The sequence below is a fragment of the Nesoenas mayeri genome (genome assembly GCF_963082525.1).
Source record: "Nesoenas mayeri genome assembly, chromosome: 1".
NCBI classification, from domain to species: domain Eukaryota; kingdom Metazoa; phylum Chordata; class Aves; order Columbiformes; family Columbidae; genus Nesoenas; species Nesoenas mayeri.
In genome coordinates, this window is record NC_137541.1 from 107,055,991 (window position 1) to 107,344,348 (window position 288,358).

The following is a 288,358-nucleotide window of genomic DNA, read 5'->3' on the forward strand; positions in this document are numbered from 1 at the left end:
ATTTTGCTTAGATTGATGGTGTCTTTGGATGCTTTGGAGTCAGCATGCAGTGAAACACAAAGCCAGTGTTTTTGCAGTTCCTCACACAGGAAAAAACAGGAGGCATTTGTCTTTCTCTGCCTTGCTTATCTTCGACTTCCTCAAATGTTTAAGTACCACAAATGGTGTTCTCTTCCTATCTTATACCACCTGAGAGAATTACATCTCCTTCATGTTGATCGGGATGTCTGAGGTCAATAAGGAAGAAGAGAAAAATTGTCCTGAAGCTAATACTAAGGCTGTGATATATGAGAATATTGTTTGTCTATGAAAAGACTTGCCCAGTGGTTCTACGTCAGTGCTCTTTTGACACATCCACAGTGTGCTTTATTAATGTGGCTTAGCGATGTATCGGCAGAAAGGCTGAAACTTTGAATGAGGCTGGAAACTGAAGGCCAACTTACCACTGGGCGTGTTACACATTGACAGTGCAAGGTTATTAAGCTTACTGTGTTGTTTTTTGTGTGAATAGTTACCAGCATACAGATAAATGGAAGTCTGCCTCTGTCCACCAGGCACCTGTGACAAATGGCACATTCTTTTGGATAAAAATCAGCCAGTGTCAGAATTTTCAAGCACTGAAACATAGGCAATTACCTCAAAATTCCTATTCTCTTTCCACTCAGGCCAAGTTAATTTATTATGTGTAATTTACAAAAGGAAACCACTCAATTTATATATGTAATTGTTTATTTAAGCTTGTAATTGTTTATTTAAACTGTCTATTGCATACAACTGGATAGTATCCAGTATCATGCAGAGAAACTAAACAGAACTGATCGGTAACGACCTACAAGGCAGGGCTAAGTAAAGAGCTTAATTTCCAAAATGTATTTTTATAGCAGTGCTTAAATCTATGTATATTTGCTCAGATACCAGTACACCAGTACAACAGCTATATAGTTCCAGGACTACACTGGATCTGGCCAGTGTCAGATGCAAGCCAAAGGCAAACTCATATGCACTTACCAAGAAAACGTAGATTATAGCAGGTCTGAACAAGAAGCATGGATAACTGAATGATAAAGAACTTTTCAGCCCCATTAGTTTTCTCATGTTTTTGAGAAAATGCAAAAAAACCCACCCAAAAACCAAAAAAGGTTGCCTTACTTCAGATTGCTCAATACCTCTTTTATTGTGTGGTTGTGCAATACTGAGCACTGGTCTAGTAGGAACGGCAGGTGACATATGCAGGTTTAAGAGAATGGAGAGAAGGGGCAAATCTTCTCTCCTCAGGCAAGATGATCATATTAACAACATCTTGAATAAAGCTAATAGTTCCTGGACCTGGAAGACTCTCTAGAAATTTGCTGATCAAAAGGTGACTAACTTGAAAATGGATACCATAATCTGATGTTGATATAAATTGTGCCATGCACCCTCCTACTAGAGATTACTGGATTTCAAAGGTTTGACAATTCAAGCATTTTATTTTCACCTATGTTCAACAAGGTTGAACATAGAAACCCCAACAGTGACTCCAACAAAGGCAGTACCTAAATTCACGTTAATTTCCCCTTTACCAGAACTTCATGTTATGCTTTCTAATTGGTTTGGGATTATTATTTTTTTCTTTAAACTCTTTCTCTCTTTATTTATGTGTGTGTGTATCTGTGTTTCCTAGGGAGATAAGACATTACTGTGACATATTGCAGCATTCATTTCATGTTTATAATTTATGTATCCAAATGAGACTTGTTCTAATGATGTAATCCATGTCTCAGTAGGAAAAAACACAAGTAATTGATAAGTGAAAGGAGACGGGAGAAGTGGTGGAAGAGGTGAGGTCTGTTTGCCTTTTCATTCGTGCTCTGAAGGTAAGATGCTGTTATTTCACAGGTGCTCAACAGGACAGACATCCTGTGTTTGCTTCTCCCCACTCTTTCCCTTTTACTAGTGTGCAGGATAGGAGGTTGCTTTGCCCTGTGATCTGTATATGGTCAATCCCAGAGAGTTTAAGTAGATGATTCTTTTAAAAAGGAGTAAGCATAAAGTTAGTGGGATGACTGCTTCAATGAATCATGTTAAGGTAGCACCATTTATATCTAAGCTACTCAATTTAAAAGCAAAGCAAAAAGGCGTTCTGATAATCTCAATGGCTTTGGATTTTGTGAGGTTTTGTCCTCTTCTTTGCCACATTAGATGTTTCTGTGAGCACCAGAAACTGTCTGGAGGTACAAAGCAACAGTTAAAATGGTTATACTTCTTTATTTAATATATTAATATAGTCTGTCCGTGGCCCCCCCGCAATCATTCATATTCTATAATCTCATATACTTGTTATAAATCATGTAAATTACAGATTATTAGGTCAAAAGTAGCTTAGGTGGGTTTTTTTTAACTGATGGTAACACTGAAGATTAAATAAAATCATATATGAGTCTTTCAGTCTATTTTCTGCATTCAGCATTACAAAGATGTAAACAATGGGTGAGCAATTTTAGGATAAGGAAATGATATGGACTAGCTGTGATGCTGAAGGGAGTTAAACACATCAAGGGAGGAGGATCTTAAGTCTAATCTTAAAACTGCACATATTTAGCACAAAGTTGAGAGCTCCATTTGTGAAAAAGAGTCTGCCTCTGTTCAAAATTTGTGCCTGACCAACAAATCTGTATCTTACAAGAGAGTCATTGGAGCAGATATACCTATCTAACATTCTAATAGGATAACTACTTGTTAATATTCTTTTGTCAGAAAGTAGTATATAGGTGTGGATACCATGAACACAGTGTTTGCTGAATGTCAACTGAACCAATATGTAAAAGAAATCTCTTAGATATGTAATAATTAAATAAGGAGGTTTAGTCTATCCAGCTGTGATTTTACACGTGTTGTCAAACACTAAGTACAACACCCAGGGTAAGATTTTCTTTTGACTGTTGCAGTTTCTTCATAAAACAAAAGAAATATGTGCTTAGCCAAAGAAATATGTAATATCTTCTCTACTGAATGTCCAAATGATATTATTATTATTATTAATTATAATAATAACTATATCTCTGTGGTTAACTTCTAAGCCTCAGATCACCAAAGAAACATGTATTTCACTAGTTCTTTTAAAAATCATGTTTGAAGAATTGTGTACTGATGACAAGTGATATTTACACTCAACAGGTTATTTGACCCTGCTGAATTCCATGTTGCAGGTCCTCTTGCTTACAGACACACAATGGTGCATTCCCGCTCAGTGTCCCTTTTGCATTTAGATTCCAAAATGGGATGGGGGGCAATTTGTTAGGCCAGGCCAAAAGAAAAGAGAAATCTCTGGTTTATTTAGCAAAATTTCATTATAATTATACAAAGAATGAGTGGTTATATGTAGCAGCAGGATGATCATTCTTCTCTGTTGGGTGGTCAGCCCTTCAATGGTTCACCCTCTGCATACATTTTCTTACAGTACTTCATTTTGTGGAGTTAAGAGCCTTCATTATTACCTGTTGGAATTAAAAGGGAATGGAGCACAAACTAAAATACAAGAAATTAGATTTAAACATATGAAAAAACTTTATTATGGTGAGGGTGATCAAACATTGGACCAGGGTGCCCAGAGAGGTTGTAGAGTCTCCTCCCTTGGAGATACTCAACAGCTGTTTGGATACAGTCCTGAGCAACCCGCTGCAGCAGCTCTGAGCAGGAGGTTGGACCAGACGATATCCAGAGGTGCCCTCCAGCCTCAGCCAGTGTCTGACGCTGTGAGAAGAACTGCCAACACACTGCTTTCTCTCAGTATAAAAATACATTCTTGGCCAAGAAAAGGACAATGATCCTCAAATTGTAAAAAACTTGAAGGTGACGAAAGGCTCGTGTACCCAAAACCCAAACCAAGGTCCTAATTAACATTATGAGAAAATACAAGAAAGAGTTGCCAAGGAAAGCAGTTCTGAAGAGAACACCTGGAAAGAATTATAAAACTTCTCAATTCTCAATTTATGACACTCACTCTCTTTAAATTATACCAGCACTTGTCTTTCCATTAAACAAACATTTTAATGGAGTTGTAACTTGTTCATAAAAAATGAGTCTGTGTGGATCTTGGCAGGCAAATTCTCATTCTGGGAACATTTCATATTTTTGCTTTTTTAAAAAAATCTTAATTTACAAAAAAGCTGTGTTAACCTCCGAATGTTTACACTAACTCTAGTGCTTCCACATTAAATGCTCTTGTGTAGTAAGACCTTGATCATAGCGTGAACTGTTAAAACAAAGTCAAGGAGGTTACTATACCCCTGCTGATTCTCAGCTCTACATAACTTGTAAAGCAACAGAGGAGGATCTTTTTTTTATCAGGGCACACTTTTCCAATGTATGGTCTGCAATGTGCATCTTTCACACACTAGGGAAAGGATTTTAGCTTTCATGCCAAGTCCTTTCCTCCCTGACAACACTTTTTTCTTCTTTTCTTGAGAGGAAAACTTGAGTTCATAGTTGTCCTGTCTAACTCTGTTCTTGGCTCTGCTGTGTCTTTTACACAAAGTATGTTCATCTCAGCCATAAAATAGGAGGTAGATGGTGTCACGCAGAGTAAAATGTGAGATTCCAGCATGTTTTGAGGATCAGCAAGAAAGACAACATGCTTTTGATGCATCAAAGGAGGGGAGATTTCCTTCCTCCAGTTTAACTTTGTAATTAATTCCCCTATTTTGCAGTATTGAACTCTGTCCACACTTTACAGCAAGTGACTGAAATCAGGGAGTGGCAAGAGACCTTATCAAACTGTTGCAGTAGTTCTGGAAGATCTTTCTGCTGAAGTTCCAACTTCTACAATTTTAATGCCACTGGCTATATTATTTTTTCAACCCCATCATGTTTTCAGTATTTTACTGGTTTGAAAAGAAAGAAAGTCATTCATAAAAGGTCAACTAATCCATGCTGCCTTTGATTTTACACCAACATAAAGCTGTTTCACAAAGTTTATTTTTAATCATAGTAGCACATTTGGGAGGTAAACCAGAATATGACAGATTTTCAGCTCAGAAGAGACCTTCCTCCATGGCTCTGTCTATGATGCAGGAGTACAGGGTGTTTCAAAAAGATGGACCCAATCTGAAATCACTACATCTTTGAAACTGGGTTCATATTTTTGAAACACCCTGTATATACATACAGAAACCACAAACCCAGCTGTCAATACTGGTGTTCTTTAGGGAGGGTTGAGGCAAAGGAGATTTCTAGATTTCCAAAGAGTTCAGCATATGTAGACTTTAGGGTAAGTGATTTCTGAGGTGAAGGCTGCAATTTCAAGTGCTGTTCAAGTGACAGCTTCTGGAACAGGCTATGTGCAGCTAGACAACCTGCTACAGGTCAACTACGTTTCAACAATCCTTATATCTGGTTGGAAGCAGATACTACACCATAACATAAGATGTGGCTAGTTATCTTCATCTGGGATGAACTGAAATCACTAGTGGCATGTCTGATGGAAAAGGAAAATAAAATGGTAGACAGCAATTTCATTGTTCATCTGTAGACCGGAGATAGTATTTCAGCCTTCTTCTGTATACATCAGTTGTTTTATACTAACTATCTTTTTAGTTGATCTTTTAAAATGTTAATAGTGATGCCAATGTGTCATTCTTGGTGGTGCCAGAAAGCTCTTTGGCTAAGTGAACCACAGGAGTTTTAATAAACCTCAGCACTGCCATTAGTTGTAACTTGACTAACATTCTGAATGCTTTGTGAAGAAAATCCACTTCTTGTTTCTACCTAGGTCAAATAATTTGCAACATTAAATATTAAACAACCTATAATACTGGATGATTGAGATAAAAAAAGAAGCACATAAAGCCTCAAGTGCCAGGAAATTAATGTTTTCTTCTACCATTATGTGCCTGTCTCCTCTAATAGTTTGCAATGTCTTCTTAAAAGTTCCAGATCTTCTGCAGAACTTGATTTTATTATTATTTTTTTCTTTTTTTCCAGCTGGAATGACTCAATTGAATAAAAAATATTTTTATGATATAAAGTGTTACATTTTGTGTCATGGGGGGGAAGGACCTTTTTTAATTTAAAGAATTACAACTTTCTGCTGTAGAGCTTTTCTGCATTGAATCCCTTAACAATTATTTTTGGTCTTGACTTTTCTTCTTCCAGACTTATTTGCTGATTGCCCTGTTTTTGAGATATTGTATGTATTTAGCTAAATTAAAGCCTCCATTGGGATAAACAAGCTGAAGCTCCATGGAGCTTAAAGGAGTAAAACCTTTTAAAGAAAACTGTCAGCCTGATTCTAGACCACTGTATCTTTTCTATTAATGTTTTTCTATGCCTGAAGCCTTATTTACTCCTATTGCTTGTCTACATTACTTAATGTATTATTTTCTTAACCACGTTTTATATCTCCAGTTCACTGCTATGTTCCCTCTTCCTACCCACCCTATTTTGGTGCTCAGCTAAATGCCATGGGAAACACAGGATTGTGCTGCCCCTAAATTCAGCTTTGCATAAATAGAACTCACTTTAATGTTGAATTTAATCCACATGTTAATTATTGTATGGAAATCAAATGGGCATTTTACTGAGCATACAGGTCTTTGCTTTTGTATCTTTTACACTTGGAGGAATGCTTTCCGTGTCTTTCACAGCGTCTTTAAACTCTGAGCAAAGTTCTCCTTGAAGCAAGCAGTCATATACCTGTACATATTACAAATAAGACAATATTGCTATGTTTAGAGAAAACATTTTCATAACTTTATGCAACCTCAACTTTTGTTCCAAGGCTCTCTAATTTTGTTCTGTTTCAAAGTTTCACTTACACTTCTGTACTTCATGTCAAGTCCTTGCTCAGTCTGCTACCTTTGAGACCAGGCAACTGAAACATGGAGAGGAATAGTGGCACAGGACTTCCACTGCAGAAAAGTAAAATTGAAACCACCATAACTCATATATCAATATGATATGTTAGCTATATCCTGTAATTTTTTTTTTTGATTTTTTTTTTTTTTTTTTTTTTTTTTTTTTTTTTTTTGGCCAAGGTTCCCTTTTTGTAGTCCCTGAACTTGTTTGGGAGTTTGAGGGGAATGGTGTGTGTTTGTTTTGTTTTCCTGAGATTTTTTTTTTCCCTGTGAATTATCTTTTATCATCTTCAAACTTAGCCTGACTCTGAATCAAACTTAGGTGTCACATAATTTTCTGAAATGTATTTCTTCCAAGATTAAATTAAAATTCATCAAGGTCCTGAATCTTTATGTTATTCTGGGTAATCAAATCACAAATAAGAGCACATATGTTTCAAGTATCATTTGTTCCTGTTCAAAAGGCCAGGAGAAAGTCTACACATAGTTTGTGGAATTAGAAGTCTGTTTTGAGGACTTAGGTATCGTTTAAGTGATTACTAGGTCTTGTGCGGATTTTCTGAACACAGGTGAAAGTCATTCTTTGTATATTCGTTTGGCTATAGAATTGGACCTAGTCCCGTCTTCTGGAGGGACAGATTGCTTAGGATTTGATGACTACCTTGGGTACTTTTCATGTTCAGTGGCATAAGAGTCTGACTTTTAACCTGAGATAACATGGCAAAACTAAAGAACTGTATGATTATTCTTCATGAACAATCAAGAGATTTCCACAGAAAACCAACTTACACATGACTTTATTTTTAGGATCCTTTCTGCATGATAAATTATTTTACCTAACTTATCTCATTCTTTGATTACTGCACTGATTATAGATTAATGTTTGCAAAGATGCAAAATACCCCCCAGTAAGTTGACAGAACTTTGTCCTGCCGCTTAGGAAAGGCCCGATGGTGGTCCCTTGTACCTCCAGCAAAGTATTGAGCAGAAACTTCTTTATGCCACTTCGTATTAAGCTCTTTGGTTTGCCAAAGAATCACTAAGGTCTTAAGAGGAGTTTTGTTTAGTCATCTTTATTGAGAAAGGTCCATTCAAATGGAAATTGGCCCAGAGAGGTAGTTGATTGTGCTAGGTTCCTGGGTCAGCAAAATGTCCATGGCTGTGGCCACAAAAACAAATAAATAAAGGGACAAAATATGCCTGTGCTACATGTCTGAAAATAATATTGCAAAACAAACTTAACGACCAACTGAGATCATCACGTCAGCTGACACCTGGAACATGCTTCAGTAAGATGCAGTTTTGCTGATCTTGATATAAGGATAGTTGCTTGCATCAGACCAGAATGGATATAACAATGGTCTTCAATTTTCCAAGAATACTGTGGAATAAAATAATAGTATGATGAAAAAATGAGCAAGAACATGGATGTTAGTATTCAGACAGTATAATATATATTTTTTTTCTTGGTAGTTGTGTTTGGCCTTACATTCATAATTATTCTTAAATTCATTGCACGCTGGCATTCATGTATGATCTTTAGGGACCATATATGACATATCATGAAATCTGGTCTTGGCAGTTTTCCACCAGTAATATAGGGGTTAACCTTATACCTTCTGGTAACTTCAGGAAAATCATACGTGCAAAGTCTTCCGTCAATACAGTCTTGGGTACCTTGCATCTTTTTTACCTGCTAAGCTTAGCCACATATTAGTTGTGGTTTCTTTGTTTACTGTTAAGTACATTTTTCATTTTCTTCTATGGTTTAATACATTAAAATATTGCTCCACAGAATTATTTCAATTTCAAAATAACCAGTCATATTAAATTAGTCATTGGCTCTTTAACATATTAACTTAGTTTTATAGTATCTTCAAAGAGTTGTCTTCAAGATTTGTCTTTCCTGATATTAAAATATTTGAAGCTGAATAATATGATTTCAAATATATGGCATTCGCAAGGTTGGTTCCAGAGACTATTTGACATAGTAGTGTATGAATTACTATTGTCACTAAGGACAAGGTAATCCAGAAATCATAGTGAGCATCTGTCATGTGTTTCTCTAATCAATATCTGTGCAGTTCTTGAGTTCCATATTTTGCAGCAGTGTGAAGTGAGAATGTGGTCCAAACTGCACTAAAAACACTTAGGAAGTGGCAGTATATTGTAAAAGAAAACAGACACTGTTTCTTATAAAGGTAACAGAAGCCATCATAGAGCATGTGGTGGGTTGGCCTTCTCCAGCTGCCAGGCACCCATCCAGAAATTCTCTCATCCCCCTCCTTAGCAGAACAGGGGAGAAAATATGCTGAAAAGGCTCATAGTCAAGATAAAGGCAGGGACATCAGTTACCAATTACCACCACAGGCAAAACAGACTCAACCCAACTTGGGAAAAATTAGTTTATTTCCAAGCAATATAGAGTTGGATGCAGAGAAACAAAGGAAAAAAATAAAACACCTTCCTCCCACCCTCTGTTTTTCCCAAGCTTAAATTCTTTTATTCATTCTCAGCTCCTCTCCCTCCTTCTTTTTGTGTACCGGTTCTCCAGTGTTCCATTAAAAATATAATTAGAGTTTAAAAGGTGCAGCTATTGAAATATAAAGATGTTACCGGATTAAAGATAATGTAGATTCTTTAGACTCTAGGAACTAATCTAATCCTGGTAGCAGATGTTTCATCCTTATCTTCAAGCTATTGTGATGTGACCAGGGAGACAAAAAAAGACTTCAAGCATTCCCGCATGATTGGAACTTAATTTTCACAGCTGATAGCTGGAAATGAAAAATCTTGACTGTGCTTATCTTAGGATACAATGAACCTAGCAACAAAAAAGTAATTTACTGGGAAAAATAGAACTTGCTGCCTGGATTCTTCTTCTGAATTGTTTTGCGATATTGTAGCTCTTGATTTGTAAATGTCTCTCCACATGTAACGTATGATTTATATAATATACAGTATATAGTAGATAATATGTAATTAATATGTGAAAATACAATGATATAATATGTCTCTATCAGCCTGCAGTATACACTCTTAATGTCTGATTCTCCTCTCAGTTTGCTTTTGTAAAAGTATAAATTTAGGCTGAGTTACAACCCTGAAACATGTATCTCTCCTTGTGTGAGGTATATAAAGTATTTAATATCTGTATGAATTTATACCTATCTTTTAGACAGGTATATATGTGAATAACAAAGGATAATCATCAATGTGATTAAGATCAGATTTGATTTTAATTATTTAGCATCATAAAAATGGAAAATCATTAACTTTTTCTGAAATATGAAAACAAAGTGAGTTTGGTTACATGTGTATGCAATACTGCATATTCACCAAACTTGAATTGAGAAGTAACCTTGAGTGGCTGTTCTCAGGAAGCAGTTTATCTGAAAACATTTACTTTTGTCTGACAATTACTTTTTAATTCGCTTTTGAATTACTCTCAATTATTAGGCCACTGTTATTCACAAGAAGTGAAAGAGAATGTTTGGTTGTGGAGTAACAGCATCCAGTTTTTTGGGACAAATGAGTTTCGCTGCAGCAACCTGAAGCACTGCTGGTGTAAGGAGGAAGCAAGTTCATCTGCGTGTTACCATTGCATGGGCTAACCACCCAGGTCTTTGTTGGCTTAGGTCCATTGAACCAGTGCCTCTCCACTGACTTAATTGTCAGTGTAAACTGGATTATCATTCAAAATACTTATAGGTATTGATAGCTTCCTGTATGCTATTTACAGACAACTTAGTGGCTAGAATGGGGAAATGAAAACTGAAGTTTGGCTTAATGGCCTAAGAAAAGTAGTTAACTCTTCATGGTTCATTTTGCTTGCAGGTAAAACAGGTATATAATGCTCAGACCTTTAGTGAACAAACCAGGGCCAAATTATTTCCAAATACTTGAAACAAATCTTCTGTGACACTTGGCTAGATGTTATGCTCACCTCTCTTCATCCTCTTCCACTGAAAAACAAGCTGAAGATTTGGAATATGTTATCAGGCATGACTGCTTGACTGAGAGTTTTTTGACAGCTGTTGGCTTCTCCCAGGGTCCATATGTTTTCCCAATAGAGTTTTTCCTGAAGTCTGTCTATGACACAGCTAATAGCACAGATAAAGTAAGCATTATCAGGAACCGGCCTGCTCAAACAATTTGAATGCAAAAGATGCTCACACTTCTTTATAACTTACATATCCAGGATATTTCACTCTATCCTTGAAAAAAAAAGAAAAATATTTCTTTCCTGCTGGCAGACACATAGATAATGAAATAGAGCTTCCTCTGCTCTGACTGTTGGTCAGGAGTTATGATTTTTGAATGACTTCTGTTTGTAGCGGAAGTGAAGCATTTCCTGGAGATGCATAGATATCTCTTTGACGCACATGGTTTTGAAAAATTTTGTCAGACACTGAAGAACAAGAATGTAATTGCAAGCAAGTGGGTGGACCTGGGACAGGAATAAATGTGACCCAGTTTCTTTCTAGTGGCCTGCTAACAGTAGATGAATGTATCCTGACATCATTCAAAGGGCAGGAGAGAAAATCTCTTTTCAGTTCTGCAGGTTCAGATATAATATTGTAACAGAGGCATGAGAGAGCGAAAAGCTGGATGAGAAGCTGCTTGAGCTGTTGTGTGAATGCATTGAAGAGATGTGGGCAACCCAGTATCTATGGGTCTTGTTTTGACTTTGTAGCAACAAACTGTGAACTCGTTTCAGTTTGGGAGAAGAAAAGGAAGCAAAATGTGTCCCAATCACAAATCATCAGAGCAAATAGGGGAAGAATGATTCTCACTCCCCAGGCAATGAGCTACAAGGAGGCATGATTTACAGGAAATATGCGGGGGTAACAAAGGTCCTTTCTGATTCCTGGCCCTGTGACTGGGTGCAAGATCATTTGTCTCCATTTATGGTATGTATTTCTGAGTAAACCAACTGTGTTTTCTCCGAAAAAAAAAGCACCTACTTGTTGATGGTTAAAAATCTGCTGCCGTTCTATGCCAGAATTTGATGCAGATTGAATCAGAAGCTTGGCAGCCTTCACTGATCTGTCCCCCTCAATATTCCTCTCATCGTTTAATTATATGAGCAGTAATGAAATAGAGAGCTGGGAGCTAATACTGTTACTTTCAACTACTACTTTGACCAAGAATGACAGATAATGACATTTTACAGATGAATGAATGAAGATTAATAGAGACATAGCTGTGAAAATTAAATAACCTAGAATCTCAACTGGATGGAGAAAACTCTCATGAAATGCACTGGGAAAATGTAATAAACATTTTAAAGAATGAATGTAAAAAAAAAATCATGTTTTTACCTACAAAGACTGGAAATTGATCTGTATTTATCTTAGTAATAAGTTTGATGTTTAGCTTCAGAAATATTAAAAATTATTGTTTTTCCATAGACACAACTGCTCCTGCCCACAGGAGCAGTCAGTAGGTATAAAGGGTGAGGAAGTACTCACAAAGTTTTCTATGGGTAAAAGAAGCAATGAAAGGCCATTACAATTAAGGACTTTATAGAAAGTCTTTGTGGGTAAATTCATTATGAAAGGCAAGTGTGAAATTCCCCAGGCATACCTGCTCCCTATGCTCCCTATTAATGGGTTTTCAGGCTGGTCATATTTACTGCAGAGTTCAGGACCAAGAGGTCTGCTGATACTCCTTGACTCACTATTTGTGAAAGGATGCTGCCACAAACTATAGAGTTTTCAGATATGAAATTGCGTTTTGAATTGTACTGATATTATTGTTCCATAATAAATAACTGTGAAATTGCCCAATATACCTGAGCTTCCTCAGCAATAAATAGAGATATTGAATTATAAAGAAATTCGGTCCCTGGACATGTGTGAAGCAGAAGTCAGTGTTTGCTGCTGTAGTTTCATGTGACACCTAAGGCTAAGCTGGTGCACCACACCTTCTGCTTTTCTCCATTTCCCTGTCTCCGTGGTTACATCGCCCCTGTTCTTATCATGTCCTGCTTTGTATGAGTGTAGCTACTTGCATGTCCACCCAGTGAACGAACTGTGGGTGATTGCAAGGATAGCTTTCATGCCTTGGCCCAGCGCATGAGGGACCACACAGGATGCTTTTGCATGATGAGAGGAGAATGGCTCTGGGGCAGAAGCAGGAGCAGCAGGGGTGCGGGTGAGACAGGGCCACTCCTTCCAGTGGCAGTCTCGGCCTGAAGTGCTCATGGGATTGCTGTGTCAGTTAATGCAATCATTTCCCGTTCTAAATTTAGTGAAAGTGGTAATGCCAGATATTGCTGTGTGGTAACTGCTAGTAAATTCCTCCCTTTTGAAATAATGAGCACCAAATGTGCAGCCAGTTAGACATTTGTTGCCTGGGAGGAATACAGAGAAATTGTCTAAGCTGCCAAGGATCAGGTTAGGAAAGCTAAAACCCTGACAGAATGGTGACAGTGATGTCAAGAGCAACAAGAAAAGATTCTACAGGTACGTAGGTGATAAAATGAAGACCACAGAAAACATGAGACCTCTCCACAAGGAAATGGGAGACCTGGTTGCCTGGGATATGAAGAAACCTGAGGTGCTCAATGACTTCTTTGCCTCAGTCTTCACCATTAAGTGCTCCAGCCACATTGCCTAAGTTGCAGAAGACAAAGCCAGGGACATGGAGAATGAAGATCAGATTCAAGATCATCTAAGGAACATGATGGTGCACAAGTCCATGGGACCTGATGAGATGTATCTATGGGTCCTGAAGGAACTGGTGGATGAAGTTGCTGATGCACTACCCATTATATTTGAGAAGTTGTGGCAGTCTGGCAAAGTTTCCACTGACTGGAAAAGGGGACACATCACCCCCATTTTTAAAAAGGGAAAAAAGGAAGACCTGGGGTACTCCAGGCCAGTCAGTCTCACCTCTGTGCCTGGCAAGATCATGGAGTAATCTTTGAAACTATGCTAAGGCACATGGAAAAGAAGGAGGTCATTGGTGACAGCCAGCATAGCTTCACTAGGGGCAAATCATACTTGACAAATTTTATGGCCTTCTATAACAAGGTTACAGTGTTGGCGAATAAAGGAAGAGGAACTGATGTCATTTAACTGGACTTGTGCAAAGCATTTGATGCTGTCCCACATGACATCCTTGTCCCTAAATTAGAGAGACTTGGATTCGACATATGGACCACTCAGTGGATAAGGAACTGGCTGGATGGTTGCACTCAAATTGTGGTCAACAATATCCAAGTGGAGACTAGTGAGGAGCAGCATTCCTTGGGGGTCGGTATTGGGACCAGCGCTGTTTAACATCTTTGTCATCGACATGGACAGTGGAATCGAGTGCACCTTCAGCAGGATTTGCTGATGACACCAAGGTGTGTAGTGTAGTCAACGTGCTGGAGGGAAGGAAAGGCATCCAAAGGAACTTTGATAGGCTTGAAAGGTGGGCCCAAGTGAACCTCACAAATTTCAACAAAGCCAAGTTCAAGGCCTGGCACATGACTCGGGGCAATCCCAAGCACAAATACCAGCTGGGCAGCCCTGAGAAGAAGGACTTGGGGTGTTAGTTGACGAGAAGTTCAACATGACCTGGCAATGTGTGCTTGCAGCCCAGAAAGCCAACCATATCCTGGGCTGCCTCAAAAGAAGTAGAACCAGCAAGTTGATGGAGGTGATTCTGCCCCTCTACTCTGATCTTGTGAGACCCCACCTGGAGTATTGCATCTACCTCTGGGGCCTCCAACATAAAAAGGACATGGACCTGTTGGAGCAAGTCCAGAGGAGGGCCACGAAGATGATCAGAGGACTGGAACACCTCTCCTATGAAGAAAGACTGAAGGAGTTGGGGCTGTTCTGCCTGGAGAAGGCTCCATGTAGACCTTCTAGCAGCCTTCCAGTACCTAAAAGGGACCTACAAGAAAGCGGGAAAGGGACTTTTTGCAATGGCATGTAGTGACAGGACAAGAGGAAATGGCTTTAAACTGAAAGAGGGTAGATTTGGATCAGATATAAGGAAGAAATTCTTCACCAGGAGGGTAGTGAGACACTGGAACAGGCTCCCCAGAGAAGCTGTGGATGCTCCATCCCTGGAACTGTTCAAGGCCAGGTTAGGTGGGGCCTTCATGCCGTTACTGTATGCATGAGTATATGCAGGTGACTAAATTCCCAGTCTGATTTGTATGCCACATAAAAACATCACAAAGAAACAGTTTCTAAATTGCAAACCCTGTAGAACACTCCTGGTTGCAGAGAAACTTCATGATCTGCATGAGAGGATGTTAGACAGGACCTGATATCTGAATATGACAAGTTTACTAACTTCTGGACATCCAAAAAAACCTGAACAAAAGTATATTTTTCTCTAAGACACTGTGGTCTAGTTTACAGGTAGTAGAAAAAAAATGCTTACAGTATCACAGTTTTTACCACATCTTCTTCCACTTAGCATATTTTTTCTGTAAATGGGCAGGATTTGAGGATGTTTTCATTTATTTGACTTCAGTAAAACTAAAGTGGAAGGAGAAAATGCATGTTGTTTCAGGCTTCCTGTCAGAAGACATCTGGCCCTTTATTTGATTGTTTAAGTCAATGGTTCCCAAAGTAAGGTTACAAATCAGTGAAATTACCAGGGCATCATAAGAGGTTGGAAAATATAGATTGCTATGTTAAAAGGTAGAATAGATAGATTTTTAAATTAAAATATTTGTGATTGAAGTATGTGAATATTAACAATAATCTGAGCCTGTCTTTCAATTTGCGGACACAGACATAAGAAAAATGCTCATAGAAGATAGTAGTTTCTTAGGGAGCTATTGAAAATGTTTAAATTAATTCACAGTAAAATCATCTCACTGTATATAGACTAAACATTTCAGTGGTTTCACTTCTCTTCTTTAAGCATCAGAATGCCTGAGCAAAAAACAAGGTCTTTCTCATCCTTTACCAGATAGAGACTCTTTCCAGGAGCTCATTGTGTCAGGTGATGACCCTGGTAATTCTGGTCAGTATCCAAGGAACTCTATCCCACTGTGTTTGGGTAGATTGCAATTCTGTGCGGATCTGCTTCTTGTTTAAGTAAGAAGTGATTGGTTGGGAAACTTCTATAAAGCCTATTTTTATATATTTGAGTCATCACATGCCCCTGGAAAGGTAAAGAGCAATGTTAGTAATGTATTTTCTCATGCACAGCCCTGCCCATGCAGTATGTACACAAGAAATCAAAAGCAGAAAGGATTAAAGACAAGGAGCCATTGGGATAAGAAAACCAGGTTAGGGCAAAACAGAGGCAAGAAGGCAACTTGAGATAAGAAGGTTTTGCAAGAAACTTCACCTTTACTCCCATGTTTGTAGCCCACAAAGTACTGAACATTGTGTGGGGCGAGAAGCTACTGCAACCTACTGTTTTCTCCACAGACATTGACTGGCTGTTTAAGTAGAAACACAGTACTGGGAAGCCAGTCTGTCTCCTATGAGAAGAGGTACACTACCCACATGAGGTAGTCAGCATGCAGATTAATGCCAAATGCCAGAAGATAGCAAGGTCCTACTTCCGCAGACAGACGGAAAGGTGTTTGTTGAGGCATACTCATGCTCCTGAAATTTAAGACCATGGTCTGATATGACAGGCCTGCTGTTTTCCCCCCACATTTCTCCACAAGGTGTAAGAAACTATAAGAACCACAAGTTTACACTAGTACTGGCATGTTGTCTCCTTACAGTAAAAAGGTATTTTATTGAGTCAAATGTCTCTGTCCAACATTTTCAAATGTGTTTTCAGACAAATTAAATCATTGGAAACTTAACGCACTGCAGGAATTACATATGTCAGATCTTCCTTTATTTCATATCTAGAAAGATGAACACAACTATTGCTGGTGGTGAGTTCAGGCCTGAACACAGTAGTCCAACAGGTACTCAGTAAGGGAAGCGTTACTGTAAGACTGGGACAGTTACCAAAGTTTGATAAAAGTCGTATCAAACTTCAGCATAAGACTGTATAGATACCTAGAATGCCTACACAGGAGATCTACAGTCAGTGTAAACTAGCCTGTTTTTTTCTTATTAACAGGATCTTTATGCTTTGATGACCAGCTTGTCTCCTAAACTGGAGTTTTTAACAGGTGAATTTTGCAAGCTTTCTTCTCAATAACTCATAACAATTTCAAGGGTTGTTGTTAAACTAACTTGGGATCTGCACAAAATACAAGTTAGTTTGTTTCCAGTGTATTCCAATTATGACATCTTCTTGGCTCAGTGATAGCTAATGGTGCCAAGATAACTTCTAGCATTTTTTGAATAATTGGGTGATTTCACAATAGTGTCTAAAGCCATCTGATTTTTCTTGGACAATAGCCCAAGATTTTTCAAATGACAGAATGATGACCTAACTGCAGATGAAAAGTATGTTGCCTGCTTAGAAGGTGTATTCAAAACCTTGCTAAAATTCACCATCTTGGATTAGTTATGGAGTTTTCAGGAGACTGGTAACATTGTATTACATAGAGGATAAGTTCCCCTCTTAGAATTAATTTCTCCAGCAACTCTGGGTCCCTTATGATGACTCATGCCTATCAGTCAAGAAGAAGGACCATCAGTCCGATCCAGAGATGACACAGACTTGATTTTCAGTGTCAGAGCCACAAGAATGCTAAACAAGTCATGTTCTTTTGACATTTCTACCTGGTAAACTGTTCCCTCTACCTTCTAAAATAAAACATGAACGGTAACCGCCGTGGTAATTTTTATGGCGGCAACTAACACTGCTGCACACTGAGCTGACTTTTCAGCTCTGCATGCCTGATATAGGCATCTAAACAAAGGTGAATCCCTGAAATGGCAAATGCCTCCTCTTGTCATTGACCTTCTCCCATGCAAAAAGGAGGCTGTTTGACTTAGACATCTAAATCCAGATGTGAATGCCTAAATTTATTCTGTATAGGAAGAAGACTTTCAAAATTCTGGCCACAGTATTTTTTTTTTTTTTTAAGGATTTTCAGTATTTTAGGGCTGAAGGACATTTCAGTCCCTTTAGCTCATCAGATATACCTGAAAGGAAAGAAACAAATCATATGAGTTAGCTAGCTGAACATTACGTAAAGCTGACAATAAATAAGGGTGAAACCACTAGGTATTTTTAAAGGCCTCTAATTAATGTGGACAATGTAAAGAAAGCCTTAGGAAAAAAATAAGAAATGTTTTTTTCCCCTTCTAATCAATAAAAGAGTAAAGGGTAGTAAGATTGGACCTATTATTTCTGTAAGATGTGGTGCTCTGAAATAATTGTTTCAGTTACCTAACTACACATACACATTGTTCAATAAATTGTCTTAAAATTCAAAGCATATTTTCATAATCTTACTTATAATTTGGTTTGCTCTTTCTAAAAAATCACCTAATGATCAAAATATTAAAAATTATTTTTAGGCATGTTAATTGTATTTATATTTTTATGTAAATGCACCTTGACATGATTCAACATTAACAAAAATACCAACTAGCACAAAATAAACATGTCATAGAAGATCTCAAGTTGTTCTTTTCTGTGGCCACCAGCTGTTCTGGCAGCAGAATGGGCTCCTAAAGCTGGAGGTGGTTCAGAACAGGGGATTCTTTTACAGAGCTTTATATGACTTCTTTGGTTCCTCTAATGTAGAAATAATCATCCTCATTTTTTTTTAATTCACATTTTGGTCAACTGAGAAGACTGTGTAATTCCTTTTAGAAACATTACATGTAAATCTTTGTTGATCTCTGCCAAAGCTCTCAAGAACATCCAAGAAGGAAGAGGATTTCATGGCTTATTATGATTACACCGGTGAAGTATTAGGCAAAGTGATTGTCTGATTTGGAAATTTTAAAAATCCATTTCATTTAACCCAGGGCTCAACATGCCAGAATACTGGAATTCTGAGGGCAGCTTTCTACTAAATAAAATGGAAGTTACTAAAATGCTCTGCATTTTGAACAATCTCTTTCCAGCTGTTTAGTTCCTAGCAAGTTACCAGCAGCATCCATTATGTATAGTAAAAAGTTTGTAAAAAGAACTTTCCATTTCTAAACCTAAATAAATAGTTTTGCAATATGATTAGGTTAAAGAAACAAAGCATCCCATAATTTTTGAATGAAAATATTATTGGAGCCTTTGTAGTGTTTTCTGGTTACATCAAAATATGTAAATAAAAGAAGTGAGCCAATATAAAAATATTGAAACAAGAATGTTGCAATATGAAGGAAAAACTATTACATGAGATTACAGACACTATAATTATCAAATAATATTTGCAATTTGAATTTGCCAATTTCAGTTCTTGTTTCTCTAAAGCTATTAAAATTTCTGTGTCACAGGCACAGCTGCAGAAATCCAGCCCTTCACTGATTCCAGGAGCATGAGATTTCAGCTGCTCTGTTAAACTGGGTATTTTATTGAAGAACATTTGAAGTTAAATATATAGTCAATGTTCAGCTTTAATAATCATGACGCATCCGTTTCTTTTGGAACAATATGCACAAGAGGAGTAGTATAAGAGTGGAGCCTCTGACATTTTTAGTGTTGGTATGTCAATTTTTCCATTCTAAATCCTTACTTTGAGGTGGTTTTTAGTGAACTGTAACATTTGGCAGAGAAGCTTTTAACACTGGGGAGTTGTTTGGGGGTTTTTTTTAAATAAATAAATAAAAAACTAACATGAATTCTCTGTGTTACAGGACACACAAAAAAGAAACTGAGTCTGTCATTCTTACTTCCCCCAAGCTGATTGCCTTAAAAAGAGCCCTGCTTTTAAGTGTTATAAATCTGTCTGGCCTCTCATGTGGGCTAAGATATTTAAGAGTTGGGGAAAACATAGAAGGATAAATGAGAAGACAAAAAGAAAACTGCTTTTATAACAAGCAGTGACTTCATTTATTTGTAATGAATAAATGAATTAATTTATCTAACGGGTATCCATGATTTGAAGTGAACCAACATTTGATAAGGGACCAGAGTCAGGTTATCATATCCAGGTTAGGACCTTGTTTTGGAAAGCTTGGGGAGACGCGGCGGCCTCTGGGATGCATTAGGGAGTGGCAGAGCATTGCTTGCAGCCTGACCCAGCAGCTATATCTCATTCCCTTTTCCTTGGACCGCACAGCTGCTGTCGTCGCTAAAGCGAGCCCAAGGGTGTGGTGTCCCAGACCTTGGAAATTTTGGCCAGCTTGTGCACTGCCCCAACCAAACGAAGCCTTTTCAACACCTACTTAGCGTTAGCTGGAGCCCTCCCTACTGGCCTTGTGGCCAGGATCCCATGTGCTCACCTCTGGCTCTGGGCTTGACTTCTGGCCAGGGATGGCTCGAGAAGATGCACTAGCCAGCACCCAGCCACACGGCGAGATGGACTGGCTCATGAACAGAGCTGAAAAAGAGCCCATAAAGAATTTACATAGCTGTTGGAGGAGTGGCCTGATCCAGTCGACTATGCACTGCATGATTGATGCTGCTGCCACCAGCGTTACAGTAGGAAATCATAGGTGGGGTGAAGGGGGTGGAAGGAACCATCCCCACCAGCCACAGCCACGACTGAATGAGGAAATTCAGCCTGAGGGGTTTCTCATCCCAGCTTTCCCAGCCTCACACAGGCAACCTCAGGGGAGAAACCTGGTGTACTTTTGTTTGCATTAACCGCAAAAATCAATTTTTAGAAGCCCACTGAAATCAGCATGCAAAAAAGCATCAACAATATTTGTCTGGTTGAAGAAATCCAAAGACTAGATTTTTTCCTTTTAAATTATTTTAATTGTCATGCCTGAGTTATTATATCACATAGCATGGTTAGCAGCTTGGCATAAACATATAAATAACGAGATATCCTGTAGCTGAATAGACATCAACAATAAATTACTGTAATAAAAAAAACAACAATACAGCCCAAGCTCACCATGGTCAGAGAAGTTTCAAACGCTTTATGGATCAGCAACTGAGTGCTTGGAAAACTGTTTAAAAGTGAACAGTTTGTGCCCGGGCAACTGAGAGAAAGTCCTTTCTAGAGATTTTTTTTTTTCTCTAATGGATTAGCCGCATATGGAACAAGATGGCTTATAACAACGTTGTATATACAATTTCTTCAAGTGTTTCTTCAAGAGCATATTAGGAGGAAATATTGTAGGAAATCCAATACTCCAGCCTAAAAATACCCCAAGCCTACAACATTTTTATTCCATTAAGATATACATTCAACTAACAATTTGAAAGAAAATAATTACCTCTTCTCTATGTTTTTAGGTGAACACAAGGAAATCAAAAGCTAACATGCTGTAATGGAGTTGGGGATATGTGAAATTAAATATCAGTCTGGCTCCAGGAGAACCCAAACACCATTTGGGTTTATATGCTCTTTAGAACTGGTAGATTTATTTTCCAAATCTCTTCATAAAAGGGTTGGGAAATCTCTTCACCTTGGGCAGGCCATCCAGTAACATATATATAGCTTTCTGCTATCATTGGTCTTATCGTATGACCTCAGCCTATATCTGTTCTGGTCTTTCTTTGCCAGTTTTGCCTTTCGTGCTTTCTTATCTTAAGTTACAGCTCCAGTGTTTCACTGGGGCAGTTCCTATTCACCAGACAGTATCTTCTTAACCACTACTCAAACTAAGGGTAGGTGACCATTGGCTGATACATGAGCTGATGGTTGAACCGAGGATGCTGTTTAGTCAGCAGATTCTAGGCAGATCACCTGTACGCCTGATCAGATGGGGATGCAGCTCTCTCCCCAGCTGGGATTGCTCACACTTCCATTAAGCAAATTCAAGCAAATTAAGATAACTGGTGGACACCCAGGATGCTGCTGTTGCTGTCAGTTCCAGCTGGTTATTGTGGTTATGAGGCTGCATTTCTCACAAAAAGATCTTATTCTGACCTGTGAATAATTCACACAAGTAGGAAAGTACCTATGAGTAATTGATGGGTTCACCATGGTCACTATAAACATATTTTGCTATCTTTAACCTTGTGCCAAAGAGCTCAGGAAATAAATTTCAGGGTTTTTTTATTCTGTTGGTTTGGGGTTTTGTTTTGGTTGGTTTTTTGTTGTTGTTGTTGTTGTTGTTTTTTCTTTTCAAACAGTTTTTTATTTCACTATCGACTCTTTACTATTAATGGTATGTGATTAGTCACATATGTCTAACGACATATGTGTTTCCAGTTAACTGCCTGGGTGCCTGAAAGCTTTAAAACAGGAGGAAAAGGAAGGATGATTGTAAAATGCTGAACAATCTACAAAAGTTATTGAAAACATTTCTTATTGCTGCATATTAGAGTATATTAGAACATGTGCTCTGTCAAACAAGACACTGTGCACCAGAATATATCTAAAGTTACATTCCACTGTAGAAGAAGGTTAAGTTACAGCTGAAGTTACTTGAATTATTATTTTCATCATTTTACTCCAAGTAAAAAAAGTAAAAGCTGGATTGTGTATGTTCTATAACACAGCAATACCCATGCTCTTTATCTTTCCATCGGAGCATGCACAGCCAGTTTGGGTGTTCCCAACTGCGACTCAATGGCTTGCTCATGTTGATTATATAACGAGACATGTTTCCAAGGCTGTGGCTGGGTGCAGGTGCTAAGATCAAGTTCTTGGTGTTTTGATTCTCGGGAGGGTCTTCAGAAGATGAAGCATCTGTGGTTACATTTATAATTATAAATCATGCAATGAGATCATTGTAAGTCTCTGTTTTCGTAATAACACCATGTAAAATTTTAAAGCACATAGACTGTATACTGGAAAAAGCATTTAATGAGAAAAATCTCAAGGTAAAATGCAGTGAACTTTTCTGAACTACTAATTTTTATATACTAGGAGGTAGTTTTAAAGTCCTCTCACCTCTGTTTTTTAAGGCAACTCCTTCACATATTGTTTCCAACACTTTTCAAATAAAGTATACAAACTACTGCAAACAAAGGCAATACCTAACCTATGCACTAATAGAAGAATCTCTGTTTAATAAGTGAAGTGTGAAAAATCTGTAACCACTTTACTATTCTGTAATAAAATCATCTTTTATTGGCATTACTACCTTTTTTCTTATTAAGGAAGTGGCAGTTTGTACACAGTACTGTTTGCTCTACATGATACAAATGGAAATAATAAGCTAGTGGATAAATATTTACTTATTACATTCTTCCCCTATATGCTATTCACCAAGTCATGCAACCTGCTGTTTTACATAGGAAGATGATCAATGATTAACCACAGGTTACATCAAATTCCCTGGACAATCCCATAGAGATTTCTACTAAAAGGCTAATGTTTATTAGAGGTGGGTACTTACACAAATATTATGTCTTTTTTTAGCTGAATTCCTTCTGTGTCCAGTGTATTGTTTTCTTCCATATTTTTTCTGTTCTACAGTATTTGGTAGATACTGGAAGAGAAAATTATTAGCTCATATATCAGAACATGGAAAACATTCCCAAAATCTTTTTAACAGTAGAAATACTTCATCATAAACCCCAAGTATTTTCAGTAAAAAAATTAATTGTTTAGACTTGCAATATCCTGAAAAATTTCTGATTTTCTTAAGGATGGCAAATGTTTCCCACAAGATGCTTTGCTCACCTATGCTATTTTCTACAAAAAAACCAAACACAAACAACAGTTTTAATGAAAATTTCATGCCCTGGAGTGTAAGAACAGCTCATAAAGGCAAAGGTGTGCCTCTGTAGCATGACTCACGGTGTGGGAACTCCCGTGTGCCAGGCAATGGTCACCTGGACTGAGTTTCTATACGCAAGGGCTGTTCTGCCACGAACTGTGCTGCTGGGAGACATTGTGGTGGTGAGGGCAAGGGGCAATGACAGAAATGTGTCTTAAGGGTAACTTGGAGAGAAATGGGAATCCTGAACAGGCAGGTGACACCGCTGTGCAGAACTGAGCAGGGATTTATTCCTCTCCATGGTACACCAGCTGGTGCTACTGCGCCACTCCGTTGGGTGGAAGAATTGAATGTGCATCATGAAGCAGGGAAAAGGCCTCTCTTGAGCCAGAAGGGAATATACAGAGTTAGTGTCACAAAAAATGTCAGCCCTGCAGAGCTTGTCGAGGAGTTTGGTACATGCTTCCCTGAGCACATCCTCTCAGGGACTGTTTGCCATTAAGGATGTGCAGGCCAAAAAGTTGTCACCGAGTGTCTTGGAATTATCTGAGTGCTGTGCCAGACACTTCACAATCTGTTGAATACTTTCTCTTGGTGAATCTAGAAGCAAATAATCATTGTCTGCTTTTTCAAAGGGTGATCTGCGGAAAAGCTGAAACATATTTGCTTCATCTCCTGGTCCGAGTGCATGCTCCACTCACTAATTCATGCATAACTCTTTATACTGGTATAACATACCATGTACTTCACAGAACATTTCTTCTGGAACCCAACTAACCCCTTGTTGTCTTAATTTTGGCCTCATTTAAAAGTCAAGGCAAAATGTACAGTGGCAGGAACATGTTTACATACTTCTATTATATGAAAATAAACCACCTGTCATATACCTCTGCGCATGCACACACATTTTAATGTACCATGGTAAACCACCTCTAACCTTATCCCTAAAGAGATTGCTCCACATCTACTTTCATCACAGCAGTCTCTGCCACAACTGCAAATGAACTAGTGATGGCAAAGGTGAGGCTGAAGTGAATATATCGCTTCCTCAGTGATTTCTGTGTTATATATTCTTTCACATGACTCCCAGGAGAGAAAGGATACTAAAAATATGTGAAGTTAAAAATAATGTGACAAATATACGTTTGAATTATTTTATAGGCTGCAGGAAGAAAGCAGGAAGTCACAGACTGTTATGTAGCGTTCTCGGTGTTTGTTACAAGAGATTCACTGACTCACAGAGTTAATGGACTTAAAAGACTCATCGCTTCCATGTCACTGCTAGTGTGGAATTATTTCTTATACTACCTTCTCCAGTGCTTAAATCCACTCTTATATTAACATTTTCTATTTTTACTTATTTTCCTTAAGTGCTTTACATTGATTTTGCATTTCAGCATACCACAAAGGCTCTCATCATCATTACGGTATAAACTAAGCATGCAAAAAAATCCCCATACTCCCAGGTTAAGAGGTTACAATGTAAAGCCACAAAATGCCATGTAGAATTCTAGATATTTATCTGAGAAATTCACTGAGTCACAGAGCTACTAATGCATTAAGAAACCTGTTAAATTTATGTGTGTGTGTAGCCTCCTGAATGTAATGAGAAAGCTCATCTTGGTTCTAGAAAGTGTTAGTGTTTAAAACAGCTTTCTGTTCTTTGCCTATGTCTATTCTCTCTTGTTCAGTAGCATAATGAAGTAGGAAATATATACAGGTAAACAGTCAAGACATCTTTTAAGAGAGCTTTAATGCTGCATTAGAAATGTCTTCTTTTAAAAACAAACAAAAAAACCCAAACAAAAAAACACCAGAAAAAGAAACCAGAAAGACATTTGCTTCTCCCAAACAGACAGAAATTCACCTTAAACAGAAAGCTAGCACAAAATTTATGCACTCCTTTAATTCAATTTACATAAATGTGTCCATTACATGGAGTGTATTGTTTGGGGATTTAACTTGAAAGTAAAAGACATGCAGGTTTCCATATTCTTTCATGTAACTGCATATATCACCTCATTGCACTGGATTCTGGAATCACACAATACATCCTCCCTTCTGGCAATCAAGATCTATGGTCTCCTGCGAAATATCTGTATATTCATAGTATAAAACCGCTGCCATGAATTTGCTAGTAAGCTCCAACTCTAACAACCAAATTTATCTTATTGGTAGCATTCTTCCATGATGTTTCTAGTTTAAGGATATGCACTCTATGTGCATCCAATGTTTGCATTGGATGATTTCTAAAACAGTTCAGAGATTGCTTAGCACCAACATAAATGTTAGGCCCAAAAGATTCCTGAGTTTGTAACCACAACTGATTAGTAAATTTCCAGAGAGACAAACAATCATGGGAAAATACCTGTGTGTCCACCCCACGAATTTTCCACTTAGAAGATGTCAAATTTTACCAGTGTTTTGCAGAATCGTTCCTAAAATGCTTCCAAAGCTTCCTGTTGACAGCTCCAGCCCTCAACAAGGTGTGTTATACTCTCATTGCGGTATTCTAAATAGAAACCACCATATTTTGTAAAGACTAAACTTTTCATTTAATTCATGTTAAATCTGTGTCTCTTTTTTGACTCAAAGCATCAGGGTCATAACCTCTCAGTGACTATTGAATATCTGAGCTGATTTCCTGCAACATCTAACTCAGTATTATTATACAATTTATTTGAATCTGATGTACAGTACACCAGATTTAGCCAATGAAAAGCAGGATTTGCACTTTGCTGGAGTTTGATTAGTCTATAAATTCCACTGGTGTTTTAGTTTCTTCAAGCATAAAATTAGACTCTTCCATATCTGTGCTAAGACTTAAGCTACACAGAAATCACTGAGGTAATTCCTGCCTTCCCGTAAGGAGCAAGAGGCTCGGTTATCAGAAAGGTGACTTTCACTTTGTCATTCTTTTTGTAACTACCCCAAGAAGGGGCACAAGACTGAAGGACAAGCACACAGTGTGCTTATCCAGGGAATAAGTGCACCTTTGAATGACTTACTCTTTAGGTAAAACTTGTGCTTGGAAAGATTATGCCAAGTTCTTATCATGTGCAAATGTGCATGGCATGTGCACCTCATGTGAGCTGGCAGTAAAGTCTTTCAAGTGCTCATTTCTGCTGAAAACACTTAAGTTATTTTGGAATGGAGCAGAAGACCAGTAAAGAGCTAAGCTGAGGGTCTTCTCTTTACTTCTTCCACCTTTCTGTAGTCCAGGCCCCTGTGGACAATGACAGGGACATCCCACCTTCTGCGAGGACTTCCCATCTGCTGTGGCTTGTCTTGCTGGAGAAATCTCCAATATTCAGCAAAGGTATGGGTACTTGCAGCTCACAGATGAACATTCTTGCACCTAGGATATATCTATGCATTGGCAACTGGAATATAAAAATGGTGACCCTAGAATAATGTATATTACTTGCCCCCTTTTCTACATATTCCTAAACACAGAAACAAAAATTAGTGTGTGTAGCAATATTGTGAAAAGGTTGGAATGGTCATTCTCTTATTTTATTCTTTTTTTAAAACCTAGATTAAAAAAATCAATGTGAAACAAAACAGAATAAGTAGCATTTACAAGACGACCAGGAAAATCTGATAAATGCTAATAGATTGGCGGACACATTGTTAGAAACAAATAGTCTATCATTTGGTCAATAGCTACTGCTACATAGTTTTAGTGATTCCATCTTTAAATCAATAGCTTCTTTTCAATATTTAATGTCCTTATACCATTAGCCTGTTGTTGAGTCCCTTTTTAATTGCTAATCAAAACTATTGGCAATGACCTTGACATTTTTCTAAGTTTTTAAAGGCTCAGGTTTCACTTAAATTAGCAAGCACAGGAAAAGCTTTTTGTTGATTTAAAATTTACCTCCATTTTAAGAACTTTGGTTCCAGTTTGTTATTTCACCAGAAAGCAATTTTATCATTTTTATGTGAAATATAAGGCCTAAATTAAAATGCTTTGGACTTTTCTTTTTTTCGTTCTATATAGTAACCAGATACAATCAAAGTGACTTCTTATATATATCTAATTATGTGTTAAGACTGCATGATGATAACAATAATTAATTTCAGTCTTCCATTGTAATTATCCAGAGAAACCATTGTCAGTTTAGGTTCTCAGTCTGGGTTTTCAGTTTGTTTGAAAGGATATTTGGGACATTTGGTATTTCATGGTTATTGTGTAGCTGTGGTGGAAGGTGTTCAAATTCAATTTTCTGTGTTTCATTAGGTGTGGAACATACCTTTATCTTGGAGTTACTGCATAGTTAACTGCATCTCAAGCATTTCCTTGTATACTGAGGACAGCATATGATAATGTTCTCTGTGACAAAGAAAAGCACACAGCATCTCATTATTTCAATTAGCCAGGTAAGAATAAGGAACAAGGTTCCAGAACTGAAATCACACTCAATTAAATAAGCATCAATCCAATGTTGCTTTTACACACAGACTGTTTTCCTGTTAATGGTGTTTTAGCAATTATCTTATCAGTTGCTACTAGCCCAATAGTGATTTACATAATTCTGCCCATGTAGTTAGACTGCTGTTAGATTATATCCATTGAAATAAACGTAGCAGTTGCATTCAATAGGTCATTTACTTTTCAATGAGTCACAGGAAATACTTAAACCAGTTTACTTTGTACTAGCAAAAGCTTTGTACTAAAAGTTACAAAAAAAATAAAAGTAGGATCTTATCCAGAGCTTGTTGAAGTTATCCAGATCTTTTTGCTAACTGCAATCAGCCTCTTATAGACATGCGTAATATTTAAAAACTGGTCTCTCGTTTTGTAATTTCTCCTGTCTGCAATAATTCCTGGAGTTTTTCAGTCTGTATCTCTCACTGAAATTAATCAGATGCCTACAAAGAGCCAGGCTAAGAGTTCAGGTCAGTGTGGTGTTCATCTTCCTCTACGCTCAGGGCTGCATCTGTGCAATAATGTCCAGAGGGGTCTTTCCAAGTAGTCTTGGCTGGAGGCACACTTGGCAGATTTCCCAGTGTTATACAGTGCTTTAGAAAGACACCGAACAGTTCAGAGGGAAATGTCAGTGCTATTTGCTTAGAGCAGAATTGCAGAATTGCACGTGTTCTGTGGGAAAGCGTCTGAGAAGCATGGAAGTTGAATGCCAAGGTTGTGACTTTGTCCTGCAAACTCCTGTTTATAGGAGCCAGCCTTACAGACGTGACTCCATGGAAAGAAGCATATTCATTGCCCAAAGACATACAGAAGTATTGTTAGCAACACTTCTCACAGACCAGAGCCAAACACAAAGCTGCCCGCAAAAGTTAGTGATAATTTTGACAAGGAAGCAATTGTAGAACAAATTCCATCATATGCACTGGAATAAAAATGATATTATATGCATGTGAGCAATCCCTTTCACACAGAGATTTCAAGACGCTTCCCACATGTGGATAAATATTTTCATTCCCTGTAGGCAGGTGCAAAAACTAATTGCAAAATAGTAGCTTCGCACAAGCGACAGTGAGGATGAGTGGTAGACCTAAACAAAATTATGTTGGGCTACCTTTTAAGGAATCCTCACTGCAAACTGAATGCCTTTTTTTGGTGTTATTTCTTCTATTATTGCTTGTTTTTCAGAAATGTGCATACCCCTCTTTCTCATTAATCAACTCTAACAATTGTAGTTTTGCTGAAGTTACATATGAAAGGAAGTACCAGCAAGAGACCTATATAATACTGCCCTTTAGCAAGAAGATTATTTCTGTGCCCCCAAGAGTCAACATTTTCATCTTCTTCTGCAAAAGGAAGCTTCTTCCATTATGAAGACTATACTATAAATGAATTTCTGGAAAATTTGCTGGCTTTAGAGGTACATTCTAAAATCAGTGGCACCCTACAAATGCTTGTCTAATGAATCCTGAGAGTTAACTTTAAACAAGTAAAAGAATCAGCACTTTAGCAGCATGGATCATGCTCTGTACCACCACAATCTAATAATTAACATTGCTATCATAATATTACAAGTGCTAAGAAATTTCAGGGGTTTATTATATAACTGCAATGCTCAATGCAAGAAATGTCAGAAGGTCATGATTATTGTGTGCTCAGCATTTCCTGAACATCAGGCTTCATTTAGGTGTCTCACTCTCAAAATAAAGTATTACAAATCTTAACTCAGCCTTGAAAACATTGGCTGATCTTGGTAGATGCACCAGTCAATGGCTCAGTTAAATGCAAATAGTTTTAAGGTTAAATTTCTTTACTGCTGGAATGTGCAAAAAGGTATGCTGAAAGCTCAGTTTCTGCTGGCTATTGGCATGCTAATGACATACAAAGGAGCAAACATATTTATAGGGCCTGTTGCTGGTGTTGCAATTGCTCAGTAATTTTCAAAAAAACCCAGAATATAGAGATAATGGTGACATTGGGCCAGGTCTGAAAAATTGGAGCTGTTCTTAGATATTTAAATTAATTTGCATACTTAGAACTAATATACATTATTGTCTTCTGGAAGGAGGTATTCACCTCTTGAATATGATTTTCATCTGGGACTCCCACATTCAGGTAATGAGACATTTTGCTTACATTTTATATTAACATTCATTTTATAACAAAGACAGAGGAAATAATAGATTTAGTATATTGTTACAAGCACCATACTGGAGGATATATAACCCAGAAATTTATATGCCATGAAAATAAGCAGCATGAATATCTGTTGAACACTTAACAACACAGAATCATAGTATCATAGCATCATAGAATAGTTTGGGTTGGAAGGGACCTTCAAAGGTCATCCAGTCCAACTCCCTGCCATGAGCAGGGACATCCTCAACTAGGTCAGGTTGCTCAGAGCCCCGTCCAGCCTGGCCTGGAATGTCTCCAGGGATGGGGCATCTACCACCTCTCTGGGCAACCTGGGCCAGATTTTACCACCCTCAGGGTAAAAAATTTCTTCTTCATGTCTATGACAACATGTTGTCATAAATCTCTAAATTTTTTAGCCATTTATTAGTTTTATACAGATAAACCCTTACAGAGACTAGCACTAGATTCACACTGAAGGAATGTTAATAACACAGAAAATGTGCATCTAAAATATTCACTTCCTTCTCATGCCTCAGTGTCTTCAGAAACTGTCAAAAGATAACCAGAGGCAATTTTAGGAGTGCACAAGCACAGCAATTCCCTTGCATCCCATGTGATGGTTTGAACAAGGGACTGAAAAAGGGCAGAGTTCTCAGTCAGACAGCAATGCAAATCATCCATACAGCTAGGGGACAGGAGAAAAAGCAGCTTTTGGGGGCTCCGACAACTCCAACTGTGAATCACAGTAAAAACCAGGCTGACACATCCAAATGTCAACTCAGCTTCTCAGTGTCTTGCTGAAGAGCATAGGTCAATAGGCTCGTTTTCTCAGAACACAACTCAATTTCCTAGAAACAACCCATCAAGGAGCAGAAAGGACATGCTATTTCTATTACAGAATTGCCTTGTGCTCCTGGGACGCTTTGTTCTAAGTATGGGCCAGTCCTAAGAACGAGGCCAAAGGCAGGAATGTTAATGCTCTTAATTAAAATATGGCAGTGGAATCAAATTTATACCTTTAGGTCTTCTGTGGAATTTCAACACTAGTGTGCACCCTTCTGATGGTGCCAGTGGAGTTTTGTTTTGACTCCTGAAGTAATCTTTCACTTCAGATATGGTAGGGAAGAGCAACACAGTATTTCTGACAATTCTTATTTAGAAATCGTGCATCTGAGCTACCCCAGATTTCAGCTACATTTGGATCCAGATCAGGATCTTGTAACTTGGATTCATCTCTGTTATTAATTAAGCACTCAGGAATACCGAAAAAGCAAGTATTAAGGTTGTACTGAGTGTAACAGGTTCTGGTAGTCTGTATAACCTTTGCCCAGCTTTCTTGCAGGAAGGCATTGTGATAATGTACTCAACTGCATGCTCTCGACTTTCTAAAAATAGGTCTCCCATTTACATTTTATAGCATTTATCACTGTGAGTGCTTCACAAATACTATTTTTTTTCAAGTGTTCCATTGTGGTATGTAGGTACTATTACAGTCATTTTAGGTTGATATAGATGAGTACTCAAAAAAAACCCAGTTCATCTGTATACTCGAGTGACTGAGGTTCAGCTGCTCTGGTACTTCATAGTGTAGTAGTTTGGAAATCCTGGTATTTCCTGGTATAATAACTGATAAATATTGGTATGTAATGTATTCATCCCGCAGCCATACCAGAAAAGTAATGGTACACACTTTTTTAGGTGCCTGAATGACATAATGGGCCCACAGGTATATGCGGGTGTATATACCCATATACATTCTGCCCATTGCAGCATCGGAAGGACTGGAGTCACAGGCTTTTTCAGCACCACATGGAAACTCCATGTGGGTGCATGAAGTTTATGTGGGTTCAGGAGGGACAGACCAAGTACCTCAAAGAGAGAACCACCCTGGGAGTTACTAAATAAGTCACAAAGGAAATCACTTGATTTCAAGTGATTTCAAGGCTCAGAAAATCACTTGAGATGCAAATGAAGGCTGGGAGAGTAGTGGGGCAGGAGAGAAAAGGGAGTTTGCTTCAAGTTATTCTTCAAAGGGGTCTACTTCTGGCTCTTGAGAGAGACAGAAGCCTGAGCCACGTGGCCCATTGACTGAACTAGAATTTCCACTCTTGTGGAAGCTACTGTATGGCAGCTACCTTCAGCATGAAACATGTTTTCTCCTCTGCAATTCCCTGCATCAAAGCATAGTCTCCTCCATGTCAAAGCTCATTGGTTTAACTTCCATTGGGAAGTGGGTGGAAGGATAACTAGGCCTGGGTGATTCCTGACTGAGTGCAGCTGTTGTAACCCAAGAGATAGAGGGGTTACAAGGGCTACATAAGCAAGAGAAGTGCTTGGGCAATAATGGGGAGACCTGGTTTTCTCTATGGGGGGAAGCATCATGACAAAACAATTGTTTGCCTGACTGTGGTCTCCCACATGCCAGCCTGAGGAGATATATAGATGTGCAATACATGGTTTGCACCATCATAATCAGACTGATGGCAACCCAGAAATGTTCCCGTTGAGTGTGGTCTGACCATCAACCCAATGGTCTCCCTCAGCATGGGTGCTGAGGCAGGCAGCAGCTGCTAGGCCTGTGCAGCCATCCTGTACTTCAGACAGATGAAGTGCAATCTCTCTCTCTTTGCTTTTGTGTTTTGTAACCCCTCTAAGATACATGGCCTGTTTGGGTTCAGTGAATGAACACTCATATTTGCATCTTTGGTTAACTTGGCATGCATTAAAAGCGATTTCAAGATGACTGAATAACAACAAAGCATTCCCCACACAAATACACAGTGAAAATATAAACCACAGCACCTTAACAGCACTGTAATAAGTGCCTTCTGTGTATCAAAGAACAACAGGGTGTTCTTCACAGGGGCCAGGACAGGAAGAGATGTCTAGTGATCATCAGGTAACAGAGAAGGCTCTTTGCCAGGCAGCAGGACACTGGGAGCCTGGGCTGATTCCAGAGAGCAATCAAACAATTACTTTCAGTGACACTGCAGAGACAGGATTCATGCCTGTTTGTAATTAACAGAAGCCAGGATTCATCCTTGACATCAGCAATAAAAGTTACAGTGTTATTAAGACACCGTGTTTCATGGAGGACAGTGGGTGAGGGATGGGTTTTGTTTGTTGTTTGGTTTTGGTTTTGACTTGTGTATTACAAATTAGGGAACAAGGGACAGGATATTTCAGGCAGGAGTGGTTTTGGAGGCTGGGCTGCAATTTCATACTGACTGGGAAAAAAATTGGTGTAGAAACTACTGATTGCAGGGGGCGAGAAAAGCCTTTCTCTGGTGAAGGTCTTTCAATATATTTCTATTTGCATTTAAACTTCAATGTATGCATGGGTGTTTCATAGAATCACAGAATGTTAGGGATTGGAACAGACCTCGAAAGATCATCTAGTCCAATCCCCCTGCTGGAGCAGGAACACCTAGATGAGGTTACACAGGAATGTGTCCAGGCGGGTTTTGAATGTCTCCAGAGAAGGAGACTCCACAACCCCCCTGGGCAGCCTGTTCCAGTGCTCTGTCACCCTCACTGAGAAGAAGTTTCTTCTCAAATTTAAGTGGAACCTTTTGTGTTCCAATTTGAACCCATTACCCCATGGTTGTCACCGAGAAGGGCCTGGCTCCAACCTCCTGACACTCACCCTTTATATATTTATAAACATTAATGAGGTCACCCCTTGGTCTCCTCTTCTCCAAGCTAAAGAGCCCCAGCTCCCTCAGCCTTTCCTCATAAGGGAGGTGCTCCACTCCCTTCATCATCTTTGTTGCCCCGTGCTGGACTCTCTCCAGCAGTTCCCTGTCCTTCTGGAACTGAGGGGCCCAGAACTGGACACAATATTCCAGATGTGGGTCTCACCAGGGCAGAGTAGAGGGGGAGGAGAACCTCTCTCGACCTTCTCTAACCTCTCTTGAACCACCCCCCTTCTAATACACCCCAGGATGCCATTGGCCTTTCTGGCCACAAGGGCACAGTGCTGGCTCATGGTCATCCTGCTGCCCACCAGGACCCCCAGGTCCCTTTCCCCTACACTGCTGTCTAATAGGTCATTCCCCAACTTATACTGGAACCTGGGGTTGTTCCTACCCAGAGGTAAGACTCTACACTTTCCCTTGTTACATTTCATTAAATTTTTTCCCACCCAACTCTCCAGCCTGTCCAGGTCTCACTGGATGGCAGCACAGCCTTCTGGCGTGTCAGCCACTCCTCCCAGCTTCATGTCATCAGCAAACTTGCTGACAGGGCACTCTATTCCCTCATCGAAATCATTGATGAATATATTGAATAACATAGGCCCCAGTACTGACCCTTGAGGCACTCCACTAGATACAGGCCTCCAACTGGACTCCACCCAGTTGACCATGACTGTCTGGCTTCTTTCCTTCAGCCACTTCACAGTCCACCTCACTACCCGTTCATCCATATTTAGATCTTCCAGGGAGAGCTTCAAGAAATGCAAAACTATGTTAATTCAGCATTCTTAGGATCAGGTGGATAGAGCAAGGTTATTCCAGATCAGCCTTGTTCTGGGAAAATCAGAAGTACTCTTGAAGCTTAAGTACAACTACCCTTTGCTGAGACAACTGGAAAAGATGCTGAAGAGGAAGGGAACCAGAAGAAAGGAAAAAGCAGCCTGAAAGGCTGCAAAGAACTGAAGGAAGAGGGACTTCATGGCCACGATATAAGCATTTAGTGACACAGAGACCAGGGATTCATTTGAGTTTGAAAGACTCTGCCTCTAGGCTTCTATATGGAAGGTTTGTGTTAAGTCATATCTCACAGTCTTTGAAAGTTTATTGAAAAGCATAAAGCAGCAAAAGAACATTAGATGTCTGCTTTGCTAGTCAAGCTGGAGAGTGACATTCTGTTTTCGACAGCTTCATCAAGGATGAGCTTCAGATTATAGGCAGCCAAAATAAGTTTTATTTTAAAGGTTTTGAATCCAGAGTTTCAAGGAAAGGAAGACTCAGATTTATTAATGGATACGGTTAAACTGCTGGAAAACCTGCATTTGATTAACCACAGACTTTGAAATCCTTACCCCACCTGGTTCATTTTTGTTATCATTAAATCTGTGACTGTACATAGGTCTTGTGAAGCTGTCTTTGTAAGGACTGCAGACCACAGCTCTGCCTTCAATATGCCTTAATGTTTTATATGATTTCTGATTTACCCTGCAGCTGTAAACCTGCAGTAAGAGATTTCCCAGTGCTACGTCCCACCGTTCTCACTCTGTGAAAAACAACAGAATAGCACTTAGTAGCTTAGTGTGAACGCTGAGGTTGTTAAGTTGAGCAGTCTAAGACCCTTAAAAGAAGAATGTCACAAAAGCTCTACTGTATTGGCAATATTATTGTTGATGTTGAAAATTTGCTTGGATACTACAGCAATGGGCTTTACAGAACATGCTCCAGAAAAAGAAAGAAAGAAACTAAATATTTGCACATGCTTGAAAGAGAGTGAGTCAGCAGCTGAGTGGGAACATGAATCAAAACTTAACAATGAGCAACATTGTGATGGGTCTTACTTCAAGCATGGGATTCACCAGAGATTTCTCCTAAAATAAAGTTTTAAGGAATGGGCTCAGCTGGAAATTCTTTTGTACAAAAGAAGTACAAAAAGAGGAGGTATAAAATTACTGTTATTTTAAACTGTAGCTATATGCATAGGACTGGAAGGAAACAACCCCTCATTCACTCCTGAGATCTCATTTGACTGCATGTAGGCTATGGAGAGAGGTTAATTGGCTAACAAGACTCTTGGGCCATGTAATAACTCCTGCCTGGAAAACTGCTGCTGCCCAGACAAAAGAAAAGAAGGCAGTGAATGGAATCAGGGAGGGACAAGCCGGGAGAAATATTTTTTAAACTGTTCCCAGAGTTTAGAACAGTCAAGCAACTCAGTTTTCCCATTTGTCTTGGTTATCAAGCTAGTCATTTTGATACCCTGCCACATTACACATGCAAGCTAGTAACATGAATATGTCCTGTTCATAAAATAAAGCCATCAGTCACAGTGTTGTGTCTCCAAAAACAGATAAACAGCATTGTTGAAAAATTAGCCAGTGCCAGAAATTATGCAGCCTTCTGTATCAACAGTATTCTGGAATAAGTCTAGACCTGTCAACACCGGAACATGTAATATGATTTCTTAACTACAGCAAAAAGGTTTGGGTCCAACCCATCCTTAATGAAGATGGAAAATGTTGATGTTCCCACATAGAATATAGCACAGTTAGTTCGCATGTGATTTTATCCTGAAAACATGAATTGTTATTGAGAAATCTGTTAGCAGATGTTTGCTAAAGAGGGAGAACCTTGTTAAAGTTTCTTACCGTGTGTTCACTGAAAACTTCTGGAGCATGATTTCAAAATATATATGCCATACCTCAAATACTTGATAAAATCAGTGAAACTGAATTAGGTAATTATTTTGTAGGCTATATAATTGTTTAGCTAACAACCTATGAAGGACTTGTATGAAAAAAGCACTATCCAAGGGTGTTTCCAGGAACAGGTCTTTGCATATTCCAGGTAGAGGAAGAAATAAAAGTATTCAATGAGATTTCTTAGAATTTTAGAAAGTTGACTAACATCCCTATTCAGAGCTGAAATGGGGTGAGCATCACTGTTTAGCTTGAATTGTTCTGGCTTGTATTAGAAACCAGCATGGCTGCAAGCCAGCTCCAAAATCAAGAAGACTCCGAAGGGAAGGTCTCAGCTATTGCTTCACTTACTCAAGATGAACTGCTTTAAGGCTATAATCGTGCACTTCCACAGATTCAAATCTTTGAGTTATTGGGGGAGGGGGGGACAGAATTTATTAATTACGGGGTCTGTGTGCCTGTTTGATATGCAGTCCTTAGTGTTGCTATTTTAATGTTCCAACACACTTGAAAGCATCTTCTTTCCTTTCAAACACAGAAGTGATACAGTGATTGAACACTCAACTCATAAAACAGATCAAGGAAGAAAACGCTCAAGTGCAATCAAAAGCAATAAGTATAAATCTCCTTATCTCAAGTATTCACAGTAGCTTTTCAGAAGTCTTACGTGTGTCTCTGTAAGAAGCTTCTGCGACTAGTGCGAAATTTCCAGAAGTTTCTTAATGCAACCAGGTGGCTCTGCTGTAAGTTGTGGCACTGTGCTTACTCTAAATGTTAAAGAGGAAGAGTTTTCAGTCAAATTTTAAAAATTAAATAGTTTTTTTCTTTAAAATTCAATAGTGTATGTTGATAGGCATAAAAGAGCATAAAAAGACACTCAAGATGGGCCTCCGATTACTGAGCTAGAAGTGTTGCTGTTGATGGTCCACCATATAGACCAAATATAATGGTTCAGGCAGGCAGCCACCATTTTTTTTTCCAAGGGCTGCAGTATATGGAAAATAGGCCTGGTCAGAATATTGTTTTATGAAATTCTGGTTTAACCTGTTGTTTTGCTAAAAATGAATTGTTTAACAGAGACATATCTGCTTTTGACATACTCCTTAGAGTCATCATAGGAAGTCTGCTCCAAAGCAAGCAGAACAATGTTTTTCAAGTAGGGTTCCCAGCAGCTACCTCTGCAGAAATCTCTCTGCTCTTTATTTCAAAACAGGTATTTTGATGCTGTTGTATTTTCTCAAAAATTTTGGAAAGGTTTAGGAATTATTTCAATGAACACATGCACATACAAAAGCAACCCACATTTTGAAACATCAATGTAAAGTGTGATTTTCTTCCTCCAGGCACCACCAGTAATAATTCAACACAGAACACTCGTTCATTTTAGGTTTTGTATGAATACCTCACCACAGCAACTAGAGAGAGGTCTCCCGATAAGTAAGTATTCTGCAGGGAAAAGTGAATTCTGGTAGTGTCTGGAGCGCTTGGCTGAAATTCGTGAGTTCATTTAACACAGTGTTTAAAACGTGGCAGTATAAATGTTGGAGAAAAAAAAAATACAGAGAGAAAAAAATACTGAGAGTTGGAAATTTTCTCATCAGACAAAAAAACAATATTGAGAGTTGGAAGGTTTATCATCATATGGAGCCACGCAGGCAACCAAGCATTACTGATAAGGTTCATACCTTCAGATCTACAGAAGAGACTTTTATTTCCAGAACAAACTATATAGTAGGCAACAGTAAAATGCCATTATCCTCCCCTTGGGGCAACCACTGGAAAAAGATAAGAGACCAGTATATGCTGCCAGCAGGTTGCACAGCAGATGACTGTAGAGAGTTAGGCGTGGCTCATGTCTGTGGTCCCATCCTGTGGTCCCATCTGTACATTCATCTCAGTACTTTTACTTCCATACTATCAGCTCTTCAGCCAGGAGAACACTGACACACTTTCTCCACTTCTAATCTGCAAATATGGTGCCATAGTAGCCCTTTCTGATACAGAAAGACTATTTCTGCATCAATCCTCTGTTCTTGTTTCATGTCTCCAGTTTTCACCTTGTCTCCCTTCAAATTACAGGGAGGACTGTGGACTGTTCTGTTCCTTGAGTTTTGTTTGCTTTGTTAAGAATTTGGTTATTGCTTTCCAATCGGGTAACTGCTGCCTCCTTCATACTAATTGCTTCAGCAAAAGGTCAATAATTGCAATAGCACCTCTCCAAGTCTCTTCCAGACCACACCATGTGTGATAACAAGGGGTGCGGTTCCCATTAGCCTCTGCTAGAAATCTTAGCACATGCCCTGCAGCAAGCCTGGAAATGATTGTTCAGTCTCTTATAATTTGCACTTCAAATTTTATTTAAATGTTGGTGAGAGGGTTTTGTTTGTTGTTTGGTTTTGGTTTTGTTTTGTTCATTGGTTGGTTGTTTTTTCACCCTGAAGCCAAGTGATGCACACCCTTTTCAGTCAGTAGCATGTGCCTGCCAACTTTAACAATTATTCAACTTATGCCTTAGCCCTGTTCTGATTTGATTTGATTTATTTTGTTTTGAAGCATGGATTAGTTTATTTATTATTTTTTTTTAAAGAGGCTATGTTTGTGTGTTCCTTACTCTCACCAAAACCAGAGCACACAAAGTGACTCATTCAAACTTGTAAATGGAAAAGTACAGCACAGACGATTTTTGGTGTTAAGCCCCTCCTGTTACTTTAGGTCTAAAAGAGATCAGAGGCTTGTCGCAGAGTAAATCAGATGTTATCATCCTGTTGCAGGCAGCTCAAATGCAAGCCACAGGATACGTCTGCATCACCTCATTGTGTTAGCATAAACTTAACCAAATCCCCACCTCCAGGAGAAAACCATCAGAGGCTCTGCAATGGTATCCTGGGTTTTCCATCGATGCCCCTACACTGGGTCACTGCCATTCCTAGGAGCCACAGGCAGCTTCTGCTTGAGACTCAGGCTCAAAGCCTCCTTTCCCCTTGAGTTTCTGCAGTTCCATGTAGTTCTTGGCCATGTCAGGATTTCTGATGTACAGCCAAGAATAGTCAGCATCTTCTGATGAGTTTCACCTCTTCCATCACACACTCTCCTCTATAACATCAGAGGAGCACTCTGATCATCTCTGGAGGTGTACTTTGCACATCTCGACAATTTTGACAGTTTCTTTTCTTACAGTAGGAAAAAAAAAAAAGAAAGAAAAAAAAATGCGATGAAACAAAACGGAAGGGCAGATGTGAATACACAGGTCCAGAAAACCCTGGTTAAATTTGCTGCTATTAATAGGCTTTGAACCCTGTGTGACTAGAATGTGAATAGGCAAATTATTTTGCAGAGTGCAGCTTTAAGGAGAAGTTAGTATTGCAATGGCTTTAGTGGGTGTAGGGGAAAAAGAAGAGATCTGGAAAATAAGAGTGATACCATTCCAAGTTGTTTGTGCCACCAACTGTTTTATTTTGCCGAAAGATCCCTCCAAATATCTCACCCTTGGCTAGTAAAAGCAGCTGTTGAAAAAATACTAGCAGAGCTGTGGGGAGCAGTGATCTAGAGACTTTGGCACAGCAGAGAGTGGATGGCATCCTGGGGGGTGTTTTCTGCTTCATTTTATGGAGTTCATCACTATGGAGATTATGCTTGTTGGTTTTGGTAAAGGGTGGCAGCTCTGCTGAGGGAATAGCATGTGTTCAGTTAGTTATAGTATGATTTCCAGAGAGAGACTGCAGGGAAATAAAATGAGAGCAATAAAGCAAGAGAAGACATAAATTCCGTGTAAGGCGGGGGCGGGAAATGGGGACATAAATTTTTCAGTACATAAAGAAGGATTGAAAAACAAACTCTAAGAGCTCATGTTCGTTCTCACCACAACAGGCAGCACTTCGTGTTGATTAGTATCAAAATGGGATATAAATTTTAAAAAGAAACTCCAAACAGCTTTATTGATGGCAAAAGCAGATTTATCATCTGCAGATATAGCTAGTATTTTGCTTCTCTGTCACAGGTGGTATTACATTTCCATTTGGATCTTCTGAAAATATGGATGAGATAGAGATACATGATGTATCTGGTACTGATTATTTTCGGCCTATTTCAAGCATTTGTATATGTGAAACTCAGATAGCCTAAAGCTGTATTCAAGGTTTATGGAGCAGAAACAACTGGGAGGCTAAAAGGACCTTTCTCCATGGTAACCTAGATATTAAAATGGAATGATTTAGACCATTTGTATATGGAATGTGCCCAGAGCCACAGGCCGATATACATTAATATGGTCAAAAAACACTGACAAAAACTTCTGCTGGTGTTACAAAGAAGAGAGCTTGTGAAATATTGGGAAAGTTTATTTTCAACAGACACAGAACTGCCCAGGTAACCTCAACTTTTCTTTGCTGGCATCTTCATTCCTCTGCTAAGCCCAGCCACGTCTGTAACTCCTTCATGGATATCAAATTACACACTCCAGGAACATTTGGATCCTCAGGCTGCGACTTCTCAGTGTCTCTGTAAATACACTTTTCTGGCATTGTAGGTGCTCTGGACTACAATGCCAACATGACAACTGAAAAGCTTTGTAATGGTTCCAAAATGCCAATTTCTGTCTTTTTTAAGGTAGTATGACAAATGGACAAATTAGACAATATTATAAATAATTGCATGCATGTCCTTTCCACATCAGTCTCGTAAGCCCTTTCGGCAGTACTCTCTCAGGATTTTTCTTTCCACACATGCTTTCTCCTTTGATTCACGAATTCATAAACAATAAGGCTGAAAGGAACATAAAGAAATCATCTGGTGTACTTCGTCTTGATGTAATATGAAATGCACATAATCATTCTAAATGGATATTTGTCTGACATCCATTGAAGAATTTCATACTCTCCAAGCAAAATATTCCATTTCTTCAGTATTCTTACTCTTAGAAATATTCTCTACATGTCTAACATGCTTCCCTTTCTGTAAGTCCACTGCTCTTACATAGAAGAAACATGTAGAAGCTTCTATATAATTTTTCTTCTCTATATTTAGGGGTTTTTATATTGTGTCTCCTGTCTCCTCCTCTCTAAAGTGAGTCTTCTTTTCTCCTCCAAGTCTTTTAGAGTTCATCCTGAAACAAGGAAGGGTATCCTATAGATGTCAATTCTGTTTATCTGATCAGTGTTTGGCCTCTTAATAATACAGATTTGATGATGAGTGTAGTCATAGTTGTATAGTTCCTGGTTTATGTCCAGTCTTTCCCCAGAAATTTACCTTCTGACTTACCCAATATCCAATAAACACTTCCTAAACCTGTAATGGAGTATCTCTGCCCACATGCTTTTCAGTGTGTTTCATGTAAGGAGGTGCGAGTTCCCCTTATGACCAAATAAGGTAAAACAGCAGGTGCCAGTTGCTTTTAATGTAATTTATAGACACTTCTAAAGTGAATATAATATTTTATCTAGGGTCCAATTTAGAAACAATGCAGACTGTATTTTCCTCCCTCTCACAGCTCTACAACATTACACTGAGGTAATTAAAGCAAAGTGAGCTTTATGTTTAGTGGTACAAAACCAATTTCAATGCTTTTGAAAACACTCCACAAAGAGTTTTGCTGTAAATTATGATAATGCAAAAAGCATGATAGTGATGTGTGACATATATTGTGCCTTTTTAGGATGATCTATGGAATTCACAGATGTCTTTCCCATTCTTCTCACATATGTGGCCCTAAAACAGAGGTGCTCACACAATGTTTCATGCATAAACAGTTTAGCACCTCCAGTGCCTTTCTGGTAACTTGGGATAATTAATAAGGTATAATGACATGGACATACACTATCCTGCAGCAAGCAGTTGTAGGAAAATAAACTAAGCATTGTTAACATTGAGTCATCCACAGTAATAAACCATAAAATAATACAGGCTAGAGAGGGAAAAGACCTATTAAGTCATCTAATCCATCTCCTGCCAAGGCAGGGTTCTTTGCTGCCATATATTATTAAGTGCTTTGTCCAGTCTAGTTTTAAATTATTCAAGCGATTACATTTTTGCTATTTCCCTTGGGAGACTATTCTACAATTCAATTCAGAGATATGTTTATTTATTCCTTGCATTTTAAGTAAAATTTTCTTTACTTACCTTCACGATTTTAAAAACTACTTTCTAAACTTTTTTTTTTTTTTTAAATTATATTACTATTGGAACGGGAATGTAAAATGGGATATGGAGAGGACTTTGAATGAAACAATGACGTGAAGTTCTCCTGGAAGAGTAAATTAAGGGAATGTGGTTTTTTGTTTTGGTGGTTTTGTTTGTTTGGGGTTTTTCTGTTTGTTTGGCTTGGTTTGTTTTTTGTTTTTGTTTTAATCTCAGATCATATCTTTATACACTTCACAAAGATCCAAATATAATCGCAGCACTTACACACAGTTGAATAACTTATCCTCATCCTGCTGGTAACCATCTGTTAAGCACCTGTAATCTGTAAGCACCTCAAGTGAGGGTGGGGGACATGACTTGGGGGACATGCCCCAGGAGCAGCAAGGAGGCAGGAAGGGATGGTGGCGCAGTGCCCTGTCCAGAGTGCACCCTGCCTGTGGGCTGCCCTCAGCAGTGGCAGGTTTTGCAGAGCCACACACATGGTGATATGGGGTGGAAACAAACATGGCAAGAGGGTGGGACCAGACTCTTTTCAGTGATGCCCAACAGGCACAGACATTCCATAGGACATTCCATCTAAACATGAGTAGAAACTTTACTTTGAGGGTGTCAGAGCACTGGAACAGGCTGCCCAGAAAGGGTGTGGAGTCTCCTTCTCTGGAGACATGCAAAACCCACCTGGACACATTCCTGTGTGATCTTCTCCGGTGAACCTGCTTGAGCATGTGGGTTGGACTAGACAATCTCCAGAGGTCCCTTCCAAGCCCAAACATTCTATGATTCTGTGATGGCAAAGGTTTTTGAATCCCTGGGCTGCTCAGAAACATCAGGTCTGTTCAGGGCAGCCCTGCATGTTTCACAACCTCACTGGTCACTGGGCAGGCTGTTGCAAGGGGAATGGCCAAGCGCTAAATTTGCAGGGCAGTAGAAGACACAGGTAAATGATTACGAGGAATGATTACAAAGCATGTGTGTGGCATAAAAGGATAAATAGTAAATAAAAAATTTCTTAATCCCAGTTGTTCAACTGTGCCTTGTGAAGTGTTTCAGTGAGCTTGTCCCCAGCCCTATGCTTGGGTACACTTTATAAGAAGTCTCAGGTAATGGGAGTTTAAAAATTAACCGGTGCACCCTGTGCTGTACGCTCAGGAGCCAGGGCCCTTTGAAGTGGGCAGAAATATCCCCACCAATTTCAAAGGGCTGTGAAATGGTCCCTGAGCACACAGAGGTAGTAGTTGATTTTACACTTGAACACAAAGATGCCCTGCAAGTGAGTGGCGTGGCTGGGCCAGGACACACCAAAGAGCCTTAGCCCCACCTTCCCACTGCCAGGGAGGTGGCCAGGGGCAGAGCCGGTGCACAGCCACTTTGCGTAAAATGGCAGCCAGCCAGTACGGCGTCCATACCGCAGCCGTGCCTCTGGCAGGCACCAACCTCCTGTTAGCAAGATTAAGGCAATGCAGAAAGACATGGAAAAATACAATCTGCCCTTCTGCTGAGTACAAATGTCCAGTCTTGGGAAGAGATGCAACCCTGAAGTAACCCCCTGGGAAGCCACCTTTAAGTTTAATATGGGATAGCTGAAAATACTGTGAATACTGAGAAACACACTAACGGGTAAAACATCCAGGGTGTTGGAGTAAAAAGGACATAATGTGGCAGCAGACTGCTGCTTCTCCTACAACTGCAAAAGAAAATGAAGATCCTCTTTGAGCAATCATACAGAAAGTCTAGGGTTAGGTGGCAGCCAACATCAGCAGCTCCTTTATTTAGATCTCCTTATCTTCTGATGGAGAAGGAATGACCCCATGCTTGGTGGAACAAAAGTAAAAAATCTTGCTCCTGGGCATCTAGAAGGCACTGCAGAGAATGAAGGCAGTTTCCCAGCCAGCACTGAGGTGCAGGCACAGCTCGGCATCACCTAACGCGGCTGTCAGCGTGCCTCACTCTGCTGCCGGACCAGCTCCTGCCTCGCTCAGCTGGGGATAAGCCAGAGTGTAACTCCCAATTGCTGAGGTATTCCTGTCTCCACTCTGTGCCTCTTGGGTAGCAGGGCAGCAAGGCTTCTTCCACACCAGCCCTTTTGGGCTTCTCTCCCTACGTTGCTGTGTCTCAGCCCCAGTCCCATGTCCTTGGAGTGGCCTCACTATGGCTTGGTGGCACTGCCGAGATGCACAATGCCAGTTCCAAGGCACTGGTAAGGGACTAACCAAGGCCAGGGAGTAATGCCTGGGCATCACCCTATGGATATCAGATTTGGACTCCATCTTCAGAGAGGATTCCCTCTGAACTCATTCTTGTTCCCCTTGCATGACAATATGGCTACCTCAGAGTCCAGGCACACCCATCTTGAGACTGAAGGCTTTTTATAAGTCATTTTCTTTAATTATTAATTACCTTCAGTGTTTTAAGAAGGTAATTTGAATTGTGTTGTACTGTTGCTAGTGTCTGATCGTACTCCTTATCATTGTTTTAGAAGAAAAAAATGTAAAAAATAATAGCATGTTACAAATAATAATTCATATAAAATATAAACACACATGAAGTATTACACCAGATATCTTCAAAATATTGGTATGTGTTACAAGTTTCCAGTTTGTAAGAACCACAGATGTTTCCAAGGAGCTCATCAATTTTTCCAATTTTTGTGAATGTGCTTGAGCACATCATCAAAATTGTGTGTTTTATTCAAACAATATCTTCTTTTAACTGTATGAGCTCTATTTAGTGTTATCCATTGGGATCTACACAATTTGATGTGACATTCCACAATGACAGCCACTATTTCTGGCACACCGTGGGAACAGCTGCACTTAAGCAGTCCAGTTTAGGATCCAGACAAGTAAAATTCTCTGGAACAAGGCCTTGCTCACTCCAGCACCTGAGTTGAACACTAATAAGCACTTTAGGCTGTTTTATTGTAACTCTAGTATTACTTGCTTCCTTGGCAACTTTATTTTTACTCTATATATGTGAAAAACACACAGAGTAGTATGAACTCCTGGAAAACATTACTTGGCAAACTAATGGGACTGAAAGTAAGAACTACATAGGAAGCACACACATGACATATAAAAATTTCTGTTATTAACAAAAATATTCAAAGTAGTCCCTTAAAACAGTTTGAGAAGAGCTGACCTGGAAGAGGAGGATGAACCACAGCAGTGCCTTCTAGCCTTTGTCTCTCTACGGGGCACACAGCTGACAGCAGAACAATGTTCAACTGACGGACAGTTCAGTGCTTAATGGGTCTCAGCAAAAGGAATAGAAAACATTGTGAAAGCTGTTTATTTCTACTTAATCATTAAAGCTTTACTCAAATAAGTTCTGCTCTATTCAAATATGTTCAGCCATTTCATTATAAGAATTAAATGAAATATATTCCCAGATTGGTTAGTGACTATATATTGCTGCCATCCATAACTTGGTCTGATTTTTAAATATGCAATGTATGCACCCCTTAGATGATATAAAAACATTTTCAGCTACCAGTTGAAAAAAAAAAAAAAGGTAATAGTTACTCTATTAAAAAAAAAAAAAAAGAAAGAAAACTTTTATTGCCAAATAGCAAAGGTGTTCACAACTATGTCTTTTATAGTTGGATGAATATTTACAGTTGTTGTCATTAGACTTAATTACCAGTGTCATCCTTACGACTCTGTGTGGCACCTTTGTAGCAGCTTATTTCATATGCTATACAAATCTGCGAAGTAGCCACTGATTTTTGATGGCGGCCTGTATTTCAATTAGGCTATCAATTGAATAGAAGTGTTTTAATTGTTGTCATTCATTATGTTAATATTAGGACTATGAAAACTGAAAATACAATTTTATTTGAATTTTATGTCTCATTCTTCAATCTAAGTATTTTCTTATACTCCCTATGGATACACTGTCCTAGTCAGATGGACCAACATGTAGACTTCAGCCAGCTCCTGTGTAAGACGGAGGCCACTTGCACTCTCCTTGACTTCTTTGGGAATGAAAGTGAGGAAAACAACTGTTCACCCTCAACTATGGTCTCCCATGGCGCTGAGTAACAGTTTGCTCCCAGCACAGACAGTGGTTTTTTGTGGAGTAACATTTAACGTATTTGTTACAAAATCCAGCTCTGGGATTGAAAGAGGTGAAGGTGCGCAAAATGACCTGGCCCATTACTTCACAGTGTCACCGCACACCACTTCATACTCATTGGGACTGAAGGGTAATATCTAAAGAACTATCATCTCCCAGCAGTTCTAATGTAGTAATGTGTGGCATCACATGCTCCATAAAGCTCTGTAGCTTGTAACACTGCCCCTTAGGTAAATTAGCCCTACTTCTTAGCGTGGCTAATCAATCGAAGCAGAGTCCACCCTCACACAATACTACCTTTGGTCCTAAAGCCAACTGGTTTGCTGCTGGCTTAAGGATGCCCAACGGCCGTGCTCCATTATATGGTTTGTATGGACTTGTAAGTGGAAGTTTTCAAACGTTGTGAATATTTCAGTCTGATGCCAGTGTGATTCAGCTGGTGGGTTGTGATATGAAGTTGGGAGACTCCTGTTAGGCCAGAGGCAGCCGTAAGCTGGGATACCAGATGAAGGCAAAATATTTGCAATGCTACATCCAGTCACAAAAGAAATTATGTTTTTCTGCAAATGGATTTCTGGTCAAGTGTCTTTGCAGAGAGTAAAACAACTAACTCACATGTATTGGCCAATCCCTCTCTCTCGCCCAGCATTGCTCTAGTACCAGAGATCTTTCTATCAGGGTTATGTGATGATAGGAACTGCTGTCTGAGCAGAAGTGCCTGGCCACCAGGCGGAACTGAGTGCCACCTTAAGACTGACATTTCTTTGCCCTCTCATGTGGGGCAACTGTCCCAAGGCATCCGGAAGAAATTATCTAGGCAATACAAACCCAGTCCAGTGGCTTCCTTGTGTACTCCAAGGCCAACCTCATCTGCTAAGTTACACATATGTAAGAATACAGTTAAAGAAAATATAACTACTTTTCCCCTGGAAGAGAGATGCAAATATTTTTAAACAGAAAACATGAGCTGATAGATTCTGCTAAAGAAAAGGGATTTTCAGTAACAGGAAAGTTTCCAATTAAATATAATTCCAGCCTCCTTACTGTATTAAACAGCATGCTCAGTGATTTTATAGGGATGATTTGTGTTCTAAAATATCTTGGTCTCCTTTAGCCTCCATTGTAGTTAAATTTGAAACATCAGATATTGTTATAGCAACAGTTTGCTTTCAGAAAAACAAAATTTGTCAGGGAATATTTCACTTCCCTAAAGAATTAAGGAGTTGGTAAAGACTAAAACAGAAATGTCTGAAATCACAGGTTAGGGAATATAGAAGGATGATGTATTACAAACCTCTTATTACAGAGTGTTGCCAACTTTCACAATCATTTAATATCTGAAAGCCTCAACACTCAACATACTTCAATTTGATTTTTTTTTTAATTTTAAAATAAAGTCAGAAAGCATTTTAAAGGTAAAATAAATAGATGATATTTTGTAATGAAATTTGGGAAATACTTGCCCACTTAAACTACCTGAACAAGCAGCTTGGAAGTACTAGTATGCAAGAGTGACTACTAAATAAAGGATACATATAACATAAATGTGTTTGAGAAACCGAGGGACTCACTGAAGTTGATAGATGATATGACAGAAACTGTAATAATGAATTCCAGTGATATATACAAGAACAGACAACTTGAAACAATTCATGCATATAAAAGGTTTTACATATTACTCATGGAAGGCTAGTGGGTGTCACGTGCATAAAAAGCATACCACAGAGTTGAGTACCTCAGCCTCATGCAGGGAAGGAATCAGGTAAAGGAGCTCAGGACACTGATGGACAATTAACACTGTCAAATGATTGAACGACACTGAGAAAGCATATGCTGTCATCTGTAGAAAACTAGCTCAACTGAGAACTGAAAATCAACATGGTGTATGACCCTGACTTGTCTTCATATAACTTCATATAACTTGTCTAATGTGCCATACAGCACCAATTTTCTATCAGTTTTATGTTCAATTTACAGTCCAGACATTTGTAATTGATAAAATAACCTCTATATCCACAGGTTACAGAGACAGTCCTGTGCATTGTTAGGGGGAAAAGGGAGCAATGTTTGAGTTATTTGCTGGATTCTTTATAACAGAGCACAACCAGAGGCCAATGTCTTATTTAGTCAGACTACCTGGTGTTTAAAAGACAGATAAAACAAACCAAACCTCCTCTGATGGAAAAATGGTTGCAAACAACAGCTGTACCATGACATGTGGCTACATACATGCCAGGGAATCACAGGCATCTTCTTCGTGTCCCAAAAGCGAATGAGAGACAAAGCACAGAGCTGATGCAACTCGTGGAGTCTGCGAGGCAGAGGAACCACTGTGGACTGAAATGGCAGGTGAGACAACCAGAAGGACAGACATACCAACAACAGGAACACAGGTATGTTTGGGGAGACCTGCTGATCAGACTACAGTTCTGAATTGCCCTGGTTGAAACAGAGACTAACTGAATGCAAATTGCCTATTTGAATTCAAAATTTTTCTTACATAAACATTGCTGATTAATTTCATTAGTGTTGGCTTGGCACAGGAAAAAGTGAGTAACTGAGCTTTCTTAGGAGGCAACTGTTTTGTTAAATAGTTCTGATAACAGATTGGTCATCAGTTCCCACTTGGGTACTGAGTGAAGCAAACCTCTGCCTTCTGTTTTCCAAGAAAACAGAGACAGACTGCCACCCACTCCAACATCTACCAAGAAACCGAAGCAATCAACAAATCCCAGTATCTTTGATACTCTTTAAGTTTCAGATATTAGAGTGTTTCATGCAGAATCTAAACAGAAATATTTATTTCAATCCTATACACACTTCTGACTTCTCAGAATACCCCTAGAAACCAATATCGAGCTTGTTTCTTGCAGAGCAAGCTAGACTGTCAGAAGAATCATCTTTTGGATATCCTCAGTGTTACAGCAGGGAGTTGCCTTGAGAACTGAGAACTCAAAAGCAGAGAGAAAAATTCTTAAATGTTACTAAATACCTGTAGGAAATATTAGCAGAGTTTCAGCTGACTTCACTATGTATTTAATGCTAACTTATTTGTCCCTTAACTGTACTAAAGCTTTTAATAGCACTTTTTCAGGATTGGAGCCGTCCAGGAAAATTCCAGGCTTTACTTTGGCTTCTTAGCCAAGAAGAGAAACAATCTGCAAAGCATGTTGTCTGTTAGCAGACAAAACCTGAAGTGTTCAGACACTAGGGAAGGTTGGATTGATTTTCTCAGAGAACAGGGCAAAGGACTTCTATGCACAGCTGCCTCCAGCCAGCATTTGCCTGAAGATAATACTGGCTATTTTCAGTTTTTAGGTTTACTTACTTTTTTAATTTGGTCACCATCCAAGAATGATGAAAAGACCATAGTGCTTTTCTAGAGCACTTACAAGAAGAGGATAATACTGAATAAGAATACACTGAACTTGTTCTAGTTATGAATGGTGTAAAGTAATATAGACTTTTTTTTTTTTCCTGAATTTCTAACTTTTTCAGAGGGTAGAGGGAGACACCCACTACCATGTCACTCACTAATAAAATTATTTACTCAGAATTGTTCTTAAGAATCAAACCTTTTCTTCCTAGTCTTCACTTTCACAGTTGATTTTACATGAAAAGTGCTCCTTGGGCACGGTTGGTCTTGTAATGACCCAAGTAGAATCCTTTACAAAGATAAGTATACTTATTGTTTGCCATTCTGAATATAATGGCTCAAATCAACTATATTGTATTTTGCCTTCTGAGTCTGCAGACATCTCAAAACAATTCCTCTGAAAAATGTACCTGTACAAATAAGATGATCACATGAGAAACAGTGAGTGGAAGCTTTTATTGATGCTATTATCTCAGGCTCTCAAAATTTACCAAAGCATTTCTATTACATCAGTTTTCAATATTGATGCAAGAATCAGTCAGGAAATATCATATTTGCATGTAAATTAAATGGCTACAAAAACACTCAGGCCTTATTGACTTTTGTATTCCTTTCTTTTCCTCATTTCATGCCTTTAAAAATGCATGTGTAACAAATATATATTGACATGTGCATGTGTTTAGAGAGTTTATAAGGAAATCTTGGAGAATCTAGTGTCTTTGATAAAGACTTTGGGTACAGTTTACCCCAGTATATATAAACATTGTGAACAACCCTGGTTTAGTTGCATTTTTAAATTGGATAACAGCTTTGTTTTGGATTACATGCATTCTGTGGTTTGCTGACATAACAATGTAGTCTCTAACTTCAAAATAAAGTCCAGAAAAAATAGATCATTTTAAGCCACATGCTCCGGGCTGTCAAACAGCCTCCAAATGGCTGTCAACTGTATCTTCTAGTAAGGCCAGGGGAAAGTCTTTTCATAATCTGGGTCATGCTGGAGTTTTATGTTTTGGGGAAAAGTATTCCTAGCTTTCAGAACAAAATGCCTCTTTAAACTTTTTAACAATACAGCATATGTAAACCAGATATCTTTCTGCAAGCTCTCCGCTTCTGTTTCATTCTTTTCTCCCGTGTTTCTTCTCATAAGTTATATATCACTCCTTTATATTATCTATATCAAAAGATCCATACAGTAAAACTTTTGTATTTAGTTATCTAAATTCCTCCTCTTTCTGGTTTTGACTACATTCTTTTCTCCGCTGGAAAAGCAAGAGATGAGTGGATCTCCAAAGCCACGCAACATTTATTTTTCTTTCATTGTCCTCACATTTTAAGATGTGTAATCCATTAGTGGAGGAAAGTGTAGCAGTTAGAATAGCAGGTGAGGTCCACCCATGGTGGCAGCAGAGGAAGGTGAGGGGTGGAAGCACCAGGACGTTGCCAAAAAAAACCCATCAGCGTGTAGGCACAGAGCCAGGCTGAGGCACAGCAGGGATTGAAGCCTTCCACAATGTGACGAGGGATCTGCCGAGCTGGGACAGACAGTGAAAGGAGGGAGATGAAGCAGGTGGCTTCGCTCCAGAAAGAAGGGAAGGGATGGTAATAGCGGAGAACAGATCTTGCTAGCAATGTGTGGGACTTTTCTTGGGTTTTGTCTTTAATTTTAATTAAGCTGTTCTACCAAAATACCTCCTGCACAGCCCTGGGGAGGAGGGACTAGTTTGTCTGAATCAACAGTGAATATTTTGACCAAGTTATTTGTTGGACACTCAGACCAGTTTCACTCAGCTCAAGCTTCATGAGTATGGAAATTTTTCAAAACCACTTTATCTTCTGACACATCCCTTTTCCATCTCACATTCTTCTGGACTTCCTCACTCTATCAGATACTTCCTCTTCTGTCTGAATTGCCCTTTTATCTTTCATTTCACTTTTCTCCTGACTTTTTCTCAGGGCAGTCTTCTGACTTATATGGCCTTCATTCACAAATCTCAGATCCTTTTTGTAGAAGACACCGCAATGTAAATAACTTGGAAGATGTGAGAGAAGAAAAATTAAGACATAAGTATGGAAAGAGAGCTGTCAGCATCTTCTACTAATTCTCTTGTTGCAGCAATTATGACAGGAGGATGCAGCGGGATGTTTTGTCTGGTGGTTTGGTAGCAATCCAAACAAGATTTTTATCATAATGGTCTCCTCTGATCTAGAACCTATGCAGTCCTGGATTGTTTCTGCATTATGTTTTCCACATAGAGATACCCCAAGTTTTTGCTTTTATCCTTTTTCTATCTGCTGCTGTTCAAAGAGTGGGTTTGCCCTCTCTTCTTTTCAAAATATTGCAGGATTTCCATAGTACTAATCTGACTGACGAGGTTTTCTTTTCATTTGCAATGACAGTCCTAAAGATTTAACATTCCTGGTTTGATTTCAAACCCACAACATTAAATCAGCTTTGATATTAGCCAGGGAGAGTCTGCCCAGCCAACTGTAAGTACGTGTAAAAGGCTTGCACTTATTCCATTACAGCACGCATTGGTTATTACATTAAATCCTTAACAAAGTTACATTAAAAGGCTTGTAATAGTGAGACAGAAACTTCCAACAAAGGGGAAATATTGAGTAAGTATCTCTGCTGTGTCTTTAATTCCTTTTGTCTAGACATCACAACAGCCATTAGGCTTATCCTGCCAAGGTTAATAAAGTCTCTTGAGGATACATGGTAAATTAACAAATATAGCAATAAAAGTAATGGGATAAGAATTACCTAACTATAATAATAGCACAGCATCTATTAATGACATATACAGACACACACAGGCACATAGATGCCACACATAACTTCTGAGCCAAATCTGCAACTCACCTCATACCACGGCAAGCCTGTTTTTTCCATGTAAACTTGTACATGCACAGCTCTTCATGGTGGATGCATCTGACGCTTAGGCCATTATGATGTCTGTATATGAGAATAACAAAGTGTACGCATAATGCCAGATCCGTGCATATACATAAAGGCCACCACAGCCACTGTCCTCTGAGGTGAGACCAGGCACCTTCTAAGTCTCAGTAGCCACTGGCATGGTGGTGCCTCATGTTTCCCCTTTTGCATACTGTCTGACCTGTGGCTGAACTCTGACGGCCTGCTGATCCCAGATGCTGTCCTTGCAGATGGAACTGAGGGCACTCAGAAAGTGCTCTCTTCTCTGTGAGGGTGGCAATGATGTGGCAGGATGCTCACACGAGTTTCTGAGTGTTCTGTGAGCCCAGAACACTGGCAGCTCTGGTGGGGTTACCCAGAGCCACTTCCACAGGTGCTCTTGCAAGCAGGCAACAACCAAAGAGTCTCTGAATCCTCCAGTGTTGGGTGGATGCAACTGCACCATTGTAGACTGAAATTTTTCCAGTTACGAGGAAGACAAAGGGTCCCTCTTCACAAGAAGCCACATGGAGACGACAAGTGGCAATGGATATGAGTTGTACTGGGAGCGGTTTCATCTTGATCTAAGAAAGAACAATCAAACATCGGAACAACCTCCCCAGGGACATGGTGGAATTCCCATCACTGGAGGTTTTCAAGATGTGATTGTACAGGGTGCTAGATAATCTCATGTAGGCTCCCTTTCCAGCGAAAGGTTGTACCATATGATCTTTCAAGGTCTGTTCCAGCCTGGGCTGTGCCATGGTTCTGTGATTTGGTTGAGTATCTGCTTGGGTTCTTCTGACACTTCCAGGAAGTCCATGAGTGTCACAGCTAGAAAGTTTTTCACTATCAATTTTAACAGCGACACTCTTCTAATGTACTGAGAGAAGAGTTCTTTCACAGTTGTCCAATGGACAAAACCGTAACCACAATTTTAGCAATCACTATAAATCTTGGAGGGATTGAAGAAAAAAGGTCAAACTTGCCTCTAGAGGGATCTTTCCCATGGTTCTTTATTGATCCAACTGAACAAAACAATTGGAGGGAAGAGAAAATAATAATCTCTTCCTGATATACAAATCTACGCTTTTCTATATGAATCCTTTCTAAGTAACCTCCTTTTCCCTCAAGCTCCATCTCCTTCAGCATAAAGCAGAAAACAACTCAGCATTCTTGCAGTAACCTGAACGAGAGTTTACACCCATCTCATTGTCACTGGATTGCATCTGCAGAACTAAACATTAATGAGCTCTAAACTGAATAAGAGACTTTTTAAAAACTTTTTTTCCTTTAAAATGAGAAATCTCCACCTTTTCATAAACTGCATTGCACACTATGTCTTCATTGAAATCATTAATAAGTTAGGAAGTGAAAGCAATAGTGAAGATAGTTATGACCTTTATTTTTTTGTGAGTTTTCAGGGAGTTTATACCTCTCATTTAAAACACTGCAATGTGACATTTATCATACCTTATATTCCAAACAGCTCCATTGAATGCTATATTATAGTTGATTTCAGGTTATAAAGGTATTGTACTGATTTCATCACTAGATGAACACTATTCACACCAAAAGGTTGGAGTCTCACTTCACACCCCTCTCTAAAAGACAGTGGAGTTTCACCGAGTTTAACCGTGGTTCAACTTGTCATTAGTGAGATAAACTCAAGATTTCCTTGAAATAATGGCTATAGATCACAGTCTTTAGAGCTGCAAAAATTTGAAAGATGTGCAAAACAATTTCTCAGAAAGAGACACAGATGGTCTTAGGGTGATATTACATGTTTACTGGAACCGTTGAGTCTCCTTTTAAAAAAGAACAAAACAGGGAAGCATTAAAATTTTAAGTGTGGATGCTGTCATTAAACTACTCTGACCAGTCCTGAAAGAGTTCATGATTTTTTTCTGTTTGTTGGTCACGGTTGCCACAGCAACTAACTGGTTCTACATGAAGTTAGGTGCAAGCCAGCAGGGCTGTAATGGAATACATTCCTTAGCGTGAGTCAATGCCTGCGCTGAAGAGGAAACACACTGTTTTGGAAATAGGCTCTAAAATGGTGTATTCTGCTCAGAGGCTGGAAATAAGAAATTGTCTGGAATCAGATTTCTCCCTCCTCTGTGTATTTTCAATTATAAGTACTTTAGTTACGCCTTGAGATGGATTTGGAGTCCTGCTCTTCCAATGTGACTGAGCGATGGCAAGGAGGGAGCTGGAGCTGAGGTTGCTTTGTGCCCAGTAGAACAGAGAGAGATTTCTATCAGTCACAGTATAGACTGGCAATTCTTTCCTGTAAGAGCAGCCTTTGCTGCTGTGGTTTTCACACTGTGTCACACACACCCCTGGGGTTTTGCTGACCGCTTCTGAAAGGTCTTCAAAATGCAACTATAAAACCCAAGCCAACTGGTGTTATGATTTAAATTCACTATCCAGGGATCAGTACTTCTCTTGGAAAAATATGAAAGCTCCAAAGAAGCTGAAATTCATGGATATACACAATGGAATAATACCTACTGTGTAAAGTGAGTCTCACTCTCCCTTCATAAAAACAGCATCAGTCTGGGGAAATTCTGATCACACTGGGAATTACACAGGTGTAGGTGTAGAAGGCTGAAACTTCTCCCTGGCCAAACTGCTTCAGCTCATGTTCTGTGAAACATTTAGACATTGATTAGTAAAGAATCAAATACATTTTGTCATGCCATTTTGAGGGGAGAGTTATGGCTCAGTCCTAAGTAAGGATAAAGGCAAATTTGAGGAACAGCAAAATCAAGTTGTATCCCAAACAGCAATTCACAGTAATGATTAAAGTTAAGTAAATTATTAACTCAGTGCTTTTAATACGATACATTTGAGGTTACCAGTCTGTGAAAGGAGTTCCATGAATTTTAGATTTCTATTTTAAAGCAACATTGCATTGCCGAAGTTCATAAACCATCAACCAGATGAAATCTTAGGATAGATTATTTTTGCAACAATGTAATTCTCTGTGCAGTGAGAGATACTTTAGATGTGTTATTTTGTTTTCGTTTTTTTCGGAAAACAGATTAAGAGCTCACTTTGCATCGCAGGTATTATGTCATCTGCTTTAAAAAATAAATCTACAACTCCAGTCACAGGCTGGTAACCTCAAATGTAACATGTCACATATGTCTTAACAAATCCAACACCTTAATAATACTCAGAATTTTAATAATGAATTTGTCTTGGAATTGCAGTTTGGAATATGATTTAAAGATACTTTCCCTAAAACTTTCCTTTAAGACATTTATTATAAAATTGAGCCATAATTTCCTCAAAATTAAAAAAGATGACAAATTATGTTTGCTCCGTTAACAGGCAAACTTAGGGAAGGCTTAATGAAAGGCTTACGTGAGATATCAGAGTGAGAAATAAACTGGTTAGTAAATATATTATTTTTCTACTCAGTTTAAAGTAACAGATTGATCTCATTTTCTGACCCCCAAAATTATATTTTCACATATGACTCTATAAAACTTCACAGCTGTGAAGCTTATTTTTACCCTACCACTAATGGGCAAATTGCAACCACAGTAATCTCTATATTTTCAAGCAGAACTGCAGGGGCCACCCTAACAAACTATGATTCACTGACAGTCTGGGGTAGAACACTTCCTCAGAAAATGAAATTAAATAATGGCTTTGGCTTCTCTTTTGCAACATGTGGAAACAATACATAAGGCTAAAGAGAAGAAAATAATTTGCAATTTGCCTCTATCACTTCGATAAATATTAATGATCTGCAAGAATGTCCACAGGAATAGCAAAGTTTGGCCAATAAAATCTTGTCGATTGTAAAGTTATTACAACACCAGTCTGATTTCCTGCATAATGTCATCCATGGAATGGCATCCAGCAACTCATATATTGAGTCTAATAACTTGTGCTCAGCTCTGGAAAGCATTTCAGGCAATTTCAGTTTGACGATGGAGAACCCCATGCTTCTCTTGGTAATTTATTTGGGTGTCATCATCACAACTATTAAACATATGTGCTTTTTTCTAGTGGAATAATGTAGCTCAAATTTTCTGGCCATTGGTTCTGAAGTTTTTCCCTACTAGACTGTCCATTGTAAAAGTATCAAGCATGATCTTTTATGTATGAAATGCTTATTTTGTGTGTAGAAACAGGTTGTGCTCTTTAAATTTATCACTGAAAAGCAAAACATTTTGAGTTGTTTTCACTTTCCTCTCTTTCTTCATAGAGGTTTCAGAACAGTACACAATATTCCAGTATCAGCACTATAAACAAAGATAAAATAATTTTCCTGATTCTTCACACTACTTCCCAGTAAGGCTGGTGAGACACTGGCCCAGGTTGCCCAGAGAGGTGGTAGATGCCCCATCCCTGGAGACATTCCAGGCCAGGCTGGACGGGGCTCTGAGCAACCTGACCTAGTTGAAGATGTCCCTGCTCATTGCAGGGGGTTGGACTAGGTGAGCTTTGAAGGTCTCTTCCAACCCAGACTATTCTGTGATTCTATGATTTTATATGAGCATGGATTATAAAAAGTATTCCCTAATACTTATCTATATTTCCACAGTGATGAATGAAACATTTCCCAAGCTGTTGGGGCTACTGCCCTAAAGTGCAAAATTTGGAAGAGTAACAATGTTGTAACAGAGCATTAACTGTACTTCCAAATCTCAACATCTGTTTTCCAATTCTGATTGCTTCTAGGAAGTGGTTAAAAGGTCTGGACTCAAAGATTTTGACAAACTACCAAATATTAGATATTCTCACTATTCTGCTAAAAGTAACCTGAGGTGATGCTCAAGCCTATTCTGTACCACTTTCTTAATTTTCTCTTAGAAAAGGCAGGCTGTTCCCTGTTCAAAAGGAGAGTTGGCTCTTACGTATATCAGCTGTGTCCTCAATAGGAACACTAAATCATAACTAGATGTGAGCTTTCCAGTTGTACATAACTTCCTTTTTTCAGATAAGAAGGCCAAAGGTCAGGAGGTCCTTACAGAACGTCATCTTGTGCTAATGCACATATGCTGAAGAAATAGAACTTCTTGTAGATGTTGATGAAAATCATCCTGTTGCAAATTAGACCATATGGCACTTGAAAGCTCCCTGCAAACCAATTTGTAAATTACACAATGAGGGGGCCTGAACCAATTTAGGATTTTCTTTCATCCTGCCTCCCTCCTTCCTCACAACTCTGCAATCACTAAACATATGCTTGATTTTACTAAAATGAGTAGACCCATAATGACATCTGCTTTCCTCAGGGTTAAGCCTCTGCAAAAGTATTTGCAGGATTTGGGCTAATTTGGCTGGCAAGATAGAAAGCCTCACTCCAATTTCCATTATACTTGTTACCTGCCAGAGCCTAGAAATGTAAAGAGTTTTAGAAACTGTGCAATCCACTGTTAATAAAATTCTGGTAGCTTAGCTATGTCAGATTGGAAAGCTATGAATCAGACGTATCCTTCTCTCCTGCTTACTGTTGCTCCATAACTGGAACAACTTCATTTCACAAAGTACCAGCCTAAGGAAACAGGTCCAGATTTCGAAAAGGAGAGTTACTACAGTGACTGTGATCTGATGTATTTATTTCAGAGAGGGAAACCTGCATGTTGTAAAATGTACTTCAAGAATCTCTCTACTGCAATGTGCAGAATAAAAGTAAAAGTTTGGAGGTAAACATAGACTTTTGCCTGTGACTACATGGAGAAGAGACTGTTTCAAAAGCGGTGTGCATAAGTCCAAGGAGCCAACATTACCTTAGCTCAGCCTTCCCATAGATCTATTTTCCATTGCTGGTAAAGGATAGTTGCAGTGATATTTTTAGTAATAATAAAGAATAAACAAGATTTCCGTGTGTCTAGTGACTGAGCCAAATTCCTGTCCAAATTTCAGCCTGTGTAGCACTTGGCAGGGTCAGAGCATGAAGAGATAGTAAAATTCCCCTTCTTTTTTAGTGTGCTTAAAAAAAAAAAAAAATCCACTTCAGGTATCTGCATTATTCCAGCACTGGCCACACCAAATTTAAAAAAAAATATCTGAAATCCATTGAGAGTGCAGTTAAAAAGTTACTGTGGGTTTTGCTTGTTGAACAGGAGCTATGAGACACAAAATGAAAATGCTATTTCAGAAAATGCTGGAGGAGGCAAAAGACAGGTATCACTGAATTCCTGGATTCTTTTCCTGCTTCTGTTTCTCCTTAAATGAAAAGTTCAATGACAGCAAAACCTGTAATATCAACTGATATTTTAATGAATACAAATGCACCAATGAAACCCACCTACTAACCTTTCTTTACTCTGAACTTTCATCTAATTCTAGATGCATATTGAGCATGCATTGCTTTGTGCTTGTGATACTGAAGTTAAGATATTTGTTTTCATGGTTGAGAGGGTCCTTTTAACATTTTTCTGGTTTATTCCACTTAGTACAAGCTAATGTTTAACTCCTGTCTTTCATTTCTATCATGATCATGTTACACGTAATTCTTCTCACCTACATATGGCCGTTTCAAATTAAGTACTTATTCTAAGCCAGTCCCTTCCAGAGGGCCATTTCTTTTACTGGTGATCTTTTAGGGTAAGGTGAACCATTCTGTAGGGTTGTTTACCTCTCTTCAGTGACCATAAAGTCTGAATAATAAGCTCAAACAGCATGTGTCACTTCCACTTATATGAAACTATACAAGGTGACCCCACCATTTTCCAGGTAAATCTGTGAATCCTTTCATTTGGCCTTATGGTTCTGATTTCCCATTTGCATGATTTTGTTTCTAATCTTAAACCGTTGTCCCTAAGTAATTTTGGTTTTATTTTATATTTCGCTCCCATTGAAGTACTACATCTAGTACGAACTCTTCCATGAAATTGCAGGCTTTTATTGTCCACAGTGGATGGCTATGGTCACAGAATGACCCCCAAGAAAAAATGTTACCATCAATGTTAACCTTTCATCCTTTGAGGTGTTGTCCAATTTCATGCACTCTCTGTTCTCTTCTGTCTGCCAATGTAACATCTTCACGTACATATTTATTTTGAGGCACATTTTGTGTGTGTTCCTCATACTGGCACTCTTTCTGTTTGGCATGACAGGCATTTATTGGAAACCTGTTGTCTCTGTGCCTTCGCTCTGACCTTATGGTCTTTGTGGATGGGACCCTGATCTTGCTTTTTTCTATTTTTGCGTGCACTGGATTCCTGTCCAAGAAAGTTTGCCTACAAAAAGTGGAAACTTCTCATTATTTGATTAAGAACATAAGTAATGCCACCTTCAAACTTCATTTCTCAGAGGGAGATCTATACTGTTTGAGCACCATTTTATGTACCTGCACATTCACACACAAATAAAGCACAGCTGCTAAGCAAAATTGACATGCTACCTCAAATTAGTGAGATCCAAAACCACGTTACCACATCTGAATTTCTTCTGGCATGCAGAGTACTTGATTTAACTCTAGCTGAGTATCTCTATATGATGCTGCTTTTCCACAGCAGATCTTTTTAAAAAAATCTATTCAAAACATGGATTTTTCTAAAGTATTCTTAATGGATCTCTATTTGAGGGAGCAATATAAATCAAGACATGCCAGCATTACCTGCATACAATTTCATAAGACTATACCCACCAGTGAAAGTCAAAAAGCTTTTCCCTGACAAGTTTGACAGATGTGAAACTGCTATAGAGAAGGAACATCCAAAAGGCAGTAATCTCAAAATCCATTTTCATTATGATCTAAGTTCGTCCCCACTCTCTGAAATATATGGATTTGGGTCTGCTGCTTTTACTCACACAAGTGACCATTTCTTACAAGAATAGTCAAATTAGTATAATTACATCCTTAATTGCAAAGGCACTGTTTGTACACAGTCTACTACACAAGTATGAGTTTCCGAAACAAGCATGGCTGCCTTTATATTGATTTTAATGATGTCAAATTTCAGTTTGACAACATCAAATTTTCAAACCCATTAAGAACCTAATCAACTGGCTGCCTAGAGATATTTCAGGAAGCCTTCAGGGCAGACAGACAGACTCACAGCTTTTCTTGCATAGAAACATCCCACCAGTAACAATGTAAGGTTTGAACACGCAAGAAGAGGACTCTGGCCTTTGTTTTCAGAACTAATGTCCTTGTAACAATGGCTTGAAAAGAAGTATTGTCAGAAACTCTCATTTTGAGGTCCTTGTGTTTGGATTTCTCATAGACTCCTTATATTCTTAGATCGGTCATCTGGTATAACAAAGAGTTGCAATTAACTGCGAATTCCCTGCTGCTGAAAGATAGTTTTAACAAAAATCTCTCCTCCCTAAGTGCTTGTTTGCTCAGTTACAGCAGTTTTTCAGCTATGGAAGGAATAATGGCCTTGCAGAATTGAGGTCCGGTAAGAAATAATGCCAGAGAGTAACAGCCTGGATCAGAGAAGGCAGCTGGCAGACTGTGGGGTGATTTTGCTCAGCCTCTAACAGTTCAGACTTCTCCTACCGAGACTGCACATGCTTGGCCCCTTTCTTTGATGAGCAATAATCCCGTCTAAGTGAGTTGAGACAGCAGCAAAAATGGACAGCAGATGTGCCCAAAACTGGCATCTGTCCCACCAAACTGTTAAGTAACCCTGATCTAAGCGGTAACGAGCCTCAGAGGCTGACAGTGCCTCACTCTGGTTTTCATGGGGCTGATACTCCCTTAAATAAAAAAATAAAAATAATAATTAAAAAAAAATAAAAATAAAAGAATGTGGTCTTTAATGTAAAATGCAACAGTAATAGCCTCAAGGGCTTGTTTCAGTGTCATTGTGGGGCTTACATTAATCCTTACATACTATCGAGAAAATTAATTACACAGGATGGCATCTTTAGTGTCAAACGTTTCAGCTGATCCAAGGCATACTGTTCCCTGCAATATGTTTTGGTCTTCCTAGTGATACATCTTTTGCTGGCACAGGCAATCTGCAACAGAGACATAGCTGAAATGAAGAAGTTATTCCTATCTACTGTCCAGGAAAAGTGAATCCAGAGGCAAAATGTTGAGTATTTTATTCCATTCCCTTCCTGGAATAATTTATGCTCTTGAACATTCTTTAACGTAGAGCTAACAAGCAATCTTCAGACTACATGAGTCTTTATAAATATTGCAGTTGTAGGTAGGCCAAGTGAAGATGCTTATTACTAAAATCAGCACCAGATTAAAGCAAACCAGAAGGAAACTCAGTTGAATACAACACTCTGAAGCACCATCATTTCATATTTCTGTTAGCAATCAGGACACATAACCACAGGCGTAGTTATATGCGGTGCTTTATTTCAGCGCTGGGAAACCAGGGGTTCGCACCCAAAGCTGGCTTCGACCACGGATTTGAACTCTACTACATTTATACAGTTTGGTTACATACATATTCATTAGAGTTACAACGTGTATACTGCATATTCATTAGGTTACACAATTATTTCACAATATCAATTGCAACACCTTGGAACTACCCTAAGCATGCGCAGTGTCCTCTGGTGGTCGTTTTGGGGGTCTTCAGGATGAAGTAAGTAGTCTTCATCACTAGTGTACTTTTCACCTTTCATCACAGCACATGCTCACTCTTCACAAAATTATATAAATTCTTGGATGATAGTAAATGTACCTTCTCAGCACATCCTATCTTCTCGAGATAAGGTAAGTACTAACTTTTAGTTCTCTAAAATATGAAACTCATATACAACCTGCATAGTTTTTAAGATAAGGTAAGAATCTTGGATACAGTTTACGAAGCAAAATGCAGCTAACTATAACATTTCCCCCCTTTGAAAATGCTTTTCTATTCCTAGACAATGCATTTTCACTCCATTGTTTTAATTATAGCTGGGTATCTTTATAAGCCGGAGGGCTGTCAAAAAGTGAGTTAGTATAATTTCTGCTAAGAACAGTAAAGATGCGATCGTTCCTGGAGTTTGATTGACCTATTTGACGCCTAATACAAGCATACAGCAGAAAGAGAAGAGCAACTGTAACTGCAAGCAAAAATAAGCTTTCCAATAATGAATGTACCCATCCTCCCAAATTCAGGTTCAATGTGCCTAGCAAGGCCCCAGTCCAGCTCTGCTCTGCATCTTGTTTTTCCTTTTGCAGCTCCTTTTCCATTTGAGTTAATTGGGAGATATCTCTCTCCACTTCAGAGGTTACGTTTGGGATATGAATGCTGCAATGATCAACCCTATCTTTTAAATATCCGCAAACACCATTTTCTTTTAGCAACATTATGTCAAGTGCCATTCTGTTCTGCAAGGTCATTTTGGTCGTAGCTTGCAATTGTATATTGAAATCTCGAAAACCCTTTTTGGTTATCCTTGCCAATCGATCCATCTGCCCAATTAATTTGTCAATCATTTCTCTGTTTCTATAAGCTGCAATTGGTGCAAAGAAAGATTCTAATGCCCAGCTGAATTTAACACTGCTCGATGGTTCATGCCACACATCATCTTCATCTATCTCTCGTTTGTGCCTAATCTGTAAAAGTTCCTGCCTATTCTTCAAGGGTGACTTTTTCCAAATGGGACACAGGGTTGGTAACCCCAAAGTAATTTCCCTTACAGGTCCTGCTATTGGTAAATGTGTTGCCCAGGTTCCATCACTTAAGGCCCAAACTAAATGTCCCACGCTACCTATGGCTCCTCTACAATCTAGTTTGTCTCCATCAATGCCTATTTTGATTGCTTCTTTTGGATCCAATTGTTTCTGACAGATGCAACCTGCAATCATTACGACTTTAATGATAGACAGAGGTATCTCTCTCATATCTGTTTGGCAGGTTATTACTTGTGAGCAATTCCACCACGGTACTGTTACTCCTTTTGTTACATTGGACCATCGTACACACCATGGGAATGCTTCACTATATTGATATTGTTGTACTATACTCAACGTCCACATATTATTCCATGATTCAGTCATGTTCTGATTATCCTGATCTTTACATTCCCAATAGGTTTGATTAACTTTTTCATGTACCGTCTTGGTAGTCCACTTTTCACGTATGCACAGTATCCCTACTGGCTTTCCCGATAGGCTGTATATGATACGCGTCACTTTTCCTTTATGATTTGTACAGTCTTCTTTGGACTTCACTATAGTTTCCTCAAGTCCACTTAATGCCCATTCTTTGGTTGGCACTTGCTCCAACCTGGTACGAGATTCACATACTATTTTACCAGTTCTATTTATTTCTGGTAAGGTCGTAGATATTATTCCCCATTGTATTGGGTCTTCGGCCGATTTTGGGATGGGAAGGCAAGCAGTGATGTTACTGGTATTCTGGGTCAGTGCAAAAATCTCGAATTAATCCTATCATCAAATTCTCTGCTTGGTTCTGTACACTCTGCACTATTTGTGGCATTTGAGAGTCGTCACTTTCTCCTATACCCCTTCGTGTCCTACATAATTGTTCTCCAGTGACTTTGCAGATCAGAGTGGCATTCTCTGTTCCTTCCTCAAGAGGTGTCCCCACAAAAGCAAACAGTCTGGGTACATTTACTACTATAAACACATAATGGTAATAAAAGCTAGACATCCTGCGTCGTGATTTTAAGTGTGGTAGGACCCACTAATTGCAATTGCCACCGTTTTGGGACTTTCTTCACTCGGGTGTAGTGTATCCAGGAATCTACTTCAGCAACTTTGATTGCGGTAAATGTAGTTAAAAGTACTTGGTAGGGTCCTTCCCAACATTCTTTTAAAGGATCTACTCTCCAAGTCTTTACATACACCGTGTCTCCAGGCTCTATATCATGTACCGGATTCTCAAGTGCTAGTGGGCGATTCCACACTAGTACGGATCTGAGTCGATTCAATGTCCTGCCAAGAGACAACACATAATTGTATACATCCTGATTACCTTTTACATGTACACTTGGATTCGGATCAGGTGCTTCATATGGTTTGCCATACAGAATTTCGTATGGACTTACTGACATTCCGCTCCTAGGTTTAATCCTAATTCGCAGTAACGCTATAGGTAAGGCCTGAGGCCATTGAATTTTTGCTTCCTGGCAAATTTTGCTAAGCTGTCGTTTTAATGTCTGATTCATTTTCTCCACCTGTCCACTAGACTGGGGTCTCCATGGGGTATGTAATTCCCATTTGATTCCCAAACATTTGCTGACTTCCTTTACCACTTGAGCAACAAAGTGTGGTCCCCTATCGGATGATATTCCCAATGGTACTCCAAATCTAGGAATTATTTCCTTCAGTAACCATTTTACAGTTTCCTGTGCCCGGTTGGTGCGACAAGGGAAGGCTTCTGGCCATCCTGAAAGGGTGCATACCCCAACTAATAGATATCTGAATTCTCGAGTTTTGGGGAGTTCCACGTAATCTATTTGCCAATAATCTCCTGGTTGTACACTTGTCCTCATTTTTCCCATATCTACTTTTCTTTTCACTAGAGGATTATTTTTCAAGCAAATTTCACACTTGGCTGTGATAGATTTTGCCATTGTTGACATCTGGACCGAGATAATCCATTTTCTCAGATATGTTACCAATGCTCCTGCACCCCAATGACACTTCTGGTGCTCCACCTGAAGTATTCCTCTCATGATTGTTATTGGCACCACAATTTGTCCATTGGAGGTTACATACCATCCAGAATTATCCTTGACGGCTTTTACTAGTCTTGCCAATTTCTCATCTTCTGTAGAATATTTAGGTGCCTCTGAAGGTGTAGGTAATAAATCAATTGCTCTTACCTTCTGAGAGACAAGACCCACTATAGTCCAGACTTGTCGTGCCACTGATCGAGCTGTCTGATCAGCAAGTCGATTTCCTTCAATAATTTTCGATGTTCCACTCTGAAGAGCTTTACAGTGCATGATGGCAACTTGCGATGGCTTTTGAACGGCATTAATCAAGTTTAATATTTCCTTCTGGTACTTGATGTTTGTTCCTTGAGAGGAAAGTAGTCCACGCTCTTTCCAAAGAGCTCCATGCACGTGAACAACTCCGAATACATATTTTGAGTCAGTCCAAATATTGACCCTTTTGTCCTCGCTGAGCTCCAATGCCCTGGTTAGGGCAATCAACTCAGCTTTCTGTGCTGATGTGTTTGGTGGTAGAGATTTAGCTTCAATCACTGTTTTGGCAGTAGTAACAGCATATCCTGCGTACCGCACTCCGTTTTCCACAAAGCTACTGCCATCAGTAAAAAGTTCCCAATCTGTCTCCTCTAACGGGATGTCCTTCAGGTCAGGACGACTTGCGTGGGTGTATTCGATGACCTCCACACAATCATGTTCCAGAACTTCTTCTTCAGTCTCTGCGCTTAAAAACACAGCTGGATTCATTAGGTTAGTTGTTTTTAGGATAACATCATCCTGTTCTGTCAAAATAGCTTGGTATTTCATCATTCTACTTGGGGAAAGCCAATGGCCCCCCTTTTGTTCCAATACAGTAGTCACCATGTGGGATACAAATACTTCAATCCTTTCCCCACGGTCAGTTTCCGGACTTCCTGGATTAATACGGTAGCAGCCACCGCCCGCAAGCACGCCGGCCATCCAGCACTTACCGGGTCAAGTTGTTTAGAGAAATAACCTATGGGCCTTTTCCAGGATCCCAGCCGTTGGGTTAATACCCCTAGGGCAAGTCTCTGTCGTTCATGCACGAATAACTGAAAGTCCTTACTCAGATCAGGTAGGCCCAAAGCAGGCGCTTGCATTAAAGCTTGTTTCAGTTTTCGGAAAGCTTCTTGTTGCGGTTTTTCCCACACCAAAACCTTATTCTTCTGTGCCTCGTATAAAGGTTTGGCAATAAGTCCATAGTCCATAATCCAGAGCCTGCACCATCCTGCCATTCCTAGAAAAGATCTTAATTCATGTAAGTTACGGGGTTCTGAGATAGCACAGATAGCATGCACACGGTTTATACCTAATCTTCGCTGTCCTTGAGAAAGCTCGCATCCTAGATAGATCACAGTCGTGGATGCAATCTGAGCTTTGTCTTTCGATACTTTATATCCATTCATTCCTAATTGGTTCAATATTTCAATTGTTACCTGGATGCAGAGTTCTTGGGTCTCAGCAGCAATCAGAATATCATCCACATATTGCAGCAACAAATACCATTGTCGGGGAATTCCGATATGGCCTCTCGTAGTCCACTCCTCAAGCTCTTTGGCTAGTTGACTTCCAAAGATAGTCGGGCTGTTCTTAAATCCTTGTGGAAGGCGCGTCCAGGTTAATTGGGTCTTTCTTCCGTTGTGTGGATTTTCCCATTCGAAAGCGAATAGCCTTTTGCTTTCCTGGTCAAGGGGTATGCAGAAGAAGGCATCTTTTAAATCAAGTACTGTAAACCATTTATATTTCTCTTTCACAGATGTTAACAAGGTATAGGGATTTGCAACTACTAGACGTATGTCCTTAGTGATCTGGTTTATTGCTCGTAAGTCCTGGACTAGCCGATAACTACCATCAGGTTTCTTTACTGGAAAAATTGGGGTATTATATTCTGATTTACATTCCTCTAGAATTCCATATTTCAAACATTTCTCAATTAAAGACACTATTCCTAATCTGGCTTCCAATTTCAATGGGTACTGTCTTAACCGTACTGGTTCTGCACCTTCCTTCAGCTCCACTTTCACAGGTTTAGCTGCTTTTGACTTCCCAGGTATGTCAGTTTCCCATATCGTGGGAATCACTGCATCTTCTATTGCCTGTGGTATTTTTACAAGCGGTTTTTCCTTTACTAGTAAAATTCGTCCTACCTTTGACTCCGGAATTTTCATTACCAAATCTCCATCCTCAAATGTTATTGTGGCGTCTAGTTTTGTCAACAAATCTCGTCCTAAAAGAGAAACTGGACAATCTGGAACATACAAGAATTCGTGGGTTAATTCCTTTTCTCCAAAGCACAAATCCAAGGGTTGCAGGAATGGCCGTACTTCCTCCTTCCCTGTGGCACCAACAATTGTTGTAGCTTTGTGACCTACTGCTCCCCGTAAAGAATTTAATACAGAGTAAGTAGCCCCCGTGTCTACTAGAAATTTTACATCCCAGTCTCCCACTTGTACTGTCACTAAGGGCTCCTTATTCTGAGTTCTCACTTCCGTGCCTTCATATAGTCAGCTGTCAGTACTGTATTCTCCCAACACCATTGTTCGTGCCACATTTCCCACAGCATTGGACACCTGACCCGCGGGGTCCCTAACCGGACATTCATTCTTCCAGTGTCCTTCTTGCTTACAATAAGCACATTGATTTATGCCAAGCCTCACAGGGGGTCTCAGGGGAGTTCCTTGGGTACTTCACAAACCACGTCCCTGACCTCCTCGACTATTTCCAGCTCCCCTAACCCGGACTCCTACTCCCCTACCTTGTCCCTGGATCAAAGCTAACAAATTTTGCTGGTGACGCCTCGACTGCTCCTTTTCTCTATTATTGTAAACCTTCTAAGCTGTTTCTAGCATTACGTCCAAATCCCTTAATTGCGCTCCCTCTAATCTCTGCAATTTCTTCCGAATGTCATCTTGAGACTGCCCAAAGAAAATTAAAGCCAACTGAGTTTTTGCCTGTTCCGTTTCCACATCTAAATCCGTATATCTTTTGGCAGCTTCTTTTAATCTTTCTAAAAAGGCTGAGGGAGACTCATTCTTTTCCTGCCTTACATTATACAATTTTGACCAATTCATTTGCTTCGGTATAGCAGTTTGAACACCGATCAATAACCAATCCTGGTATCTCCGGAGACGGCATAACCCGCCTCCTGTATTATAATTCCATCGGGGATCCTCTTTTGGAAAGTTTTCATCAACATTACCCTCTAGTCTCCCGTTCCGAATATCTTCTCTCACTTTATCCCTTGCAACCCGTATAACCATATCTTTTCCTATGGAATCCATTAATGTATCCAAAATAACTTGTAAATCATCCCAATCGGGATTTTGTGTCTTAATTATCATTTTCATTACTTTTGCAACCTTATCTGGGTTTTCCCGATAAGGACCGGCTGACTGCTTCCAAATCACCAAATCCCCCAGAGAAAACGGGACCTTTACATAAACCGGTTCCCCCCCAACGCCTACCGCCTGTCGCAGGGGTGCTATTACATTTGATGATCCCCCATCCTTTTGCACTTCCTTTTCTTTTTCCTTGTTTCTAGTTCGGTGAGACACTGGGGTTACGGTTATTTCTTTCACACCGGCTATTACCTCTTTTTCATCACTTGAATCATCATCACTATCAGTGAGAGGGATAGGCGCGGAGGACCTAATTGGTACCATTCCTTCAGAAGGCGCAACATCGAGGCATAGTAAACCCGTCTTTGAATCATTACCACTGCTATTTTCCACAGCCAAACACGTCATGCATTTCTTTGCCGTTGTGCATCTCGTGCACTTATTACCGCTGTCATTCTGCACTAACATTAGCCCACAGCTCTCTCTCCAATCACGCTTTTGCTCCAGATAAAAGAAAAGATCAACATACGGAACTTCATCCCTTTTACCCTCTATCTGACAAAACCTCATTAATTCAGCAATAGTTTCATAGTCCAAAGTGCCCTCTGGGGGCCACTGTACATTTGGTAACTTATACTCAGGCCACCTATGCGTACAATACTCGATTAACTTCTTTTTATGCATAGACTGTTCAAACCCAGCCTCCTTCCAATGTTTCAGTAAACAACTCAACGGTGATACCTTTGAATTAGACATATCAACACAGAAGGATAGAGATAACTGACACAGAAAGATAACACAGATAACTTTACCAGAACAACAATAAACAGGATCAAATCACCGGTTTCAACAGTAAATACAGATTAAATCACCAGAACTACAGACCAGGTGCTGAGCAGCACGAATAACCAGACCAGGTGCGTGCAAATAACCAGATCAGGTGCCGAACCTGCGGCACAAATAACCAGACCAGACCAGATGCCGAGCCTGCAGAGGTTTCCCTCTGTCTGACAGACAGCTGCCTAGGCAATACCCCGGGAGCTCCCTGCCCAACCGAGCGTGGCTTTCGCCGCGTCTGACCGGCAGGCTGCCAGATGCCTGACCAGCAGGCTACCAGACCAGAACCAGGCCAGGTGAGTACCCAATAATCCAGATAAAGCACCTTCTTACCAGTCAGAGGTCCGTCGTGAGCAGCAGAGGGTCGGTCGCGTCCGATGCACTCCCCAAGAATACCTCGGTGCCAGCCGGAGCAGGATTGAGACGTGATCCACCTCAGCAGCCCACGAAGTCCCACCTGGGTTGCCAAAATGTTAGCAATCAGGACACATAACCACAGGCGTAGTTATATGCGGTGCTTTATTTCAGCGCTGGGAAACCAGGGGTTCGCACCCAAAGCTGGCTTCGACCACGGATTTGAACTCTACTACATTTATACAGTTTGGTTACATACATATTCATTAGAGTTACAACGTGTATACTGCATATTCATTAGGTTACACAATTATTTCACAATATCAATTGCAACACCTTGGAACTACCCTAAGCATGCGCAGTGTCCTCTGGTGGTCGTTTTGGGGGTCTTCAGGATGAAGTAAGTAGTCTTCATCACTAGTGTACTTTTCACCTTTCATCACAGCACATGCTCACTCTTCACAAAATTATATAAATTCTTGGATGATAGTAAATGTACCTTCTCAGCACATCCTATCTTCTCGAGATAAGATAAGTACTAACTTTTAGTTCTCTAAAATATGAAACTCATATACAACCTGCATAGTTTTCAAGATAAGGTAAGAATCTTGGATACAGTTTACGAAGCAAAATGCAGCTAACTATAACATTTCTATCTCTGTCCTTTCTTCTGCTATAAAAGTGGAAATAAGCGTGCAGGACAAATGAGGGAACTCTTCAACTGACTGAATGTACATGTTCAAAAAGTTTGGAAAAATAACAGAAAAATTCACACTAGCTCAGATTTCCTTTGCTTCTGTTTTCTGATCTGCTCATTGAGCTAAACTTCTCCTAGAAGAGCTATAAAAAAATCCACACTGGAAATCTACAACTTTTACACTGCTTTGAGTCAGCCAGCTGGATCACTTGTCTCACACACTTTTCCAGCCATTGAGAAATGTTCTCCCAGAAATTCTGTCTGTCTGGCTTTCCTTACTAGCTTTTCAAGTGGGTGGTGGCCACACTATCATGACCCCACATACCAAATTTGTACAGTAGTCTCATCTTCCTCCATTTCATCAGCCTACCCAGGTGAAAAATAGGAAAAAAATGCCATCCTAATATTGTGCACCCCTTGGTTTCATTGCTGCCTATCCCTCACACGTAATTATGATTATCATAGCTGAGCTTTCCCTATTAGAACTCTCTCAGGATGAACGTTAGTATTGGAAATTGATGTGTGGTCGTGTATTCTGAAATGGGCTTACCCAACTCTTTTTTCCAACATAAATCTTCAGATTCTTTAACGCATTTATTGACCTGAATATCTGAGTCACAGACTCTATGTTGCAATTAGAATGGCTTAAAATGTTTTTATGAGTTGAATCCTGGAGAAAAAAAAAATACAAAATGCATCTAAGAAATAAGCAAGATATATCTATCCAGCCACCCTGCAAATCTTAAAAATGTATATTCTAGTCTTTGTGGAAACGAGATGCTCAGTTTGCTTGTCTACTCTCACTGAAAAGTTGATGAAAAATTAACGGGAAAAAAAATTAACCCATTTCATGGGAGACTAAAACAAATTGCTCTGAGCCTTGCTGAAAATTGCTGTCATGCTGCTGTAGAAAAACAGAACACATGAATTTTCCTTGCTAGTACCCACTCCATCCAACTCACATGGTTCTTTTCCTCACCAAAATGTACTTGCTTCAGGTAAATGGCCATCAGAATTTGAAAAGTTTGTTTTATTTGGCTAATTTGTAAATCAAAATAGTTGACTACCTTGAAGTATTAGCTTTGTTTAAGGAAAAAATAGCCACCTGCAAAAAAAAAGTGAAAGATTCCAACAAATGTAATTTAAAACAAATGAGTGACTATTGAGGTTTCTAATGGGAAAGAAAATTTGCTGTCAGCTGCATTATACAGCACCAGCAAGAGAATATTGGAGTCTAGCTGTTGAAGGATCTGGGAGAACACTGTTTGTCACATGAAATAGGAGACAGATGCTTGAAGAAAAACTAGAGCTAAGGATTGCAGGACTGTATAGTAAAAGCATCCAAGGCATAACTCTTGTATAAAGTTTATGGCTCTCTAAAGCACTTGAAGTTAGTCAGACAAAAAGAAATAAATTGCGCCTTACTTGGCAGAGACTGTAAAATTAACAAGAACTTAGAAATAGTTTGTATTCAAACACAAACTCTTCTTCATGTTTACTCATTGTTTAAGTACAGCTGAAGTTAATCATGTGCTTCCAAGCTCTGAACACAGGACACAAAATCTTAAAATCTTTTAATGATTTACGTGGTTTATGTCAAAGTGTTTTAGTCTTGTATGTTTGACTGCAAACATAAACATATCAATACATTTGAAAGCTAATACACAATGAGCTTTACTGAAAACACACAGAAATCAATAGGAAGCTTCTCATTGATTTTGATTGAGCCTGGAGAAGACTCAAAATCTGAAAAGCAGTATGGTAAATCTTGTTCTCATCAAGATGGTAGTTACACTTCGTAGCCTCCACCAGCTGCTTTCTGAAGAGATATTCCCCCCTTCTTCCCTTTTGCATGACTTTATAGTGAATTACTGTTCAGCAAATGTTTTTGCAAGCAAATCTGTTTGCAGCACACCTTGGCCCTTCAGACAAAGACTCCTAGGGTTTGTAGGCAAGGGAAACACATCAAGGAGATACGTAACTGGAATAAAAAGCCATTCTTGTGCAGGATCAACTAGAAACATGGGGAAAACTAGGATTTGCCTAAGACAGGTGACTGCCAGAGGCAACAAAATTATCATGGCCCTACTCCTTATTTTGCTGTTGCTGGGGCCCTGGAAAGTCTTGCTGGTTGCTGCTGCTGGCAGAGAAGTCCATGGGGCAGCAGTGCTGCTCTGGCAGGGCATGGTGTCCATGCTCCCCATCAGCATCTGGGCCCCAGGAGCCACAAACCCAGCTCCATACAGCTCTCCTTACAGTTTTATAGTTCTTTCCACTCCTTTCTGCCCCTGGCACAGGACACAGCTCCAAATTTTGCTTATCTGGCTCAGACTCCCCAAAACTGGAGAGTCCTTGGACTAGTGCTGCTTTTGGCCACTTGTTCAGGACTTGCCTAAGTGATAGTAATGCAAGCACAAATCTAATATCCAAATGTAAACCAATAACACAGTCAAAATATTCTGAGTTTTTAGGCCAAAATTATACGGAAGATCCCATTTAATGTTACCAAGAAAATAACATTTAGAAAAAAATGTGTAGGCATTGCCTTGTGATGTTCAGGACCAGGTGACACTGAATTCAGCTTTAACAAAGCTGTACCTGATTTTAAAAGTGAGGAACAAAGTAATAATATGGGGTTCATTCTACTCATTCAGGAAGTCACATGCAGATTACCAGAAGAGATTCCGTGGTTTGGCGAAAGTCAGCCAAGTTCCCTTAACAAATTTTTGTATTTAAATGCTTTTCAACCATTCTCAATAAAAGAAAACATCTGAACAGAAAATTGTCAGACTGGAGAGACTGCTCTTCACATCTCTGAAAAGCAGAAGACTGTTTCTTACTTAATTCACTCCCCACTCCCCATTTTATTTGTATGCATTTAGAGAAGTCTTGGTTGCATAATTGAAAATAATTTTGAATGCCCTTAATCATGGCAAAAGAAAAGAATTCCTGAAAGTGTGAGATTAGAGAGATGAGTTTTATTCCTGAGTCCTCCAAAGGTGCAAGAGTGTATTTTAGTATCAAAGCTCCGGAAGCCAGATTAAAGAACATTCTTAATTATGTTATTTCTTTGATCTGGTTTCATAAGTGTAGCGTTCTCTCCTATAATTATTTGCAGGTTTTCTGCATGTGGATCCAGTTGCACACATGCTAAAGCAAGTGGCATCATATGATCACAAAACTAGAGTAAGCAAGGAATGAATCAGAATCCACTAAGGGTTGTCAGAGACAATGTGGCCTAGTGCAAAATGACTTCAGATCATACGAGTCTGGTATTGACTGGTCATGACACATATCTCAGGGTGGGGCTTTTTTGTGATATATGGCCCTTAATGTATACCACAGGACTGGCTTGGATTTTGCAGAGGTTCAAAAAGCTTTGCAACAAGTACAGTTGAGTTTCTTTGGTGTGGGGAGCGTGGGGAGAAGGGTTGTGTAAGTTTGACTCCGTTCAAATTTATGAGCTTCATTAAAACCAGATAAACATCAAAATTATTGAAGGACAAATCTAAAGTAGGCACTCCTTCCCCTGAGGGAGCCAGGGGACAGATTGGGTACTAAGCATCCCCTTTTTGTGCTCAGGGAAAGGAAAGAAACATCACAGCTACAACTGGGGAAGCAATACCAAGCAGTCGCACCCTTTCCAGGGTAACCAGCTAATTTTCAGTTGGTTCCCTTCATATTATCCTAACATTACTCTCCCAAGTAACTGAGCAACCTCCAGTGCCTCACTGACAGAATATTTTGAGTCACTGTTCGGTAGCTCTGGGTTCGCCACCGGTTGCAAGAGAAAGTGCAGAGACGCTTCCATCCCGGGGCTGTGCTGCCGCCTGATGGCACGTTTTCCACATAGCTCTCCTTTTATCCCCTAAGACTCAAAAAAGCCCACAATCAATGAATAGTTAGTGATCTGTGATACCGCTGGTAACATAATTCTGGTGAAGTCTTTCCTTGTGCCTGTACTATTCATTTTTCTTATTAGCAAGGGATAAGGGAACACAGAATCTCCCATTTAATTCTGAGGAGACATAAAACAGAGGGGCAGAGGATGAGAAAGCAAAGTTATTTGTAAAATGGGAAGAGTGGACTGAAAGAGAGGATGTAAATCAATGTTTTCTACCTGGAAGCAGAGAGCAGAACCCAACAAAGAAAAGTCAGGCAGGGAATGGTAACAATCCTGCAGTGAAGAATCTGGAATTGTAGTTGTTCTCAAGTGAGTATTGTTCAAAAATCTTCTGCCCGTGTGAAAAAGGCAGGTGTTATATAGAGCTGTATTGAAAAGAAAGTTGTGTGTAAGGTGCTGTGAAACAGAACAGAGCAGAAAAGGGATGCCTATGTGTAAAGCATAAATTACAAACAGTTGGTTTCTTTAAAAATCTTTCTATGTACACAGAGGTTTCACAAAGTGTTTGTTTAGAGAGTTTGCTTAAGTCTTGCAGACACAAAGTCTAAGATCTTGATTCTGGATAAAACTATACCTTTATATATATACCAGAAACACATATACGATCTCAAAATGCAAAAGGACTGAAGCGAATCCCAGACATAACATTTCAGTTTTCATACCAATGAGATCCAGCAACAACAGAAAATATGTCTGTTTTCTTCCCAGTTTTCAAACGGATCAATGTTATGCTCAAATAATTCCACGGTAGTTTGGCTTATGCAAGAGAGTAAAGTAACAGCTTCTTTTCCTTGTGAGTTTACTATGTAAATGAATACAGCCTTTTCTACAGCAGTGCTTCTCTGTATATTGTAATACTAATTACTCCTGGGACTAAAAAAAAGAAAGTAACATAATGGGAGGCACAGAGAGGAATAGCATAAAAAGATAAATAATTCAAGCATGAAAAATGACATTATAACTTCATTGGCATCTTGCTCCTTCAGTGTTTTCCAAATGATAATGCAGGAAAGCAATCAGAATGACAAACAAATCATAATTTCTCAATCTATTTTTCTGCAACTGGTAGAAGAAAAACATCTGGAAGATCCTAGAAAACTACTTCTCTTCCAAACTCCAACAACTCCAAAGAAAACAAATCGTCTGAAGGATTTTGACAGTGTAATTAGTTGTTCTAATTCCCCCGTCAATGCTGATTGCATGTGTCTCATTATTAAAAGTGACTTGGGAACAGTGTTGCTGTCTAAACCAGGAGCTACTAGAAAATGTAGGACAGAATGGGAATTAGTCAGAAGGGGTGAGAGGCAAAGGACCAAAATGGAGAGAGAGATTTTTTTTGTGAGAGATGTAAAGGAGCAACATGGACCTGAAAAAAAAAAAAGAAAGGAATAGTGACAAAAGAAACTTTGCCAAGATCTAGGCAAGACAATCAAATGAGGTAGGGAAGGACAGAAAGAAAAATAGGAGGAGATAAAACAAATGAAAACTCAAAAGAAGGAACAATGAGAGAAAAATGATTGTTCCTGCTGAGAAGTTTCAAACAGAGTGTAGTACATCTAGAACTGGAGGATGCATCTGGAGTGAAGCTGCCGATTCAGGTTTTAAAGATGGAAGACAAACTAAGGCTACGTCTGTTCTGTTTGATAGCTTAATTCTTTGGTTCCATTCCAGGACCTGGTCCCAAGTTGTTCACATCTGAATGTGTTCATCCACTTGTGTGCTTTTCTTCGAAGCTAACTGACTGCTTCTCTCTAGGAAGAAGCCAGCGCACAGTCCTGCCTGTGACCAGCAGGGATGAGGCTGTGCCACCACCCTTCCAAGCCAGTCCTCCAAAACAGAGCCAGCTCACCATAACACTACACAGATTCCCACACCACCAAGCATGCAGCCCAGTCCCACTGCGCAATGCCATTCAGGTGACACTCAGATAGCCTGCTACACAGCCTCTGTTTACTACAAGCTTTTGGAACTAAATAAACATGAAGAATAGTTATTACGATTTAAGGGGCCACCTTACAGTGCCACACAGGAGATCTGGGCAAGCGCACCACAGTGTAGATGCCCCCATGGAGAAAATGGGGCTGAACTGCTGTCACCACAAGCTGTTCTGTGGCCGGTGTTAGGTCTACGGTGGCACAAGAAGAAGGAAAATCAGGCAGAAAGCTTCTGACTCCCAGAATGAGGTGAGAATTGCTTCCACCTGGATGCACACGGATGGTGAGCTGGGATGAGTCCCGAACACTGGATGCTCTCCTCCGTCTTTAACGTAACGGCAGACATTTGTAATAGCAGCTGCAGTCTGAAAAATGATAACATTTCAGTATCACACCCAGAACAAAAGAAAACAATGAGTTTTGGCCAACTGCCACGCACCACACCCTTGATGTGGTAATACTGGAGTCACACATGGCAAGGTGCTCCATTATGAAATATTACATAATCATCTTTCATTAAATTATTTTCTAGTGTCGTTCTCCACTTATGATTTTATTATGTTTTCCTTTTCATTGTTTACCTCATTCATGAATTAGCTTTCTGCATTAGTTTGTCTGTGGGACAATTTAATAATTTCAGGATGTTTTAAGAGTTTTTAATGGAGAAAACATATTAACGAAATATGATGAAAGTAAAATAGTCACAGAGGTAATATAGGTCAGTGCTTTACTATATTTCCAGGTAGGACAAAAATGGATCCTTTCCCATGAAAAATAACTATTTCCTATGTCTACTAGAAGTGCTAGAAATGTATCAATCTATAAATGCGTGATTATAAAAAGTGCTCCGCTTTTTTCTTCCACATGGAGAAGGAACAGGTAGATGATATAGAACTGCACTCTTTTGTAATAATAATAATAATTTTTCCTTTAAGCAGGATGATGTCCACAGTTAATTGTTCACAGATCTCTTGAAAAATTTACTTCATGTTGCTTAGTGAAGAAGTGGCACATGAGTTTACCACAAGCTTTCAGATTAAAGATACCCTAGGAAAAATGCCTTCTGAAACAACTTATCAATGTTTCTACCCAGCATTTTGTTCTCTTGGAGGCCAGCTGCTGTTGTTGCTCTTGCTGCTTCACGAACGACATCTAAAGCTGCTGGGTAGTGCAGAACTAACTTGAAAAATTCAAGCTTCTTATAAGTTGCATACCAAAAATGACTCTAGAAGAAGCGCCTATGTAGGCTAGCCTTTAGCAGTGTGTTAGCAAGAACTTTGTCCTTAGTGAGAACTGAAAACAGCACTACTTGTCTACTCACAGGTGGATTTCATGATAGCAAGTGACATTATTTTCAGATGGTTTAAAGTTTTAATCCCTTAGATATGAAAAGAGGCAGCCTGAAATTGCTTCTTTTATACATTTCAACCTGTGCTAATGCATAGCGTAACTTGGAGTACCTGCAGGGTAGCAGCACAAAGGTAGGATGCTGAGCACTGCCAGCGCTCTGTATTGTCACCTGAAGCTGAAGGAAGTCTGGTAACTTTCTGTCTTCCAGCATGCTGGTGCCAACTCTGGGCTTGCTTTTCTAACCAATAACTAACCAAATACATAAAGAGTTAGGCTTCTTTTTAACACGTCTGCAGAGATGGCTACCCGTCTTCCTCACCTCTTCCTACTTTGCGTTATGGAGAAGATGAGGAAAGAATCACATTGGCCACTGGCATCCTGTGCAACAGAACAAGTAAGCAGCCAAGGAAGGAGGTGAACAGTGCAGTGGAGATCCAGATGAAGCTATGTTTCGGAAACAGATGCCTGCTTTCTGTCCTCTGATAGAGGCTGAGGTGTAGTTAGCTTCAGGAACATATTTTCAGTGCTAACTGTGCTTTAAGCATTTATCAGTAGTGCTGCAAACGTGCTGAGCTCTGTGCAACCCTCAGGACTCAGCAAACACAAGCATTTTTGGGGGGGTGGGAGGGGACAGGGGTAGTGTTGCTACCTTTTAGCTGGATCAGTTCAGTGCTCAGCTACAGGGTTATGCGGGTGTTGATGTCAACTCTGCTAAGGGAAGCGGAGCAGGGGCAGGAGCCAACAGATAGATGTGGAGCCAGGATGGCGTGAGGAGTGGTTAACCTGGTTTGGGCACTCTTCTGCAACCCAGCATGGAACCACAGTGTGAATCTCTCAGTGGGTGGGAAGGGGAGGCTGGCTGGAGAGGTCAGCAGATGCGATTTGATGAGAGGACTCTTCAACATTTAGTTAAAACTTAACTGTTGCACACTTCCCAGGGGTGGGGTGCCTATGAAATTAAACGGTACTGTTGTATAATAACACTTTAGTTACTTAATGCACGTAAAAATGAGTTAGGGAATGCTCTTTACGAAGACCAATATGCTGGAGGGGCTGTGCCAGGCACCAGGCAGAGCTGGGGAAGTGGCAGGGCTGGGGAAGAGGGGGAATGTTCAAAACACTCCTTTTCATGCCCAGCCTGCCAAAGACAGCCTTAATCCAGGTGCGCTTGCTAGACTTCAAGGGTTTTGAACAAATTTATCTTTTCTGTGTTTAATGATGGGGCCTTTCAGTGCTTAAAAGAGGCTAGCAAGAAATATGGAAACAGACTTTTTAGCAAGGCCTGTTACAATAAGACAATGGGTAATGGTTTTAAACTAAAGGAGGGGAGATTCAGGCCAGACATGAGAAAGAAATTTTTTACAAGGAGGGTGGTGAAACAGTGGCCCAGGTTGCCCAGAGAGGTGGTAGATGCCCCATCCCTGGAGACATTCCAGGCCAGGCTGGACGGGGCTCTGAGCAACCTGATCTAGTTGAAGATGTCCCTGCTCATTGCAGGGGGTTGGACTAGATGACCTTTTAAGGTCCCTTCCAACCCATACTACTCTGTGACTTCGTGATTCTGTGACCGGCTCGTGAGGCCCTCTCGCCTATGGGGGATCCCGCTGACCCTCCGCATCACCCCTCCTCCTGGACACAGCCCACACACTCGCCACAAATCCCCACGCAGGATCCCGTGTCGGCCCGTCACTGTCCGCCGGGTCCCAGCTCCGCACCGCGCCAATCAGCTGCCTCGACGCCGCCAGGCCCCGCGCATGCGCGTCGTCGAGGAGGCACGCAGGGAAAGGCGCCGGTCGGCCCACTGCTCGGGAGCCTGTCTCCGGGAGGCTGGTGGTTGGCCGGGGAGGCGGGCCGTTGGCGGTGGTGGCGGCTGAAGGAGACTCGAGGACGGGGGTGCCGCTCCAGGCGCTGTCGCTCCATGCGCAAGATGCTGCTGGCCGCGTTCTCCCGGGTGCTGCAGGGTCCGGCCGCCGCCACGGCCGCGGCCGCCGGGAGGACGGTGAGTGCGGCCGTTGCCTGCCCGGCCACAGAACGGGGCGGGGGGGACCAACGGGCGCGGCGGGGCGGCCTGTGGCTGTCGCGCGCTTCCCTGTGTGGGGTGAGCGAGACGCGCGGGTGGGGCGGGGGGGGCGCTGTCGGCGGGGCCGGGCCGGGGCGGCCGGTGCCGCCTCAGCCCTTGGCGTGTCGCTCGCCGTCACTCGCCCGGCACCTGGGCTGCCGCAGGCCCTGCCCGGTCACGGCGTGTCCGGGCCCTCGGAGGCCGGGCCAGGGCTGTCGGGGAGCGGCCGCGCTGGGCTCCGCCTGCTGGTACCGCACGGCTGCTGCGCTGGGGTCATGGGTTTGTCCTTTGGAAGTAACGCTGGCGTGAGGGCTGGCAGCACGGGGGTAACCGGAGCCAGACCGGTTACTTGGTCCCGGCGGCAAAATACAATAAATTAAAAAAAAAAAAATTAAAGCTGTTTATTTATCTTTCACTCAGTGTAAAATACTGCGTGAAAATAAAACGGTTGCTGTGTGCAGGGTCTCGCTGCATAACCGCCCGTTACAAGTGCTTGGTACGTGGTGCTTTCCAAGCGCCGCGGCCAGTGCCGCTGCCCACGCGTGGGGTCCTTGCAGGGGAAACGGGGGACGAACGTGCCTCCAGCAGCCCCGGCGTTGTGGCGGGAGGGCAGAACGTTCCCGCGGCGGCGCCGGCCGGAGCACGGGCCGCTGGGAAGAGGCGGCTGCAGCCGCCCTGCCCGGAGACACTGCTGCTTCTGTGCGCAGCCACCTCTTTGCTGTCTTCCACTTTAGTGCGATAAAAAAATGTTTTGATTTCTGAAACCCTTTTCCCGGCACTTTGCATAGAGTTCTTTTATTTATTTGTATTTTGGCTGTCAGCACAGGTCAGATCCTAAACAGGGGGTGAACATACTCTTCTTGTTCCATTTGAAATTCAGCCATCTGACCTTTTTAAAGCCACTTTCACCTTTCTTTGTTTAAGCAATGGTCTCTTTTCATCTTTTCCTAAATTTTCTTTTTTTTTTCTTTTTTTTTTTTTTCTAGTATTAGCATATCATTTGTTTTGTGTTATCTCTTGTGTGGAAAAGATCTTTCTATGTGTATTGAGACTATGTAGAATATGTATCTGAAACTATTTACTAATTTACAAATAAAACATCTGTGTTAAAATTTTCAAACATGGATGCCTAAAATTAGTTCCTCGCTGCAAGTACTTGGCTGGCTCCTGACATCTGCATTTTCCTGGAAGTCAAAACTAGATTTGGTTTGGATATCTTAACACAGATTTTTGGATCCTAGGGACTACCAAATATGTAAATATTTGTCTTGAATTGTTCCTGTGCATTTATATTGAAAGTGTAAATTAGCAAATAAATAGAAGCAGTCTTAATCCGTAAAGTAGTATGTTATAGCTACTTTGAGCATATTGCAAAGCATAAAAACGGATTTCCATGATGCAGAGCTTACCTGTAAAGAAACTACCTCTTAAAGTGTTCTAGTTGGCTAATCATTGGCTGACTTCTTCTTTCCTAATTGTTGCAGTCACTTACTCTTGTCTCTTTTTTTCTTTTCTTTTTCCCCCCTTCAAAATGCTGCTAACCTAGGGAGCTGTTAGTGAGGTAAGGCTTGAATTAGTTATGTAGAGATTTGTTTTTGACATGTGTATTGGCCATCTATTTAGAACTTTTGCTTTTATGTCATATGCAGGATGGGGGGTGGGGGAGTTGGAGCAGGTTGCCCACAAAGGTCCCTTCCAGCCTCAGCCATTCTGTGATTCCCAAACTCTTGATTTACTTCCAACTCTAGAAGTCAAATAGTTTTTTTTTTCACTAATAATACTGATGCATTGTGGTAAACAGTGTAGAAGCTTGGTTTATATTTAAAACTTTGTTTAATCTGATAATGGAGCAGGGGGAGGAGGGGATCGGGATTGCTAAATCAAATATGCATCGAAGTAGGTACCTAGGATGGATTGAGAAATTTCTCCTGACTTTTTTCTAAGCTTTCTACCTATCAATCAGACCTGTTTTGGAGACAGTGACCCAGAGATTCTCAGACTTTTGAAATAATGAACCTTCAGTTAAATGTATGTAAATTCCATGGTTGAATGAGCTCCTGAAATTTATGTGTAACTTAATTAGCAATACGATTTTGCCACTAAAGACGTAGTCTGTTCTTTATGCTAGGACCACAGTGCATGCAGGGACAGATGAGCATCGAATATGATGCTGCAGTGAAACTTTGTGAAATTATCTAAAAAGACCAGATGTTCATTAGTCAATAGCTTGTGTTTATTCTTTAAGACAGAACAGTAATGTATTTTTAAATGTCCCTCTTATCTCTTCCCTACCATGCCACCTTTTCTGTTCTGTATTTCATGTATACTTGGGTGCGTCACCTTTTATGTTTGTAGGTAATTTTTAAGTAGTGGCCATGCTGTTACCCACTTAAGTGATACTCTGTTGTTATTGCCATGCGTCTTGAAAAGAAAGAGTGAGAGTAGTTCACATTCCAGAAATCTGCGTTTTCTTTGGTTTAGTTTGCCTTGTGTTTGTTTAGGGTTGGTTTTTTTAATAAGGCAAATTCCAGTCAGCACAGAGCCATCAAAATCTGCATTGGCTGTTTCTACTTGTATAGACAATCTGGCAGATGAAGGGAAAAATAATTATTTTTGTGGCTTTGATGCTCTTTGTAATCTTTTGAAATTTCTTGGTTTAATTCTAGACAATTAAGGGTACTACAAATATAAATTCTGTTCTCTTTTTCTAATCTTAATTTTAAATACTGTGTTTTAACGAACTTCTAGCACACACATATAAAATAGAAGTTCTCTAGTATTATAAGAACGTGTCACTGGTGACTTTAATTCACGCATAATTTGGGAGTACTGTTAGAAATTATTTGAGAATTTACCCACTTTTGCTTGATAATTAAATATGTTTTGGTTTTGTCTTTTTTTTAAAGGCATCTCGAGTGATGGTAGCATCATCACGTAACTATGCAGACTTTGCAAGTGAAGCTACGTTTGAAGTTAAGGTAAAGCAGCTGAACGCTTAATACTGACATTCTGTGTAAGTGCTTGTAGACCCTGACATGATGGAATTGCCCCTTTGTCTTTTCAATTAGAAAAACACTGTTTGCATTTCTGGAACCAAACCACTCACTATTTCACCTGATCCTAAATGTAGCTTGAAGTACTGTGCTAGGCAGTATGTAGTAACGTTATTTGTTTCTTAAAAATGTGAAGTTGTGATTCTTTGCAGCTGTGAGAATGAAGTCACAAAAGAGCTGAAGAACCTCTTCTGTTCTGAAGGGAAGAGTATTAATGTTTTCTTACTGCTTTTAAAACAAATAGTTGCTGTTTCCTTCCTACCCTTCTTTCCATCTCCCTTTTGTTTATGAAGTCATGGGTGCCGATCCCACATGTGCAGCTGATTGAGTTCCATATAGGTTTTGGAGGAAAAAAATATGACATAGTTTTAATGCTTAACTTGGTGCTGCTTAAAAAATGTGCATTATATTCTGTCCGCTTTCCTCATTGGCTATGTCTTAGGAAAAAGCAATGCTTCTGTTGACAGTAGCTTTTGTCCTGGCTTTTCATTCAGGAATTTATAAATTCTGAAAGAAACTTTTATCCACTCTGTGTTTGTCCATGCCTGTAAAGTATTAAAATTGTTTCACAGACAGAAGGGAGGGGAAAATAAAGTTTATATGAAAAATCTTTTCTGAGTAGATACAAGGTTTAATGTTTGGTCCTGTGTTGATTACAAGACTCATAAGTTTCTGTTGTTACGTGAACTCTGAAGCAGAGCTGTCCCAAGAGTAGTGTGCACATGTTAAATCAAATTCATCTAGGTGTCAGTGGATTTGCTCTGGAGAGACTTTGCTTAATATAAACCATCTAATCTCTACAGCAGTATTTTGGCCATTTAATCTGCTCTGACAGAGTGATTTGTTTGTTCTATTCCACTGAACTCAGCTGATTTTTAATTTTTGTTTTGTGTGGGTACCTAAATCAGCCCTCTTGTGCAACTCTATTAAGTCCATGGTTTGGGGATGAAGTTGTACTGGGTACATGATTGTTTGACTGGCAGAGTGGCTGGTGCAACAGTGGTTTATCACTGCTTGTTAGAAGTGGTACTAAAAGAGGTGAAGTCCAGTCTTAGGACCAGATCTTACAAGCTGTTTCATGAAGGAAACTCTGTCTTCTCTCTTCACTAAGCATTTACTAAGTCACTAACTTGGCTCTTACCAAGTATTTGGCATGCAGCAACTGTGCAAATGTACATTTCCAGTGTTTTGTCAGGACTTCAGTTCATCTGCTAGTACGAACTGCAAGGCTTCATTTCGTGAATGGAAATCTGTTGTTATTAAAAAGTAAAGCTTTCAGTTCCCTGAATTTGGAAATAGTGCACAAACTGGACAGTTATTTTGACCCGTGAATTTAGGTTTTGCTGGCTTTCTCTTTGTAAAAGATATTAAAAGCAGAATTTTAAAATTACACATTAAAAAAAAAAGTTATATTAATAAATAGGATAAATTACTTTCAAGAAATGACTGCTTGTTCAACTGGGCAGAAATGTGACCTCCATCGCCTGGAAGAAGGACCCAGTACCACAGCAGTGATGACCCGAGATGAGGGGCTCCAGTACTACAAGACTATGCAGACCATACGACGCATGGAGCTGAAGTCTGATCAGCTGTACAAGCAGAAGATTATTCGTGGCTTCTGCCACTTATATGATGGTCAGGTAAGAATTTTTTTTCCAAGAGGTTTTATATTGCCTTAGCTTTCTTAATTTAGGGACTTGAATAGAGTGGAGAATAAATCACAACAAAGTATCTATGTAAAATATCTGAAGTTGTAACTGGATCCATGATTTGCACGCAAGGGAATCCCTGAGGTCTTGAGACAGCAATAGGAAGAGAGAAAAGGCAAGGTGTAGTTGAAGATCAGCTGAAGGTGAGGAATAAGCAACATATTAAGTTCAACACATTTGGAGGCCCACATCCTCCTCCTCAAGCTTCAATGATTTTTTTTTTTTTTGTTCCAGTGTCTCATAGGCCACTTGCCCACTAAAAAGCAATAGGCAAGAGAAGGAACTTCATGAATTTGGTGAAACTTTGCTATCTGTCTGTTCCCCCCTTCTGTTTTTGAATTGCAGTTATTTAGATGTTTCATTTGGGAGATGGGTGTAGAAAAATTCCACGAATCTTTGCAGCTTCTGGTTCCCCTCCTGGCTGCTTTTCTTAGTTGAAATCAGGACAAGATGGAATGTAGAGCCCAAGGCTGTTGTGGCTCCAGGTTATGCAAACACAGGCCTGCCACACCTTGGGATTTAAGGCAGTCTCCTGTCTCTGTGCTCTTCCTGGTTTCTGCTGATATTTGAAGTATTTGAGACCATAACTAGCCTTGCCACGCTGCTGACTGTGGAAATCGTGTGCTTTTCTTTATTTCTTTGTAACAGGAGGCTTGCTGTGTAGGGATCGAAGCTGCCATAAAGCCTACAGACCATTTGATAACAGCTTACAGAGCTCATGGCTTTACCTATACACGAGGAGTGCCTGTTCGAGAAATTCTTGCAGAACTGACAGGTTTGTGCTTGGTAAAGTGAGGATTCACATGCTGCTGTACTTGTGTCAGAATTTTTAATTCAAATTCAGTTATGTTGGTGCATGAAGTATAGTGTGTCTTTAGAAGCAGTTTAGTAGTGTAGAATAAATTGATTTCATAATTTTATGCTGCATCCACTTTTTATTATAAAACATAAGTCACAGAATGTGCTGGTACTTCTAAAGCACAACTTTTGAAATTTTTTTCTTGATACCATATGCTGTATTTGTTGTGCTACAGCAGCTTGGGTAGATGGAGCTTGCTAGTGGTCGGTGTTTATTCTCAATAGGACAGGGCATTACCTTCTCTAGAAAACAGGCTTGGATTTTCAGAATTAAACTGCTGAAGTCTTAGGAAGACTGGTGAACACTGTCTGTAATGGTAAACTGAATTTTTTTTTGGAAAATTTGACTGTAACAAGAGTGTTAGATAGTGATCTAGACAGAGCTAAGATTTTGTGGAGAGAGAGATTTCCTCCCAATAGGATCATAGATGGAGCAAGGAAGAGAGGAGTGGATCAGCCTCTTGAACTCTTAGAGGTCTGTGAAAGGGTGCCAGAAGTGAAAAATGAACAAGGAGTTTGAAGGCCTTTGTGAATCATTGGTATAAATAACGTCTTGATCCTAGAATTGGCATTCTTGAAATGTTAATACAGGAAAACACATTTTGAAGGTAGAGAAGAGAGATGGTTTCATATACTGAGAATGTGTGTGCGTTAAGAATGCATGTTAATAATGTATGTTTGTCTAGTGATTGACTTTCCAAGTGTCGCTTAATACTGAGAAGAGAGTATGTAAGGAGATTGTCATGACTCAAGTCTACTATCGGCACTGAAACTACAAACATCAGTGATGATAATAATTTATTTCTTTTCACAAGGTGCATTATCTTCTGTAGCATTGTGCTTGGTTTTAGTGGGCTTCTTTTAATTGGGAAAGATCATCTGCAGTACAGAGACTGCTGTTCCAAGTAACAACACTTGGGGCAAGTTTCTAGGGAGGGAGTGCTGCTAGAGCTGATTTTTGCTAACAAATGTCTTCACTGAACATGCCAAACTGAAAGACAGCCTGAGTTCTAATGACCATAAAATTACAGAATTCAAATGTCTTTGAAGGAGCGGGAAGCAGTCACCCAAAGACTAGTGGATACAATCCTAAAGGAAACAAACTATAAAAAAGGACATTTATGGAGAATTGATGATTCCTTGACAAACAGTTTTGTGGATGTCAAGGCAGATTGTTCTAAGAAAAGTAGAAAGTATAGCAGAAAGTGACATTGGTAAAACCAGGAGTTCTTAGCTAAAATACAAGAAAGGATTGTACAAAAAATGGAGGGAGATTACTGTAGTTTAATTACAGTTAAGAGAAACAGTCTTCTGATTAAAATTAGATTATAGTTTTTTATTAGTATTATTATTATTTTTGCTTTACTTTGGCTCTAGCTGGCAGGATCTATAAAAGCTCACATGAAGCCAGTTCATAAGCATATGAAAGGTAAAAGAAAGACGAATAATAAAAAATGATCCACTATGAGAAAGAGAAGTACAAATTCCTGAAGGAGATCAAGCTTACTTCTTCTAAAAAGCAAAGGCAGAAAAAAACAACCAAACAAGCTGTGCTTATTAGAAATAAAATAGAAACCTCTGTGGCTATTAACAAGACAGATTAGAATGAGAAATAGAGTAGGTTGATGAGAAATTTTATGTTTTTAAATCAGCTCATTTAATAGGGTTGTTTGTAATGCTTCATGGACCACCAGTTTTCTTCAAACTACAGCTTGAATAAATGTGACTTTTTGATGTTTATGATGAGGCAGGGTGGGGAGTTGTTGTTTTGCCTATCTGTAATTTTTACTTCTGATTATTGTCACAGGGAAGTCAAGTGTAGATTATTACAACTAATTTGGAACAGTGTTCATATCTTTCTTGCAGAAGCTAACAGTAATAAGGACTGTAAATACTGCCTTTTACAGATTACTTATATGAGAAACATAGACCATGTTTGTTGCTTTTTCCATGCAAGAGACAGAACCTGACACAACAATGTGATGTTCACAGAGTTGACTTTATTGTCGGACCGGGCTAGCTTTATAGCAAAGCTGCTCTGTCCACGTGCCTTGCAACAATGTGATTGATTGTAATCCGTACTATACAATAATGTGATAGGCTGCATGTACTGTCCACGCGCTCTGCAAGCGTGTGTCCGGCGATTGCTCATTCATTGTTACCTTCTAATGGGGTTCCTTTAGTTTCTTTTGTCTCTGGCTTCACCTCTCAGCCAGGCTGGTGACAACCCCATACCCCTGGGGTGGAGGGGGGCTCTGCCACTACACATGTTGGCTATTAAAAAAAAACCCATACATTTATCAGAAAGTGTTTTTGTATAGTAGGACACTGAAACTTCTTGGTTGGTTTTAAAAGTTCTTCTAAATCTCATTCTGTATTTCCTGAATTATGTTTTCATTATCATTCTCTTTTTCCCCCATCTCTTCATTGTTTTGTGATATATTTAACTGTAAAGTCATTTGGGAGAGGCCATTGTGCCTTAACTGCGCACAGATCTAATAGCAACAATGTGGTCTTAGTGTTATTACCTTTAGGAATTGAATTAGATGTTCCCATTTGCAGAGTATTTTTTCCTCCGGGGAGAAAAATAAATTGCTTGTTCTTCATGTTTCAGGTCGAAAAGGAGGATGTGCAAAGGGAAAAGGAGGATCAATGCATATGTATACCAAAAACTTCTATGGTGGCAATGGTATTGTTGGTGCTCAGGTATATACATAACTTCTACTTTAAAGCACAAGCTGAATTTGGCTCTTGTCCAGTGCCAGTGGTTTCCTCTTGTTTTTTGTTGTGTGAGCTTGTATGCAGATACTGTTACTCTGTGGCTATTAAATCTGTTATGTCTTTATTCTGGTTTGCTCACAGTGTTGTGAACTGTAGCAAAAAAAAAAAAAATGAGAATATAGTTAATGTTTAGATTTTGGGTGTAATACAGATTTGAACTAATCTAAGTGGGTTGCTAACAATTTGTTTGTTGAGCAGACAGTTCATAAGCCGCCTGTCTCCAGCTCCTCTAAACATTGTTCTGAGATGTTGGTTTGTCCTGTACTCTGTCATAGGTTCCTCTTGGAGCTGGGATTGCGCTGGCCTGTAAATACTTCGGTAGAAACGAAATCTGTTTGGCTTTATATGGGGATGGTGCAGCCAATCAGGTAAACAAGCTTTGTCTAGTGTGGCTCTGTGAGGAGGAGTGTGACTGTGGGTAATCAATTTTCCTTCTGGGAGCTGTCAGCTCCGCATTTCCACCACGTGGTGGGAGAGCCCTTTTCACCCTGCCTGTGTACTACCTGCAACCCAGGCAATGGCTGACATGGAACTTAGGCTGAGGTGGTTGTATTGGGCTTCGTGCAGCGAGGATGCTTTATTGAAGGCCACTGGTGCTGAAAAATCAGTCCTGGGGAGAAGAGCCAAGGTAGACCCTTTGTCCTGCAGTCCACTGCAGGTTTTTTTAGCCTTTTGTTGTGAAGTGCTATTCACTGAGACAAACTTCATTTAGGTGGCTGGGCATCTTGTGAATTTTGGACACTAGCACCTCTTATTTGTGTTGTCCTAGGCATTTGAGGAGGAGCGTGTTTCAAGTACTGTGTAGTCTTCAGAGGGGTGATTCAGATCAACAGTTAAAAAGTTAACTGCTAGATTCTCTTTATGTATCAGGAATGTAGTATCACCTTGGATTTTTTTATCAAGTTTTGGACCTGTGGAAAATTCTGTCTTTTCCCACCCTCTGTTTTGAACTCTGCCCTTGTTGCGGGAGCAGAGGGAAATCTGCTCAGCCCTGCAGTGCTCTGGATACTCAGGGAGTGAGTAACCTAATGGTTAATTATGTGAACACTGCATGAGTCATGGGAGGAGGGGTTTCCAGTTACTCTTGTTATCCTCTTTCCTATTATGCGTGGTTCACTTAAGCATAACACCCTGAAGTCTCTGTGCTGTAAGGAGAGCTCTGAAGGATGGCAGTGACAATGACAGTGCTGCCAAATGGGGAGAAACATGTAACTTAGTTTTCTGAAGATGGAGGAGAAGACAGAGCATCTTGCAGAGCTCTTTTGGTATTCTGGCCAGTCTCTTCATGTTATCAGCAGAGACATTAAGCCAGATAAGAAAATGATGGTTTAGAGTGTACTGTTGATATAATTTCCCACTTTCAAAACACAGGTGGAGATATCAGTTCTTGGTTTTCCCTGTTTTTGACTTAGAATAGCAAGGCACTAGCTGGCACTGTGGTCAAACTTTACTTTGCTGTAGCAGCATTCTGCCACATTAATCAAATGTGAAGGTTTTTATGACTGTTGCTGAAATACTTCACTTAAAGCTGAAGGTTTTGTGCTACCCTAACACAGATACTGATATAGGTTTAAAAATTAAGTTCTATAAACTCTTAGTTGAGATGACAATTACCTTGTATAGTGTAGCTTCTCTTTTAGTCCTGCTGAGCTGCCACAAGGGGCTGGTTTCAGATTGCTTTTAGTGTTACAGTTTCTCCTAACTAGACCTCTGCAACTGAATGACTTTCAGTAGAGCCTACTGCTTGGAGGCTGAGCTCCCGGTCTAGATGTAACTTGCTCCTTTTCTTTCAGGGCCAGATATTTGAAACTTACAATATGGCTGCCTTATGGAAGTTGCCTTGTATTTTCATCTGTGAGAACAATCGGTATGGAATGGGAACTTCGGTTGAAAGAGCTGCAGCCAGCACTGACTACTACAAAAGAGGAGACTACATTCCAGGACTCAGGGTGAGGACAACCCCAGCTTTTTTTTTGAGGGTTCGAAGTAGGGGGATGCATAAGCACACACCCACACAATACATACACATGTATTTCCTTTATTTATAAATGTATTTAGAATTATTTTTTAACTATAGGAAAATTGGAAACTGAATTCCTTTTGTACTTGTGGAAGTAGTGTAACTGGAAGTTTAGGGTTTGGCATTTTTTTACCTTGTAGTTTCTTTTTATCAGGTGGATGGCATGGATATCCTCTGTGTTCGAGAAGCAGTAAAGTTTGCAGCTGAGCACTGTAGATCTGGAAAAGTAAGTCACTAATCATAATTTCTTTTCCACAGGTGAAATTCTTAGCCAGATTATTGCTGCATAAAAAGTTATTCATCTAGCTCAGTTTCTCCAGTCACTGTTGAAACTTTACTTGACCTTTATTTCCTTTTTCTCTCCACAGTATTGAACCGGTAAGCAATTGAGTGGTTCTTTAATTTTGTTAGAATTTATTAACATGCAATTAGTATTAACCAAGCAGTTAAAAAAATATTTATGTCCTCATACTCTGTCATCTTTTTCCTCATTTCTACTCCAGTTAGTTTCTGTTGTGAAAGGCATTCTGTCGGGCAGTTGTGTTCTTTGTGAAGAGGTTAATTAGGGAAGTATCAGATAAAGTAGTAATCATCCTATATTTACAACAAATGGAAAATGAAGTAAAAATTTGTCAGTCAGCATTATTGTCTGTCACCCAAGCCTGCTACACTGCTTTTGAAGATTTTTAGTATTTGGTGAAATAATGTTTGTGCTGGGAACATAAAACAGAAAAGGAAAAAAGTTGATACAGAAGAATAACTGTGAGTTAAAATCTTAGAGGGAAACAACAGGCAATTTGAAATATTCTGAGTAAAGGTGGAGTGTCATTGGAAGGGAAGACATTGTATAGTGCTGTTTAATAAGAACAGGAGAATAAATGCCTACAATATCAACAAAAGCTTTCATTTGAAAAGAATTAAGTTTAATTTTACTAGTTGTTATAATGTTATGTAAATTAAACTGAGAAAAAGAAAGTTGAATTAAAGTCGTTCACCACTGGTGCAATTCACCTACACCAAATACTTGCTGCTATAACAACAAATTGGTCACTCAAGGTGGTAACACTCTCTGTGTTGTGTTTTCTTTTTAAGGGTCCTATTGTGATGGAGCTGCAGACATACCGTTATCATGGCCACAGTATGAGTGACCCTGGAATCAGGTACAGTGACATTCTTTCTTGGCATTCTCTGAACACAAATAAGTATTGATTGTCAAAATCCTGAAACTGTCATGGATTCACTGTTTCAATCCACTGAAGTCTGTATAAAGGTTATGACCAGTCTGATCACTCAGCTCATTGCTCAGCTGATAATCTGTGGTCCTGCAAAATACTTGTTTTTCTTGCAGTATTAAGAGTTTTAGAACAAGCACAATGTCAGTTAAGTATGTGTGGTTTCTGTTAATGAATTCTGCTTTCAGTGCAACTTTATTGTGTGTTCAAACAGCTTGAACTGAAAAGCAGTGTGGGTTTTTTTTGGTTTGTTTTTTTTTTTTAGTGTATTTAAAATCCTGCAAGCTAAAATCATAGGAAGAGTTTGGACTGCCCAGTCAAGTAGAACACTTCTCAAAAATACAAATATACAGGTGCCAAAAAGACTTGGGCATTGCACCAACTGACAAATCCAAATTTATCTACATGAAGTAGAGGTGTATCCCTACGTTTGGCTAGAAACCTGGAGTGGAAGCGTGCAGCAAGTCACCTAGAACCCCAGGAAGGGGAGGTTGGAAAGAGGCAGGATAGTCCCTTGTATTGGGTGTCTCAGGCTGGGATTGCTCCCCTTTCCCCACCTACTTTATATTTGAGTTTGCAGCTGCTTCAGCTCAGTTATCACTTAGAGCTGTAAGCAGAGTTCTAGATGTAAGTGTGCCACCCTGTGAGTGATGAATGTCACTGTATTTTCGTTGCATCCCTGACAGTCCTTGGGTTACACCTTTCTCTAAAAGTGAGGTGTGTCCAGAACCTCACCTCTGTTCAAGGGTACTCCTGAAGAAGTTCATGTCTTTGCTTGTCTTGCTCCTAGCTATCGTACTAGAGAAGAAATTCAAGAAGTGAGAAGCAAAAGTGATCCCATTACCATGCTAAAGGACAGGATGGTAAACAACAACCTTGCTAGCGTTGAGGAACTAAAGGTATGGCTTTTAGTTGCTGTTTAAGCAAGCTCTTGGGCTTTCCAGAGCTCATTAGTGTGGGAATGCTCATCGTAGGGCAGTGTGCATCACTTGTTCTTTCAAGTTTGTTTTAACATCACTTTTATTGGTGAAGGTGAAGTTTTGTTGCAGACCAGCTAATCAAGTTGCCCGCAACATTCTGCTTTTGGGTGCTGAGTGTAACTCAGCAGGTGCAAGGCTGTGTGTATGTATGACTGTTAGTGTTTCAAGTACAGCTCTTCTCATATACTAAGAAACATGTAGAAATCAAAACTGCCCAGGCTTTCTTGTCTACCTAGGAAGGGGTTAAGTCTCTGAAAGGGAAATGATTGATAGTGAAAAATCCTAGTGCAGGAGTCAGGAGCTCTCTAAGCAAATGTTGTAAATATTTTCATCAACAGTTGTTTAAAAAAACCCAAAACTTTCACAGAATCAGAATCCAAAACGTAGAGGTTCAGTGGCGTTATGTTCCACTGGCAGTGAATTACAAAAGGCAGTAAGGGACAAATGTGTAGTAGGATGTAAGTTTTAACAGGGTGTTTTTTAATGTTTATAGACACAGTGTTAATGCTAATTCTGACCAATACTTAATCACTGCATTTAAATTCAAAACTGTGCTGCTTTTTCTGAGCTGCCTTCTAATAATCATCCATTTTTCGTTTAGGAAATTGATGTGGCAGTAAGGAAGGAGATCGAGGAAGCTGCTCAGTTTGCTACCACTGACCCGGAGCCACCACTGGAAGAACTGGGTCACCACATCTACTACAATGAGCCACCCTTTGAAGTGCGTGGTCCAAACCAGTGGATAAGGTACAAGTCTGTCAACTAAAGGCCTTTTTGTTGGCATAACATTCATAAGAATAAGTGAATGCATTTACAGGAAACACAAGGACTGAGAAACAAACCTTAAGCTTATTTAAAAGTTCTTTCCAAAAAGGAAATGTGTAGGGAAATCTGTCTCAGTATGGAAACATGTTGTTTCAGAAGGAGCTAAATTAAGAGAAAACAGTGGTTTATTTTAAGTGCTATATGTTTGCTGACTTTTCTTTGGGTTGCTGTATGTGTTCTGTACAGTGAAAAAAAATAAATAAATAACAAGATTTATCTAGTGGTCTGTTTGCTTTGTTTCTTGACCCAGTTTCCAAAAACCACCAGTTACTACATGTAAACAGCATACCCGCACCCACAGTAGTTCAGTGAGAGCAGCTTTAATACAAAAAGCTATATACATTCACCTCTGAAGAGGTGACACATGCTCTAGCATAGCCCCCTCCTTGCTCCAACCATTAGCCAGCAGAACTGTAAGGCATCTTAAGTTCACAGTTTTCACAATGCCGAAGCCCATTCAGATGTGTGGTACCTGTTTTGCAGAAAAGGGTTTTTTTCTCAGCTAATGCTTTTTATGACATTGACAGGCAGTTGACTTCTGCAGTAGTATATCATAAGTCATTTAAGTGCATTGACACTGGCTTAAAAGCTGTTACTATTCACTCTGTATTACGCTGATGGTCAAACAAGCTGCATAACTGTGCAAAACCTGCAAGGCCACTATACATAAATATATACATCTAATAATTTATGTGGTAGGAATGTATCTTTTTCATTTGTTTATTCCCATTACATGTTCTCCTTCCAAAGTATTAACCTTCTGCACTGAGGTCATCCCAGATGTTTGCCGGTGGTTTAGTATTGCATTCCAAATTCGGCAGAGGAGACCACCCCTGTATGAAGAACAATAGAGAACAGTTAGGGAGGACTCCCTCTTCTCCATTACTTAAAAGTGAGCAAGAAGTAAGTAAATTCTAGAAATGCCAAGGATATACCAGTTATGACAGGACATGAAAAACAAAACACTACACTTCCTTAAGGCTATGGCTAAAATGACTTCTGGGTTAGCAGAATGACAACGAAAGGCCTTGAACCAAGGGGTAGGAAAAACAAGTTCTTTAGCCTGTTTTCCATGTGATAACATCATCCTGAATGGTGCAGAAATCGCTCCCAGCCTTGATAAATGCCAAAACGTAGATGGCTTGAAGTACCTGAGGTGGAGTAGTTGCGCTGTGTCAGTTAGGATGTGAAAAACTTTAACAGAAAATCAGGGATGAAATTCACAGCAGGTGCCACTGACCTATCACTGACCTATCTGAAAAACTTCTAAAAATGTGTTTTTTCCAAGCTACCTTTAATTAAGCTCTTAAGAATGAATTTAAAAGTCCGTCCTTACCGGAGTTGAAGATACCGCAAATCATCTTTAGTGATATCATTAAGGACAGCACTTAGTGTATAATCTTCCTCAGCAAACTGGAAGGCAAATTTATTCCTAAATTAATATTCCTTCTTTGAAATCAAATTGCTAATTGTGACTACAATGACCTTTTTATTTTTTTCAAATAAAGTGATTTTTTTTTTTATTACCCTCTTGATGGCATCCAAGTCTGCTCCGTGTTGTGTCAGCCAGTTCATGAGCTCAGGGTCTGCATTCTTTTTAGAAGTTGCTGCAGACTGTTGGGAACCTTTAATAGAATACAGACGTATGGGTTAATACACATCAAAACTAGGGCAAAAGTGATTTTCAGACTACTGAAGCTTAAAATAGACCATCCTTTATCCTTTAAACAAGCATATGATGCAATACATTTGTGTACAACTGTCAAAGTATGCAGCATCTCATACCTTCAGGTTTAAGTTTTAAACGAAGCCAGTGTAATTCCTGGGTTTTTTGTTCCAAAGATTGTCGTAAGAGGGTCTGATACTCTTTCTCCTTCTGAATAAGGTTTTCCAAAAGCCTGTTAGCATGAGAGAAATCAAACACAACCCTACTGTGAATAAATCTAGCGGAAAAAAGTATTTATCATTTTTAGTGACTACTAAAGGACAGAAACACTTGAGAGATAGTCTTAAGTAACATATTTTATGGTTTACCCATTTCATTTTGGTTGTCTGAGACCCACGTTAGTGGAGGCATTTCAAGGCTTTCATCTATGCAGAATTTAGTAGGCAGCTTGTAAATTCTGTTCCTATTGTTTCACAGCCTCCCTGGGCAGAGCTGCTGCCTTTATACTGTAATTTACTGCTGAACAGTGTCACGCTGATGTTCTAGCAGGGACTTCCTGAGTACAGATTTACACCAAATCCATAAAGAATGGGAGCTTCAGGTGTTTACACACTGGCAGCAGCCTACAAATGTAACCCATGAGACACGGGATGGGCTCTGCTTACGCTAATTTGTGGGCAGCCTGTCCTGTGAAGGAGGACAGAGCAGCTTCTGGCCTTTCCTTGCAGGAACAGCCTGGAGGACACTGCCACTGGGTCAGGTGGCATCCAAGGAGCTAAGGAAGTAGGAAGGAAATGGGCATAGTTGCACAAGTCTAAGTACTTAACAGAGAAATCCAACATGACATTCTGTAATTAATAATTAATTACACAGAAAAAAAAAATGTGCTGAAGGCTGGTGAGTTGTCAAACCAGCACTACCAGCATATTCTGAATGCACTGGTATTCTTAGAAGGCCTGCTTTATCAGGAGGCAGTAAAACCAGGTGAGCAGTATGTATGTTATGTATGTACATGTCACATTGGAAAGCAACATCTGAGAACTTTTCAAAGACCACCTGAACCTAAATCCACAGTCTCTATAGGAGGGTTACCTTAAGGTCTCTTGTTTAAGTCTGCCCAGCTCCAGGCTAAGCTGCTGCTGAGCCTCGTGTGACACCACCGAACTAAGGGTGCTGTCTCCTGACGTGACGGCGGTGGGATCCTCAGCCCCGTTTTGTTCAGTGGGCTGGTAACTGTCCTCTGCTTCCTCTCCATCCTTGTCCCCACCTTCAGTTTCTGATGCTGGCTCAAAGTGAGCTCGAAGCTCTGGCAAAATTAAAGTGTAAGAATGAAGTCTGCCTTTACGGGTACTAAAGTTTGTTTTTTACTCCTGTGGGTGGGGGATCTTCAGCTGAGGACGTGCCCTGGCTGCACAATGTGCTTTCACAATACTGAGCAGGGGAGTAGCAAAGGATGACGTGAGCTGGACCACATATTCTCTGGCGTCAACTGAAAAATGAGTGGCACTGTAACAGCACAGGCATGGCACACTAGTACAGGTAGGTAGCTGTAGATTACAGCTATAGAGATGAAAAATACATTTATGATTAAAGCATTTTATTAAAGATCTTGTAATTAATTTAATGAGAAAAACTTGAAAGCTTACTTTTTCTAAAAAGAAGTAAAAATTTTTTTAAAAAAGGTTTTTTCCCCCTGAATGCTCTGAACGAAAGGATTTATGAAACCTTTCTCTTTTCCAGGTAGAATTTCTAACCTCTAACTTCTCTCAGAACTTGCTGCAGGTGGCCACCCTTCCCAGCAAAGAATAGCTAGCATTCTTCTACAAACAAAGTCCTAAAAAAATCTTTAAAATTTGGTTGATTTGGCTTGAAAGCTAAAGCGACTTTGGACCGAAGGGGCTCACCATCAATAAGTGCTCTCAGAACATTCTCATACTGGATGGGGTGCTCAGCACCTCAAAGAGTTATACTTATTCCTAGACAGTTGTTTGTCCTTCTTGGTGCTGGTGATTTTTCCTACTACCAATCTGTGGGCCAAAATCATACTCCTCATACTAATGCACTCCCTTCTCTGCATCTGTTCCATGGCTCAGTAATCCTTTTTCAGAACACAAAACCAGTGTTATCCACCTTGAATTTCATTAAAATGTTACACAGTCATTTTCTTTCTTACCAGAAAAGCTCTAGCCCAGACTGAATTTAATCTGCCCTTTTTTTGTCATGGTTGGACCACACCGGTGGTGCAGCATCACTGGTTATCTCCTCATTATCTGCTTTTGTACTGCAAGTGCTGCATTAATCCTCCAGATCAACACTTCTTCCTGTACAACATTCTGACCCTGTGCCTTTGATATAGTGGCACATGGGATGCAGTTAATGGCATGCTGACAGATTAAATGCCTAAACTGTTCCAATCGCTGTAACTCTTTGATATGTGAACAGACATCTTCTTGTAAAAAGCAGACACCTTCTCCAGCTGCTTTGATTTACCTGGAATAAGAATAGTGACTGCTGCTTGGACTGCACGGCGAATTATGTTATCCATTGCAAACATCCAGTGGGGCCTTATTAAATGATTTCTTAATACTTTGTTCACCTGTAAATAAATAAGCAAGTGAAAGAGCAGCAAACAACTATTGCATACACCTTATGAGAGATAATCTTGTTTTTCAACAGCCAGATGAAATTTTATGAAGTAACAACTGCATGAGTCACTAAAACCTTTTAAAGGTCACTAAGACCTTTGAAAGTCTATGCAACCGATTTTAGGCTAGAGCTTTCAAACCGTACCCAGACTGTGACATTCAAGCCCCTCAACAGTACAAGGAGGGACAGCACAGTAAATAAAGGTGAGATCCAGAACAAACACTTGCAGCGAGTACATGGGCAGCCTGTCAAGCACCACTTCCCTTGGCTGCAAGGCCTGTCTGGGAGTGGCCACCTGAAGCTCACTGAGGTGCCAGCACATCAGGGCTCTGTGTCCAGCTCTATCTGCCGCTCTGAAGAGCTCAGCTAATGTCTATGGCCACACCCCAGAGTTCCTCCTAGAGCAGTCCTCCTCCTCCTCCTCCTCCTCTCTCCTCCTAGAGGGAACTTTCAACACTGGTCCACAGGTTGCCAGGCAAAACCTGACCTTCAAACACCTTCAGTCTTTTCTTAGTCTTCCATACCATCAGTCACCAAGGCTTTGTCTGCTCCATACTGCTCACATCCTCCCACCTTCCCCAGCAAGCACAGGTGCTTCTGAGGAACTGGGGAGAACATGGCTGCTCAGCATGAACAGGGTAAAAAAGAAGGGTGAGGAAGAATAGAGGAGCTGCCCAGGAAGAATTCCCCTCTCCCCCTGCTCTAGGCAAGGGACTCACCGCATCCTGAAATCCAAACAGCACCAGATGAATCTGATTGATGGAAGCACTGTCAAAGTCCAAATCCATTTTCAACTTGGAAATGGTAGAAGCCATCACTCTCTGTTCTGGCGAGCGTATGAAGTCCCTTAAAATCCCAATAATTTGCTTGATGTGGGCCACTGAAAGCTGCAGTTCTTCAGAGCTCTGGAGAAAATATAATGAATGTATATCAAGTTAATCCCAGAGTCATTAATCGTCTAACGGTCACACTACTATTTTTAGGGTCACAATTTATAGCTTTGCCTATGTATGTTTTACACTGATGCACAGAAATCACAGAACTTTTGTTTCTGGAAAGCCTTTATTTTCTACCTTTTTCTAACTACAAATTTGTATTAGTAATTCATATTTTCCAAAAAATAAATTAAGTCTGCTGCTATTGTGGCTGTCACAAAGGAAAGGAAGGTGGTCCAGATAACACACGTATCTACAATGTACTGCAGAGGGCAGCTTTCCTCCATTAAAACAGCAGAATCAGTAAGAGAAACAAATTTTTTTAAATGCTATCCTTTCAATATGCTGAATCTGGACTTATATCTAATAATGCAGACATTTTATTTCGTTGGGCAGAAAAATATGTTTAGATATGCATTTATCATAAGTCAGGAAAAGGTCTAAGATTACACAGTGATAGGACTCAAGTGTTCATTCTATGATTTGTAGTCTACAAGCCCCACAGTTAAAGCCATCCAAGTGCCTGTAAGAACAACAACCTGTGTAATTAAAGGGAGAAGTATTACAGAAATTATGGAAAAGAGATGGTTACAGCAGTGCTGCAAAACAGCTGGAGATTGAGGTAGGGCTTGCTGTTACTAAATGATCCTTCTTTATCCTGGAAAATATTTAGAGCCTTGGTTATTTCTGACTAAGATCTCACCTATGACTTTTAGTCCTCTGTGAAGCTATAAGCTATTTTGCAGTTTAAGCTCAGAGCAGAAATTTACCCCAGTCGCCTCCACAGCTGGAGCCTGTGGGTTTGCAAAGCTCAACAGGAGCCCCTGGGGTGTGGGCTGAGCCGACCTGCACCCCCGGGCAGCCTCGCAGGGGCAGCGAGTCCTGGGGAGCAGCAAACTCTGCGCTGTGTGGAGCCGCTGCTCGCGCTGGGCTCGGCTGGAGCTGCCCCGGGAGCAGCAGGACCCAGCAGTGGTGCTGCAAGTGCCTCTGTGCCCCAAGCAAGGGCTGGCTGGGGCATCACAAGAGACAGCAGCCTCCCCTTCGTGTTCATGTGGTTCAGGGGAGAAACCATGGGTTTGGTAAGAACAGATAATGTCAGTGGAACATTGAAAGCAGAGGTCAAGAAGAAGAGGCTAAGCAGTCGTTACTGATGTGAGACATTGTTTGGCTATGGGTTAACCAAATGCACAATTTTTCTCTCAATCCTTCCCTCCACAGAAATCTACCATAGATTTTTCTAAGATTCACGTACTGTGTTCCTGCCCCCTAGTTTACATATGCTTTGAATTTAAAACTGTTAATCAGTTCCCTACCCTTAAAGCAAATAGTATCTCTTACTACCTGGTGTTCCATTTCCATGTCCTTGAAAGCCACAACAAACCACAACATAAAAACCACCGAACCCACCAACCTCAGGCCCCCAACCCCACATCACATGCCCCAAACCTCCCCCCTCAGAAAAAAAACCAAGAGCCCAGCAGCAGGCAAAAGGCGGAGTTAGCTATGCATTCAGAACAGCAAAGGGATCACACACTGGGCTCAGAGATTGAAGATATTCAGAAGGAAGTGAAATTACCTGTGCAATACAGTCCTGCAAATTGGAAGCAACTTTATTCTGTTCTTCCTTAAGGATTTTATAGAGGATCGCTCGGCGTTCACTGTCCTTCCGCAGCAGAAACAGACCAGAATCCTTATCCTCAAGGGAAGAAGAGGCACTCCTGTCCTCCGAGGCCGAGCCCTCATCGGGTACGCTGGGTCAGCAACCAGGTGCACACACAAGAGAGACCTCAGCGTTAGCAACATGGCAGTACTGTCAGAAGCGAGTCGGGATGCTTCAGAGGTTAAAAAGTGAGTTGCACTACAGCAGTGGATTGATCAGACTGTTCAACACTCGTTCTGAGACAGAAGATGGCTCAGATCCTCAGCTGGCAAAAAAAGCCAAAAGCACGAGGCTGATTTCATCCAGCTAAGAAGCTGGCATTAATGTCACCCAGCACTGGTTCACTCGGGGAGGAAAGCTGAAAACTCTGGACTGAGATAACTATACACACATACAGTATACATACATACAGTAACATACTAATTTCAAAGTATTGTTTTGTGATCTCTGAGCAGCAAAACTGTCTTTCTGCTGCCTCTTTCCCACATTTTTTCATGTGTACATGGAAGGATCAAATCTTCTGCTAACTCCTGAATCCATATCCATTCAGTCAATGGGACAACTGGCATTTCTTTGCTGGGAGCGGAAAAGTATCTAAATATATGGAAACCTTAAGGAGAAAGAATCATTGTTCATAATTAATGAAGATAATGTATACAGACAATACTTAAATTAACTAGTAACTTGCCTGTGTAACTCGCTTGCTGCTTAACATACCTGCTTATCTAGTAATTATGTGAAAAAATTGCCCTCATAAAATAAAATGTGAATTAAATCCACGTAATCCCTTGTGGGTGTCAAGCAACAAGCAAATGCTTTACCTTAGTAAATGGGAGATGGGATGCTTTGTCTGAATCTCTGAAATGGATCTCTTTGGCCTTTCGAAAAGCATGTCATGCTGTACATCAGAGTCTGGCGAAACAGAGCCATGCTCGCTGCTGCTACTGCCTGCCTGTTCTCCATGGATTGGCAGTGGGAGGGATATATTACGATTATAATCTATGAACAGACATTATAAAACATGTAACAGAACTAGGCAGGAAACAGTAATGTGCTCTAAACAGCTGTGATCAGTGGTATCAAGGCCTCATTTTGCAAAATGGTTGAGGGAGAAGTAACCTTGTTGATAGAAAGCAGCAATGCAACTGAAAATCATAATATGCATAAGCAATAAAAGGTGTGAATGAGCTAACAGCTGAACCCAAAGACAGCAAAGCAGCTAGATACTCATATGAAATGCCATTTTGGTACCTTTGCTTGGGCGAGCACACACACACACACTCCCCCTTGATGCTGGTCTCACAAAGTGGTACAACTGGATATACAGCTGTTTAAAGAGCCTGAATCAAACCAAGAGGTTGTCAGCAGCTGTGCCACCACAGCCATATCTCTAAGCAGAGAGCAGTCTGCTACCTGCCCTCCTCGCCTCTGCCTGAGTTGACTGATGTACATTTGTTCCCTCTCTGACACTAGAGGCATCTGCCTTGCTCTCATGCCCCCTTGTCCTCAGTAAGGGTGCTCTCTCTCTCAGCACTGGCCTGAAGGAAATCTCTTGTCCCTTTCCAGTTCATCTTGAAAGTAAGAAGAAATAAAAAGTAACAGATACTGAGAGCTTGCTGTCGTCCTCATTGCCAGTTTGGAGCTGTGTGATAGGAAAGATAAGGAAGAAGTTCTGTCAACTCAGAGGGCACATATCCATGGAGCTAAAATATCACAAAAGTTTTTCATGGTTGTCACTACAAATCATGTGCAGGCAGGGGAGGAAGGGACCTAGAAGTTAAAAGTTGTTCAGAAAGCTCTGACATACTGCGTGGTACACGACTGATGTTCCAATGGCTGAGGTTTAAACAGTCACAGAAATGAAACAGTATGTGTCACCTTGTGATAATTGGTTCAAGGTATCTCAGCAGTACAGAAAATGGAAAGTTGCTGTCTCAGGAGTAAGGGCTGAGATTTGCTCTGGGCTGCCTTTATTATTGGAAAGAAAAAAGGGATAGAGACAGGATGGAAAGATGAGGACAAAGCTGAGGAAACTGGCACTGAGGGAAACCGCAGAGGGAGGAAACAGTGAACTGCTGCAGCTGAGACTGTGGCAACTGCTGGGCCGGGACCTGCCTTATGCCCCCAAACTCCCCTTGGTGATGGCTGCGGCAGCCAGCACAGCGTTCCCCAGCTCCAGGGCAGCAAAGTGCACACTTGGCTGCAGCTGTGTTGCCTTTCCCTCCCCTCTCTCAACAGACAGTGCTCATAATACTTGCCCACTCTGCTCACATCTGTGGCCAGCACTGAGAACTGTAGAATCACAGAATATCCTGAGCTGGAATGGACCCACAAGGATCATGGAGTCCAACTCCTGTCCCTGCATGTGACAACCCCACAGTTCACACCATGTGTCTGAGGGTGTTGTCCAGTCTCTTCTTGAACACTGTCAGGCTTGGGGCCGTGACACCTCCCTGGGGAGCCTGTTCCAGTGCTGCACCACCCTCTGGGGGAAGAACCTTTTCCTCATGTCCAACCTAAACCTCCCCTGGCACATCTTCCTGCCATTCCCTCGGGTTCTGCCATTGGTCATCAGTGCCTGCCACTCCTCCCCTTGTAAGGCAGCTATAGCCACCATGAGGTCTCCCCTCAGTCTCCTCTTCTCCTGAGCTTGCTTCTTGCTGCAGCCCAGTGCTTAACTTTGCAGCACCAGATTCTTTTGCTGTCTGAAGGAGCCCCATAACCACATCAATGAGTGGGAGAAGAGAAGAAGGGAGGAAGGCAGAAGACAGCTCCACCTTCCCCGATATTTGACAAAGATCCCATTGCTCCCAAGGCAGCTAACAAAGCAAGGTCCATCCTTTCTAATACCATGCAGTTCCTCCAGGAAAATGTCATCAGCCAAGGGCTGGAAAGGCCACAGGGGCGTGTTCTTGCCATGGGGCAGAAGGCCGCAGGCTGCTAATAGCTCCTGCCCGTCACTGCCCCGGCCGTGCAGTGTGAGCTGTCCCGCTGCCCGGGTGTGACTGCAGACATGGCAGCTCTCAGTGCCCCTCAGGTCAAGTGATGATGCCCATTTCCTTGCTGAAACCAGCTCAGCTAGATGTTATAAATTCTTTGCTATTTTTTTCCCATTACAATTCTGTTCCCTTTCTTTCAAATGTTTCCTCATAGGGGAAAAAAAAAAAAGCTCAAAAAGGGAAGCAATTCAATTTGCATGGGGAGTGTGTGCATGTGTGTGTGTGCAGACAGGTGAAAGAAGCAGCGAAATGAATGGCTTTGCTTGTTTTAAATAGACAGTGCCTTCAAACACTAATTATTTATTTGGTGAGTCTATATTAAGATTTGTAATCTTATCCTTGTGAAAGTGCCTAATATATTGAGGGGGTGGAAGAGCACGCTAGGCAGATAAAACACAACCCGCTAAACAGCTGCTTTGGCACCTACGTGCCAAATTTCCAAGTTACATATGAAGTTTAAAAATGCTGACCCTTGTAGATCCAAACACTTAATAGACCCACATTTTCAGGTGCAGAGCACCTACTCTATAAAACTCAGATCTCTGAAGTGTATGTAATTATGACTCTAAAATCCAAAATTGCTTTGGAAAGTCCCTCTGTAGACAGATGGGAACAGCTTCACATTTATAAGCCCTGGTCCTCACGGGGGACTTTAACCACCCCAGTACCTGTTGGAGGGACAACATGGGAGGGCATAAGCAAACCAGGAGGTTCCTAGAATGCATTGATGATAACTTCCATCTCCAAGGGACAGAGGAGTCAACAAGGAGAGGTGCTATGCTGGACCTTGTTCTCACCAGCAAGGAGGGGCTGGGGTGGAATGTGAATGCTGGAGGGATGGGACACCATCCAGACGGATCTTTACAAACTTGAGAGGTGGGCCTGTGCAAACCTCATTAAGTTCAACAAGGCCAAGTGCAAGGTCCTGCACATGGGTTGGGACAGTCCCAAGCACAAATACAGGCTGGGCAGAGAATGGATTGAGAGCAGTCCTGAGGAGAAAGATTTGGGGATGCTGGTTGATGAGAAGCTCAACATGACCCAGGAATGTGTGCTTGCAGCCCAGAAAGCCAACCATGTACTGTGCTGCATCAAAAGAAGTGTTACCAGCAGGTCAAGAGAGGTGATTCTGCCTCTACTCCACTCTGGTGAGACCCCACCTGGAGTGGTGCATCCAGCCTCCAGTACAGGAAAGACATGGACCTGTTGGAGAGGGTCCAAAGGAGGCCACAAAGATGATCAGAGGGCTGGAACAGCTCTGCTGTGAGGACAGGCTGAGAGAGTTGGGGTTGTTCAGCCTGGAGAAGAGAAGGCTCCAGGGAGACCTTATTGCGACCTTTCAGTACCTAGAGAGGGCCTCTAAGAAAGGTGAAGAAAGACATTTTACAAGGGCGTGTACTAATAGGACAAGCAGTAATCACTTTAAACTGAAAGAGGGGAGATTTGGATTAGATATAAGGGAGCAATTCTTTACTACGTGGGTGGTGAGGCACTGGGACAGGTTACCCAGAGAAGTTGCCTCATCCCTGGAAGTGTTCAAGGCCAAGCTGGATGACGCTTGGGCAACCTGGTCTGGCGGAAGATGTCCCTGTCTAAGGCAGGGGCTTGGAACTAGATGTTCCTTAAGGTCCCTTCCAACCCAAACCATTCTATGATGCACAGGATGTCATTTTTCTAATTTTAATTTACTATAAATGAGGCACTTATTTGAGTGAGAAGAAAAGTAGGGTTGGGAGATTTCAGCAACCAAAACACAAAATAAGCATGTCACCATATTTTGTGGGAATTGTTAAATTAAAATAAACCTAATTACAAACCACAGGCACTTTCAACAGTTGAGTTCCTGCTGCTTTCCTGGCACAAGGAACATCCTTAGTAAAAGAGAGTGCTTAATGATGGTAATCTTTTATATAACACTTAATGATGATGTTAACTTGCATTTGGCTGGTAATTCCTTACCTGAAGGCTTGAATGCAATTCTACTTTTCTTGCCCTTGTTTACTTGTTTCAGGAAGGCATCTCTGAGCAAATCAGATGCTGTAACACGTTTGCTAGAATCAGGTTCAAAACACAGCAAAATAAATGCCCTTGTTTCAGCAGACAGTGATTCTGGAATTTCAGGATGAATCTTAAACATCCCAACCTGCAAGTAAAACACAAATACAAATTAGTTTTACTGAACAACTGCAAGGAGATCATGGGCTAAAGCTTTCTTAGTGTGATCTCTCACACTCTTGCTGACTCTCATGGAAAAGGGGCACTCCAGGTACCCACACAAAGCAGTGAAGTGACAACAAGGCTCTGAATCTATTTTACTTCATCGTAAGCATGGCATGAATGTCCATGTGGTATTAGACAAACGTGAAGTTATCGATGTATCCAACCATCTGCCTTCAGGTAATCTTGGGATCTGGACATTATCCACACCAAGTGCTTCAAATGCTGCATCTCCTACCAGCCACAAATCCCTCCAGCTACTGCATATGCTTCCCATCACCCCTGCCCCATTCTGTGTCTCTCCGTTGCTGACTCCTCTCCAGCACATTTGTGCCCAGAATAGGAATAACTTCCTCCTCCAGCACCAGCTGCCTGGGGCCTGCACCTGTTCTGCTCCCGCCACTGCCAAATTTCTATGTTCAAATGCTCATGATGACCTTGCCAGACCTTGTCACCACCCCTGGCACTCAGGCCGGATGTCTTCCCTCACCTTTCAGTGGTATTTAACTGAAAAATCACATGACGCCTAAAGGTTTAACAAGAGCTTCCACTTTCTTTAAAGCAATGAAAATGTGCTTCTACAGGTTGCTCCCTAGTGATTTTTCCAGCTCCTTCATGGTCATCTTATTCTCTAACGCCAATCTGCCATACATGTTTTGAAGCGAGAGTTGTGTAACACGTGTGCGCTGAATGGCATATATCTGGCAAGATTATGACTGGTAGGTCTCTGTATTTTTGCATATAAAGGGCTCTGGAGAACAAGCAGACAGATAGTGGCCACAAGGGAGATAGTAGCCCAGCAGTTAAACAAGTGCCAGCTGCTCGCTAAAATGAAGAGTTGTTTAAATAATCTCATTATACAGTTGCATTAACACACTGTGGCACCATTAGGCACTCACAATAGCAGTTCAGCTTCAATGCGAGCTGAAGCAAAAAATGCTGAGCAGTCGTACTTCTGTTTGAATGACAGTGTAGAATGTGAAATGCTAATAATGCATTAAGCCCTTCCAAACCATGGTTCTACACACATTCAAAACTCAGTATTTCCCGCATGTTACGTTTTTAATATATGCATTTTGCTAATCTCGGCAATTATATTTATGTATTTAATAGAGTAATTGAATAAATACATAAATAAATTGATGTCATGTCCTGCTGGCAGGTTACAACTTCTATATATTTACCTTGTCTGATGGAGCATCTTTAACTGATTTGTAAATTCCCATGCATATCTTGTACAGTGTTTTATAAATGGGGTATACAATTTCGCCACTTCAAAACATCAGCCTGTCAAGATTTTTGCTTTGGAGCAGGGAGAGAAGACAGCCCCCTGCTTACTGTGCCCTGACAACTGCTCTTGACATGCCCGTCCCCATGGTCAGCCCATTGCTCCTTGTGCATCCTGGGGACAGGATCCCCCAGCCAGTGCCAGCTGGGTCAGTGTGACAGGCTGACAGCCCTGGGATGCCAGGCTGTACCCTTGTGCACTAAACAAAACCCAGGACAGTCCAAACCAGGACCAGGAAATATGAATGCATCTCTTATCTTAATCTCTGTGGCTCAAGGGGAATAAGCTCTGTCAGAGGCATCCAGAAACTCTGTGGAACTGTTAGTTTACTTTCTCTCTCGTTTGTTCCTTTCACACAGAACCAGATGCACACACACTATGCACATAGATGGAATACCACACAATGTATACTCAGACAGGAATTATTTCCATTACTTGGTTTCACTCTAGCCCTTTTTCTCTACTTCGTCCAATTCTTTGGTGATTTGCAATTTCTATAGTGACTGCGCAGCCAGATTCAGACCTTCCTTCTCCTCACCTGCCTTATGTACAACACAGTGTAAATGTGGAGGTGGGGACCTCAAATTTTCCATATCCTAAGTTTTCCAGGCTCTTCTGTTCTTTTTACATGCCTGCTCAGTTGGCCTGCTTCATTCCTGGCTTCAAATCTAGCTTCCAGCTTGCTTACTTCTGTTGTACAGCAAAAAGAAACCACAGTTTGCAATTTTTGGTGCCCAGCAAGAAGCAGTTTCAAGCAGGTCCCAGCAAAGCCAAGAAACAGAGAACAAAAACAAATGCCTGACTGTAGCACATTCTGCAATAACAACACTAAAAAACTCTGACACGTCCTTGAAGAAAGACTTGCAAGAAATGTATTTTAAATATACCAATTCTGAGACTTCAGAACACAGCTCTATGGCCTGGAAGTGCTTTTGGGCAGGATGTGCACAATCCTGCCAGAGCTCACATCATGAGCCTGTGCAGATCCCATTGAGCACCCAGAATTGAAGCAGCACTTCCCGACAGTTCAGTAAACTCCACTGAAAAATAAGACATGTAGCTCACTACACACTTCAACTGTGTGCCAGATCCATAAGATGAAAAGGCATCTGCCAACACAACCGTATCTGACATTTACAGCGATGTGGAAAAAAGTCTCTTTCCACAGGTCCCTCAGGAAAGCTTTAGTGAACCAAACCATGGTCACCCACGCAGCTTCTTTTGACATAGTGTCACAATTCAACAGCACCAAGGTGACACATTATACTGTTGAAATAGCTACATCAAAACCCATAACCTCCTTTTCTTTGCCTTTTAGCTGTGGCACACGGGAAAACTCTCAGGCCTAGTAAGTCACATGGCATTACGTGCCATGCTGAATTGCAGCCCAGCTAACTATACTTATTGATAAATATCTGATTTTGCTACCATGGTTCCAATAATAATTATACTGATGTGTGACATACACAAATAAATTAACAATATTGATAATTTAAGGCAGTTTGCTGGGTTATGGCTGTGGTATTTTCCTCATTATAAGAACAAGGACTCTGAAGCATGAGTGAAAACTTAAGTACTTTACTAAAGGTCTACTGCAAGCCAATGGAAGAATCAAAAATTTTCAGTCTGCATATCTGACACATTAGCACATCATAGCTTTTACACTACTGTTAATTTTAGAGTTAGAACAAGTAATTTTTTCAAATACATTTATTATTAAAACTATCTGAAGAATTCTCTTCTCAAGTATTAATTTGAGCATTTGAAAACAGATACACTAAGAGAAATAAAGAAATAGAGGCAAGAGTTTACCAAGGAGGTAGCTGTGACCCAAAGGATTTAGGATGTAAAATACAGATTATTTTACTCCTTCAATACATATTAAAAATCCTTGAAAGTGAGCCCTCCACTCCCCTTCTACCATAGCTTGCTGCCGTGTTGCAGAGACTGGACCTTTGAAAGACAAGGCAAACAGATACCCTGGGAGGGAGGCTTACAAAAAATAAAGACTTAAAGGAGCAGAAATAACTTAGTTGTCATTTTTGAGACTGGTTGCCAAGAAGGAAATCATAAAACAAGAGCAGAAGATGATACAAGTCTTAGGGTAGAGAATATTGGTTTTCATAAGTCTTCACTCATTTTTCAGGTTGCTGCTCTGAGTCATGACCTATTTCCAGCACAAAAATAAATGATTACATCCTAGAGCAATACAGCTTTGAGCACGGAAGAATCACTCAGTGAGAGCTAAGAACACAGGTCAGACTGCGACTTTGTGCAAAACAACCCATTTAACAAAAGGTTACTGCCAATTAAATTAATATTAGAAAATTAAGTTAGTATTTGCAAATTCATAAACTCTATAGCAAAAAAGCTGTACTTACTTTAAACATCGCGGCTTGAGGTTCCCCTAGTTCATGAAATGGAGGTTTGCCTGTTGCCATTTCAATAATGGTACAGCCCAGCGACCAGATATCAGCTGGAGCACCGTATCCTCGTGGCCCTTTATCGATGATTTCTGGAGCCATGTACTGCAAGGTTCCTAGTCAGGATAAAAGAACAGCCAAGTGTTACAGTCTTCATTCTTCTTAAAGAGAATTAACACACAACTGGGCAAGCTAAAAATTGTCCAATGCAACCTGTATAGCCAAAATATTTTATTTCCCATGCTGAATACTACACAGAAACTCCTGTTTTAACATCTTTTCTATAAACGTTTCCTCCTCATTCTGATACAAGGCTTCAAACTGCCCAAAGTATATTCACCACATAATCCCAAATGCTTCCTTAGAATGTCAAAAATTATCAGACAATTTTTGCAGACACTAAATTGTAAAGATTGTGCATGTAAGAGGTGATGAAAACCTGCAAAGTGACAGATAGTCTTAATGAGAATAATTTTTCATATGTTTACTGCTACAATGAGAACACTAGTGACAGAGAATTTCAAAAAGTTAGTCTGAAAATAAGCTATTTTTATTAAAAATAGATAATAAAGATAAGAATGTTTAAAAAAAATTCAATGTTTACACAAAAACAATCAAGGTTGTAATCAAGGTAAATCAATCATACAATAACTAAAAAATAAGGGAGTCCATTATAAATTGTAATTCCAGGAAGTTTTTTTGGATGTCCTTAGGATTTCTGACATCCAAGGTAACCAAAAAAGAAAACAAAAAACTATTGAAACTTCTAAAGCTATACGTCTTGGCAAAATATAAGATCCTGCCTAAGCCTACAGTTGGCTTTTAACAAATAAATCTGAATGTCTCTAAAGTTTGCCTGTAGATAATTTTATTTCAATATTAGTTATAATGCTGATAAACAAAAAGAACAGTAGAAGTGAAATAAAAGATGGTCAATTTGGAATCACTGATTTTCAATCATATACTAACAGAGCTAGCAAGAGGTCTTTACAGGACGACAGTCCATACCAGTGACAGAAACCTATAGATGTTCTGAGTGTTTTAAACACTATAGTACTTTCTCCACAAGAATTCCTACCAGTGCTGACATCTTTAAATTAAATTATTTTTCTTCTTAAGAATGCAATAAAATTACACCATGGTAAAGCTGTGAACTATAAAGGACATGTGTTGAAGATAAAAGGGATTAGATATTACTATATTCATTAAATATGATTGATGTAGAACAAAAGCTCAAGCCACACAGGCAGAGCGGTTTTCCTCTAATATGTTTCAGACATAATAGTGATCAGCCATAATAGTGACTTGCTGGGACAAAATTAAATTTTGGACTATCACATTAAACAGCCACAAAAGGATCTTCTTCCATCACTTCATCTTTTACCTTACTTTATCTATAAGTTTGTTTGTTTTTCTGCTTTTCCAGACATACTTCAATAAAGTGTGCATGCATGAGTTACTGTTATCAACATTATTAAATGAAAAAGTTGCTGTATTCAAGTATTTGCAGATGTAATTGCAACGAATGAATTGCTACTTAATGAAAAACACTTAGAAGAAAAACTATTATGCCACCACATTGAAGAAGTCTAAAAACCAAAAACAAAACAAAACAAAAAAAAAGGAAGAAAATTATTTAAAAAAAAAAAAAAAAAGGAGATAGCAAGACTGTGTTTATGGTGACCACACTCCCATTCACTCTTCCTTGAAAATAAAGACCTAATCATGTTTTCATCACAAATCCAAAGAGTCCCTTGGCTCTCATTCTAAATCTATCATCAAAACCCTCACAAACTCTGTTAAATTACGCTTACCTGTAAATGTTTCGGTGCATGGATTAATTCCTGCCAGCCTTTTGGAAGTACCAAAATCAGATATCTTTACCACGCCACTGTAGGTGTTCACCAAAACATTATCACCCTGTGGTTTGGATGAGAGAGAGAGGGTACAGGGAGGGGAGATAGATGAGTAGATTCCAAATCCCAATCTCAGTACTCCTTCAAGTTCACAGTTATTTTTTAATATACCTTCCTACAAATGAATTTTCCAGGAGCACTGCGGAGAAGGGGTTGTTTTATTCATTCCTTTTGTCTTAAGCTTCCATGAAATCCTATTAAAATTTCTGCTTCAGGTTAGAGTAAACCTAACTGAAATAAATAAGATCAAAAGCAAATCACTCAAGACACACTAAAAGAAAATTTACCTTTATATCTCTGTGTACAATCTGGTTCTCATGGAGATACTTGAGACCTTCCAGAATCTGCTTGGTGTAAAATTTAATGGTAGGTTCTTTCATTGGGCCCCATTTAGATCTTAGGAGAGCTGAGAGGCTGCCTAAAAGAGTTAAGGAAGTGCATCAAGATAGAAAAATCTACAAATTAACATGAAACCTTTAAATCTAGATTAAGCCTTTGTTCAATATCCTAATACAAGAGAAATGCAGTACCTATAATTAAGCCAAATTCTTCCTAGATCCCTCAAAGCAAATAATTTGATGCTACTTTTGACTGGCTATTCCTTTCTTGCCAGCTCAGCTCTTACCCCCATGACAGGAATAAGTGTTATGACAGGGCTGGATGCAACTCCCCCCACATCAGTCTAACAACTGTTGAGACTAGGACTAGCAACCATTTAGCCTTTCATGATATAAAGACCAGATAATGCTGTATGATGTTATACACTACACTTCATGAACCACATGCATGGGCAAAGAGAAGCTGATCTACTTGAGGCAGGCAAGAAAAAAGCAAAACAGAAAGAGTATTTTCCATGCAGATATGGGATTATCTCCTGCAAATATTCAGAGACAGAGGAAAGAAAGCTCCTGAAAAAAATCACGTAATGGATGTTCAGAGTACAAGATAGGTTATCCACACTTCCCCTACTTGTAATAAATCTATCCTTTTGTAAAAACAAAAACAAAAACCACAAATATTTTCATCATTAATCAAAATAAAGACAGTTTTGCTTTTTCTGCTTGTAATAAACTAACTGTAGTGGGTCTCAATGCCAGACAAATTCAGCTGAAAGGGGCTTTCAGTCAACATCAACAGCTTTCTAAAGTTTAGTTTCCTCAAATAATTTTGCATAACCTGAACAGCCGGTTCCTTTTTAAGACTGGCTGCAGAGTTTAAAATATCTGAATTAGTTCAATAATATCTTGGCATTAACAACTAATCACTGCACACGCTACTCCGTGTACACGATCAGGAAAAGAAAGGTAGGTAAACAAAATCAGTTGACACTTTTAGCAAGTGCAGGAAAACAGGTGGAAGCTTGCATCTGCATGCATCATACATATCAGAGTGTCTCAGCTTTCAGGTGAGAAGGTCACAGGAATTGAAAAAATAAAGAACTTCCCTCTGCTCCAGATGTATTTAATTACACCTTGAATGTTTGTGTCTGGACCTTCCCTAGAAAACCTGAACTTTTTTCCCTGTTTTGCTTATTTCTGTTTTTATTTTGCAAATTATATTCTCGCAATGATTTAACACTCATTCTGGCACATACTTGACACTGAAGAACAAACAGCAGAAGGGAGATGGAAATACAACCTGGAGAAGATGTAGAGGGACTTCACATCTTAAAATGTAGAGAAGGCTAGAGAAGCAAAGCTGGAAATTATGAGCAAGGGAAGCATATAACTTTTATCTCTAATTCACCTAGAAAACAGCAGTGCCTTGTATATAGCAGTCACAAAATAATACTCAATTGCTCAGTCAGTGTTACTGTTCAACAGAAACTTATCCTAGAAGTCCAGTCATCATTCAGATGTCAGGCTAAATGCACTATACAGCTCTAACTCCACTATTTTATAACACATGAGTATTTGACACCAAATACTTCTAATTACTTTTTTCTACAGTTATAACTATTACAGAAAGGGGAGAGGATACTGGGACCTGTACACTTCAGATCTATTCTTTATATCAGAAGCACACCACCTGTAGTTAATGTCTCAACAGAAAAGCCATATACAGTGCACAAGCATATTAAATGCACAATTATTTGCTTTCATTAAGTTTAGAGTCCTGACTGCTCTCAAATCCTTTGAGAGACTAAGCTCAGAATGATACAAACCTCCTGGTACCTGCTCCATAAAAATCTTAATGTATCCATTTTCTGAAACAGATCCAAGATACTGGACAATGTTTCGATGCTTTAAATATTTATGCAGTGCTATTTCTTCATGAAGAGGTTGAGAATACCTATTAGGGAAATAAAAATAAAGAAAGAGGAGTATCTCATCATGCAGGAAAAGGTTCTTCATTATGCTTAAATGCCAGTTTGCAAACAGAATGGATTTTAGGGATACTGATCCAATTCTCAGCAAACATCTTGTCCACGACCTTCAAAATGCAGTGTGACTGGCTGCCTATTCAGAAAAAGTACAGAGGTAGAACTCAGAGAAACCCCAAAGGAGAAACATGGCCTCAAAGAATTTATATGTGCCTTTCTTCTGTATCATTACATAGTACAGTCTTTGCCTCCAAAACTCCTTTTATGCTTTTCCCTCTTCCCAAAAAGAATACAAATGAGATACAGCTGCAGCTTAAAACCCAAAATATGTCCTATCCTAGAATTCATGATATACATATCATTATCCAACTGCATTATTTATGATATATACCATATCTTTTCCAAAAAGAAAAAAAATCCTTATTCTCAAAAGGGTACTGTTGAAAAATGGAGGAAATAATTGAATTTTAGTATACTGGGATTTTCTAAGGTAACCATATAGAAATACATGCTAAGAAGAGAAAAATTTTCAGCAAACAACTGCAGTTTCTTTAGCAATGTATTTATAACAATAAACTAGGTCTTACCTGCTGTCTCTCTCAGGTATTTCTTTGATGGCTATTCGGACCTGATTGCTAATGTCTCTTCCAGCATAAACTATTCCGTAAGTACCTTTCCCTAGAACTACTCTGTCACCGTTCTCATCGTAATCATACTCATACTGCAAGCAGAAAAGATAAACACAGCAGCACAGAAATTGTTATCAGTAACATTGGACATTACAGAGAGCTTTAACAACAGTTATGTACTATACAGAGTGGCTACTGCAGTACAGCTGCCATACAGTAGGTTTCCCACCAGCCTGGTGCACTTTACAGCTTGTAAAATTTCCATGCTACTTGCTTTACAAAACAGCTTCCCATAGCAGCTTCCAAATGCATTCACCCAAAAAAAAGGAACTCAGCATTAAACCAAATTCAATGAAACAGTGCTGTCAGAAGAACACATTCAGGTATTATCTCTAAGAATTGCTGACAGATCCTTCGGAATACATAAATGTATGGAACATAACCTACAATTTTGAAACCAATGGTTTAATAAAGACATAAAAGTGATATTCTCATTACAGTGGGTGGACACTATTTTAAGACCCTAAACTCTCATTCGAGCTTCACCACAGCAAAATTAATTTCTGACATATTCCCCTCATCACGAGCTTTTCCAAAAGTCAGAAAAAAAAAATGCTCATGTTCTCCAAGGATGATGAAATATTTGAAGTGGTGGTTTCCACTGCTGCTGAAATCATGCAGGGTCATATTGCCAGATGCATAATTCACTGCTGGTTCACTGACTTCAGTAAAACTACACTAATTTAAACCACCTCATGGTCTTGTCCCATATGGTGATCTTATCATAGAGCTCTCCTACTATAAAGGTCAGTGAAAAGCCTATTGATGAATGATGCTTAACCAAAGTATGTCCCAGACACCAAATTTCTTATGGAAGTTGGGTTAAGCAGCACACACCTGATTCAAATCAGGAAAGTGATACAGGATATTGGAAAAGCACTTCTGCAAAGAGTTAGAGGAATTGGACAGTTTCATAGCCTCAGATATTATCAGGAGTACACAGACCTCCCCTAGTATCTTCCCAAATCCAATAGGATGTCTCATATGGGAAAACTGCAGGGTAGTCTTTGTGGCTTCATATGAATTCTATATTAAAAAACAAACGAACGCACCGATAACAGCAAACAAAACCAAACCAACAAACCCCACCAAACAACACCACCTTTTTACAATGGCCATAACTATTGACATTTCTGTCAATCACCACTTTTTCTGCTTCATCCAATAAGACAGACGCTCTCATACAGAATGCAGCCTTGAGATGTATTTCTTTGCGGTGTCTTCCCAGCTCATATTGCAGCTCTGGTATTGCAATGTCCATGTGTCACTGACACTCCCCATCATTCATCTCAGCAAAGATGGCAAGTTTCATGCTGCTGTATGGAGGGTGCTAAAGAAAAAGCATCTGTCATTTATCCTAACAGCATATTCTGCTCAGTGGAACTAAACTTCAGTTAGTGCAGCTTTACTACAGTTTCATTTTCCATGTTTCAGCACTTCATGGTTCATAACATAATCTTGTTGTATGATAGGCATAACTGACCTAAAACGCCATATGTAAAACTTGTCAGGTTCTTTGGCAGGAGGATATCCAGCTTTCATAGTTATCATATGACACAAAACTGTGCAAAAAACCAGACAGCAGTCACATTGCAGAATTTAAGATTGACAGCAACTCTATCTGCAACAGACTGATCCTTAGCCAACTCTATAATTACTGTGGAGAAACCTATATTCTCTAGTCTGAGTCCCATGATACATGAAAATCGTTGAGATTTATAGTTCAGTGCTAGTTAGTAGACAGTTTAATAGACTTGTATATACTCGATGCCAGCTCACATTTGCCCCATCTCCTTCCAACAGCTACAAAGATTGAATAAATCACTGTTGGTCGCCAAAGGTCTGAATATGTGATCCACTGGACGTGCAATTCAACCGTTAGGTATGAATAAACAAGTGTTCATAGCTGACCTTCTGTATGAATGTGGTGGGGCAGAGTCTGATCTCTAGGGCATTCTATCCGGGGTACAGCAGGTACTCTTAAAGTGAAAGGAACTTCTTCAACATCAATATCCAGAAGTAAATACCCTAAGTTTGAAAGGAATGCCAAGCTCACTCTCCTTCCAAATCACAGTCAGCTGTAAAACTAAACTGCACTTGCTAAACTATATTGCAATCAAAACTGTACAACCCCTTGGGGCAACATTCTCATAAGAATTCTGACTGAAATATTTTCTTCCCACAAAATGTGCTCAAGGTTATTTCTTTCTCTTCCTCACATATAACCAGTTGTTTTATTATAATAACAGTAAGAATTTTGGCTTTCTCTGTGCTTGTCAAGCCCATCAAGACCATACAAAGCTGCATTTTCCATGTTGTTTCTTCTTAAATGTAAGATCTCAGGCTGCAGAAAGACATGAATCGTCTTAGCTCATTTATAAGCTAAACCAATTAATCCTCCCCTCCTGTACCTTGATTTCTTTCATTAATGTCCTGACACAAGACAGTAAGTACAAAGTGATAATTGTGAAGACTTTAAGATATGTAGAATGATACAGCTTAAAGATTTAAAATTTTAATTTCTGTAGTAATTTCTCCATTGATGCATGCAGGATTGTTTCTTCCTGTGCAATCTCAAGTGACTATTTCAGCACGGTTTTTTAAAAGGTTCAAGCCACGGTGAGCTCACTTCCTCTGAGAGACTGTCATACCGCTGAACAGACTGCGTTGTTTGGAGATTGTCCCGCTATTAGCTAATTACAGAAGCATGCAATGTCAAATCAGCAGCTATAGATAATACTCTGCCAAGGCAGAACCCTGATCCTAGGCCAAGACCACAGATGTATGTGTTAAGCAGGGTTTAATAGGTGTGCATATCTTGGCCTTTCCACTCGAGAATTCTGTGGCCACTATGCATAAACTTCTGTGCAAAACCTCATCTTTCCCACCACACACAATTACATTCAACAGTGCAGTAGAGGGTCTTCTACTTTCTTAACCCTCTGCCGAAGCCCCAGGTACCATAAAAGGTTCACTGTCATAAAGAGATGCTTTGAATCATAAGCCTAAGAGAACTGCTGGAATGAGACAGTCAGAAAGATACCCAGCTCAAACAAACCACAATAGGGCTCTTATACACATTAAACAGATTGACTGAATTTGCTCAACCACAAATAAAAGTTACAACCTGCTTTTTATGATGGCTTTTCAAAACAAATGAACAGAAGCACAGGATATGTACTTAGTGCCATGAATCTGGACATTTGCCATGAGACAGTGTGTCTTATGAACACATGGATTCACCTGCCCTAACCTGAGCTCACATAAAATGTAAATAACCCTGTACAATTGAGGGGTTTTTCATGTGTTTTTGTTTGGTTTCTGGTGGTGTTTTGTGTTTGGTGGGGTTTTTTTTTGTTTGTTTTGTTTTGTTTGTTTTTCTGCTGTTGTTGTGGTTTTTGTGTTGGTTTTTTGTTTGGTTGATTTTTGTTGGGGGCGGGGGGGGTGTTGTTTTTGTTTGTTGTGTTTATTTTTCTCCTGACCCTTCTGTATACTTATTATAAATACAGCCTACAGCCACTAGGTTCCTAACAAGGATGTTTCAGTGATAAGCCAAAAGAGCAATGAATTAATCTGATCACAAACATCTGCAAAACCCTGTGAAAGAAGAAGCCTGTCAAGTGAAATTACTTGGAGAAGTAATAGCACCAGATACCAACTAGAAAAAACAAAGTACTTTTGCTAAATGGCTTTTTCCTAGAATTTATTTAATATCTTATATTTTTTATCTACTTAAGCCAACTGATATCAGATGATTCTCATTTGTAGATTGTTTGCAACATAAATACAAGATCAGTAACACCCTTCTTTAGGGATTTATGCAGTTTATAGTAGTGACAGGCTCACTTCATTAAAAATGTGGAGTTTTAAATGAATGAAACTCTTGTGTACAAATCGTTACATAAGAGTTGAAATTTCATATACAATTAAGAAGTTTAAATGTTGTTTATCTTTCTAGTATACTGACATGAAAGTGCAGGAAGGACGGAGGACAAATTTCAGTTTGGGATCTTTTATCCTTGACATACCTCCAACGTGTCTCCGTCTATTTCTCCTTCTAATTCCAAAGTACTGCCAACAGCATCAGACAAAATTCCTTTCACCAACCCACAGAATCTAAAAAAGCAATAAATAGCACAAGATCAAAGAAAAACATCCTTTAGGAAGGAGATTAAACAGATTCTTCACAAGGTGGGCTCTGCTTTCAAGCTAATAAACTGACTAGCAATGTTCATGTTTTTTTTCATTACTTACTTTCTCCATATTTACCCAGTCTTAAATGATGAAGAACATCAAACGCACACTGAAAAGCCTAATTATTTATAAAATTATTTTATTTGCTGTAGCAGGACCAAACGCTTGTTATTGGAATTGCAAAGTAAAATCTTGGTAGATCAAACTCAAATATTTTTGTTGTACTATTTGATTGAAAGTGCTTAGTATGGCCTTGACTTTACAAATATAAAAATAAGTTGAGATATTAAAAAAATCAAGCATTGATTTTCAGTGGTTCAAGTAAGTAGTGCTAAATTTGTGACACCACATTGGGTGGTTCTCCTTCTGTCTAGCAATGAGAACTTCATTAATATTACCTTCAGTTTAATTTAAATGTTCCTATGGAGTTTGGTTACAATTGTGACTACTCAGTATTTCTGAAAACCAGATATTGTGGTTTCTAGTCAGGCATCCAAAAGCCAAGAATATAAGAAGTAGTAATATTTTGAAGAACAGAGCTTTGACTCTTTTCATCTATTTCTCTGGGATGGAAATCCTTAAGTACAAGACCATCTTCTCATGTAGACTCCTGCCTGAGCCACTTGCTTTTTCCAATTCCATAACAAATGGTTGACAATTATTAAAAGCTATTGTAAAATATTTACATCTCTTTCAACGAATAATAGAGACACATCTTTGTAATGGACTCCTGTTCTACACTGAACAAGGCATGAAAAATGTGACAATGTTTCATAACACTAACTGCAATGCCAAATTAAGGCTGAGCAGGTAATATTAATTTTGGTGTTTTCTATCATCTACACGCTGCACTCTACCAAGCTAGTAATTTTCTTCAATCTGACTTTATTCCATGTAACACATAAATATTAATTATTGCAAGAAAAATAAATGTACCATCCAATCCCCAACATTAAGTGTATTAACAAACTACTCCTACTTAATTCAGAAGGTTTATATGCCAAATATCACTCCCCAAGAAGAATTAGCTCTGTAAAGATTTAGGCATGAAATTCAGTTAGCATGCTTACTGTTTAGAGGCAACATATCATCAGGAAATAATGGAATACAGGCTCAGAGAGTAACAGATATCTGTAACAAAATATAAGCTAGAAATTTCTATTACATCCAGTTGCTCCTACTTAAATCAAACTGAATAAGTACATAAGGGAATCTAAACCAGAGTACCTTAATAATAGCTATACGTTAGAACAAGCTACTTAAGCCTTTTCTCAGACCTAATGACTTGTTGGTAAACTGATCAGAACCAGCCAACAACGGTAATGGGACATTGCTCTCATCACCTTCAATATCACTGAGTTTAGGTCACTGCTTCTTCCTCGAGCAAAGAGAAGTGAAGAAATAATTAACTAATTAATTTCTCAAACAAAAAGATCAGCTTTCAATCTTTACTAAATAAATTATATTTGGGACATAGATCTCGCATGAAATACCCACACAAACTGAACTCACCTACTGCACTGATTTTCTGTAGAAAAGTAGATTTGAAAGTCATCAGAGTTGTCATGGACATAAAGAAAACAACACCGTTCATCAAATTTGGAAATGCTGTAAAATTCGCATCAAGAAAAGATTATTTTGGATTTAAGTATTAGAAGAAATAGAATAAGAAGTACGTTGTTTTGGGTTTTTTTTTGAATTACGAACACTTAGCAAACATCTTTTTCACAGTTAATTAACTCAGAGAGGCAGAATGCAATTATATTTCTCTTCCTTACAACTAGAAGCTTTGAGTTTGTTTATATATTCTATAATCCTATCTCCAGTTTGATAAATGTTGTTTATTATCATGTTTATAAATGTTTGATAAATAATACTGCTACACTTAGAGACTCTTACAAAACTCATAAACTTACTCCACTGATAAAGTCTTACAAAACTATTTGTACACATTTATCACAGTACATACTTTTTATAACTGATAAGTCTCAGGACAACCAATATTTACTCCAAACTACAGCAATAATTCTGACAAAGTGATTATTTATTGCATATTATGTCTTGCCAGTGTCATATATATTCCATCTAAAGGCACTGAAGCAAAAAGTGAAGAGGCCATAAAACACATCAATATGAAAGTAAACCTAGGAATCAATCTCTTATCATTCCAAACACTTGTACTTCAGTATTATTCTACATAAATGCCAAGTTGTTATGCTTGTGAAGGTATTGCCATTATTTTTGTGCATTAAATTATAATGATAAAATTTATTAGATTCTTGCCTGATCTGTTTACTCAAACTCTCAGATTTTGCTTAGCCTCTGTTGAGCCAGTTAGTTAAAATAAATTACAATGGACTACAGTAAAGTTGCAGAATGTTAGAAGACCAACTTGCTGTAGCATCATTAAGGGCTACATGGACAAACGTTCCAAAAACTCAGAATTTTGTCAGAAGATTTTTTCAGAAATATAGGAAAATACACTACATCAATCTGTAGCTTGGTTCTGGTATGGCGATTTCTAGTGTAGCAAAGGTGGATTAACCTTGACACAAGAACTGAGCAACAAAACAAGATAATTCCTCCAGAAGCAAATACAGGATGGAGAAGACAGTATCAAAATAACAATACTGTATTGTAAACAGTGTAACACATGTGGTATGTAAGATGAACTGGTTAGCATAAATGCAGTTTAAGGGTTTTGACAGAGTATAAGTTAACTGAGACCACTGTTTTGTTATGGGGTGTTTGGGGTTTTGTTTTTGTTATTTTTGTTGGTTTGGTTTGGGTTGGGTTGGGTTTTTGTTTGTTCGTTTCTCCACTAAAACTAATGCAAAAGTGCAGCAATTGACACATACAGTTTTGGTGTTGATTTTGGGTTTTTTTGTTTTGTTTTGTTTTTCACTAAAACTAATGCAATTTCAAAAGTACAGCAGTTGTCACATACATAGCAAACATCTAATGCTACTAAGTTTAAAAAGATTGCCTCTTTGAGCTTTGTAATTCCCAGAAGTTATTAAGAATCAAAGCAAATTAATTGCTTGCTTATATTTAATTAAAAGTTACCTTTCTCAAAGATTAATTTCTGTGCAATAGATTGACTGATGGTAATCCATATGTTTCAGAAACATTATGCTGAGTTCTGCTCAGTCAGCTCCACTGCCCAGAAACTATCTGCTTTGAGAATTACAGAAGTCATTAGGTATCTGAATTTATGCTTGTACTTGAATCAGAAAGTTTTTCAAGCACTTAAGTTTAAGCACTCACTCAAGTGGCCCCAGCCATCTGTGTCCCTAGAAAGGCAGGATCCACCAACGTGGTGTCTCACGAGCTCAGAGAGAAGGCAGAACACACATTCCCTGTGCTCACAGCTCCTCTGGTTCTCAGCTCCAGCCTGCATAATGCAGAGAGCAGGAACACCACAGACACACTGCCGGGCTGTACAGACAGATTTCATTTTGTTTTCTCTCCTGGTGCCTTGTCTCTCACCTTTCTGGCAGGAAAGTAGCCCAACTTGAGATATATAAGGTAGATTCTAGATGTAGTCATGCATTTTGCAGTTGTTAATACGTAATGTGATTCTTTTCCATCCTTTCAGCTCTCAGAACAAACCAGTTCTTTCTCTATATTATTCTGATCTTCTTTCGTGCTATTTAATATTTGGACCCATTTACTTGTCACTGGTGTTTCCATTAATCTAAGTATCACAAAACAGAACTACTTTACCTATTTAAAGGCTAGTCCTTGGGAAACTCCACCAGCACTCTCCTTCCAGCTGAAGAAATCTTTCCTTAGCATAAACTATGTCCTTGCCTCATTTAATATTTCTCTAACAAACCAAGGTTTTACCTAGTAGATTTTTAGATAGAGCCATATCAGAAGCATTTCTGAATTCCAAACAGAAAATAGATACCATGGTTTCTTTTTCTTAAAGGAAAACAGACAAATGGTTCTTTTGCTTATGGAAACAAGAAGAGCTAAGGGCTCTTCTTTACTTCTGCCCTCCATATTTTTAAATTCAGAAACGGCAATAACTTCACTGAAAAATTCAGAAAAACATATAAAAAGCAAGTACACAATTGGAAGTCAGAGAATACACACATCCACACACCCCCGTTAGATGAGTATTCCTATGAGAAATGTACAGCTCTGCCCATATGTGCAAAGGCAAAGTCTTCTGTGTTGACATTTCAAGGCAGGTTGGGCAGAACAAGCTTTTATTATAGGCAATGCAGAGCAGAGATTTAAGGCAGAATCCAGATTTCCCACTTAAGGGAGCTATAAAGTATAAACAAAAATTCACTTAACTGTTTTCTGATATACTAACCTTATTCCTCTAATGGAAGCAGCTGTAAAATTCCATTCATGAATCTGTTTCTGAAAGAACAAAGACCTGTAATCAACCACCATTTAACCTTGTCTTACTATTGAAAACAAAGTCACAGCATGGTAAGCAAAATAAAGTTTTTCAAAAATATGTCTTCCTTCCTTCCTTCCCTCCTTCCTTCCTTCCTTCGTCTTTCTCTATTTCTTTCTCTGTCTGTTTTCTTCTCTCTTTCTTCTGCGTGCCCCCCACCAATTTCAAATAAGATTGCTATATATGTAAAGAAAGCCCATACATTGCCATTTTACTCCTTTGAGGAAAAAGGAATATAAATGGCACAGGGTGGAAGTAAAGGCCACATTTCCTCATGTAAAATTAGATTTGAAGAATAAATCTTAAAGCACAACTTAACAAATATTATGTTTTGAATCAATACATCAATATTTCATATTAATCATGGAGCAGACTATGCCATACTGTTATTTGGACTCAAAGGGTGTTGTGGTTTAATCCCAGCTGGCAACTAAGCCCCACACAGCTGCTCACTCATTGTCCCCAGTGGGATGGGGGCCAGAATCAGAAGGGTAAAAGTGTAAAAACTCGTGGGCTGAGATAAGAACCGTTTAATAATAGAAATATAATAATAGTAATAGTAATAATAACAACAATAATAAAATTGTAATGAAAAGGAAAATAACAAAGAGAGAGAAATAAAACCCAAGAAAGACAAGGGATGTAAATGAAAACAACTGCTCACCACCAACCAACTGATGCCCAGCCAGTCCCTGAGCATTTTAGTTTTATTGCTGAGCATGATGTCACATGGTATTGAATATCCCTTTGCTCAGTTGGAGTCAGCTGTCCCTGCTGCGTCTCCTCCCAATGTTTTGTGCACCCACAGCCTACTCGCTGGTGGGGTGATGTGAGAAGCAGAAAAGGCCTTGACCCTGCGCATGCACTGCTCAGCAATAACGAAACATCCCTGTGTTATCTACACCGTTTCCAGCATAAATCCAAAACACAGCCCCATACTAGCTACTATGAAGAAAATTAACTCTAACTCTGTCTCAGCCCAAACCAGCACAAAGGGAAAGGAAACTTCATACATCTTCCTAAGAGGTACTGAGCCAACAGCTTTGGCCCAGGGAACACACTGGAGGCAAAACAGAGGTAGGACAGCCTGTGCCTAGGACTGTAGACCTCCATAAACCTCTAGCTAATATCTGGATCTTATTTAGCACTGCCAGATATGCAACAAGAAGTTACTCCATAAAGCAAAGCTGTGTCAGACACATTCACCTGAAGCAGTGAACGTTGTCCTGGAAAATGCTTCTTTTCCAGACTCGGCCTCCCTACATTTTGAGTCTGTTCTCCACCTGTATTGTTCTGATATTTAAAAGGGGTGATAAAATACATTCCAGAGTTCAACTCTTTCAATGTGAAACTGAAATTAACTCTCACTTTTAAGAGAGTCCATAACTGTGCCTACTCTGAAATTAACTCTCACTTTTAAGAGAGTCCATAACTGTGCCTACTCCTTTCCTAATCTCCTGTGCCTCATCCAATAATACAAGACACCAAATATTTAATTACTTGACACTTATTTGTCACAGGCTGCCTTTTTTTTTCCCCAGTTTCTAATCTTATAATTGTAAAACTTCAAAATTTCTAAAACATTAAACACAATACTGAGCTTTATCTTCAGCTTTTATCTATCTTTGAGCTGCATCTTAGTAAAAATCACACAATTATAATGAGAACTATTATGGGCAGATGAAATAACTCAAGCACTTCTAAGAGACACGGTCAGGATAAGTGAAATGTCAACAAGAGGTCAAAACCACTTGAGTTCTAATCATAGTTGCTCTTTTTACTTTCTCTGTAAAAAGTCAACTTTCATAAATGCACGACACAGATATTGAGGCTTGTGCTTCACAGAAATGTTGCTAACTTTAAATTATCTTAAAGTGCTCCAAAATCTCCATGTAAAAAGGTAACTTTAAGCACAACAAATTAGAATACATGAAATACATTTGCTGACAGTTTTACCATTTCAGTGGGAGAGACATGCCACAAAGAGAGAGACCTCTCATCTGCTTCATTGTTGATTGAAACATATGCAGGCTGATAGACTTTAGTTGGTTCTATCACCAAAACCTGAAGAGAGAGAACATTTTTCCATAATAAACCAGCAGCTAATACACAATAGTATCTTCAGATGCTCTGATACAGACAATCAAGGCCTAAATAATTTCCAGGGGGAGAGAGCAAGGCAAGACAAGGCAGGAAGAAGCTGTTTTCCTACATACAACAAAATAGTGTTATCATAATTTGTTGTAGGAGATTTTAAAGTATTTCTTATAATGCTTTTAGGGTGGTGGGTTACATGTTCTTTAGAGCAAAGATTAGCAAAATACAGGAGCTTGATGCATGCAATGAAATAACAAGCAGGTAAGTATGTAAGTATTGTGCTTAGTCTTCCGATTCTTGTTATATCCTATCCAGAAACATAAGACATACAAAACTTGTTTGAATATAACATCTTACTGGAAATCTCAGTCCATTAGTTCTTTCTTTCGTTGCCTCAAAAATTATATCTAGCCAGAAGGTCAATCTTTCTTGTCTAGGAGAATGTTCTATGGTGAGTTTCTTGAAACGCTGAATTAACATCAGATTCTGAACTAATGATTTCAAGTACCTAGAATGTATTGAATTAGTGAGTTAACAGAGAGAAAACAAAATCTGACCAGATTCTAAAAGCACTTAACTGACTTATACATCAAAAAAACTCACTGCAAAATTAAATGTATTTTTAATTGTAAAATTTCCATAATGGAAATAATTCTGTTGATCTTTAGAGATTTCTGAAAAGAACAGCAAGTTTAGTTAAAACCTTAAATCACAAGTTACATGGATGTTCATGAACAATGTCTTTTTTGCAAATGGGTATAGTTACATGGTAGTTACATGGTGGTTAGACAGGATATTATGAGCTAGTAGATAGTGGAAGAGGGAAGCAGCAGCTATCTAAACCCAGAAAATAATGTTTTCACAATCTTTTCACAATTGTTTCACAAGGAATCATCACTAATTTCCAAATTCTTTCCTAGAAAACATGTGTTTCAATGGAATTTACACCCAATAAAAATGGGTAACTTAATTTCTTACCTTCTCCCTCCCTTCCCAAAATAAAATAACAGACTGTAAACTCAGAGTTACAAATAATCTAAAATGGAAAAATCCAGTTAAGTTATCCAAGTGTCTACAAGATTTTCTCCAGTTATGTATTTCGCCATTGTTGGGTATCTGAGCTACAGTCTTCTATCACATACCATACTGGAGGTTTCAGCTTAAAAAGTTTCTCTGCTGCTTGTACTGCTTTACCAATATCATTAGCCAGCATGCTCACACTGAAGAACTGTCCCACATCCCAGTAATTGTTCATTTTTTCTAGGCTTCCTTTTCTTCCCAATAAACTGTTTAACCGTACACCTGTAAAATTTCAATTAAAAATCACAATTTTCTATCAGTAAAGCACTAGTAAGTGGTTTTTCATGGGTAAGTTTAGCAGTAGAAGACTAAAAAGACTTGATTAAGCATAACTGATAAAAGTAAAGGGAGCAATTTTTCCACAGAAAAAATATTGCCCAGCACAATGGCTGGGTCTGCAAATAACATCCCCAATACAGTTCAGACAGTCAGAACTATCACACACAGTATTGAAAAAAACTCTTGTGCTATCTGTCTGGGCTATCTGCATCCTGATGCTCAGCATAAATTGCACACGTCTGTGTCCTCAAGATCTGCATCTACTGGAAGAGATCAATGGCTAGAGCTTACATAAGTCTACCTCAGAGTGAGGTCAGTGGAATGATTTAGAGACACCTTTGCATTCCTCCCCGTTAAGGTTCAAATATGTGTTTCAGACAGGATCTGAGTCCAAATATAATTTTCAACTATTATCTTTCTAGGAAGAACTGTACATCTGCTTCTATCATACTATTTCTTTATAGATGTATAGTGGCAGGGTTTAGTTAGCATCTACATCGAAGATGTGAATCTAGGTAGACAACCAGTTATTGTCCTGCTAGATCCTTCCAGGCAATACTTCCTGTGGATCTCTCAGTTCAGGCACAACAGAAACCCTGTGGATCCCTCCCTGGCATCCCTGAGGAGAGCTGGGCCACCATGTCACTTCTGCCTTTGTCCCCTGTTGGTGATGCAACGGGATAATCTCTGTGGTGCAGTAAAGGCAGTTTACAGATTATGCTGGTCAGTCCTTCCTTGTTCCTCTCCCATCTCTGGGATCCTTTAGTTGGGCCGTTACTAGAAAGCTCCTCTGAGGCAACAAGGAGAGAAATGGGCCTTCAAGATCCCTATGTTTTAGACCGCCATCCAGGACCTGTCAGCTGAAAACCCTGAACCACCTTTCTGTCTATGCAACCCAACACTATAAGAATTTTGATTTCTTCATAGAGAGACAGACAAAAAAACTTGCCTGTCGCACTGTGTGTGTGGATATTTACCTATTTTTCGCAGTTCCATTGAGCTTTCAAACTGTTGTCCTGCAACAAGTAGCAAAACCGCAAGGTTAATTCCAGAATACAGAGTTGACTGTAGTTCAAATCCTTTCCGATACCTGTAGAGAAGAGTCAAGAGTTCACATTTTGCTGTATAAAAGAACTGAAATACTGAAAGGTTTTGGTAGGTGTTTAAGCTATTAATTTACACTAAAGACTACTATAGCTAGTTGGTACCAATGGCACTCTTTGCAAAGAGCACTTGAAAGAAAGTAGATTTTTATCTTACAAAGATAAACAACTGCAAAACCTTAAGGTAGTTTTGTGAAAACACAACTCAAACTGGATACCGCAAAACTCTTAAATGCAATAGAACATAATTTTAATGTATTATTTACATGAGAGAAGCAATGAAAATATTGGCCTTTAGTGCAAGTTTTACAGATAGGATCCAATCCAAGCCCTTTGTTTTAAAGCTTCACATTCATTAAAGGTAACTGAGACACAGCTGACAAAGGCTGCATGCGTGCCACTAGCTGGAGCAGGATAAAGAAACCTGTAAGCTCCCTGCTACTCATGTTGCACTGATCATGTTGAGATGATTTGGGGGGGAAAAATCAGAAAGATGAGAGAGATAGAGAGAGGTATTTTAACAGTTACAATACAAGCCACACATTACCGCACTTGTTTGTATAATTATACAAAAATACATGTGTGAACAGTATGTCAGCGAGAGCCTGTGTGCATGTGCATGCCTTACTGTCTTAAGAAGATTCATAATGCAATTTATCAATATTTTTTCTTATATACAGCAGATCATTGCATTTCCCAGGAATCAAAAGGGGAAACTATCCTTGCACAGAGCACCAATGTAACTCCTGTGACCTGACTTACACTTCATTTTGGCCTTGAAGGAGATAAACTGTTTATTTTCTCTACAAAGAGGTGGGTGTCTCCCCCAATAAACTATGTATATCATTCCATATTTATGATAGCCTATAAAGCAAGGAAACACATATCCAAAGACCTTCTGCTCAGTAAACCAATTACACAAACAGGACCCTGAAAAAAAGAATAAGTAGAACATTTGATTTCCTAGTTCTCACAGCCCCGATTTTCATAACCAGAGTGAAAGTCTGAAAAAGTTTTTAAACAGAGATTTTTGTTGCTGTTTTCTATTACCATTCAATGGCATGATCTCGACTATTGGTGTCTTTACAGTCAGAATCAAGAAACATATCCTTGTAGATCCTCCCACATAAGCAAAACATATCTGGAGCAGGGTGATCGCATGTCTGCAGGACTTGAAGCATAACTTGTAGTGCCTTCTCCCTGTCACCTGCATTATTTCTTCTGAAATCAAATACAGAGAATAAAATAAATGAGTTCAGATCTGAAACAGTAACTGCAAAATGGTGGAATAACATTATCCCCCACCTATCCCACAACCCATCCATCATAACTAAAACCAGAATTCATTTTATTTACACTGGCATCTGATTGTTGGTTGATTGATAAAAAACAAATATATTCTCCTGTCATGGGACTTGGCCTCTGGGCTCACATAAGGGCTGATTTAAGCCTCACAGCTCCTCTATGAAAAAAACCTGTCATCTCACTTGCTTCCTCCCCGTATAAGCAGACAGACTCCTGCAATGAGAAAGTGCTTGTTTGGTGTTCATTCCTGACAATACTTATACCAAACTGGCCATTTTCAGCATTCAGGCTGACAGCTCATTCAGCTACAACCAAGATTTGTAATCTGGAACCCAGAGGATCCAGAGCCAATACCAGGCAGTACTGACTAAGTACTGGAGAAGCCAGATCAATCTTATTTTGACCAAAGAGGGATGGAGTTCAATATATGAGACCTTTGAACTACAACAAGAACAAAAGGGCAAAACCAAACTGTACTTATTTCTTAGTTAAAATTCTTCATATTAGAGAAAAATTTGAACGAACAATTGTCATAAAGATTCTTTTGCCAAATATTTAATGACCGTATCAGTAAAAACAAAACAAAACAAAAACAAACAAAAAAAAAACCAAACAAGCAAAAAAACCCCTGTAATTAACATTTCAGTTCCTTATTATTAAACACATCTGAAGTTTTGCCACCTTTTACCTTGTTGTTTTTGTAAGTTTAGAATTGCCTACTTACTGTGAAAAGTCACTTTGAACAAACAAAAATGTTTATTTGCAAGAGTAATGCAAACACAGCTTAGGAGTTTAATAGCTTCTTCAAGACAATTTTTAATCATTGGAGAGATTTAAAATATTTACCAACCCCTTTTCAGATCTGTTTACCCTTTTTTGATCCCTACCTAGGTATCCAGGAACCGGCTTACACATACTGTGATTACTTTGTCAGCAGTACCAGTAGCAGACAACGGTTTCTGGTACATTTATTATTTGCATGCTCTGAAAGGATTAATATTTACTGCAAAGCGGTTTAGTTCCTTAGGTAACCAGCTGATGCAATAAGACCAATTACAACACATCTGTAGTAAAATTCAGGCTTCTGTGCATGTTAGGTGACAGAGAACACCTAATAAGATTAAAGAGATTTGTAGCTAGTTGTGCAGGCTTTATCCTGCCTTTGATGTCACTGGCAGAGTGTAAACTTTTGCAGCAAGTACTTGCATATTTTAAAAAGCATTTTTTCTTCAGATTGACTGTTATTCTGAAGTTAATACTGGTTTTCTCTTTTTCAGTTTTACAAGAAATAAATAGAAGTTTAAAAGTGTGAGGGTAAGTTCATTGCACAAGTCAGCATGCTCTAACCAAACCTGTTCTGAGCTAACCAGGTTATCTCAGTAATAGTACCCAAGTTTCTCTGTTGTCAATATGAACACAGAGAAAGTTCAGTCAGAGCTTAGAACAAAATTAGACCCTAAATATAAGTCAAACAGCTCCCAGGTCACATGTAACGAGGTCAAAGAAGTCGTAATGTGTTCAAGCTTCTGCTGAAAACACAAGAAATGCACGACTAATACATAACTTACAGCACTTTGGCATGGAAAAAGAAAATGTAAAAAAATTGCTGCTTCCCAGACAAGCCAAACTTTGACTCAACTCTGCCTTGTTTGAAAACAGGTTAAACATTAATGATAATATAAAGAAGTGCTATGTACTGATTGCAAAAGCATAAAGCAAAGCTGCTTAAAATAGGACACTGTGCAGATTAACGCTCTGGACATCAAAGGATGAACCTGTACACATCAAATAGAATACCAGGAGCATTTCAAAGCACCAAACCCTAAACAAACAGTGTACTAGAGGACTCAAAGTACAGGTTTCTATCTCTTCTAAGGAGGGGGAAAAAAAAAAAACTATTAAAATAAACAAAATTTAGCACTTGGCAACTATACAATAATCTAACAGGATATTATTAAACAAAAATGGAGTTATACAGCTTAATATTAAACTCTGTTTCTCACAGTGGCAGAATGTGATTCCCACTGGGCAATACAAACCCAACATACCAGTCATAACAATCTACAAATTTGGGAACAGTTATCGCCTTCTAAAGCAACCCCCAAACAAGAAGGAGAAAAACAAAACAAAACACCCAAGCAAACAGAAGAATCCCAACAAAGAAACGAAAAACAAACCCAAACAAACAAACAAACAAACCCAACAAACAAGCAAAAACCACACACTACCAAACAGAAGAATCACATAATTTAGGCTACAAGCAGCTTCGCTTAATCAATATGAAAATATACTCTTGGATAATATGCAGAACCTGTTATACTAGACCAAGACAGATTTCATCTCCTTTTTCATACCCCACATTTTGCCAGATCTGCATGTCTGACAGCTTATAATTTGTTTCAAGGTGTCTTGAAACAGGTCTGTAGTGTTAACCAATACAACAAAAGGGTTTACCTTAATCACTCAAAGCTGTAGCACTGGCTTCTATTTTTCTTACCCAATATCAAATATATTGGCTTCCACACCCTCCCCAGGCCCCATTTAAAGCCACACTAGAGCAAATCACAAAGATGCAGGTTGGAAGGGACTTCTGAATGTTGTGTAATAGAATCTCCTCAGAGCAGGCCCATCTCCCAACACCAGACCATGGCAGTCTTGGCTTTGCCTGAAAAGCTGAATCTGTTAAACCTCTGAAGATAGAGATGCCACAGCCTATTGGAACAGGGAAAGCTAAAGTACTGTATGTTATGGTGTACAATCATGAGGAAGAAGGCAGAAATGTTCTCTTCAGGAAGTAAATTGGTACACTAGGTGAGACTGATTCTGCAAAGCAAATCCCCTGAATTTGAAGTTTTATCAGCCAGAGCAGAATCCTAACAGGCTACTGCAGAAAGGACCCTACCAGTTCATTTTAGTGCTCCTTGGTAGAGGCCAGCTTGCACTGAAATACAGATGTTCCTCATGGTATCACATAAAGTCACTTTGCGAATGAAATACAATTTTGAAATAGGTATTTTTCATTGGCACTCTTCAACATACAATCCATCAGCTTTTTCACATCTAGAATAAGATGCATCCTACCTCACACAAGCCTGCACATGCATGAAGGTAAAATTAGTTATTCTTCCTTGTTAGTCTGGGTTTGAAGGGAGCAGTTTTGAAAATCACTAATCATGATATGAAAATTCTTTCAATTCTTTTACCTTTACAAAATATATTTTAATGGTAAACAAGCTAGAAAAAAGAATACTACTCCAATTCATTTAGAAACTACATTAAAACAAAGCATATGCCTTGGTAGAGCTGTTAATAATACTATTTTTTCCCCACTGGTTTCTTTGTTAGCACATTTTAGTTCTCTCCCTACAAACCTTGCCTTGCAAAATTTTGCACAGAAACCAAACAGAGAAAATCAGTCTAAATTATGTGAACACAATAACTGCAAGAGCTACAGCCAGTGAGGAAAGAGATCTTCAAGTTACTTCTAAATACTAGGGCAATTATGAAAATATCCTAGTGCTCAGTAAAACACTGCCAAGATCCTAACACAAGCAAAATTCTAGGAATTAAAAGGAAATGGACAGAGAGTGAAAATTTAAAACACCAGGATGCATTTTTACAAATACTCAGCACACTAATCTTCAGTACTCTGTACAGTTTTAGGCTGTATTTGAAAAAAAGAAACTAAACTATTAGGATTAGGAAAAAAAAATCAAAGGGAATGAAGAACAATCAATAGTGTAGAATGATTTCTGCATGAAGAAAGCTTGAATAAACTAATGCTTTTCAGGCAGAAATGACTGTATAGAGATTTTTTTTTTTCTAAAAAAAAAGTTGTCCTGTAGGACTTTATAGTCTCTAATCACTTCCTCTAAATTAGTCTTAATGTTCTGTTGCCAGTTTAGTTTTGCATCCTCCAGAAACTGCTCAATGTTTTGTTTGCCAGTTTGCTAATTTGCTCCTTGCAGCGTTGCCACAGTCTATCATGTTTCTTTAATCACAGAAGCTTCTCACTGCCCTGTCTACACAAGCCTCTTATCTATCTCCCTGTCCTGCTCAACTACCTGCTCCTCCTTTACCCCTCCGAATCACTCTGTAGGGCTACAAACCTGATGGAAACAGCTTAGCACATAAGAAAAATATTTTTTTAAGCACCTGCATATAAACATGTGTTCTGAACTAAAAGAACTAAGATATGATCAAGTTACAGTGCAACATCAGTTTTGTATCATGTTCTAATTTGTTGCTCTCCACTCCATCCTGCTTTCATATTTTCTCTTAACCTAGGGTTGGAATTGGACATTCTTATTCATAAAGATGCTCAACTCAAACACTTTCTCCTGAAGCCAAGGCACATGTTGCAAAATTAAGCAATATTGCTTCTTCTAAAAAGCATGACACGTTTAAAAAATTTCTGCTACTAAGCTATGATAGGATTTTTTCTGTCCCTCCACACCCCATCCCCACTTCTCCACACTCTCCTCTCCCTCTCAGAAAGAAGCTGCTGTTCCATAACTTGGCAACTTCAGCCACCAGAATTGTGGATGTGATTTAGAAGCCCAGAGGTGCTTGATGCAGCTGAGACATGTTTGCTTGTTTTAGTGGGGGAACAACTACACCACCAAGCAGTAAGCCCTAAAGGACACGCTCATGCTCTCTCCTTGTGGTGTACTCACAGCATCCTCTTCAGCTATTAATATTTCAGGGACCTGAGATATTCTCAGACTAAAATAAGCAAACTGCTAATGGCAGCAGAAACACCCCCTCCACAAATCAGTCCTGTCCCCATCCACCACCCCCTACAGTTCTCTAGGCCTCTCCTGCTCTAAAGTGCAAGAATAATTTGTTGAGGTTTGCTTCAGTTTGTTCAAGTTTTCTCTGAGTTTGCAGTAATGGAGATGTTACAAAACCAGCAATCAATCATTATTTGCAGAAAGCAGAATCTCTTTACAAATCTACCGTCCTTTTCCCTTTCCAAATTTACTTGACAAACAAAAATTACCACCACTACCTCAGCAAGTCCCTGAGCCACAAGTTGGTGGAAGCAGTGGGAATATTTACGGACATGTATCACTATGCGTTTTCCTATCTTCATTCTCTTCTCCAGGAATATGCTACTGACCACTCCCAGATATGGGAAATCTAGGCTAGAAGGAATGATGCCCTGAGCCGGTATGGCCATCCTTATGCTATTTCTCTCCCCTACCTCTCGAGCATCATCCAGATATCATTTTCTACCACAGCCTCTCACCTGGAATAACACTACCATACAGAAAAAACAACAACAATAACTGCCAAACAAACAAACATTCCCCCCCAAAAAAACCCAAACACCACCAACAAAAAACAACCACAAATTCTCCTTTTTTTCTCTCTCTTTTTGAGTCCATGGTTGCTACCTTCCTCCTCAAATCCATTCTCTTCTCTGAATCCTTTTCTCCACTGCAGTCATTATAAAGAGTCCTACTTTTAAATATCCCTAAAACTAAAATTCTTCCTCCTTCACAGGCTGGTTTTATTAGCTTTAAAGCACTGGTGTGGTTAAGGAGCCAGAAATACACTCTAGTGAATGAAGCCTTAACAAAGTTAACAGGAACAGTATGGATTTCACTGGGACAAGAATGAGCTCGCTCTGTAAGTAACAGCTGATATAATCCTTGTCTTTCAGCTTTTTGTTCACATCTTCCCCTGTATGGATTATTTCCATTTATCTAGCTACAGAAACCCATATGCCAGTGAAAAGTAAGTCACTCAAGGGAATCTACCTTTAGCTTCCTTTATATTTCATATTGACTTATTGAGTTGATCTTCTCTTGTTATTTTAAGGCCTCTATAAAGAAACAGATTTCTTAAAGAGCAATACACAGGGGAATTAATCAAACCATTTCAAAGAATTCTGAAAACATTCCCCAGAGAAAAGTACGTTCAAAAAGAGTAACTTATTTTTTCCATTCTATTCCTGTGTAAATCTTGTTTCTCTTCTGATTTCAGCCTTGAAGTACCTATAAATAGTTTACTGCACATATTGTGATTTATAAAAACATCTGATCTCACTGTCACATTGCAGAAGAAATGTCAGTGAGACAACTTAATCAGTTAGTATAAATGCAACCATTCATAAAATAACTGTTCTTCAGTTACAATACTGTGCTCATTTATTATGATGTACAATATCTTTGCTTACAGTAACATGTAATTAATAAAAAATATGTATTTTGAATTTTTTGAATAAAAATAGGACACAGTTAAGTAAGCCTTAATGACTCCGTTGCAGATGATCTGAACTGCCACTAACTATTCAGAAATCTACAGAAAAAACAAAACAAAACCCAACAAAAATTAAAACCAAAACACAACTTAATCACTGAGGAATACAATAACTAATTTGAATCAGAGTTATTACACTTGCACTCTTGCTTAAAACAATAAATTAATTTGTGAATTAAAACACACTTCACTGAGGATGCAATTTAGTTGTAGAACCTTCAATATTTGAAACAGTGAATGAGGAAAACAAGACCCTAAATTGGGCTGGACCTAAATTTGTGAGTCTCCAGTTTGATATGACAATGAAAAAAACAGCTTTTTTCCCCCTCATATACACTTCAGGTGCTTCATGGAAGCCACTCATATAAAATGAAGAACCCCGTGATGTGTTTTTCACTAAATCTGAGTAATCACAGAATAGAACATTTTAAACAACCCAATGTTTTTTAATGGGAATAATTTCTTATGGCTACTATTATTCACAATTACTAGTGATTTTCTACTTGCACCCTGTTATGCCCTTCACTTGCTAATTGCCCTTTTTTAATACTGTATTGGAATATGCTGCTTGTTAAAACACAGCATGCTGAGTTAAGTAATAGCACCTGCAGCTGCCCTCATCTTTAATGTAAGTGAAGATAGAACTGCCTTGGAAAGAGACTGAAGTTTACACAGCTCTGGCTTCATGCCAGGGCTGGGTTTGATTTTAAAGTCTACCCTGCTTTGCACAGAATTTGGCATACCTTTTGGCCTCTTCTGGATCTTGGTATCTCCAGTCCTGGTAAATAAGGCCAAATGGAAATACACAAACATAAGTGTGTTGTGAATCATCAAAAACTTTTCTATGAAGACCTAGATTAGTGAAGTAGATCCTAAGAAAGCAGACAGCTGACAAGAACACTTAGCACTTGAATTAACCATAAATATCTGTACTTTATCAATGTACTATATATACTATGGCAACAGAAAATAAAACCATAAGGAACAAACTAGTATCCTCTCTTAATCTGATTACAAGCAAGTAAAATTCACAGAAACAGATTGCAAATCTTTCCTGTCCCATTGGCTTTGATCATGATTTGTATTGCTCATGTGACTTGCTCAATACATTTAGACAATTTGATGCAATATAAAACACAGAATAGGAAATGGTTAATTTTATTCCAAAATTATTAAATAACAGAAAATATTCTATGGACTTTTAAAATGCAATATTACAATTATTCCTTTCTACAAAAGACTTGGTAGAATAAAAGAGTACTTTTAAAAAAAATCTTAAATATCTTCTTTTACTGTTTGTTTTGTTGGGTTTTTTGTGTGCGTGTTTTGGTGGTGGTAGTGGTGGTATTTTGTCTGTTTTGGTCTGTTTTTTTTTCCCCCAGATAGATCAAAAGTTTAACTGTTGCTTATAATTAATCCACATTATACATTAAAGCATTGAAATATTGTGATGCCAAACACAAAAGGCACAAATATATACATAATACATTAATAAAGCATATGAAATCACTTCATATATCAATCTCCTTTGAGAAGAATCTTGATGTTTTTCATTTAAAAAAAGGGAAGAAAGAGAGCTGTAATACTAAAGAACCAGTTTTGACACTACGTCATACATGCATGTAGTATTTCTACCTTCTCTTCATTAATAAAGACCACCATTGCACTAGACAGTAAGAAAAATTACTTATTGGAGAGGGAGCTGGATGTGTTCACACATCCAGATTCTGTAAGACATCAAATCCCAGGGTGAAAGCTTACACACATACACAAAAAATATTGACCAGCTTCTCTGTGTGTGAATCTAGAAATTAATCAATAAAAGCACTTGGCAGACCTCAGCTATAGGAGTAGTACGTGAAAGAGCTCATGTGGCGAAATCCAGGTCCTAAGGCCAGTAGTATTAACCTGAGCCAATGCCATGAACTATAGCTGTAACTCACACAGGAAAGCAGAATGGAGGAAAGTGACAAACATAGTGACATGCAAACCACAGCACAATACACGTGAGCCCTCTTTAAAACTGCAAAACCCTCAGAGTTTCAGGAAAAAAAACAGAAATTCAGGTCATCGTTAAAATGTAAATGCAGGCTCCATACTTGATAAAATTAAAGTGTGTGATACAAGCCAGGGGCGGGGGGGCGGGGAACGGGACATGGGTTTCGTTTTCTTTGTTTGGGGGTTTTTTGTTATTTAAAGGAAACATGACCACTGGTAATCTCATATGAGAGCTGGTTTTACTGTGAGGTTCTGCCATGGCCTTGCATTCACTAGCAGTTTTGAGGCCCCTGCCTCGGGAGCTGGGATGCAGGTAGAGGCTGGGAGATCCAAGAGAAAGGCCAACTGTGCACCTGAGGCAGGTGGAGGCCATCCTGCATGACTCTCTGCCAGCTTCACACAGGTCCCTTCGCCTAAAGGCTCACCAAAGAAATATGCAGTCCTTATTTTGTAGGAGTGTTAGCTTGAGAGCCTGAAGGCTAATTAATAAAGGTGCATTTGCATTTACTGCAGAAGACAACAGCATTTTTAAATATGATTCATCATGCTTTATACTTCAAAAGACATCTCAAGCTAAGAGCCTCTAATTACTGGACTTTGTGTATCTGTGTGTTAGTTCCACATCTGCAAATGTAAGTAAACAGCATTCTTCTGTTTCTCCGTGATGTGGCTTTAAACTACCCAGGTATTACAACAAACATGGAAGGACCCGTAAGGAACTAATGATACTTCATGTGTGGGGTGGAGATCTGTGCCATATAATAAATGTGTATTAGTTTATCATACGGAACTCTTGCATCTTTAACAAACAGATCAACACAAAATACAAGACACCGACCAGCTGACCTTCAGCTGCTCCAGTGCACCACCCCAGGCAAAGCTCTCAAGGCAATAAATCAGGCAGCCTTCAATTAGATACACATTTAAAACGGAGGAAATGAAATGGCAACCTTCATTCAGAAACTTCTAGGCTTTCAACAACCTGGAAGTATGAGAACATTCTTTAACACAGCAGCTTCCATAACTCATCTTCTTACACAGTGGTTGCCTCCCAGGCTAGGTATACCCATGGACTGAAGCAAATAGCCATCTACACCTGAGACACCCAGCCCTGAATCAGACAGTATCTTACTTCATACCGAAGCTGTGAATACAAATACTGAAAACATTCATGTTGCACATTTGGGCTGAACTTATGCCTAAAGATACCTTCTATTCTGTGCCTAAATTAAGATACAAGCAGACCTAAATCTCAACTGGGAAGCAACAAGGAACAATGTCTTAAATCAATCCATGTCTGTATAAAAGAGAGCCCTCTCTGCTCTGCTTGTGTGTGAAGTCAAAACTAATTCACTTAAGACACAGATAGAGAAATGGTCTTTTGCTCCCTAGGACTTCTAAACAAACAGCCAGGAGGGTGAACTATGCAGACAGCCCACAAGCATGCCATTGCATACATCCATTATTAGCCTCTGCTATCAGACATAAGATGTGACAAATCTAGGAAGCTCTTAATGGTCTGCTCTGAAATCGGAACCAAGGAGGAAGATTGATTCAGAAGGGGGGCTGTGATTCAAAACCTGCTATGTGAATCAAGGTACCAGGTATCAGCATGAAAATGTCTGTCTCCCCTACATATGATAACAGTAAGTTCTTTAGCACATTTCTGCACAGCACCCTGCAGGCAGGCCCAGGCTTGTGTTGCTCCTGATCCAAGCCAGGTCAGACCCAGAAAACACACAGCTAGGCTGGAACGGTACTGAGTCTAAAGTAAAATATCCCTGTCCCTTCCCTTAGCACAACTTGCACCCAGAACTGCATACAACTGTGGTTCGGGTTGGGCTTGTGTCCACATGACGTACCAGCAAAGACCTGAGGTCCCCAGAAACAATCCTTGACCACTTGCATGCTACATCATCAGCTCTGTGCAGCACTCAAATAACACTGACTTGAAAATACTACGGGAAAATAATTGCCAACAGAATTCAGTTACAGAGGCCAAGAGCAAATCAATGAATTACTTTGTTGATTGTGATCACCATTCTGGTACGCACTCATAACAAAACTAAGCAAACTAACTTCTGTAGGGTCAGATATTCTCACAGCTGCTGATTCTGTGTTGCTTACGATGTATTTTGTTCCTAGTAGGCTCCGTCAGTTGTACTGAGCAACATTAATACTGTTCTATATGCTGAAATTAACAGAAAGTGAAAACATTGCTCTGTATTTTTATAAACAGGTTCTGACAGAATTAATTAAAAAAAAAATAAAGCAGAAAAAGTAAATGATTAAAAAACCCCACAGAAATAAGATGCTAAGAGCAACACCTTAGGGGTCATTTGGAATTACACAGACTTGTTCTGAAAAAGTTCAAGTCTTAACCTCTGAATTTTGTCCATCGTTTTGTTTTAAGAAGGCAAAAATATCTGTAGAAGTTACATTTGCATTCCTACTGATAGAAAACTGGTCATTTATTTCTGAAAAAAACTTTTCCATATAAATGTTAAAATTGTTCCCAGAAGAACACAAGGAGTCAGACTGGTTCAGATTGATTCAATGAAACTTGTTGATGGGGAAAGCAAGTTCATGAGCAATTCATTTTGTCTTGTCTCACAACAGCACTACCGGCATTGCCAAACCAGAAGATTTAACAGCATGAGGTTCAGATGCTGCTCAAAATACAACAAATTTGAAGACAGAGAGAATAAAGCAGCTCACCAATTTTATTGTGCACATCTGAATGAAAAAGTTTTAAAAACTCATCAAATCAGGATATTTTCCTAAGGACAAGGCACTGCCCTAGCATTATTCTAACTGGCAAATTTAAACGTTTTGAGTCCAATTCCTGAAATAACTAAAAAATGGACAAACTTCTGAAAAAATAGGGCTAAATCCTTTTTACTGAAACAATTTCTCAAGACATCAGTGTGCTATCTTAAGGGGAATTGAATTTCAGAAGCTTTAAAGGATCAAGCCTGCAATTTTTAGGGGTTGGGGGAAAAAAGCTAGAAAACCATACAATCCAAGAATAACAATAATAACTACAGCCAGGAACATGGTTTATACTCTACATAATCACAAGAGAAGTCAAAGCACTGGCTTCTACTTCAAAATACTGCCTTGTATTGTACATGAAAAATTTTATACCAAAAGTGTATTTTTTTTCTTGTCTTTTTAAGCAGCCTAATGAGAAAATTATGTTTCATTAGGTGTGATAAATACTGCAAGTTATATAAAAGCATTCTCTCTGTCTTTATATATTCAGATCAAAATTTTCTGAAAGATACACCTCAGCAAAAGAAGTTAACAAACTCAGTAGATGTTTAATTAGTTAAGATTTAATGGTCTATGATATCAGGAGTGGAGAATCAAGATACTCAGTGTTCACTTCCAGTCTTAAAAAAATAACCCAAACACAACACTACATAAGGTGAATTATATGTTGGAACTATATTCACATATTTGGTATCAAGAAGTATGTATTAATAATTTTTCCTTCACCTTATCTTCTTCTGTGAGATATTTGGGCATTGCCTCGCACCTGATATGTTTTTTTCTTAAAGACATCATTCTCATTGTAATCAATTTATGTCTCAAAACTTATTGTTTCTCTCTCTTTAAAAAAAAAAAAAAAACAATTAAAAAGGCATTTTAAATAGGTTTAATTCCACCTGTCAAAACCACCTCTATAGCTAGCTGTCATAAAAACATAGGCATTAGAATTACACGCAGTATCAGTCACACCTATATCCTGTATATATTCTGTATTATTCACTCCTACGTTATTTCAAAGATCACTTCAAGCTGCTTGCCACTGCGTGATTCAGATGATCACTCAACCTGTTAACAAACCACCAGATCCTTTTCAATAATCCTGTTTTCTATTAGCTTTCCTGTTGGCATGTACTTTATTCTTTGTTACTATGTGTATGACCTTGTACATGGTTGCATAAGAATGATTTTTTTTTTTTTTTTTTTTAAGAGAACAGTCTATAAAATGCTGCCAAAAGACTGTTCTTTGACACAGAACTGACGTAGTGATATCCAGTATTTTTCTGAGCAATGATTTTGCATTTACTCGTAAGTCTGACGGAACTGTCAAATGGCACCAGACTTATTACACTTTCCATAAAATGCCACAGGAACTGCTTTTCTAGATCTATTATTAGGTTCTTATCCCTTTGACATATGCCATCCTGACACTGCCTAGTGCTACTTTTTAGGTAGATCGCAGGTCACAATTTTTAATAGCACGTGGATTGCATGTAACCAGTTACTTTTATTATTACATGTGATTTCATTTGTGTAAGTTCTATTTTCTGCAGTATAATCTTAATATAAATTCTCCAGAAATCTGTAACTAACTAGAAGAATTCAATAATATTTCTGTGCTTCCTAGTCTAGCAACATGCCTGTAGGTCCAGATCACCTTTCAGCCTTTCAAGGAAGAGGTTGCCTGAATGTGTATTCATGGATCAAGCAGTGCTTGTTACCTATTACTTTAACAACTCACCCGTAACTCTATTATGCTAAACTTAAGAAGTTCAGAAAAATCAGTGACTCAGAATAAACAATCTCAGCCTGCCTAAGAACCCAATGGTATCACTGGAGTATTTCACAACTACCCAGGTGGCCTTTGGAACAGATCTGCTCTTGTCAGCTTGTTGACAAAATGATGGTTGTTGGAAAATTATGATTTCAAAAGATAAAAGCTCTCCTGCTGTCCAGGAAGTATGGGACTAAGATAAGATGACTGTGAAGAATATTAGTGTATGCAGAAAGGGAAAATGATTTGATATTATCTGCACTATAAATTTATATATCAACCCATATAGAACAGCAATAAAATGAAACGACTTCGACTGATCATCCTTACCGATTCAATGCAAAAGCATAATGAAATTTAATGTTGTGTTGATCAGCCAGATCACAAGTAGGAAGCATTTCTAGTGTTTCCACCAGCTTCACCATGGCGTCATAGTCCTGGTATGAATTAAGAAAAAAGGAAAAAAGAAAGAAAATAAAAGAACTTGAAAGCAGAGGAAAGCATCACTAAACTAAACTATATCATGACTGCTAGATAGTATCTCAACTGACGGGTCCTAGAAGAATCAGTGAAACAGACACAAACTCTGTGTAAGGAATTAAACAGGGATTTTTTTTTCTATCCATGTCAGTACATGGCTCTTCCTCACCTCTGTGCTACTGCTCAAATTACTGAATCCCTCTAGCCAATTTGATCAATAACGCTCCCAGCACCAGGAAGGAGCAGTGATGAGTCTGGCTCTTTCAGGCCTTGTTAAGGACTTCTGATGAATGACAGTTCATCAGGTCACCGCAGACTCGAGCACAGCTCATTCTGCAGGATGCCAGCTGGCTGTGCATTCATTTTGATTTCTCAGGGGTGACCCACATATACATTGCTGGAGAGGACAGTTTACTGACATCACAAGTGGCCTCACATCACTTAATTTGTTTGTTCAAAACAGGTTTCCAGATGATTACATTTCTCAAGGAAGATCACCTTTCAAAAGCATGCAAATGATCAGCAGAGGCAACAAAAATGCAGGATGACGTTGTCACCTACTGCTCTCACAAGCCATTTGTACTTATGAAATAATGAACTTAGCTTCTGATGGAAAAAAATTTTCCATGGCTGGAAGTGTATTTTAAAAGGGATGTCAAACACACAGACAGGCAGTTTGGAAATAGAGTATGCAGGCAGTGTTTTAGCAAAAGCAAAACTTATTTAAAAAACAAAATCAAGAAAAAAAGGTGCAGTTGTATTTTAAAAACAAATAAAGGTTTATTTGAATTCTAGTTCTCAACTTGGGCACCTCTGGCCAATAAAATGGTCACAACAATTGCTTTTTCTTCACTTCTAAATATATTTGACTTTGGGGGCAGGGGAGAAAAGCGAAGGAAGGGAAAAGTAAACATCTTGCTCAATAGGGGATTTTTTTCTTTTAATTTTCTTTAATGGAGTTAAAATGACTAAAAAAAGGAGGAGACCTTAGGAAGGCACCTGATCTGTCTCTTTTTCATAGGAAAAACAAAGAAGAGTCTAAAGCCTCTTAAGCTGGCCACAAGACAAATCAAACTGTTAAACAATGTAAGAATTTACCGTCAGCTTTGAATCACTGTTTAACAAACAACGAAGTGTAGGGAACAAGCAAGAGCCAAAATCCCATGATAAAATAATCTTTCTTAGTCTTTTGGAACATACCTGAATATCTCTATAAGAAAGAAGCAGGTTTATGACAATGTCAGAAGTCAGCACTTCAGTATTATCCATACGAAGCTTAATCCTGGCCAGTTCCTTAGCCAGTTCATCTCCTTGATATTTCTCTCTAGCTTTTCTAATATCATTTAGCAGTGTTTCTTTATAATAGGCACTGAAGAAATAAAAGATAGACATGCGGGAAGAAGACTGTTAGTTATTTCTTCTGAAATATGATTATATTTCTTATGAAACATGATTATATTTCTAATAAAAACATAATTTATCCTAAAAAGTACCACTTCCTCAGAGTGAGATGCACATCAAGTGCTTCCACATTTTTTTCATTAACTCATTATACATATTCCACCTTGCCTCACCTCAGACTGTGGGGCTATGTATCAATATGTTTACAACCAGGATTGTGATAATTTTATCAACACAGTAAAACTGGGGCATTTCTTTGCTACAGTACCGCCTGTGATGAATGTGGTAATTTGCATCCTTAAGAAGGCAGCAAATGGGATGATAAAGTGACACAGAGAAGAAAGATCGGTGTGAGGTAAAGAAGAGATATATCACGAAAGCAGTGAAAAGGCTTTCAAATAAAGAAACTGAAAAAAGAACAAGCCACCAAAAGTTGATTTAGTTGCAATCTGTTTGATGAACATAATACATAATGTGGGCAGTGCATTTTCTTTACACTAACATCAGTGCACAGTGCAACACCAGAGGTTTTGTAGAATATAAAAATCATATATATTCATTATGACAGTTATAAATGACCTGGATGGGCTACTTAGAGGTAACTTTATCTGAAGCAGCTTAAGGAGTCTACAGTTTGGAAGTTAGCAGATGTCACCTGACAGGTACTCCACTGCACAGAATGCCCTTTGTGTTTACAAATGAGTATTGCAAAGTATTCAACATTGCTTAGCATAAGTCCTACTACATATAGGAAAGAAGACTAATTTTTCTGTCTAATACACATTACATCTTACGTAGGCCATCTAACATATGTTTGTAATGTAAAGCAGGAAGGTCACCATAAGCACTATTGGAAAAGTACTCAGTCTCCCCCAGTGTTTTTCAGAAATACAAACAAAACCAAACAAGCTGCAGAGTACAGGGTGAGCAATTGAGAAGGAGTGGCTTCCATCTCCAGCCCAAATTCTCAAAACCCCAACAGTCCCTCACAGAAGTGGCTGAACAGTATCACGTTTATTAGGTGGTATCAGATGGCTAATATTATCAAACAAAAACCAACCACAGAAGTTACATTTGATTGCCCATTATTACCTTACACATATACACTTATTTGGTGACAGAAAATGACAGTCTTTGGGTTTGAGCTCTATGAAGAGGCTGTGGTTTTATTTCCTATTCCAACTTCATGCACTGTAATTTATACTTAAGCACTGTAATTTATACTTAAGCACTTTACCATGGATACATGGACTGCTTTTGCTTACTGTTATTTTGGAAAGTAAACATAAATAATTTTCTAGCGTAACACAGCATTAACCACAACAGCTGCAGGACATCAATACACAAAGCAGTAAAGTTACCAGCTTCTTTTAACACTATATTAAGTGCAATGAAAAACAGACAAACAAACAAACAAAAAAAATCAATGCTACTAGAGATTTTTGCATCTTTTTCATAACCTTAAAAAGAGACTATCAAAGGTTCTGGAGGTATATGTGCTGTAAAATTACCATGATGTAACATGAACATCCTTGAGAAGGCTGATAAACTTGTCCACCAGTGGGACACAAAGTGGCCCCAGGATATTGTCCCAGCTGGGTTGCATATACTCAGAAGCTCTTCGTTGGGCATCACTTTCACAGCAAAAGTAGTCAGCAGCAGGAGTGACAATGTATGGAATAAAATAATAATTGCCACTGGAAGCCTAAGGGAAAAACAGACATAGTTTAGAAAACAAATGAAAGTAGAAATACACTTGTTTATGCACAGAATCTTTTACTGTCAGAAAATAACAGCTAGAATAAAGCTGGTGCACCCTGGAGCCTTAATGCACTGTTTAACACAAGATTTGCAAGCATTAAATTGGAGGAATTTTCTATAGAAGAATTACAAATATTAACAATTATCCAGATCTGTTAAGCGACAATACAAAAAAACTGTTCATTTTTTTTGGTGATGCATGGACCCTAATAGGGTCTGACAGTCACAAGCTAACCTTCTGCTCCCAGATTTTTGGGGTCAGAGGTGTACTTGCATCCTCCAGGCTCACCCTGTGCTATGAAGGATAAGAGGCAGAGCTCCCCACAAAGAGAGCATGAAATACAGAACCACAGGCATTGGGAGATGTTTAATCCACAGAAGCCTACAAAACATCTGCTGCATGCTGCCAAATACCAAACCAACCAACCAAACTTTGGACCTTTAACATCAAATTCTAGAAGTAAAAACCAAAAAATCCTCAATATGCCACATAAAAAGTGCAAACATGATTGAGGCACTGAAAGGGGAGAGGAAATGCCCTTCAGAGCCCAAACTCAGTAAGTTCAGAGTCTTCAGCTCCTGAGCAAGACCCCAAAAATCAGAAAACTGTGAAGTTTTCCACAGCTATGAGAAGCACCGGTATCCCATTTTGAGCTGCAACAATTCTCTGCTGTTTAAAAGAAAAGCAGACTTCACATTTCGGTTTAACTATATAGAAGCACTGAAGCATGGTCAGTATCTAACACAATCAACTACCAATAAATACCCTTTAACTGCCACCTTGGGGATATCAAGGCATCAAATACATACAGCAAAATCATACCTTTCATTTTTTTCATATCATCTAAGCCTGCAGTAAAGCTGTAGCCATTTAAAGTCACCTTGAACAATGGGAGAATGCTGAGATGATGGAAAGAATGGATATGAAGATGGCACATTTTTATATGCATTAATAAACTAGACAATAGAAATAAACTGTTCACAGGAAGTAACAATGTAGGGCATGCAGTTACTAAAAATACAGATGGAAAAAAACTGTATCAGTACATCCTACTGCTGATCTGAGTCTGTAAGGATTAAGAATTGCAAATTATTTCCAACAGATGAAGATCAAACCACATTCCTTCCTCATAAACCCTACAGTACAGTATCTCTGTTGTAACAACATAATTATCTGTTGCAATGCCATCTTTACTTCCTACTAAAAAAGTCAGAAAAATTGCAACACAAAGCACCAGGATGTTAAAACTATTTAATCTCAAGTTTAAACAATTTAGTCACAAGTTTATTCAAATAAACACTGAGTTCAGTGGAACACAAAAGCTGCTTGTGCATAAATTCTATGCTTAAAACTGTAACAGTGAATTAGCTCTTCCCATAATGGGAAAAAAAATATCAAAACAAAACAACAACAAAAACCCGCAACAATTTGAAAGTATGATGTATTTTGTGACGCAAAGAATGTTGCAGTTATCTACTGAAAAATCAAAGTAATTTTCAGAAAAAAAAAGTTAAATGACACCTGTGAAACACTCTGTTACTCGTTTGGCCAAAATCTCATCTATTTGACTTAGAGTTCCTGTCTCTTTTTGTATAGTGAGATCTATGCAATTAAAAACACATTTTCATCCCCCAAAGACATATTTTTGTATGCAGAAATCAGGAACCCTGCACATATGTGAGCACAAATTTGAGTCTGTTGCCTTTCTAAGAGAGTCTTTCTTATCTTCATTACATAAAAGAAACAGTTTGGTCCATCTACTTTTCTTATGCTATCAAGCGTGAGAGATGGCTGAAAATATAATCCTTGCTTCTTCTGAACATCTACTCAAGATGCTGGTATCTGACACAAAAAGCTAATTATTGTGAAAATTACTGTCATGTCATACACCAACTATTGCTTTTTAAGACAATAAATAAACGGCACAGGTATGTATGAAGTAACACATTTAGCAATTCTAGCAGCAAATATATGTAATCTATAAATTATGGCATGTAATTGTACTATAATTATAACTTTATACCTTATAAATACTGTATGCTGAGTTGGTTTATTTAAGGATTAGTAGTTAAGCTTTTTTATTGTCTTATTTTGAGAAATTTTAAAGTTAAAAATAAAAAAAAAGCAGACAAGAAAAAAAGCTCTCAATAGCCCATCTTCCAGCAAAAAATGTATAACCAGTATGCTAGCAATGAAACTTTTGTACTCAATCACAACACTTTAAAATCTACCAGAAAAGTTTAGGAACATAAAAAACACTGGAAGTAAATCCAAGTAAATTGAGAGAGGGATCTGTTCTTTAGGGGAACATAGTTAAAGGAATTACGCATAGAGCCACACCTTTGCTGAAGGGCTGAAAGAGTTAGGCCTGCATAGGCCATTTTTAGGCTCTAGGCAAGACAGGCCAAAGGTAGAGTGATTTTTGTCTTGAAATGCTCCTCTAAACATTTTGCTAATGCTGCTAAAAGTAAACTTTTCACCTTAATAACATAAACAGGGTTTTTTTAGTTGTGCTGCTACAGTTATTCTGGTGCAATGGTAATTTTGTGACAGATGCTACACTAGAATTAAAAGGGATATTTTTTCAAATAAATAATGTTGAGTAAAATCCCTGTATTTTTAGAGAGGTAATTACGCCTGCACAATTAATAGCACAATTATTTTACTTGAGCCATGCAGCCACTTACTCAAGCATCAAAAGTATAGGAGCACTTACCCTGCCTTACAAAGTAGTTAGAAGTAAAGCACAAAGGATAACAGAAAATGAACTGCGTTCACTCGAAGTCGTCCAAGCTTTTGAATGTTCAGGGAGTTTAATTGACTGTTGTCTTAAGAATTAAGATTTTTCACAGTAATTGTCTGTGACATCACATTCCTGTCCATCTTGCCATACAGGTGACTCGTGTATTATAAACTTTAAAAAATACTTCCTCTTCTAAAGCTGAATATATGCAGTGTTGTTACGTAAAGACTGTGAAGAGAGATTATCACAAGCCAAACATTCTAAATGCTTTGGATCTAGTTTGCAAGGCACAAATGCTCCAAGATTACAGTTACTATGAAGGAAAGAACGTGCAAAGGACTATTCTTAAAGTGTCCTTAGACATTTTTAAATGCCTAGAAACACAGTAAAAAGACGGTATATCTATTCGACAGAAAGCAGATTTAAAGTGATACATACTTTGCCTATCAGATTACCACTGCAGTATTCAGGAGGTACTTGAACCTGAAGAAAAGTTTTGTGGTTGGCAACCTACTCCAAATCGAAATACAAGAACAAAGAGGAAAACACCACCACAAAACAGCAAAACAATCAAAAAGACAGACATGACACATGAATAGAGAAATTATTAAAGAAAGCAACAACAGAAAATGAATGTAGATATTTATAGCAAGTCCATATTTACAAGACCAAGAACAGCCCAGTACTTTGCCACCCAGACTGTAAGATTTATCTGTCTACATTATTTATTTGTCTATGCATCTCCTTTTGTCATCGTTAACATGCTTTCAAGCCTTACTTTTATGAACCTATCAGATTCATTGCCTGATTAGTTAACTGTAATCCATCCACGACAATTATGCATCCCTTGAGATAGTAGTATTTCCATAAAAACTCATTTTCATAAATAAATTTTTAAAGTCTTAGTTTTCACTGTATCAGTAGCAACAGTGGCATATTTCATAATTAAAAGCATTAAAAGTAATATTTACTGGGTTGTTCATTGCCTTTGTACTATTCTCCCCTCAAAAGGAAAAATGATTTTTTGTATTTAAGATGCTCCTACTCCTCTTGCGTTCTGTGCCTTTGTGCAAACTCTTTTAATACTTCTGCTGCCTCAGGCTTTTTTAGAAATATCTCATTAAATGACCATTTCACACAAACTTTTATATATTGTAAAAAATAATCAAAATAAAAAATAGAAAGCTACTCTGCAATACTACTTCTTCAGATTATTAAATTTATATAATGTAATCATACTTTAGAATCTTGGCTCTCATTTCAATCCATTTGGGATACTAAATTGGAGAATAAGAGTCTAAGTGCCAAAATCTTTATATTTACTTTTCTTAAGTGTTCATTGCCTTGAAACAGTCTAAATTATATAGCTACTGAAACTCTGAAGAGACTTTCTTCCAATTACAATAAAAAGTGATTTTTCAACATAAACATTCCTTGTGGCAAGAATAAATTGCAATCCTGTTCCCTTTAGATCAAGAACTTTTGCTAATGACTTCTCCATGGCCCAGACATTATTCTTTGCTTACTATAAGACTTGCTACAGAATTTAAAATTTAAATCTCAAAAAATACTTCATCAGGCCCACAGGCCTAAGTACACTATAATAAACCTTTTGGTTTAATAGTCAACGTACTTTCCTTTAAATACCTTCTCCAAAAGCAATTAACAGGGTTATTCAAATTTCTTCAGGCATACCACGAACTAAAGAAAAATTAACTATTAATTCTTTCTCCTTATTTTCTCTACTTGCCATAGTATCTATTTGCCAGAGTGAAAAGTTCTAGTTTATATTTTCAATGCCACATTCAAGTAAACTGAATGGGTTGAGTATGTTTTTCAAACTATGTGCAAGAAATGCTAGAACTACTGCCAGAAGGACTGTACATTTAGCTTCCTGGCTACAGTAGTTTTTAAAAAGCACCTTGTGCACTATTTTCTTCACTCAATCTTGGACTTTTTAAATTCCTTAAAATTCTGTAGAGTAAGAGGAAACGTCCCTATTGAAAACAAACAAACAAGGATAGCAACAAAATGTTGCATGAAAACAGAACAACTTTCCTGTGAATTTTGTCTATTACATTGGTTTGGAGCAAGATTATTTTTTAAGCATTTTTTGCTTTCAAAAATCCTTGAAATTTCATTTCTTCAGTAAAATAAGGTTCATCTGACATCTAAAGAAACTCTAAAGCACAAACCCATTTTCCCTGGATTTATTTTCCTGCACTCTATGGTTCAGTAGCATGCACTGTGCTCTCAAACCTTGATTTTTCCACAATGACACAGGAAATAAACTGTTCTGAAAGACTGCATATTTGTAATTTATTTTCTCAATTATAATTTTGACAGAAACTAGGAAGCTGTGCACATACCCTCAGTAAAATTAGCAGAAAACAGTCCTCAAAGAGAAGCTTACAGAAGGAAACCTAACTGATGGGACACAGAATCTTGACCTTGAATTTCATTCCAGGGCAATTCTTTCTTGGGAACTGAACTCCCACAGCCAATAATTCCTTCCTTTTGTATCCAAGTATGCAATAAATTATCAATATAGAATTTTAATTGCTTGTCTGGGGGAGTCAAGTAGAACCAAATCACATTCCTCATCTTAACCCTGAAAATGTCATTCCTGGATGGTGGAGGGAAGGAAGTTTTCCTACTCTTACGCTCTTATTTCAGAGACTAAGCTATTAAATCTCTCAGAGTAACACCACCACAGCATGCTGCTGTATGACTTTCACTGTTAGGTCAGCTGTACTCAGGCCAAATCTCAAATGAATTGCTGACCTTTTTTCTATTGTTTTCAGCTTTTTCCTCACTCTTGCCTCCTCCTTGATGCTGAATTAGAATAATGTTTTCTTTATAATGAAAAAAATTTTAAAAAAATCCATTTTCTTCATCTGTGAGAGAAAGAATCTGCCAAAATAAAAGTTTCCAGGCTGCTAATCTGATCTTACGAGGCTGAACTTCCTACCATCTTCTTTGCCTTTACTCCATCTCTGGAATTATCACCAAATAGCTCAGTCACAATTCTCCCGCTTGCTCTGGAGGGGAAGACACATGCTTATGACATTTTGATCATACACCAGTTGATGGACAGTAACAGCTGCAAGCAAATCTGCCTTGTTCTGAGGCCCCCTTCCACAGAGCTACAGACCAGTAAATGCAGTTCACACCCCACAGGTGAAACTAGTTCAAAGATCACCAAGATAGACAGGAAAATGACCGGGATTTACTCATGTGCTCAACCTGATCTGTCTTTAGCCTACATGCGAACTGCTGTGACTAATATAGTATCTCTTCTAGTTCTGTTTTAAATTATTAGCAAACTCTAAGAACATTTTATTATTTTAGTCCTACTCTGTATTCTCCAGAAGAAAACAGAAGTATATGTTGAATGTCGGGAAATGGAAAGGAATAAATGGAAGTTTAAGATTTTTGCACATTCAGTAGTCCTCAAAATAATAGTGTAGAGTGTTTAAGGAAAATAACCACTGGCATGATGTGAAATATAACAAAATATTGTGGCATATTGCAATAAACCTAAAATAACCACTCAATTTTACCTTGGTTCAGGCTTCCTTACTTGTTTCGTTTTCCTTCAATTAGGGTAAGAATATTTCTAATTTGGGAAATAAGATTTTGCATTTCTAAGTAAAATACGTGGACTTGTGAGGAAGAGGATGGGTATACAGCATCCAAAGCTCTTTGAGATACAAGAGTAAGCCCTATTAAGGCATCATCAAACACATACATTTGCACAAGTGGGTGAATGTGGTAGAAGGAGAAAAAGACTGAATATCTGAATATACTTTTTGGTCTATCAGCCTACATATATAACATATATCTACTAGCACTCTTCTAGAACTTAAAAAGGAATTTGTAAAGAAAAGTAATTTTTTACTTTGGAAAGGAAGTCAACAAGATTTCCACTGCTTGGAATTGTGTATAGGTTAAACAGATTTCCTTCAATCATATAGAGCATATATATGCTTGACAGTTTTGTTATTAGAGTTGCCTCACTTTGTGTTTTCAAACAAATGCGGATTTAATACTTACTGTGTTTTTCTGAGATACCATGTCCTGAGGAAAAAAACAAAACAAAATAAATATATTAAAAATGCTCATTCATTTTTACTGTGAATTATTATTTCCAATAAAAATAACTGGTATACATATAAATATATGAACACATACAGATGCACTCTTCACAGCAAAATCCATATTTCCTGCCATGGCAAATTCCAAGTAAAGGGACAGAACAACATTAAGAAAAGTCTTAGTAGTTCAGGATTGGAAAAAAATTAATGATTCAAATAAGAAACCTATTTAAAGAAGTGCTCAGAAGATGAAGAAAGTTGTACTTGACAGTAATTGGAGTTTCTCAGGCTGAACACTCCACATACACAGTCACACATCGAGCATTTGTGAGACAAAATCATTCAAAGCTGGAGATTTTTTGTCTCTGAAAGAGTACCCTTAAGATACTTAGGCCCCCTTCCTGCCTGGATGGGCACAGGCCAACACATTCCTCCTATGCTCTAATTCTTCTCACCTTAAAGTCTAAAGAGAGATATTGAAACCACGAGGCAGATGATGAACTAATAGGCATGTAAATCAGACCACAAAGATTTTCAGTTGCTGGTAAGTAACCTCATCCTCCTTCTATGATGACCTACGTGTCCAATGAACACTGCCTGATGAAACTAGAGATCTCCAGGTAAGTTACACTACAAATGTTATATATAGACTTGTTTCTAAGCACAATTATGCATACAATTTAATTGTATGTGCTCCGACAACCTAAGATGATTCTGCTTAAGCAAAAAAGCCTGAAATTCACTTGGACAACCACTGTATAAGAATGATCATGCCTGTTTCCTCAACAGCCAACATATCAGGGACCATCTAAAAGGTTTAGTTCCGCAACTATGACACTCTTGAAATCTGGATTATACAGTCTTTTATATGCTTGGAACTAGGTTGTTTTGGAAAGAACGTTGGTGAAACGGAAGACACAGCTCTTGGAACAATTTCAGGATAGGTCCTAAGAAATAAGGCATACTAAGTCAGGGTGCCTGAACTTCACAAATCTTCCCCGTATAAGTAACAACAGTCATGAGCATGATCTTTATAACACTTAGGCTAGCCACTCTTAAGAGGCATGCACAGCAAACTGGATCCAAGTAATAAATTCCTGAAGGGAAGGAAAAACTCCTGACCAATTTAGTCATAAACCTGAGAATAAAGAAACACCAGCAAATAGTCAAAAATACATATTAAGGTACCAAAACCTAAACAGAATTACTGATTCACTTAAACTCCTTAAGCCTAATAAAATACCTCTGAACAAAACGAATGGAAGGCTTAGGCATCTGAAATATCATATATCTGAAAATTGATTTGTCTGGCTGGCTGAGCAAGTATCTCCAGTAGAGCTTTATCTACTGCAGATAAAGATCTTTCTCAGCAGGGAGAAATGAACTTTTCTGAGAACTATGCAGCACCTAAGCCATGAAATGCATCATGAACTGTTCTTCACTGAAAGACCCCAAGAACAATTCCTATCTAACTTCTGAAGCATTCCTAAGAAAGGTATATTAGCATATTTGAATGGTATCCAACACTTAAGTGGAGCTCAATTGCAGAAAGGGTATCAGGGACATCAGGGTAGGACTGAACCATGTCCCAGTGCCCTGCTTAAACTACTGTAGCACTTGGCCCTGAAGATCTCCTCTACTTGGTTCCAGTAACTTAAGTAAAGCCTTCTGATCCCATAGTAAGATATGCTGGGGCCTATATAGGCCAAGGAGGTTATGCAAACAACTGGGAGATGAGGAAGAGGTCAGTGATGCTGACAGAGTTCCTAAAATACAAGAGATAAAAGCAGGTAATAGCTTTTCTAGCTATACACGACCCAGTCATGCTCCAGTGTTCCCAGGTCCACAGACTTGTTCTTGAGCTTTACATTCCCGGAAAAAAAGCCCCAGAACTGGCACTGCAAAGACTTGCAATTTCTGGCACCAAGCTATCTGAAGATCCAACCCATGGATTGCCCAGAACATCTGACTGACAGCATAAAAGAAAGGTGAAAATGTGTTAATGAAAAATGAAAGATCTCTTTGCAATCAGGTATATTAACAATGCAGGATGACAAGCTGCATGTCTGCCCACTCAGATTAGCTAGAAGAATGAAGGGCATGCAAGTAAGCCTTAGCACGTATCTGCATGGATAACCTCTTTGAGCAAGATCATAAGCTACTCGAACACTGCATTCTTGTGACTCCAGGTCACACAGAATGTGTATGTGGACCACCAGCTGAAAAAAGGACATATGGGTCAGTAGGCACATCAGAGTAAAATCAATGATATTGAGTGGAGAAAAGAGGAAAAAGCAGCTGTGGCATAACAGAGCTTTTCCGGGAAAAGAGGAGGAAACATAGCAAATTAAGATTAAACTTAATATTATGATAGGATCAAGAGGCTGGAGAACTCCAAAAAGGATTTTTGGTCATTGGTGGTGTGAAAAACAAAGTAGTTAGGGGCAATAACTTAAAATAAGGAAAAAAAAAAAAAAAAACAAACACAAAGCACGAACAACACTGCTCTCAGTGAAGGCAGCAAGAAAACGTATGTTATTAAAAGCAGCAGTAGGTGATGACACAGATGATAAAAGTAGAATGTAAGCTAAACTAAATAGAACCTCCACTGATAAAGACAGAAACATCTGCAATATATGACTAGCACCCAGAACAGCAATTTCAAGACTTAAGTGTATAGCATGTATTATCCTACTAAAAAATGAACAGCAGGCCTATAAAAAAAAAATGGTGAGGATTTTTTTTTTTCCAAACAGTAATAAAAAAGGAAATTCCTGTAGTCTTAGCTACTCAGCACCTAGGAGATACAAGCTTTGTTTGACAGAAGTGTTTCAATAGGAGGAGAAAGTTGCAACACAGCCCTTGTTCAAGTCTTGTTGTTACACAGCTCATAATTTTTTTTACATGTACTCTAATTAAAAGTGGGAAAGTAAGGAAAAAAAAATAAATCAGATCTGCATTCTCACTTCCAAGTCTAACCATCTGAAGTAAAATCAGTACCACACTATGGTTCTTCTCTTATAAACAAGATTTTGTACTATTCTAATCATTACTGGTTTTGCTAGAAGCTGTTTTTTCCTTAGCATGATTTTATTATGTAGCCATGAGGAAATCACATTCAACTGAAGTTTCAGAAAAACATAAACATTTGCAGAATCAAGTGTGTAAAGATATTTCAGAAGCAGATTTTGAGAACCTTACTTTGAGAGACTGAGCAGTGTCAGCATCAGTGTCATGGTAGAGTATAACATTGTTAGCCATGTCAAAGCTTTCACGCACGCCAAGGTGGTAGAACAGTGATGGCTGCTTGGAAATATCACTCATGTCCACAACTGCAACATCTGAAATGAGAAAGGGAGGGGGAAAAGTGCTAAAAAAATAATGATCTTGAAACCAATTTTATTCTAACACAAGACTTAAAATAAATCCTGAAATTACACACACATTTGGACAGATGAAGTCAATATATTCAAACAAGGATCATTTTGCTATGGTAGAAGTAAACTTTACCAGTCATAAGAAGAACCTCCTCAGGAAATTATCACAGTGTTACACTAATTGGGAGACAGAGTTTAAGAATTCTGCTTGCTATTTTGAAATCATTGCATCGGGAATATCTAAGGTAAAGAAGCAGTTCTATATTTGTTCTCTGAGCCATGTCTGACAGCCTGATCGCCCTATACAATGGAAGGCTCCAAACCTTCAGGTGGAACTTCCAAGAACAATAATGTACCAGAAAATTAGGGAAAACTACAAGATCAAGTTTATCTTAAGAGGCTGGAGTTTGAGGAACAGGAAATTGCTAAACAGGAGAAAAAGAAATTACTGCGAAAGCTGATTCTCAAAAGCGACAAACAAGATGTGGGGTGCAGAAATGAGGGGATTCAACCACAAGTAGCCAGAGCAAGACTTCCGCTGCTTTTAGGTAGCATTCCAGTCAGAAACGGAAGTAAAAAAGTATGTCAGTGGAAGATGACCTATACAGAATGCTAAGGAGAAAAATCCCATATTATGCAGAACAGCTGAGATACAGGTCAAAGATTCTGAGTTCATAATTCGGTTTTCATATGCACCTGAAGGCCAGTACAGAGACAAGAGGGAACTGGAAGACATTTAACTGAGGTTTTTCCTTGTTTCTTATATCCTCTCTGCTACGTAAGAAAATTTTGGTTTAAAGCTTTTTAAAGGTCTGTATCTATATGTCTGTCTGCTTTCGCCACTATGGGACAGACGGATGAATTTAAACCCAAAGTATTCATAAGACTAGAGCATTGGCATTGAAACTACAGGGGAATCTGAGGTGAAAACAGATTCCAGAAAACCAGTGCAGCTGTGCAGTAAATCCTATGTCTCTGAAGGGGTCTGTACCCACAGGGAATGACAGACAAGGGTGAGCTACTAGTAAACAAGAAATCTAAAAGCAGATCTGATGTGTAAGATCCAAACACAGCAGCCAGTTTACCTGAGCTTCACTGAGGTTACACATCACAAGAATCAACACCTCATACTTAGTATGCAAGTTCTTGGAAAAGCCTGCAATGAATATACTCTCCTGTATAATTCCATCAGGCTATGCTCACATACCACACTGGGGTCAGCCAGTCCCTCTGGTTACTAGCAGACTCCCTGCTAAAGCACAAGAAACATTTTAAGTCCAAAGACAATGACCTGCCTTAAGACCAAAACATCACCATTCAATAAGAGGAAGAAAAAACAAACAACAAACAACAAAACACAAAAACAAAACCCCACAAAAATCTAAACATGATCCTCCCCGCATCAAAAGAAAAAAAAAAAAAAACCAACCCTCCACCAATCATAAAATCATGGCAACATGAGAAAATCCCCATATTCCTGTGGAACCTCAAATCCCACACCATCCACTGATGATCTTGCCAGTTCAGCCAGCTCTCTGCAGCATGGACAAAACTCTTATTATACTGCACGCTGCAGGATCACATAAACTGAGTGGGCTTGAAGCAGTAAATCTGAGCTCTGTACACACATCCAAATCTAGATGGCCTCAATATTACAAAATCATTTTGGAAAACATAAATAATCTATAAAACAAAAGTTACAACAAACTAACAAGCAGACATAGAATCAAATACCATCTAGGAAAAAAAAAAAGTCTAAGAGCTTGGACTGCTTTTAGCACTTGTATAAACTGCTTTTGTGAGATCAAAATCACCATCCTGGTAAAAGAATTTAGACAATGTATTCACATAGCACATAGATATTGCATTTTATAATACAATGTGAGCAATGATCCATAACAGAGTTTATTGAAACAAGGCTATACACAGTTCATTACCACATGTAGTAGTCTACAACTGAAATTTGTCTTCTATTGACTGCTGCCAGGTAACAATGTAAGCAGCATCAGAAACACATTAAATGGACATAAGAACAGAAGTAAGCATCTGCATTAAAAAGGGTGATTATTCATCACTTGGATATTCATTCACACTGATAAAAGGAGACTTAGGAGAGCCAGTTTTTCTTGTTTATTCACACCTCATGAACACATACATGAATAGATAATAAAAATAAATAATAAAAATTTAAAAAATTGAAAGCTAGCAGAGGAGATGAAGATGGTATCATAAAAATATTCATGCAAATGAAAAAAAGCCCAAGGAAGATAACTGAATGGATCCAATCAGATCTCGGGAATCAAGGGATGACACAGAAGCAAACGATGGCAGACAGAAGTAGAGCATCAGAAGTGCTGGTGGCTGTGGACTAGAGCAGCAATGAGAAGCTGTGTTCCCAGGAAGCTCTCCAAGACCCTCCAGCAGGAAGAGCAGCAGGCTCGGGCCAGGGAGGAAAGAGTTCTACTTACAAACCAGCTTTACTAACATGCTACTGAAATGTAGCTTGAGTCCAGTGAGTTCAAGAAATTAATACAAATTCGGGTGGAGAACAGATGACCAACAACAAGTACTTATTAAAGAAGCAGAACCCTGAGACTTATCCCATGGACAGGGTGCTGAGAGGAAAGTGTTCAGTGGCCCTGACCACTGAGTCTAAGCACGCCCCCCACTATAATACTACTGCTTTCGGGGTTACATCTCTTCTTCTCGGTGTAGGCAGTTCTGTGAATCTCTCTAATTAATAATGCTAATATGTGACACCACAAATATTTCTGTTTCAGTTTTCCTGTATTTTCTTATGATTTATACTCAAATATTTCATCTACGGGTCTTTAAACATAGGGCCCTGTACTTCAACCACACACTTAATATGGCTGATAAGAAAGAGATAAGAATTCCCTTGAACTGCCTGAGACAGATAAAAGAAATACTACAACACTAGTATCTGCTTTGCAAAGCTTGATTTATTAAGAGAAACATACGTCAATCCTCAACTTCCATCCTCCATATCAGGAGAGCCTGTTCAGTCAAACATAACTTCTGGGCTCACCCTTCCAAATTTAGGTTCAACAGACAAGTGTGAAGCAAGAGCTAATGCCAGCTTTGATCAAATCTTTTAATGTATGAGAAATTTTATGCAATAATGAAACATGTCACATAGGTCTAAAAGACCAACGGATACGGTTTCCTCTGTTCAGAAAGGAAGAGAGCAAGGGAAGGTAGAGCCCCTCCCTAAAGACAAGTTTCCAAGTGAAGTACAAAGATCTTTACAACATTGGGATGTGCTTAATGTCACACATGACCAATTCTGGATGTTTCTGGAACAGAACATTTAAACTTATCGTTTCATTTCTGCAGCACTCAAAAGAACATACTCATAAAAATGGGTCCTTCCTCATTTCTTCTTAAACACAAGAGGTCTTTTCAACTTTTTGTTCTCTCATAGTTGTGCATGAATCTATTTTCATCCTGAAAATACTTCTGTTACAAACCCTAAAACAGATCTCACTTTATTAAGTATCTGATTGCAGTTCATTTGTCTAGGCTTTTCTTCCTGTTGCAAAACAGTTATGCTCCGTGAATATTTTTTAGTGCATTAAGGTAATTTATCAATGTTATTGTTATAGCACAATCTTGATTAGGTGTCTGCATTGTTACAGCAGATAACACATAATTAATTTCTTATACTATAGTTTACATATTTTGACACTAGCTTGCCTTTAAAGACCAGACAGTATAGAGAGAAATAGCTATGACAATTGAAAAGAAGATCAGAGATCATTACCTGTGGTTAAACAGGAGACTATGAAACTAATCACTAATTCAAAAGGAACAACATTATTACATAGGTTAAAACCAGATGACTTATTTCTCAATCTGGAATGAACCTGAAGGCATCATATAATTTAATGATCTAAGCAAATCACAAGTCTTCGTGTGACTGTTGTATGATTTATGGCATAGCTAGCAAAAGTAAATTTTGGCACAAGATTTTGGGATTTTTAAGTTAAAAGCAGTAAACAAGAGAAAATTAAGAAATAGCCTGAAATATGCTGAAAGTTAAATGGAATCTAGAAGGCCTAACAGATGAAAGAGCCACAAAAAGTCTGTACTGCTTTCAACTCCTAATCTAAGACTCACCTCCATCCAGCCTTATCTGTGTGGAAAGCAAGAATCTTAGTCCATTATTACGGATTCATTGTTTTTCAGCATTTGGAATCTGTCTATACATAACAGATTAAAAAAAAAAAACAACTTAACATGACAATGGAAACCTTACTGGAGGAAAATGCAGAACCCTGCCCATTGTTATTCACAAGCATCCTGCTAAATTATGAACCTTTAGGTCACTGTTGTTTCAGATTACTGGATTTGCATCAGTGTCCTCCATAGTTAGTAAATAAACAAACGTGTTATCCACAAAATCCACTGTCCAAGGAGGAAACTGTCCAAGTTATTCTTCAGAAGACAAAATCCTCATAACTATCTTCAAGAAGCTATAATTTAAGGATACACATTATTGTGGTGTTGTTTTTTGTTGTTGTTGTTGTTGTTTGGTGTTTTTGTTTTTTGTTTTTTTCTGCATGAATGCATGGTCCTTTATAGGAAATAACACCAAAGTTTCCATAAGGAAACATTAATGGTAAAATTTGAAGTGTATGTGAAAACTAGGAAGCCTTTGAAGCTTTCCCTTAGGCTAAAACAAAATGCACAATACTCTCGGCTTTAACATACACTGTACTCCCAGAAACTGGGAGAGGGAACAGCTCAAGGCAATAAAGTATAGTAGTAACTACAAACAGAATTGTTAAGGTAGTTTTCCAGCACAGTTTGTTATACCAGCAAACTCTGAGTGCCTTCCATTAGATCCTAAACCCAAGCCCGTTTTAGTGTAAAACCACCCACTGTCGACATCCATGGCTCTCACAATGCATCGAGTTTTATTAAAATCTCACTGCTATAAAATCATGCTATTCTGTAATAATCTGCTTAGTTTTATTTTTAAAAAAAATCTTCCAATCACAATCACATAGAAAAATACAAAAAAATAAACAGAAGTTACCTTAGAATAGAAAAGTCTCATGAGACAAGCATGCAACTTTTCTCTCAATTGAATTCTTTCTGGTTGAAACCAAGAGTATTTCAATTTGACCTCATCAAGTTTGTAATATTATAGCATGAACTTTGCTAATTTCAGTGGTTTGTTATAGGGCCAGAATTGGTCACAAAAATTTAAAAAAAAAAAAAAACAAAAAAACAAAACTAGGCAGCAATGATTTATCCTGCAATACAGATTTGTAGATATAATCACATTAAATACCATTAAAAAAAAAAAACCACCACATTTTGTGTATTTCAGACTAGGTTTAACTTCTTGTAGATTAACAGCAAGTGCTGCACTTTTATGTAAATACTAAAACTAAAATTCACTGTAATGGTTTAGAAATTGCTCATAAAGTAACTATAAGAAGGAAGATTTTTCTTATAAGCTGCAATCAACTTGTGCACAAGAATTCAGTGGCAGCTGCAGCCTGACAAAAAGTTTCAGTCAACTTCCTACTTCAGAAAAGGAAACACAAACATGCACTGTGGAGGTCTGACACTTTTTGACACAGCAAGGGCACTTCCTTTGGAAAGAGCATTTAGCTCACAGGCCAAAGGAACTGAGAACTCAAAGGACAGGAAATGTAAGATTTAAGTTAGATATGAATACTCATATTAATTTGGGAAAAAAGAAGATTTATTTCTGTTCACATATAGTAAGCACTGAAGAAAAGAGTGAGATTTGGGAGTTTTATTAATGACATCAACCACAAATTGGGGAAAGAAGACAGCTTTAATATTGGGCAAATAATTTTTAATTCACTTTTTAAAAAAACTATAATTATATTGGGAAGACAACAGAGAAAATTAGATTCAGATTCTGGTGTATTATCTATCCACAGCCACTCTGATTAAAAAATGAAGTAAAATCTAAACAGATACAGCTCACTTTTTACAGCTCTAATAGATTTCTTAAGTGTTTTAGGAATTTTGAAAACCCAGGCATCAAATGGCAAAGGTTCTGAAATGTGCTCATCCACCATTTGTCTGTCTGCTCAGGAAAACAAAAAGACGGTTGTAAAGTGGCAATTTCAGGCACACGTTGTTTTATCAAAACCAGTGCAACACCTCTAATTTATGTTCTCATACTGAGCTTGTTATTTGCCTTTTACTCAGTTGTGGCTTTAATCTTACCTTCATCTGCCACAGGCTTTAAGCTGCAAAATGATCTACTGCTGAGAAAGTTGCATCACACACCAAAATGCATCAGTTCTGCTTCTCTCACCTAGCAAAATGGAATGGCCCTTAGACTAGCCAGCATTATCAGAACAGCAAACACAATGGGGAAAGTCAGACCTTTCTTTTGCATTTCTTCCTTCCTCTGTGTCAAATCTTGCTCCGGAAAGCAGTTTTCACATCCTTCCCCATGAAGTTGTTCTGCTCTGTGAATGTGAATACTGTGAGTGTTGAAGAAGTAATTTTAACTATGTATTAGCTGAGCAGAAGCAGCATTCTTGGCTAAGGAAATTCAGCTTTTAAATAACTTCCTGAAAGGACCAGGCAAATCCAGAGCCTTGCTGTTGCTAGGAAACTCCAAAACTTTACTTTTCAGATGAGCCTTTCCACTATATGTCAGCATTACTAAGTGCAACAATTAGGACAATTGCTTTGCTCCACTTCACACACAAACACACCAAAACTGGCAGCACCCCACCTCCAGAGACACATCTGGGAACAACTGTGTTAAGCAAAGTCATCCAACTGGCACTTCACAGGCTGGATTCAGCTGACCCACTGCCTTTGCTTGGAAAGCAGGCACATCCACATAGAAGGAGAAGGGGGAGGAAGAAAAGCAGGCATCCAAGTTTGTTTCTAACCACAGCATTCGGGTGCATGCTGGAGAGTCCTTTCATGTAGTCTTGCAAGGCATCTCCTCCTTCCTACACATCTAAAATATTTGGGGCACTCAAACTCAAGCTGGATTACACTCTGAAAGTGGATATAAGGAAGCTGACACACTATTTTTTCACTTATAGATCACAGAAGTGCCTCATAAGTCTTATATTCAAACCACTGAGAGAACCCCCAGCAGCCTGCAATGGTACAGGAGCAAGCGCTTTTTGGATAGCTGTCCTGCAGGAGGTGACATGTGAAGTCCAAAGGAGCCAACAGACTAATCCAGTGTGAAAAACACAGAGGCACCAGCAGCTGAAGTCAGTAATGAATGCAACCAGCACAGCAACATGTGCCCAGAGCCTGAAAGCATTTTAATGTAAGGAATACAAACACTGTATTTAGTTTAGTCATAACCAGAAAGAAATTTCTTGTTCATGAGATCTGTTCTCACCTGTAATCTTTTGTTCCTTCAATTTCAAACACTTGCTTTTGGCAACAACATTAGAAAATTTTAGTCTTAGGCTATTTTCCCAACATATGACATCACAATATTAATTGGCCATTCCCATCCAGCAAAATCAACCTTCAGGATACTGCAAAAATCAGACTAACATCCAAAACAACAGCACAGACAAGACTGAGGGGCCAATGTTGATCTCTGGCTTTCATAATTCTGTATGAGTACCCATTTCGTGTCACAGACTCCACAACAGGGTTACATTCAGATCCAAACACCACAGCCACTAATCATGTTAGCACTGTGGTGTTACTTTCCACTTGTACTCAGATACTGCATCTGTCATCTGTCCTCTGGTACACAGAATACACATTAAAAATAGAACTAGAACATATTTTTCATGCTCCAGTAGCATTTATTGCAATTCAAGAGAACCTAGTATCTAAAACTATTCCTTTTTCTAAACTATGACAAAGTATTTGTGCCATATTTATAATCGATGTATACTCCTTAATATCAAAATAACCATTTGTTCCAAAAATTAAATCACTCAAAGAATTGCACTTTAGTTGAAAGGAACAGAACAAATTACAGCAGATGAGCAACACTGCCAATTCTAAGGGTTGATTTGTATCCCGAGTTCTCGTTTATTTTTATGTTTGGGGGTTTCCTTATTCATTAGAGACATCACATGAAGCCTTCAATTGTTTCCTCTGCGATTGCATATTAGGAAGTTTTTTGTTAAATGGAAGCAAGGATCCTTACAAAAGCCTTGGATACCAAAAACAAAAGCTTTAAGAAACATTCAGGTATTTCTTAAATAAATTCACAGTAAAACTAAGTTTCAATCAAGGCAAAGCATTGCATTAAAACAAGAATGCAGTTCTACTGATCCAGAAAAGCAAAAACTGTGTCGAGAGCATGCATGTGCTAATTATTTCCTTAATTGATCTTCTTCAAGGAAGTCTCTTGGACTCTGCCAAAACAGAATGCAACCAGCACTCACAAGAAGTGCTGTGGGAAGAAAAGTAATGCAGTTAAAGCACCTACACTTAGAATGCATTTTAATGGTTTTGCACTAGTATGAATGAGAAAAATATTGTAGGATTGAAATAGTGAAATACCTGAAAATAACTTGTCATTCAGAAGACAGCAGAAAACTTTGTTTGTTTGGTTGATTTTTACAGTTGGCAGTTTGGGGAAAGAAGGAAACACAGAACTAATCCTCAAAGAACTTTTCTTGCACCATTGAATTGCAGAAGTTAGGAAATATATAATTCACTGTAAAAAGCATATGGCTAAGCTTAGAAATTAAGAAGCCTTAATGCTTCCAAGCACCAAAAAAATAAATTTGTCAGATGAGGCAGGCTGGCAGGAAGTATTATTGTTAGTCTCATGAAATGATGCTCATACCAAAGCTAAGATTTCAGCAGTGAGTTGGTCAAACTCACAGGGGAGATGTTTGGTCTCAGATGAGCCAGTCCTCACTCACTTCATTGCCAAAGCAGAGAGAGGAAAATCACTTTTAAAGCACCATTCATCTGATCTGTCAGAAGTCCACTTTAGGATTAAATGAATTGCAGCCCAGAGGTGCCCATTCTCTCCACTAACTACCAAGGGACTCAAATCTAAATGCAGATACCAACACTGAAGGTGTTCAGTGGTATGAACCTCCTCCACAGAGCCTCACAGCTCTGCTTTGAAGAATTTTATTAACCATTAGGGCATTTCAGTCAAGGATGAGATCATCTCAGCAGATACTTCCCTGCAGATGTTCCCACCAGCTGACCAACAAATTGGTGGCCAACAGAAGAGGACTACAGCTCTTTCTCATCACCAATATACCCACAGTTTCTCTGCCTCTGTGAAGGCAAAGGAAGGACTGTCACAATGAAAACCCTCAGATAAGATTTCCAAAGGAGCCTCCGAAACACCCAACTGTTTCTTGAGTTTTTCATAAATTGAGACCTCATTTGTGAATCCCAGCTTACGACATTGTTTGTTTTGGCACTCAAGAAATATGATTGTACAACAGTGTGGATGACTATTCTTTAAGAGGTGGTTTTGTATGTACTATCTCAGCCTAGAGTCTTTTCTGCTACTCATATAATCTAATTGTTTAGTTACATTGAAACATTGACTACAACCTCCTGGCCAGTAGATTAAGTTTATACTCAAATTATCAGTAAAACTACCTTTAAGCCAAATGTAAGCATTACATTTCTCTGTAAGGCAATGACATTCATTGTAAAGCTAGTAACAGACTTCACCTTTTTGTTTGTTTGTTTGTTTCCATACCATAGCTTGTGAGCTCCTGACAACAACATAGACTCAAGTCTGAGGGAGCTAACTCACAGTGGTATGAGGGATCACAGTAAAAAAACAAAACAAAACAAAACAAACCCAATGTCCGCACACGCTGTCACTGGAAACTCACCCAGTTCACACCCCTTTGCACATCCACCCTTCCTTGAGGAAGGGTTGTAAAAATTCACTCACACTGGACCACAATCATAGTCACTGATCTTTAGTTACCAACCACAATCACATCAGATGAGTCTTGCCAAGGTCTGCACACAGCTAATATATGAATTCCAAAAGTTGTGATATGCACAAGAGATCAATATTTATACCATTTCTTTGTAAAATTACAGCCTTCAAGCTCCTGGATTAGAAATTGAGACAGGGGCAGATGAATGCTTATGCCTGCCTGCAACTCCTGCTGCTTTCCCATGACCCACAGCCTCTGCTTCTCTCTTCCCATTCTACCCTCCTCTTATCCTTCAATCAATATTTAACTTGATAATTTCTGCCTTAGTGCTAGCAAGCAGCAGCTAGAAGCTCCATCATTGCAGTTTATCAGTCCTGTGAGTGGTATTGGCTACCGGGCTTCCCGCTAGCCTCCTGGAAAAGCACTTTAAGAAACTTTACAACAACGGAAAGAAATTAAGATTAAAAACTTCATTTCAAGAAAACACACCTTTTACATATCATATAATAAAACACAGTTGCATTAGATTCTGTAAGTAGCAGAAAATACTCTGGGCTGAGATAAAACACACACAAACACCTCTTAAATAATAGTCATCCACACTGTTGTATAATCATATTTCTTGAGTGCCAAAACAAGTACTTAAATTTACACTGGCTGTTATTTAAACCGTGTAAGCATGCACCAAATACAAGTTGGGTTTTTTTTGTTTTGTTTTGTTTTTTAAAGGCAAATTAAAGAAATTTGCTATTGCAGTTGGCATCCATCAGTTGACTACGTATCATGAAAAAAACAACAACCATTAATCACTGCAAGTTCCAGGAAAAATAATCCTTCCTTTTAAAAGCCAACACATAGTGTGCAATACTCTATATTCACTACCTAATTATTGTTGAAATACGCTGAAGAATCTCAACATTCTGAGAAATTTTTTTAAACACCACAGCTCATAGCAGACAAGTGACTAGCGGGGGTGTGGTGAACAACGCAGATCCCAATGGTCTCAGTGGCTGCAGAAGATGAGCAGACACATGGTGACAGAGACTGGCAAGATTGCAGGGCAGTATCATGGCTTCGGCAGCTGAATGCCTGCAAAACTGAATTCCATTCCTGATTTTTTCTGCCCCATAGCTGCTGCATGATGCTACCCTCGTCACATAAACTGAGATTTCAGAGATGGACTTGGTGACCATACAGTTATTAGGATTCTGATTTTCGCAGGGGGGGTCGGGGGAAGAAATAATCAAAACACCCCACTGGAACCCAAAAAGTAGCTTTGAAAAACAGAGTCCTCATTTTAAAGGTAGTTTGTAACAAACCAAATGCCTTTAGATGGAAGAAAATTCCTAATATTTTACCTAAGCTAGTTCATTTCATCATCCAGTTGTACCTCAGCATGAGTTACAGCTCATATAGTTTCTGATTTAGCACCTGCGGTCTTTCATTGGTGAAACAGATAAGCATCTACAGAGCAATTAATATGCCTGAATCCTACCTCAAAAAAGACAGATATTTGCACTTCCCATGTGTTCATTCAATCTCCATACTTAAATGAATACTAACAAAGCACCATTCAAGGCTTCTCAAAGAGTATTTAAATAATCTACATTTGTTTCCCTTTTTGTTATTCACATACACTAGGCAAATGAAGATTTCAGAAGTCAGTTCCTTCTCACTTTCTACCAAATTCATTATCACCCATTGAAAAAGGCTTCCAAATCTACATATCCAAGACACTATGAAAATACTTACTCATCACAGATAATCTGAGGAAGATACCTGTTCAGTTATTTTCCCTGTTTGTGTATTGTTAGTATACTGAAAAATCTGACATAGATGCTAGACAGTTATAATGAGTAGATGTCTCACATCATACATACTTTTCACTATGCCAGGTCATTAAGAATAACATTACTTCCTAAAATTTCTCTGCAAGCCAAAAAGCCTACTAATTCTACAGAATCTGGATTTTCTCTGCCTTATTTAAAAGCAGAGAAGCAAAGAAACAGTGGAGTAAATTAAAGCCAGGTGCTTCACACTTGTCCGCAGTACGATATGTGTGCCAAGCGTCACATGAGAGTATTTTCACTGCGATGTTTACTAGAGCTGAGCGAGCCAGCTGAGCGAGCATACAGAAAAAACACCCTAACCGTGAATCTAATTTGAATCTGGCCTGTAGTTTGGGGAGAAAAATGAGAAAGGTGAACTTTATTTATCTTTTCCTGCACCCCTGCACTGCCTTCACTGGGTCATAAAAGGCAGTAAAAGGGAATGAAGTATCAAAAAAAAGATTGTTTATGGGATAATCTGGCCTAAGTGACATTAAGAATTCTTGAGCATGAAATTCAACAAAAAAGGCTGTTTCCTCCTCTCTGACTGCAGGCAAATCAACTTCTAGGCCAAGGAGATTTAGATAAGCTCCAAAGCTTCAGATATTTATCCAAACTAAGCCACTTGAGAGTCACCCATCATTTAATGTTAAATATCTTGGCTGGAAAGAACAAAATACCTGCCAAATCTGCACATCTCCAACAGGTCAAACACTGGCCAACATCCTATACCAAAAACTATCTTCTGTCCAAAGTGATGTAAGAGATAAGAAAACTAATCAAAATAAAAGACACTAAAATTGAAAGAAAAAATATTTCAGTACACTAAAGTTCCTAAGTCTGGGTTAAGCTAAAACCGTTATTCTTTTCTTTAAGAATTAAAAATATAGCATATGCAGATAAATGAGAATTTCCTACTCTGAATCTTTTTTTCCTAAATATTTCTTTCAAAACAAACATCAAGAGCACTGGGAACTTGCATGTACCAAACTGAGGTATCCCATCTCATAACCAGATTACAGATTTCCCATTTATACTGCTAGACTCCCAGACTTTCATTTAGGACTCACATAAAAGCACAATAAATTACGCACAGGGAAAATGCTAACTGAGAAAAGGCAGTAATATTGAAGTGCAAATCAAAATAAAGTTCACATAAAGCCACAGCATCCTCCATGAGCCAAGAGACTTGGCACTCACATATAGATAAAGAGTTCTCAATTTAATATTCTGGATGCTGGGCAGATATGGATTCAGTCTGCTATATTTAGCTTTCCTGCAAGCAGTACAAGCTTTATGTGCCAGCCTAAGAGACTGCATGCACTAATGAAAAAATCCCTAGTCACTACCGTACAGTGTGATTTCAAAAACAGGCAACATCCTTTAAAAAAAAAAAGAGGAAAATCTATTTCAAGGCATTAAGTAGTGATCAATAAAATCTAGAATTTCAGCAGAAGCTGTCCTTTCCAAAGCAAGTCACAACCACTATCTTCCTTACATTTACCTATCACATAAATACAGTACACTGCTTGTAGGCAAGGAACATTAAACATGAACACAGCTGATTTGTTATCACAGCACATCCATTCTAGATGTCCCTACTTTAACTAAAATTATAACTAAAAGTAAGATACACAAAGCTAATCATCATAGGATCTCTCTAGAGTCAGAGGAACACTAGTACTTTTAAAGTACTAGGAGGTTGTGGAGTCTCCTTCCCTGGAGACATTCAAAACCCGCCTGGACATGTTCCTATGAGACCTCACCTAGGCGTTCCTGCTCCAGCAGGGGGATTGGACTAGATGATCTTTTGAGGTCCCTTCCAATCCCTAACATACTGTGATACTGTGTGAAATTGTGATTCATCAGATACAATGAATCACACAAAATTGTGATTTTATAAGCAGCCTCCAAACATGGTTTCCAGCATTTATTAAATATAGTCTAGCATGGTTTGCCCCAAAATATACATATACATAAAGTTGTGTCAAGATGAATCCCAGCATGGATGCTGACAATCTAAGCTTAAGTACTTAATGGCATGTTTTTTTCTCTTTTTAATAAATCCCAGAATAGACTGTTTGGTTTGGGTTTTTTTCCTTGTAAATTTAAGTATTGTTTTGAGGTTGATTTCTTGCAACATTGTATTTATCACACAGCTGAAGTTTTTACACTGTTGTTCAAATCAGCAATCTATGAGTACTTGCATTGTCCAAAGTCCCAAACAGACTTCATGAAATCTCTGGCACTTCTTGCTGGAGCATCATTTTCTTCTTCTTTTGGGTAAAGACTATAGTCAGATTTGGGGATGATCACCAAAGAAAACTAAAAACAAAACTAAAAAACCCAAGGCTGCAGAAGAAGTGAGCATCTTTATTAATGTGCAAGTCTTTTTATTAAGTAAATTTTTGCTTTTGAAGATTTCTGAATTCTGTGTACCACACCTTGTGTAGAGAGGATGGGTGCCAAGCCATAAAACTAAGATTGCCCTATCCCAGATTTGTGCATATTCACCCTAGGTCTACTTCTCTGCATTGCCCCAGTGATCACAGCGTAGTGTATAGTTCACAGACTGAACTTCAGCAGTGAAAAAAAACCAAAAAACCCCTAATGCTTGTTGCATTCACCAATCTGAAAATTAGTTTACAACATTAAACTGGCAATAAAAGGCAATTGCACATGACTGGAAGAACTTACAGGCCTGTGCCTGTACCTAACGTTCGAGCCTGGAAAAAGGTTTGAACCATGGAGCAGGGAGAACACTGAATTTTATACCACTAGAGTATGCATGCTTGTTTTACTGGCAGTTTCAGATGCAATAAGGAAAAAATAAACACTGACTAGTGCAGTGAGGTTTTCAGATGGCAAGCAGTTTCTAAAAAAATGTTTTGGAAATTTGTGTTATCAGGTCATCCAAACACTGTGCAGGCATTTTTAATGCACATGGATACTGTACTTTCAGCATATGGCAGTGGAATCTTCCTACTACTTCTGATACTGCCTGATTTTACTTGACTAAAGTAGCTTTAATTCAAAGATGAAGTTACCATAATCAGAGCAACAATATTAACTGTGATAGACTATATGTAAGAAATAAGCATCACCAGGATGTTATTGCTGAATCCACACCATGATTATCTCATTACCAGCCTGAAAGATACAAGAGAAGACAGAATGTAGTTCCCTGTGTCACGCTGTCTCCAAAGAAAGGACATTACCAGTCACATTCACAGAATGTTGCCAAAGCATATGGAGTCGGTGCTCTAACAGACTGTCACATAGTTATGGACCAAAACAAAAAACCAGATCTGTGCATAGTTCTTACCTGTGTCCAGGCCAGACACGAGGCTGCCTATGCACCTTTAGAATCACCTTTTTTACTGTGTTCTGCACTGCAGTTTGACTATTGGATGATGCCAAATGCTGTTGAAAGTGGGCATTTATGGCTTTTTCCTTTGGAATTAGAGTCTGGCTGCTGTTCACTAGCTGGAATTAAGTATTAAATTTTCAAGACAAGGCTAAATCAGCATGTATTTCAAAGGATTTGTTAAAAGTGTTCACAGAGTATCACAACAGTGAATATTTTCATAAAGAGCAGCATATGCTCCAAAAGGAGGAAGGGATCTATTTGACACATTGCATTTTTCATTAATCCTTAAAGCTTTATCAGATAAAACACAGTCAAAGTCGGGTTGAGCAACTACCACGGTCAGATCCGAGGCCCCACAGATTCATTAAACAGACAGGACAGAATAGCAACCACCACCTCTTTCAGGTGGAAATGCAAGGTGGAAACTCAAATTTGAAGTCATATTGAATGAAAAGGATCAGCAGCACACTGCTGATCTGTGCCTTGTGAATGTGTCATGGTGAGAATATGCAAGAAAGTTTAGATTTAAGATTCTAAATCCTGAATGTTCAACTTTAAAATTGTCCAAAATACCAAACATTAAGAAAGTTAACTTGTTATTCTTCTCAGTTGTACTATAACTTCTCAGAGGCAATCATTACTGCAAAAAAAGGAATCTGCAGAGGTATTAAACGGTAAAAATTAATAAATAATTGAGCATTGTCTTCTGCCTTGATTTCAAGACAAAGTCAAAGCAGTTTCTGGTTTTCCACAAACAATATGAAGACTTACCTAGTTTTGTTCTGTAGCTATTACAATAAGCAAAAAGATAAGTTTACCAAGTCCAAAACTTAATTATCATGAAAACAAACAAACAAAAAAATCCATCTCAACCATTTTCAGACTTTCTTTCATTCTGATTTGGACACTTTCTCCACCTGACAACAACCCATAATTTGTCAGTTGTCTTAAGGACCATGAATAACACTAGCAGGAACAGGCTTTGAGATTTGGTAATCATGTCCTTTTCTCAAACTCTGTTTAAAGAGACTGAAGTATGTCAAGCATCAATTTACAAAGAAAATATCTAAAACAACTCAGTTCCACAAAAGACAGATGCTTATACTCTGTTAAACAGGACTGCAAACACAGAAGCCCTGCTAAGGAAGTTGAGTGTCAAGTAGTTACAACATTGCAAACATCTGCTTTTCTCCTGCAAATTTTTATTATCAACTCAGATCAGAGCAGCAGAGATGACTGGTCTAGCAGCATTGGAAAGTAACACACAGAATACAGGCTTGGGACTGTTTTAATTTACCAGTTCCCAGCTCCAGTTTCGTCTTGTCACTCTCAGAGCAAACACAAAACTAACAAGAAATCTCTCCCCTCAACACATACACAAATCAGTAGAGTTTTTAAAACAATAATCATCTTTTTTTCTTTCTCCAGCTGCTGTGAGTGAAAGACAGTAACAGGAGGGTTAGTGCAGCTAGTTGCACCTGAGTGAAATTATAACAGAAATAGATTTTTCTGCATTAGACAAAACCTACAGCCTTTCTGTGACTGGCAAGGCAAAGATGCTCGATTCAATACAATTTATCCTGGTTGAGCTAGCTACTAAATATTTGTAACAAATTTAAAGGCGGGGGAAGGAGAGAGGACAGCAATCAAGTGGCAAATAAACAATTCTCCCAAGCGTAAACCAAGTAACTCCCCTGTTATTTTCACCACCGTTTCATGAATCCACAACTCTCTTTTTGACAGGCTTGTAGGCAATGGAATACCACAACTCATGGAAAGCACTTCTGATACCACTAGGAAACTGAAGAATTTTAGGGAAATCTCATTATCATGCTGACTTACATGGGAGTTTGTTTGTTTGCTTTCCAGAACTAATTTCGTTTGCACTTAGATTTCAAAAGCTTTAGATACTATGTGAACAACATTTCTCAAATTGTTGAGAAGCCAATGACCAGTGGTTGAGTTACAATTCTCTGCATGAAGGTGTATTTTCCTTAATGGGAGAAGAAGAAACAAACAGCAGACTCCAGACACTTTCTTCTGTAACTTGATACAAAATGAAACAGAAAAGATTGCACTGAGCAAAACGGGGTTAAAAAGCACTTCAAGATAATTCTATTTAAAACTACCTTTTGTTTCTTAAAGAGATAATGAAGAATTTTTAAACATAATTTAAGCAAAAAAGTAGTATATGCTACAGTAGAGATGACTATATGTGTACAAGTTCAGCTATGACAAACTAGAGTACTTCCCTTAATACTGGATTTAGCTGTGCCATCCCAGATCAACAGAAAGCTAGGTATGTAATCCTAACAGTGTCATTACTGGTTTGGATTTCTGCCTATCACCAGAGCCCACTTCAGTTAATGAAAGATCATGCTTACCAAGGCGGGATCACACACTTGCAGTGCAATAAAAGCTGAGGTACATTTTTTAAAGCTGTGAATCCCATTTGGCTTTAAGCTCCCAGGCATAACTGTTGTTGAACTACTGACTTAGACCAAAGTTTAAGTGCTCAGAAGCTTTACCAGAGAATATCTAAGAAGTTTCAGTTCCACCATCTTAAACACCACAGCAGAATCTTTTACCTTGCCAGGCTAAATATTACAAAGGAATAAAAAGAGCAAGCACAGTTTATCATGACACAGGGATCCAATACTTTTAAGCATCAGACTTCACATCCCAGCTTTGGTTCCCTCCTTGCAGGCTACAGTGATGCAGCTTTTGCTCCTGGTGTGCCTCTACCCCAATTTCCCAGGAAAAGGTGAAGGTAGTAGCAGCACCTCTGAGAGAAAGAAGGTGCAGTCATATTGTGGGACATGTTTGGGCCATCAGCTGCCAGCTGGATCGCACTGACCTCTGCAGATACTGAAGTTATGCTGTTTATAGCAAGGCTGTGCCAGGGAGCAGCGCAAAGCAACAGCTGCACTCTCTCTCTTGGCTCGTCTCAGGCACCCACATCACTGCTCAAAGGTAGCCTGAGGCTAAAGCAATTCACATCCTGCTGAAGAGCAAGGCAGAGACTACCAAGCTCATCAATTTCATCTGCAAGCAGCAAACTACGTTGAAGTTCTCCTAAAACAGACCCTACATCTATCTTGACTGCCTAACTTTCAGATTTAGGTCAAGAGGAAGCGGCCTCAAGTTGCTCCAGGGGATGTTCAGATTGGATATGAGGACAAATTTGTTCACAGAAAGGGTTGTCAGGCATTGGAACAGGCTGCCCAGGGAAGTGGTGGCATCACCATCCCTGGAGGTGTTTAAAAGACACGTATCACAGTATGTTTGGGTTTGGAAGGGACCTCAAAAGATCATCTAGTCCAATCACCCTGCTGGAGCAGGAACACGTAGATGTAGTGCTTAGGGACATGGTTTAGTGGTAGACTTGGCAGTGTTAGGTTAACTGTTGGACTTGGTGATCTTACAATAATTTTGGTTGGAAAAGACCTCTATGATTCTATGTAACATCACTGCAGTGTGAAAAGAGGCAGCAGCTGGACCAAGCAACCACCACTGGGGCTGCTCCTCCATGTGCATGAAAGCAGCGGTTTGTCTGGATTGTTAGTTGAACACAGGTCTGCAGCCAGATAGTCTGAAATTGGGACCATCTTATAAGCAGAATATAGAGGAAGAGAAAACATCTGGAGTTCTTGTCCAAGTTCTGCACAAATTCCTTACACATCAGAAGAGCTTTACCTCAAGCTCCTGTTCCTACAAGCAAGGAACATTAGTTACTTTTTAACTAGAGAATACATCAACTTCTGTTAACATGCAATTTAATCATTAAAAAAGCCATGTATGATTACACTGATAAAAGCAGGACATGACTGCAGAACATAAAATAAACTACTGCATATCATAACTCATCTGTTTTATGGAAAGATAGAAATTAAAGCAATGTAATTAACTCACACATAAGTAAATATTTATATCTTTTTTTAAAAAAAAAAAAAAAGATTTTGTGATCTCAGGCCTCACGGAAAAGATTCTTAAACCTATGAAGAATATGCTACACACAGCACAGCAAGACTGAAAAAGCATGTAATCACTGCAAAGAAGATGAGTGGCCAGGAGCCAGCAGGAACCTACAAAAGCAGCCTCGTGCCCACCCTGGTTGACTCAAGCCTGTCAGCCTCATGTAGAGTTTCTTTTCAGGACCTCTCTGGTATCACTCAAAGTCAACTTGAAATGTAGCAAGGGACTTGCTTGCAAGAGATCTGCTTGCAAACATCTCATGGTCAAACGGCACGGCAGATTCCTCCACAATAACTTAGGAAATATATTTTAAAATGTTTGTATACGACTTTTAAACAAAATAAAATAAAGGTAACCTTTAGAATTCACTGACTGGTAGGCAGAGTCAACACTTTGTTTTTCTCCTGTCAGTAAGCAGAACAACATTTACTTACATGAAGAATTCCAGAAGTGTTTCATTAGAAAACAAAAAACAAAACCCCACAAACAAAAAAACCCCAACAAACAAAAACCATTTAAGTAAACAAAACAAAAGCCACCCTAATTGCTGTGTTTTTCAGGGCTGTGTGAGAATGGGTCTTCAGATCAATTGCGCTCAAGATAGATGCAGTAATTCAGAATAACCTGAAATGTTCAGATTTTCTACATCATTCATAATGGTTGTAATGGGCATAAAAGCTTCTGTCTAAGTCTATTTAGTGAGAATCAATAAGACTTTTAATAATAGGGTGAAAATTCTTACTTGCAGAGTAAATTAAAACAGGAACACACAATTTGTATTATATTCAGGGAGAAGATTCCTTCCCAGCTGATTCAACACCTAGAAACACCTGTAGTGCTCCCAGCTACAAAATCCAGTGACAGAGGGTTCACAGTCAGCCTCGGGAAGAGGTCTCAGATTTAATATTTAAGCTCAGGAGGAGAGGAAGGCAAGCAGAGAAAACTGAAAGTTGTAGGTTGGGTTATTTTTTGGTTTTGTTGTTGTTTTTTTCAGGCAAGTGAATTTGAAGCAGAGGAAAGGGGGGGTAGGGGCGGGAAGTGCATGCCTAACTTCTTTTCGGTTATCAAAAGGTCATGGCACAGAAATGAGTCACTTCAGAGAGACAGTGCATGCATGTGTACATACTCTCACCTTGGAACAACTAAAAAAGTCCAAATTTGGTACGGTTAGCACCAGATTTTTAGATGTCCAAAAAACTTCATTCAAAGCTTCATTAAAAAGTAGGACTCATACTGGGTTTTGGATTGTCAGTATTTCTTTCCGTGTTACTCACTACAAATAAAAGAGATGTTGGTCCAAAAGCAGAAGTAATAAACCAGAATCTCTCTCCATTAGAGAATCAAGTATATTTCTTCTTTTTAACATCTCCATCATTTTCCAAACACAGTTCTGATCGTGCATTTGGCCCATGGCAGTATACCAAAGAAGAGTTAATGAATTCCACATAAGCTATTTATGATTATTTATTTGCATAACCAATATATGGTGATTTACTTACACGTTTCTAAGCTTGTTCAATTGACATTAAATGAGCTATTTCGTAGAACACACACAAGTTGAACTAAAGTGAAGCCTTTAAGGTTACACACAGAAAAAGCAACAGAGTTGATACAAAGACTTTTCCACAGGTGACAGATAGAAAATAACATTCTCCACAGTTGAGCTAAAGCATGCAAATCTCTGAGTGCAAATAAGCATTTCTGCAAGAAGACTTCATGTTAGAAACTGACCTCAACTAGTACCATTAAAGGAAGATACACCTCTTGAATGTACCATGTGTTACAGCACCTGAGATGTATCGTAACATAGTAACATACAGACTTGATGGATTGCATCAGGCTTCTTACTTTTATTTAAAAGTCACCTCGCACATTTGGATATAAAAGGATTACATTACTGGCATATTACAAGGTCTTGTTATCAGCAAAATCTGGTTCAATGGCACAATGCAAAGCTTTTCTGGCAACACCTGTTGTCACTCTAGGTGTGCAGCACCATGCAGAGATAAAAGATCAGGTCCCAATAGCTCTGCTCTGTATTAAAGCAGCACAATATCCAGCCTAGTTAGTCCCAGCCTCTCAGTCACCACCTTCTCATTCTGAAGATGGCTGGTTTGCTTCTGTTCATGTTTCTGTATTCTAGTGTATATACATCTCCTGAGATTTAAAGCAAATACATGACTAGACATTGAGCTACTTGCAGGGAAAAAGAATGGAAAGAACAAACATTAAGTATTCCTCAGAAAAACAGTAAACTCTGCCTGCTGAGGTAGGCACTGTTCACTGTCACACCCAGGGACAAAGATAAATTGCAGCAGGAAGATGTGTCTAAGTTTATCTAAGAAGTTATTGCCCTCAGCTGTCATTCTTACCTTCCTGTTAGAGATTACAACCCCTGTGGCAGAGTCAGCAAGACAAGCCTATGCCTCCAGATCAGCTACACTACTTAGCATGCCATATATTAGCTTAAACTAGTGACAAATGTTTACTGTACGCTGACATACTAGCCTTTGGGCTGAAAAAGTTGAAGCATCCCTATCAATTCTGAAGTGGGGATACTGGGCTGTAAAGGGCTTCAGGGCTGGCAGCTGGGTACAGGCAGCAATAATAACTTCAGTGGCTGCCAGAGCCTGAAAATAAGGATCCAGAACATGTATTTTCTCCTTCTCATGGGGTAACATGAAGACTTTCATGGACAAGAAATCAGGGTTAAGGGTGGCTAAACTACGGTACAGAAGTAAGAAGGACCCCTGTTTCAGGCTCTGTCTGGGCCCTTTCCCAAGTCTAACACTGGCTCTGAGTGAAGATGTGGCTGCAGAGACAGGTATCAAACAACGCATTTTGGGGCTGTCTTATCATTGGTCAGGGAAGTTCATACTTAGCAAAATAACAGAAGCAAACTTCAAAATATTCCACTGTTCTCACAAACGATCTGACAATAATTTCCTGGATTTTCAGAGAAACACTCATTTTTCTTGGGCAAACTTCTAGCCCAACTTTTATTCCTCAGGACTCGAGACTCTCTCGCTTGTCTTCCTTTCAGTCAACTCATCCTGCTGACTTCAGTGATGGCAGCCATCTCTAAATGCTGTGGTCAAGTGGCCAAAGAAATATTCCAAGCCTCAGAACAGATTGCTGCACATCCCTCATGAGGTAAAAGGATTATTAACTACAGAAATAGGATTTCACAGAACCAAAATGGAAACATCTAAAACTCATACAACTGTAGAGGCCACTCCTTTACTCAGCACTGTAGCCAAATACTGTGGCACTTGAGGCAATAAGCCTTGATAGAGTTTCAGGTAGACAAGTAAAAGCCACTTCCCATTCTACCTAGCATCATCCTTCCACTGGTACAGATTAGACATGTAACTCTGACATCATATTTGCTTTCATAGTAAACGCAGAACAGAAAGATCCTTTGCAGCTATAGTAAGAGCACACAGAGGCTGAGTGACTGTAACATCACCAAGCCACACTCACCTTTTTACTATGTCTCTTAAGCTATTTATGAATGCACTATAGTGCCTGTAGTTTGATTTTTTGCATGGAATAATCGTGAAGAATTTTTTAAATCTTCAGTTAGCTCCTAGAGTCACTGTTTCTGTGTAAAATTGCTTTGATGTTGTGCAAAAAAGCTTCACACCGATGCCCAGGATCTGTGGCTTTCAATATAAAAAGATTTTGTCTCTTTCTTCCTAGAGATACAGTCAATGTATGCAAGCATCCTTATTACACAGAATCACACAGAATGGTTTGGGTTAGAAGGGACCTCTGGATATCATCTAGTCTAACCCACCTGCTAAAGCATGTTCACCTAGAGTAGATCTCTATTTCCATCACCCACTTCTGCATAACATGAATTAGTTTGTTGACAGCTTGTTTCTAGTACAGACTGAGCAAAGAGACCTCGTCTTTCTGTTATCAAAAGCCCTTATTTTACAGTTTGGTTTAGTCTTGCAAGTGCTGTAGGTCCCCTTTAGCAAAACATCTTAGAAAGTTTAGTGATTTCTTACGGTCAGGGTCATCCTGCATTGCCTACCATCTGCAATAACTATTAATAAGTTATGCCTTAAGTCACACTTCCATTCATTATAAGATTTCAAATGATGGGAAGTCAGTAATGAGTATACTCAAGGAGAAAAGAGACATCATACTTTTATTATGGAATACAGGTGCAGCATTCTTCTCAGTGGTTTACTGAAAAATCACCTACTAGAAAATCTGCTTGCAGACAGATTTGATCTGTTGATCTTTTTCATTAATCTGTCCTTTTAAAGTTTTGATGTCAAAACCAGCAAGGTACCAGTTCCAAGAATCATTACATTATAGATTTATACCAAATAAGACAGATAAGCTTGCTGGGGAGGAAGCGTGTCTTATGACTCTAAGTAAACGGCTACAATTTCCAGCAGAGTGGGGAAAAGGGGACAACAACTAGCACTTTTGACAAAGACCCTGTCACTGCTATTCACAATGAGATGGATCTTACTGCTCAGTGTTTAATCATTAGTAGATATTTACTGGTTAAGGTTCCAACTATCAAACCAAGAGATGGCAGTGGGCAAGTATCTTTTAGAACTCCCACTCTCATCACAGAGCAAGAGGAACTACTTATCAAGGTTCTGCCCATGGTGTACAGAATGTAAATATACATTTTAATAGATATCTTCAGTACAGGAAACATCTGTTCGATGTCTTACACAAGCATTAATAAAGCTTCTTTAGGTTGTTACTTGTTGTTTTCTGGTTTTTAAGTAAACATAGAGTAATTTCCTAACACAGAAAGTTAATTATGAGACATAAGATTGCTCATATTAAAACTCATTCTTAATGTTGTTCTTCATTAAGAACTGAATTGCCAACAATCCCAATCCAACACATATTCTGGAAAGAGAATACAGCAACAATGGACTGTATCTATAAAATACAAAAACTTAAAAGGGCTGATTTTTCAAAGACTAAAGAAATTGCAGGGCAGCAGATTAAGACTGTTGTATGTAAATGAACAATTTTAAGATTCAGCATTTTTGGATAACAGCTTGATATGTATTCAAAAACATGAGCTGGGGAGAACTCACCAATAAACAACACAGAGCAAGAAAACAAGAAGGACATAACAAAAGTTCTCAAGAAACAATGACAGATCTTTGTACATAAATTGAGAACTGTAGATGCAACACTTTAAAATCTATGGTAATGAAAAAGCCAATAAGGAGTTTAGGCCCACTGCTAGCTGATACCAAAAAGAAAAAAAAAGGGAGGGGAGGAAAAAAAAAAAAAGGAAAGCAAAACAAAAAATGAAAAGTGTAACAGACACTTTTTGGCCCTTTTGCAGAATGAAGCAACTACTCCATATGACACTCTAAGAAGAACAAAAAATTTCCCCATCCGCAACACGTAGGAGGAGGAAATGAAACAGCAAGTACTAAGACATTTCAATGTGCCAGCATAATTTTATAAGTTTAAATATTAGAAGTGTAAAGGTTCTCACTGAGGATTTCTCTAAACACTGATTTTAGACATAGCAAAGGAACTGTGAAAACTCCAATGGATGGGGCAAATGTCAGTACAGCACAACTATTGGAAAAAAAAATGACTAAAGAGAAGTACGGATATGTCACATATGTTCAGACAGTAACTGCAGCAATGCAAGAACAGAAAACTTATTAAGAATGTTAATGTCACAAGAACTACTTATAAAAATATTAAGATAACAGAAGAGCAAAAGAAATACTCCATCAAAATGATGGTTTATATGCAACAGTATTATTTTAAATTAAAGATGGTAGCAGTTAATTTGGGGCCCTTGACAATAAAGTAATGCTAAAATACAACTAACACATTCAGAGTCGTTTTCAAAAAGAGTATATACAGACATAAATCTCTGTTTCTTCACAGCTTGCAGGTCTGGTTGATAGAAGTGACTCATGTCAATACACTTGAGTTTCTTTTAATACAGGTAACTTGACTTTAAAGGATGCTTTGACAAAATGCTTACAAAATAAAGGTATACATTGCACAGATTAAAAAGTTGTCCCTCTGGCTCATCTCAAAATTTTAGTACTGGAAAGAAACTCACACAAAGACTATTTTGAACAGTCTCCTTTGGAACAACTCCTAGTTCAGCACTATTCAATGAGTTTTTAATGGACATTTAAAACAATATGAAGTATCTGCTGAATAAACCTGGACATCAGTGTGTTACCGTAGTATCCAGTAACAAGGTGCTTTACTATGACAAAGTAATGTTAATCACCAATAAAATTATCTTGGTCCTACAAGATTACCTGAATGCAAAAGTCTGCAAAGGTAGGCCACACTCTCAGACTAGAGACACCCACTTCAGAATGCAGCAACTTAAGAAAACATTTTAAATAACTGCCTCAAGCTCTCAGTACAATGCAGAGTAGATGAGTGCATAACATATTAACAGGACTATTAGTAGGAATAGAGAAATCATTTTGCATTGATGAGACTATAATGACACTGTTACACTTACCTTCAAAAGTGCTACAAAAATACCGGAGAAACACAAAGAAATTGCTAGTTCATGGCTGTGTACTAGGACACACAAAGAATATATTTCTTATACACTTTTCAACCTTGCAAGTAGAGATATAACAGAATCCTCTGACTGGGAAGTTAAAAAGCAACAGCAGATGGGACATTCCTCAATATCTGGGTGACTTATAAGGGTATGAAATGAACTCATCATCATATGAGAATTTAAAATTAGATTGAAGTTTTAAGAAGTATTCTTTAACACATCTCATGAGCAAAACAAAGGTCTCCTTCTGAAATAGTCATCAACATGGACTCAACAGTACTGCCTGCTCATACAGATATAAGAAAAAGTATATCTGCGTCATGTCCGGCTACTCACCTTGACTAGTTTTAATCATACCTATTGACTCAGGGGCCTCCTCTGCTGGATCACAAAGCTCATGATTCTCTTCCACGCTGCCCAACCAGACAGGTGTTTTGAGTGGAGAAGGGACTGCAGCTTACTTTTGAACCATCAGAGACCAGACACCAACTGGAGCCCAGACAGGATGGGCAACACTCACAAGTCTTTTTCCTTGGGGTAAGTTTCTACACTCTCTTGTTCAGAGCAATCCTGGATCGCTCTGTGCCTGGCTATGTGCAAGCCAGTTTGACTGTCCAGGTCTGCAGTTCGAGAACATGAACCATCTGCTCATGCCTCCTCAGAGGCTTCTGCCTGGCCCATCTTCATACTCTGTCTTGCTCTGAGCTCCCAGCCAGGCTGGCAGCTGGAAGAGGGTTCTTAGCAAATCACACTAGCAAGAAGTTTGCTACTCCTTAAGGCTTGGTTGGTACCATAGGATACACAGCCCTGCTGGGGCAACACACGGTGGTGACTGGAAGAGCTGGTGTAAGGGCCTGAATTTTTTCTCATACCTCCTCCATATGCATGATGCTCCTGAAAAGCAGGCTTTTGTTCCCTTTAGATGAGGTTCCCCTTGCACCCTTTTTCCTGTCTCCAAACTTCTTCTCAAGACCTCCCTCACAGCCTCACATTTGTCCCCTTTTCCCTCTTCTCTGGTCTACGCAGCACCACCTTTATTGAGCCTTTCCCAGCTCGGACGGCCGTGACCCCAAACAACTCGGCCAGGTGGCACCGGGCAGGGGCAAGCCTGAGACCCCGCCCCGCGGCCCCGCCTCAGCCCAGCCAGCTCACCCGCGTCGTAGAAGGCGTCCAGCACCGTCGTCTCCCCGAAGTCCAGCTCCCCGAAGTTGACCGTGCCGAGTTGGGCCCCCTCGGCCTCGCAGGCCCGCAGCAGGCACTGCCGCGCTCCGGCCTCGGGGCTCCGCGCCCCGGCGCCCGCCTTGGGCGGGTCGTTCAGCACGTACACGGCCCGCAGGCAGCGCGGTCGCGGGGCTGCCGCGCCGGCCTCCGCCGCCTCCCCACCGCTCGCCGCCGCCTCCGCCGGGCCGGCGGCCGGCAGCTCCGGCTCCGCGCAGGGGTGCGCCGGCTCCGCCGCCCCGCTGCCGCCCGCGAGGTTCTCCATAGCGGCGTCGAGGGCTGTGGGGAGCCGGTGCCTGCCGGCAGGTGCTCAGGCAGGACTGCGCCCCATCGCAAGGAGTTGGGCAAACTCCGGGGGCGCAGAGTGAGGCGGCTCCCGCCCGCGCTGCTCCCCTCGCCTCCGCGGCTGGGCGGCACCGCGCCCCGGCGGGCGGGCACGGAGGCGAGGTGGGGCAAGGTGAAGGCAGCCGGCGCGAAGCGGAGCTCGGCACCGCCCTCCCGGGACGGGACAGAACAACCTGGGGCAGCTGCCCCTTCAGCAGGCAGCGGCACGGCCTCGCCGTGCCTTCCCAGGGCACACACCCCGCTTCCCTCCGCGGTACTGAGAGGGAGGAAACACCGGCGGGGCGACCGCGCCTCGTTTATTACTCCCCTTCCCCGCCCCTCGCTGTGCGGGCAGCGGCTCCGCGCACCGCCCGCCGCTCGGCTGTTAGAGCCGGGGCTGTTGTTACTTCACACGGCGGCACCGTGCGCCCCACTCGGGTTCCTCCGAAGGTGACAAGGGCTCGGTCAAGGTCAGCGGGCTGCAGCGCCCGAGCCGCGCCTCGGGCTGTTACCCCTTGCCCCGGGCTGCCGCGAGGAGCCTTTCCCCGCGAGCGTGGCCGTTGGGAACCGTTGAGCCGCTGCCAGCCCTGAGGAGCCGGCGGAGTCCCGGCGGGGCTGCCCGTCCTCCCCAGGGCGCTGCTGCCCGGGCCGCGGGAGCAAGGGCAGCCCTCGGGAGCCGGGGGTCTGGCCGCTGCTGGCACCCCGGAGCCGCCCCGTTTCGTTAGAAGCTAAGGCACCTGCTACTGCTTTTTTCTTCTCTCGACTCGCACTACCATGGCTTTCCCCCAACTGATTCTTAGGTCCAGAGAGGTTCTCCTCCCCCTCTACTCTGCCCTGGTGAGATCACATCTGGAATATTGTGTCCAGTTCTGGGCCCCTCAGTTCAAGAAGGACAGGGAACTGCTGGAGAGGGTCCAGCGCAGGGCAACAAAGACGATTAAGGGAGTGGAGCATCTCCCTTATGAGGAAAGGCTGAGGGAGCTGGGTCTCTTTAGTTTGGAGAAGAGGAGACTGAGGGGTGACCTCATTAATGTTTATAAATATGTAAAGGGTGAGTGTCATGAGGATGGAGCCAGGCTCTTCTCGGTGACAACCAACGATAGGACAAGGGGTAATGGGATCAAGCTGTAACACAAGAGGTTCCACTTAAATATGAGAAGAAACTTCTACATGGTGAGGCTGACAGAGCACTGGAACAGGCTGCCCAGGGGGGTTGTGGAGTCTCCTTCTCTGGAGACATTCGAAACCCACCTGGACACCTTCCTGTGTACCCTCATCTAAGTGTTCCTGCTCCAGCAGGGGGATTGGACTAGGTGATCTTTTGAGGTCCCTTCCAATCCCTAACATTCTGTGATTCTGTGATTCTTCTTTGAGCTATTATTTAAGAGACTTTGACCACAGACAACTCTATCAGAAGTTTGGATAACCGTTCATCCTTCAATTCTTCTCTTTTCTCGAAGATCTCCCACAACGATGGTACAATCAGCTCCTATAAACTCTGTGGCGACTCCTGTCTTCCTCACAAGAGCAAAATCAATTTTGAGCATCCTGTTTCCTAACACATTTTCCTAACTAGCTAAATTGGTAACGGCAGTCTCAGCTTTGGCACAGGGGTTGGGCAAGTTGCTGGTTTGTGCAGCAAGAGAAGGTGAGAAGCAGGCTGTGTGTGGATAACTTTGTGTCTCAGCCTTGCACCCCAGCTGCCAAAAGGATACATACACCCCACAGAGATCACCCCAGTGATAGAAGGAGCAATACAAAACTGCCATCCTTTGAAGCAGGACACCTGCCTAGAAAACCTGCCTAGAAAGCTTTTTCATGTCATTTCACTCACTGTGACAGACGAGGGTTTAAACAGCATCTTCACCTTTTGCTGCAGCGTGGCTCCTTGTGCCTGTCAGAGGTTAACATATTTACCATATTCTGTAACACAACGAAAACAACAACCAAAGACTTCCAGCACAGTATTTTCCTCTTTAGGTGTCTGGCACCGTGGTTTGGTGGCTGTATATAAGAATTGCAGTATGCAGTTTTTTTGAGGAACTCTCCCACATGAGCACAGCATAATGCTGTGCAGCATTCATGTTTGCTTAGTGCCTCATAAGGATTTTAGACAAAATGTGGGGAAATAATTTAAGAGGCAAACCTTTTTCTCATTTTGAAGTTTGGGGCAAGTAAACGGTTTGATTTGGTCCACAGGTTGTGTGTGGTTTTTTTTTACAAAAGCACGAGTACATGAGATTTTGGAAGAATGATATGATGACCACCAGAGATGCTACTCATTCCTGGCAGCTTTCCTCTTTAGGCAAGAGCAAGCCTTTTCCTACAAAAACTCTATTATCCTTGATCCAGTAATGCACCAAGTAGCTGATGTAACAGGAGAAAAATGTAAACCTGCATTTAGAAGATATTCAGGGTGCATGTTGGAGCCTTTGACCAGCAAAATGCACTAGCACATACATTTATGATCCTTCCCAATGCAAATCCTACTTCGTATTTTTTGCATTATAAGAAAGTTTGGTTGAATGGCTGGTATTAAAACTTGAAATGAAAAAACACAGTACTGGCAAAGTTAAGGGATTATTTGCACAGGAAAGCATTTATCTTCCTCAAGAACATTTTCGGGCTTTCAGCAACTAACATGCAAAACCAATCTGCAATTTAATGGGTTCATAACAACAGATGCATGGTGTGGTGCTTTCTGTAATTGTGAAAATTGTTGAAGTGTCAATTTAGAAGAAATATGGAGGCTGGAATTGCTTAGTGGGATGCCACTGAGACATAATAAATAAGCCTTTTCTGCCTTGTAGATATTACCAAAATTTAGTTTGTTGTAGATCTAAGATGCACATTTGGGTTTCATTATGCAGGTTTTTAACATTTGGTACCATTCTAAATCGCTAGCCGAGAGGTCTGTTGCTTGGTCTTGAAACAGTGATGATGTCTCTTAGTAGCTACTCTATGTGGATATAATTAAGGGATATTTTCCCCTTTTCTTAATTATATTCACTCATCTTCCAAACAGTATCCTCACTATTCCTTGAGAATTTTTCCTAACAAGCTGTCACATTCTCAATATCTATTTCCAGCAGCTTAACCTGGTTCAATTTGTTCAGAGTTTGTGTGCTTTTTTTGAAGCTAAAAAACAAGGAGCATTTTTGAAGGAAGAAGCTTCATTTTATATACTGTAACCGAGTCTTCAGGAGCTGTGGTTCAGCACTGGTATGCCTGACATTTCCACTGAGCAACAGTCTCTTCAGTCTCTGCAAGTAACCTGAGTGAGAACAAATGGGAGATTCAGGTTTGGGGATATTTGAACTGTTTCTGCACAAACCAAAAAATGTTAAATCTAGAAGAAAAGAGGTAAGTCATACAACACATTTTCCTGTTTTGGAAATGTGGTCCAGTAACAAGGTTATAAAAAGAGCCACTCTATCCCCAGAGTTGCCTATTCAAAGGTCCAGGCCAGAAGGGAACATCCAGCTTTCATATAATTTCTGAGGCCTTTTGCCCTTGCACAGAACCCAGCCTAACAAAACCAAGCTGAAACTTGAAAAGTCAACATTTGCTCTTACATAGTAACATAAAGCTGTTGCCACAATTTTCTCAAGCACTGCTTTGCACCTCAAATCCACTTATTGCAGAATATTCATTACCACTTAGACACCAGGAACAATATGTTCACTGCAATTCACAAAGACAGCAAGTGCTCCAAAGAAAATAGATGTCCTTGAAACCAGTTTGGTTTTTGCTTTGGTGTTGGTTGGTTGGTTGGTTGGTTGGTTGGTTTTTACCATTTTGCAAATCTCTAAGCAGCAGTTGTTTCTCTAGACATAGCTGGTCTAATGGGGAGCGAGTCCTTCCTTTTCTTTCCCCCAGGGCTACAAACCTTAACAAATGTTCAAACAGTAAAGCTGCATACCGAATTTGACTCCACAGGCAGATGTGCCACCTTTCTCCCTGATGCACATGCAGCTGCAGCATACCTTAGCTTCCTGATTTTTTTTTTAAGAAAGCACATGCTGGAACTGGTGTCATAAATGTCAGGCTGCAATTTCATTGCACATTGACATTTTCAGGTATAAAGAGGGCTCCTCCCTTTTTACCCAGGGTTGGGGAAAGCCAAGATCTCTTGGTTCAGGTAGGCACCAAGTTAACCAGAACACACCCAGGTCTGCGGAGAATCTGCAGGGTTCAGCTGTTCTTCCAAAGTGCAAATCCATCCACCCGCCCGTGCCCTGGCAGCGATACCTGAAGCCGGCTCACCAGCTTGGTGTCCCAGGTATCTGTCACACGCAGTGTCGAGGTGCCCAGGAGTCCATCCAGGGGCACCTGGCCCTGACCAGCCCCACACACAGGTGCATCCTCAGTCAAAACTACATCTCCCTCACTGCCAAGCAGCAGCATCCTGCACAGGCTTCCCCCCAAGAAACACTGGCAGTGTGACAGCCACCTCACATGGACATGTGTCCAGAGAGCCTGAATCCCAGGTGCAAGAATTTTTTCTGTACTGTGAAGATCAGACACTTGGAAAATATTTTGATGTTCGAATTCTTTTCTGGGAAGCCACTGTACCAGCCTTCCACAAGATAATGGTGTTTAAACTACTCCATGCAAACACTTTGTTAATGGACTTACTGGTATGACTGTTTCTAGTGTGCTGCCCCACTTATTTTCATTCACAGTGAGCAGGTCTCCAGGTAACCACAGAGACACTGCTGTCATGTGGATGAGGAGGAAAACAATTAATTTTTTGATTGAATGGGAAAATAAGATTTTTTTTTTTAAGTATGGATTCAACCAAAATATGTTTTCTTTTTCACGGTCGTTATGTAGAAACTTTACTACAGTTTAAATGAAATGCTCCCTAAGAATTCTAATGAACTGCTTGGGGTTTTTTTTTTAAAAGTTAGATTCAAAATATTTAGGCTTTACAACAGAAGCTAAACAATACAGGTCATTCTTGAAGAAACGCTTCATGGAGAGGCCTAAAAATGCTACAGGCTTTAAAAGCTGACTTGCAGCAAAGCACACCTCTGTTGCAAGGGGAAACTTGAGTGTCTCAGAGTGAAGTCAAAACACCTTGGCCACCAAATCAACATTGGAATTGGGTTCAGAGATCTCAGAGGTTCCTCTTACTTTTCTTTCACTGCAGAGCATGAGGTGTCACAAGCTCATTTGACCTACTGGCAAAGAATAAAGGCAAAGGAAATGATTGCTGGGTCACAGACTGTAATCCGTAGCACAGCTTTCTATTCCAATCCACTATTTTGCACAGGGAAGCATGTTGCACACAGCATTTGCACATCACCACCCCTTGCAAATGAAGGACGGTGACATCTTGTATGAAATACAAGGGTGACCTTTCTCTTCATTTCCTCTCTGCCTTCCTTGAAGAATGGTAATGCTACACATCCATATGCTCTGAACACTCACAAGTAAGCAGAGCAAAATGTAATCAATTTCAAAATCGGCTTTTATTCCAAGTTCCTCATCTTCATTAGTTTTCAGCATATCCATCACTCTAATCAAAAGCTTTTGCCTTTGGATTTTGAGTAGTTATTGGGCAAGTCTTTGGGAGCATGAATGATTGAAGAGTGCAGGCTGGCAGTGAAGAAATTATGCAGGTCTTCTCAATAGCTTCCACAAAGCCAGAATTTCACTTACAGATGACAGAGTGCATTAGAAATCCAAACCCCAAACCAAACCATAAACAAGCCCCTAACAAACAAACCACGCAACCAACCAACAACAACCAAAATAACCCACAGCCACCCACCAGTAAATAAAGTAGCAAAGAGAAGGATTAAAAAAAATAATCCCAATGCTTGCTGAATCTCTATCAATGCAGAGAGCTCACACTTTGTGGCTGATAGTTGGCATTATTCACACTATTTCTCTCTATCAGACAGGTAAATCAGATCAACTGCACAAGACTCAGGCATGCGTGTTTATAAAGTTTGGTTAAAAACTTTGTTCTGGTGTAAGTACCTGTGGCTCTCCAGCCTTCCTCACTCAGTTCAGGGAACAACCAGCTTAAAGCCAGACGTTACCTACAGTTCTCCAAAATACAAACTTTAATTGATTAGTCAAACAGAAAATCACTTCTCTCCAGTTTTCAACACATTTCAAATAACTGCTGGTTCACATTTCAGATGGGATAAAACCAAACCAGGCTCCCATCCAGTAAGACTTCCCTTAGACTGGGGAATATCTGAACCCCCACTAAGACAAGAAATGCTAGAGAAAACCTTGAGAAAACCTGGGGAAAGAGAACACTTTCAGCTTAGGAAGATGGAGCTGACTGTCAACAGCATTCTGATTTTTAGTATTCAAGTACTAATTATTAATACTTTAACAGTATTGGGCCTAGATTTTTTCACACGTACAGCATCTTGATATGAAGAATATTTTCTCTTTTGCAGTCCTAAACCTAACAGTTTGCTTCTTGTGTTAGGTTTCATTAGGCAGCTCCCAGGGGTAAGAAATACACATTTCCTTGAGGGACAAGACACAGCTTCAAGAGGTCTGATTTAAAATGTTTGCATGGGCAGAAGATTAAATATTCTTACTGAGCCTGATTAATTTTCCAGTTTTCAACTCAGTCGAAGTATCTTTGACTTCTTTCCATGTCATGGTGCAGTGCTTTCATTGCCATTGTTTTTACACACTCTTTTAAGACAAGATTCTCACTTTTAGCCTTTTTGAAGTTATTTCTCACTGAAGAAATACTCATGATAAAGGTCACCTGAGTCTTCACGTTTATTTCAGTTAAACAGCCTTGATCTGTCTACTGATTAACAAAAGCCCAGCAAAATTGTGACTGTGACAGGGAGCACAACATGGTTATGCACACATGCTGCACAAATGATGGAGAGGACTAGAATACGTGGTTCATTTTTATTCACATTTAGGTGATTTTTTTATTGCTGTAGATGTCAAGTGCATGAGGATACATGAGGCTTAGAAGCTTAGCAAAAGCAAAGGTGTCAATGCTGCTTAAAAGCATTTTAAATATTTGTAATCACAATGGTTTTGGTATTGCCAGTTGGGACTGTGAAAAGTAAAGAAATCCTGAAGAGGCAAGAATTTCTTCTAGGTGACAAATAAAAAAAAGCTTATCTGTTACATCAATACTCGCTTTTGTAATAGGTGCTAATGAAAACTTCATATATTTAGGCAAATGTGGAAATTTATTACTACTTCAACAAGAATCCTTAAATTGCATCTGCATTTTCTTTTTGCTGAAGCAGCCAAGAAATTGCATCATGTATTAAATACCAGCTTTATATGTGAAGAAAGAAGTCTACCAATGTCCAAAATAGGGGCTTAAAAAAAAATCATTAAGTAATTCACATTTATGAACTAGCAATGTGAGAAGTAGGCAATAATTGGTAGGAGCACAGCTAAGGCACCTGGTGAGAGAGAAAGCAACATTAGCCTTTCTCAAAACCCCTGGCAACTATTTTCTCTGCTTGCATGATTCCCTTGCTTTGTCAGTGTGAGCTTATTAGCATTGGGTTTGGTTTTAATATTTGGGTCTGGCAAGGTACAGTTCTCAGTACTTGTAATGAGGGGACCTGAATGTACCTAATACTGCACACCGATCTGCAACTAGTCCTGAAGCTCTCTGGGTTACAGGGAGACAAGATGCAATGACAGACACTTCATTTTCTCTGCCTCATCTACTTCGATTAGATTTATTCTTTGCTAGAGCAGTGTCACATGCTTGAGGCTATTAAAGCCACTGCCAAATAACTCGCCATTCTTGTATGGGTAGAAAATTTTATGTCCAGATATGTTGTCACTCAAATGCAGTCCGTTTTCAGGCATCTCTCTGCCAGCATGACAGGAATCATTCCAGAAAAGTTTTATAATGCTATAAGTGAGACCTTCAGCCCATCATCGTGTCAAATGGCATTTCTGTCAAAGTAATGAAGAGTTTCTTCCTGCACTTTGCAGTGAAAAACAAGTTAAATAATAACTCACTTCCTGTCCAAATCCAAGACACCTAGAAAACACAGAGCATTCTTGACCTTTTCACTGGAACCAACGCATGCTTTGCTAATAGCCTTAGAATAGAAACATCTACCTCTTCTTTTGATCTGGGAAATTTCAAATAACAGCTCTTTGAACAAAAGAGTTGAGCTGACGGTAGCAGTAAGATTTCCAGAAGCAGTAGTAAAATGTAATCCTTTGTGTTACCTGACAGCCTTGTTTTCTCTAGAAGTTTAAATCCACTTGGAGAACTGTGAATGACTTCAGTATTGCTCTAGAGTGCCCTTAACTGTTCACACAGCAACAAAGTAGTAAAATATATTTGGCACACACATGCACATAGGATAAAAGTCAGATAACCTTTCTTACATCCCTAAATGAGAAGATCAATGAGGTACAGATCTCCACGTGGCATGCACACACTGCTGCAGCATGAAACCAACTTGTGGAGCATCCCATTTGTTTTCTGTTTAACAGAGGCACAGCAATGTCTTGGTTCAGCTTGCAAAGAGACACCAGGCAGAGCCTGCAGAAGGCAACTACCTTACCCAAGCTGCAGCATCAGCACCTTCGCCTGGGCAGAGGTGGTGGGCTGCATCCTTAGGCAGGCAGTTCCCCTCCTGTGTGTCACAGGGATGCTAGGATAGACATTTCTAGAGTGTGAAGGCAGCAGATTCAAGGCAAGCGGAGGTTTAGAGTCCGAGATTGCTGCCATTTATAACTATGCAGAAGAAGGTCAAGGAAGCATGAGGCCTGAGTCAGGGGACCTAGAGGGTGAGTGAAAATGTGGGTGGGAGAACTCGGGCTTGCCCCAGACTTGCACCCAGCTGGAGAGAGAGGTGCTGCTCCAGTTAGTGCACTGGTATCTGCTGCACTGGTGACACTTGGGAGCTTGGAATCAGCACTTTGACTGATTCAGTCCCATTGACGTTAACATATCTCAGTTACTCTAAGTCCAATATCGAAGCTCACAGCTATTGTAATAACACGTCATACTTGTGTTAGAGCTCCACAAGCACAGGTTACTGAGCAGGAACTAGCTTTCTCCAGCCAACACTGCTTTTGCTGGGTCTCAAAATTTATGTCATTTCTCCCTGCCTTGTGCTTTTATTGGCTCAATGGCTGCATCTGTACTTCCAGCTGGGCTGAGTAAATTCGCCTCTTTGAATTGAGAAGACAAATTATCTAGTAGAAGCAATTTCCACACAAGTGCATCTACTTTTATACTTAACCTTTCTTAGCTGCTGTTCTGCTTTTTGCTGCTTTGTGTTGAGAGAAAGTACATGGTGCACAGATTGTACGATCTGTGCTATCTCCTGCACTTCTTGTGTCCTTCACAAAGAAAACCATCCCCAGAAGGGGGTAAAACCAAGTGACAGGGCATCCTGTATCAGGGACAGCTGCCCAGCTTAATTTTCCCTCTCTCCCAAAAAGCACTCCCACAAAATCTTAAACTTTTTGTTGCTGTGCTCCAAGGAGGGGAAGGGCAGCCTGATGGGTCACTGGCTAGTATGAAGCACACAGGGAAGAGCTTCTTGTATTGAGGAAAATGATCTCCCACAGCACATGAAATTGCTGGGTCTGGGTGCAGTGAACAGCTTTTACCAGAGAAAGTTTTGAAAACAGATGCTTCTTCAATGTCCTGATATTCAAAATTGCTTGTGAAGCTGTGTCATTCTTATCTTATTTGCTTTGTCATTTTAATGTTCGAGTTTTCTTCTCCAAGAGAAACAGCCTATTACAACTTTTGAGATTGTACTGATAACAGTCAGTTATGTTTTCATGTGACTATCAGCTACATTTTCGTACATAAAAAACGAAGAGAAGAGAGTATGAAGCCTACTTACGTGAGGGGCTAAGAGAGAGATCGGTACGGTAGGCCCTGCCTCCGTATCTTAACCTTTGCAATGTGTCAGAACAATTATTCTCATGGTTCTAGAGACTTGTCCAGAGTTACAGTTAAATCACTTGCTAAAATACAGTAAGATACCCTACAATTTGTAGGGTAACAATTTCAACAAAATTACTTTACATCCTAATTTTTTCATCCTATAGTACCAGCACATTTAAAAACACACTTGAATTTCCAATACTTTTGGTTTTGTTTTGTTTTGTTTTGTTTTCTGTAATGCATGAGAGCATCAAGTCATTTTGTTAGTTTAGGTATTTGCACTGCAAACCCTTGTCTGTCTAACAGTGGGACTGTGAGTGCTGAACAGGGAAACAGCTGCATTTCCAGTTCAAGAAAAGCCTGACTGTGACAGCACAGTGCCTCTTAAATATCTGTTCCTGAGGCTGCCAGTGGTTTACACTAGCTACCTGTAAAAGTTTGTGTCTGCACAGGATTGGAAATCATATTAATTAAAAGAGCCAACACCAAACAGTACGTTGTGGGGGTTCAACAACCTTCTTTACCCTGAGTAGAAAGCAGAGGGGCCTGCTGCCATCCCCCAGCAGCACCCACAGCACCACAGCTTCCTGCAGACATTTAAAAAACGCCTTTTGCTTCCTCAGCTGCTCTGTCCCAGTCTGGGAAGCTCTGGCAGCCCCTCACCTTCAGGGTTGATGGCCTAAGGAAGTTGGTTCTTTTCCAAAGGCAGGGAACAGCAGGAGCAGAGGGGCTGTGGCAGGAGGGCAGGAGGAGGGAAGCAGCTGCAGGAAGCAGGGGGGTGACTGGGCCTGGGTGTTCACAACCAGCTGCTAATTCCTAGGCCAGCTCAAGAGTCAGCTGAGGCCAAAGATGCCAAGTGAAATGTAATTTCTGTCTGAAGGGTATTAATAACCATGGATACAAGTACCCGATGTTTAGTGTAGGGAGTTCAGCTCCACCTCCTCTCGCTCTTTTTAGGGTAAGGATTGCCCTGAACAGAAGCCAGTGCTTGGAGGACCCTCTCCTCGCCAAAGCTGATGGGAACCAGCAGCTGCCCAGCAGCTGCCACCCCTGCATGGTTGAAAAACCTCCTCAGTGCAGAAGTTGTGGAGTGGTTGGTTGTTTCTACTTTAAAGCACTATTCCCACCTGCCTTTTGAACCACAGCTCGCCTGTGTGAAAGCTATCTTCTCTCTAACCAGCTTTCCCACTTCCCCCATCAATGTGCCTCTCTCCTATTTCCAGTCCCAGGGTGCTTTCTCCAGAGAAGCAGACACCAGAGACCTCCCGCCTCTTCCCGCCTTGCCCAGCAGCTGGGACTGCTGCCCGGCCGTGCCCATGCATGGGAGCGCTGTGCATCACCCGCACCCAGCTGCCCCCTCCCGTTGCCTTCTGGCACTTAAGTATTTGTGAGACCGACAAACTGCAGCGCCCCTGACCGTAGCCTCCCTTCACTCCCTAGGCACGTCCGCAGGAGCACAAAAGCCCCAAACCCAGGCTACGAGTGTGAGAGTTGTCACAACCAAGGAAATCACAGGAACCCCAGGTGCTGGTAACGCTGCAGCCCCAGGGTAGCCGCCCCTGCAGCCGGACAGCTGGTGCGGAGGGGAGCAGGGCGGGGGCGGGGCCTGTGCATGCCTTAGTCAGCTCTGCAAGATGAGTGAAATGGTTCTGCAACTTCAGCAAAACACGAATTTCTGAGGGTGTTGTTTCACAGCACTCTCTCACCTCACTTCCACAGGTGTGAATTTCAGTCCTGGCTGTCGCAGAGCACGGCACTCCTGTGGACATTTCATACACAAAGCAGCTCACAGCATTTACTGGGCAGTTGGTTATCATACGCCTAGAAACAAAAATTTAATGCATGTAGTTGTGTTCAATCCTTTGACCTGTAACATAGCATCTAACACTTTTCCTCATTTATCAACGGATTGTTAATAAGAAAAATACAGAAGGTGAAATTTAGGTAACAGAACTCAATAAACACTTTGACTATTTACCATCTTATTGCCACACAGAACTTTTAAAAATGCTGACTGCTGTGATCTCACGTAAAGAAATACTTGAACCTTTTAGAGCTCAAAAAAGAACATTAAATTAACATTAAAGTGTTTTCTTAATAACATTTTACCAAATCAAGAATCTGAATATTATCATCCAAACATATGAGCCTGGTGTTTCACACTTGATCTCTACACATAAACAGAGTCTACCACAAGCCTGGTGTGTGCATATTAATGAAAAGTCATTTTACACAACTCTTCAATCAAAAATATTTTATCAATTTCATATCAAAATCACTTTGTGGCTCACCAGCATTTTCTGGTTTTCTTTAAATAGAAACCCAAATATTTTTTAAATCTGCAGTTTATATCCACAGGTTTAATGCATAACTAATCCTCCTTAAAAAGGAACAATCCAGGTGCTGTGTGAAATGCTTTATATTATTACAATGAAATTCAGCAAGAAGAGCTTGTATCTCTACAAACTCCATTCTCCCAGAATAATAAACTTCCAGAACAAAGCATTTTCACAAAACCTTATTTAATCTTCCTTTACAAAGCATGACATGCTGGACTTCTAACTTGGATTTATAAAAATGACAAGTTATCATCTAATCAGGAGGAAGAAAAAATGAATGTAATGTGATTAAAGAAAACTCGGTGCCGAATTCAGACTTCCATTTGCAAAAAACTGAACATTTATGAGATGGTTCTTATATTTCTGAGGTACAACTCAGGAATCAATACTTAACACAGACGCAATAGTTTATTGCTTTCCAGGGATGCAATTAGGAAGCCAGAAGTGTTCGTTTCTGGGTGCATGTTGCAAATGTATGACTACAAATCCAAACAGAATTCTCATTCCTTATGCCTCATTTCCCCCTGTTCTCCTAACTCTGCTACTAACTTCAGTAAAAATATGGAAGTAATCTAGAAATCCTTATTGCTGGAAAGCAATGATGTGACTATCATCCTTCGTATAAAAATAGTTTAATGCAGTTATTTAGAAATGTTAAATAAGACCATTTCAGTGATAAAATATTTTATTAGTGCTTCTGTTTGAGTACATTGAGCAATGTATTGGGACTTTAAAAAAAATTCTCAAGTTTCATTACCCGATCTTTCAATCTCAAACACCACTGTTACAACAGCACATGCTATGGCAGAGGAAATCATCCCAACAGTGAGGTTCTGTATTACCAGTTGAGACCCATAAAGCAAAATGCAGGTATGGCGGAGTGTGTATTTGATATATCTATGGCATATCACAAAGATTATGGGAACTCTGCCAACCACGTTTGAACGTGAGCAGCCAACTGAATGCTACATCTCACCCAGTTGCTGGCAGGCAGGGTGGTGAGAGCTGTGATACAGGATATGCTGGCTGGGGCTGGCTCTACCATTTGATGAGATGACAAGTAGTTTCTTTGCGGGGGGGCGGGGTGAGGGATTTGTCACTCTGAAGCATCACCAGTATCACTCACTCACTCAATCCACGCTGTGCAAAAATATCCATTATTTAAATGCTTTAACAGAGATTGCTGACAAGGTATGAGATACTCCGCGGCAATTAAAGAACACATGGAACCACAAACAGAAAAATGAGAGACCTTATTTTGAAAGGATGAAAGCAAACAGAGAAACTGGAAGAAATGAAGTAAGCATCTGTTTCAGTAAAATGATGACAAGAAAGTCCTGCTGCAAAAACAGGACTATAAAGTGTATTGGTCCATAAGCATAAAACATAATGTAGCAAAGAGTACCACATAAAACCAGCAAATGAAACAATGTCGCACAATAGAGAACCTTGTGCATGAAATAATACAACATTTTATTCATGTTTTATAATTACTTTTATTTATTTTTGCTTTAATAATGCATATTCTGTTCACTCTGTGCAAAATTGGGGACAGAGGCGGGTGTTTAAATGGTCTAATGAAAATCAAGCGGAGATGAACATTCCAGTTGAGGGAGAGGCCTATGAAAACCAGGAAAGCTAAAAAGCCACAGCTGCTCAAGACTAAGCTGCTCTCAGCTGCGCCCTTTTGTCCTGCCACCTCGCACAAACCTGGCTCTACTGACTGAGCAGCTGGACACTGAGAAGCTGACCTCCGCCGGGCACCGGGGACACTAGTCCTCCTGGTGGTGGTAGCTACATTAGGGAGACCTGGATTGCAACTGGCTCCAGTCAGTGTGTGGCAGAGAAAGGCACAAATCATTGCAAAGACCAGATTTCTGTTGGTTTGTTTCCTTCTTGTAAATACATTACTGTACACAACGTAAGTTTAAATTGTAGAGGGCCTGGGGACATAAAATTGCATATTTATCAGAACTTAAAACCATAGCAAAGAGTAGGCTGTTCTATCTCAAAGCAAAAATAATCCCTCCAGTCCCAATGTTAACATTCATTCCTGGCTATAATGCAGTACAAACATTTTAAAATCTGTGACAAAAGACAATTAAAAACCAAAAGTCAAAATCATAAAGCTTGTAAACAGATAATCTGAAATACATTTTATTTATGGAAAAATATCATCAAAATAGTACCACTATGGACTAAACTGCCTGAGTTTTCATTTCACCTAGGATCTTGAAGTAGAGAGCCTTTAGCACAAGATCAATTTCAGTCACAACTAGTGCTGCACAGCACTGCTTCAGGTGGAAATTCTGTCTTCGCTGTTGGTATTTCTGTTGTGCTATCAAAAACTGTTGTGCTAATCCTTCAAACAAAGGGATGTTGAGGCAATTCTTAAATCATTTGGCACAAAGTTATTTTGGCTGGGGCACAAATTTGAGTCTCAGTCATGAAGAATAATGCAACATTCCACCTATCAAGTATTCACTTGGATTGAAGAGCTTTCTTTATGTCATTTACTTCCATCTGAAAGAAAAAAAAATTGTGATGAGATTAGCTGCTTTAACAAACCGAGACACAGCTGATTCTGCCTGAAAAGCACATTTTGCACCTTGTCCACAAGTGTCCAGTTTTATAGTACCCTTATTTCCACAGATTTCATGAACTGGGGTGACCTTCTCAGCTGTATAAGATGACCACTCATGGCTTCCTCCCCTCAGAGCTTGACAAGTATAGTCATTGAATGCGCCACAAGACCTTTCAAACTCTTTAAGTCACATCTTTTAGAAGCCATGCAGCTTGCTGCCATGAATTACTTGCAGAATGAGCACTCTGTCTGTGCAGCAGCTGCTGCACAAGTAAACTGAACTGCAGACGATGAACACTGCTAGCTGAGGAGCAAAAACTACTGTCTCTCTCCCGTAGGGATGTTTTTTATTGCAGAGATGGCAGTTGCCTTCTACACACACCAGGCTACATCCAGGCACCTTAAGGGCTCTGATTGAGGTACAGCTGTGGAGTCAAAGGAGGTGGCTGAAGCCATCATCACCCCTTGTTGTACATTTGACCACTCAGACAGACACTGGAAACCCTGAGCTAGGGGTATTAGATGTACTGAGACACATCTCAGTGCTCAGCTGCACCATATCGTTGAGGCTGTTGTCTTTAACACATGGACTGAGAGCTGCACTTTGTGACTAGCAGAACACTCTAAAGCTAAAGCAAGTTTGTGGTTTGTTTCATTTTTTTTTTTTGACTCTCATCTTCATGTAAAGCTAATTATGCCTCCTTGTCTAGCATCTGAACATTTACCAATATAAGCAACATTTGAACTGGAGTAAAAGAATAAAGTTATAGTATCATAATTTAAAAACCATCAATGCAGGTCTCTGTATAAAGAGATAAAGCCATCTTAGGAGGTAGAGTCCAGACCTCTGAATAGTCTGGCCTGCTATACGAAATCAAGAGCAGCTATTAAAAATGTTCATTGATTTTATCTGAATAAATTTCAATTTTAGAGTAATATGAATTGCATGTTGCTAGAAGCCATAATCCTATGTGGCTGCATGAATGAAGTCCTTTAGGCAGCCCTGGAGAACGGACATTGAAGTCTCCAGTTCCACCAGTTCCCTTTGCCACATTCCCAAGCGCTTTACTGTGCAGGAACAGCCCAGTGAAATTACAATTCAGTTTTCTCTCTCTAGCACAAAGAAAGAGAGCAGTTGACTTGAACCATAAAAATATAAAATATAATCAATACTAAATCACTGATCAAGTACATCACTCTCTGAAATCCAGAAAAGCAGTTTCAGCCACATTCCATTTTGAAGCAGCCCAGTCAATGATCTCAACAAAGGCCCAGTTCCATCACTCTCACACGGGCAGGGCAGGTGCTACCTGGCAAATGACTAAGCCAGCATGACAACACCTAAAGCTCAGGTACTCTGCAAACCATGGCAGCAGCCACTGGGATCTTATTCAGAGCACCTTCTTTTATATTGTTTGGGATGCTTTAGTAAAGACAACCTGAGTACAGTCTGTAACAGACATAAAAATCCTACTATATGAAATATTCCAAGCATAGCAACACTGAGACAAGCCTACTATAAAATACAAAGCTCTGGGAGACAGTGAACCATTAAAAAATACAAGGTATCACTTGCGACAAAATCAAACCATTAACACTGAGACTAAAAAATACAGTTTGAATACTATATTGTGTTTATTTTTTAAAATTTGTCTACTTGTGCTAACAAATTTTTAGATAACTAACAGGCATTTCAGTAAGAACCCAGTATTGCAAGGTGTATGACACAGACTGGCAACACCATGAAGGGAACAGGTATATCCCTTTCAGAAATGTTAGTAGTTTTTGTTTCACTGGAATTTAAGTATCTTAGCAGAGCTTTATGTCTCATTCCTGAGGCTAAGTCAAACCTGCCAATACTTCCATAACATTATAAATAATTTAAGTACCTGCAATCGTAGACGGATCTTCTTTTCTTCATCCAACTCAGACAGCAATTGTTTAATCTCTTTTCTGTTAAAAGAATGCAAAAAAATCTTGGAATGAAATGACTAAAGTAGTAAAATAAAAAGGAGCACCTCTTGGAGACATCTTTTTCCTGTTTCACTAGTCACCTTTTTTCCTCTGAACAACTATTTAAAGTCAGTACACTCTTGTATACTATACGCTATACTACAGAGAGGAAAGACTATAAAAAAAGTAGAGCACCCCCCCACACCCCATCTGGCTAATGAATAACACATTTCCTCCCGACAGCCCTGCATCCACAGGTTTTGCTCTGCACTTGCTGTATCAAAACTCTATCAGCACCCAGTGGCCTTTTCTCCACACAAAATGTAGATAGATATTGGCGGTTGGTGAGTTATAGGAACTGGTAACACAAGTCCTGCCCACGCTATCATGTACTTAAGCCACTTAAATGCTGTTTATCGCAGCAATACAATGTAACATTCCATTTCATTTGTAAGACTTAATGATCCCAAATATCGATTTGCTGTCATCCTTCTTTGTCAGGAAGCAGAAAACAGCTATAGGGAGCAGACACCTTTTCATGTTCCCACTGAGTGATCTCACCTTAAGACAGAAACCAGTAGGTGGAAGCAGCCTGTGCAGAAAGGGCCAGGGAGACCAGAGGAGCAACTGGCAGCCAAAGAGGCGAAGCCATGGGGCTCACTGCTGGATCCAACGGGAACTGTGCCCTCCCCATCTTCTCCCAGACTCCCGCCACACCTCTGTTCTGACACAGTCTCTGCACGCTGCTTCCCCTTTTCTTGCCTGGGCTACACACAACTGACAAGGCTGGTGAAAGTTTAGCTTCCAAAACATTAAATATTCTCAGGAATAGCAAAAGCTGCACACCAGCACCAGTTTCTCCTAGGAAATGAGCAGCACAAAGAAAATAAAGATGCCCAGCACTAAAATATTAAGATTCAGGGTCACAAACACAAAGGTCTTCGAATGTCCTAATCACAATTTGATTACTTCTTTTGTAATACAAGCTTCCTGGGAAAATGTGCTAACAGTCAAACAACAAACTGATTTTATAATTTTAAGAACTTGTAGTAATTTTTACTACAACTGGAACAAATGCACCCCTTATTGAGATGAATACATGAGAGTTCCAAAATAGTTATTGGCAAATTAAGCAACATAAGAAACTTTTTCACTGCTTATAGCTTGTAATTCAACTTTAATACCCCATAAACATCTGCTTATGTCATAACAGAGGAAAAAAGAGCTGTTACAGATGGATACTGTCAGTCTTTTTTCCTGAGCTTCTTACCCCTGAACATGTTCTGTCACGAAAGCAGATGAAAATCAGTCACAAAGGCAAACTGTGCAGAGTAACACAGAGGAGAGCAAGCTCAGGAAGAAACTGCCTCCCCTACACATGAACGGATGCATCCCACCTACAGTTGTGATTTACATTACTTACTTTTGCTGGTCTTTCATGGTTTCAATAATGGTTCTTAGCTCCTTAATTTGTGTTCTCAGCTCCTCCAGGGCAGTCTGACCTTGGCTCAAGTGCTCAGTCTTTGGCTTTCCTTCAGTACCAAACAGGGATGGGGAATTTGACCTGTGGCCTGTTGTTCCCATAGCAATTGAGTGAAATCCAGGTGATGGTGAGGGGGATAGTGATGGTTGCACATTACTGCCACTAGCCAAACCTCCTGGTTTTGGAGGCAAAGAAGTTTTATTATCAGACACCTGCAACAAAATCAATAACATTTAATGTCTGGAGAAAGCTTTATGAAAATCAGACCTTGTCCTGGTTTCAGCTGGGATAGAGTTAATTTTCTTCCTAGTAGTTGGTATAGTGTTGGGTTTTAGATTTAGAATGAGAATGATGCTGATAATACACTGATGATTTAGTTGCTGCTAAGTAGTCAAGGACTTTTCAGCTTGTGCAGCTGGCATGGCACAACAAGAAGCTGGGAGGGGGGACACAGATGGGATAGCTGACCCTGACTGACCAAAGGAATATCCCATACCATATGACCTCATGCTCAGCAAAAAAAGATGAGGGAAGAAGGAAGTGGGGGATATATTCAGAGTGATCACATTTGTCTTCCCAAGTAAACATTACCTGTGATGGAGCCCAGCTTTCCTGGAGATGGCTGAACACCTGCCTGCCCATGGGAAGTGGTGAATTAATCCCTTGTTTTGCTTTGCTTGCATGTGTGGTTTTTGCTTTACCTATTAAACTGTCTTTATCTCAACCAGCAAGTTTTCTCACATTTACTCTTCCAATTCTCTCCCCCATCACACTGGGGGAGCGAGCGAGTGGCTGCGTGGGGCTTAGTTGCCAGCTGGGTTAAACCACAACAGACCTCTACCAAACACGGTTCATAGTAAAATACGGACAGTTTCGGCCAATGCATGACAAATGTAAGAATTAGTCATTATCTTTATATATGCACATCAGAGGGGGTCTAACTGGGATGCTGAAGTTCAGACAGCTTCAGTAAGACTTTCCACAGTTGCTACAACCAGTCAGCAACAAGCATTTCCAGGCTCTTAAACTTAGAAGTGAAATGAACCCAGGAAAGATGCTTAGTGTTTCTCTCACAAGTTTGTGAGAACATATCTATCTCCATTGATGTCTCCTGCAGAGTACCAAACTGTGTGGCCAAGAATCCAAGTTGGATTTTTTTTGCAGATTAAATTTACAATTTTCAACTAACCATTGAAGGAATCTTCAACACTCAACATTTATTAAAAATTAAAAAATCAGTTACTAAAATTGCAAAATATTTCTAAAGTTTGCTTGTTGCTATGATATAAAAAGAAAAACAAAATCCCATGGCTTCAAGATTATAACATATTAACAGGAAATAAAGGTACTGTCCTATGTTAACTTTAGCTTCTGTGAATCCCCATAACTAACAATGACTCTTTATTCCTCGAGGAACTTAACAGAGAACTGCAGCATTAACCTAGTTGCCCTGGAACTATGTGGGTATTTCAGAAGGATCCCATGCTTCTTGAATTTCAATCCATTGCTTTACTTATTAGACAAGGTATAGAAAATCTGAAGTCCACCTAATGTACACGACCAGCTACTTCATTGCATGCACAGAACAGTGTACAAATACAGTTATCACAATGGCAAGTAAGGTGAGTCTTAATTATTTATCATATTGTGAACTGACAATACTAATGTGTGCATTATACAACAGTTACCAAGAGTGTGTGAAAATCTGATTTGGCCAAGAATAGGAAAAAGCACTAGGCAACTCTCCAACTCTATCTTTGAAAAAGAGCTATTGAGGTTCAATGGCAAATAGGGTAAGATATTAAGAAAAAAATTGTATGGAAGTGAAAGGAAACACTATAAGTGAAGACTTGGGGACTGGGGCAGTGGCACTGGCTGGATAAGGTAACTGAGAGAAAAGTTAATGGTCAGATGAAAATTGAGAGAAAGTCTGATGGGGAGGAGAGAATAAGATCCATCAAGTCCTGCAAAAAACCAGTCTTCTCCACTACATAAGTGTGACTGAGCACAGAACCTGTCCTGGGCAAGCACCACATCAAAAAAGTGTTCTGCAGAAAAACACTATGATAATAGAAATAAAAATGGCATTATAATCACAAGAAAGCTGAATCACTCCAGTGGCTTGAATGCTTGGCTTCATGACCTTAATAATATCCTTTTAACATTTTATACACATATATATGTGTGTGTGTGCATGTGTGACTAATGTCTACCTATAAATGGATCCTTCATGGATAATAATCCAACACAATATTGGTAGATGTAAGTTTCCTTTGGACTGAAAAGAGATGTCAGCTGAGTTAAAACCTGGAGCAAGTGAGCAAGGCACAACTGGAGTCATCCACACTGAATACTTAGTTCCAGAGCTCAACTCGCTATCAACACTAAAGCCTCAAGCAGATACTTTCTGATAGCAGTCAACTTGTTCTACAGGAATGTCATCCACATCCTTGACATAACCAACACAGAATTTATGAATATTGGCCCAAAGAGCATTCCTTAAAGCAAGTGCTCCCAGAAGAGGGAGCTACATAGCAAGACATTATCCTTAAACTTGATCACAGAAGTGCATGATGACTTCATCTTTCAAATACTTTTGTTATACAATTAGACTGTAATATTTGTATCATTAAATATATTTTTACGTACTAAAAAAAAGCTTTAATCTCTAAAGCCTGATCTACACACTCCTCCTGTAATATTAAATTATTCTATACTTTTCTACCAATATACACTAAGAATGGCACAAAGCTATAAAATTAATACAATTATACCAGTATAAAAAGTGATTATACTTGCAAATTCAAATTCATATACTATTGGAGCAGGTTAAAGAGTTGCCTTTTCCCTGCCTACAGACTCTTCTAATGTAAACTCAGTTTACAGTTGCAAAAAAGGGCTTTTGTTTCTAAAATGTATTTCCCTAGCTTCTCTGATTCTGTGAAATGGATTTACACTAGAAGGATTTTTTTCACAGTATGGTTATGAAGACATTTTAACTGTGCAATTCACTTCAGACTTGCATTTCAAACACAGAACAATCTTTAGTAACCTTTACAATTTTCAGCTTCTTTAAAGGGCTAGTTACCAGGTGACTGTTCAGTTAAATTTGAAAACCAAATATCTGAATACTGTTTTAAAAAATCAAGGCACACATGATAAGAGGAGTTGGACTTGATGATCCTTGCGGGTCCCTTTCAACTCAGAACATTCTATGATTCCACGATATGGTTACACAGAGGTATTCCGATTAACTTACTTGTGATATTGTAACAGTCCTTGCTTTCCTTGATGCTTCCATAGCTTTGTGAGTAATGGAAGCATGTTCCTCTTTCTCGTCTTCAGGACTTGGTGAGTCAAAGAAATCGGGGCTTGAAAGTGATGACTGTGTAGACAAACACACACATATCACAAGAGAGAAAAAAAAAAGAGGTGCAGGTATGTTTATTGTACCAGAATTTAAAGAAGGAAAAAAAGCATTTCTGTGGTGACTTTTTTTTTAATTATCATTTTCAAAGCAAGAATACTTAAAGTCAGGGCTCTTCCTCTCCTCATCTCCTTTTTTTACATCAAATTTTTAAGGCCAGAATGGTTTCAAAGCATTCATGAAATATTACTGAAGAGTAGAATTCAACATTAATTTACATTTGTGCATTGCTTTAGATAAGAACAAGCACCGTGCTATCCGCAGGAAGAGCAGTACCTGACTTGGCTGGGAGGCTGCGCCCCGTGCTGCAGGCACCAGCTCTGCCCCGCGATGCTGCCGCTGCCCCTGCAGGCACCGCCCGGCTGCCTCCTGCTCGGCCTCTTGGTAAAAGCGCAAACTGGGAAGGTTCTTTCCACCCCTTGTTCCTTTCCCCACAGATTTGACAGGGCAAGAAAAACCTTTTTATTTCTCTTTTCTGTTTCTATATTTATGTACATAGTCAATTTGAAAGCTTTCTTTTTTGTGTTCTATGAGTTTCACAATAGTCCTTATTGCTTCCCTCCAATTAGTTTTTTCTTCAGCAACACAAACACCGGTAACCATCTGTAGTTGCTCTCATTCTGATATTCCAGAATGCAAAAAAGCATGGAAACAAATAAGCCCCAAACCCCAAAGCAAAAGACACTGAAAAACTAAACAGTTTCCAAAATATAGTTTATGAGACCAACTTGTCTAAAGATAGATATTAGAGAGTTAAATTTAAATCACCATTACACTACAAACGAGAAGAAACAAATGATGGCTCGAAGTAGAGCTGTTGAAGGCTGAAATGGTCTGTTAGTCCTCAAAATCTGGTAAAGGTCCTAGAGAAACCAAAGGAAATGCTTCTTTTGGGAAATATTATCAAAATCCTTAATACTTAGCACAAACTAGTCTATTCCAAAGTTTTTTATAAAGGATTTTTCTGGCCTCAGTCATGGCTGGCAAGTAGTACTTGGCAGCACCCAAATAAAGGGGTGCAAATTTTATAAGGGAGGGAATGGTTTAAACATCAGTATTCAAAACACTGGCAGCCTTTTGACACTAATTTTCCTGAGCTGCACCTCTCTGCCTCACTGTATGTGTGAAGGAATGTCTGTGTTAACGTAGTAAAAACACCAGGGAACACAAATAGAAGGGGGAGGATGGAATCAGAAAAAAAAAAAAAAGTTTAAAAAATATATTTTTAAAAGAAAAGGAAAATTAACTTACAGATGTGAGAGACTGGGAGGGTGGTCGCCTGCCAGTAGCTTTTGGTCTGGTTGTAGTTGGATGATTAAGCTTCTCAGCAATTGGTATTACAGAGTCAAAACCTTCCAAGTCTTAAAAATAAAATAGAATTGATTTGATCTTCTGGCAATTGTCCTCAAAGGGAAAAAAATCACAACTGTTTTTCTCATTTCAAAGAAAACAAGTCCCATTTTCCCCATTGTATCACAGTGTTCCACACATGTTTAGCCATCACGATGGCACTAAAAAAACCCTGGAAGTCAAAGGCAGCTGTAATCCAGTCATCATTGCCAAGCAGAATTGCCCTTCCATCTCAAACACAATAAAGCAGAGGGGGAACGTGTAGAGGAGCCTATGGCTTGGTTTTCAGCATAGTGAAAGCTAAATGACAGTGTGGGTCCTCTGGCATGGAATAAACAATCTCAAAATTTCCAACATCAAATGGGGTTAGTAATCTTTTCCTGAATAATAAGACAGTACACACGTTGTCTCAAGAACTGTACTGTCAGTGCTGCATCTGCAGCAATTGCTTAAGGGGGCACAGAGTGAGAATGATGGAGCTGAAGTAATCTGCAGGTTCCCAGACACCTGCAGCTGGAGGCAGACCAGTTTCCAGTAACTGTAGGTGAGAGGAATATCTCCCTTCAGTAATGCAGAGGTTATGGTAAGCAAAAACTCTGACAGGCTCCTGAAACTCTACAAAGCCCAGGAAAAACAGGTCTGCTCAAACGCAGCATAAACAGTCTATGGTCTGTGAAATGCACTGGGGAAGGGTTTACTGAACTCAGCCACATGGTAGCATGTTCACATGAGAGAACGATATGAGGGCTGAAGGAATACCACAGCTCGTGATTACATGCCTGAATTAAATGGCTTAACACCATTCATCTATTTTTATGGCTTATATCAGTTTCACTCCATTTCAAAATGCCCTACTGCAAATGTTAAACAGAAATGAGTCAGAAAACATACAAGAGGTACTTAAGATAAATGCAAATCGTGTAAAATTACTTTCAGGCATGAATCAAATACTGGAATGATACTCATTATTCAAAGACTATTTTTCATTGTACACAGGTAGGAAGAAATAGCTTTTAAGTTTATAGTTACATGTACTAGATACTTAATTTTCAGACCTGTTACAGAACAATGAAGATACAGCTTTGTTGCTACATTATAACCATTGCACAAAATTACACATGGGAAAACAAATGAATTAATGCACCTGTGCAATAAACTATATGCACTGAAGGACACTTAAACTGATTCAAAGAACTCATGATTTGGCAGCTAGGAAGTAAATGGAATCGGACATTCCTTATTCAGCAATATTCTTCCATCTCTGGGAGATAAAAAAAGAAGCAAGAAAGAGACCTTCAGTAGCCCTAAAATAGTCTAAGGTTATTCACCTCCAAATACTACTCTATTTTTGGACCAGCTCTTTCTATATATAACCGCTGACCCCACTGTCCTCTACCTGGTATTTCTCTCATTGCTTTTTTATTGACTGTTGCAACCTATGTCCAAAGGTAGGTCACAAAATGAGCACTGGCAGATAAAATCTGCTCCATGCATTTTATGAATACCATCAAAGATGAACATTTATGTGCAAAGCTTCTATTACCACGAAATACCGGGAATTGTTCATTTTTTTTCTATGTCTGAATGCATTTCTGCTAGCTTGAAAAATAAACTAAAGCGGCCTATACCTGCACCTAATTTTAAAGAAAGAGCACAGTAGAAGTTGGCAGAAGTTAGAAAGGCTCCATAGGTAGAATCTTCTGCCCAACTAGTGAAATCACAGCCATTCAGCTGATACTATAAATGAAATCCTATTTAAGTGTAAGGGACAACACTCTGTACAATGCTAAAATAGTACATCCATTTCCAGTACTTTCATATGCCCTTTATTTCCCCCTGCTTGTTCTCCTTATTTAGATGTGGTTCTCACTCCCAAATCCACTCTGCATCTAAGGTTATTACGACTTTCCACAGCCATCACCTATGAGGTAGGTATTCATTCAGAAAAATTCCCATCTAGTAAACTGGTAGCTAGTAAAAATGAGGCACAGAACCACTCAAGAGATCTCTGCTTTACTGTCCTTTATACTGTAGACTCAGTATTTAATTCATTTATACTGGTTATTTGATTATTTTTTGCTGATGGAAAGCAAGGTTATATAGGTGTGACTATATTATACTCTCCGAGGTCCTTAAATGCAGAGGTTTGATTTTAGTTTGTATTTCTGTACCTATCAGAAATTAGGAGCTTAAATTTATATACTTTCCTGAGCTGGACCAAATGGGATGTCATTAAAAATAAAGTCTGGGCTACTGTATTCACAGCCCTGTTAATTGCCAGTAAGGCAGCATCAGCACCCAACAGACCTGAACCCTGCACCAGTCCGGCTTTCTCTATGTCCAGCAACAACAAACAGCAAGGAAGGTTCTGTCGAACACATAGAACATAGAGGGCACCCATCAATTAACAGTGCCACTCCCTGGTTAAAAAAACAGTTGATACTTGTTCCACAAATAAAAAGATGCATTCATCATTACTACTGTCTCACTGATCACAGTAGTAATTCATTAAGTAATTCATGAGATGGGAAGACAGACATCAGAGTAATTCTAATATACTAGTGTAGTACACATAATAAAATGTTTGGCTTACTGAGCAAACATATTTAATGAACATGAAAAATGTTAGCTGTACAAGAATTATTCCCTGGTATTCTTCCAAGGCAATTAAGAATAGGATATTTTTCCCCATTGCTATGTCCATTTGTAGACATGGTTATTTAAAGCATGATGATGATGTTTGTAAAAAAATACCCAGCTCATTAGACTATGAGCTTCCTGGAAAATACCCTTCAGCTCCTCCTATACACACAAAAAAAACCCCAAACAACACAAAAACAGAGAAAGAAAAAGTTAAATGCTTATGCTTCCTCCCTTACCCCTTTTACCCCCTGCATTTTCTACTCTAGCATAAAATGTTCGTAGGTCTTAGCTTTAATTTTATGTTTAGGTTTTTTAGTCATTGGGCAAAGTCACTTACACATAATGAACACAGAAAGCTTTTTGAATTAGCAGAGAGATTTCACCTTGAGAAAAGTGAAATGGAAAGTGGTGGATAATAGGAGAATCAAGACATTCAAAATGCTAATGGTGAGGTTTCACAGAACAGAAATACAGCAGGGCTGGAAGAAATGAAGTGAAAGTGGCATTCAATTCATTTGAAGAAGATAATGTCACAAAAGCCAGAGAGATGGATTTCATTTCATGATCATTTTCAATACATTTAAAGGTTGACAATAGAGTTGTGAAATGTTATCTATTAATATATTGTGTTTAAATACAATAACCCTGAAAGTTATCAAATATGATGGAGATACTGCAAACAAAATCTTCTCCATTCGTGTCCATTCAATATATGGCATTAATTAAAAAACAACTCAAACAATAACCTGAATATTACTGAGAATTTTCAGAAGACCACAATTATTTTAACTACTTCAAGTATCCAGATTCCACTACTCTCTCCATGCTGAACAGCATCGTACCATTTGAGGAACACAGCCGTGCTCCTAGCCAGGGTCAGGGCAGCATAATCCCACCCATAGTGAATTGCAGACACTTTTAAAATATTTGGGTAACACACTTGTAAGCAGGAGGACTCTCTGGCTGCAGGCTTACCATGGTAAGCAGTGTAACTGTGATGTGTTCTTTGCTTTGGAAGGAAACAGCTCAGCTCACCAGGCTTCCTAGGAGTCACCGGACAGCCACCTTTCCTCAAGTATATGACTATCTTTTCCCATTTCAACCCTGATTTTTATTGCTTTAATAGCTGAATGTAGAAAGCTGCCATAACGAGCTTTGCTAACCACTTGCCAGTGCCCTCATAAGGATTTTATTTTTAACGATTTAGAAGATGCCAAGAAAGAACTGAAAGGTCAAGAAAACTGAGCTAGAAGAAATGGATATGCTGTTTTTAGGCACCTCAATTTGTCACACTTGGAGAACGATTTAAATTTCTGGTTCACTGCCTTTTTCTGGACCCTCCAGGGCAAGAGACCTAATGAATTTATGTAATGGACCATTAAAATATCCCTGATTACAATATTTACCATTTACAACTATGTCTATAGCTGGTTTTGATTCACTGACGCAAACATTACTACTTAACCCCGTTGCGTAATTCTGCTCCTTTGTTTCACTATATTAAAATGATTATGAACAGCAGCATAGAAAGAAATAACTGGCTTAGGCAGATTTCAGTCTTCATTATATGAGTCACATTTTGTTATCCAACCCTTATATTTACCAGTATTTTCTTTCTTCCAACTTTTACTCTGTGTCTTCAGGCAAAATAATTATAATGTCTCACAGTATAACAGCCTGTGATTTAAAGACAAACCTGCTCCATTCTACAACCTTTTACTGGAAATACTCTCCATCTTTTTCCCTACGGTGGGCCAAATCTTATTAGATCACTTTTTCTTCCACTCAGAGACACAGCAATCACCTAACCTAACAAATATGAGCACGTTGCAGCTCTAGAACTGCAAGTACAGGTCAAGGAAACACGATATACTGAGGATTATTTTTTTTTAAATGTTTGTTTATTAGATATTTTCAGGTAGGGTATTTTTAACTACCTTTCCAGGCAAGTTAGCACCAGCCTTGGAGGGAGGGACAGAGCAAGAGTATGGCTAATAATGTTGGTTCGGCCAGTGCTCCGTGATCCACTAGCAAATGCTCTGAAGATTAAAGTCCGAAGAAATATGTTGAAAAATGGACTCAGGTTAACCAGCTTTCAGGGAATCTCTGAAGAAAATTCATACCAAAACTACAGGCTTCAGCAGGAATCAATTAAGGCATATGCGCCTTACACTAGCACTGATGAAGATTATTAACTGCTTTCATAAATACAATGCAAAATGTGTGAAGAGCCAGGAAAAATATTGGAAAGACTTATCTGCTTGGCTCTGTGTGGGAAGCGCCTGTGCAGCTCAGTCTTTTTACAAACAGAGAAACTGCTTCTCGTGTGGATTAACTGAGCACTTCCATAGTTGATATATTATTTTTATTTCTTTGTGGTTTATTCTTTAAATCACTTGGCTTAAATCCACAATGACTTTAAGTGTTAGATGATTCCAAAGCAAACCAATTTTAGATAGACAAGACTTGATTCAGGATTGCAGGATTCTGAAGTGTGTATATATATATAGTTAACAGACTTAGGATTAATCCTGACTTGCAGAAATAACTCAATACCAATAACTAATTGAAACAATTCAGTAGATTTCTGGAAGAATTAGGTTTTGATCTAGTAAGCTATTGTATGTGCTAGATGTTTCTGTCATTGCTCTGGCCCTCAGATATAACATTCTTTTTGGAATTAAAAAGAAAAGCATAACCTAGAAAAAAGCCAAGTTATGCAATAAGGCCTGAATTCAAGCTGCTGAAATCAATGTAATTCTACATAAGGACCACTTTTCTGTTGGTTAAACAAGGCTAACTTTCAGTGTAGTTTATATTGTTCTAGGAGCATCTTAAACTGAGCTCAAAAAGCCACTGACAATCCAGAACAGCTGATGGTACATATGACTTTACAACAGATGTAACTACTGTGATATAACCACAGCAATGCTGGAGATAAAGTCCTGGGTGACATGACTGCGCACTTTCTACCAACAGTCAGCAGGTGCTCTTCAAATTTCTATGTTTTTTTTTTGTTTTTTTGTTTTTTTTTTGTTCTTTGTTGTTTGTTTATTTGTTTTGTTTTCCAGACTAGAAAACCATCCTAGTAAGTAGCTGAACATTTTGTTTTGTAACAGCTAAGGACATCACAACTAAACATATGCATTAAACTTTGCGATGACACCATCTGTCTGTAAGAACAGGTTAATGAAACCACAGCATTGACAAACAGTGCATGCAAACAGTACATGTAATGTCACTACAATTTCTTATAATGCAAGAAAAGAAACTATATTGATTTCTCATTTCAATGCTACGGTGCAAGATTTTCTGCCACCGTACACTCAACTTGAACTTTTAATTTTTAAAAAAAGTGGTAATAGCCATGTATACATTAGGTGCTCTAAAAAATACTTCTTTTTGTATTTCTTTGTTATGCATTGTTAAGTAAAGCAAAGACAGGACAGAAAAGAAAGGGAAAAAAAAAGAGCCTTACCCTTATGACATGAAGAAAAGTTACCCATGGCAAAGAGATGTAAATAGGAAAAGTTGGATGAAAGATGTGTGGAAAGGAAAGGAAAGGCATCACTGAAAACAGGGAAAAAGAAAACAAAAGAAGTGAGGAGGAATGGGGAATGGTTCCTCTTAAATAATGCATTCTGAAGGCTAGTTTTCCAGTGGTTTTGTGGAAAGAAGCAAAGGCATGAACAGCAGTAGTAATAGCTGCCATTACAATCAGTGATGTTGCTGAACTGGACTTGCTCTTGTCAGTACAGATTGCAAAACTGCAATCAGTGCTGGATTATCATCAAAAAATTTAAATGTCAACTCACAACTCTGCAGAACGTGCTACTGAAATCAAGTAATCCACTAACGTCTACATAAAAATAACATTTTATATATGCAACTGCGAGAACATTACACACAGTATTACACGTGACCTCAGCCTTGCTCAAGCATTTGTGACTTCAGTGATCAGTAAAGTTGGGTGAGAACGTATTTAAAGGTTTTTTTAAAGAAGCTGAGGTTGTCCTCCCCACAGAGTACATGGCACAGGGGCAACCCTGGTAGCACATACTGCAGTTAAGTTAAAGGTCTGTTCTGGTGGAATATTACTTACCAAATAAACAGAAAAATGCCGTTTCCAAACCAAGCAATGCTTAACATACTGATCTAGAACAGGGGACCTAGACAGAATACAAGTTTGGAACCTGGATTCCCCAATATTGCTTCTCAATTGTTGATGGAATTACTGATTTTTTGTTGCTGATCACTTGTTTGGTTTGTGGGAGATGGCATACTGAAGGACTCTATACTTTCTGCTCCCTCGTCATAAAGGTTTTGGTCTCATCATGATAAAGAAAAGGAACCAACTGAGAAATCTTTAAAAAGGTTTCGCAGTATGGAAAACCACCCTCCATCCAGCTTTAGTATGGTTTGCTTTTATAACCAGAACCGTATCTCCAGCACTTTTGTACATCTCTCTGCTCTGAATGAGAGAACAAGAGCTTTAGACTGGTTACAGGACTGAGAAAGCAACAGCTGTTATCCTGGTTAGCATCACTAGTGCAAAAAAGCCAGGAGAGTTCTGGAGTATTCATTTTCAGTCCACCATTCACCATCAGTACTGAGCATGAACAGGAAAGAGGGTGAGGCAACTTGCGGCTGACAGCTGCTTTTTCCTCTGTCCTCTCTGAGAGCTCTCAGTGCCCAGGAATGGCACTGGGGCTAATGGAGGAATAAAGAGGAGCCCAGTAACCAGAATAATCATAGACCTGAGCTGCTGCAAAGGCCATTTAATTTCCATTTTCTTCAAAGGCTAGTTCCAAGCCCCACCTTGTCTGTCAAAGGTCCACTCTAACACGTTGTGTAAATTTGGATTACTGAAAAGACATCAAATGGTAGATTTAATCAGATCCATTTTGACTGGAAGGATGAACCTCAAAGAAGCTGAGGTTGTCCTCCCCACAGAGTACATGGCACAGGGGCAACACCGGTAGCACATATCGCAGTTAAATATTATCTGGGCTCACACTGCCCCATCCATTAGTATTTTGGAATACACTGGACAACTCCACTTGCTCATCCATCATTTTCAATAATAACTCATATAGCCAGAAGATTTCTCCAAGCCATTGTTCTCTTTGTAAATAAATAAAAAATGTAACACAGTTATAAATCTTTCCAATTACATTGCCCCATAAACTGTCCTGAACTCCAAACCCCTCCTCACAGTAAAAGACATTAATTCACTGTGAATTGTTTTGGTTTATTAAGTTTTAATTTATTACTCTACCCTCTCTTAAAAGGCTGTTTATTTAACAATATTTGACAGAAGCCATCAAAAGCCTCCTGAAAATTTATAGCAGGTATGATCTTTGGGTTCACTCTCATTCCAAAATAATTATTTATTTATTTTTTTTATTTTCTCAAGTTGCCTAACAGGCTAGAATGACATGATTTGCCCTTGTAAATGCCACTCTGGTTTGACCCTATCAAGTTATACTTATCTAAGTATTCACACTATTTTATCCTTGGGTTCAATAGGTTCCCCTTGTTAGTGGTAACAAGAGGTCACCAGCTAAACCTTTTACAACATGTTGTGTGTGTGGTTTGATTTATGGACTCTGGTTGGCTCCTATTCTGCATTTAAAAAACAAAACAAAACACAAAAAATCCCCAACTAAGTTCTGGAAATGAACGAAAATTATTATAAATTAAATTTCCTTCCTAACATTTTATAGGTTGTTTTAAAAACAAAACAACAAACGAAACCCATTAAAAAAATACAAAACACCCTAAGCTTTTAACCTGATAGTGGTTTCAAGGAAACTAGCACAAGGATTTAAAAAGTGTACTTCTGTCACAGCACTATATGCTATTTGGAGTAATAGCTTTCTCTTTCAAGTAAGCAAAGGCTTGCATGTAAGTAAATGAAGTAAATTTGTAAATACGGGTTACAAACACTAAATGGTAGAATTTGACTGCATTTCCATAACATTCCTTTATATTAATCTCTACAATAAAAATATTCATGCAATATATCACAAGCTTCTAGCCTTCCATGTTTATCTCAAATGCAAATTGGGCAAAAACATACTTTTTGCTTCTCCAGAAGAATGTCAGTATCATGAACCATAGAAATAGCAGAAGGTTAAAACAAGCAGACATGGGTGCTGAAGAGTTCATAAACCTATGTGAAATCAATTTAGCATTTTATTGTTACACTGCAATCAAAATGCACCTATAACTTAAAGCTCCCCTTTCAAGTCTGAAGAAAAGGCAGGTTTGATTGCTGAAAGTACACAATTCTACAGAAATGTTGTACTAGTAAAGCAGTCTGGGTAGAAATCACCACACCAAAATAACATTTAATACCACCAGCTAAGGGTAGCAATGCTTACACATTCAGGGTACCCTGATTCTGCCTCGTACAAAAACAGGTCTCTGGCAGCACAGCTGCGACTGCGGAGAGCGACGGCAGCAGCTGTCACCAGCTTATTTGTAAGCAGAGGTAGAAGATGGCTGTCACGGCTTGTGCCTACAGTGCTGGGACAAAGGTGGAAGCACCTTGTTTCCCAGTGCCACTTACCGCAGCACCCTCCCCAGCAAACATCTGTCCTGCACTGCCAACTGGAGACGGAAAGAGGGTGAGAGAAGACAGAGAAATAACCCACCGTTACTCCTTTCCAGGTGATTTCCCAATTAAACTGTTTGTGCTGCAAGAACACCAATTATTATTTTCAAGAGAAGTTTAGACTGCTCTTAACTGCTGTTTGCAGCACAATTTATTCAAATTGGCCTGAATCGGGTCTCTGTTCCTTTGCATCAGAAATTGTAAAGATTACTAACTGCACCAAAATGCCTGTCTTTTGCAGCATTAAAAATATGGCAGCATTAATATAATAATACATCTGTTAAACAAGCATGACTTATTATTTTTGGCCCTCTTACTGTTTTCAAACTTTTAAACAGAAATAACAAAAACTCTCCTATTCAAAATAGCTCACCATTTTGTATTTCCTTTTTTATTTTTTTTTTTTTTTAACAGAGAACCCCAACATAACTTTTTAAAGTAAAGTAGAAATGATCCTTTAATCCTACAGTTAAAATTTGGTATATATGCACTCACATTAATTGCCAAATCCTCAATCTGCCCTTTGGATCCTAACAAAGTCACTAAAAAGCAGAAATTTATAGCATAAATTTCTTAGGCAAACAATAAGAGCACTATCACTTACCGATGTCATTGCTTCTTTCAGAGGAGTCTTTCTCTAGAGTGCCGGATACTGTACTGCCCACTAATTCCACTTTTGGACTATCACTCCTGCATTTGGATCAAGAAGAGGAGATATTTTATTGGAGTTTTTGTGTGGATTAGAGTAAATGGATAACTAACTTACAATTAATAATGAGAGAGTGGAATATTCTTCCTTTGTAGCACTAGAGTAATAGCAATGTGTCTGTCAGAGCGAGCAATCTCCAGTAAGAAGACATGCTGTATGGATTAACCTTATCTCATTTCTCCTTAACACCTGTCAAAAAAGCCTATTTTAGACACTGTAGTGTCCTGAATAATTCTTCAGATGTTCACAGCATCTCAACATGACAGAAACCTAAGGGCAAAGGGATATTCTTCAACATCTTATTCGTTATTTTTTCTAATTAATTGGCTTGTATAAATTATAGTGATGGACGATGTAAAATACTGCAGAAAGGGAGAGAACCTCAAGTTAACATCACATATTTCAGTGGTTCCTAGTATTCACTCATAAATGCAGCTTCTCCACCACATTTTTGCATGTTGCCTATGAGATTAGACTACAAATATTGTTTCCACAGGTCCAAAGAACCACGATAACCTAGTCTGTCTGAGACATATCTGGAACAGGCAGGTGTCAAGTGTTGTGATACTTTAAACAGAGAAACTATTTTTAAATCAAACAAGAGATCAAATATAAGCAACATGATTATTCTTTCATTGTAGTATTTTTGATCCCACAACTACTTAAGTTTATTAAAATAATCTGATTATTGAAACAATCAATTTTAAAAGGGCCAGTGGTAGGCCAGTAGCTTGGCATTGCACAGGTCACACAGACAAATCCCTGGGACATTTACTGTGATAACAATTGTTCAATTAATGCAAAAAATTGTATTTACCATCATTATCAGGTCACCTAACAAATACCATAGTTTTTCCACAATGACTATTCCCAGCATAGTGCTGCAACAACTATGATGTACGTAAGTTACCCAAATTATGGGTAAAACTATAGATCTGTCCCTGAAACAACCCAAACAGATGTGCATTTCTATAATTAGCCATTGACACTAAAATATACAGCAAGCTCCTGAATCTTGATTTTTCCATTTGTCTCTGCCTTTGATGCCATAACCTGATGACAGGTGGCCTGAAGCTCAACTCATGGCAGCAGTTTATGAGCAAAACACAAAGTGGCTGGAACCCCTATTTCGGACTTCAAGAAGGCTGTGACAGAGAGCCTGAAAAGATGTGTTAAAAAAGGAAGTCACAGATTAAGTTAACATATATCCAGCTAAACACTGTGGTAGGATAAGTATTCTATGAACTAAAAAAGATAGAGACCAGTTTATGACCTGAAAAACAAACTAGTCCTAGGCAGCTATCAATATGGCAGGTAGTCTCCACCAGGAAGGCAACAGAATAAATTTAGCACATTCACAGAAAGATGTATTAATTGGTGAGATGATGATCACTTCTCCAAGTGATCTACCTGATCACTTAGTTTTCTTATCTTTTGGTCTCTGACTTCTTTTTTTTTTTTTAATTGCTTATATATTTGTAAATCTATAAGAAGCACCATAGTTTCTTGGCTGACAGGGCAATGAGCATCTGGCTGTGTACTCTGTTTTGCACACATCTATTTCCTGGCAAACTGAGAGGATCATGTGAGTTGGAAGCGCTCTAGGAAATGTGTGAGTACAGTTTTGGAGGAGATTCTTCAAGTGGTGTGATTTAGGCCCGAAAGTCACAACATCTACCATTTGACTACAAAAGATACCAAGATATATGACAACAATCCCACGAAAAAAACCCAACTCTGTTGTGAAATGCCAATCTACATCCATATTGTTGTGAAAGGAGTGGAACCATCCCTTCTTGGTTACATCTCCCTCCCTCTGCTCATGTCCAAGCAGACAGGCCGTCAGCTTGATCAGACAGATGATCAGCCTGAAAGAAGCCCCCCACTAATAGAAATCCCACTGCAAACTGATTAATAGCCATCTGGAGTAACTCCCTGACCCATATGGCTGAACGGCTGCACAAATGCTGGTGCTAACAGAAGAAAGGCTGCAGGAACGGGCTGCCAGGAGAGGGAACCTGTCCCTATTAGCAGGAGCATGGATGTAGATTGGTTCAGATTAGCTGTAAAAATGTGCTTTCTGTAGGTCTTGATGGCTTGCCTATTCCAGAGAACTGAGTCATCTATAAGTTGTATAATCACAGGTATGTTTAAATAAGCTGTGAAGTCTTTGGAGCAAATTGACAACTATTCTCCGTACCACATGTTTTTGTCTTTCCTATTGCGCTTGAAGTTCTAACCTGTCTCCAATGAATAAGGATTCTATTTAAATGGAAAGACAATCATCACCATAAAAAGACAGTGAGATGCATGAGATGCAAGCCACTTAGTCAGAATAGAAAAAAAAGCCTCTTCTGCTCAGCAGCAGCCACAGAGATATCATGACACTCACTTTATACCTACAGCAATTTCCCCCTCCTAGGGTCATGTACTGGTTTTGGCTGGAATAGAGTTAATTTACTTCATAGCAGCCCACACGGTGCTATGTTTTGGATTTGTACTGAAAACTGTATTGATAATACAAGGATGTTTTCCTTATTGCTGAGTGGTTCTCACAGAGTCTTTTCTGCTTCTCACACCGTGCCCCAAGAGAGGAGGCTGGGGGTGCACAAGAAACTGAAGGGGAGACAGCTGGGACAGCTGACCCCAACTGACCAAAGGGATATTGCATACCAGATAACATCATGCCTCAGCATAAAGCTGGGGGAAGAAGAAGGAAGGGGGAGATGTTCAAAGTCATGGTGTTTGTCTTCCCAAGTCACCGTGACACGTGATGGAGCCCAGCTTTCCTGGAGATGGCTGAACACCTGTCTGCCCATGGGAAGTGGCGAATGAATCCATAGTTTTGCTTTGCTTGTGTGTCCAGCTTTTGCTTTATCTGTTTAACTGTCTCTATCTCAACCCATGAGTTTTCTAACTTTTGCCCTTCCAATTCTCACCCCCATCCCACTGCGGGGAGCAAGTGAGTGGCTGTTTGGGGCTGAGCTGCCCACCAGGGTTAAACCACAACAGGTCAGCAAAAATTCTGCCGGTTCAATTTTTATTCTAATTGTCTTAGGTTTTTCAGATGTGGGAAATGGATACCAGCAGGTCTTAAAAGTATTGACTATCTTATTAAACTGAACTGATTTAAAACCAAAACAACTTTATTCAAGTGACTGCTTCAATTTCAAGTTTCACATTTCTTAATTATTCAAGTAATTAAAAGTCTATTCCATGGATTACTTCATTATATGAACTTTCTGCCCTCTTCGTATTAAACATCCTTACAAGTTAGAACTTACCAGGAAGAAACACTATATGAGACAAATCCATTAATTTGAATTAGCTGCTAAAGAAATTCATAGGGAAACTGCGGGCATTATGATCATCAATACACATCATCATCACCCTACAAATCACCTTTCTTTCTATGTTTCGATCTAAGTACTGTTACAACTAAAATTCTTCCAAATATAATGCTATTAGATAAAAATAATGAAGCTTTTTTTTTGGTGCTAGACAGCACAGTTTGGACAATTAAAGATGCAAAAGAGTTACTGTTTAGATCTGCTTTTTCACTTTGTTAAGAAGAAAACTGAAATATCTCTAAAATGCATAGTTTATTTATACAATATTGTACTTAGAGAAAAGGAGAACAGATGAGCAATAAAGCACTGCTTCACAACATTAATGTTTAAAATATTTATAATGTGTTTAAAATATTCCAGGCAAAGGATACAACAAAGGATACCTGAACATCAGTAGTTCAATGGCAGCTTATTTTTGTAACAGTAGAATAGTAAAAATATTTCTATGCCTATATTCTTGTATTTCTGCAAGATGTGCAGCTTGCCCATTTTAGGCAACTGCTTTTTTTCTGGTTCTTACCTATACACTATGCATAAAGGAAGTCTACAGTGTACAATCCAAATGGTAATGATCAAGGTAGCCACCTAGACTTGATCAGGACTACAGCTGAGGCCTTTAATTTCTGCAATCTATGGTTTTCCAAGCTCTAGCAGATATTAAATGGAGCTGTGTTGGCAAGTCAAATTTCTCAGTGGTCCTCAAAGCCTGTAACTACCTCTGACAAAGAGCATCATGTAACTACAGAGTAACAACCAACATTACAGCATAAATACTTGACATCAGTATTCTGTAGTGGCACCAGCTTAAAGAACATTCTGTGAGGACTAAAAACAGATCTAAAATGATCAAAGAAAACAGACTGAAACAAAACTGACAGTATTTGAAAGTGCATTGTCTAATGCTGTTCTTCAGTACGATCCAAGCTTTTGCACTGACTTAGTGCCCTGGCTAAATTAGAATAATCTGAAGTAAACTGAGAAAGTCAGCAACAGCACAACATGCTGATGCAGATATTTCCCACATATTCTGCAGGGGAAATGATGTTGCAGTAACAGTGTGTTCATCAGTAGAAATGAACATGTCATGAACAGTCTAAGAATGTTATTCTTGAGAAGATAGTTATAATCCACTCAGATGACTAACAGGATTTCATTTTTTTCCTTTTTTTTTTCTTTAAATAGAGTTTGCTGTGAAATAAATTGTGATATTAACTGTAAAATCCGAATTATTTAAATGTCTGTTTTTTCTACTAATCCCAAAAGCATATCACAGAGGAAAACAATACCTTGTATGAGTCACAGGCACAACTGGTCTTTCTGGTCGTCTTGGGGGCAAGGTACCAGGTCTATTCACAAAGTTTGCTTTGGGTGGCCGAGGTTTCTTCGGAGGTATAGCAGGAACTGAAGGCTTCTGCAAGTCTAACTGTTTTTGCTCTCTCTCTGATCTTTCTTTAAATCAATTATTTCCAGAAAAAAGAAAAAAAAATAACATGGAATTTAGTAAGTGGAATTCATTTGCGCTCCCAAATCTACAATTAAACAAGAAACCTTCAACTGTAGATACACTGTTTACAAAGAAAAAACTTATCTCCTTTCCACTTCTGTCTTAAATCATTCTTTATTTGAAAGAACAAGTTCAACACAAATCAGTTGTTTGCCCTGTAATTCCTCATGGCTAAAATGTGTGTGCAGTATCTGAACGGGAATGCTATTTTTTATTTTAGTAACTTACTGGTTTCTGATATGAATGGCAAAAAATTACATACCATACGGAACCATTTCCCATGAGCACAGCTTGTATCAAATTCTAATATGGAACAATATTAAGTTAGAAGGTCAGAGATAATTACACTGGATTTTCTTAACATTTCTTGAACAAAGAGAGAAATACCATTTCTGGAGGGAAAAAAAAGTTTGTTTCAAGTAAACTACAGTGAAATGAAAATATAAGCATTAAGCAGGATGGAAACACCTTAGGAAAATCAGATGTTTTGTTTAGGTTTTTAAACACAGACTTATATGCTGAATTTTTCATCTTGCCAACGAAAAACCAGATCATTTGCAGAACTGATTATGCATAATTAAGAAGTGCCACCATACTAATACTGAATGCCAAACATGCAATGCCTGTGAGCATGTAAAGTACAACACACATAAATAACTCCTGTAAATAATATGCTCTAAATTCATAACACAAACCAAACATGTAAACACATTTGCCACACCATACGAAACCCAATTCTTCTTAAAGAAAGGACAAAACTCTCAAAGGGACCAAAGTTTTGCTCTCTGTATCTTACTATGTCAACAACCCACTTCCCTTGACAACACTGTTTCTGCTATGTCATGAATATTACACTTCTGTATACACCTAAGAGGTACTGGGGATGTTACAGGGTATTGCTTAATGGGTTCTAGGTTTCGGTCTGAAAGGATCGTGGAATAAAACACCAGAAACACAATCCACATTAGATTTGGAATAGCTCAGTAAGTGACTGTTGCTCACAGGCATACACCATTTTTCAGTATGCTTTCAGTTGCTGCAATCATTGGGTCCTCTGTAACATTGAAGCTTTTCCAGCATATTATCTAATTTTACACACTTACTCCTACGACACTTTATAGTGCATCAGTGTCCAAGAATCTAAACTATGTATGATGGACAGGCCAGGCAGTGTAGCAACACACAGGGTAAAGAATGTTCCTGTGCCACCCTTGCTGCTGCACCACACCAAACAATTCCTGCCACTCCCCAGTACTGCAGAAATGTAGGTGTGACTCCTGCTGCCCTTTTTCAACATTGAGAAAAGTTATAGATAGATAGATATTTAAACTTTCTCCAGCTTTTTGACCGTTGGCTTTGTAAGTTCAAAAATGGAAGGTAAAGGGTTTTATTGGCTAAGATAACCAAGAGAAGTAACACACATAACCAAAAGTAAACATACGTAGATCAAAGTGCTAAAACACCTGTCAAATCACTAAGACATATATCCAAAACCAGATCTTGGTGCAAAGTCTGCACTTTTTGGCACTAAATTATAACTGCATATTATACATTTAGTCATGTGCACACATGTGCCTCTTAAAAGAGTGCAAGTTCAAACACTCAGAAGTTAAGAAATCCCATAAACAAACTTCTCTGTACAATCTAATAGTCCACTTAAATGTATTAAGATTGAAACCATCTTCCATTAGAGAATCAGTATAACTATTTTCCCCAAACTATTCAGAATGCCATCAAACCATTAAAAATTTCATTTGCTTGCCACTGCTCTGCATGGTACTGTGTCCCATTTCTTGCAATGTTCACACCTGGCTTTGAAGACAGAATTTTTTTCATTTCTTCACAGGCTTGCCTATGACTTCTCTGACTACAATAATGGGGTGATTCACAAGTATTAATGACTGTATCTTCACAAAACCCCTCTGTGATGCAGGAAAACCACCAACCCTGCTTTTAACTAGAGAACTAAGGCATATAGATGTTAAGAAAAAAGTATGCACTCATCTGGGGTATCTTCCTTGATCAAGGACCTGGGTTTTATTGAGCACAGAGCTTTTAGATGGCATTTTATGTAATGAGAGCATATTTCCCTTTGATTTCAGTTGAGGCTACAAATACTTGACAGGTCTGGATTAGTCCAATGAATATCCTGAATTTAGCCCAAAAGTAACAATGAGATCCTTTCCAAAATACATATAATGACAGATCTGTTAGAGTGGGAAATAAGCATCCAGACAACACACTTAATGAAAAAGACTGGGAAATGAGGGTGTGCATTGGTTTCATTTCCCATGTCTCTCAGTAGAGAGCAAGAAGGAAAGCACATTTCATACCTTTGTCTTCTGTTCGATTAGGAAGACATTCTGGCCTTTCAGGAGGTACCTTTTTGATTTCATGCTTTCGATCTGTGGTACCTGGCAAAGAAAGGAAAATTTGGAATCCTGAACAAGCCAACAAGCCAGCACAAAAGGACACACTAGACTTAATTTTGTAATTTCTTAGGTTTTTTACATTCTCCTACTTTGAAAATATCTTGCTAAAACTGAACATAAATTTAGTCTCAAGTATTTGCTTACACCATAATGACAAAAAAAGCAACTGGAGGTTTATGTTTTCACAGTCCAGTTCACACTTTCCAAACTGTGCACCTCAAAAGAATGTGCACTTTCAGACCAAACTGTGAAAAAAAAAAAAATCAGTAACTATGGATTTTAAAATGTGGACAGATATTTAAACTTTATAGTTCTTTAACATCGTAGACATACTTAACGGAAGAGCAGTTCAACAGTGTGGAGAATCATTAGGAATAAATCAACTAATTGGGCATATCTGCCAAGGGAATACTTAAAATAGATTAACATACAGGGCTTATTTTACATTAAGTTTAAAAACCCTCTTTTTCACCTCTAGTACTAGCTGTTCACTTCCACATGTTAGAAATATGATAATAGTAGTACTGACAGTATTCTGCATGACTATTTTAATTGACAGCTTTTGGCCTGGAGGTGTAAGCCTCTGCTGCCTTCTGCCTCTGTACTAGAAACCTTGACATACTGACTTCTCTTCCTATAAGGAATATGGGAACTTGTGGCACCAGCAACGGGAAGATTTTGCAAAAATTTCCTGGCACATGCAAGATGCAATCTTCTGGTGCCCATACTATAAGAAATACTTTACTGGATATTGGCTGTACTATATTGGCTAACTACTAGGTGCTAATGCCATTTCAACTCAGTAACGTTGAAAGGCACTTCAGGCAACACTACTAGTATTTCAATAAAAATTACAGTAGATGACATCCAAGAATAGCAGAGGAGGCAGGGCAGGGAACACAAGGCAATTTTTTGCTTCAATCTATTCTATTATATGCAGTTCTGAAGTACATTTACATTTTCTGAATGTGCTGTTCCAACTCTTCTGCAGCTGGTTCCTAGAAACAGTGCTCATCAGAGGTGATCACCAGCCATTGTTTCTTTATGTAACTGTGCTGCTGCACAGCAACACTTGTATCCCTTATGTCAACAAATAATGCTGAATTGTCATTTTATGGTTAGACTCAATGCTGTTAAGGATCTTTTCAAAACTAAGCGATTCTATGAGCCTATGAAAAACACTTTACTCCTGAGAGGAGAAACTGTTAGTAGAAACCAATTAAAGCCTTTATTATAGAATAGTTTGGGTTGGAAGGAACCTTTAAAGGTCATCTAGTCCAGCCCTCATGCGATGAGCAGGGACATCTTCAACTAGATCAGGTTGCTCAGAACCCCAGTTATGCAAAGCACAAGTCAACATATTGATAATCTTGCACATACTAATGTGTTCAAGAAAAAAAAAAAAAAGAGACATGCATCTATAGACCTAGTAACAGAAAGATTAACAGTCATCATTAACACACAGAGGGACACTCTCAGGCCACATCTAAAACAATGAGTCTACAAAAAACTGAGGAGCTCCCAGACTCAGGTGTGCTCCTTACTGGGGTTGTGACCCTCAAATTAATCAGTACCTGCAAGGAAGCTCTGGTGAACTCCGTACCAGCTGCCAGAGGGACGCAACAGAGTATTCCCACCCTCCAGTCTAGATGGAGCTGTTTTGCTTATTCCAGCTACCTGGGGAAATGCCTACTGCTTTTGAATGACTATGTAAGGGACTTGTGCTTCTAACTTTTGGTTTGCTGCTTGTACTACAACAAACAATTCTAATTCTCTGCTAGGATTTTATACTCTGCATCAGAAGATACTGATATTTAATTATTTAGGCTGCAACTGTCAATTCTCAATTTATTCATCACACTATGACTAGTTAAATATGGAGAAACATTATTGGAAATTGTTACCAACTATCAACAGTAAGGCCTGATATGGGGATGTGGTAAAATACAGTGTTATCTTGGTAAAGTGACAATTTGACGAAGTAGAGGATGTCAGGATGGTAACACGCATGGGATGATTTTTCACTTTTAAATACATATCAGAAGAAACTTTTGTGCATAATTAGCCAGGACTTGTCAAGGACTGAGTATGAAAACAAAGAACAGCAATAGCCTTGGCTTTGCCATAGAATTAGATGGCCTTAATCAAATTGCCTGCATCCTCTATGCGTCCATTTTTCCTTCTGAAAATGGGCACATTATCCTGCTATGGTGACAGAGCTAATGCATTGCATGCAAACAGACACAAACATATTAAACGCATTATTGTCTAATTATGGGAGTATAAACTGAAAGAAACATAACGTTTTATGGAGCTTTTCCAAAACGTGTCAGTTGTCACCAAGACGTATTCAGTATGGAACCACCACTAGATGGCAAAGCTGTACTGCTCTCTCTTGGCACTGATACTCACTGCTCTTAAAATCAAATCTATGTTTTTAGGAGTCTCAAGACAGAGTGAAGAATAAACCATAGGTATTAATAAGCAAACCAAATATTCATAGTCATGGTTCTGTAGTCAAAGAACTGCTTGACAAATTCAAACTAGTTAAATTATAGCCTATTGATTCACAGTAAATTGTACACTGGTGTAACTTGTTCTTCTGTTAATAGATCAAGCCGTAGCAGACCACAGTGACAAGAAAAATAATCTAACTAGATTGGATGGGTTTGTTGTTGTTGGTTTTTTGTGTGTGTGTTTTAATGTGCACCAGCAGTGGGGGAAGTGGTAGTGCGGCTGCAGAATTTTAACAAACCCACTGGAGCTAAGGGATTAAAGAATTCCAGCCATAGTTATGTTTCCACCTAAACTGCAATACAAACAAAAACTCTGAGAGCATCCCATGCCTTGAGACTCGTGATTTTACATGAATGCAACAGGAATTTGGTTTCTGAGGTCAGAACTGCCAAGCACATAGATCCTTTAACTGTTTTGAAGTTTCACAGAAAAAATAAATCATGCAGGTACTTTTGAAAATTTGTATTATGAAGTCATTTTAAAACTACAAATAAAGGTAGTTTCAGCTCTCAGTATTTATACACAATTCAGTCTAACGTATTCCAAAACCAGCTTTGCTAGCACTTATCCATTTGGAAAACATAATCAGTCCCTTAAAACATTTGCAAGACCATTACTTATGTAACTAGATTCAGGATAAATCCTTTAAGTTTTATACTTATGACTACAAAGTATTGAATCTAACTATGGACTAGGACCTAGAGACAGACAAACAGCTCCAGCGTTCACACAGATCTGCAAGATTTCGATTGTAACTCAGATGGGGCCATTTTATTTCAGCCAAGTTCTCTGACACTGTCTTACAGATATGCAAAAAAGCTCTTTATCTCTAGAATAAAACAGTTCTATAGTTGTACAGTGAATGTAGTTTCCTCCTGCAGGTATTACTAGAGTTCGACATCTATGTTCATACTGCAAAGACATGTGCACAGTCAACTTTAGTCAAGGAACTGGAGAACTTTTTAAACCTGAAGTATCATGCTCGCTCCAAATTAACATGGTTAAGGGGCGAAATACATTTTTTTAAAATGGTGAAGATGGTTGCCTTCAAGACCTTTAAAAGGCACATCACAGTCTTTCAGGGTTATTGTCTTTGTACAATTTGATTCTATTTAATTAGTTGCTGTCTAGACACCTCCTGCTTATCAATTTTGATATAGAGAAATTCTATATAAATTTGAATACACTTAATTTAGACTGAGATGTGCTCACTGACATGTGCTGTACAAAATCAGCTGTACCTTACCTGATCCTTGTTTGATGACAGGAGCTGATGGAGGTGGTGGTTTCTTCGGTCTCTAAAATTTAGTAACAAAAGTAAATAAACTGCTTCAAAATGCCTGTAAATCTCATTCATACAAAGGCTGGAGTTAATAATACATTGCTTAACATCAGTAATCACAAGACTTTAGACCACAGATCTGTCTCATATTTCCCCTGAAATAATTAAATTGAATTTGAAGAGAGAAAATAGCATTGACAAATAAAATGACATTTTTCTTCTTTTGCAATTGAAATGTCTTGCTGACAGGAAAATAATTCCAGTTTACGTGCCTTAAGGTTAGAGAAATACATGACCTTTGGTTTACTGAAGAAACCTATTTATTTAAAATTTAATCTGGTAAATATTCCAAGACCTTTTGGAAACAAACAAACACACAAAAAAATCTAGATATGGCAAAACCTGAAGCGTGTTTTTTTCAGGGTCACAAATGGGGCAAAAATGCAGAACACAGTAAATGCTGCAAAGGTTAAATTTTATTCACTTACTATGATACAGTTACAGCTCCAGTTCTAAAAGGCAGTTATCAGAGTTTCAGGTGTCTGGTGAATTGAAACAAGTTATTCTAACCAATTTGTACTATTCAGTTTCACCTTCTCTGTTATGACTATTTCCCTAACAGATCTGTAATGGTATGGCTCTGAAACATGACCACAAAATCAGTGCCGGAACCATTTCTCTTCACCTACAGGCGAAGAGAGGAGTGGCTTTGTTTTCATGTCGATGTGTGTGTACACACACACACACACACCATACTGGCATTCACCATATATATCTTGTAATGAACACAAAAACAAATAGAGCACCATACTGGATCGAGTGACATACCTTAACTCTCACTCTTACTAAATAGATAGATAGATAGATAGATAGATAGATAGATAAATAAGACCTAAGTAAAAATATTTGTTTTCTTCATTTGTCCATCTTTCCCTTGCTATGGATTGATCACAATCACTGCCACTACATTTCTCGCTATGCAGCACTGTATATTTTCTTGTGTAGCCACCTATAACTTGATGTTTCCAGACATGTATAACTTCAACCAATCATTTAGGGTTATATTTTCTATCAAACTCATGTTGACTTTTTCCCCCCTATTGTTTTCTATATATCTGTCAAATGGCTCACCTACTTTCAAGAAAGATCAATTGTTTTGTTCACTTGCAGTAATTAGTTCAGCCTCTCCCCTAGAACTCTCAAGTCTTAGACTGAATGTTGACAGGGAGCAGGTTCTCTGTGAAGGTCGAGTGCTTGCCACTCGCTGCTCCTGGGGATCTCTTTCAAATCTAGCAAATATATTCACCTCTGGAGAAAAAAAAATTACCAATTTTGTGCAGACTGAGTAAGCCTAACAGCTTAAATCTCTGAAGTTACCATCCCACCACCTCCTCCTAACCAGATGACCTCGTGTCATCAACCTGAGAAATCTGTGGCCAAGAACTCAGGAGCTCAGAAAAATCTTCTCTAGCCTGACTGCCATGGGCCATTGTCCGTGTCCATGTCCTTACACTCTCAGAGACACTTCTGCAAGAATTTAGGCAACAAGGTTCAAGGTTCAAATGCAGAAAAGTGAAGAAAAGTGTGGAAAAGAAAGAAGACAGGGACAATTAATGTTTTGTGATAGCAATTGCGAGTTTGGGTGATAACAGTTGCAGAGTAAAATAGTTGGTGCTGAGGATCCAACAGCAGAATATAAACTTTTAGGGTTTTATTCTGGAGTGGTGTGAGACTGAGCCCACTGACTGTTTATACATCAGTAGTTGGAATATATGAGGTGTGCTCCTTTAGCACATCTTTTGGGTTAGTTCTCATCTGAAAGGAGTCTAGTGCATGTCCCCTGAGACCCGTCTTCAAGGTAAACCAAAGCATAGCAAGTGCAGATGGACAAGTGAGAGTTTCACTGCAAATTCCACTCCTGATCGAAACTACAACACTAATGCACATAAACACAAAGGAGAAAGGATCCCATGGTTCATCAGACAAAGTGGCTTCAGCTGGAAGCTGATGATAGAAATATATCATTTCAAAAAGGCAGACAAAGATCGGTAAGGAGGCAGCATGAAGGAGCCTTAGGACTGCTGAGGAAAACATGGAGAAGCAAGGAGGAATTACAAGAGTCTGTGGCTGAATGAGATAATGGAGAAGGTGATGGAGACAGACTAGAAATGAAGCCAACAGAAAGGAAACCAAGACAAGAAGAGAACAAAACTAACGAGCAGGGACAAAGAGTGAGTGGAGAGTGGGAAACAAGCTGGATAAAGAAATTTGGTGTAGGGATAGAAAGTAAATCCAGATGGTTATTTAGACTCAGGTAGTGAGCTCAGGGGAAAATCCTGTAATTAAGACCACCTCAGAGGTGCAGACTGGGACTGGGCAGTGAATAGAAAAGGCCTGGGACAAACAGCCATGCGTGGAAAAGAATCAGGATTGGAAAACTGAGGACTGAAAAGGAGATGGGAAAAGATCCCAAGCTTTTGTTCAACAAGCAGAAAACTACTGCAACAAATACTTTGAGATCATGGGATGGAATCCAAGGTTTCTGGATCACATCAGAAAATACCTGACAAAACCACTGGAAAAGTATCCATTTCCTTCCTTTTAGCACTTATTCAAACAAAGACAGTCTATAGTCCTACCAGTTACGTACTCATGTGGCCAGATCTGTGCCATTTAAAAAATTAATAAAATTTTATTCTCCATGTTTACAGCAAACCTAGCTGCAATTTCTAAGTGTCTGAAAATTTAATTTATTCTACAAGTCATACTCATCATACTCTAAAGAAAAAAACACCTGAAGTTTTATAATTTATAAGTTCAAAAAGACTGAATAAATTTCACCACCAAAAAATGTGTAAGAGTAAAGATCTTTTTCTTCTATAGTAGGCTCACTATGTCTCAAGGTTTATGATTTCTGTCTCTTCTGGAAAACACCTTCTTTTATTACTAGGCCTAAAGCTAGGATATCCACTCTGCAATGGAACTACATTTTCATGTCCTACAGGTTTTGATGCTCTTCTACCTTCATTTTCAATAATTATCATGTTAGCTTCTGTGATTTGTTTAATAGTTGCTTTATTAAGCTTTCCAGGTTATTTAATTTTTGCCTCTGGCATCCAATTTTATTGCCAAAGATTGAAGCTGAGTGTCAGTAAGTCTCGGTTTTATCATAGAAGGCTTACACTGTGAAACACTCATCAAAAGCCTGACTGCAAGCTCGTAATATCCCACTGATGACTAGAAGGTTCCTAAAAATGGAATGGACTTTTGGGGGAAGTAATCCACTATTTTATTCCAGGAAGCTGCAGGATTTCTAAATATTGTTTGGCAAATAACAATGTCATCTCTTTCAAATAAAAAGAAGCTGAAAAAGTTTCTGCGTAGATTTTGCACCTTCTTTTTAATAATTCTGAGAGAGGTAAAGAAACATGCCTCTGAGATATCAGAGACTCACATTGCTTTTCAAACCTCACAGTTAAAATTTCACCCTTTTCATTCTGGAAAAGTGCTTGACTGCTGTCAGTCAGCATGCAGGTGGTATGCTAACTCTTCATATTCCAGCACAAAAATAATGAAGAAGAGCTAACAATTCTGGTCATAGCTTCATCACCTGCCTCAGCAATTACCTTGGGACCCCCAATTCCTCTCTCTCTCAAACCTAGGATGCAGGACAGAGGGCTTTCAGAGCAACATAGAGGAGGCAGACTGACTGGATAGGCCAATCAAATCTTTCGAAGAAACTCCATAAGATGACTTTAAGTGCCACGTGTTCTCTTCATAGATGCTTTGTAACCCAGAAATTTGTTTCTTTTAATGTTTTTTTTTGTTACTAAGTTAGAAGTAAAACTATTAAAATGACATACCCAAAAGATAATTTATTTCAACTCCACTTTCATTCTGTACCCTAAAGTGAAAATGAAAGAATACATTGCTTACCTCTTTTTCAAAATCAGAAGGAAGAAGCTTGACAAAGTTATCTGGAAACACACCTCTTCTGCCGTTCAGTTCTCCTTCCCACCAACCCACATCAATGCAATCCTATAAAACAGTAAAATAAAATGAAAACCATAATGTGCTTGTGTGCTGGAGTGCTCTTTTGTATGATGTCCTGTCTTTTTGCTAGAACATGAAAATTTACTGGAGTGCCAGGTTAACAGGGTAATCTACCAGGTAAAAACTTTTGTAATTACCCCACGTTACATTATAACAGAGAGCAGATAGGGAAGAACCATAAACAAGCTGTAAGAGCTCAAGAGCTTGTCTGTGTCTAAAGCAAAACACTATTTCACCATTTGATCTATTAAACCAGTACGCATTTTGAGCACGTATGATACTACTTCTCTCTGACTTCATTTTAGAGAAAGACAATACCTTAATTAAACATCACGCATCCCAGAAGGTAACAAAGCTCCTTTATTTCCCGTGCTTTCAATAAAAGCTTGACACATTAGAATTATTAAATTTCACCACAGTCCAATTAAGAAGGTATTATACACCTGATAAAGCATCACCTTTTTCTGCAGCAATTTTGAGCAACACAGTGCAGAGTGTGTAGCAATACAATGTACAGTGAATGCTTGCAATAAGTTAACTACTATATCAGTGAATCTAAATGATAAAAAAATAGTAGAGTTGTTGTGGTAATGAATAATTATAGTAACAGAAGCTGCAACCATTTTAGAATAGGTTAAAATTATTCCTTAAGCCCTAGATAGTAAGCTTCATATGTTCACTCATTTTTGTGTTTGCTAAAGAGAACACTTCCAGTTGAGATTTTCCACATTCTTCTCCTCTGAAAGCTGTAACTGAACCAATTCAGCTGTTTTGCAAAATACAATTACGGGAAAGTCACCCATTGTCTGCTCAGTCTTAAAACCATTTTCAGCCAATTTTAGCAGTTGGCTCAGCACCAGGCTGGCCAACCTTTCTATCCTCTCAAGCAGTGGCCCTAAATCTTCATGTGGCTCAGAGCAATGCAATAAATATTACACATCTGAGGCATGAGGGAAAGGGAAATCCCACATTCAGTGCACGACAAAATGAACAGTACCTGACAAAAACTCACTAGGGTTCCCTCCATTCTATGAGAGCCAAGGCTAAACTAGGTTGGGTTTACAACTTGGATCCCACATCATCTGGCAACACCAGCCTTTAGTAATCACTGTGGCATCACTGCTTCCACAGCTACAGATCTGGACTGACCAAACTGTCTGCACCTGCCAGGTATATCCAGCCGTGCTGGCAGCAGAGCCACGATGGAACTGCTCAAGAGTTCAACATGTTGGATGTTCTTACTCTAATGTGTCTAATCCAGCCCTGTGGAAATTCATCCAAATTTAATGAAGCACTTTTGCTTTTCAAAAATCACATTTCAGAAGAGATTAGTAGAAATTTAGCAGCTGTGTTCTCTGTGTACTTGGTGACACTGACGCAGGTCTAACAGTTCTAGCTTGGGGCATGGTCACTGTTCCATGCCACCCTGCAGTGAGTATTCTCTATCACTCACTGCTGCAGAAATTGAGTGGTTCTTTTCCTGCAAAGCCTTTTATCTGGGCTGTGGAAATAAGCACCATGTACAATGCTGGCTCATGACAACCATCCGTCTCTTCTTGCTTTTCAGTAAAGTGAGAGCCAAAAAGCCATGCATCTGGAACACCAGAATATAGGGCCAAGAAGGAACAGAGGGGTATGGATATAATAAAAGTAGGCAAGAGCAGGCAGGTAGTTTAGGAATAAGGGAGAGGCAACAACATGCACTACTAGGTTTTCACAGAGAACAAAGCTAGAAAAATTGCACAGAAGCAAATGAAAGAGGCCAAATACTACAAGCCTCTTACATGCTATGAAGATACTTCTCTCCAGAAACAGCACTGGATCAAGGGGTCCAGAACGATAACATTCTTGTGGTGTGAGAAAATGAACTGCATGTCTTAACACTGTTTATCTACACAATTTGGTTAGGAAGGCATACCTGATGTGCAGTACACATGAAAGCTCTAGGGTTAAAAATGTCACATGATCAAATTAGTCAGTGTTGTAGCCACACATATAGGGGAACAAAATGTTAAATATTCATTAAAAGACAGATCTGGGGTTTTGGTTGATGGGTTTTGTTTGTTTTTTGCAAGATGAGTTTCTAAAACGAGTAGATTAAAATATAGCCACTCTGACCTTCATTTCACCAGCTGCCTAGGAACGATCATAGCATGCCCTCACAATTTAGAAAAGTTTTCAAGATGAATGCTTACAAAGCGTCTGCACACTACAGAAGTATGAAGCGGAAAAAGTAAGAGGAAAAGAGTAGTTCTTTGTTTACAAGAAGTAAATGGTAAATAGGGGAGAGGATCCACTGATAAAAATCTGAACGTGAATGGGCGATAAAAGATAGCGTGATAATACATGCATGCAAAATAGCCTTATTGTTACATGAAATCATTTGTTTCAGCTGCTACAGGAGTAACAGAATAGTGCAAGTTAATGAGGTGTACTTAATACCAAAAGAAGTCTTAAAATGTTATTCACAATGACTCTGCTTGTTGGTATTTTTTTCTGTAAGTTATAATGCATAAACACTGGATGATATTTGAGAGAAAACAGACAAGCATTAAAGAACGTTATTGCTTTTGTGTTTTGGGTGGGGTTTTTTTAGCTATTTTTCTGTTCTAGGTTTTTTATTTAGCTTGTTTGGTCCACCTCATCTGAGACAGAATGCATGCTAACTATGCAAGCTAAACAGCCTAGTTTCTTCCATGATGTCTAGTTTCGGTGTTTAATTTTTTCTCCTCATATCTCAGTATTTTACTCTGATGTAATCTGCTCCTGATCTACAAATGCAGGCATTGAACAATCCTTTTGTTCTTTTTCTGGTTGTTTTCTGTCATGCCCAATCTGTGCTTTTCTCCTGCATTCTCCCTTTTCTTTATCAGGGTGGCCTTCACAAAGGACACTTACCTTGTCTAGACCTTCCCGGGAGTTATTTAGGAGGTATATACTGGTTCTGTTAGACTGTCGGGTCATTATTAGTGAGCAGGGCAGATTCTTGACTAGCTGATGTTTCCAAATTATCCACTGAGTGAATACAGGGCTCCATGAAGGACTGAAACCATCAGCTAGTCAGGCATGTCATGGGCAGGCACTGTGTGGGATATTGCTCTTAATGCAGAACCAGCACCCCTCACTCCTGATGTGAAGGCGCCCTCCCACTTGTCTACTTGTGCAGCCTAGTAATCAGTGCACTCAACTGTTCCATCACATGGCGTGTTTTATAATGCCCCCCGCCCCCTCCACCGCTAATTTGAAATTGCCAAAACATTTATGACCCAATTTAGATTTTGAAAAATATTAAGAGTTCAAGTGCCCAGAGAGGAAAAGCTTGTGCTTCGACTGAGAGCACAGCTTAGTGCTAGCTAATAATCCTGACTAAACAACAAACAATATCACACATATTCTCTTAGGCTGGATTTTTTAATGCTCTCAGGAAACAAAAATCTTACTCCTACTTCTTCATTTTGTTAACACACATCAACTTTGTATAATCTGCTTTTTTTAAAAGCTCATTTGTTTTCATATAGATGTTGTTTGTGTTACACATTCATTAATCCCAAATAGCTGCAGGTTTGCATTTTTTTCCTCTCCAGCTTGTCACTCAGGCTTATGCAGCCAATCTCCACACTGGATTTTCATACAGTAAGTAAATCCTTAGGCAGTTTCTCTTTAATTTTCTCATTTACTTTATTTGCCAGAAGAGGTTTTCGTGTCACTGAGCAAAAGGATGGAAAGAGATCTCAGAAATTAAAAGCTATAGATGAGATCCAGTGAAGAACCTCAGCAGTTGTGCCCTCCTGCCACCCACAACTGCAGGCTTGCTGTGCCTCGACAACCTCTGGGAGCCCATGTATGATGCTGGCAGCTGGTACATCTTCATCATGAGACAGACCATCATCCAAGGATACTCGAGTTACAGCTGCAAAAGCTGACTCAATCACCCACAAACGACAGAGGTATGAAGCACAATCAAGGCAACACGATTAAAACAATGCGGCTGCCTGTGAACACTGAGCAAAAGCTGCTCCAGTACTTCTGCATCCCCATCAGCCATGCGATCCTAAACATATTGTCTTTTTTAATATAACTTCATGTGTTCAAGGTGAGCAAAATGGCTGTAATTTCAAAATACAAAATTTATAGAAAAGCTGTCAAGCTATTACAATCCAGTTTCAATATTCCAAAATTTATTAACAAACCAAGCGGATCTCTGCTTTAGCTCCACGTTATCCTGCCAGACTCATAACAACGTAAACAAACAAAAATCAGACACTGAAATATCTCAATAGCTTTCTTAAAAACATGTATTCCAATTACTAAAAATGCATTTTACTTTAAAGGAAAAAAAAAGGAAAAAAATTACAAAACTGAAAGACACAGCAAAAAAGTAGAAATTGTCTTTGACAGATAGTAGAGTTGATGCAAATTAGGTGGTAGCTGGGCCAACATTTAGCTGCTGTAAAAATCAGCTCCTAGCAAAGCTCCACTCAGAGACTGTACTCACGTACTCACTGCAGTGACAGTGCAATCAAATACCTTAGAGAAATCCACTGCGAGCTCACATTGCCAAGCCTGATTTCATTGTTCAGGCAGAGGCTGATTCATGAAAGAGAAAACAAAAATCTAGAGGGAAAGTTTAGCATTTTCTCACTGAAACACAAATCTTGGCTTTATCCTCATTGCCAGTGAAATAATTTTGTTCTAAAATCTTGTCTCTGATTAATTTAATTCAAATGACTTTTTAGAGAATGAAGTAAGGGGAGGGAGGAGATGCAAAATGAAAGGAGGATTGAATAGCTCTTATATGGCAGAATCAACATCCACTCTAATTCCAAGCTCATTAGATCCCAAAAAAGTTATAATAAACTCAATAAATTGGATTTATTAGCAACATTAATTTTATGATAAGTATTAGGGTAAAGAATTGGACAAAACATAGTGATGAGAAAAATAAAGATGTTGAGGAATTTTTACCTAAGTCAGAAAAATAACGTAAGAGGAAAAGGTAAACATGGGAGAAATGGCAACTACCAGAAAACCAGAATACAATCACCTTTTGTCAACATGTTGCCAACAATTTTAAGGGTATACATAGATGGACTAAAAAACACCAGTCCCCTTCTTGATGTGAAGAATAAGAAAAAGAGAGAGAGAACTATCCTTCATGTAATTAGGAGTGAGACATTCAAGGTGTGGAAAAAATTGTAAGAGGGAATCATCTGCAGAAAACAGACTTTTTTTTTTTTTTTCCTCCTTCAGAAGGGAATATTAAAACAACAGAAAAGAAGAAAAAAAAATATAAACCCCAAACCAATGATAAGAAAGATAAGAACAGAGCTACACTCTGAAACTTATTTCTGTGGTGACTAAAAAGGGGGGAGAGGGGGAAAAGAGATGCCTGACTAGAGAGACCAGTCAAAAGCTGTGCAAAGATATTTTAACATACAGGCAAAGAAATTTTCCATTTGGAGCACCAGATTTTTCATATTGTTACTGAATGTAACTGAATACATAATAGAAAATACGTAAGTAGAGTTGACAGCATAAGATCATGGCTTAGTCTCCTTTTAGCAGCTGCAGTGATACTGTAGTCATTCTCATACTGGCTAAGAAAAGCCATAAAAGACTGGAGTCACGCTTCCTCCTCTTCTGGGTGAAAGAATCACAACATTGCTTGATCTCTTACACACAAAGTATCCTATATAAACAGTTTTGCTTAGCAGCAACTACTGCTCTTGTATTAGAAGAAAAACCACGCTGTTCCTTCCTTCAGTGCTTTCAATGGAACCATAAAAAAGCAGAAGCCATTAGAGATTGAATAAAAAGCCCCAGCATAAGGCACCTTATACTATGTACTCTTACAAATACTCCACTCACTACACAGAAGCAGCTGTGCCTTGCCAGACTCTGCTGACAAGATGCTAGCCCTAGTTATCTTCCCAGATCAGGAGTACAGCTGGTTGCAAGACAAGAACACAAAACTCCCCTCCATGAAACGCCATCGCTGGTTTTCTTTGGTGGTAGAAGTGATGACAATGGAGGTTAATAAGATAGAGCTGACAGTCCCCCACTAACTTGATCTTCACTTTACTAGCTGATACCACATTCAGGACCATGAAAATAAAAGATTCAAGTTCTTATCTGGCAGGTGACACATTTCTCTCATAGAATCATTTTGGTTGGAAAAGACCGTTAATTTTATCAAGTCCAACTATCAACCTAGCTCTGCCGGGTCCACCTCTAAACCATGTCCCTAAGAACCCCATCTACGCGTCTTTTAAACATCTCCAGGGATGGTGAGACTCAACTGCTTCCCTGAGCAGCCTGTTCCAATGCTTCACAACCCTTTCAGTGAAGAAGTTTTTCCTAATATCCAATCTGAACCTCCCGTGCTGCAACTTGAGGCCATTTCCTCTCATCCTATCACTTGCTACTTAGGAGAAGAGACCAACCTCCTCCATGCTACAACCTCCTTTCAGGGAGTTGCAGACCGCAGTCAGGTCTCCCCTCAGCCTCCTTTTCTCCAGGCTGAACAGTCCCAGTTCCCTCAGCCGCTCCTCATCAGACTTGTGCTCCAGGCCCCTTCTCTGAACTCCCTCCAGCACCTCAATGTCTTTTCTGTAGTGAGAGGCCCAAAACTGAACACAGTATCTGACGTGTGGCCTCACCAGACACTGACAGATTGCCCTGTCAAGCAAACATGACTGAAATCTTACCCCCTGGAAAGGCTCAGAGCTTCACAGCCTCTCCCTCTGCTCCAAGTAGGCAGGAGTTTTGTATATCTCAAAGACAGAGGGGGTTTTATTTCATATAAAGCTCTCTCTCTTAAAAACCAGGCTTAGTTATTACAGACAGGTGTATTTCTAATCCTCCCGGTTACTTACACTTGGCCCAAGCCAGATGAAAGGATCACAAAGGATCACAAATTTTCTCTGAAAATGTTCTGGTTGTGAACATATTTATAATAAAAAACTCACAATGTGGATTTTGCTCATTATTTTGCTAGGAGTCAATAAAGCATCAATGAGACGTGCCAATCTATGTTTTATTCCAGCTACTAGGCATTATTTTACTTTTGTTTCTTTTGTTTAGTTTCCTTTTTTTTCCTTCCTTTTTTTTTTTTTTCAAGTTACCTATGGGAGAGTTATTGTGTGCTATGAAACCAGGCTTAATCACTTAAGTAACAACCAGTAGCTACTTGGCTCTCTGTTCAGTTATCATTCTAATTTTTCTCTTGTCTGTGTTCAGAAGCCCAATGGACTTGTATCTAGCCCATCACTGAAGCTGGCTGCAAATGCCCTCAGGATTGCTCATCCAGCATCAGCAGCTGTCTGATACTCACTGGGAACCTACCAACAGCTGAGCAACTTCTGCAGCTTTACAAAAACACATGGACACCTGAGAGCATCTGAGCAAGGCTGGTAGGGGCTGCCTAAATAACCTCTTCAGCCACTCTACAAAGTACAGCGCCACCGCAGCTGGCAGTGCATGGGGGGCATAATAAAGGGTTGCAAGAGTCACAGAAACAAGTTTTATGGCCAGGCAAGTATCCACTGCTTCAGCTATGTTTTCCATTTATTTTAGGGGCAAAGATGTTTCCTGTCTTTTCCTCCAAAGCAACCAGGCCTCCAAGGCCTGCTCGACCTGCTCCCTCATCCCTTGCTGCCTTTGGAAGGACTGACCATTTCAGGCACTTCCACAGTGCAGGTTCACTTCTGCCCTCCCTACCCTACCTTCCAAACTGCCCCTAGTGAAACGGAAGGCTTTTCCTGGTAAAAGTAAATGAGATATTTTTGCTGTTCCCCAAGGTCCCAAAACAAATAATGAGCTATGTATTTATTTTTTCTCTTTCCTGTCTGTGACTCTAACTGCAGCTGTGTGAACCCTTGAAGAAATACATCTGAAAAAGGCCAAACTTCTAATCTGTAAATAGGACTTCTGTTTTTCCGATGGAGCTGATCACTGTGCAAGCTAGTCCTCTGACCAGGCTGCTACTTTGTAATACTGTTAAAATATGAAGCCATGGTTTAGATATCAACCCATCACTGCTCAATTTTCAGCTTTCCTGATTAAAAGTTTTTGATACAGAAACATTTCATCATACACATTTCATCATTATAGCTAGGATAGAAAGCAATGCCAAGAACAAGAACAAGCAAGATCTCAGGAAAGGCAGCTGCAAAGCACTTACTGTCGTATGTGTACTCTTGGAGTGCTCACACAAGTAGTTTTCTGCTCATACCAGTAAATGTACTTGCATGCATAATCATCATTTATAGAGATCTAAAAAAACTTGCCTATGAGAATTATCTTTCTAATTTAAGATATATAGATTACTAAGCTTAAAATATGAAACTGGCAAGCTAAATTTACAAAGTAAACCCCAAGCTATTCAAAATATTGAGATACACCATAATGGTGCAGGGTTTGAAAAAGTGAAATTTTAATGGTAGAATATCACAGTTTCACAGCAATCTCCACTAGAATACATAGTTCCTTACATAATTAAAAAAAAAAAAAAATCTCAGCTGTTGGCAGTTGTATTCATCAAATGTCTGTTTTACTTTCACACTTGTAAAGTTGGTTCTGATCATGAATGTTGAGCTGGTAAAATCGCATTATTCAGAAAGCCATGAATACCTCTTACACTTGCACTGACAGCTTTCATGTGTCAGCTCTGCTAGGCTGGCAGCCGCACATTAAATTACTACTACCCTCATTGTAAGCATCCCTCCAGCAGTGTTTCCCCAGCTGATAGCCCACCTCAGAATTTAAGGAAAAACAGACCAGTTTTGATGTGAACAAAAAGTGTCTACAGCACTTCCCAAGACATCACCCATACACACACAGATATATGTAACATATAAAGGCTTCTGAATTTGAGAATTTAAGGCCTCATAGAAAAACAAATCTGAAAGACAAGTGCTCTGCCATCCAGCTCAGCCACGCAGGGCACCCCAGAGGCAGCACTGCCTGTGTCTGGCCTCAACTGCAGTGCTGGGGCCAAGAGGTCCCAATTCTCACAAACGCTGGAGAAGGTCACAGGACAGGCTCTTTGATTTTTAAAGTTGGTGCATGACCTCACTAGGCAAAGCCAATAATGTGAAGGGAAATTTCTACTTTTCTTTGTTGCCCTGTTATTGAATAACTGCCTTGATTTAAATATATGGTCAGATGTCAAAGACCAGCATTATTTTAGTAACTCTGAAATGAACTAAATAAAACCTGAGCTCATATCGCATCAGATCTTCATCAATACAACCTTGTCATTGGGTGGAAACAACAAAATAATGTTAAAGCTGGGTAAAAAAAAAGCTGTTTAATAATATTCAAGAATGTTTCTTTAACATTTCTTACTACATTCAATATCATCATGCTGAAACCAAGACATATCGTTCTCAATATCCAATTTTATTTTAAAAGTCAGAAAATAATTGATTTTAGAGTCTTCATAAATTCTCATAAAACTTGGTAAAATACCTATGAATGAAGGAAAGCATATCTTCAGAGGCCTACTTTATACCCACCTTGTGCTACCTACAACTGTATTCAAAATGATCAAGCTTTATTACTTATTAAGATCAGTTACTGCGATTGAGACCTTACAGCAGAGTGCCAAATTTGTTCAATACTTTTGAAGAAAATGGCTATGATTTAAAGCATCTGGTTACTAATCAAGTACTCCCCAGCAGAAACATCATTTTAAAATCTGGCAATAAGGCAGAATGAATCGCTCAACAACTACTGAATCCAAGATAATTTAGAAAAGACAGGCCAAATGGTAATAAATTAGTCTTCAGAGACAGTCCTGGAGGACACCTGTTTTCCCTTTACATCTATTTTCTTGCTAATACTCATAGATTATGAAATACTGGAAGAAAAGTATGAGAAGGAAACCTCCCAGTCAGGCTCTGTTTGGCCCCTAACTCCGTGATTTATCCTGCTCGGGTCCTCAGCCTGTTTCCCAAAAGCCCCAAATCCTGCACGGATCTTTTCCAGTTCCTGTTAGCTCTTGTGCCCAAGACATAGGGAACCTTACATCTGATAACAACAGCTGCATCTTTTAAAGTTTAAGAAGTCAAACAGGTAAATTTTTCTTCATCCATACACTCCATGGCTCTACTAAGAATTTACTGTATCAACACTGTATGGAAGGACACAGGAGAGACCCTCAAAAATTAGACATTATTTCAGCTGTGGCCACACTACTCTCCCCAGCCAGTGTCATTCACTGGACAGCACAAATAGAAGACACCTCTACAGAAGACGTAGTCTATTCAAGAACTGGCTCAGGTTATTGGGCCCTGCAAAAAAGAATCTGGCTGAGAATAATGAATGACCTGTAATACCCAGGAAATTAGAGGATCTAGCAGACCAGATATATTTTGTCTGCTAAATCTGTTTCAGGCTAGATATAAACTTTAGACTTTACACCCTGTGACTACATAGTTTAATCAGTAATGAACCTGAAATGCTTTGATGAAATATTTGTACAAACAGGAAAAATTACATTGCTCATTGAACAAAACAATCTCTTCTGGGGATTCACTTCACTTGCAATGTTCAGTCAGCAGAATATCATGGAGAAATAAATATGTTCCACATCATAAAAGCCTAGCACTCCAATACTGAAATTAAAACTAAACTAGCCAACACAAACACAAAGGGTGGTACCAGCAACAGACATAATTTATGCCTCTGATGAGCCAAGATACAATATTTACATAATTACATTTTTGAATTTAGAAATACTATAAAAAAATAGAACAAAACATTTGAAGGATTACTTAATGCTATTACTACTTACATCACAGATATCTTAGGACCAGGGTCCTAATTACAATTACTAATTACTTGGCACTATATGTGCATTTTTACTCTCCCTTTGAATGCTTCTCCCTACCCTGAAAAGGCTGGACTTCAGATAACACCATCAAACCAGCAGGTGAATCCAATGTTCAGGATAAAATAAGGATGAAGCTAAGCAGTGAGTCTAAACCCTGCATTGTGAGCAATAATCACAGTTTTCCAGATGCCTCAGCATTTCAGTGATATCTTTTGTAAGCACAAGGCAGAAAAAAATTCTTTCCTTTTTTATCTTAAAATATGTCAACTTTCTAGATTAGCTTGGCGGCATTAAATGTACTTTTCAAATGATGCAAATCTTGAAGCATTGCATGCATGGGGGATACTGCCACTTCACCTACACAGCTTGGCATGAATTTTCATTTGTCAAAATTCAAATTTGGGATTTCCCAGGAACAACTGAATCCCCTCCTCTGATGGCACTATTGTAGCATTGCAATCAGTGATAGCAAGAAAAGGAAAAGAGAACTTCAGTGCATACTTTAAAAAAGAATGTCATAAATATACTAACAAGAAGAATGCCCAAGTGCTGGCTGCTCCCTTCCCCCCTGTACTAATATCTGGCTTGACAGTTTATTTAAGCACTCAGCTCAAACATCAGAGTTTCAGTAATGTTTCTAAAGATACCAGTGAAATGTAGGTTGCACCTGGTACCTTATTAAATGTATTGTCAGGCTTTATCTCTACACAGACCTTACTTAATGCCCTATTGCTAATTAGAGCAGCCAAAAAACGCTGCAAGATATGAATAAATGTTAAAAATTATTTATAAACATTTAAAAGTCTTAGCCAAGGACAAGGTTCAGACAAGAAGAAAAATGAGACGACAGTTACTCACAGTCTGTTTTCCCTGTAACTTACTGAGTGTACCAAATTATTTTAGAGAATGAACATATTTATTTATTTGATCAGCAGTGTCCCCACAAATTTTATATAGCTGCTCTATACCACTCATCTGAGGAAACACTCATGCTTCTATGCAATGACACAGGTTTTAACCCATGCACCTGCCACACACGTTAGTAGAATGCCGAAAGGGTCTCATTCTCAAGACCTACTCCGGTTACCATCCTGCACAGCACTGTTGCTTGAAACCCAGCAAAAGTCTAAACTTTCTTATTCCCATTAGGTCAAAACCTTCAAAGATTCAGATCAGGGAAAAGTGACCCCACCACCAAGCCAGTCTCTCAGCAGGCTGCTGACTGCAGGGGCAACCCTGCTCCTCGTGTCACCCTTTCCAACTCACACGCCCTGTTGTGTCCTGTGGTCAAAGGTGCCAGATGCCAGGCAAGAGGGCAGATACAGAATCATCCTTTTCAGCAGCCACCTGCCATCAATCATGTAAAACTGCACCCTCGGCATGCACACTTCACAAAATAATTTATTGTAAGAAATTGGCAAATTTGCTATGAGCAGGTTTCTCAATCAGCTAAATAGGTGGGATGTCCTGGGGGAAAAACCGGTGCTGAGCGCAACGCAGGAGGCAAGGACCACAGAAAGCAGATTAGGTGCAGCTATTAGGTCTTGCAAAAGCTATGTTGAATAATTCATGGTTATCTCAGGAGAGAAAAGGGCACGCACCAAGACCTTCTCTCTGAGGGAAATACCTATTTATTTCCAAAGGCAATCAGTAAGTGCCTTTATTACTTACATGCTATTCTTTAAACACAAAACATCATAAAAGCTTTCTTATTTGATGTTTACTTACTGTATTCCTTTCAGTTTCTTTATGCAAGATTGCTGCAGAAGTTACAAATACTCAAAATATCTTGTATTAAAACCCCAAATAGGGACATCTGTGTGACTAAATATTTAGTGTCAACAAAAATCCACTGTGTTGTTCTGACAGAAAGACATTTTTATGTTTTATTAAACCAGACTGTTTAAACCTGCATAACCTAATTTTTTGTACTGTTATAGTAGTAAGCTCATTTCTAAAAATGAAAAAAGCTTTTAGCTGTCAATCAAGCAAAACCAAAATTACCTGAATGACTATCACGAAATATGACTTCTTCCCTTCTTTTGAAAGAGACAACCTTAAACAACCATACTTCTGCTTTGAAATTTTCTGTTTTCTTGGCCAATTAGCTTTATTTTTAACAATGCCAAATATTATCACACCTTTTTTTTAATCATAGAGTGAAAAATACTGAAGATTTCATCTTAATATGGAAGAATGAGTGATACTATTTACATATTTGCTCATACTGAAAGAAAACCTGGAAGTCTTCTAATTCCTCTACATATTTCTGTAACCAAGGGCTGCAAAATATGCATGTGCTGTTTGTAATTAAAAGCGTACAGAAAAATCTAGCAATGAAGAAAAACCCCACAGAAACAAATGCAGGTAACAGACAGGTTTCTACCCTAATGACACCACAACCTACAGAAATGTTCAATTAAGTATCAGTTAGTGTGTTCCTCTAGCACATCATCCAGTTCCCGCTCCTTCCCCTGCTCATGGCCTCAACTCACTGGCAAGATTTCTGTATGTTGCACTTACTATTGTAATTTCATCCCTTTAGGAGCCTCCTGCATCCGTTAGAGCAGCTGTTTTCCTTCACAGCCCTACCCAGCTGAGTTCACCTTGGCAATAGCTCAGCTAAAGAAAGTGTTCTGGACAATTACCTCTTGCACCAGGATGAGCATTTAAAGATGTCATAAGAGAGAAAAAGAGGAGAATTGTTCTGGTGAAAGGCCCATACTTGGGTAACTGTCTATAAATAGAGTGAGGGTGAAATTAAGGGCCTAACAACTACTTTAAGAATTGGAAAATACTAAGCACTTCGCATAAGGACAGATTCCACACTCTACCATGGACAAACACACAGAGCAGTTACTGCAAAAGTGTAACGTGACATTATGAAAGAGACTATCAAGACTGAATCTCACTTCATTGTTTCATTTTGCCCTTCTACTTGCCTGTACTTAACTTGTCTGTCTTATCAGTTGATTGCATGTGCTTTGGGGCAGGGAGTCACTAACTGCACAGCATTTTGAACCACAAAACTTGCAAATCTCATAGTAAACTAAATTATTAACAATAATAGCAAAAGCAACTACTATCTCCGCAAAACCTGATTGGCATTATGTTTATTTTTAGAAGCTACGTTTATGGTTCTTTTTTTCCCCAACACAGAATTAAACACTACAAAACAGATTGCCATTAAATATCTGGATTATCATTAAATATCTAGACCAGATAATTTGTCATGTAAGTTCTTCGCTAGTGACAGGCATTAGTCTGTTGTGTCTTTCATGATGCCAATGCATCAGCTTTCCCAGTACTATTTGTAAAGCATCAGCAAGATTTTGGGAGGCCGTACACCACTGTCACTTTCTTTTCCACCTCATTAATCCTTCAGACAGTTCTGATGAATCCACAAGGAGGTTGGACACCCTCTGTGACACTTGCATCCTCATGAAAGCTCTTTTGCAAAATCAGAAAGGACCCCCTGTTATGTTCATCCATCACTTCAGTGCAACATGCTCTTACTCTAATGCCAGTACTCCTCTGTTAGCCTGCAGCAGGAGAAGAAAGGCTTTGCAGTTCAGTCAGATGGAGCCTGAGGGACAGCCAGGTTGGATATGCAGAGCAAGGCACAAGACTATCGTTCCAGCTAATATATTGACACCTATTAATTCCAACTTCTTGTAAATTCAAATTTAGCAGAACTGCCACTGACATTGCTCTCCACTATTCCTACTCCGATAATAAGGGTTGAGGTGAGGATACTCCTCTATTACTGTCAGCTTTTCAAATTTGCAATGATTTTTGAAGTAGTTAATTTTATTTATCCAGACCATTTTCATTCCTGGAAACGAAGTGGTCTTTATGGCCTAAAGCTCAGGTAGACTGATGCATTGCAATGAGATCTTTCACACTCTTGCAGTAAAACTGCTTTCAAATGAGTGCACAGCTGCCAGTATGTGCTTGATGTATTTGCTTTGAAATTACTACACTATTACCATTGATTCCTCACGCAAGTCATTTTCTGTATGCCAGTGAAATCCCGCAGGATCCTATGCATTTTGTCAGAATTTATTAGAGCTACTAAGAAATTTGTAGTGTTTGCATAAAGAGTCTTTATTAATTCCAGAAAGTAGCCTACAGTAGCCATGTCTAAAAGTGCTGGAACAAAAAATTCTAAAATATTCTCTAGATGACAGTCAAAAATATTATGTGAATCTTCTGTTGCTTGAAAGTGACTCTATTTTACTATAAATACAATCTCCAAAATCAATATATGAGCACGATAAAACACCTGTTTGCCACTCTCTTGCAGCCGCATAATGCAGTCACTACCAGTGTTCTTATCCTTACCCAAAAGCTGTCAGAAAGATTTTCAAGACACTAAAAATTGCCTAAGGAACACAAATGTTTGACATTACAAACAATAACCAACATGGTCAGTATCATGGCTTCTTGTCATTTATATATTTTCTGTTTATGAATGTATCTTATCATCAAATTGCACAACAATCACCTTAACTGTACAAGTAAAATTACTGTATTTTGCTTTTTGTTCTCTTTCTTCCAGAGGTGTATTTTTCTTAGACCTCTTTTGCAAAGCAAAGGTACCATGTCTACTGTTTTATTGCCTTGAAGATCGAGTTTTTACCTTCCTTTACAATTCTGAGCAGTATTTTCTGGTCATTTATCTTTAAGTATTTTTCATGAAGGAATTAAAGGACTATCCTTTATCCACTTTAATTTCCAGTGATTAATAAATAAAACCTTTTCAATGTATCTAACAAGGATATTTGCATCACTGGAGAAAAGGAGGAGAGAAAAACCTTTTCCAGAAATTTTTGGAACACATTTATGGGAAGTTAGTTTCTGCTTTTCTTCTAGTCTTTTCAGTAAATTTTAACCTGAGAAAAGAACTGTTACTACCATATGTTTGGACTCTATCTCATCGTGTATCGTTATGATTTAGAGCTATGCAGTTCATCAAAAAATGACTCAATATGCTCTTTCATCTGCAATTATTTTCAGCTATCATTGTTTTATAATGCCATCCTTCCCCTTTTATCTCTCAAAATACATATCATTCTGACCAGTAAATGATTAGCCTCCACTGACTCACTCAGTGTTAAACTAAAATTTATCAGCACATTCTCCAAGTGACTACGGAGGTCACTTATGATTCAGCAAATATTTTCAAAGTATTCTTTGACTATTGCATAAAAAACCTCAGATATTCAAATTCCCTTATCACAGAGACCTAGAGGAGAGGTCTAATCAATTTTTGTTTCAAGATCTCAACATCCAACAAAACAGAGTGAGAACTTGAAACAGATTCTCCAAAGACCATGACCAAAACAACAAAAAAATTGCTTTCTTCTTGATATTAGATACATATTTGATGAACTTGACAAAGGAACTTTTATATCTAATTTAGATGAAAAAAAAAGAGAGAGAAATCTAATATAATCTTATCTCTTTTATCTTCAGGAGCACTGTTAAAATGGTGATTTTGAATTCTGCTTTTACTGATACCACTCCTTTGTAATTCTTTCCACAAAATAAAGTTTTAGCATTTTAAGATTAATACAGACTAACAGCTTTCTCACACACATATTCTCAGGTGTGCATGCACAAATACACAGGCTGTCCTAGTAACTTACCATTTAGCTCATTTAAGTCATTCCCATTCCTCTGAGCACCTATCAAGTGAGATCTCATCTGCAGGCTTTTAAGATTCTTGTAATGCATTTTGCGTTATTTTTCTTTCCCATTCTTGTGTGACTCACTCATTACTTCAGTCACTTTCACACATTCTCACTAATGCTGTTGTTTTCAATTAAATGCAAATTCAGTACAAGCTAAAATTGTGAGTCTTCAATATTCCTATAGATCTGGCTGTGAAAACAGATTAGCCTAGTGAGGGGCTTTTCATACTGAGAATTCATATCACTTTTTAGTGATTTCGACAAAATGTATTATTTTACGTTAATACATCTGTGGTTGTAGGAAGCAGTACAACACCCATCTCTTTCTTTAAAAGTAACAATCTTCCCTCCTTGGGTCTAGATAATTGGGAAGAATAAATTTTGTCTAATGCTCTGTAGCACCGAAAGTAAACCCTGCAAAACAATTTCTTGCAAAGAGATTAAAAGAAATTCTGTAATCTGATAGCAAAGCAAAATTATGGTAATAGTTTCTGAAGTACTCCATATGTTTCTATTTAATTCCTCTTAGTCAGTACAGACCACCAGCTGGTTTTGGAAAGGACTCTAAGCACAGTGATTTGAATTCCAGGTAAAAGGCAAATCTCTAGGAGAAGCCATCAGTGGGCAGAAAGGTAAGGCTGACTTCATTATTGCTGATTGAAAGAAAAATTACAATACACAGCTGCTTAAGAAGATTCAGACGAAAATGAAATTACTAAATTCCACGGTAGAGCATGGAGGAGTCCCCACTCTTTTCAGAACTCTACAGTAAGGACCCCGACTCCACATCATTTGAATTTTATTTCTCGAACTATGTGGTAAAAACAGATGAAAAAACGCCACAAGTCTGACTGCAATGAAGTCTGCAAACCACAAAAGGATCTGCAAAGTGACTGCACGTTAAGCACTGGTTCTTCAGGAACTCAGATTAGTTCAAACACAGCACAAAAAGGCAAATGCCAAGCCTTTCTGCATTGAGATTCCTCACTTTCTAGAGGCACGGTTTTATGTAACTGTTCATAGACATGTGACATACCACAGGAAAAAAAGAAGAAAACTGAATAAAATGTCTGCAGTGCTTTGATACCATCAGGCTGGAGAGTAGAAGGACAGGCAGAAATACTAGAGAATAGAGTGACAAACTTCTCTCTGCATCGTTGGGAAAACTGATCAATTCAATCAAATCACCAGTTCAGTAACTATAAAAGACAAATAACCTTCCACTGTGGGAGCAGAGGCAGCAGGAAGAAGAAAATGAGAAAAGGCAAGAAGAACAGAGCTCCACCTGGAGACATGTACACAATTTATTTTTAAATTTGTGGCTTCTCTTCCTACTAAATGTCTGATTATTTTTCCTTGGTTACATGTATATTCTTCAGGACAAAGAAGATGCCCTCTAGGACTGCATATGGCTTAGCACACAGCAAACACTGCCACAGAAGTACTTCCCAAGGTTTTGGGTTTTTTCTGCCCCAGTGCCAAATTGCTTGAAACTTATCAATTACAGAATTCTTTTTTTTACTTTCATATAAACACAAACAACAAAAGCACTATTGTGCACATCATTACAATTTACCTCCATCATGCCAAATCCACAGCCTTTTCTACTTTGTAGCTTTTTTTTCCCCAAATACTTATGTCCGGTAGTCAAAAACATTTAAACAAACTGTAAAGTCTTTAAATAAGAGGAGGAAATTAAGTGCACCTAAACTATAATCCATTCTTTGTAGCGCATAGCTCTTCTAAAGTAAAACCAACTGTTTACTCACCATCTTACTGTATCATTTTTTTGACATTTAGTATAAATCTTGGCACTGGCTTTTCATTTCTGATCTTGAATCATTTCAAGTAATTTTAAATAAAAGAGCACAGATCTAAAATTATTTAATTTATTTTCTGTATTATCATCTTGTTCTGCTTTACCATAGTGTTAAGCATGGCTATATTTTAAATGTGTTTAGTTCATTAAGCTAATTTAGGCACTGTAATTCCATCTAACCCAAAAAATCTAATTCACAATTCCTATAAGAAAGATAACTCACACACCTAACAGAGATGTTTGAACCTGCTGCTGCCTTGAGTCTTCCAGTTCATGCTCTAGGTTTTTATGTTTTAACAGGGATCAGTTTGCAATTTATGTAGATCTGTCAGCAGATTCAAATTAAAATTAATTGTCTAAACTTGTAGACTAAAGTTTGCTGTTCTTCACTTAACATTATTGAGATAAGGCTTAAAAGCACAAGAGGAAGGGAGATGTAGGGTTTTCTGAAGCCTATGTACTGTTTCATTGTCAAACTATCATTGTTTTAGGAAGGACATCATCAAAGGCACAAATAGGGATTTGACGGCAATTGAATTATGTGTATTTTTAAAAATGGATCCCTGCTTATAGGAGAAAAATATTGCTTTTACCTTACTGATAAGTGTGACGACATCACCTTCTCGGATTGTGAGTTCATCATCATTCTGTGCTTCATATGGAAATATCACCTTGCAATACTCCTTGGCTGAAAGGAAGAACATCCAATGTGATAAATTATCACTTTATAACAACTGCTTATCCAAGGGTGAAAATCTTCCTAAAACGTTCCACAAGTGTCTCTTTCATTTTCTTGCCATCTTTCTCTTTCCATTTTAGACCTTCATAAACAGCATGAAATATTTAGAAAACTGCACACTGACGAGCATTCCCACACACGTCATCCAGGGACTTGGCTCTGTAGCCCCAGAACCATTATCTCAAATGAAAGTGCTCCAGACGGCAACCTGCCACAAACCATTTCTCTTAGAGTTAGTCTGTATCTGACACTTGCTTCAATAGTTCCACTGGTATGGCCTTCCACCAGATCACATAAATTGGAAGCACAAAGGACCCAGTAGGTTGACATAGCTTATCTATCTCCTGGTGTGTAAGAAAGCAGATATTTCTGCATCTGTGAAGATGATAAAATAATAAATAATTCATTGATAGGTGTAAAGATTTATGGTTGGACTCAGTCTTAAAGGTCTTTTTCAACCTAAGTGACTCTATGATTCTATACCTAAACTTTCTGTACACTTACACTTACCATAGAAGTTTTGAGTATCAGCATAAAGTTTCCTCTTCCCTTTTCCCTTTACTGCCTATAAATAAGGGCATCATCTCAACTTTCATCTGGAAAATACAGGAGCCAGCACTTCTACTCAGAAATCGTAAAAGCAGTTGTCATGAAAAGAAGTTATTTGCAAGATGTTGCTGTGCAACAGACAAGTATGTCAATGTGCCTTACAAATAAAAAGGGAATATGTATTCCAGCTGTTAAATAATGTATAAAAGCATGTGATATTCTAAGACAGCAGATGTAAAAAGACCAAAGAAACACACAGAGAAACTATTGGACCCTTTGTAGAAGGGCATGTGACTTTTAAGAACTGTTCACCTCATTTAAATGTCTCTATTTCAATAACCTCTACCTCTAGTCAACTGTCATATTCGATGTAGAGAAACAGGTAGTTGCAGGCCACAGAAATCAATATCCATTTGAACCAACAGGACCAATTTCTTTATACTTACTGTAAAGAGAACCTGCACGATCACACTTATGGGTATGTATGTGAGGCTCCACTGGAGGGCTGCTGGCTGTAAATACAGTCAGCCTGAGAACTGAAACACGACTAATGGGGAAGAGGAAAGCTCTTCTCCAGTTCACACACTGCTACTCAGAAATAGCATGAATTTTATGTGGCACTGGTTCAAGTAAACAAGAATTTCTTAGGCTTCACAGATTTATTTTCCTGAATACAAAACTTTAAATTTGCCCATGATTGTTAGCACTAGGTTTTCTGGCCCTGCCCTGTACTGGGTCTGGATGGGATGGATTTAATTTCCTTCACAGCAGCAAGCAGGGTGATGTATTTTGGATGTGTGACAAAACCAGCACTGATAACACACCAGTGTTTTGGCTACTGCTAAGTAGTATCCTTGCAGCATCAAGGCCTTCTCGTTTTCACCACACTGCCCCTCTGCAAGTAGGCCGGGGTGGGCAAGAACTTGGGAGGAGACACAGCTGGAATGGCTGACCCAAGCTGAGCAAAGGGATATTCCAGTCATGTAACCTCCTGCTCAACAATCAAAAAGGGTGAACTTGGAGGGTGTTGGTCAGGGAGGCAGCCACTGCTTGGAGACTGGCTGGGCACTGGTCTGCTTGTGGTAGGTGGTGAATGATTGCCTTTGGGTCACCTATTTTTTTCCTCTTTCATTCACTTATTAAACTTATTAAACTGTCTTTATCCATGAGTTTTCTTGCTTTTGCTCCCCGCTGTTCTCTCCCCTACAGGGGAGCAAGTGGCTGGGTGAAGATTAGCGGCTGGCTGGAGTCAACCCACCATAGCCCCTCTGATGTCTCTGAATAAACAAGAGTCAGATGAAGACAACAAACATGATATTTGAAAAAGAAATATGAGCAAGGAAAAAAATAAGCTTCTGTCACAGTTTCTGAGAGCAGGGAACACTGTAAAATAAATATTTGGTAACACTGTCAAACGACTGGGCATGTGAGAACCACCATGTCACAACTAAGATTTCATGCAACAAAAGGGGTTTCTAACTGCTAGTTTCTGGAGAAAGGATTTGGATTTGTCTTCATGGATCCAGCTAGGATGTTTCACCTCCTCACTATCTTGTAGTCAAGAAAGTATAATAACATTTAATGTAAAAGCTGGTGGAAAGTTGACATATACTGACTTAGATCAGGTGCAGAGCAGCGTATAAGAGAAAAATGAGATTCACCACACTTTTACACTTCAGTGTGTATGCTTCTTTAAATAGTTTCTTTTTTCCTATTCTGAGAGTACCTGCATCCTGAAAAACAGCTTTGCTGAATAATAGATTCAATGTAATGTACAGAGGTGATGTAGATAGAATACCATACTAAGGAAGCTGACTGCTGCATATTCATGGAAGTCTCTGGTTACTGGAAACAGACTTAACAACTCTTTTTTGGATACTGAACAGAAGCCAGGCTAGGTTGTCAGAGGCAAACACCACCTAGGCCCAAGGAGGATCATTCCTGAGTATCAATTCTCAAGTGCATAAATTGCTCCTCCATTCACTGTGTTATCTATACACTGTATAATCCAAAGATTAGATAGAAAGCCAAACATAACACACAGCTAATCAACAGAGAACAACAGCCACTATACCACAGTAACAGTACTATTCTGACAGGATGCCAGTGGTGCAACTCTCACCCAAGGCATGGATGAATCCCACATGTTTCAGGTTAAAAAATGATTTGAACAGCAAGTGTCTCCATGGGGTTTGTGTCTCTCGAGTCCTATAACAGGCAATCCTCCCTCAGCTCCCCTTTGCTATATGAAGACTGTAAATCTGAATAATCCTTCAAGATGAAGACCTTTACAAACTAGGGTGGAAAGAAGGTTGTGAAAAAGTCAGTATATAACCAGAAAAATGCTCTCTTTCACTTTTTTTTAAAATATTTTCCTATGAAAGTATATGTCAATGTGGATCTCACAGTAAGTGGCTGTCAAAAACAGCAAGACTTTAACCAAAGAATTCATAGTCTTTCACACACAGCAAATGGCTACGCATCTTTGCCTTCTAGTTTTGATGTCAAGAATTCTGTTCTCCCCTGAGCTGTTCACCGTCCCTACTATGCTCTTTTTTTTTTTTTTTTTAATATCCAGATAGCAGAGAAACATGGAATTTAATTACAGAAAAATGCCAAAAAAGCAGATCCTAAGCTCAGCCAAATACTGATGAAGTTCATAAAAGGCAAGGAGACAGTCTTGTGAGAGGCACCAGAGGAAGCTGGGGGAGGCTCACGGCTGCCCCATGCACTGAAGGTTGGCACAAGAACAGAGAGTGAAGGCACTACTGTGGAAAAAATACATGGTGTATGTACAGTGGAAGTCTGGACTCCTTGAGTGTGATTTGCACTGACATACACTAAGTCAATATATTCCCCTTCCTAACAAGGGTCCTGTGGATCACGCTGCAACAGAGCTAGGTCTCGACAACACGAATGGGTTTGGAACAATATAAGTGACTGGACAAAGTCAGCTTTCAAACTTCTCCTAAAGGAATGGTAGATGAACGTGATAAAAGTAAGTAAAAGCAAAGCCAATAGGACTCAAAATAATACAAACCTTTAAAATCAGATGAATAAAAGCAGAGAAGAATCTAATACATTATGTCGCCTTGGTACTAAAATTGTCATTTTTCAGCAGAGCGTGATACTGCAAGAGGATATGGAAGAATTTAATTTCAATAGATATGTTTAAGTAGGAAGGAAGAAAAGATAAAAGAAAATACTACTTTCAGACACAGCACTGAGAGACCAACTGGAACTCGCTGAATGTGGGGTTTTTCCAAGTGGGAAAAAAACCAAACCAAACAAACAAAAAAAACCAGACACCAAAAAAACTAAAGGTCAAAATAATATATTCTATTACAAGTGTGGTAAATAGACAAGCCAAATTAAAGCTTCAAACTAAGATGACAATACTAAGTATCCCTCAATTGCAGGTGATAAATCTTATTTTTATATTTGACATCTAATGCTGGGTTTAAAGATGGTTCTTCAATAAGATGGTTCTTCTATAAGCCTCTCTTTTTTCCTCTGACCTATAGACATTTAAAAAAAATACCTGCTAATAAACCCCCAACAGCAGACATCTTGGAACCAGTAAGGGAGGAGAAAAGATGATACTGATGAGCTTTTCAGTCTTCATGTATTAATTCAACAATAATTTACCCTGGCAGATCACTCAGTCTCTCCCTGAAATCTCAGAGCTCCTCTCAAGCAAAGGAGAACAACCTGCCATGGGCAATGGGCATTGCTCAGTGAACTGAGCGAGCAGACAAACCTTACTACACATTTTACAACTCAACAGCCGGGATCTAACGCAGAGTGTTCAGCTTTGGCCCAACATATTCTGAACTGAGAGAGCTTGGGCTAGGTATAATCCCATTTGAAAATGTGTGCCTTGTCTACATCCAAGGGCAACCACCTCAAGGGTATGTGTGGTTATGATGGATCTTTTTGCAATCCCCACAGAAAACCCATATGCTCTGAAGTGCCGGCACACCAACACACGCAGCATAGGGAATAAACAAGAAGAATTAGAGATCTGTGTGCAGTTGCAGGGCCATAACCTCATTGCAATTATAGAGACATGGTGGGACAGCTCACATGACTAGAATATTGTCATGGAAGGCTATGTACTTTTTAGGAAAGACAGACCAGCAAGACAAAGTGGAGGAGTTGCACGTTATATGAGAGAGCAGCTCGAATGTCTTGAACTCTGTCGGGGGCAGGGGGGTGGGAGCGGGGATGAAGAATGAGTTGAGTCCTTATGGGTAAAAATTAAGGGACAGGTTAACAAGGGGGACACCGTTGTGGGTGTTTACTACAGGCCACCGGAGCAGGAAGAGGAGGTTGATGAGGCTTTCTGCAAAGAGTTGAAAGTAGTCTCATGATCATATGACCTCGTTCTCATGGGAGACTTCGATCACCCTGACATCTGCTGGGAAGACAACACAGTTAAGCACACACAGTCCTGGAGGTTCCTATAAATCACTTATGATAACTTCTTGACATAGGTGGTGGAAGAGCCTACAAGGAGAGATGTGCTGCTTGACCTTGTTCTAACAAACCAAGATGAACTGGTTGGAGATGTGAGGGTTGGGTGCAGTCTTGGCTGCAACTACCATGAGACGGTGGAGTTGAGGATCTTGTGTGAAGGAATTTTCCAAGGTATTTCCAAGCTGTGAAGCAGGGCAATAAGTGGGACTAATCCTATAGACTTCAGCAGAGCGAACTTTGGCCTCTTCAAGGTCCTGCTTGGAAGAATCCCATGGGATAGGGCTCTAGAAGGTAGTGGGAGGTCCAAGAGAGCTAGCTTATATTCAAACACCACTTCCTCCAAGCTCAAGACTGATGCATCCTTACCAGCAAGAAATCAAGTAAAGGGAGTAGGAGGCCAGCATGGATGAGTAAGAAGCTTCTGCCAAAACGCAGGTGGAAGGATGTTTATGTAATGTGGTAAAAGAGACAGGCCACCTGGGAGGAATACAAGACGGCTGTTAGAGTATGCAGGGATGCAGCAGGGAAGGCCAAGCTCCACTTGGAATTAAATCTGGACAGAGATGTCAAGGACAACAAGAAGGGCTTCTTCAAGTACATCAGCAGCAAAAGGAAGATTAGGGAAAATTAAGGTCTGCTCCTGAATGAGGTGGGTGCCCTCGTGACAGATGATACAGAGAAGGCAGTTACTGAATGCCTTTCTTGCTTCCATCTTTACTGCTAAGACTGGCCATCAGGAATCCCAGACCCTGGAGGTAAAAGAGAAAGTCTGGAGAAAGGAAGACTTTCCCTTGGTTGAGGAGGATCAGGTTAGAGATCGTTTAGGCAAACTGGAATTACTGAAGGGAGTCTAGTAGTGGGCTACAAAGATGATCATGGTTCTGAAGCATCTTTCTTATAGGGAAAGACAGAGGAAGCTGAGTCTGTTCAGTCTGGAGAAGAGAAGGCTGAGAGGGGATCTCATCAATGTTTATAAATATCTCAGGGGTGGGTGGCAAGAGGATGGGGCCAGACTGTTTTCAGTGGTGCCCAGTGACAGGATGAGGGGCAACGGGCACAGACTGAAGCACAGGAGGTTCCATCCGAATATGAGGAGAAACTTCTTTACTCTGAGGGTGCCAGAGCACTGGAACAGGCTGCCCAGAGAGGTTGTGGAGTCTCCTTCTCTGGAGACATTCAAAATCCTCCTGGTCACATTCCTGTGCAATCTGCTCTGGGTGAACCTCCTTTAGCAGGTCAGGTAGACTAGATGATCTCCAGAGGTTCCTTCCAACCACAACCATTCTGTGATCCTGTGATTTTTGAACGGTACTGACCCAACTAGGCTAGGTACAATGACAATACAACAATAAGCATCTTCTCTGCCCATGTCCCTTCTAGTTCTGTCCTTTGGAAACAAAGCCATTGCTGCCTGCCCTGACAGAATCCAAGGCCACAGGGTGACATGCAATTCCCCTTCTCAGCATCATCCTTGTACGTCAGAAGCTGGAAGAAGAAGCAGCAGCCAAGAACTAGATATTCATCTCAAGTGGGCTGTCACTGCCCACATTTAATTGAGGAAAAAAAATCTCAGGACCATCCTAAACACTATGAATGGGCAATCCTCTAAAAAGAACAGGATTTTTTACGGGGACAGTTAACATGCATGTCCATTCAGCACCTTATGTCCCACAGTCTGTCCCGAGTTCAAAACGTGGTTTATATAATACAGTCTCAAGCCCGCCCAAAAAATCATTGCCTCTAAGAGGAAAAACAATAGCAAGAGATAACATAGCAAGAGATAACATTCCTACAGAATACAGCTGCTGCATTACCTAGGCCATTGCAAGCACTATATTTCACCCACAGAATTCAGTGGCTCAATGAGTATTTATAATTGCAGTATAAAGCACTGACGTCAACATACAGACCTTCCATAAGACTTGGGGTCCTGCAGTACTGTAGCAGGTAAATTCATTTGTTTATACTTTGAGAGATTGGTTAAATATTATACTGCTCAAACTAGAACTGAGTAAATTCCATTTACTGTACCAGTGGACCCTGTTCACTTCAAAAGCATGCCTCTTCTATTTGTTCTCCTGCCAGGCCCTTAGAATGAGCTGTGACATTCAAGACAGCAGTCCACAGACAAACATACCTTCAAGTTTAAATTTCACAGGAGACAGCGACTCTGGAATTTGCTCTTCCTCTTAGGCCACAATGACACAGTTTCCTCCTCTTATCTCTGCTGCTGCTTCCTTGTTGTGAATCAAGAACTGTTCCACCCCATGGCAAGATTTCCTCCATCTCAGGTAAGCTAACCACTGGGCTGGATTCACCCTTACAACTTTTCAGAAATTGATTATTTATTTTTATTTTAGTAAAACAACCAAAAAACCCCTGTATAGTTGATTTTTAAGGCTTAAATATTTCCCCCTGATTAAGCCTAACTCATACTCCAATCAATAGGAACACTAACAGTAATACTAAGTAAGAAAACAAGCAGCTTCCTCTCTTTAAATATTGCTCATAACATGTGTCTGAAATAGAATAAAATGTACAAAATCTAGTGAAAAATTACATCATTACCAAAAATACAAATCAGATTAAAAAAATCCAAACACTGCACTCAGCAGAATTTGGTGTTACTATTAATCGCTACACTCAAGACTCATAAATGGATCGCACTAGTAAATATTTTCACAGAACTTCAAGAGATGCAAACTGTTGAAACATCACCTCACCAAACAAAAAATAGAAACAGAACTAATTAGAGCCCCATTCATCCAGATTCAGCTACTCCTTATACCTTCTACCATCATGCAAAAAGATAAGTTGCTTGCTAGGATTTTGGTATTCCTGTGCAATAGGTTAACACGAATTGTAAATAGTCAGTGAGTGGAGTAATCAAATGAAGTGCTGGAGTTAATGCATTCTGTGACTTTACTGGTTTGTTGTCTGCTTACACTCATTTTTGCAATCTCAGTAATCTGCAATAGTTGTCTCAGACATTGTAGATATTTTTGCTTTGCTGAATTTTAGAATCCAACAGAGCTACTTAAAAATGTATATATATTTGCTACAATATTGCCTTTCCACCACAAGCCACTTAAACTAAAAGCAATCTACTTCATAGAAAAAAAACAATGTCTCACCCCAGAGATAGAATTATAAACACACACGCATGCATATGCCATCCCAGCTATGTAAAAGAGATGGAAATTCAACAGCAGAATAATTCCCCTTGAAGTCTAGGCACCCACAAACCTAAATTAAACAGCTCTCCCCTCTTCTCTTCAAAGATGCATTCTTTCATTCCTAAAAGGTTACTGATGTTTTCCAAGGGACCACTCTAACTCTGTAAGGATTTGTGCTTTCACTGTGCTCCCTCTTTGAGCAAAAGTCCTCATTGGCCCTGAAGAGTCACCTGTTTGTCCCCCAAATTCTTAAGCCAATTTTTAATGGAGATGTTGAGAGATGCACCTATAGAACATACTGCTCTGTCACTTGCTCCGACCAACTCATCTCATTGCAGAACTTAGGTCATTTTGCATACACTAACAGCAAATGGTGAGCACATCAAGTGTCTTGCTGCAAATCACTGCTCTATCACGTAAGAAAAGCTATAAGAAAAAAGCAGACTCAAATCAAGATGTGGGAAGAGTCAGTAACCATCACTTCATGCTGAAGCCCCTGTGGCCAGAGAGAAAAGATGCTACTGCTCCCTGTTTCCTCTCTCAGCAGGTTCTTTTACAGTGCAACTGAACTTTTTTTATCCATTTGAGACTAAGGAATAACAGCATCAGTCACAGAAAGGAATGAGTGAAACATGAAAAATTGTAATATTCTTCTACGACCATAATTTCTCTCATGCTTGCAGCATACATCTCCACCAGTAATCTCAAGGGAATGTAAATCACATATCCAAAAGCTTCCCCTCCATACTGAGTTGAATTTATGGATCTTCTGTTTCTTGCTGCTTCTTTGGAGAATAGCGCATTATCTGTTTTATTCAGCAATTTAAGACTCCAAGGAAGACCGGGATTCTACCATCCTCGGCAAAAGTGAAAGCAGCTGAGGTGCAAGGTGGAATGATACTTCTATGCTGAACACTACAATTAGAACATTCATCAGTTCTCTGAGTCTGCAAACTTCCTTGGATTCAATGCATTTTCAAGCTTGGTCATGGCAGGTTTTTAGAAGAAAAAAAAAATGGAGAAATGACAAACAGTGATAGACCATAGTCCTATGCCAGAGTCAGATTATATTCATCTTGTCTGATTATCAGACATTAACTGCTAGTACTGCAGGGAGGAAAGTCCAGGGGGCCACCCTTTCTGATGGCACCTGCACTCAGACCAGCTTAACCTGCTCAAGCTGCAGGCTGGGAAAGGTAATTACAAACCACAATGGTTCAGGAGCCCTGCTCTACACTACCAATTTGCACATTTTTCAGTATTTCAAGTTCTCTCTTCCTCAGGGCAAGATCTCTCGCAGTACTTCCCGTTAACAGCCTGGTGACACAAGGGGAACAAGGTAAGAGGATGCAGCAAGCCAATTAGTGTGAGGCACCTAATGGACAATAACCCACTAAAAGCTGTTTTAAACTGCTTTTGCAACTCTGGTAAAGAGGCAAAACAGGTCACAACCATATACTTTCCTCAGACAGCCCCTGCTCTGCTGCTCCAGATGTTTCCCTTCCTATGTCTATATGTGTTCCAGTTCTGAGACAAAATGTTATCTGCTGACTACCTAAAAGGATAAACACATCAGAGAAGAACTGCACCAGACTTAAAAACCTCAACACTTTATATTATACTCAGTTTCTTTTCTAAGGCATGGTTGTGTTTTCTGCCTTGTTATTATTTTCTTCCAGAATCCATAACATTTACTTGTAACTTTACATAAATAAAATAAAAATATGGAGAATATATATCTGTAAGTTATTTGTATTGTATATATCTGTAAGCTATTAATAGCTACATTTGCCTTCCTAGAACAGCACTGAGATCTGCCTAAAAGATTTAATTATTGCTTTTTGTTTACTAAGCATTGAAATGACAAAACCAGAACTGAAGTTCTTGGACACTTCATTTCCCATACAAACTATACCACCCACACAGATTATTGCTGCCATATAAAAAGAGGAAAAAAACAAGGGCACTTTTTCTATGGTCTACCTACAAGTTACAGCCTGAAGTTAAATCTTATTCAACTCTGATTAATTCCAAAGGACCCTCAAGGCTGAAAGATGATCATATAATTTAATTTGATTTTTGGTGGCAGAAAACTCAAGGTAGGATTACCGGAGCAAAAACAATTCAGGGGATTCTGTGAAACAAAGCATTCTGTCTACATACTGCCTACTCAAAGTTTATCTTAAATATATATATCTGCATTGTCGCTTTTCATATATAGAGGACACTCTTTCAACCAAAACCGGAGAAAAGTGTTCAGCTTGGTTTTAAGAGGTTTAATAGCACAAAGTGCAAAGAAGAAAAAACTATGAAACCTACTTTTTGTTCTGCTGTCCACTTCTATTTTTGTTGGCTCCTGAGTTGCTGTGGCTGGAGGTAATTTCTTCCCAACACTCTGAAAAAAAAGTAATTATTCTCCTTTAAAATTTGCAGGTTCAGTTAAAAGTTGGATAACATAAAAATTGTACCAGAAATACAAAATACAGGAGTAGAAAAAGTACACTAAAGAAACAGAGGCAAGTTAAACTACATTTAGGTTTGTCTGTGGGGTTTTTGTTACCTTTTTTAAAATTATAAAGAATTCATAAAAATTTGATCTTCAAATTTTCCGTTCAGAAAAATGTTTACTAATGTTTTTAAACATTAACTGCTTAACACAGTTTCAGGGAAGACTCACAGAAGCTTCATTGGTGCACTGCATATGTGACGAAATTACTTAAGGAAAGGTGCCATTCAGTACGAAAAGTAAAACTGAAACAAGAGTGAGGGAGAAAAACCTTTGAGTTCTCTCCATACAAAGAGCATCCATTTCAGTAATTTTAGACAGAGTGTGATTTTAAAGTTGACAACACCTCTATCAATGGTTTCCATTTTTGTTTATTTTTAGCAAAAATAACTTACTGAGGAGTACTGCAATAAGCAATAATCAGCTTCAGACAGGTAAGCTGAAAGAACAGTAAACAAACACTATCTGCCCCCAACAAAATAAAATAAAATTGGTGACATTCGTCTTTTTGTATCTTCACCAACAACTATATTCATGCTATCCCGTCTCTCACTCAGCTTTTCTCCCTATCAAGAAAGCTGTCTAGTTGAGGACATAAGTGTAATTATTACTTGTTTATACAGATACATAGAGTACTCAAAAATCCTAGCTGTAGTTGCAACATCCTTTGCTGGTAAGGTATGCATAAACATCACAAAAACTCCTCCATACTCCAGCGACCTTCTGAGTAAAAGCTAAGAGACAAGAGACCCAAAATTTACTCTTGAAGGCACTGAGGACCTCTTGGGAACCACAAGGAAGACACTGGTCAATATGAGAAGCAATAGGAGTACAGCACATCAAGTAGTTAAAAAATTTCAAGGTGTATAAAGAACATGAAGAATCATTTTGTACACTAACTGTGTCAAGATTTTTCTAGGAAAAGGAGTAAAATAGACACACAGGGATTTTAGGCAGGCAAAAGAGCTTCTCTGGAAGAGAAGTTTTGAGAGATGTGCACAAGACAGTGATCCAATTTGTGTTGACATGTAGGACAAACTATGAATTGCAATACCCTAAGTGTCCCGTTGCAACTTAACTTGCAGATGGCAGCAGAAACAACTGACCTTCTGATGAGCTTGCAACTCTACCTACAATCCAGAGTTTGTGAACTGCTTAGGAAGCAACAAAACTCTACAAAACCTCTCAACTTCTTTGCCAAGATGGGAATGAGAGACAAGAAGTGTCTGAAGCAGTGATTAGGGACGTAACAGAAAAAGAGGAGATGGCAGACTCCTGCAAATCAGGAGAGGACAAAACTAAGAAAAGAGCATGACCTGGCTGTGCTGAAGAAGCTTAAAGTCAAAAAGGATGACAATGAAGAGTTGACTCTGAGATGTAGCTGGAAAGCAGTGAAAATTGTACTGGAATAGACGTAATGAAGAATGTGATGCTACTGGGCATTCACAGACATAAAAGCACCGAATGCCTTCAAGATGAAAGTAAGACTGGGAAGACAGCCTTTGGTTCAGAGGCAAACAGAGCAGTTCAAGATAACTGCACATTTTGGTACATGCTTGTTCATGATCAAACCTTTATTTGCAGTTCAGCTTCATAAAATAGTCTGGAAAATGATCAGAGCACATACTCTAAACTGCACTGCCATTTAACTCAGAAAGGAATGTTTACTAAAGGAATAACAAACATTTAATTTAGGGGAGTTTTTCTTTTTTAAAAAATGCAATTGTTATTCAAGAACAATTAATTAAAGGAAAGCATTTGGTAATTGCTTTATCATACATGAATCATTGATCTTATGCCATGAAACCAAAACTCAGATAAACTCGCAACAAGCTAAAATTTAACAAGGTAAATACCACAGCAAAAGGAAAGGAGGAAGAAACCAGTGCATCCCAGTGGTAGGGGATGCTGCAATGTAATTTCTTCATTTCTAGAAGCAGAGTAATTGTAAGAGCAATGCTTGAAAACTCTCCAACTGTTTACATCACACGTACTCCCATACTGGTCAAATATTTACCAAATTTACTACTGGCTAGGAGAAGCAGGCAAACCAAACTTAAGTCCTTGCTGATCAAACACACATCTCCATGACACAGACTTTTCTTCTCAGGGTTTAGTTACTATAGGGTATTTTGGTCTCTCCTCCAGTTGAACGCTGAGCATAATTTATCAAAATCTTTTTCGCTTCTAAAAAACAAAACATGGCAGCAAAGAACACTTTAATTGGGTTGAAATGAATTTTCAATATAATTCTTCCTCCTCTTCTGTTCTTCCTTCATGTAAGAAGGTCATTATATTTCAGAAAAAAAAATGTACTCCAAGCCCTTCTAAACACACTGCAAAATACTGATATACAACTCCAGTTTTCGCATTATTTAGTCTTCCTTATTCCTATCTATGAGGCTCAACATTCCCAAGAAGCAAGCAGATCTTACCCCTTCAGGGCACAGGCACAAAACAAGATTTAGAATTTGAAGGACTTTTTGGGCATCTAGACACTCCAAATCCAAGAGCAGGATCCTCAACTTTGCCAGGCATCCCATGATATCTCCCAGGATGAACCCTCTATCTCCATTTACCTAACTCCATGATTTTGTCAATAATGTTTGTAATAAAAACTCACACACAGCATGAACCAGAAGGCCCATAATGACCCCGTCTCAGCAGTGCCCTAATCACCAGGCTGCGAAGACAAGTGAAGTTCTTCATTTTCTCTCTAGTTCCGTATATCTTCAGTTCTCAGCTGTAGAATGGTTTCAGCACCAGCAAAAATGGCAGCGTATTTCCCTCGCCTTTGTATCTCTATCCTGGTGGTTCAGAGACACTCCTGAAGAGTACCATTTCAGATTCCTTCTATCCTACTCCAGTATGCTGATTACCAGAAATCTCACCTCTAAATGTTGGCAGCCAGCCTTGTTTCACTTACGTTACTCCATAGATCTCACTCTAACTTGCTTAGTCTTGTCACACAAGAAATGTGGTGGAAACAGGGTTCAGATTTCCTGACTCCAAGCCTAGGTTGACTCCGAACACACAACAGAACATATCAACAGAGCAGGCAGAATCTTGATCCCACTATTTCTGCAAGGCATGTATAATTGGATTATTTAGCTGTCAGACACAAATCCCCCTAATCGCTTCACAAGTGAATCCAAAAGATGAAAGGGGATGAAGTGCCCTCTTGCTGCAGAAATAGCTGATAAAAGTATGAATAATGACCATGATTTGGTGTATAGATATTCAGAGAGATAAGACAGATTTAAGAGCAACCTGCCAGTCTTAATGCTTGGTTTTATGAAGCCAACGGAAGGACAGCCTAGCACTAAACAACAGGTTCCATTAGCAGAAGAGGCCTTGATGGCCTCCAGTTTCATAAACTGGAAATCCCAGTCTCTGCAGACCAGTTTCCTCTGATACTGAATTAACAATGATTACAAAAGTGCCTGAGGTGGCACACAAAGTCGTGTGAATGAGGTCACAATACAATCTAAACAGTCTCATTTCCTTTCATTTATGTATTTTGGCTCAACAGCAATCTCTAACAGCAGAGAGCAACACAAGAGAATCAGAGCACATAATGAGCAGCATACAAGTGAGATTTTCTCACTTGAGGGCACTCGGGCCTTTCCCCACAACTATTCAACCCTGACCAGAGGAAGAAAAGTAGACCTGTGATCAAGTTTCCTCCTTCAGGATGTTTTAAAAATATATTTCAGGGTTTTCTGTTGTTATTGAAAACTGACTTGTCTATTTACTTTTGTTATTCAGATTGTGTGTCTCTAGAACATTTCATCTCAAAATTCAAATGGAATTGTCACTTGTCCACCAGCTATGTCTATATAGAAGATTTTGCTATGCTTCTTTGCAACAAAGGAACATACTTCTCCTTTGACTCTCCATTAACAAATATAAGGCTCTCCAAGCAACAGCTTATTTACTCAGGAATAAGTAGGAAAAAAAAAAAAAAATTAGCCAGCATGAGTATTTATTCTGGAAAAAGTATTGAAGTCTACACTAGATAAAATATTTTGAAACTGCTACTTGAAATGTAACTCCTTGAAGATATTCTTAAGGAATACATCAGACATTAAAGAATTCATAAAAATCGGCTGTATGAGCTGGAAGCACTCATGTGTTTAAGCTTAATATAGTTTATCAGTTTGAATAGTGAAAATACAACAATATGCACTGATGTTTTATACAGGAGAGGAAAAGAGAGTTATGTATGCTGAGAACTTTTAGAATTACAGAAAATCTCAGTGATTAGGTCAGGGGAAAAATGTGCCCTGTTTCTTTGACCACAATACTTCCTTTTAACATTCAACTGCTATTTTAGAATGTTGTTTATATGCATGAGAAATTTTGTCTATAGGTTACGTGCAAATCTGAGGCTCCTATTACTGACAATATAAAAGTTGTATCCTTCAATGTATTTTTAACAGTCCATTTTGTAACTGAGAATATTTTTTCACAAAGAAGCAGAAATGGTCACTATATTGTTCCAGTTCTGGATGAACAGCAGCATAAACAAGCTTCTCACTGACTATGTATAATGCTGGTGTTGTGAAGGGGGAGCCAAATTAACTTCTATTTTGCTAATATGCTTTAAGTGCTTCAGGAACTTCATCAAGTCCTTTATTCATCCTACCTGATCTAAGCTAAATTTTTAAAAAATTGGAAGAGCCTCAATATAAAAAACCCAAAGGTTTTCAGATGTCAAAATGCCCTTACTCTGTCAGAGATAAAATAAAAGAACCGTCCAGAATTTCAATTTTTCCCATGATACCAACATCCAGCTCCACATAAAGTACTTTCTGTGACAGCGTGATCAAGTATTGTTGTCCTGGGGTTTCCCAAAAGGACAGAGTTAACAGTTCTCTTAAAGGGTTACTGCATGGCACTTCAAAGAGGGTAACGGCAATTTTAAGAAACCTTTTCAGAGAAAAAAATTCTTTAGGGAAAGTGTGATTAAGCACTTACCTCACATTTGAATGCCTCGGTAATGTAAAATAGCTTATAGCTTCTTCATCTGTACCTACCTTCCACCCCCCTGTGCTTTGGTGGAAATACCATCCATATGCTTCTGAACCGCAATAATAATTATTTTTTAATACCAACTAGATATTATATCTGCCCAGTGCACACCCAGCTAATATAGAGAGCCTCAGCTGCCCAAGCTGCACACATTTCTAACACTGCCTAAGAGAACGTTCCAGCCGCAACACAGAGTAATTTCCTTAAAACTAGGTTAGGTGAATGAATGGGCCAGGAAACAAGTGTTCATCAAATCCTCGAATACAACCAGACTGTTGCAAGCACAGGCAAGTAAAATCCTTTTTTATTCTCCTGCCCCTAGTTTACTCTAAGTATGAGCAGAGAGAGAGGATACCTCATAACTGGTGTCTCAAAGGTGTCTCATAATTCACTTGCTATGAGCAAGAGACAGGAAACAGCCTGGTCACCACCTAAGCCCACCCAAAGATGGCCATGTCCCCAGGGAGCCACCCTTGGCCGTGGATTCCTGCCACCACTCCTCCTCTCGGCCGTGGCATTAGCACGTCTCTGTGGGGAGAGGAAGGAATTAATCCATGTAAAAAAGTATTGCAGAGGGTAAGGAAGACCAAAATAGAGTTTTAATGTTATCTGCTTCACTAAACAGCTGCACAAACATTTGGGTAGAACTGTGGCAGGAAAATTTATGGTCATAGGGATAAGGTGGAACTCTAAGGTGCAGTGCTTCTTTATATCAGCTTAAGCTCACCAGGAAAGCATGGTGAGCATGGCACAGTGTGCTGTAACAGATCCTGGAGCCAGCACGTCACATTTTGACTATGCTCAGGGCAACCCAAGGAAAGGCTGCAGTACTGCTGACCTTTACATCATTCAAAAGACAAAATATGAATGACACTCAAGTACTCAGCTCTACATACCAGATGATACTCCCATGAAGAATGGGTGCCCTGACCACAGGATCAGCTATGGCACACACTCACAGAAACTTTTTAGCTGGATGTTTGGCAAATATTTCACAGAATTCAGACAACAAAGCAATTAACGTATTTTTAAATTTCATACTATAGTTTATTTTCCCATAGTCAAGCTATATAATATTCTACAGGACAATCTGAAAATAAGGCATTTTCACATAGTCCATATTCCAGCACACTTAAGTGCAGTTTTTCCAGCTGATGTCTATACTAGATGACTTTTGGACTTGGATGAACATAGGCCTTCTGAATTACAGCATATCTTTGTAAAGAAATATATCATTTTTTTCCTTTTGAGAAAGATTTTACCCATGAAAGTTTTTACCCTTCTAGAGCAAGATTGCAAACCCCTGTATTTAGGTGCTGCAAAGGGCATATGAACTGCTGGCACCTTAATCCTCTCTGTCTAGACAAAATCAGCAAATCTCTAAATAACAGATGTCCCTTCAAATAAAATCCTGGTCTTACAAAGCAAAAGAGCAAAGCTTTCATCCCATCGGAACTCCTTGAAAATGAACATCATTTCAGCCATCAGCATGACTCTTACCACAATTAACAAGTTTGGACAAAGCAGACAAGTTGTCTGAAGTCAACAGTGAAAAGGTGAAGGCCCTGTAACTGTTCACGAACATCAGTACTCTGGGAAAAGGCCACTACGCCAGCACTGCTCTAGAGGAAAGCAATGTTCAAGTAGTCAGCAAGGAAATCCTGCTTGAATGTTAAAGGATTTGGGAATTAGGGTGATGCACAGAAAAACTAAAGGTATCTCGGGGAAAAATGTTTCTTGGTGTTCACACAGAAACATAGGTTTTTACCAAATACAAAGGTTATTTCTTGAATGCAAAAGAAAAAGGGGGGTAAGGGGATAATGACACAAAAATAGTATGCCAGTCTAAAGCCTACTACAATACTCTAATTCTCATTCCAGAGAATGGTAAATAGGTTGTAATTACTTTACACCATAGTTGGTTCACTTGGTGCCCTAGAAATAGAGTGCTGAATGTCAGAGCATCTTACAGCTGCTGTATCTGTCATCCACTGTGATGGCACTGGAATCCAAGCAGACAAGCAAGTAAACAAAGCAAAGGAAACAGCACAGAGGTCTCCAAAACAGAGAAATTTTAGAACAAAATCTGATTTTGCGGAGGCTTTGTTTTCCAGTTCATCACAGATGCTTATTCTTCTTATGTAATTCCTTTTTACAGTTGAAAAAAAAAGAAGTAACTCTACCTGTTATAATCGTTTAACGTCCTTAAACTACATCAAGCCTAAGAACAATTGCACTGATTATTTAAGGACCAGTCACATTTGATTTTATTAAAAACTATTTTATTTTTCAAAATAACTGTAACTTCTAAAATTTTTAATGCAGGAAGTTACTGGTGCTTTACTTAATAAGATCAAAAAGTATTTGGAAACCAAATACAAAGACAACCTATAAAATCACTTACTGGGACAGAAAATAAATTATTTATGTGGTTCTGAATGTTCAAGACAAAATAAGACCACGGTGAAGGTATGACATACAGCAGAAAGGGAAGGGATAAAGGAAGACTGGGACAATTTAATCAATTTATGTCCACATTCCTTGATGGCTCAGAGTTTGTTACTCCTTCACATTTTATTTGATAACAACAATTAAATGTCTATAAAAAATCCACTATCTTTATACAGAAACAATGGACTTTGAAACACATAGCTGTTAATATTTTGGAAAGAAATAAGGAGCAATGGAAAGAGCTATCAAAATATATCCAACATCTAGATCATTGTGTGCAGTTCTCACCGCATTTCCCCTTCCTTACACATAACCCACCTCAGTCCCTAAAGAAACTGGAAAAGACAGGAAGTCACCAAGAATGATCAAACTTATGGAACACATTTCTCATCCTGGAAAAAATACGTCTATGAAAACCAGGAGTGGTACTGAGAAGGCAGTTAGGGAGGACTCCCTCATTATCTCTTCCAATAATAAGAATTAAGGACTATTAGACTAAATTAGCAGGTACCACATTCAAAACAAACAAAGGGAGGGAACTCCTTTCCACAGCGTGTGATCCAGCTGAGTGGAACGCCTTCACAGGCGTTATAGATGCCAAAATGTTACATGCAATGAAAAGGTGACTACTTGACTTGATGAAGAAAAAAAATCCACTAGGGTTATTAAACGCAAAGTTCAAAATGACTAGAGGCTGTGAAGACACTGCAGGAATTTCTCTGTACGTTTACCCTGCTCTTACACTCTTCCCTAGGCTTCCAGTATTGACCTCTGTTTGGAGGCATGATACCAGCTCCGGCACAATTCTGATCTCAACTACAGATGTCTCGTGACCTTCAGATTCCCTGGAAATCTCATTGTTGAACATACGGAAATGGAATATTGAATACGGTTCACTTTGGATAGTAAATTTAAATAAAGCAAGGTGACAAAAAAACAAAGTGATAACACAAGGGAAACTTCAAAAGATTACTCCAACTTTTCTCTCCCACCAAACATTATCAAACAAACTTTATGTTTTTCAGCTAAAAAGAAAACAGAACCGTAGGGAGAACAAAGATATATGGAGAAAATAATTAGAAAAGTCTTCAAAATTATAAAGCAATAACTCTTACAGGTTAATTTAAGTCCTCTGGTTTATAAGCCACTACAGAAGTTTTCAATGGAGAAAATGCTTTATGGCATGTAAGTCTGTTTTCCTAGGCCCTCTTTTGTAGTTCTCAAAGAAGCAGAGAAAACCACTGTGAGTCTAAAAGATTATAAAAAGGAAACACAGGATTGACAGTCAGCTACTGTAATGAAAAAGACAAAGCTGCTGTACAGAAATACACATTGACATTTCCTGTTTAGCCACCTCAAACTTCTGACCTGCAAGATGGACTACATCTACCACAACACTATCAGTGAAGCGCTGGGAACAACTTACCGACCTCCTGAATAGATTTGACTCTGTCAAGCAGCCGGAAAAGGCTTGAACAGTCTCTGACTTTCTCTGAGAAAGTGCTATAGACTTAAGATGTCTTCAGATGCACAGTGTTTCAATATTTCAGTGTATGAATCCACACTGTGCCCTCAGTAATGGTACTGATGTTTATGCTGAGCTGTAACTGTTTATATCCTCCATGTTCATGTAATTTATATTTTTGCATTAAAAGGAGAGTTCCAAACCTTCATAATGGGAAAGACATTTAATTAGAGGGACTGTTTCACTAACTCCTAACTTCCCATTTACAACTACAAAACATCTCTTCAGTGCTTTCAGAACTGCTTAAATGGAAAATCACTTGAATTCTTGTTTGCAGCTGCCGAGCTCCATTACGAAATGACCTGAGCCAGCACCAAATGTCCAATCCAGCTATCCATGTGCTAAAACTACCAGGTGTTTCGCTGATCACCAGAAGTCTACAAACCACAGATGAAGAGTATCTTCATTAGCGTTATGCAAGTCACCAGAGAAATATGTGCTACTTCAAATAATGGTCAAAGAAATAAGTAGGTAAAATATACAATGCAAATTTTTTATTTTAACTTCTTGGATGGAAAAGGAGGTAGGAAAAAATCATGAATGAATATGAATATGAACAGTGAAATGTCATTTTCATTAAAACTCTGGGTAGCTTGGAGAGCAGAAGAGTGCACATTTTGCTTTTTACATCAATGTTCTCCACAGTTAAATCTGTTCAACCAACAGTTGAGTTCAGACTCTAAAGCTTTGTAACTTGGTATTTTGGCAAGTTCTTAAAATTTCAAATTACGGGCAGGGAGGGCAGTGGAGAGGCTTTTTTTCTACCGATATGGCTTGATGTGCTGGAGATAGACCTATGTGTCTTAATTCATATGCTTTATAACACATTTCTGTAAAATTTGGAATCATGACATTTGATGCTGTCAGGCTGTCAGTTTCAAGTCATTAATGAACTAAAAATCTGCCTTCCAAAAAGGTTAATGGTGAGAAAGTTAATGTAAGAGTTTAGATTATGTAGATGCTGCTGAAACAAATGGAGCAAGACATATTAGAATCACTGATGAGGAAAAACACTTTAGTAAATGAAATTAAAAAAAAAAAAAAGGCAAATGCAGAATGAAAGCCACACAGCAGTCTCTCCCAACTACGTCATCTCAAAGCACTGAAAGGACGCACTTCTAAATGAGTTATATGAACACACTCATTTTCTTTCTTCCTAAAACTACAGATCTGCAATGATAGAGGGTGATTTTGTAAAGATAGTAAGTATTTTTTGGAGCAGATAAGTCTTCTTTCTTCCCTGCTTTATTTTTTGTTTTCCCGTTTCACTGAGTGTGGCTCACACAAATGTAAAAGATCATGTCCCCTCGCACCCTTCACCATGAATTTTACCATTTTCAGGCTGCAGTTCACAATTAATTCCTATCTCTTCTAGGAAAAATCCTTTAGCCAGTCTGCAGTGAGTCAATGAAATTCCTTCCTACTCTCCCAGGAGAACTGTGCCTGTCCAGATTGCTGTTGGTAACTGGCACGATCCAGATTGTACCATCCAGCTTAGAAACTGCTGTTATGAAACCTCCCTCTTTTGGGAAATTAGTGAACCTTACAACCGCTACATGGATCGCCAATTCCTTTTGCAGCAGTAAAGAGCGCTGTGCAGCTACTTTAATCTCTTGAAAAAAAATAGTCTAGGAAAACAATAAGCAGGGAATGGCTCTTCTCTAATATCTTTGTTTTTAAAGTGGCAATGATACTTCTTTGCTCTTTTGTGAAATTTACGATGCTGACAACAAACTGCCAAGTAGGTGTCCAATTATATTTTTCAAATTCAATGATTAAAAAAAAAGACTAAACCCATACTGTCATGGAGATAGTCCCAGACTTAGTGCTGACAGCAAATATTTCTTCCATTCTTGGATTATATTTCCTCTTTTCTCCTCATGCTATCTTTAATTTGCACTTTTTAGTGTTCTTTTTTTTTTTCCCCTCACCTTGCATCACTGAAATCAGGACAGAAGTTACTGAAGCAAAACAGTGAGATAATTTTATTTTAAATTCTTACAGGTAAAACTGCAGACCAACAAGTGCCAAAGCAAAATGTGTTAGCATCTCCATCCAGTTCTCTTTCAACTGACTGGATTTTCATCTCTTTTCCTTTGAATGAAGCTCTGAAACTCAAAACACAAATGGAAAATGACTAATATGTATTTCGGCTTTTCAGCCATTGCTTCAGGAGCAATGCTGCAGAAGAAATAGTAAGCTGTATATGCAGATGTTTACTGCTCTTTGGGTGGCCAGTGAGTGGCAAATAGCCCAGGCCCAGCAGAAAGCAGGAACCAGCAGCCACTATTTGGCCACCAGTCACAGTTTGCATAAGAACATCCTCTCCAGGAGCTGGGGCCTCTCTCCCCCTCCTTGGCTTTCATCAGAAAGTTTTTACAAAGCATTTAGTCAACCAACTGTAATAATATAAGCTCATGTCCACTGTATTTAAGAACTGTTTTAGAAACACAGAATGCCACTGATCTCCTATAAAAACACATGCAACAAGGAGTTAAAAAGGTATCTTGGCCTACAGACTTTTTATCCCACCGAGTGCCTGGCTGGCCTGTAATCCCTTTGCACTCTTCCTTTCCTCCTTCCTCTTTTTTTTCTTTCATTTTTTTTTTTTTAAAGGCAGTAAGAAAAGAAAGACATATGGCACATTTTAAGAGAAAAGGCAACTCAGAAAACTTGTAGCTTCACCTCTGCACATAGCTTACTGACTTTAGCTGTGAGAAGCCAAAGTTGAGAGAAATCTACTTTTTTCTACTAAGAGTCCCCAAAGTATCTGCAAATCATTAAGCAGTTTACTTGGTGTCTCTCCGTTCAGCTTCCTATAAAATTTTATAAGCATCAGTTGACTCCAGTTTTCCTTGCTGTTTCTTGAAGGAAAGGATAATTGCTATTTAGATTTTATTATCTCAATATAATTTTCTCAAAAAAACCCATTCGTATCAGTTTTCCTCATTTGTACAGAAGACTCCAAATGTCATCTCACACAGAAGAGGAATTAGTAAAGTTCCTTCTCTTTTTTCTGCCAAAAATAAGAAGTTCAACCTTATTATTGCATTTGGGAAGGAAAAAAAGGGGGGGTGAATTTTTGTTTACTATGTAAACATTTGAAAGAGCAACACATCCTAAAGACTGTGCAACTAGTCTTGCTTAACTGTAATCTTACATTATTCTTTAGAGTAAGAAAACTGAAACCAAATAATATAGAAATACAAAACATCTGTGCAAGTTTAATGGCCAAACAGTCCAAAAGGAAAAAAAAACTTAAGCTAAACAGAGCCAGGACACAATATATTTTCACACAAAAGTAACCCCCTATTCTGATACGGTTCTCTATAGCAGAAATGGACTTCTGGATCCCCAGTACTCTTTCTCTTCACTTTTTACCTACCCAGCATCTGCAAAGCGTACAGAAGAACTAAAAACCCTGTAGTCAAATCCTGTGCTCTGCAGAAGATATGATACAGTTTTAAACAGTCACAGAAAAAAACCCCAAACAACTAATTGTAAAAGAAATACCTCCTCTCCCATTGTGAAGCCAAGCTGCCTTTCAGCAGCTCCAAGTGTCCAAGAAGAGCCCTGGAGTCCTGCCCCTTCCTTGCATGAGCTCAGCTCAGCGAGAGCGGGAGCCCAGCCCTGACACTGACTCACACTCCAGGCCATCCCGGGGAAACAAAGGTTCCACTTGTTTATATCACAGGAAATCTGGAGCTTTTCCTACCTCTGCTCACTCCCAGAGAGAAGTTTCCTCTCCTTTCCCAAGGCAGCCTAGTCTCTCCTGGCTTCTTCAGACCAACAGCTAGGAAAGGCAATGTGAGTGAGGATGTATAGACTTTTTGTGAATGGCCCAGGTAGAAAATTTTCCAAATAACTCTACAGAAAAAAATGAGCTTATGAAGCTTATGACAAATTCTGAGTATATTGGTCTCTCTGTTTAAAAAAAATATAAATAATAATTTAAAAAAAGCTGAAATTTCATGTCATTTATGCCTTTGTTCTGGCTTTTGTTTTTTAAAGAAAGATGATCAAGAAACTGTTCCATGATTTTCTGTTCCATGAAAACCTTATAAATTCTTAATACAGCCTCCTCACAGACATTTCAACTTTAAAATTACTGAGAAAGGCCAAGGGAGAGAAACACATCATGGGCTTCTTAGAGAATTTGGAAGAAATTAAAGATTTATATTTAAGCAAACCACAAGATACACTCTCACTCCCATTTGACCTGATATACTATTCAGTAAGCATTTACACACAAATACATCTACTATGGACGTACTAAGGCATACTCAACACATTCCCTACAGAGGCATTCTCATGGGAGTGCCAGTAGAATTATGGGACAAGAAAAAAAGCCTCCAAGCTGACAGAATAAGAAGATAAAAGCAAAAAAATTGGTTGTCTCTAGTTCTAAGAACCAGTGTAAGAAAGAACATGACAAATTTAGACAGTATAGAGATTTTAAAGGGGAGGACAATAAATTGTTAAACACACTTCCAACAACAACAAAAAAAGAACCAGAAAATAATTACTTTGCAGAGCCAGGATATTACAATATATTTTCTGCTACAAGAGTGAAATATGAGAACATGGGGACGATACACAATTTTCTTCACTGGATGCTTTTTTAAAAATGGCTATCCCCTGGGGTTTACTTTTATATATATATTTGGTCCCAATCCACTTGAGAAGCTTTGAGTAGATGATCTCTGAGATCCCCTTTAGCCTTATACCAGAAGTAAATCACAGCTGATCTGAGTAGGACTATCACTGCAAGTAAAGATCTCCAGAAAAAATATCAAGATGTTTTAAAGAATGAAAATGAGCAAGAGACGATGGCTCACAGAAAAGGCAAGATCTCTTGCAGCAACACTCCCCGTGCCTGCACCACGTTGCAGAACAGGTTCAGGAGTGACTCAGAGCGAAGTCAGGCAGCTTCCTGAGCCTGCAACCCCCTTCCTCAAGATTTCTGTTTTCCAATCACTAATTATTTTAAAATTATATTAAAATATATCATTACTTTCCCTTCCAGAAAACAGAAAATAAAAATGGTATTTGTTTTAAGAGAAAAATAATCTGTAACACATTTATAGTTTATACAATTTATGAGTATTATAAAAGTAGAAGTACCACAATCAAGTATGACTTTTAAAAATAATTCTTGACTAGGGAAAATTAAAAAAAGGAAACTCATTCAGAAAAATTCCACAAACTAATGAAGCTAAATAGACTGCAAAAGATAAGTGTACGAATTGTACTCTTGGCAAATTAGAGGTTATATTCAGTTTGTTTTACATCCATCAGCCTTTTTAACACCACATCAAACATGAAAGTTGTTTATGTAATTTCCAAAGTCAGACAGGTTCTTTTATTTTTTTGCATAACTGTACTTGTTCTTTCAATTTTCAAAGTTCCTGTGTACAAATAATATCAAATATCACTTCATTAGAATTTTTATAGACTTTTTAAAGATTAAAAAAATTAACAACTCAGATGTAGTAATTAAAAAATAAAGTTAAATTATTGGACACAATACAAGTTGAGCAAGAAAAAAAATTCATTTTACTTAGAAACACTAAGACAGTTTCTAAAACTGTTTATTCCTAATGCCTTCATTATATTAATTTAAATCATTTTATATCAATTTGTATCAGTTAGATTTTACTTAGGTAGATTTTACTGCTATTATAGATATACTATATTGCATTGATTCTTGAACCAGTTCTCTTGAAGCTTATCTGCAAAAAAAGCCAGTTTGCATGTCAGTACTGTTACTTTCTGAGGCATTTTCTCCATTCTGAATTAGAAACATGAGACAAATACTTCCTAGAAATTCAGTTTATATCTCCATCAAGTATCTCTGAAACTCAGCAAATCAGCTATATATTAAACTACTTTAAACTTTATTTTAAATCACTGCATTTGGGGGTTTTTAACCATTCTTCTTTTAAAATGCTTGTGGGGGTATAAGGCTTGGTAATGGTACAGACTCAACTGAAATTCAGAGATTTACTGTGATTAGCAAGCTACCAATCATCAGCTGATCCACAGCAACTTACAACATATATACTTTTATTCTCTCCCTATTATGAAATCAAATTGCATTAGCTTAAACCTACACATCCTGTTTTTCAGACAGAAGCATCGTAAGATTTCCTAATCAAAACCACGACTGAAAAATCAGGAGTATTCCCTCCCGGAGAGCACTCCTCTAGGAGAATTTAGAAGGCCAGTGCCCTCCCTTAGGAGAACAGACCAGATTTTCCTTGTTAGTTTTAAGAGTAACTTCTGGTACTATCAATACTTCTTACATTACTCTGCTGCTGTTTTTAGATGCTCTTCAAGTAGTTAAAGTCAGGAACATAATGTGAAAATGGTTTTCATTCATATGCTTGATGTGTTTCTTTCATACGGACAATTTTCTGAATAAAGCCTAATAACACATATATGAAGTCTCCTGGCACAGACAATGACTATCTTGCATATATTTAGAGTCCAAAAGGTACTTTCCTAAAAACAAAAGCCTAAAAAAAAAAATCACAAGCAGTACAAACCATGGTGTGGGAAACCTCCTCCGCCAAAAACGACCAGTGCAGACTGATGTGGAAGCTGAACGATGTCACCAATACCTGGACAACTTTGTTCAGGCAGCTTGAATGCTTACAAATCAAAGTGAGAAAACATGAAAGCACAGATATCTGGTGGGCTAGCAGGGAAGGGCAGGAAGTACAGAGGAGATCGGGAGTCACTCTTCAATCACGTAGCACAGTTCAGTGACTCAGCAGAGACTCACTGCCAGCCAAGGTATCAAATTGTTTCTTCTCTTTAAATTTAATTTCCCATTTCCCGTTCTGTTCCCTTGGTACCAAGTCCTGCTTTGAGTCAGCCTCCCCAAAGGGGTCACGCTGCTTTTTGACTGTCCCTCATTTCATGAGCCAACAACACTTCCCCTACCGTTCCTTCTTACTGCTGTGAATTAGTTGCTCCAGAGAGAGTAACGATGTTATAAATAACTTATTTATAACATTCACAGTGCTCCATGAACATCAGCCACCATTTGCAAACATGTACTATTTTTTTGCATAACGAAAGAAACACATAAATCCTGTTTCCCAAGGAATGGCAAGTTAGACCAGTGGAGGAGCAAGCCCCTGCTGTAGACAGCCTGGCTCTCGTGACAGCGACAGAAAGAGGTCAGCGTCCTTCTTCCCCTGTATCTTCCCTCACAAGACAGCACTAGAATAAATGGTGAGAGCAGGGATGCCAGACTACAGCAGACAGCAACTTGAAAGCAAAACACAAATGCTGCTTAAACAGCTGAGTGCTTCCCTCTGCTCCTACACAGAGTTTGACATGCAGCTGATGCTTGCCATGACCGCTGCTGCCATCACTGATGACTGTCTCTGAATAAATGAACACCAGGAGCCTGTGCTTTCAAGTGCAAAGTGCTACACGTGCACAGCAGAGGGCTGAGAAACGCTCTCTGCCTCAGCAGGCATTCTTAATAGCGTTTCTATTCAGTACCGGGGGTTTTGCTCGCATCTATATTTTCCATTATCTCAGTATTTTGAACACTGGCTTCAACATTTCTCTTAGGGGAGCAAGCATCTCCAAAGGCGCTGGAGAGGAACAGCAAGCAGCAGCGAGCTGTGCCATAGGAAGCGCAGACCAACATGTATGGCACCCGCAGCCAGTGCCAGCTGTGCACCATGGGTGCTGCTGGGCAGCGCTGGCACAATATTGGCTGGTTTAGAAACGCCAGGAGGAGCCTCCAACTTGCATCTCTCCAAGATTTCTTTTTAAATGACAACTGAAAAATTAAGAGGGAAAATGTTTTCTACAAGCAAGCAGACAGGAGCTGACAGAACAGGTGTGGGAAAGACATGACTGTCAGTGCAAGGCATTCACCACGGCTTCTGGGTCCCCAGCTCACCAACTCAAAATAGAAATTGAGAGCTTGCAGGCACTCAGTCTCAGGGTTTATAAATTTCTATCTTATTACAGAGGACAGGTAGAGTCAATAATTGACATGAGCTTCTAGCCCTTATAGCTCTTGTGTCTACTTCCATTATTTCTTCTCAATTTCTTCTGTCCCAAACATACTAAATAAACACAGAAATAAACACTTCTGTATACATTCAGTGCTTTGCAGTGAGAAGGATCTCAAATATCAGCTAACTAGATCTTGCAAGTTGTTGGATCTACATCCATGACAGCCTCCTCCTTTACATTAAATCATTACGGTCGCTATAACATTCCCCACTTTGATGGTTGAGTATAATTTACATTAAGTTCTGGCAAACACTCACGTGACCTCATCAAAGGCTGTTAATGAAATCTAGGTCTGCTCAAATTCACCACTGCTAGCCAACTATGAATGTCTTGCCTGAAGAAAGCTACAAATATATCTCAAATGGAAAATTTTGAATTAATTTTCCTATACTTTTCGAGGTTTATTTTTAGATACAGGAGAGGAAAAAGTGATAGCTTGTAAGAACGGAAGCACATACAGATCATAATGGAAGGAAGCCCAACCTAGAAACAGAAGTTTTAGATAAGCTACTACAAAATGAAAAAGGAAAAAAAAAAGGCATAAACACCTGTATAAATGTCTTGAGGCTGCATGAGTAAAAGGAGGACATTTGAAACAGGCATTTCTATTTGCCCATAAAACTTGTGCTACTTTAACCGTGTTACACTGAATTTTCTCAGAAGACACAACCTACCTATATACATATTGTATTTCTTTTAAAAAATTAATCTGTCAGCAAGCTATGTCTTCAGTCACATGAAGCATTATAAATAAGTTCACTTACACCAATTATTAATTGAAATTTGACAGAGCCAAGGAATCTGATTCGAGTTATACATGGCCAGTGGTCGATTCATCAATGCAAACAGGCAAAGAAAAGAACTACAAAGCGTAAGTATTTGATTATTTTATTTTTTTAAAAAAGCACAGCTCAGATGGCACTGCTCCAATTAAATTCCCACAACCGCATCAATAATTTGCCTAGGATAATGTGATTTTTAGAACAAAGAACAGCAAAGCAATGAATTCTGCACACCTATAAAACCAATGGGGTTTCACTACAATTCCTCAGTTTTGTCTTTAGAGAGTTTATTGATCACCTTAAAAGACAAGGGCCACGATATCCTACATTGTTACCACTGGGCTAACACTTGGAGCACATCAAACTGCCCAGTAATTTATAGAAGAGCATAATGGCATCTGCTTCTGCTCAGCTGGCAGCAATCCTTTCTGTCCTCATAATCCTGCCAATATTTGTGTAAAAGCATTCTTAACACCTCAGTAATACATATCACCTCTGCGTGAAAGATGATTTAAACTTATGATTCATAGAACTGAAAACACATTAGAATACCAAGTGATAACGCCAACAAAATGAGATTCTGCTGATTCTTCTGTAAATGGGACTGACATTTTCCGTGGGAATTATCTTGTTCTAAGTAATCCAACATTATAAAACCCTCACAGTAATTTATTGATGTTTAAAAAAACCAGTAGTGGTTAAGAAATATTTTAAATCAAAAGGTAGCAGTATCATTACAGTAATACATAAAATGTTTCATCAGTAAGTGCATCAAGAAGAAGCAAGAGAAAGTTTTAGGGTTTCCAAACTCGGAGGAAAATAAAAAGAAAAAAAAGCATTGTTTCTGCTTCTTCAAGATTACAAATTATTGAAAAACTGAGGCTACTTGTAAATGAGCAAGGCACATACCAGGGCAAAGATCCCATTAAAAACTACACTGCTAGAGAAAACATTGTACCGATTTGGCACTCTGCATCATACATTGCAAGACTTTTGATCCAGTATGCAGAGCCCTCAAGCTAAATATGACCTTGCTTGGAATGACAAACTTAATGCAGGATTCTCTCTCTCAGCCAGCATTAAATGGCAAAGAACATAGTAATTATGAGGGAGGAATTTCTTGCAGCCAGGAGAGAAGTACTTGGGAGGTTAATGTTTTGCAACCGTAACTAAACGTGCCAGTGCATCACGTTTTGGTACCACAAGCAGGCAAAGATCATGGTGCTGAAGCCTCTGAAGGGCACTGCTCAAAGGTTAACCAGCCTGACTCTAGACAGGAAAAAAGCAACAACGGCAAAGATGTGTTGCTTTTAGTTAGCTACACAACTGAAACACAAATAATGGATTTTGTTTACAAAAATGAAGCCATTATTTTCCATAAACCATGACAACTTTAGGTGAAATCTGATGATATAGGAAGAAAGGTCTGTGGGTAGGATGGAGAATTTTAAAAATATTCTGAAAATTCTGGGTAACAAACCAATTTACTTATGCTACACAAATATTTGTTCTTTGTGAAAAACAAAGGTAAGACTTTTCATTATTATAGAGTAAGAATTCCCTTCAGGGAATGAATGCCACTTCATAAACACTTTGCGAACACTTCACATTAAAACAAGGTACTCCAGAGTCCAAAGGATATGTAATTTACTTTAACCAGTTCCCATTTACAATCACTACTCTAGCAATAGCTGTAATTATAGTAAACTGCAGACACAAGAAATCCTCATGTGGCATTAACAAGGCCTTATCATTTGTAAATTCTAATTTGCCTATATCAGACTCAAGAGAACTGAATTTTGTGCAACACTTGAATTCTGGTCCGTGCCTACATATATATAACCTTTACATGTGAATGTTTATGTTACACACCAATTATAAACACTATATTATAATGTAAATTATAATAGTGTGTTTATCTTACATGATTTTCTTTCTCTACTGTGTATTTCCTTTACATACTTAGATGTGGGAAAGTGTATAATTTAAAACTCATCTCTTGTAGAAGTGCATTATTAAAACAGACATTTCCTGATGCTACAGAACGTTTTATGTCCTGAGTCCAAAAAAATCCCAGGTTTAAGTACAGCCATGCATGAGTTTAAGTCTGCCTGCTATCAGGTGCTTCCCATAGAAAAAAGCAATTTTCCTTAAACAGGACTTGTATGAACAAGATCACAGGCAGCCATCAAATGGTAAAAACAAAAATGCTCTAAAATAGAGTAAAAAGAACCAAAACACCTTTTATTAACCAAGTTCACGTGCTGGGAAGATTCTTTTTCAGCATACTTTCAAATCTTTCACAAAGCATAATTGCACCTTAAACACTGTCAGGTTGTCAGGGTCACAAATAAACCACGCTGCGGATAGAGACCTTGATGGCTCCACGCAAAGCTGACTTCACTGCTCTCTACCCCACTCCATCACTCTGGCAGGAAGAAGGTTCAGTGGTCAGTGAGCAGTGAGCACTGCCAGGCCTGGCCTGGCCCTATCTTGTATCCCAGGGGGGCTTCTTTGATGAGGTGCCATTGGAATACAGCTCAGCATCTCCTGGTCTTGTACGTTAAGCATGCCCTGCACGAGAGTCAATAAGCCCACCCAGAAACAGAAGACAAGCAGGGTACCCTGCAGACTGTAAAGAAGTCAGCAATGGTTAAGGAGTAATTCAGTCTAGGTTTTTCCTTTGCTTAGATTATCCTAGCTCTCCACTACCCTCCTTATAGAGAATGTAAATTGCAGTCTGTCATAAAATATGAACTAAAACTCCCTCAATATAACTAACTTAAGTTTCTGCCATGCCTTTGCAGGGTCTCCCCTTCTGCTGTACCACTATAACTCAGGGTGGATGTGGGGGTGGGTGCTGTGCTATAAACCAGGCCATGCAAATGATCTAGGTAAAAAAAGAAAAGCTTTTTGGGCCAAAAGATGTAATTCCTAAAGCATCTGGTTTTACAGACAAATGGACAAGCACAACTCAAAAGGTGAGAAGTTGCCACACCAGGGAACAAGAGCAGCTGCCCAGGAGCTTCTTAATATCACCATGGAGCCAAAGAAAATGCATCAGGGAACTACAGCCACAGCAGAAATCCAGGCTGTGGAAGCCTCCTAACGCTACTTAGCGAATCAGTAACACTTTGCAAATCTAATCGTTCACTTAAAGGAAGGATTTCACAGATTTTTCTTTAGTTGTTACTTCATTAGGAAAAAATGCACTTATTTGTTTGTTTTCCTAATGAATAAAGCTCAGAGTTATCAATCCTTTAAAAAAAACCCAGATAAACAAAACAAAAAAACCCAAACAAACCAAAACAACAAACAAACCCACAAACAAACAAAAAACAACGAACCAACAAAAAGTTTGCCTCCTCCAGTTTATTTGAAACACCTCATTTTGCTTTCTAGTCTCTCTATTTCTAATTTATTTAGTGATAGTTTTGGAGGCTTTGGAACAAAGAGTGCTCTCTAAAAAGATGGCCTGCTTCAATTTGTCGGAAAGTAAATTTTTTCCCCAAGTGTTGGCCTCAGGACTTTCTTTTTATGTCACATAGAACAAATCCATAAATAATATGCTTTCTGTTTTACTAATCCCTTTAAAAAACTAGTTGAGGTATTTATGTATTTGCCAAAGCTTCTCTTTTTTTTTTTAAGCAAAATGACGGCACGGTGACAGTTTACGTAAGAATTAGCAATTTCTTTTTACCATAATCTGAGTAAGTAAAAACATGAAAAGCCTCTCCAGTTTTGTTCTTTACCAGAAAGAGTTCTCTAATAGAGGAGTAAACCTTTAAGCAACATAACAGTTCTCACAGGCAGCAAATCTCACTGGAATCCACTTTTGGGTTTGTGGCAAAAGAAAAGAAGCAGAATCTTGATCATAGAAAGATTAGGAAATAATGACTATAAAGCTTCATGTTTTGATTAGTGACAGAATTTAGAACTTTGGGATGAAAACTTCTTCAAACAAACACCAAGAGAGAATTAAGAACTGACACGTACCTTATCTGCTGGGAGAAAATCATTTTCAACTTCTATTGACCTTGGTCGTAGCTTTATAGGTTTGTCTTTGAAGATATCTCCGAAGCCAACACCCTTGACCTTTTTGGGTTGGATTGTCGTGCCTCCATTGGCTCCTTCTGATTTTGTGCTGCAAGAGTCACCACCATCACTCTCAGAGCCTGTAGCATCTTTTAGGCCTGTGAAATGAAGGGACAAAGAAGGAATCTTAGGTGTGATGCTCACGATTTTGAAAACAGATTGTAACTAGAAAATGATCCCCCCCACTATCCTCTAACAGAAAATGAAACTACAAGAAATAGGTAGAGAAGATGCTCTCTGTGTCATGCGCTCATTTTTGAGTTTTAAAAATCACGTTATTTCATTGCATTGGTGTACCAGTTAGGACTTACACCAATCCACAAAACATGCATACTCCAATAACAAAACTTCATGAAGACACCAATTCCCTGAGTACCAAGAAAATCCTTTTTCCTCAGACAAAAATTATTTGGAAGAGAACTCAATAAATGAAAGAGTTAAATTCAGTTGTAGGGCACCTATCGTGTAAAGCCACTTAAAGCTAACAAGCAGTCAAACCAGGCGTGCTGTACCTTAAATCTGTGTGACTCATATCAAGCCAATTATGCAATTAGTATCTAAAGTTACATTACCTAACTGAAAAAATATAAAGCTAAAAGCTGTTTAAACAAATTTGCAATAAAATAAGCTGCATAATACATTCCTCGCTGAAAATTAAATCTCTCTGCAGCATAGACAGCCTCATAAGAAAAGCACCCATGCACGCTGTCCTCTAGGAATATAATAGATAAAAAATGACATTCTGATTTGCATTACTTCTCTCAGAGAATAGGAAAATTTATCTGTGCTTGTCTGAAATATCTGCTGTTTGAATAGCACAGGCCACAGATGCAATATGGTGATGCTTCAGCCACTTTGCAGAATGGTGCAGAATCAGGCCAAAAAGTCACTGAACAGCAAGTGACCTACTGAAGATTCCTCCAATTGAAACTGTTCCCTGGATCATTTAAATCTTCCTTCACAGAATCACAGAATGTCCTGAGTTGGAAGTGACCCACAAGGATCATCGAGTCCAACTCCTGTCCCTGCATATGACAACCCTGCAGTTCACACCATGTGTCTGAGGGCACATCTTCCTGCCATTCTCTTGGGTTTTGTCACTGGTCACCAGAGAGAAGAGATCAGCACCTGCCCCTCCTCCTCCCCTTGTGAGGAAGCCATAGCCACCATGAGGTCTCCCCTCAGTCTCTTCTTCTCCAGTCTGAACAAAACAAGTGACATTATCCACTCCTCTCATGGCTTCCTCTCCAAACTCTTCACTAACTTTGTGGCCCTTCCTACATTACAGTCTGACTTAACTATGTTTCCCGGAAAACCAGAGCAAATGCTGCTACTATAGCAGCCATTCCCCTCACAAGGATTCATGGTGCCACAGACGTGGATCTTACAAGTCAAAGACAGAAAAAATTCAAGTAAACTTATGTTTTTAATTAGTTTTGTATCAAGTTCCACAAAGTGATTGCAATGGATTTTCATCATAAGAGGTTGCCAATACAGAAGATTCTTCTTTAAAATATAGACATCTAAAATCAAGTAGAGATTATATACAAACCTCTTTCCCTCTTCCCTTTGGTAAGTAAGTAATATTACCCCCAAATTATCTGTATTTCTGCCAAAAGGCAAGAAATGGTGCTAAGATAGGGCAAAGTCTACTGGATACCTATAAAAGGGCTACAAGTTGCAGAGCACATGGGAAGTTTTATAAAACCTTCATAATGCCTCAGTTTCTACAACTCTCTGATAGGTATAAGCAACAGAAACAGAATGAAACAGCATTCCTGAGCTGAAAGCATCTGAATATTATTTCCAGCCTACACTAGAATAATCCTTCAAAACCAAACAGAGGAATTACCTAAAGAAAAAATATATTTGTGAAGCAAATAAAAATATTGATGAATAACATTTTTAATATTGTCAACTGGATGCTTTGCTTTTGCCTCCCTGATTCAAGCGATGTCTTCAGTTTTAACAATCAGCAGTCTCCATCCAACAACTTTCTGCCATGCTGGTGAGCAGCAACTTGTTTTGGGGGAAACTTCTTTTCTTCCTGGTAATTCACTGTTTAGGAGCACAACTACCCAGTACAAAACAGCATCTTCTTCAAAGGCTACTTTGAGCTTCTCTGACGAAGGACAGACACAACTGCAAATCCTGTGGCCTACAGGCAGAACTTCATGACTAAGGACACAAGGGGCTCAGCTGTTAAACTGTTTTCAACACCAGGGTGTTGCTAGGAAATGAAACCAGGAATTATGTCAGGCCAGGAATTTTAGCAAAACTGTTAAGTAGGAAAGTCATCATATGCTGCTTCTGTATCCAAAACATGAAAGGAGTATGAATGCAGAATTAGAGAAAGTTTCCAATTAGAAACAAACAAAAGGACTAAACACTAAGCAAAATGCTTAGGCTCTCTGCCCTCCTGTCTGGCTGCTACATCTACCTGTTGAATATAGGTAATTCTGTTCAAGCATGCAATTTAGATAGCACAGAACAAGTTATTTGTTCCATACACTGTTCAGGACTGGAATTCTAAAGCATTCTAAATAATAATATTACAGTTCTTTTCTTAAATATGCTGGGTCTTGGTGTCTTTACTTGGACCTTTTTATTTTCCCAAGATGTCCTAGGGGAAAACTTCAAATTTGGTTTTACTGGTTTATTATGGTAGTTAGAACGACAGTATTCCTGCCATCAGTAAATTCTGTGTGCTCCTTCTCTTCCAGAGCTCAGGAAAGCAATAACCAGGGGATTCAAGCATTCACTACTCTGTGCTGTAGTTGGAGGGGAAAGGTTTTCCATAGCAGAGCCATTCCACAGTGCAGAAGCACTCAGAGAGGCAAGGGTAAATTAATTAAGCCAGAGAAGTATAAATCTCTTCAGGTAACACAGCAAAATCACTGCCTCTCTCTTCTTAATATGGGATGGGAAAATTACCCTCTGGCAAAGTTTCTTTCTTTCATCCTTTCATCCTTGTCAAAATCTCCTCAGATTACTCTGTGATGGAGGGAAAGAGCAGTCCAGAGACCTTCCTCCACAGGAAACTGAATTTTAACTGCTAAAATCCATGAATGCTCTTAACCACTCCCTAAAATGAACAGAAAAGCTATCTTTAAAATAAATAATTAAAATAGGTTTTCTGCATCGCTAATTGTGGGAGAAGAGGATCTGGACCTTGGCCAGTGGATAGAAGTAAAATATGGTAGTAATTATGGGAATTACTTAACAGGTCTCACACAGGCTTCCAGATCTTTGAAGCCTGCATGAAGGAGAGATCACAAACCTTAAGGGACTCCAGTAAGAATTAGGCTTTTGTTTCTGGGTTTTTCATTATGGCATCTTCATCTGTTATGACCATTCTTTTATGACGAGACATCACACCTTGTATCAGAAACTTCACCTCAGGCTTACAACAGATTTCCCTAGCATCACCCATCTGTGTTTAATGATAATCCAAGTGTCATTTTATTCTCTATGCTGCCACACAGCTTTGTCTCAGTATACAGTCCTGATAATGAAAGCAACATAGGAAGTAGCAGCATTTTTTTTTTTTTTAATTATGACAGAACAGACTGAAGTGATGACTGTCCAAGCTAAACTGCATTTGAGTGGCCAGATACAGAGGCTACCCTTACAAAGCTCCTTCAAAGTTAAAAGAGTTCTTCCATTCTTCCTGATCAACTGGAAAAATGACATCATTTATTATTTTTTGACTGACACAAAATGAGGAGCCCTCTGGACTTAAATAAATAAGAACAAAAGACCTGGCTTTTCCAAGAACTAGTCTGGTCTTGCTAATATTACTTCATGCCTGAGAGCAAGAGGCAAAGGTGACAGAAGAGGAGAACTAAAGTGCAGTGGAAACTGAGAACTAATTTGATAAAATGAAGATCTGTAGCAACATTAAGAAATGATAACACAGTATTCAAGTACAAAACTGTCCTGCAGAAAATAATCTAACATGCCCTTACTCTTAACAACATGCTAAGGAGAATCTCTCTTACCTTCCTCTCAAGCTGAGATATATGCCTACGCCTCTGATTTATACAGATAAAGAACTTGAAATCAAGGATTTGCAACACTATGCCCACCCTTGCCTGAAAAATTCTTTCATTTATTTTTTCATTGGGTTGTTTCCATATCTATCTATCTATCTATCTATCTATCTATCTATCTATACACCAACATATATATATATGCCAGCAATTCTCTCAGAGCAATCCTGCCACGTGCATCTGCATTGGCCTCCCTGGCCCTGCCTACACAAAGAAAGGATAGCTGGTAGCTGAGGTGATCCTCTTATTCAAACTGGAAAAATGTCCCTCTTCCAACCATCCTCTTTTTTTCTTTTTTCTTCAGCTTTTTATGGCCTTTTTTGCCACTACAGCAAACAGCTTAGTGGGATAACAGATATGGGGGGATGGACAGTTATCCCAAAAGACAAATTTAGCCTGCAGCTAGAGCTCACAACTAAGCAGGAACCTGAGGGACCTAGACTGTCAGATGACAATTTTTAAACATGAAATTTTCAGCAGGAAGAGCTACAGTTAGCAGGAAGGTCAGGTCGCTAAATGGGCATTAAAAACTGGAGAACATTTCAGTTGGCGCAGTCATCTCCTGCTGCTGCGGACCAAGACACCCACGCAGTCTGACACAGCTGTGGTGGGGCTGTGAACTTGAGCACTGAGGTAAGGCCAGCAGCTCAGTAAATGGCTATCCTCAGAAACACCCAGCACAGCTTTTGCTTTTAAGTCTAGTTATTAAATGCTTCAAGTATAGCCAGGATGGGATAAAAGATACAGTAGTCAGGCCTCTCACGTTTTTTTTGTTTGTTTTAAATTTTTAATTTTTAACAGTAGCTCTTCTAAAATCTGCCAGCTCTCTGTCAGCATTTGGAAAACCGACAAGCTAAGTACCTAACACCAACAGGGTGCTCACTAACATGCCTACTATCACACCAGTCCTAAGAGTAGGAAAATTTTCCAGATCTTGAAAATTTCTCAGGAAGGACACAAGTCTGTTGGGGGTGTCACTTCCCATTTCTGGCTCTACAAGCAAAACCACTATTGTTTTCCCTGGATTTATTGTTGCTGAATTATCTGTGGCACCACAAGGCACAGCTCAAATCTGAGTGTTGGATGCACTTTTATAGTAAGCTCCTTGAAGTCTGAACAAGGGCAGCATCAGCAGCAAGAAGTTAAAATTCCCAGGAGCCAACTGTTCCCCGCTTTTGGCTGGGACAAAATATGGAACTACTGACATAGGGCTATTTTAAAACACACAGAGCTCTAAAATTCTCTGTTGCTTCATGCTCCTTACAAATGCAACATAATTTTGTATTCATGAAGATTAACTTCTGACAACACTGTCTGGAGAGAGTTCACACTTCACACACATTTTTTCCTCTATTAGTATATAAGAGACATTAGTTTTCGCAAGACACTTCAAAAACACCACACTCCTGCTACGCCAGTTACAGGTTTTTTGAGAGCAACATTCTAAAATGTACCAAAACAGATCAGCTCAAACAGGGATTAAAAAGAGACCACAACATCAGACTTAATTCAGCAGTGGCCCTAGAGCTGTGCTGGCCTCAAATCAAGATTCTAAATCAGAAAGATACTTAGGAATTATAAAGGGCTGTGTAAACTAAAGCTGTTAAAAACAAAAATAAACAGCTGCGATAAAATTAACTCCATTCAAAACAGGAAATGAATTGTTTCTAAATAGCATAAAATGGCAGGAAAAAAGGGGGAATACATTGTGAGTTTTACAGAGCTTTCTATTTCGAGCTGTTATTTAGCAATTTAATTTTTGTTCTTTATTCTGGGTTGTTCTCTCCACAGACAATTTATGGCACTGGGCAAAAGATGGATCACTCTCACGATGTATAAGCCAATGACTCTGTGTTCCTCTAAGTGCTTCTCAGGCTAGCTCTGTTAAGCGATGCAAAGGTCAGCTGTTCAGAGGCACGCACCTGAGACGATGCAAAGGATCTCC

At 39.1% G+C, this 288,358-nt stretch overlaps 3 protein-coding genes across 6 annotated transcripts in view; 1 reads left to right on the top strand and 2 right to left on the bottom strand.

Annotated features, from left to right (window-relative positions):
- Positions 1 to 79,700: 79,700 nt before the first annotated feature.
- On the top strand, positions 79,701 to 93,648 carry PDHA1 (pyruvate dehydrogenase E1 subunit alpha 1). The gene is made up of 11 exons (XM_080360740.1): positions 79,701 to 79,914; positions 82,881 to 82,952; positions 84,494 to 84,667; positions 85,385 to 85,511; positions 88,209 to 88,300; positions 88,651 to 88,743; positions 90,169 to 90,324; positions 90,550 to 90,621; positions 91,488 to 91,555; positions 92,418 to 92,526; positions 93,209 to 93,648. The coding sequence occupies exons 1-11, from the start codon at positions 79,834 to 79,836 to the stop codon at positions 93,371 to 93,373; spliced, it is 1,209 nt and encodes a 402-aa protein (XP_080216866.1). The 5' UTR covers positions 79,701 to 79,833; the 3' UTR covers positions 93,374 to 93,648.
- Positions 93,649 to 94,144: 496 nt separating this feature from the next.
- On the bottom strand, positions 94,145 to 182,434 carry MAP3K15 (mitogen-activated protein kinase kinase kinase 15; the record flags this gene model as incomplete). The annotated part of the gene is made up of 29 exons (XM_080364000.1): positions 94,145 to 94,265; positions 94,769 to 94,845; positions 94,960 to 95,057; positions 95,218 to 95,330; positions 96,191 to 96,404; positions 97,589 to 97,694; positions 98,464 to 98,649; positions 100,256 to 100,430; positions 101,161 to 101,338; positions 105,298 to 105,481; positions 109,225 to 109,382; positions 111,081 to 111,186; positions 111,470 to 111,596; positions 113,343 to 113,474; positions 114,093 to 114,226; positions 118,223 to 118,310; positions 119,901 to 119,996; positions 122,716 to 122,765; positions 124,762 to 124,869; positions 125,260 to 125,410; positions 126,045 to 126,204; positions 127,239 to 127,351; positions 128,415 to 128,585; positions 141,811 to 141,917; positions 143,161 to 143,329; positions 144,873 to 145,066; positions 151,923 to 151,946; positions 155,165 to 155,304; positions 182,104 to 182,434. 29 exons carry the CDS (start codon positions 182,432 to 182,434, stop codon positions 94,145 to 94,147), a joined length of 4,011 nt encoding a protein of 1,336 aa, XP_080220126.1.
- Positions 182,435 to 196,938: 14,504 nt separating this feature from the next.
- SH3KBP1 (SH3 domain containing kinase binding protein 1) overlaps positions 196,939 to 288,358 on the bottom strand; it is a 141,207-nt gene continuing 49,787 nt past the window's right edge. For 2 of the 4 annotated variants that reach the window (XM_080356242.1, XM_080356245.1), the window contains 13 exons: positions 282,263 to 282,459; positions 260,242 to 260,317; positions 249,573 to 249,667; positions 230,502 to 230,612; positions 226,539 to 226,590; positions 222,677 to 222,757; positions 220,126 to 220,288; positions 215,385 to 215,470; positions 205,420 to 205,529; positions 204,001 to 204,126; positions 200,682 to 200,953; positions 199,195 to 199,258; positions 196,939 to 197,244 (listed from right to left, as the gene is read on the bottom strand). In XM_080356242.1, coding sequence (XP_080212368.1) covers positions 197,203 to 197,244; positions 199,195 to 199,258; positions 200,682 to 200,953; positions 204,001 to 204,126; positions 205,420 to 205,529; positions 215,385 to 215,470; positions 220,126 to 220,288; positions 222,677 to 222,757; positions 226,539 to 226,590; positions 230,502 to 230,612; positions 249,573 to 249,667; positions 260,242 to 260,317; positions 282,263 to 282,459 — 1,475 coding nt within the window. In that variant the 3' untranslated portion in view covers positions 196,939 to 197,202. The remainder of the gene's footprint in view (positions 197,245 to 199,194; positions 199,259 to 200,681; positions 200,954 to 204,000; positions 204,127 to 205,419; positions 205,530 to 215,384; positions 215,471 to 220,125; positions 220,289 to 222,676; positions 222,758 to 226,538; positions 226,591 to 230,501; positions 230,613 to 249,572; positions 249,668 to 260,241; positions 260,318 to 282,262; positions 282,460 to 288,358) is intronic. The other 2 variants (XM_080356244.1, XM_080356243.1) reach the window with 1 other exon arrangement.

What these genes read in the sequence shown, in the direction of transcription:
- PDHA1 (XM_080360740.1), top strand. Translation starts at nt 79,834, where the DNA reads ATGCGCAAGATGCTGCTGGCCGCGTTCTCCCGGGTGCTGCAGGGTCCG. An exon ending in AAGCTACGTTTGAAGTTAAG is followed by an intron (nt 82,953 to 84,493) that starts GTAAAGCAGCTG and finishes TCAACTGGGCAG; the next exon opens with AAATGTGACCTCCATCGCCT. An exon ending in ATGAGTGACCCTGGAATCAG is followed by an intron (nt 91,556 to 92,417) that starts GTACAGTGACAT and finishes TCTTGCTCCTAG; the next exon opens with CTATCGTACTAGAGAAGAAA.